The sequence below is a fragment of the Rana temporaria genome, chromosome 13 (genome assembly GCF_905171775.1).
Source record: "Rana temporaria chromosome 13, aRanTem1.1, whole genome shotgun sequence".
Taxonomy (NCBI): domain Eukaryota; kingdom Metazoa; phylum Chordata; class Amphibia; order Anura; family Ranidae; genus Rana; species Rana temporaria.
The window spans coordinates 73,932,670-74,171,995 of NC_053501.1; the positions used below are offsets into that span (position 1 = coordinate 73,932,670).

Here is a 239,326-nt window from a genome sequence, read left to right on the forward strand (position 1 = left end):
TTTTAAATCGCAACGCGGGAACGACAGGTATACTTAGCATTGGCTGCCCCTGCTAATAGCAGGAGCAGCCTTACGCGGAACCCGACGAACGCAAACGACATAAAATGCGTACGCAGGGCGCGCGTAGGGTTGTGAATCGGCGTTAGTATGCAATTTGCATACTCTACGCTGACCACTACGGGAACGCCCCCTAGCGGCCATCGTAAGAATGCAGCCTACGATACGACGGCATAAGAGCCTTATGCTAGTCATATCTTAGGCTGCAGTCGGCGTATCGAGCTTCCTGAATCAGGAGCAGTCGATACGCCGGCGCAACTAAGCAATTGCGCTGCGTAACTATGGTTACGCAGACGCAATTGCTTACTGAATCTACCCCAGTGATTATAAGAAAAAGGGGGAAACTCATTGCGCATCTTCCAGATAAAAAAACGTTTTTTATTAAGCCCAGGTTCACACTGGGTACGATTTGGTACGATTTGAGATGCGATTTCACATGTCAAATCGCATCTCAAATTGGCGGCATTTGCCGGCAATTGTCGGCAATGGCACTGTCCTAATCAGTGCAACGCCACATCTGCGGCGCTGCACCGATTTCAAAAAGTAGTTCCTGTACTACTTTTTGCGATTTCAGGCCGCGATTTACATTGAACACTGCACAGATGTCTCTTAAATCGCGGCAAAATCGCAGCTGCGAAATCGCGGTCAAATCGCGATTTCACCGCGATTTTGAATTCGCAGCAGTGTGAACCTAGCCTAAGGCAATTTATTAAAAAACTACTTACAACAAAGCTGTAATCACATGCATCATCCAATGCCTGTGATTACAGTCTTGCTGTAAGTCGTTTTTTAACCACTTACAGACCGGAACATTTTCCCCCTTAATGACCAGGCCATTTTTTGCGTTGATTTAACTGACAATTGCACGTCGTGCGATGCTGTACCCAAACAGAATTGACATCCTTTTTTTTCCCCACAAATAGAGCTTTTTTTTGGTGGTATTTGATATCCTCTAGTTTTTATTTTTTGCGCTATAAACAAAAAAAGAGCAACAATTTTGACAAAAAAATATTACAGTGGGGATCGAAAAAATTTGTATTAATGTGCATAAAGAAGCCAAAAAAAGAAAAATCTCCAAAAGGCATCAAATTACAGATTAGACATTCTTATAATATGTAAAAAAAAGTTAGATGTTATTTCCATCATTTACACTTTCAAAATTACAGAAAACAAAAAAATGGCGTCTGCAAAAGTTTGGGCACCCTGCAGAATTTATAGCATGCACTGCGCCCTTTGCAAAGCTGAGACCTGCCAGTGTCATGGATTGTTCTCAATCATCGTCTGGGAAGACCAGGTGATGTCAATCTCAAAGGTTTTAAATACTCAGACTCATCTGACCTTGCCCCAACAATCAGCACCATGGGTTCTTCTAAGCAGTTGTCTAGAAAACTGAAAATAGTTGACTCGCACAAAGCTGGAGAAAGCTATAAGAAGATAGCAAAGCATTTTCAGATGTCAATATCCTCTGTTCGGAATGTAATTAAGAAATGGCAGTCATCAGGAACAGTGGAAGTTAAAGCAAGATCTGGAAGACCAAGAAAAATATCAGACAGAACAGCTCGCAGGATTGTGAGAAAAGCAATTCAAAACCCACGTTTGACTGCACGACCCCTCCAGAAAGATCTGGCAGACACTGGAGTTGTGGTACACTATTCCACTATAAAGAGATACTTGTACAAATATGGTCTTCATGGAAGAGTCATCAGAAGAAAACCTCTTCTACGTTCTCACCACAAAAATCAGCAGTTGAACTTTGCAAATGAACATATAGACAAGCCTGATGCATTTTGGAAACAAGTTCTGTGGACCGATGAGGTTAAAATAGAACTTTTTGGCCGGAATGAGCAAAGGTACGTTTGGAGAAGAATGGGCACAGAATTTAATGAAAGAACCTCTGTCCAACTGTGAAGCATGGGGGTGGATCAATCATGCTTTGGGGTTGTATTGCAGCCAGTGACACAGGGAACATTTCACGAGTAGAAGGAAAAATGGATTCAATAATATTTCAGCAAATTTTGGATGGTAACTTGATGCCATCTGTGAAAAAGCTGAAGTTAAAGAGAGGATGGCTTCTACAAATGGATAATAATCCTAAACACACCTCAAAATCCACGGGGGATTACATCAAGAGGCGTAAACTGAAGGTTTTGCCATGGCCTTCACAATCTCCTGACCTCAACATAATTGAAAATCTATGGATAGACCTTAAAAGAGCAGTGCGTGACAGACAGCCCAGAAATCTCAAAGAACTGGAAGACTTTTGTAAGGAAGAATGGGCAAAGATACCTCAAACAAAGACTCTTGGCTGGCTACAAAAAGCGTTTACAAGCTGTGATACTTGCCAAAGGGGGCAGTACAAGATATTAACTCTGCAGGGTGCCCAAACTTTTGCAGACGCCATTTTTTTGTTTTCTGTAATTTTGAAAGTGTAAATGATGGAAATAAAATCTAACTTTTTTTGACATATTATAAGAATGTCTAATCTGTAATTTGATGCCTTTTGGAGATTTTTCCATCTTTCCTTGCCTGCGTTATGCACATTAATGCAAATTTTTACCTGGGGTGCCCAAACTTTCGATCCCCACTGTACCTTTCTTCCAGCGCAGTAACAGCCATTAGGGAAGAGGCGGGGTCGGGGGCGGAGCTTAAGCGCGAGGCCGTGGTTGTTAGACGCCAGTCGGGCCATGCCTAGCAACCAGTTGTTTTAGCAGTGAGCCAGGCAGCGTGGGGGGAAGTGAAGCGGTCTTGGACAGAACTAGCACAGCGGGCAGTGAGAGACAGCGGCAATGCGGCGGCAATTTTTATTGGGCAAGGGGCGATTCCAGGACACTGTATTGTCCCGGAACGAAGGTGCCCGGGACCGGGGACAAAGATGTAAATTACGGGATAATCCCGGGCAATCCGGGACACGTGGGCACCCGCGCTGTGCATGGTAAATGGTCAAGCAGTCTTCTGAGACCTGTCACATGTCCCAGACAACTGGAAGGGGGGGGGGGAGAAGTGGGTACCTGTCCAAGTCGGGTACGCGCCCCCCCCCCTCCTCAAAAGTACCAATTCTTCAAAAGGAGCGGGGGGAGGAGTCATTAAAGCGGAATTTCCCCTTCTGGGTGGAGCTCTGCTTCAAACTCTCTGTAAACACCAGAGGCATGTTTAGAATGTGTTTACGTAAGTGCTTGGGGTGTAATCACATAGAAGTGAATGGCGGCAGTTGCAAAGCATCAGTGCCTGCTGAAGTCTGCAGGCGGCATTCGTTTTGCTGCGATGTGATCATGCAATGCCAACGTTTCTGTGGGTACACCTCTAGCTGCTCCCTATTTTTGAGTGGCCTTGATATGCGGTCAGGAAGTGGTGACAAGTCTTTCTTTGATGTCTGTGTGAAAGAGCCCTGATATTACTGTACTAGAAAAGCATTGGGTGGTGTGTGCACAGTACTAGTTTACACACTGGTCCACTAATGCAGGGGTAAGCAACCTGAGGCCCTCCAGCTGTTGTCGAACTACATTTCCCATGAGGCATTGCAAGGCTGGCAGTTACAATTACCCCCAGCTGGAGGACCCCAGGTTGCTTACCCCTGCACTAATGGACAGTGTAAGCTCTAGGTGTTAGTGTGCTGAGCAATGCATACAAACTGAAGATTCTACCCCTGTGTACATCTCTATAACATATAAGTCACTCCCCATCCACGACATTTTACTCATAGAGAGCTCGAATCATTATGCAGCATTTTTCCACGCCCACCTTACGTCATTACTAGGCTCTGCTGATCCTTGTTTGGTTCCGCCCTCCCTGTCTCTCAGCTCAGACCGGAAGTGACGTGAAAGCGGCGGTTCCTCTGAGGTGGGTTGAGTGCAGCGTGTCCGCCTAGACAAGGTTGGTGAAGGAGGAATACATAATGGCGGAGTCTACCGAGCTGAAAGTTTGCTCTGTACATGACTTTCTGCTGTAAGATGGTTGATTGCTATAGTGAAATCTGGAGGGAGATGACATGCGCAGGTTCCTCTACCTACACACAGAGCAGTGTTCAAGGCCCGGCCGGGGATGAGGCCTCACGCGCACACAAGATGAACGCTCTCCTAGAAGCCTTTCCTCATGGCAGAGCAAGCACCTGACGCGTGTAACTATGACTGACCCTTCTAAAGACTCAGAATGTTAATTCATTCCAATGGCCAGAATGACAATTTATTCTGGGCATTGAAATAGATAAAGCTCAAGTGCTAACATGTAATTAGACATGTCTACATGCGTTCACAAGCTGCACGTTTTTTTCTGCCTAAACCCTGCTGCTCCTGGACAGTGTCCCCCCCCCCCCCCCCCCACATTAAACTCCCAACAACCTGTGTGAACGTGAACTTCTAGGCCAACATGCAGGGGCAGGGAAAAATCCCATACACATATGAGAAGCTGGAAAATGTGCATTTCAGGGACATGAAAGGTACTCCTATAGTGTAATGTACACATTTCAATGGACATGAGTTCTGAATTCAGATACATTGAGTGCTGCATCCCAGGAGAGGAGAAAAAGTCCTGACATCAGTGTGTGTGTATGGGGGGGGTGCCCTATCATTTTGTTTTAGTGGAAGTAATTGGGCTCCATTGTTGGTCTCATTGGGAGCAATTGTGCCCCATTGTTGGGCTCCATTGTCGGCCTTATTGGGAGGAATTGTGCCCCATTATTGGGTGTCATTGGGGAGGAATTATGGCCCCAAGGACTGGGTAAAAGCAAGCAAAGGGCCACATCTGGCATAGAAAGTGCAGCTGTCTGGTTTATATGGTGTAAATCCGTGCTCATCAACCCTGTATTCAGGGCCCACTAACAATACAGGTTTTATGTATTACCTTGGGGAGATGCAGACTAGAATACTGCAATCACTGAGCAGCAAATGATATCAGCTGTGATGTATTTCAGTTATCTTGCAAACCTGGCCTGTTAGTGAGCTCTGAGGACAGGGTTGATGACCACTGATGTAAAGTACAGCAAAGCATGGAGAGTAGAGGTCGACCAATACGGGTTTTTCTCTGGCCGATGCCGATATTTAGAAATCGCGGCGGCCGATAGCCGATTTATGATGCCGCTTTTTTTTTTTTTTTGGGGCCTATATGTTAGGCATCTTTGGAGCGGTGTATACCGCTCCTCCTCCACTCCTGCCCATTGAGATGAACGGGCACCGCTGCCGAAGCGCCTGCAAAGCGATTCTGCAGTGGCACTACATGGGAGCTTTTAACCCCTTCATCGGCCACTAGCTGGGATATAAGCGCTCTGCTAGCAGCCAAATGGCGCCTCTAGAATGATGGTCCAGTGTGAAAGCAGCGGAGTTCTGCGGAAAAAAATTAAGTCAGCAGCTACAAATACTGCAGCTGTTTTTTTTCCCCACCTCCGAGAACTCTATCAGGAGATTTAATCAATTTTGCGTTCATTCGCTGTCTCCATCCTAGTTCACATCATATTAGGAAATTGCTTCATAGCATATGTTTATTACGTGCATATATAAATATAAGGGGCCAATTCCAAATACTGCAGCTGTTGACTTTTTCCTGGTTCCCTACTGTGCATGTGCGAGTCGCGCGATCCCACTGGTCCCTGCTGTCTTCTGGGACATGTGCATCTCCCAGAAGAAAGCTGGGGGCGGAGTAGGCGCCAGATGTGGTGTAGGTCACCACAGTCACTGCAGTGGTCTATGCCCGGAAGAGGGAGCAAATACCTGGGATTACGCAGGTATCGGCTCCCCCCTCCCCCTGAAAGGTACCAAATGTGACACCGGAGTGGGGGGGGGGGGGGGATTCGGAAAAGCAGAAAGTTTCATTATTACTCTGCTAAGTAATGCAGAAAATTTCTTAAATTTAAACATTTTATTTTAAACACAACAAGCCTCCAATCAGTGCACTTGTCTGTATAATTTAGATAAAAAAAAAAAAATATATATATATATATATATATATATATATATATATATATATATATATATATATATATATTTTCTAATACACAAAAACAGGTAATCAAAACTTTTGAACGAAAAAAAAAAATATGGGCTAACTTTACTGTTTAGTTTTTTTTTTTTTATTCGTTAAAGCATATTTTTTCCCCAAAAAAATGCGTTTGAAAGACCGCTGCGCAAATACCGTGTGACAAAATATTGCAGCAATCGCTATTTTATTTCCTAGGATCCCCGCTAAAAAAAAATATATAATGTTTGGGGGTTCCAAGTGATTTTTCTAGCAGAAAATACAGGATTCTTACTTGTAAGCAACAAGTGTCAAAAAAGATTTAGCCTTTAAATGGTTAAACTGAGAACTGCCATACACGGAGTTCAGTTCATTGATAAGTAGTAACATTGGCCCAGATTCAAGAAACAATTGCGCCTGTGTAACCATAGGTTACACAGCGCAATTGCTTCCTTGCCCCGGCGTTACGAATGCTCCTGATTCAGGAACATTGTAACGCCGACTGCAGCCTAAAATCTGCGTGGCATAAGGCTCTTATGCCACGCATATCTTAGGCTGCATTCTTGCGATGGCCGCTAGGGGGCGCTCCCATTGTGCTCAGTGTATAGTATGCAAATTGCATACTAACACCGATTCACAATGTTGCGCAAGCCCTGCGTACACAATTTACGTTGTTTCCGTACGGCGTGTTTAGCGTAAGGCTGCCCCTTCTAATAGCAGGGGCAGCCAATGCTAAAGTATACCCGTCGTTCCCGCGTCGCGACGTTCGAATTTTACGTAATTTGCGTAAGTGATTCGTGAATGGCGCTGGGCGCCATTCACGTTCACTTTGAAGCAAATGACGTCCTTGCGGGGGGAAAAGGGCAAAAACGCTGCCCTGCGCCTCCGTAACTAAGGGGCAAAACTACCTGAATCCGGGCCCTTGTATTCTTTTCTCCGACTTGGCAGGCTGCCCAGGAGGGAGAAGTCTCTTCCATGGGAAATTTCTCAGGCACCTTGCATTGACTTCTATTACAGAAGCTTTTTGTAAGTCGCGCTGCTAAAGTTTAAATCAGCTTTTTATTTTTTTACAGTACAAATCGGCCGATGTCGATTAATTAAACGCCAAATATCGGCCGATATATCGGTCGACCTCTAATGGAGAGCGCAGTTGATTATAGTATGTGATGTGCAGCAGTTTGGAGTCTGGGATAGAAAGCATGGTGTAGCGCAGGGGTAGGCAACCTTAAAGAGGTGGAGCTCTATCTAAATTACATGGGAGAAGTCAAAGATCACTGAACAGTGTTGCCTCCTCGCACCTAATTTGGACCTCTAATTGCCGTACTACCATGTCACAATTGCATGCATTGCACGGCAATCATGGGTTTAAATCTGGTGGCGAGGAGGCAACATATAGTCACCTCAGCAACTGTCAAACACACTTGGATCGCTTTTTAGAGGAGCAGCAGTGCCTGCTACACTTGTAAATGAACCCCTAGTTGCATTGCAGTACTCTTGGGGCTTGTCCATGCAAAGTTGGGAGGGTGGTAAAACCCTGAGGTTGATTTGTGAATTTGCTGCCCCCAATCCCTACCCCCTTTAGCTACTGAGGCAGCATCCAATGTTGTACACATGCCGCAGCAGGAATTGAACCCCCTGTTGCTTTTGTTGGGTGCTACCGCCTGCCAAACACAACCCATTCAAGTAAATAGGGGCGCTCTGGCAAGTGTCCCACAACCGCATGTTTCTGCGGGGTCCAGGGTGTTAAAGCAGGTGGTGGAAAACGCTGCCTACTTTTCTCCTTGTTTTCTGTACTGCATGAGGTTTTAGGGCACCTGCAAAGTGGCCTCATTCACTTGAATCAGTCATGCTTGACACCCACCAGTCAGGAGGGTGTATAACTCCTGTTGCAGCTGCGATATGTGTACAACCCTGGCCACTGCAGCTAAAGGGGTTGTGGTAAAATACGTTTTAACTATGGGGGGTTGGTAAAACCCCAAACTACAAATGTAAATGAACCCATACTGTTCTGAGCTTTCACACTGATGTGCTGCAGTTTATCTGCACTGCGGATGCTGTACATTTGCGACTTTACTGGGTTGACTGCTATGATATTCTGCAGGTGTGGTGCACTTTCTAAAAGCGCACCAAAACTCCTGCATTCAGAAAATGAACTAAACCCGCAGAATAAAAAAGAAGTCTATGGCTAAGAGCAGCAAAGCTGCAGGTACACTGCAGCCCAATACTATTATGGCCAGTGTATGGCTTCACACTGACCTGGTGATCTCTTCTTTTCTTGCTGCCAGCAACTCTCTGGAGACTGCTAGCTGGGATAAGAGATGGAGTGCAGTTGGTATCGCTTTGCATGGGACAGGAGCCAGCTCTACAGTATAGGCATTGGCTTATGCAGTTCTTGCTCCCTACTACAGCTCCAAATGTACAAGTAGTCCCTCTGCATTGCACTCTGATGCTTTGGGATGGCGGGTCAGCAATCCCAGATCGTGATATACTGGTTTCTGACCCCCTGTTGTAGAGTGTAGTGGTCCAGAGCATGTCATGTACAATACAGCATAGAGTACTAACCCCCAAACCAATGGATGGGACTTTTAGAACCCTTTCACACTGAAGCGTTTTTAAAGCGTTTTAGCATTAAAAATAGTGCTATTAAAACGCTCATAAAACGCTCTCCATGCATCTCAATGGACCCTTTCACACTGAGTCCTGCAAGCAGCATCCTTGGAGCAGCTTTTGGGCGCTGAAAAAAATGCTCCAAAAACGCCCCTCTCCATTGAAATGAATTGAAAGCACTGTAAAAACGCCTTACCCTTTCACATTGAGGCACTGCAAAATTACCCTAAAACATTAGGGTCTTAGAGGTGCTTTACCAGCACATTGGGATTGCAGATGAGGCTTCGCTCGAATAACGCCCCAGTGTGAAAGGGGCCTTAAAGGGGTTGTAAAGACAAAAATATTTTCCTCTTAAATTAAAGTCTGACAGTATATAGAACAATAAGACCAAAGTAATTTCGATAACATCGGCTGCTTGAGACCAATGAGTATCAATTGTTAGGTCAAAGGGACAAGGAAAGTTGTATTTGTATTTGTTTTATGTTGAATAAATATTGTTATTTTTTATCATACTGTTTCCTATCAGTGCCGTGAAAAGTCCCTACCAAAATCCCCTTTCCTTGTCCCTTTGACCTAACAATTGATACTCATTGGTCTCAAGCAGCCGATGTTATCGAAATTACTTTGGTCTTATTGTTCTATATACCAAATGGGATGTTGGCACATTTTACCTCTTCTATCTCTATTCTAAAAGAGGCTATACTCTCCCCTTTCTTCAAAGTCTGACAGTAGCTGATAAAATAAAATGTTATGTTTTGCATTATAACTAGTTTGATACCTGTTGAAATCTCACTGACTTCCTGGTTTGCGGTGCGCATTCATTCTTGCTACATCACGGCCTAATGGGAACTATAGTTCCCATTAGGCTTAGCCTCCATGCCTGTTTTTACCAAAAATAGGTAGAATACGTATCGGCCTAAACTGAGGGGGGGGGGGGCAAAGTTTTTTTATATATGTTTTTGGGGGGATATTATAGCAAAAAGTAAAACATATTGCATTTTTCTTTTTCAAAATTGTCGCTCTATTTTTGTTTATAGCACAAAAATAAAAACCGCAGAGGTGATCAAATTCCACCAAAAGAAAGCTCCATCTGTGGGAAAAAAAGGACGGCAATTTTGTTTGGGAGCCACGTCGCACGACCGCGCAATTGTCAGTTAAAGCGACGCAGTGCCGAATCGCAAAAAGGGGCAAGGTCCTTAACCTGCATAATGGTCCGGGTCTTAAGTGGTTAAGGAGATATTTGTTGCACCTACAGGTAAGCTTTAATCTAGGTCAAAGTGGTCTGTAAGGGTTTACAACCACTTTCAGTTTGGTTGTAGGAAGTGTAGCATGGAATGTCAGTGCAGCACTATCACACGGAGCCTTGGATGTGGGAGTGTATGGGTGCCCCCTCCATCTGGCAAAAGTGAACCTGGCTTTTAGATGTTGCACGGCTGTAATCATCATTGATCATCATGTATGAAACAAAAAGTATGTGCGTCTCTCTCCCTTTATACACCTGAAGAAAGGATTAATCTCTTCCTGAAACGTGTCGGGGTGGAAAGGAGATGCTGTCACTAAAGTTGTGTATAAGTTTCATGCAATTTCAGCCGTTTTATGTTTTTAACTAATTTTTATGATCTACTATTTTTAAATGGATGTAATATAGAAGAATTATAAAACTATTCTATTTCTCCTATCACCTTCCAGGACAGCACACCTGAGAGATGAGGGATCCTCCCTACAGGAAACACAATCGACAGCTTGTTATAAGTCCACACCCTTCCCCTTGATCCCCAGTATTGATTTGTGTTTCTCACGAACACAGCGACGTGTGTGTGTGTTTTTTTTTTTTTTAGGACCTAAAAGATAGGGGAGGGGTCTAACGGTACCCCCGTTGAGACAGGTTTTGGGAAGGGCTGAACTAACCTGTAGGCTTGTCCTTCTCACAGGTTGCCCCAAGTGTGCATCAGCGCTCTGGCCGCAGGGAGTGCACGCCATCGCTGTATTTCAAAATCGCTGCCATTAGCCGCTCTCTGCACTTCAGTGCTTCCTGTATAGGAAAACCCAGATCTCCAAGCCTCGTTCTGAACGGCCGCATCACAGGAAGTGGGCAGTGCCGACTCAGTGCAACCCGGAAGTGCTAGGAAACGCCAGGAGACAGCGTGGAGAGTGGTGTAGAGAGCAAGGCGGTGAGAAGCGGTCGGCTTGCTGTACCAGCCCCTCTAGCAGTACCAGCAGCCCAGGACCCAGCCAACCTTCTCATGGAACAAGAGGAAGGTAAGGCAAATGCGACTGCAGGCAGATCCAGGTGGGAGACCGGTGAGTACAAACCCCCCTTGGAAAGGGAGGAGAGAAGGGGGTGAGGGGTCCTGGCTTCCAGGGGTCTGAGATCCCGGGGCCAGCCAGAACAGGACTTGACTTCTCGGCTCACCTTGCCCTTTCTCCTCCCCAGTACAAACCTGCAGTTTTAGGGGAAGACAGAATAATGTTATGCATATGTGTTGTATCTCTTGTCTTACAGAATCCCCAAGCGGAACCCAGGAGGCCTCAGTACAATCTCCTGCCGCAACAGGGCATAGTTCCTCAAGGAAATGTGGGAATTGTAAGGATAAACTCCCTAAGTCCCACTCAAAGCCCTTCTGCTATAAATAATTTAGCAGGAAAGGAGGCTGCTGCAATGATGAAAAAATTCCTTTCATCTATGCAGACGGAAATGCTGGCAACTGTCAAAGCTTTTTGTGAAGCCGCTGGACAGTCAGCAACCCAGGGTCCTGACACAGAGGAACTTACCCCCAGAAAAGGCACATCCTCCCAAGAAAGCTTCTTTACAGGGGGGCCCAGTGCCCTCCTCCCACCCTCACAAGTCTAGGCCAGGCAGAGGAAGAAGGGGGGGGGGGGACTTGAAAAGCCAGGCCAGATCAGGACACAGCTCAGATGGAGAGTTAGATATAGACCCCTTGAGCCAAGCCCAGGAGGAGACAAGGCTAAGGGGACACCTCTTTGCTGTAGAAGATCTGGAAGGACTCCTCCAGGCAATATATGCCACAGAGAGGATCCCAGAAACCCCTAAAGTAACCTCAGCACAAGATAAGGTTTATAGGGGGCTGAGCAAGTCTCAATCTACAGTGTTCCCACTCCATCAATCCATGAAGGATCTAGTCCTACAGGAATGGAGAGGGCCTGAAAGGAGGATTGTCAGACAAAAATCTTGGAAAAGGAGGTTTCCCTTTAACCAAACTGATAAGGAGACTTTCTTTAAGCTCCCAAGACTGGATGTGTCTTTGTTGCCAAGTTGTCTGACCTCTCCTTTGAGGACACAGGCAGTATTAAGGATTTGAAGGACCACAGAGCAGAATACCTCCTTATAAAAGCTTGGAAGGCTAATACAGCAGCCATGGGTCCAGCCTTAGCAGCCTGTGTAGCCAGAAATACAGATTCCTGGGTGGAGAAGCTCACCAAGCACCTATCCCAGAAAACCGAATCATGTTATTGATTCTCTAACAGTAATAGGAAAAGCTGTTGCGTACCTTGCGGATGCTGCAATCGAATGCTGTCTGGAATAAGGCCTGGGTAGGAGATGTAACATCTAAGGGTAAGCTATGTGGCCTTCCTTTTCAAGGTTCATTGCTTTTTGGCCAGGGCTTGGACAACGTCCTGTCAAGGTGATCAGAAAAGGGTAAAAAGTTTCCAGTAAAACCCAAAAAAGATAGGTTTAGGAAATTTTTTCGAGGCCCCTCCTGGCAATCAAAGCGTAGAACCAAAAAGGAACCCAACAAACGGTGGGGTTATGGTACGGGAAAGAAAAAGAACAATTTTCTGTTCCCCTCTCCCAAAGCTGGTTCCAAAGAAACTAAGTGACGCCAAGATCAGAGTAGGGGGACGACTGTCCCAATTTGTTCCTCAGTAGGAAAAGATTTCGGACAGCACTTATATCTGCCGAAAACTACGAGAAGGTTTTTGTCTTGAATTCTCGGCAAGACCCCCCCCTCTATGATCACTCTTGCACATCCTCCCAGGGATGCCCTAAAAAAATTTGCCTTCCTGGAGGGTATCCAGGAGTTGGTAGAACAGGTGGTGATACCAGTATCAAAAGAACAACAATACCAGGGATTCTATTCCCACGTATTTGTTGTTCGCAAGCCATCGGGAAAATACTGCCTGATAGTAAATTTAAGAAACCTGAACAAGTACATGGAATACAAAAGATTGGCCATGGAAAGTATCTACTCGGTACGCAAGAACCTCATGAAGGAAGCCTTCATGACAACCCTGGACCTCAAGGATGCCTACCTGCACATGCCAATTCACGTGGACCATCAAACATATTTGAGGTTCGCAGTGGTAGTCGGAGGAGAGATTTTTTCACTGGCAATTCAGAGCCCTACCATTTGAACTAACAGTCAAATCCAAAGATTTTTACAAAAAACAGCCCCCTAGCCCAGATGTCATCCAACTACAGGGAGTTCAGAGCAGTGGGGGAAGCCCTGAAAGCCTTTAAGAAAGACATCACAGGCAAGGTGGTTCAGGTAAGCTTCGACAACGCCATGGTCATAGCCTACCTGAGTAACCAGGGTGGCACCAGGTTCAGACCCCTAACAGACCTATCCAAGGAGATCCTAGAATGGACCGAGGGAAAGGTTCTCTCAATTTCTGCCATCTACATAACTCTGGGACAAGCAATACAGAGGCAGACTTCCTCAGTCGTCAGCTGATAAGACAGGGGGAATGGGAACTAACCCCCAAGGTATTTCAAACCCTGGTGCAGTACTTTGGAAATTCAGAAATAGACCTGTTTGCCAACCGACAAAACAGAAAAGTAAGGAGATTTCTCGATTTCCCAAGAGGAGTCCGAAGGTTTAGATGCACTGACTCAGACCTGGCATTACAGACTGGCATATGCCTTCCCGCCCTTGATTCCGCGGGTCCTTCAGGAGCTCAGCAGATCTCCAGGCAAGATCCTTCTGATGTTCGATCGCTCGGTTCTGAGTGCAGAGGCGCCAGGGGAGAGATGCAGCATCGGACCGATGCTGCATCCACCTAATAAGTAAGTTTGAAACTGGAAAAAAAAAAACACTTGTCTTTTAAGCAACAGACATCATGGATTCTTGAAAGACAGAAGTTGTCAAACAAACCTGATTTCTTTTTATGAAGAGGTAAGTAAAACCCTGGACAGAGGCATGGCGGTGGACTTTGTAAACTTGGAGTTTGCAAAAGTGTTCGATACAGTTCCCCACATATGGCTCATGTGTAAGGTAAAGTCTGCAGGCTTTTAAAGATCAGTTTGTAAATGGATAGAAAAATGGCTAAAAAAAATAATTCAGAGGCCACTTAACCACTTAAGGACTGGCTCACGTACATATACGTCATCACTTTAAAGGTGAATATCTCGGTAACGTCAGCAGCTGCTGCCACAACCGACATATTCATCTTTTCTGTGGCCGGTCCTGTAAACGATAACGGTGGTCTCCGCGGCGGATTCACTGTGAGATCACCGTTATCGGCGGCGGGAGAGGGCCCCTCCCGCCACTCTCCCACTCCCTCCGCCGCTTACAGGAGCCATCGGCAGTGGCGGAGGCGATCGGGTCCTTCACGCTGCTGTGTGTGGATACGAGTGAGGGCAAGATGGCCCCCACCCGTCTCCATAGCATGGCGGAAGCGACGTCAAAACGTCACTATTTTTGTGTTTTTTTTTTTTTTTTTTATTACAATTTATCTTTTTTTTTTTATTGTATTTTAGTCTAAATATGAGATCTGAGGTCTTTTTGACCCAAGATCTCATATTTAAGAGGACCTGTCATTCTTTTTTCTATTACAAGGGATGTTTACATTCCTTGTAATAGGAATAAAAGTGACCCATTTATATTTTTAAAAACAGTGTAAAAAGAAATAAATAAGAAAACCAAAAACATTTTTTTAAAGCGCCCCGCCGAGCTCGCGTGCAGAAGTGAACGCATACGTGAGTAGCGCCCGCATATGAAAACTGTGTTCAAACCGCACAAATGAGGTATCGCCGTGATCATTAGCGCAAGAGCACTAATTCTAGCCCTAGACCTACTCTGTAACTCAAAAGATGCAACCTATAGCGGGCGCAAGTTTTCACAATATAAAAAAAATTGGGCTAACTTTACTGTTTTATTTTTTTTAAAAAGTGAACTTGTAAGACCGCTGTGCAAATATGGTGTGACAAAGTATTGCAATGACCACCATTTTATTCTCTAGGGTGTTAGAAAAGAATATATTAGGGATGCACCGATATATCGGTGGCCGATACATATCGGCCGAAAATAGCAATTTTAGAGACAAGCCGAAACACATTTAAAATCGCCGATAATGACCGCCCTCCGTGGGTGGTACCATTTCGTCTAGGAGGGGGCGCCGTTCTTGTACAGATGTATTTGCGGCCGCCAGACCATTACAGAGTGCGGGCAGTGGCACTGTACAAATTATGTGCCGACTGCCGATTGCGCTCCACTGGAGTCGTCCTAGCTCCATTTCCTGATTTTTTTTTTTTTAACTCCCCCCTACGGGGGAGTCTCTTGGTACAGTCCAGCGTGCCGCATGATGTCACGGCCGGAGGCGAGGGAGGACTCGGAGCTGCCTGTGACACAGAATAGTCACACTGCCTGCTTAGGAGGAATCGAGCAGTGTGCTCCAAAAAAAAAGTAAGCACTAGCAGAACTACAGAACCTGTTAGAAAATAAGTTATAAATTGGATCATGGAAAAACAAAATCGCTGGATTGGGGGGGGGGGGGGGGGGGGGGGGTGGGTGGTTAGTACTGACAGAGGTGACTGACCAGCACTTTCTTAATGGAAAAAATGTTATCTGCCATTTTTTCACAGTGGCACAGTGAGGCTGAAATTGATGTTTTTTTTGGTAGCCAGAGAAGGCAAGCATTGCTCAATAACACACAAAGTTTTTTTTTTTTTTTTTTTTTTACTTTTGTGTGTTATTGAGCCATGCTTGCCTTCTCTGACTACCAAAAAAAACATCACATGCAGCCTCACTGTGCCATCACATGCAGCCTCACTGTGCCATCACATGCAGCCTCACTGTGCCATCACATGCAGCCTCACTGTGCCAACACACATCGCCACTGTGCCCATCAAAACGCAGCCACTGTGCCCATTCAAAAAAATTGAAATGGGGAAAAAAAAAAAAAAAGAAAAGTCATTTTCGGATTGATTTTTTTTTGGGGGTGTGTATATATATATATATATATATATATATATATATATATATATATATATATATATATATAATTTGGGGTTTTTTTAGTAATTTTCTAGCAAAAAAACAGTTTTAAACTTGTAAAACTTGGTCCTTAAGTGGTTAATGATTCATACTCTGAATAGTCTAAGGTTATCAGTGGTGTACCCCAAGGTTCAGTGTTGAGATCCCTACTTTTTAATATCTTTATAAATGATATTGGGTCTGGAATTTAAAAGTACCATTTCAGTCTTTGCAGATGACACCAAGGTATGCAGTGGAATAACGTCCTTACAGGATGTCTCCAATTTACAAGTCGACCTCAATGAACTGTTTAATTGGGAAACTTTGTGGCAGATGAGGCTTAATGTAGATACATGTAAAGTTATGCACTTGGGCAGCTACGAATTTGCATGCATCATACATGCAGTAAAACCTTGTATTGCGAGCATAATTCGTTCCGGAAGAATGCTTGTAATCCAAAGCACTTGTATATCAAAGCAAATTTTCCCAAAAGAAAGAATGGAAACTCAAATGATTCGTTCCACAACCATTTATTCATAGGTCTTTGAGTTTATAGTCCATATAAAAAGATTATAGCAATGTGATAAGTTTGTGTAACCATAAAATGTCCATTCATAAATGGCAGTCTCCCCAAGGGAATTAGAAGAAAAATCCAGCAGGAGCTACAGAGTATAAAAGAGAAGAGAGGCGCCTCTAAGTGTAGCAATGTGGTTACATTTAATGAAGGTACAAAATTTTGCAACTCGCATGGTTGATGATTAAAAGACGCACATCCATGTATAGGCAGGCATCCAGGGTAAAGCGATCCACATAGACTGCCCTCCTTGCCGCCATCAGTCTGCAATCATGACCGGGAGGACTACCCTGTAGAACGATCTGAAAGCGAGGCTTGAACCGCTTGTGGAAAGGACGACATCAATGGATATCTTTACCCCAGATGGCTTAATACTTAGGTGTGCCCGTTTTAATCATTTACCATGTGAGTTCTGTACCTTAATTAAATGCAGCGATATTGCTACACTTGGAGGCACCTCTCTTCTCTTTTTATACTCTGTTGTGACATGACACTACTCTTAATCAGACGTTGCTTGTATATCAAGTCAAAATGTATTTAAAAATGTTGCTTGTCTTGCAAGACGCTCTCAAACCAAGGTTTTACTGTACTAGGAGGAGTAAAACTGGGGAAATCCATAGTGAAGGATTTTGGTAGTTCATAAGTTTAACCACTTGACGGACCGCCCACTGTATATATACGTTGGTACTTTAAGATGGATATCTCGGTAACGGCAGCAGCTGCTGCACAACCGAGGTATCCATCTTTTCAGTGGGCGGTCCAGTTTAGAATAATGGTGGTCTCTATGGTGGATTCACGGCGAGATCACCATTATCGGTGGCGGGAGAGGGGGCCCCCCTCCCGCCGTTCTCCCGCACCCTCAGCCGCTTACCGGAGCTATCGGTAGCGGCAGAGGCGATCGGGTCCTCCTCCTTCCTGTGTATGGATACGAGTGAGGGCAAGATGGGCCCCCACCTGTCTCCATACCATAGCAGGGCGGAAGCAATGTCAAACCGTCACTTTTGCAATACCCCCTTAAAGGGCCATTTTTTTTCTTACACAGATTTCATATTAATATGTTGTGCTTTTTTTTTTTTTTTTTCTATTACAAGGGATGTTTACATTCCTTGTAATGGTAATAAAAGTGGCCCAAATTAAAAGGGTTAAAATTAAGAAAAAAAAAATATTTCAAAGCACCCATTCCGACGGGCTCACGCGCAAAAGAGCAGCACCCGCATATGAAAACTGTTCAAACCACACATGTAAGGCAGGGGTTGACAAATTTGCTTGGAATCTAGGAGCCAGCTAAAAAAGTTAGGAGCCAGAAAACGCGCCCCGACGAGCTTGCGCGCAGAAGCAAACACATACGTGAGCAGCGCCCGCATATGTAAACGGTGTTCAAACCACACATGTGAGGTATCGCCGCTATTGGTAGAGCGAGAGCAATAATTCTAGCCCTAGACCTCTTCTGTAACTCAAAACATGCAACCTGTAGAATTTTTTAAACGTCGCCTATGGAGATTTCAAAGGGTAAAAGTTTGTCGCCATTCCACGAGCGGACGTAATTTTGAAGCGTGACATGTTGGGTATCAATTTACTCGGCGTAACATTATCTTTCATAATATTAAAAAAAATGGGGATAACTTTACGGTTGTCTTATTTTTTTAATTAAAAAAAGTGTAATTTTTTCCCAAAAAAGTGCACTTGTAAGGCCGCTGCGCAAATACGGCGTGACAAAGTATTGCAACGACCGCCATTTTATTCTCTAGGGTGTTAGGATAAAAAATATATATAATGTTTGGGGGTTCTAATTAGAGGGAAGAAGATGGCAGTGAAAATAGTGAAAAATTACATTAGAATTGCTGTTTAAAGGGGAGTTCCAGCCATTTGTGTGTTTATTAAAAGTCAGCAGCAACAAAAAGTGTAGCTGCTGGCTTTTAATAAACAGGCACTTACCTGCTCCAGCGCTCCAGCGACGCGCCGGCCGGGGCTCCGCTCCTCTCCCCCCCTCCCCGGCCGGCGTCTTCATCTTCAGTGTGGGCACCCCGGCCGTGACAGCTTTCGGCTTCACGGCCGGGCACCCACTGCGCATGCGCGAGCGGCGCGGCACTGCGGCATGCGCGAGCGGCGCGGCCCGGCGCCGCGCCGTGTAATTGGCCAGGAGATCGCCTAGGACCTGGTGACGTGTCCTAGGCGATCGCCAACAGCAGCCACTTCCTGAAGGCGACTAAGCTTAGTCCGCCTACAGGAAGGAGGAAGTGGGGACAGGAAGTCCCACTCGTGCTGAAGCCCCCACTCCCCCCCCAAAAAAATTACATGCCAAATGTGGCATGTAAGGGGGAGAGGAGTGGGTTAAGAGGAAGTTCCAAATTTGGGTGGAACTCCTCTTTAAAGCGGTGGTTCCCCCTTAAAAACAACTTTTTTTTTTTATTCCACTGCTCCCCCACATTCCATCACGATTAAGGCTCTTAATATTTTTTTTCCTGCTGTACATACCTTAGTACAGCATATTCACCCGTGCATCCGGGTTGCGAGTCCCGCGGGAGTGGGCGTTCCTCACATGCTGCTGTTTGACGTTTTGCCCAAAAACGAGCTCTCCCCCCCGTCGCGTAAGCCGCGTCACGATTGGCGAAAGGAGCCGAACGGCGATGCGCATGCGCAGTATAGCGCCGACTCGCCGTTCGGCTCCTTTCGCCAACCGTGACGCGGCTTACGCGACGGGGGGGAGCTCGTTTTTGGGCAAAACGTCAATCAACAGCATGTGAGGAACGCCCACTCCCGCGGGATTCGCAACCCGGATGCACGGGTGAATATGCTGTACTAAGGTATGTACAGCAGGAAAAAAATATTAAGAGCCTTAATCGTGATGGAATGTGGGGGGGCAGTGGAATAAAAAAAAGTTGTTTTTAAGGGGGGAACCACGCTTTAACTTGTAATGCTTAACTTGTAATACCAACTGCCACCACCAGATGGCGCCAGCTTACACATCTGGTGGTAATAACTTGTAATACCAACGGCTCACCACCAGATGGCGCCAGCTCAGATGGCGACCGGGATTTGTCGAGCCCTGATTAGGTATTGCCACGATCGTTGACGCGAGAGCAGTATTCTAGCCCTAGACCACCTGTAACTCAAAAACCAAGCATCTGTAGAACTTTTTAAATGCTGCCATGGAGATTTGTAAGGGTAAATGTTAGATACCATTCCACGAGCAGGCACAATTTGAAGCGTGACATGTTTGGTATCAATTTACTCGATGTAACATTATCTTTCACAATATAAAAAAAATGGGCTTGTAAGACTGCTGCGCAAATACGGTGTGACAAAGTATTGCAATGACCGCAATTTTATTCTCTGAGGGTGTTAGAAAAAAAATGTATAATGTTTGAGGGTTCGAAGTAATTTCTCTTGTGTTCATGGACACACAGCAGATTATCTTGACAATAGGGTATTTCCCTTCTATCAGGAGAGGACTAGGCAGAAACATTGTTGGTGTTAATACAAACTTAAACTGTACAGTACCGCCCAGGAGGAGGTCCCTCTAGGTACAACCCCTCTCCCCGCACACAGCAGCTTCAGTTTTGTTGTGCCTAGCATAGAAGTTGGACCTGGCTCCCTATGGGCCCTTGGAGGTTTTTTTTTTCCCCCTGCTATCAACTGCCGACTGGGCGACAGCCTGGATGTCCTAGATGCTTGTAAGTCACCCACTTTCGGGCAGTGAGCTACGTGGCTGGGTCGGCTACGACATGCCCCATTGCTCCAGGGGTGGCTGGTGAGCTACACGCTCCGTGGCACATATGTGACCTGGGCTAATTACTGTCTGTCAGTGTGCCGGGCCGACAGCTACCTCCTACTGCTCGGGTGGTGGGTCTGTTTTGGAATGCTTCCAGCAAGCTTTGCAGGATCAGTAAGTACCCCCCCCCCCCTGCCTCGGTGGCGGGTGAGATGGCCTGGACATTCCCTGGGAGGTCGATCAGGGGTTCTCTGCCACCCTTCCCTTCTCCCTCCCAACCCTCCTCTTCACTCTTTTGGCGGGGCCTGCTGCTATCCTGTTTTTTTTTTCATCTGAGGGGGGGCTCCGTGCTCGTGGGGGGGGTTGCGCGCTGTCCTAGGGTGCTGTACCTGTGGGGGGGGATTCCCCCCCGGCCTCATGGGGGGTCCTGGAGAGTTCCTGCCTGCCCTCTCTGATCCCATGCCATCTTGCTCCCTGCTTGTCAGTTGCCATTATTTTTTTGCTGTATCGGCGGCCATTTTTCCCTTGGCCTGTTGAGCTGTACTACGGTGGGCATTTTCTTCTTGTAGCTGTGCGCCCTTTTTTCTCTATGGGAGGGACCCGCTCGGTGGCCATTTTCTTGTGATCCGCGCGCCTTGTGCTATTAACACAGCGGGGGGCCATTTTCCAGGAGTACACACGCTTTCTGCAGGGCGGCCGCTCGGTTTGCCATTTTCCTGTGGCTATTGTCCTTTGTGGCGGTGTTGGCTTTCTCTGAACAATGCAACACAGCAGCCGGCTTTATCCTCTGCTTCTCCACACGGACACGTTGCGGCGGCATGCTTCCTTCTGTCAGGACAGGGCGGACAGTGCTGTGCAGTCTTTTTTCCTACTGGGGTGGGAAGTCCCTCTGGGTTCCCCTTTTTCCTTCGGGTGTGGAGCAGCTAGGAGTTTGGGCCTTGTGCCTGGTGTTACACCTCGAAGGGGTCAGACGTGTGGGTCAATATGGCATCTGAATTGGATGCTTCTTCCCTGACATACCTGTGATGACAACTGGTGCTCCTGCGGTTTCTGTGGAGGCTATTTTGGCAGTCCGGGGCCTTTGTTGCCAGGGTGCTGCGGTGTGTGGGGGGAAAAAAGGGGGGTAAAAAGCGCCCCTTTCCCGCCATCTGGATATATCTGACTCGGATTCGGGCCCTTCTACGGCTTCCTGGCCCAGGTTCTGAGGTTTCAGAGGATATGGATCACAAACCTTTGGACCAGTGAGGATGACTCCGTGTCCGGGTCAGCACACGATAGGGCACTGGTTGGAGCACTTATCACTGTGGCACTCCATCCGTGGGATTTTCTGCTATCCTGGACATCAAGGACGCGTACTTGCATGTCCCCATATTTGTCAGGCATCAGAGGTCTGCGTCTTTTCGCGGTCGGGACGACCACTACCAATTTGTGGCTCTTTTGGCCTGGCCTCAGCGCCAAGGGTTTTCACAAGGTCCTGGCATTGCTGAGACAACAAGGTATCGCTATAGTGGGTTACCTGGACGACCTTCTTCTGAGAGCTGCTTCAAGCGCAGAATTAGAGGTGGATGTGGCAATTGTCATCCAGACCCATCGAGATTTCAGTTGGGTCCTGAACCCCTAAAAGTCGGTGCTGGTGCCGATCTTGGCGCCCTGGAGTACCTGGGCCTGGTCCTGGATTCCCTCGAGGCGAGAATCTTTTTCCCCTCGGACAAATTACAAAACTCTTCGGGCGGCGGTGTGACTGCTGATCTCCCGCAGTCTGGGCCTCATGGTGGCCTCCTTCGAGGCAGTGCCCCTACGCTCAATTCCACACTTGTGCCTTACAGAAGGAAATTCTGACGTAATGGCACTTTCTCCAGTTCCCCGATATCCTTTTTGAGAACTGGTGCCCAAAATTGGACTGCATATTCCAGATGACGGTCTTACTAATTTGTACAGGGGGTAAAATTCTTTCTCTTTCTCTTTTTTTTTTCCATACCTCTCTTAATACAAGAAAGGACTTTGCTCGCTTTGGAAACCGCAGCTTGGCATTGCATGCCATTATTGAGCTTATGATCAACTAAAACCCCCAGATCCCTCCAGTTGTACTCCCCTAGTATGTATGATGCATGCATATTCTTATTCCCCAAGTGCATAACTTTACATTTATCAACATTAAACCTCATCTGCCACAGTCGCCCAATTAGACAAAGCATTGAGGTTGGCTTGTAAATTGGCGACATCCTGTAAGGATGTTATTCCACTGCATAAGTAGTAGAACTGCAGGATTAATCGCGGAGAGAATCTCCCCGCGGGATAACCCGCGATTCTTATGTGTCACCGCCATTCCACGTAACCAGCGTGGAACGCAAATGCCGCCGACATCGGAACAGACGTGAGCAGCTTGGGCTTCTCTCACAGTTCAATACAACTCTAGTGTGTATCCGTGCGCCACCCAGTGGTTGCCGGCAGTACTGCTGCTGATGTATAAAAAACAGACCAGTGATATGTCTATAATGTTAAAGACCATATAACACCTATGAAAAAAGCAAAATCAAAGTTTGATTCTGCTTTTTTTCAAAGGAGTTATATGGTCTTTAACATTATAGACATATCACTGGTCTGTTTTTTATATATTCATATTTTCAAATCACAGGTTTATTTATTTGGGGGGGGGGGGGGGTTTCTGGCAATCAATTTTTGAGAATCGTGATCTTTAGTCTAAGCAAAAGAATCGCGATTCTCATTTTGACCAGAATCGTGCAGCCCTAATAAGTAGTGAGGAGTGAAATCAAAAATTTGCGCCCTTAGAAATGCTGAAGGTGGTGCTTGGTTTTTGTGGCCCCATACGCGGCTAGGCTCCCAAAAAGTCCCAAACATGTGGTATCCCCGTACTCAGAAGAAGCAGCAAAATGTATTTTGGGGTGTAATTCCACATATAACCATGGCATATGTGAGCAATATATCATTTAGTGACAACTTTTTTTTCATTAGTCAATCACTTGGGACAAATTTCTTTTTTCCAATGGGCTCAACATGCCTCTCAGCAATTTTCTTGGGGTGTCTACTTTCCGAAATGTGGTCATTTGGGGGGGGTTTAGTACTGCCCTGCCATTTTAGCACCTCAAGAAATGAGATGGGCAGTCATAAATTAACCACTTAAGCCCCGGACCAATATGCAGCCTAAAGACCCAAGGTGTTTTTACAGTTCGGGACTGCGTCGCTTTAACAGACAATTGTGCGGTCGTGCGACGTGGCTCCCAAACAAAATTGGCGTCCTTTTTTCCCCACAAATAGAGCTTTCTTTTGGTGGTATTTGATCACATCTGCGGTTTTTAGTTTTTGCGCTATAAACAAAAATAGAGCGACAATTTTGAAAAAAAAGCAATATTTTTTACTTTTTGCTGTAATAAATATCCCCCAAAAACATATATAAAGACATTTTTTTTCCTCAGTTTAGGCTGATACGTATTCTTCTACCTATTTTTAGTAAAAAAAAATCGCAATAAGCGTTTATCGATTGGTTTGCGCAAAATGTATAGTGTTTACAAAATAGGGGATAGTTTTATTGCATTTTTATTTATTTTATTTTTTTTACTACTAATGGCGGCGATCAGCAATTTTTTTCGTGACTGCGACATTATGGCGGACACTTCGGACAATTTTGACACATTTTTGGGACCATTGTCATTTTCACAGCAAAAAATGCATTTAAATTGCATTCTTTATTGTGAAAATGACAGTTGCAGTTTGGGAGTTAACCACAGGTGGCGCTGTAGGAGTTAGGGTGCACCTAGTATGTGTTTACAACTGTTTGGGGGTGTGGCTGTAGGAATGACGTCATCGATCGTGTCTTCCCTATAAAGGGAATGACGCGATCGATGCGCCGCCATAGTGAAGGACGGGGAAGCCGTGTTTACACACGGCTCTCCCCGTTCTTCAGCTCCGGGGAGCGATCGCGACGGAGCGGCTATAAACAAATAGCCGCGCCGTGGTCCCGGATCGCTCCCCGAGCGGACCCGACCCCCGCATGTAGCGGGGGGGGTCCCGATCGGACCCCCCACCCGCTAATAGGCGAGGACGTACGTGTACGCCCATGTGCCTGTACGTGCCATATTGTGGACGTATATGTACATGCGGGGGTCGGGAACTGGTTAAAAGCTGTGTAAATTCCAGAAAATGTACCCTAGTTTGTAGACGCTATATCTTTTGTGAAAACCAATAAATATACGCTTATTGGGATTTTTTTTTTATTTTATTTTTTTTACTAAAGACAGGTGGCTGAATACATTTTGGCCTAAATGTATGACTAAAATTGAGTTTATTAGATTTTTCTTATAACAAAAATATATCTTTTTTTTTTTTTTTTGGTCTTTTTCCATTTAACGCAAAAAATAAAAATCTTGTTTGGGTACAAAATTGCATGACCGTGCAATTGCCAGTTAAAGCAGCGCAGTGCCAAATTTAAGAACACCTCTGGTCTTTAACCTGCATAATGGTCCGGGTCTTACGTGGTTAACAACCAGCTATAAACGGGTTAAAAAATGCAAATCACGGTAAAAACGCAGTATTTGAGTTTTGGATGCGGGTCCATTGAATTCTATTGCATGCAAAACGCTGCTTTTTGCGGGAAAAGTCCCAACCCGTTCCAAAACCGCAGCGGCACAAAAAGCATTGATGTGAACATGTTCCATGGGAAACCATGTTAAAAATTTCCCTGCATTTCTGCAAAATGCATCAAACGCATTATTGTGAATGGAGCCCTACGTGGGGATATAATCAACATGTACAAATACATAAGTGGTCCACATAGTGAACTTGGTGTTGGGTTATTCACTTTAAGGTCATAAGAGGACACTCTTTACGAAATCATCAATTGGATCATGCTTTTCTGTTTTTTTTTTTTTGCCTTCCTCTGGATCAACTGTGGGTTTAGCATTGTGTGTGTATGGGATTGTATGATCTTATGAAAACAAATTTTGGTTGAACTAGATGGACTTTTTTTCAACCTAACTATGTAAAGCATAGTACACACCTAGTACAGAGCCTGTCGAGCGTCATTGGATGGTTCGATAAAAATCGGCCGACGTTTGGCACGTGTGTATGGCAGCCGGTCCAACAGAAGCCAGCAGCCGACCAACTCCTGATCAGTGCTCTCAGCCAATTGCTGAGAGCACTGACCAGAGTGTTTTCACCCCCCTGTCAGAACACAAAAGAACAGCAGGGGGGATCGCTGCCCTAACGTGAGATCGTTAGATCGGCTGGAGCTGTCAGGTTTTTTTTTTCTGCCTGGGTTGAACAGGCTTTACCTAGAACATGTGCGTTCCAACACTTTCCTTGCTGCATGCTTATTTCAGGTCTGCAATTTACTGAGTAGCAAAGCTGGGATCAGTTTGACATCCTTAGGCTATGCACACTGGAGAAAAAGGGGAAAAAAGGCAACTATCTTGACCATGCATGTATCCTGACAGCTTCCTTAAAGTGGTTGTAAAGGCAGAAGGTTTATTCCTAATGCATTCTATGCATTGATAAAAAACCTGTGTGCAGCAGTCCCCCAATATTTACCCGAGGTCCATTTAGATCCAGTGTTGTTGCACAAAAGACTCTGCTGTCAGGGACTCACCCCCCCCCCCCCCATCATTGGATGAGACCGCAGCGTGGGGCCATTGGCTTCTGCTGCTGTCAAAGTCAGTGAGCCAATGAGTAGAGAAAGGGGGTGGGGCCATGGCTTTATGTCTGGACACATAGATCTGCGGTTTGGGTGCCCCCATCGCAAGCTGCTTGCTAGGAGGGGCCAGGAGCGCAAGCGGGGGACCCGAGGAGGAGGATCTGGGCTGCAAAACATTTGCACAGAGCAGGAAAGTATAACGTGTTTTGTTTTTTTCTTGTTAACTACTTAACCCCCGGACCATATTGCTGGTCAAGACCAGAGCACTTTTTGCGATTCGGCACTGCGTCGCTTTAACTGACAATTGCACGGTCGTGCGACGTGGCTCCCAAACAAAATTGGCGTTCTTTTTTTTCCCCACAAATAGAGCTTTCTTTTGGTGGTATTTGATCACCTCTGCGGTTTTTATTTTTTGCGCTATAAACAAAAATAGAGCGACAATTTTGAAAAAAAAAACTATTTTTTACTTTTTGCTATACTAAATATTCCCCAAAAAAAAAAAAAAAAAAAAATATATATATATATATATATATATATATATATATATATATATATATATTTATATATATATATATATATATATATATATATATATATATATATATATATATATATATATATATATATTTAAATAAAAAATGTTTTCCTCAGTTAAAGCCGATACGTAATCTTCTACCTATTTTTGGTAAAAAAAATCACAAGCGTTTATTGATTGATTTGCGCAAAAGTTAGGGGGTATTTTTATGGCATTTTTAATATTTTTTTTCCTAGTAATGGCGGCGATCAGCGTTTTTTTTTCCGGTACTGCGACATTATGGCGGACACTTCGGACACTTTTGACACATTTTTGGGACCATTGGCATTTTTATAGCGATCAGTGTTCTAAAAATGCATTGGATTACTATAAAAATGCCACTGGCAGGGAATGGGGTTAACACTAGGGGGCGGGAAAGGGGTTAAGTATGTTCCCTGGGTGTGTTCTAACTGTAGGGGGGGGGGTGGACTGACTTGGGGAAATGACTGATCTTCTGTTCATACATTGTATGAACAGAAGATCAGCATTTCTCTCCCTGACAGGACCGGGTTCTCGCTCTGTAATGAGCCATCGCGTGTGCCCGGCGCCCCTAGTGGCCTGCACGAGAGCCGACGTATAGCTACGGGCTCTCGCGCAGGGGAGCCGACCTGCCGCCGCAGTATATATTTGCGGCGGCTGGTCGGCAAGCAGTTAAACAAAAAGACTTCACAATCACTTTAACCACCTGAGCCCTGGGCCATTGTCAAATGACGGCTTCACGGTGGCTCTGAAAATCCAGGTACCCGCGATCGGCAATGACAGAGCAGGGACGTAGAGCTCTGTGTGTAAACACAGAGCTCCACGTCCTTTCAGGGGAGAGAGGAGACCGATCTGTGTCCCTTGTACATAGGGACACAGATCGGTCACCCCCCCCTCCCCCCACAGTTAGAACACAATACAGGTACACATTTAACCCCTTCCTCACCCCCTAGTGTTAACCCCTTCAATGCCAATCACATTTATACAGTAATTAGTGCATATTTATAGCACTGATCGCTGTATAAATGTGAATGGCGCCAAAAATGTGTCAAAAGTGTCCGATGTGTCCGCCATAATGTCGCAGTCCCAATAAAAAAATCGCAGATCGCTGCCATTACTAGTAAAAAAAAAAAAAAAAAAATTCTGTCCCATATTTTGTAAGCGCTTATTGCGATTTTTAAAATTTATTTTTTACCAAAAATATGTAGAAGAATACGTATCGACCTAAACTGAGGAAAAAAAAATTGGGCTTTTTATTATAGCAACAAGTAAAACATATTGAATTTCTTTTCAAAATTGTTGCCTTTTCTTTATCGTACATCACGGGACACAGAGCGGCATTCATTACTATATGGGTTATATGGAGTACCTTCAGGTGTAGACACTGGCAATCTCAAACAGGAAATGCCCCTCCCTATATAACCCCCTCCCATAGGAGGAGTACCTCAGTTTTTCCGCCAGTGTCTTAGGTGTTAGTCATGGTTTAGCTTGCCTCCACATCCTTGGGATTAGGTGAGCTAACCGGTTCTGTCCAAAAAAGCCTCAGCGCTAAAGTGGTCAGTAACCGGACCCCAAACCCTTGGGGTATAGCCCATAATGCTTTTCTTTTTAGAGAGCTGGACCCTGGGCCCAGAACTTAGAAACCTTTGGGTGCCTAATGTTTCTGTTGCCAGAGTGCTATATGGGCCCAGGACAGTGGATCCTTCATAGGAACCCAGGGCCTGAAGGTCTAGACATCCCCACCGAGATGGGGGAAGATTGGGCCTCTTGCTTGGCAAAGTCCTGCGGCATGGAGCAGGTAAGTGAGGGGAAAACTTGCGGAACTTGGTTCTTAGCAGGTTTTTTCTGGGGGGTCACAGGGGACATGCCTAAAGTTATGCACTGCATCTGGCAAACTAGTCACATATCATAAAGATAGGATGGCTCTATATGTATTATTCCCCATAAGATGTGACCTCCCTTGTAGTGTTGGAAAAGCATTGAGTGGGGCCTGTGTTATAGAAAAATATATGTGTGTGTCAGAGAGCTGTGCTTACCTGCAAGCCTCCAGGCGATGCTCCATTCAGTCTTCCTCCTCACGGCCTGCAAAGCAGGCAAAACGCTGACCTCCTCATGGCTGCAGTTTGCTGGAGCAGAGAGGTCCCTTCCTCCCAACCCCACCCCCCCCCCTGTCGGGAGGGGCATTTCCTGTTTGAGATTGCTGGGGGGGAAGGGCGGGTCAGTGGCTTAAGGAAGGGGCGGCCCTTCCTTGTTTGTTCCATATAGCTCATTCAATACTTTGGAACTGAGGAGGAAAGACCAGAAAGAATATTGCAGTCTTCAGAAAGACTGTTTTCAAGCCTAGGAATAGGCTGTTTCTTTTCCATCTCATAGTTTTTCTTGCAATACTACTCAGGGGGACAGAATGTTTTTTCTTTCCTAGATTTGAAAAAAAAAAAAAAAGAGAAGTGTCATCTAGGGGAGAGGAAGCATTTTTTATCCCCCAAACAGGTGTTTGGGCATTTAACTATTTATAAGTCCCAGGTACCAATAAGTAGCAGGTGTACCTCGGTGTTGTACCATGGCATCAAAAAACAAGGGTACAAGAGGTGGGGATTCCCCCAGAGAGTCTGAGGTCTCGGACAATGCTATGCCGCTGCTTTCCCCACAGGGAGCCTTGGGGCCATCGGGATCTGGGGCTGGAGCTGACGCGGGTCAGTCCAACCCTAAGATGGTCACGGAGGAGGTATTACTCACCTCTTTAAAAGAGATGCAGAAAAGCATGGGTAAAATGATAGCCGCAGCTATGCGGGGCAGTAAGCGGAATAGATCTCCGTCGCCCGAGCGCGGACCCTCAGAAGAGGAGGTCCTTTCCTCAGGGGAATTGGACGACCTCTTGGACAAGGACCAAGTAGGTTCAGGGATCGAAGATCCGGATACAGAGGAGTCTGGGGCAGTCTCCCTGAGGGAGAGCTGGTGGATTCAAGGATTGTCGGACTTGGTCCATAGGGCATTCAACTTGCCAGTACCAGATCTCCAGGTATCGACGGTTTCAGCTTTGGGTTCACTGAGGGCGCCTCAAAGCAATGCTGTGTTTCCGATCCATCCTCTATTAGAGGGAGTTTTGTTCCAAGATTGGAACAAGCCAGATAAGATCTTCTTACCACCTAAGAAGTTCTCTGTCCTATATCCTATGGAAGAAAAATTTTCCAAAAGATGGGCTACTCCTGCAGTGGACGCAGCCATCTCATGTGTTAACAAATCGTTAACATGCCCTGTAGAAAACATACAGGTGTTCAAGGATCCAGTTGATAAGCGCTTGGAAGCACTACTTAAGAACTCCTTCACTACTGCAGGGGCAGTAGTACAGCCAGCTGTGGCTGCGATTGGGGTCGCTCAAGCATTATCGGATCAATTTAAGCAGATGCTTAAACTTATTCCTGCCCAGCAGGCAGAAGAATTTTCGGATGTCCCTAAGGCCATATGTTTTACGGTAGACGCAATCAAGGATTCTATCCAGCAAGCGTCACGTTTATCGTTCTCCCTTATCCATATGAGAAGACTCTTATGGTTAAAAAGCTGGGAGGCTGAGCCCCCATGCAAGAAGCTCCTGGTAGGGTTCCCCTTCCATGGAGGACGACTCTTCGGAGAAGACCTAGATAAATACATTCAGACCATTTCAAACGGCAAGAGTACTCTCTTGCCAACTAAGAAGAAGGTTCAGGGGCCTGCGTTTAAACGACAGTATTCCCCTGGGCAGGGGCCCTCTAATGCCAAGCAGTATCGACGGCCTCCTGCAAAAGCAAACTTCGGCTTCAACAGCAAATCACAAGGACAGGCTGTTAGAGGCAAAAGGCAGTGGTTTCGCAAACCAGCAAAACCAGCCCCCAAGCCAACCTTATGAAGGGGCGCCCCCACCCACGAAGGTGGGGGGAAGGCTGCGACTCTTTTCAGAGATTTGGGAAGCCAGCATTCCCGACGAGTGGGTACGGTCTTCCGTGGCCACAGGCTACAAATTAGATTTCCTAAGGTTTCCTCCTCCTCATTTCCAGGAGTCGAGGATTCCAAACGATCCGCCTCGGATTCCGGCCAGCCTGGAACAGGGGCTGGGTTTCTACTCCAACCTATTCATCATCCCCAATGGAGATGTCAGGCCAATTTTGGACCTAAAGATGGTAAATGCATATCTAAAGATCCGCTCATTTCGGATGGAATCCGTGCGGTCAGCAGCTGCCACACTCCAGAAGGACGACTTCATGGCGTCCATAGACATAAAGGATGCCTACCTTCATGTTCCAATTTATCAGCCACATCAAAGATATCTACGCTTCATGGTGGCTTCGCGTCACTTCCAATTCGTGGCGCTTCCCTTCGGGTTGGCTACGGCCCCCCGGGTGTTCACGAAGGTCCTAGCTCCGATCCTAGCCAAGCTAAGGATCCAAGGGGTCACGATCCTAGCATACCTGGACGACCTCCTAGTCATAGACCACTCGTCTCCCGGCTTGGAGCGAGCAGTGGCCCTCACGGTCCAATACCTCGAGAGGTTCGGCTGGGTCCTAAATCGAGAAAAGTCAGCTTTCCAGCCCACAAGGCAGTTGGAATATCTCGGCATGAGATTAGACACAGAACAACAAGGAGTGTTCCTACCTCTGAGGAAGGTAAAAGCCATCAAGGAATTAATCCTACTGGTTCTAAGCAAGAAAGAACCGACTATTCGCCTATGTATGAGGTTACTAGGCAAGATGGTGGCCACATTCGAGGCGGTACCATACGCCCAGAGCCACACTCGCATCCTACAGGCAGCCATCCTGTCAGCATGGAGCAGAAGGCCACAGGCCTTGGATATCCCGTTGCCGCTCTCATCAAGAGTCCGACAAAGTCTGTGTTGGTGGTTAGACCCTCAGAATCTACTGAAAGGGAAGTCTTTCAGCCCAGTGGCTTGGAAGATAGTGACCACAGACGCCAGCCTGACGGGCTGGGGAGCAATTTTGGATGGTTGCACTCGCCAAGGTACTTGGGCAAAGCCAGAGAAGCAGTTGCCCATCAACATCTTGGAGCTCAGAGCTGCTCGACTAGCCCTCAGGGCTTGGACGTCAAAATTGCAGGGGTTCCCGGTGAGAATTCAATCAGACAATGCCACGGCCGTGGCATACATAAATCACCAAGGGGGAACCAGGAGTCAAGCCGCTCAGAGAGAGGTGAGCTTGATTCTCCTATGGGCAGAGGCGCATGTGCCCTGCATATCGGCAATATTCATTCCAGGAGTGGACAACTTTCAGGCGGACTTCTTAAGCCGCCAGACTCTATGGCCGGGGGAATGGTCTCTGCATCCACAAGTCTTTCAAGCACTCTGCCAAAGATGGGGAGTGCCGGACGTGGATATCATGGCATCGAGACTCAACAAGAAACTAGACAGGTTCATATCCCGCTCAAGGGATCCGATGGCCTGCGGAACCGATGCGTTGGTTTGCCCTTGGCATCAGTTCAAACTTCTTTATGCGTTTCCCCCGCTCCAGTTACTACCCCGCCTGCTGCGCAGGATCCGGGTGGAGCACATACCAGTCATCCTGGTAGCTCCAGCATGGCCCAGAAGGGCATGGTACTCACTAATCTTAAGGATGGTAGTGGGAGACCCTTGGACTCTTCCTCTACGGCCAGACCTGCTATCGCAAGGTCCGATCCTCCACCCTGCCTTACGGCATCTAAATTTGACGGCCTGGAAGCTGAATCCCTGATTCTCAGGGGTAGAGGTCTGTCTCAGAAAGTAATCTCTACCCTAATCAGAGCCAGGAAACCGGTCTCTAGGGTGATTTATTACAGGGTCTGGAAGGCCTATGTAGGCTGGTGTGAGTCCAAGCGATGGCTTTCTCGCAAATTTACCATCGATAGAGTATTAAGTTTTCTCCAGCTAGGAGTGGATAAAGGATTGGCATTAAGCACAATCAAAGGACAGATTTCTGCTCTGTCAGTGTGGTTTCAGCGGCCGCTGGCCACCCACTCGCTGGTTAAGACCTTCCTTCAAGGGGTCTTACGTATTAGACCTCCAGTTAAATCCCCGCTTTGTCCGTGGGATTTAAATCTTGTTCTGTCAAGTTTACAGAAACAACCGTTTGAGCCGTTGGCTGATATTCCTTTGGTTCTACTGACAAGGAAGTTAGTATTTTTGGTTGCCATAGTTTCCGCAAGAAGAGTTTCGGAGCTGGCGGCCTTATCCTGTAAGGAACCATATCTTGTTTTTCATAAGGACAGGGTCGTTCTCCGCCCTCATCCTTCCTTCCTACCGAAGGTCATATCCAGTTTTCATTTGAACCAGGATTTGGTATTACCATCCTTCTTCCCTAAACCTACTTCCAGAAAGGAAGGGTTGCTGCATACCTTGGATATTGTCAGGGCCATGAAGGCCTATCTTAAAGCTACAAAGAAGATCCGGAAAACAGATGTGCTGTTCATTCTACCGGATGGGCCCAAGAAGGGGCAGGCAGCTGCAAAGTCCACCATTTCTAGGTGGATTAAGCAATTAATCACTCAGGCCTACGGCTTGAAAGGGTTGCCTCCTCCAGTATCATTAAAGGCTCATTCTACTAGAGCCATGGGCGCCTCCTGGGCAGCACACCACCAGATCTCTATGGCTCAAGTTTGCAAGGCGGCAACCTGGTCTTCTGTCCACACGTTTACAAAATTCTACAAGTTGGACGTAAGAAGGAATACTGATACTGCCTTCGGGCAGGCAGTGCTGCAGGCTGCAGTTTGAGACCCTCGGATTCCGGGGGCTCCTCTTTTTTGAGTTAAATTTAAAATTTAAAAATTATTTTTCTCAACTAAGTTGGATTTATTATGATTTGAGTATATCTCTAAATTAAATCCTTTTGTCTTGGAGATGTTCTCCCTCCCCTCATTGTAAGCATTGCTTTGGGACATCCCATATAGTAATGAATGCCGCTCTGTGTCCCGTGATGTACGATAAAGAAAAAGAGATTTTTAATACAGCTTACCTGTAAAATCTTTTTCTTGGAGTACATCACGGGACACAGAGCTCCCACCCCTCTTTTTTGAGGACCATTTTGGGAGGCATACTGCTTGCTACAAAACTGAGGTACTCCTCCTATGGGAGGGGGTTATATAGGGAGGGGCATTTCCTGTTTGAGATTGCCAGTGTCTACACCTGAAGGTACTCCATATAACCCATATAGTAATGAATGCCGCTCTGTGTCCCGTGATGTACTCCAAGAAAAAGATTTTACAGGTAAGCTGTATTAAAAATCTCTTTTTTTGTTTATAGCGCAAAAAATAAAAACCGCAGAGGTGATCAAATACCACCAAAAGAAATCTCTATTTGTGGGAAAAAAAGGGCATCAATTTTGTTTGGGAGCCACGTCGCATGACCGCGCAATTGTCAGTTAAAGCGACGCAGTGCCTGAAGCTGAAATTTCACCTGGGCAGGAGGGGGGTATATGTGCCCAGTAAGCAAGTGGTTAAAGAAGCACGTCTTGGTACAAATGTGACAAATCTTGATAAAATCTGTAGCATTTTCATACTGAGGGTAAACTTATTGGAAGGGAACACATAGTCTTATGATGTTGCCAGAATATTAAAACTGATCAAAATTTCTTGGTGGAATTTTATTTGCAGGTAATTGCGCAAAAATTAATTTGAATATGGACCTGGCTTCTGGAAAATGCATCCTGAACGATTTGATTGGGAAGACTATCAAAATTACAACCACCAATAGGTGCTTTCAAGGAATTTTATTTAGTGTTCATGCAGATCGCACTGTCACTCTAATAAAAGGTAAACCATTTATATTTGCTACTTTTATCTTGTGTGTGGGTTTTTTTTTTGTGTGTGTGTGCTCAGGCCCTTGAAGTGTCAACATTGTATACTAATAATGGCTTTAATTTGTGCATGATGCCAAATTGGATTGTAATTGCGATAGTAACTTGTGTAGGGCTGCAACGAACAATGATTTTCATAATTATTTGGCTGATTTTATTGTTTTTCGATTAATCGGATAAAAACCTAAAAAGTTTGGAGTATAATTTAGTTATTCTGTAAAGTTTAAAAGACAATTTTAACTATATGCAGTGGAAAATATAAATCAGCTACAGTGCATCCGGAAAGTATTAACAGTGCTTCACTTTTTTCACATTTTGTCCACATTCCAAAATGGCTTAAATCTTTTTCCTCAAAATTCTACAAACAATACTCAGGGAAAGTGGCAATGTAGAGACCTACTTGATGAAAACTTGCTCCATAGCGCTTTGGACCTCAGACTGGGGCGAAGGTTCATTTTCCAACAGGACAACAACCCCAAGCACACAGCCAAGATAACAAAGGAGTGGCTACAGGACAACTCTGTGATTGTCCTTGAGTGGCCCAGATTGAACATCTCTGGAGAGATCTGAAAATGGTTGTGCACCGATGCTCCCCATCCAACTTGATGGAGCTTGAGAGGTCCTGCAAAGAAGAATGGGAGAAACACCTGAAAAATGAGCGTGTCAAGCTTGTAGCATCGTATTCAAAGATTGGTTTTATTTATTGTTCCATTTTTTTTTTTTTTTTTGTCGCATTGTCTTTATGGTGTATTGTTAGTAGAATTTTGAGGAAAATAATTTTAATCCATTTTGGGAAAGGCTGTAACATAAATGTGGAAAGTGAAGCGCTTGTTTATACTTTCCGGACGCACTGTATAGGTTTGATATCTACAATTTAACCTTTTTCCCCACTGGGTACTTAAACGTCTTTCCTAACCAAGCCAACTTCAGCTTTCAGTGCTGTAACACTTTGACAATTACTCAATCATGCAACACTTTAGAGCACTCTGCTCCCACAATCCAGAAAGGGTTAGGAGCCACGCGGTAGGCCAGGGCACCCCCTTTTCTGCTCACAAGTGGATTTTTCACTTGCCCGGAGCTGCGGGTAAGCGCTTCCAGGACGTTTAGGTGCCTGAGGGACACGGCGTTCCTGGTTTTGCAAGCCTGCAAACGAATCTGCAACAGCATGAAGGTTTGCCCTCGTCCGACACTTGGGTGGGGGTTCGCCTTCGCAAGTTTGCAGCTTGGTGGACTTCCCTGCTTTCCGACCCGTGGGTTTGCGAAGTGGTTTACTCAGGGTACAAGATGGTTGGTTTCTTGCCCATCGAACAGTTTTCATCCCTCCTACCTTCAGCTTCCCCCAACTGTTGGGGCAGTGCAGGAACTGCTGGGGCACGGGGTGATAATGCCCGTACCGTTGACGGAAGGGTTTCAGGCTTTCTACTCGCGCTGTTTGTAGTTGCTAAGAAGGACAGGGTCCGCCCAGTCCTGGATCTCAGGGACCTCAACTGCTTGTAAAGGTTCAGGATGGAATCGGTGCACGCTGTAGTCGGCGCACTCCACCCGAAGGTTCCAAAGAAGGAGGGGGTCCGACCAATCCTGGATCTTAAGGCCCTCAACTGCTTTGTAAGGTTCAAAAGTTCAGGATGGAATCGGTGCGCTCTGTAGTCACGGCACTCCATCCGGGGGATTTTCTAGCGTCCTTGGACATCAAGGACGCATACAAGCATGTTCCCATATTTGTCGGGCATCAGAGGTTTCTCCGCTTTGCGGCCAGGGACGACCACTACAAATTGTGGCTCTCCCCTTCGGCCTGGCATTGGCATCAAGGGTTTTCACCAAGGTGCTCGTCCCGATTTTGGCCTTATTGAGACAGCGGGGAATTGCTGTCGTGGGCTATCTGGACAACCTTCTTCTGAGAGCTGCTTCAGACTCAATTATAGGGGGATGTAGCGATTGCCAGTCAGACCCTTCAAGAATTTGGTTGGGTGCTGAACTTCCAGAAGTCGGTGTTGGTGCCGACTTGGCGCCTGGAATACCTAGACTTCCTTGGAAGTGAGTTTTTCTTCCGGTAGACAAATTGCAGACTCTTCAGGCGGCGGTGAAGCTGTTGGCATCCCGCATATGGTCGTCACTACGTTTTTGCATGCGAGTCCTGGGTCTCATAGTAGCCTCCTTTTGAGGCGGTGCCGTATGTTCAATTCCACACTCGAGTCTTGCAGAGGGAGATCCTGTCCAAATGGGACAAATCTCTGTTGTCCCTGGATCGTCAGATCTGGGTGAGACAACTGGTCAGGGCTTCCCTGGTCTGGTGGCTGAGATCTCCGGTCCTTCAGTCCAGGAAGTCCTTCATTCCCTTTCTCTGGATGGTGGTAAATGACGGACGCCAGCCTGAGCGGTTGAGGGGAATCTGTTGTGTTCGGTCGACACAAGGTCGCTGGACGCAGGAAGAATCCCACCTGCCGATCAATGTGCTTGGCGCTTTGAGCGATCAGGTATTGCCTCTCCACATGGTCACAGAGTCTACAGGGGCGTCCGGTCAGGATCCAGTTGGACAACGCCACGGCTGTGGCTTATGTCAACCATCAATGGGGAAGCTTGGCTGCAGCTTCGGAGGTCGCTCGCATCCTGCGGTGGGCAAGGTGGAGCATGCCGTCTATCGGCTGTATACATTCTGCAAGGTCCCATACTTCATCCTGCTTTACAGTAGCTGGCTTTAATGGCATGGCTGTTGAAAGCCAGGTGTTGAGGGACAGATGTCTGTTGGATTCGGTAATTTCTACCATGTTGAGGGCTCGGAAGATTTATCATCGAACATGGAAAGCTTCCATCTCCATATGTGAGGAGGTGCGGTGGCGTTCACGTGCTTATTCGGTTTCTAGGGTCCTGCTGTTTTTGCAGCGTAGAGTGGACCAAAGGCTGTCTTCTTTCAACGACCATTGGCAGCTCACTCACTGGTGAGTATGTTTTGTGCAAGGGGTTCAACATGTGGCCCCTCCGGTCTGTCCACCGCTGCTTCCATGGGACTTAAATTTGGTCCTCGCAGTACTTCAGGAACCGCCTTTTGAAAACGTTATAGAGATTACCCTGTTGACGCTCTCTCAAAATGGCCTTTTTAGTGGCTATTGCGTCGGTCAGACGGGTTTCTGAGCTGGTGGCCTTGTCTTGCAAGACTCCTTATCTGATCCTCCATAAGGATAAGGCAGTGCTGTGCCCGCAGCTTTAGTTTCATCCGAAGGTGGTTTTGGCCTTTCATCTGAATGAGGACATTGTACTTGTGTCCTCGGCCGTTGCATCCCAAAGAGGTTGCGTTACACCTGCAGAGCACGTACCACGTCTAAGGAATGTATCTGTCTGCTACGGCTCAGTTTCGGTGGTCAGATTCACTGTTTGTGTCTGTGACTGGTCCTAAGAAAGGCCTGGCGATCTCGTTGGCCACTATTTCTCTGTGGATCAGACAGATTGTGATTCGGGCTTACGCTCTTAAAGGGCAGGCGCCTCCCTTTCCTGTCAAGGTGCATTCGACCAGGGCAATAGGTGCCTCTTGGGCTTTCCAACATAAAGTGTCTATTTCCCAGGTGTATAAGGCGACGATCTGGTCATGCGTTCACACTTTCACAAAATTTTACAGGGTTGAGGTGAGTGCATCTTCGGATTCTTGCTTCAGGCGCAAGGTTTTGCAGGCGGCTGTTTAAGGTTGAGTTCTGGTTGTGTTTGGGGGTGAAGTTTGTTTTGATTGCTGTTTTTTTTTTTTTTTTTTTTTTTTATACTACTTGGGAACATCCCTACTGTCAAGAATGAGCTACTGTGTCCGTCCATGAACACAAGAGAAAATAGGCATTTTTTGTACTCGCCGTAAAATCTTTTCTCTGTAGTTCTGTAGACAGACACAGCACCCACCCCTCCTTGGGTTTTTTGTTTGTACTGCTTTTTGACGAACTGAGCTGCCAGATGCACGGAGAGGGGTTGTTCCCAGAGGGACCGCCCCTGGGCGGTACTGTACGGTTTAATGTTGATTTAACATTTTTCTGCCTAGTCCTCTCCTAATAGAAGGCTAATACTCTACTGTCAAGAATAAGCTGCTGTGTTCGTCAATGAACTACAGAGAAAAGGATTTTACGGTGAGTACAAAAATCCTATTTTTCCTTCCACTTCACAATTATGTGCCACTTTGTGTTGGTCTAGTCTAGTGCATAAAATCCCAATAAAATATGTTTACGTTTTTTTGAATGAAACATAACAAAATGTGGAAAATTTCAAGGGATATGAGTACTTTTTCATTTCACCTTCCAGGACAGCACGTGAGAGGGGCTTTACCCACCTAAAACAGGAAACGCATCATCCACAATCAAAAAGGGCACCCAGTGTCCTCAGTATTTGTTTCCTCTGGCCTAGCCGGAACCTCTAAATGGTTTGTTTTCCCCCAGGCCTTTGTGCTAGTTACAGGGGCCTCCTTGTATATGCTTCCCTATGATTAAAGGACAGTGGCTTGGAGGGGTCACATATATCTATGGTTCTAGGCTACTTTTGTAAGTATCTTAGCTTTGGGACCCATAAACGTCTAGGTTTTCCCCAAGGTTCCTTCTCCGCCGGAAGAGAAGCGGCTATCCCCGTGGGCGCCAAGGCTCTATTGGAGCCCTCCCTTATTTATATTTGGTCAAGCTCCATTGGTTGCTGGCTGAGCTCCTGATGTTTGCTGATTAATATCAATAGATCATGGTCACTGGCTTCCCCAATTTTTTTTTTGGAAGGAGAACTGCATGGCTGGAGCAGGCCACCCCCCAGGGATCAGTGAGGCTGAAGTTTAGGCTTCCGAAGTCCCTGATTACTTCCAGATGGTGAAGGTGCATGTCTGCTGAGGCAGGTAAGCTATTGTGTGTAGGCCAGGACCTAATGCAGCCTGCTAAGCTGCAAGGTCCCTACAATATTGGGGGTTTGTGAGTATACCCTGGTGCCATTATCCAGACTCCTCCCCCTTTCCCCCCCCCAGCAAGTGGGATCTGCTGTGATTTAATCGGGACTTTCTGTACTAGCATTTGGGTATGAATTCGCCCCTAGGCTGAACTAGAAACATTAGTTCACACTGATTGATGCGTTCCAGTGTGTTTTTGGTGTAGTCCAATGCATTCTCTCCCCCCCCCTTAACCTTAAAGGGTTACTAAACCATTGTGGGTTATTTTTTTTTAAAACAAAAAAAGTCATACTTGCCTCCACTGTGCAGTTTTTGCCTTGATCCTCCCCCTCTGGGGTCCCTCAGCAGCGCTGGTTGCTCCCCTTCTTCTCGAGTGCCCCGTCGGAGAAGCACTCTACTTTGGGACATTCGTGTGGGCGCGTTATTGGATTTGATCAACAGCAGCGGAAGCCAATGGCTGCACTGCAATCAGACCAAACAGGACACGAGACACATAGCTGGTGTACTTGTCCCGGGGCAAGAGACTGGGTTCAAGTAAGTAAAACGGGCGGTCTGAGGGGCTGCAGCTTTGTCTGAAGAGCTCAAAGTACAGGACCTTCTTTTTTGGAAGACTACATGCGTTTTCTGCTTTTTAAATTGGTGACCTTTTGACCTGTACACAATCGTGTAACTTTCTGCCTGAAAACAAAACGCCTAGGTGTGAAGAGAGCCTAAGACCCCTTTCACACTGAGGCATTTTTCAGGTGCTTTTGGGCTAACAGTGCCTGTAAAGTACCTGAAAAACAGCTCCCCTGCAGTCTGTGTGAAAGCCTGAGTACTTTCACACTGAGGCAATGCGCTGACAGGATGTAAAAAAAAAAAAAACACTCCTGCAAGCACCATCTTTGGAGCGGTCAAGTTGTATACACCACTCCTCCACCGCTCCTAAAGCACCCCTGCCCATTGAAATGAATGGGCAGTGTTGCTGAACCGCCGGCAAAGCGCTGCTGCAGCGGCACTTTTGGAGTGAATGTAGCATCTTTTCGACGCTAGCGGGGGTTAAAAGCGCTCCACTAGCACCCAAAAACCTCCACAAAAATTACGGTAAAGCGTCTCTTTACCGCCGGCGCCTCGTTGTGAAAGTACCCAAAGAGAAGCTTTTTGCAATGTCTTAGTAATTACTTGTGTGCGTTCATATATACCAGGGATATGCAATTAGCGGACCTCCAGCTGTTGCAGACTACAAGTCCCATGAGGCCATAGCAAGACTCTGATAGCAACAAGCATGACACCCAGAGGCAAAGGCATGATGTGACTTGTAGTTTTGCAACAGCTGGAGGTCCACTAATTGCATATCCCTGATATATACACTGGGTCCGGAAAGTATTCAGACCCCCTTAAATTTTTCACTTTGGTATATTGCAGCCATTTGCTAAAATCATTTAAGTTCATTTTTTTCCCTCAATGTAAACACAGCACCCCATATTGACAGAAAGACACAGAATTGTTGACGTTTTTGCAGATTTATTAAAAAAGAAAAACTGAAATATCACATGCTCCTAAGTATTCAGACCTTTGCTGTGACACCCATTATTTATCTCGGTGCTGTCCATTTCTTCTGATCATCCTTGAGTTGGTTCTACACCTTCATTGAGTCCAATTATACTGATTGGACTTGATTAGGAAAGCCACACACCTGTCTATATAAGACCTCACAGTGCATGTTAGAGCAAATAAGATCATGAGGTCAAAGGAACTGGCTGAAGAGCTCAGAGACCAGAATTGTGGCAAGGCACAGATCTGGCCAAGGTAACAAACTATTCTGCACTTAAGGTTCCTAAGAGCACAGTGGCCTCCATAATCCTTAAATGGAAGACGTTTGGGACAACCAGAACCCTTCCTAGATCTGGCCATCCGGCCAAACTGAGCTAAGTGCCCTAAGTTAGATGCAGCCCTTGCTTAGGAGCTCCTGGATGCGTCTGTTTCTCTTCCGTTCATGGACGGACACAGCAGCATCTTGACATATGGGTATTATCCTCCTGTTAGGAGATTGACTAAGCAGAAAAAATAGCATGTTAAATGTTAAAAACACATCATACAGTACTGCCCAAGAGGACGTCCCCCTGGGTACATCCCCTCTCCCTGCATCTTGCAGCTCAGTTTGCAGCCCCATGTGGCCTGGGGATTTTTTATTTTACATTTTTTTTTTTTTTTTTTTTTTTTTTGTTTCCTGCACTTTTTGAACCTGAGCTCTACTATCAACTGCCGACTGGGTGACGGGCTGGATCCTTGACCCTTTTAGTCGAGGGCTGGATCCTCGACCCTTGTAGTCCCCCCAGTTCGCCCATCGAGCATGTGCCGGCCTTTTTAGCTACGCGCTGGGCCGTCCACGACATGCCCCATTGATCCAGGGGTGGCCGGTGAGCTATATGCTCCAGGGCACACATATGACCGGGCTCTATGTCCGTGTCAGTGTGCCGGGCCGAGAGCCATGCCGTGACCGCGCGGACGTTGGTTCTGTCTGGGATGCCTTCAGCTGGTCATCACAGGATGGGTAAGCAGCAGTCCCCCCTGCTCTGGCAGAGAGGTACAGCTGGGCATTCACGGGATGGTCGCTAGAGGGTCGTTGCTTCGCTTTTGCATGCGAATCCTGGGTCTCATGGTGGCCTCCTTCGAGGCGGTGCCGTATGCTCCATTTCACACTTGAGTGTTACAGAGAGAAATTCTGTCGCGGTGGGACAAGTGCCCTTTGTCTCTGGATTGTCAAATCCGGATGAGCCGCCTGGTCAGGACCTCCCTGATGTGGTGGCTGACGTCTCCGGCTCTTCGGGCCGGGAAGTCATAACTTCCTTGTCACTGGACGGTGGTCACGATGGATGCCAGCCTCACTGGCTGGGGGTGGGGGGTGGGGGAGTATAGGGAGTTCAGTCGGTCCAGGGGCGCTGGACTCAGGAAGAATCCCCGCCTGCCGATCGATGTCCTGGAACTCTGGTGTGAATTGTGGGAAATTGGGTTGAGACTATCAATACGACAGTTTGGGGCGCGGCAACTACAAGAAATTCGTGAGGATGTGGGGACCTTGGTTGAATGAGATGGGGTGTGAGGGTTTTGTGGGGAGTGGTGGAGAGGTCTCCCTCACCTATGTCTCCAGACTTCATTTTTTACCTTCTGACTTCTCTAAAAAATAATTTTTACAAGAAATGTTGAACTTTGCAAACATTGGCACATGCTTCCGCCTGTATTTTAACTAATGCTCTGTAAAGTAATTGTGGCACCACATTTTTCCCAACTGTTTATTAATGGTTTATTCAGTTTAACAAATGTCTTTATATTTCAGTGAAGGATTTGAAGACTGGGGAAGCTGTGAGGGGACCAAGGCTGTTTTTTGGCCCAAATATTCTGAATGGTAATGTACCGTATTTTCCGGCGTATAAGACGACTGGGGGCGTATAAGATGACCCCCTAATTTTCCAGGAAAAATGTTGGTTTTGGGATATACTCACCGTATAAGACTACCCCCTTCCTACTAGTCTTTCTGGAAGCTGAGGGGTAGCCAGAACCGCTGACAGAAACAGGCTTTTTCAAATCTCACTGTGCCATTACATTACATTCCTCACTGTGTCATTGCATTACATGCCCCGACTGTGCCATCACTTGCCCCTCACTGTGCCATCACTTGCCCCCTCTCTGTGCCATCACTTGAATGAATGAATGACTTGTATAGCGCAACGCATGCGAACTGAATCGCCTCTGGGCGCTTTTTCCAGCCAGTATCTGCTTGGCTGGTGCGGTCATTTTCACCCCGTAGGATCATGACACGCTAGGGACACACAGTCATACACACATATATACATATATACTGGGCCAATTTGGACGAGATCCAATTTACCTACGAGCATGTCTTTGGAGTGTGGGAGGAAACCGGAGTACCCGGAGGAAACCCACGTAGACACAGGGAGAACATGCAAACTCCAGGCAGATGTTGTCGTGGTTGGGATTCGAACCAGCGAACCTTTTGCTGCTAGGCGAAAGTGCTACTCACTGCACCACTGTGCTGCCCTCTTGCCCCCTCTCTGTGCCATCACTTGCCCCCTCTCTGTGCCATCACTTGCCCCCTCTCTGTGCCATCACTCACTTTTTTTTCGTGCGGTGCAGTGACAGTCTCCGTGCTGCGCACGTCAATGATTTAAAAGACGCACCTTCTCCTCAGACTGTCCTGTGTTAGGCGGAACACAAATCTTCCCAGCAGCGCCTCTGTTCTGTGTTCCGCCTATCAGGGACGTCTTCTCATCTCGTCCAAGGATGAGAAGGCATCTGTGATAGGAGGAACACAGAACAGAGGCGCTGCTGGGAAGATTTGTGTTCCACCTATCACAGAACACGCTGAGAAGGAGCGTCTTTTAAATCATTGACGCTGGCAGCACCCGGAGACTGTCCCCGCACCGCACCGCCTATTCAGGAAAAAAGTGAGTGATGGCAGAGACCGTACCCGGCGTATAAGACGACCCCCGACTTTGGATGCATTTTTTGCATCCAGAAAGTCGTCTTATACGCCGGAAAATACGGTAACTATATTTTTAATTATATGTATTATTGACCCAGAGGAAATCAGATGATTAACTTATGACCATTATTTTTATTATTTCATTATGTGTGTGTATAAAAGAGCTAAAAAAAGGGAAGCGCAAAAACCCTATTAACCACCTCCGGATCGGCTCACGACGATATACTTCGGCACTTTGAAGAGGTATATTGTTATGGCAGCAGCTAGCTGCCATAACCCCAGTGTCCTCTTCTTCAGTGAGCGGTCTGGTTTCAGATAAAAGTGGTCTCTGCAGTGGATTTGCTGCAAGATTACTTTTACCAGTGGCGGAAAGCGCTCCCGCCACCATCTGGAGCCCTCCGCCGCTTACCGGAGATTGGATGGTTCTCCCTGTATGGTACCCAGCTCCATACCATTTCAGTCAAAACATCACTTCCGCCCATGGCTCTTAAAGAGACCTTTTTATTTTTTATATATATTTTTTTTTTTTCAAACTACTTTTTGATCTCATATTTAAGAGTTCCTGTCATGCTTTTGTTCTATTACAAGGGATGTTTACATTCCTTGTTATAGGAATAAAAGTGTCACCATTTTATTTTTTTAAAGAACAGTGTATATAAAAAAAAAAATTTAACATGCCCCGTCCACGTGAGTAGCACACGCATATGAAAACAGTGTTCAAACCACACGTGTGAGGTATTGTCGCGATCGTTGGAGCGAAAGCAATAATTCTAGCCCTAGACCACCTCTAACTCAAAACATGCAACCTGTAGATTTTTTTTTTTTTTAATTGCCTATGGAGATTTTTAAGGGTAAAAGTTTGTCGCCATTCCACGAGTGGGCGCGATTTTGAATCGTCACATGTTGGGTATCAATTTACTAGGCATAACCACTTTCTCTTTCGTTCATGAACGGACACAGCTCCCATTATTTGTTGACTTTAGGGGTTATGTTCCGTCAATCAGGAGAGGACTAGGCAGACATGTTAAACAGTTTAAAAACATGTACCGCAGCAAAGCTGAACAGTACCGCCCAGGGGGCAATCCCTCTGGCTATAACCCCTCACCCTGCAGTCAGCAGCTCAGTTTTTTTTAGAAGGACCTGGCTCCCTTGTTTTTTCTTTCTACGTTTTGATCCTGAGATTTACTATCAACTGCCGGCTGGGTGACAGGCTGGATAATATAGATCCTTGTAGTCTCCCCAGTCCGGCCTTCGAGCGTGAGCAGGCCTTGGCTACGCACTGGGTCGGCCACGACATACCCCGTTTTCTCCAGGGGTGGCCAGTGAGCTATATGCTCCAGGGCCCACATATGACTGGGCTGCCGCTGTCCAGTCACAGTGGGCCGTGGCCGACAGCCACTCCGTACTGCTAGGTGATGGTTCTGTCAGGAACGCGTCCAGCAGTCCTTGCAGAGATGGGTAAGTAAGGTTCCTCCTGTCTTTGCAGGATTGAACAGCTGGGCATTCCTGGGGTGGTCGATAGGGGGTCTCTTGCCCTCCATACCTCCTCCCCATGCTTTTCTTGGGTCTGCTGTGTACCTGACCGGGGGGGTGGGGGGTCCCTGAGGGGGGGGGTGTCGGGGTCCGCTCTAGTGTGGAGGGCCTCCACTCTGAGGCCCAGTGCTTCGCGGCCTTTTTGCTTTGCTCTGAACTATCTGCGCCATTTTTGGAATGCGCCAGCGCCATTTTCCTGTGGTCGCGCTGTTCCTAATGCTAGTTACAGCTGGCAGCCATTTTCCCGTAGCCGCACTGTTTCTAGCGGGCGGCCATTTTCTTGTAGCTCGCATGCTTTTGCTGAGGCGGCCATCTTTGTGTGGTTCTAGCATTAGTTTTGTCCTCTAGCGCTGGTCTGTCATTCTGAACAGCGCGAACGGCAGATTACCTCCGACACACACTGTGCTGGATTAGAGCGGACCACAGTGCTGAGCAGTGCCCAGGTCAGGGCGGTGAGTCCTCTGGGGGGAAAAACCCTTGGCCTGTAGCAGCAAGGAGGGTGGGCCTTTTTTGTGTAACTTGACCTGAGTCCCTGGGTGGCTGTCAGGTGAGCGGGTCAGCATGTCGTCAGAGGGCGCTTCTTCCCCAGACATTCCTGTAATGGCAACTAGTGCACCTGCGGTGCCTGTGGACGCTTTGTCGGCGGTCCTGGAGTCCATTTTTGCCAGGGTGGAAGCCGTGTGTGCTCCTAAGGGGGGTAAAAACTCGGACTCGGCCTGGCTGTGACACAGGGTCCCTGTTCTGAAGTGTCAGAGGATGCGGACCAGGACCTTTCGGACAGTGGAGAAGACTCGATGTTCGGGTCAGCGCAGGAGAAGGGCGCTTGTTGGAGCACTTATCACCACAGTGCGGGAAACCCTCAAGCTAGAGGATACGGCCAGGGCATCTACTGGGGTGTCAGTCCCTTTTGGGTCCCACAAGCTGACCCGCACTGCTAAGGTGTTTCCTTATGTTGCTTATTTTGATAAGTTTATTGACAACGAGTGGGAACGACTGCAGCGGGCTTGTTCGGTCCCAAAACGCATGGTGGTACGTTACCCTTTTGAGGAGAGCCTTCTGCAAAAATGGTCATCTCCCCCGGTGGTGGACCCCCCGGTATCCAGGTTGAACAAGTTCACCACAATTCCAGTGGAGGGGACCCCGGCATTTAAGGATCCTGCAGATAGGAGGTCCGATATAAAGCGGATGTTGTTTTCCTGCAGGAGACCCACCTGACCCTAGAATCCAATGTTAAGTTGTACTCCCCAGATTTTCCGGTATGGTATTACGGGGATACCATTTCAAAACGAGCTAGGGGAGTGGCCATTGGGTTTGGGAAGGGGGTACGATTTATATTGGAAGATAGGATGATTGATGCCGAGGGAAGATTCCTTTTCCTAAAAGGGAAAATAGGTGACATGCCATGCACCATGGCGAATATATACGCACCCAGCCTTTCCCCAATTAATTATTTCAGTGAGATATTAGGGAAGTTACAGGATTTCAAGGCAGGTAAAACAATCCTACTGGGAGATCTGAACGTTTGCATAGAGCCGGAAGTGGACAGTACGTCACGTGCACAGGGTACAAACAACACTCGGCTAAAAAAAAAAATGCATAGCTGCCAGATAGTCGATATTTGGAGAATACTACAGGCAAAACAGCTGGACTATACGTTTTACTCCCCTAAGCACGGGACGTACTCCAGGAGTGACTATATTATGGTTGATCACTGCCTGTTGGAATACATAGTAGACTCAAGAATAGAAATCGCATCAATATCAGATCATGCCCCTGTGAGCATGACAATGATTATTCCTGGCCACCAAAGAACATTTAGCCCATGGAGGCTGAATGAAGAACTGATATTAGATTAAGTAAGCTTAGAAAGGGTAAAAAGAGTTAAACCAGTACTTCAGGATAAACGACACCGAAGGTGTATCTAAATCAATCTTATGGGAAGCACATAAAGCTTTTATTAGAGTGATTTTGATATCAGAGGGGGCCAAGAAGAAAAAAAGATAGGAACATGAAAATTAACAACCTGACCGCTGAAATATTTAAAATTGAACAAGAACATAAAAAATAGGGGAAGCACAAGGAGATATATCACGACCTTGTTAGGAAAAGGGACAAACTCAAAGAACTCCTGGAACAAGAGACTAGAAGAAAATTTAACATAATTGCAAAAGAGAGGTACATGTGGGGCAATATACCTAGCAAATATGGTGCAGAGACAGAAAACAAAAAACTATATAGAACAAATCCAAAATAAACAGGGGGAGGTGGTACACTCTACAAAGGACATAGCAGAAACCTTTAAAATTTATTATGAGGAGCTATACTCGGTGAAGCAGAAGACATGAAGGAAAGGGGGAAAAAAATGAAAAAAATAAAAGCGCTTCTAGATGGTGCAAGACTCCCAAATATAGGCCCGAACGAGAGCACAATCTTGGACAGGCCCGTAACTGAGGATGAGATTAGTAAAGCGTTGGTGGACTCTGCTCTGGTCAAAAGTCTGGGCCCTGATGGGTTCACAACGCTCTATTTTAAAAAATGCAAAGACATACTGTTACCAAGACTGTGCCAATATTATAATGGGCTAGGGAAGGAATATCAAATGAGTAGGGATGTCCTGGAAGCTACAATTATAGTAATCCCGAAGGAAGGGAAAGACGCCAGGCTTTGCTCCATTATAGGTCGATATTGCTACTTAACGCCGATACCAAGCTGTTCGCAAAGGTGCTGGCAGAGCGACTGAAGCGGCATATGTCCACATTGGTCCACCCAGACCAGGTGTGTTTTCTTCCCGAAAGAGAGGGAAGGGACAATGGGGTGAGAGCTTTGTTGCTCATTAGAAAGATTAAAGAGGAGGGGTCCCCAGGTCTACTCCTGTCGATTGACGCAGAAAAGGCGTTCGACAGGGTAGGCTGGGGACTCATGACTCAAACGTTGGAAAAAATGGGCATCGGTCCCAGGATGTTAAAGTGGATCACGACGTATCACTACCCGACGGCGAGGATAAGAATTAATGGAAGTCTGTCTTCGGCTTTCGGGATGAAAAACGGGACGAGACAGGGATGCCCCCTCTCGCCGCTTTTGTTTGTGCTGTCCTTGGAGCCCCTCTTGGCCTGAATCCGTAACAGTCCTGAAGTTGAAGGGATAAAAACTCCCGAACCTCTTTTAAAAATTTGTAGAAAGTACGGGGATATATCTAATTTCAAAATGTTAATAAGATGGAGATTTTAAATGTGAGTATTAGCAATTTAGAATAACAGCAATTGAAGGCAGAGTTTTGTTTTCCTTGGCGGAAGGAACTGAAATATTTAGGAATCAAATTGGCTAACTCAAATAAGAAACTATATGAAATAAATGATATCCCGCTACTTGATGAAATTAAAAACGAAATAAAAAGGGTTATAAATAGACCAATCTCCTGGATCGGCCGAATTAGTATCTTAAAAATGGCCCTGTTCCCAAAAATTCTTTACAAATTTCAGATGTTGCCAATCGCACTACCGCAATACTACTTGAGAGCACTCAAAAAGCTGATAATGAACTATATATGGAAAAACAGGAAACATAGGATATCGCATTTTGTCCTTATACAGGAAAAAAAACACGGGGGCTTAGCAATCCCGGACATAAGGAAATACTACAAAGCGGTGGTATTGTCGAGGGTCATTGAGTGGGCCAGAGACAACAAGGAAGAAAGATGGGTGATGTTAAGAAAATGCAGTGGCCAAAGTAAAATTAGGGAACATAATATGGAACCCACCACAGTACAGAGCACTTAAAGAGAATATTTACGAGGTAACACGTAACGCACTCAAAATTTGGGACACATTACACAAAAAAATTGACAAGGACTATAACTCACCTCTTTATAAGGTTAAAAGAAAATGAGTACTTCGCACCTGGAAAAAAAACAGTAGGTGGGAATTGGATTAAAAAAGATAAAGCACATCTAAGGGAAATAATAAAGAATGGGAAATTAAAAACACTACAGGAACTAAGACACAATGAGGACTTAATGACAATCAATGAATGGAGATCTCAACAGCTGCCCCACTTTGTTCAAAAACTACCCCAGCCAATAAGGTCTGGAGAACAGCTCACAGCCGTGGAAAGACTATGCACCACAGAAAAAACTAAAGGCATTATTTCAAGACTTTATAAAATAGTGTTGGGAGTGGACGGGCTGGAGATCCCTCTGTTCGTTGAAAAATGGGAACGGGAGTTAGGAACACAGATAATTTCACAATAAGTAAAATGTTGAAGCTGACCCACTCTTCGGCCGTGGATAGTAGAACAGCAGAAATGAACTACAAGTGTATAGCGAGATGGTATGCAACACCAGATAAAACAAGTAAATGTAAAGAGGGGCAGTCGGCAGACTGTTGGCGAGGCTGTAGGGCCCCAGGGACAATGGCTCACCTCTGGTGGACTTGGCCAAAAGTAAAAAAATACTGGGAAAAAATCATGGGGTACATTAAAGACATAACCGGGAGGGAGATTAAATATGACCCATGGATTGTACTGTTCCACGGGGGCGAGGAAGCGACAAAACCTTATAGCAGGGATATGCAATTAGCGGACCTCCAGATGTTGCAAAACTACAATTCCCATCATGCCTCTGCCTTTGGTTGTCATGCTTGTGGCTGTCAGAGTCTTGCTATACCTCATGGGACTTGTAGTTCTGCAACAGCTGGAGGTCCGCTAATTGCATATCCCTGCCTTATAGAGTCTCTGGTTCCACACTTGTTAAACGCAGCCAAAAGGCTAATACCCAAGAAATGGCAGGAGGTCGAGTGCCCTATCAATATGGGAGTGGATAGACTCTGTAGAAGAGACATACTGTATGGAAGGGTTAAAGAATAGTATCGAGGAGGGAAACAATGTCCTAAAGGAGAAGTGGTCACATTGGACGGTATTTAAGAAAACATGGAGCTATGCGGAAAACCTTAGGGTCAAGGACTGACAGGGACCAGCGGTGGTGGACTGAGGAAACTAGCGCGGCAAGAAAAGTAACTGTGAGGTAGCCGGAGGGAGGGGGGAGGGATAAAAAAAATAAAAAAATTTGGGATTGGGATATATTGATTTTCATGACTACTACATGACCTCTATCCTCACTCAATCAAAGGAGTGGTTCAGGACCTCCACCCTCCCCCACCACGATGTGGGGGCAATCAGAAGCCACCATGGTACCAGGCAGGGCTGTGGAGTCGGGGGAAATTTTGGGTACCTGGAGTCGGAGTCGGCAAACAATGCACCGACTCCGACTCCTACTAAATTTAGATTGGAATTAAAAAAAAAAAAAAGCAAGTTTAAATGTCCCAATTCACAAAAAGTTATAATTAATGACTTCTCTACTGTAAGAATAAAGACCAATGCATGCAGTGCCTCACGTAACCGCAAAACGAACACGTTAAGTGACCGTGAAGAAGCATGCTTTTCATGTGCTTCACTATATGGCACGCAACGCACAATTAGGAGCTGCAATACTTATACTTTCCATAGTGTTGTGTTCTGCTTTTACAGGGAACGCATGTTAGAGAACCAGTAAGTGTCCAAATAAAAAAATTCCAACAGGAGTTTTATAAAGCACTAAAAGAAGTTGAAAAGTATGATCGCTCATCAAAACTTACTGTTGAAGAAGCCATCCTTGTTTATCCAGAGATCGTTAGTGATGTGGCCAGAATAGTTACTGCAATGCCACCCACCCAAGTCAGTGTCGAAAGATTATTTTCAGCCCTAAAAATAATAAAGTCTGACTTAAGAGCCTCTATGAAAGAGGATCTGGCAGAGGCAATTCTCTTCCTTAGAACTCTACATTGAATTGATTTGCATTTGCTAAGCCTAGAACTACATTTCAAGATTAATATAAACCATTTCTAGGTTTTGCAGATTTTGTTTTTGGTTCATTATAGATGAGCTTTGTTTTTGTTCTAAAACAACCAAATAATGTGGTTTGTATTTTTGAACTGGTAAAGATCCTGTTCCTGATGTTTATGCCTGCTGCTACTATCCAGTCACTTGATTGTTTTCATTGTGTTTGTCTTTTGCTTAAACTGTGCAATACAGTAGACTGTTGGCTTCCCAGCCAGTAGTCCTGTGGTAGGTTGCGTTTCTTTCCCTCAAGGAATGTATAAAATACATTCGCATATTAATACAGAGGAGTCTGAGTCGGGGAGTCGGAGTCGGAAGTACATAAAACTGAGGAGTCGGAACATTTATCTACCGACTCCACAGCCCTGGTACCAGGAGGTAATTTATCCTTATGGCTATTTGCTTCTCTATTAAGAAAAAAAAACTATTCCCCAACTATCACCAACCATAGCAGTGACCATCAAAGTATGGGCCAAATTTTCCAAACTATCATGTTCCTACCCTAATCAATCAACATTACCTATTCCCATTGACACCTTGCATCATGTCATAGAATCATCATTTTATGCAGGATGGAAAAGCAAGGGAATTAAATCTTTGTCAGACCTAGCAGATAAAGGAAAACTCAAACCGTTTTCCACACTCTTAACGGAACATAATCTTCCAAATTCTGACAGGTTCTTATATATTCGCACCCAACACTGCCTTGCCTCACTCAAAACTTTGGTCATGGAAGATCCCTCAGATGGCCTGGATCTTCATTAAATCCCCTACAGATTTGCGGAAGGGCATATCTTTGTTCTATAACATTCTACACCAGAAAACAACCTTTCCTAGCTCCACAGCCCTACTGCGATGGGAGACAGACCTAGGTCAAAGTTTCTCACATCTCAAATGGGAAAAGGCTTGCCAGTCCACCTACAATGCAACATGTTGTTCATCCCTTTGGGAACTTGCATTTAAATTAACTTATCGTTGGTATTTGACCCCTGATAGATTGTCCAAGTTTAGCACAGTACTGTCGAATTCTTGCTGGAGGGACTGCGGGCATAGTGGTGACCTACTTCATACATTCTGGAACTGCCCCAAACTTAAACTTTACTGGCATTTAGTTTTCAAGTTAATATCTGACGTAACCGAACTCCCAATAGAGGGAGGACCCTCACTCGCCCCTTGACATAGAACGGTTCCATAACCCGATACGGCACATCATAATCCATATACTTCTAGCGGCACGCCTTATGTCCAGGAAATGGAAAAACCCTGATCCCCCCCACGATCACTGATGTATTTCGAACCAATCATGAGCACTTCACTTATGAGACAACCCTGGCACTGAGACAGGGAAGCAAATTAAAACAATGGATTGACTGGAACAAATCTCCTACACTTGCCAAAATGTTCAACCTATAACTTTGATATGATTACTATTTTTTCTACAAATGTATTAAACTGTTCACCTGGAGGCCTTTAGGCGAGGACAGGTGGAGTCTTTTACCCAGGCACAGTCTTGGTCCCTTCTAGGGGTGCTTGGGTGAAATCGCTCTCCCTCCACCCTTGCGTAACAAACATGACTCTATATGACCTCATCTTCCATCAGCTGCTCTGGTCGTCTACAATGTTCATTAACCTATTTGATTATATCGAATCTACCGCACTACTGCTACAGTGGCACATTTCATGTTGTATACTTTCTTTACTTTGTGACATATTGCATATGTTCCTAAAAATGGAAATGTACTTTTTCTTGTATTCACTACTTTGTTACTTTTGAAATATGACAATAAAAACCTATTAAAAAACAAACAAAAAAAAAAACATTTTAAAGCGGAGGTTCACCCAAAAATCAACTTTCTGCCATTAGATCCAGCATACTGCTGACATCTGCAGTATGCTTTTTTTTTGTACTTGTCGTTTATCAGCCGTTGTTATCCGGCTCCGAGCAGGGATTTTTGTGGGGAATAGGCGTTCCTAAGCCAAGCGGATTTGATTGACGGGCTGCTAAAGCGCGTCACGCCCTCCGAAAATACCCGAAGTCACACTCGGGTGTTTATGGCGCCTGCGCCTGCCGTGTAGAGCTGACTGCGCAGGCGCCGTAAACACTCGAGTGTCACTTTGAGTATTTTCGGAAGGCGTGACGCGCTTTAGCACCCGTCAATCAACTCTGCTTGGCTTAGGAACGCCTATACCCGGAAGGAATGCCCGCTCGGAGCCAGGTAAAAAAAAGGCTGATAAAACGATAAGTACAAAGAAAAAAAACAGCAAAAAAACAGCAAAAAAAAAAAACAGCATACTGCAGATGTCAGCAGTTTGCTGGATCTAATTGCAGAAAGTTGATTTCTGCATGAACCCCCGCTTTAAGGAGCTGTGTCCGTCCATGGACAATAAGAGAAAATGGGATTTTTTGTACTCACCGTACGGACACTGCACCCACCTCTCCTTTTTAGTTTTGTACTGTTTGTTACGAACTGAGGCTGCATGCTGCAGTGAGGAGGGTTATGTCTGTAGGGACCGCCCCCTGAGCGGGGCTGTTTAACTCTGTTAAAGCGGGGGTTCACCCTTAGAGGGCACTTTTCCCCCTTAGATTCCTGCTCGTTATTACTAGGGGAATCGGATATTTATTTTAAAATATGTGCAGTACTTACCCGTTTACGAGACGCATCCTCTCCGTCGCTTCCGGGTATGGGCTTCGGGAATGGGCGTTCCTTCTTGATTGACAGGTTTCCGAGAGGCTTCCGACGGTCGCATCCATCGCGTCACGATTTTCCGAAAGAAGCCGAACGTCGGTGCGCAGGCGCAGTATAGAGCCGCACCGACGTTCGGCTTCTTTCGGCTACGAGTGACGCGATGGATGCGACCGTCGGAAGCCTCTCGGAAGAATGTCAATCAAGAAGGAACGCCCGCTCCCGAAGACCCATACCCGGAAGCGACGGAAGAAGATGCAGCTCGAAAACGGGTAAGTACTGCACATATTTTAATATAAATAGCCGATTCCCCTAGACCGAACGAGCAGGAAGCTAAGGGGAGATTTATTTTTTTTTTTTAAATGGGTGAACTCCCGCTTTAATGTAACGTATTTAATTATCTAACATGTTTCTGCCTAGTCCTCTCCTGTAAACAGGAAACATAACCCACTTGTCAAGATTTAAGGAGCTGTGTCAGTCCATGGATTTAGAGAAAAGGATTTTACGTTGAGTACAAAAAATCTTATTTTTGTCCACTTTTCCCACACTGTGTTCAGAATGCACTGCACTTGCGATTTTCAGCAGGTTCAAGTATTTAAATTGACACCCCAAACGCAGGTTGAAAATGTACTGCATTTGCCTGCACCCAATTGCATGATACAGTGAAACAGTGCAATCTAGTTGCTGTGCGGAGGCACGTGACTGGGGTCGGCAATCGGTTGATCACAATCTGTGCTTGCCAACCCGCTATCTTAGAGCATCAGAGTGCAATGACCCAGCACCAGTAGCAGAGGGAGCAAATGGCTGTGGAAGCAGCAGGAGCCACATAAGCCAATGCTTCCTCTGTATCACTGGCTCATGTCCTGGGCAGAGTGATACCAGGTGCACTTTGCCTCCTAATCCTTTCTAGCAGGCGGGACAGCGATGCCAGCAGGAGCTGCAAGAGGAAAAGGTCAGTGTATTAAGGAACACATACACTGGGGGTAATAGCTGCCATATTGGCTGAAAAATGTGCGCACCACTTTTGGTGGATTTCATGCCACATTCTGAAACAGAGCAGAGGGGCTGTATTCTGGACATGCAAAACCCAGTTCCTCGTCATACATTCTTTGAGTATCCCATAGGGATCCCCTTCATTTGGCAATGGTGGATTACAAGAAAGCTGGGACAGGTAAGCCAATAGGAAACGCAAAACATCATTCAAGGTAACAGCCATGTCCTATGACCCTGCTTTATTTCTCTGATTCTAGCTCCCTTTCAGGCGCATATACTGTGGCCTGATATAATAAGGAAATGCCACTCTTTTTGACGGACCCTGTTCAAGAATCATAGATGGAGGATAAAATCGAGAAAAGCAAATGGGGATGCATATATTGTTTCCACTACTAAATTAAAAAAAAAAAAAAAAAAAAGGGTTGTCAAAAAAAAAAAAAAAAAATAAAAAAAAAAAAAAAAAAAAAAAAAGGGTTGTCAAAAAAAGAAAAAAAAATTTCCTATCCATGTACAAATTGAAGGTCCTTTATACAATATAAGGATTGGCCTAATCCTGCAAAAAAATGTTCATTCCTCCTGAAGATTATTTTTTTATCCCATGGAATACGATTTTAGGAAAAAGTTCTGTTTCAGTATTCAATTAACACCTTACAGTTCCTATTGGGGGATGTTCTTTAAAGAATTCTGCTGATGGAGGTTTTGAAGCCCTCTCAAGACCACCTGTACTTGCAGGTCTAGCCATGAAGCCAGCTATTACGTCTGTGAGTGCCATTATTGAAACTAGATGGATGAATAGAGAACACAAACCTGTCTTTGATGACCCTATTTTCTTGTAACAAGTGCAGCTGGTGCCTTCATTCTTATTGTTTTGTATGTTTTCTCTGCGTTATGTAACTTGCTAAGTCTTTATACTGTCATATATATACACACACACACACACACACTGGGGCAAAAAAGTATTTAGTCAGCCACCAATTGTGCAAGTTCTCCCACTTAAAGAGATGAGAGGCCTGTAATTGTCATCATAGGTATACCTCAACTATGAAAGACAAAATGTGGAAACAAATCCAGACAATCACATCGTCTGATTTGGAAAGAATTTATTTGCAAATTATGGTGAAAAATAAGTATTTGGTCACCTACAAACAAGATTTCTGGCTCTCACAGACCTGTATCATCTTCAAGAGGCCCCTCTGTCCTCCACTCATTACCTGTATTAATGGCACCAGTTTGAACTTGTTATCAGTATAAAAGACACCTGTCCACAACCTCAAACACACTCCAAACTCCACTATGGTAAAGACCAAAGAGCTGTCGGACACCAGAAACAAATTTGTAGACCTGCACCAGGCTGGGAAGACTGAATCTGCAATAGGCAAGCATCTTGGTGTGAAGAAATCAACTGTGGGAGCAATAATTAGAAAATGGAAGACCTACAAGACCACTGATAATCTCCCTCGATCTGGGGCTCCACGCAAGATCTCAACCCGTGGGGGTCAAAATGATCACAAAAACAGTGAGCAAAAATCCCAGAACCACACGGGGGACCTAGTGAATGAACTGCAGAGAGCTGGGACCAACGTAACACACTACGCCACCAGGGACTCAGATCCTGCAGTGCCAGACGTGTCCCCCTGCTTAAGCCAGTATATGTCCAGACTCGTCTGAGGTTTGCTAGAGAGCATTTGGATGATCCAGAAAAGGATTGTGAGAATGTCATATGGTCAGATGAAACCAACGTAGAACTGTTTGGTAGAAACACAACTCGTCGTGTTTTGAGGAGAGAGAATGCCGAGTTGCAACCAAAGAACACCATACCTACTGTGAAGTATGGGGGTGGCAACATCATGCTTTGGGGCTGTTTCTCTACAAAGGGAACATGACGACTGATCCGTGTACATGAAAGAATGAATGGGGCCATGTATTGTGAGATTTTGAGTGCAAACCTCCTATCAGCAAGGGCATTGAAGATGAAACGTGGCTGGGTCTTTCAGCATGACAATGATCCCAAACACACCGCCCGGGCAACGAAGTAAGAAGCATTTCAAGGTCCTGGAGTGGCCTAGCCAGTCTCCAGATCTCAACCCCATAGAAAACCTTTGGAGGGAGTTAAAAGTCTGTGTTGCCCAGCGACAGCCCTAAAACATCACTGCTCTAGAGGAGATCTGCATGTAGGAATGGGCCAACATACCAGCAACGGTGTGTGACAACCTTGTGAAGACTTACAGAAAACATTTGACCTCTCATTTCCAACAAAGGATATATAACAAAGTATTGAGATGAACCTTTGATATTGACCAAATACTTATTTCCCACTATAATTTGCAAATAAATTCTTTCCAAATCAGACAATGTGATTGTCTGGATTTGTTTCCACATTTTGTCTCTCATAGTTGAGGTATACTGATGACAATTGCAGGCCTCTTATCTTTTCAAGTGGGAGAACTTGCACAATTGGCTGACTAAATACTTTTTTGCCCCTCTGTATATATAGTGTGTAGGAAATTGTGGCTAATAGCTGCTTGTAAAAGGCACCTTTTTACGAGTGCCTTTTGGTGGTGGACTCCTGTTTTGAGAATCCCTTGATAAATTCATCACAGAAGTTACTGGGAAAAAGATGCTCCTACCCCATAAGAAAAGAAAAGGCCCCAGTCTCATACTCCTATATCTACTACTTCTGCTCAACAAAACAAGTCTTTCGCTCTCCCCAGGAGTCTATTTTAAAACCAAAGCTTAGCGCTTGCTTTTATTGCAAAGCGTTAGCCCTCATGCTCACTGGACATGTTTGTGTTTGTGTTTGTGTTTGTGTTTTTTTTTTTTTTTATTCTTCAATAAGGGAAGTACATGCCATACAGTACATAGCACAACAAAAGGCATGAGTCACACCAACATATTTACATCCATATATCCTCATACAATACATTGCACACTTGTCACTGAAATTACTTGATGTTCAAGTGCTAAGAATAACTCATTCTGGCCAATGAAATGAATTGACTCCTCTAAATGTGTTATAAGCACCAGGTGCTATTTATGCCAAAATTCCACTACTAGGAGGAAAAGTGTCTAGGAGAGCTGGGCAAATGCTGTGTGTGTGTGTGAGAGAGACCCAAGTCCACCATGCCTACCCAGAAACACTCCTCGCAGTGAACCCCCCCCCCCACCCCACTTATCGGCGTTGGGAGTAGTCTTTTGCCATTTGTGCCTGTCTGGAACCAAGAAATTCCAATATGTCCATTCAAAGGGATATAAAATGGAAATTCTAGTTCTGCGTATCAGCTAAAAACTGATTTTACTGGCTGCCTTTCAACAACTTCAGTCACAAGGGTTAGTTCTGCTTCCTTTTAGAAGAAAAGGTCTAACGTTTTTATTCAAACCTATTCACGGTCCCAAAGCCAAATGAGGGCTACTAATAATCATCAAATACATTTGAAGTGCAATACTCCTCCATATGGAAAACAAATTTAAAGTCCATGCATAAATACTAAAAATAAAGTCAAATAAGATCTAAAATTTAAAAAGTAAGTCCAGCACCCGGTGCTCTGTGTATACAAAAAATCCCTCCAATTCTTGTGACAAGTGCTTATCCACCACCCAGTGAAGTGCCTGCCCACCAACACAATAATCATACACAAATATATATATATATTAATTATACACACCGTCAGCACTGCCACCTTTTGTAATATCCTTCTCTGTGTGTGATTTATAAAAAGAAATGCAAATGCCTAATTTCACTGCAGAGGGGGAGGAGGAGACAGGAGAGCAGATAGGCTGATGATAGAGGCTTGAACATTGACCATGGTATCTGATTTCAGAAGTCATGATACACCTTGGGGAGAAACTGCAAGGGTCAGACAGGTTTTTCAGGTGTTACTGGGGGTCAAAGGACACAGGACAAGCACTGTCATATAACCTGCTTTAACCACTTAAGACCCGGACCAAAATGCAGCTAAAGGACCCGGCCAGGTTTTGCGATTCGGCACTGCGTCGCTTTAACAGACAATTGCGCGGTCGTGCGACGTGGCTCCCAAACAAAATTGGCGTATTTTTCCCCACAAATAGAGCTTTCTTTTGGTGGTATTTGATCACCTCTGCGGTTTTTATTTTTTGCGCTATAAACAAAAATAGAGCGACAATTTTGAGACTTTTTGCTATAATAAATATCCCCCAAAAATATATAAAAAAAAATGTTTTCCCTCAGTTTAGGCCGATACGTATTCTTCTACCTATTTTTGGCTAAAAAAATCGCAAGAATCGTTTATCGGTTGGTTTGCGCAAAATTTATAGCGTTTACAAAATAGGGGATAGTTTTATTGCATTTTTATACTTTTTTTTTTTTATACTACTAATGGCGTCCATTAGCGGTTTTTTTTTTTTTGTTTGTTTTTTGTGACTGCGACATTATGGCGGACACTTCGGACAATTTTGACACATTTTTGGGACCATTGTCATTTTCACAGCAAAAAATGCATTTAAAATGCATAGTTTTCTGTGAAAATGACAATTGCAGTTTGGGAGTTAACCACAAGGGGGCGGTGAAGTTAAGTGTGACCTCATCTGTGTTTCTAACTGTAGGGGGTGTGGCTGTAGGTGTGACGTCATCGATTATGTATCCCTATAAAAGGGATCACGCGATCGATGACGCCGCCACAGTGAAGAACAGGGAAGCAGGGTTTACATTTTAAACTATCCCCATAAAGCTAGAGGTAACCATGTCTTCCCACACTGGTAATGTGATTCAGTGTACATTTTGCTTTATGTATGCATTCCCTGAACAACTTAGAGGGCAAATATTGCTGTGCATAATGTGAGCAAGTTGGTTGTTTGGAAGCCCAGCTCTTGAATCTAAATAATCAGCAGGCAACATAGCAGAGAATTAACTTGGAGAGAAGTTTGGACCTTGCCCATCGTGGACCTTGCCCATCGTGTTCTGACTTATGCTGGCCATACAATATAGAAAAATTGTTCGAACACATTTTCGAAAAACGAACATTCGGATGTGAGAGCAAACGATGGTGCCATCGTGTAATGACCGATAAATCATTCAATGGACCTAAATGAATAAATTTTTTGTTTATTTTTTTCTCAAATACCTAGTGAAAACAGTTTGGACAGGAAACGCATTAACCTTTCAATTTACCGTTCATGCAGCATGAACATTTCCAAACCCGCCCTTTTTGTTTTTTCGGCTCAAATGTACAAACCGATTTACTGGTTTGTGCCCATTAACTGGCCGATTTTTCGTACAGTGTATGGCCAGCATAAGGCCAGTATAGGGGAGGGTGCCAGTATATTGGAGGATATGGTGTCGGTAGTCGGATACTGGGTTACAGTTATGAGGCAGGGTAGAGGCACAACTGCTAGAGAAGCTAGTCCTGAGTTAATACATTCCAGTAAATATGCCCAATTGCATATGTGTTTTGTTGTAAAGTAGTAAAATTGTATCGGCAATATTTATCTATTCTGTCTCCATACCACTTATATACAATTAGTAACATTTTATTTGTTTTTCTTATTCATGTATGTCTGATTTCTGCTGTCTCAGTTGAACCAGTGGAAGAATCTAAAAGTGTTGGCCAAGAGGTTGAAGGAGAAACATCAGAAGAAAGGTAAGGTGCTTCTGCATGTATACCAATGCATCTGACTATGTTACTAAATGCTAGGATTTTAACAGGTTGTTAAAGTGGTTTGTACACCCTGTACAACCACTTTTACCTACAGGTAAGCCTAGATTAAGGCTTACCTGTAGGTGCTGGAAATATCTCCTAAACCTCCATGGTTTAGGAGATATTTGCAATATAGACGTGTGCGCATGCACCATAGACAACGGCGCAGGCACACTTTAGAAATGGAGCACACTTTAGAAATGGAGATCGTGCCATTTCTAAAGGAGGTCATGACGTGACTGGCGGCTCCCACGCATGCACGGGAGTAACGTCCTCGTGGCTCGGCCAATCACAGCGCCAGATCGGCGATATCTGGAAGTAACTCCGGGATGTCATGTCGCCGGCAAGTGAAGTGTCGGGCACCGCAGTGGGGGGGCTTCGATCCCAGGTGAGTAATACATAATGAGCTAGTATGCTATGCATACTAGCTCATTATGCATTTTGTCTTGGAGGTGTTTTTTTTTTGTTTTTGTTTTTTAAGTGAGTTTACAACCACTTAAATTTTTTGTTACTTTTATTCAATGCTGTCACCTAGTGGTTGAATACCTATTGCATGTTCTGCCCACCACTGCATATAAACTTTATCCTGCCCAATGCCTCTTCTCAGATTTTCCACTAGATATCATAAGTGGTTTACGATCATGTGAAAGTCCATAACAACAAATCACGGAGATAACACGCAGGTGTGAGGCTTGCTTTGTGTAAAAACATTCCAGATTGCTAGTGCCACTGCAACGTGAAGATGGCAGTATGTCTCTAGTTAACTGTCGTTTAACAGGTACACTTGCATAATATTTAATTGGACAAGTAAGAGCACTATACAGTATTGCCCGGATTCACGTAGAGCCGCGTAAAATTCTGCGGGCGTAACTTATCTGATTTACGTTACGCCTCTGCAACTTACACGGGCAAGTGCTGTATTCTCAAAGCACTTGCTCCGTAAGTTGCGGCGTAGCGTAAACCGGCCGGCGTAAGCCCGCCTAATTCAAATTTGGATCAGGGGGGCGTGTTTTATGCAAAACTACCGTGACCCGACGTGATTGACGTTTTTGGGGAACGGCGCATGCGCCGTCCGTGGAATTCCCCAGTGTGCATTGCTCCAAAGTACGCCGCAAGGACGTTAAAACGACAAAAAGCCATCAGCTGCAAACGCTGATGATACTTGGAGTTCAAGTCATCCACAGGAAGCTGAATGATGCGGCTCTGTGGCCGACCCTTGCATATTTTCAAATAGTAACAGTGGGTGCCAGGAGAAGATCCCTGCTCGCTGTCACTGGGAGAGGAAGAGAGGCTGCAGGTGCTGGAATTTGTTACAGGCGTCATCCTAAATACAGGTGTAACCTGTTCCGAAAGGTGAACTTATCCTTTAACCTTTAACCTTCACATACAGAAAGAGCTGTAAGAATGTGATATTCACTTCTCGAACTAGTTCTGGCCAGCTCAGTAGCTTGTTTAAAAAAAAAAAAAAAAAGCTGGATGCATTCCTAAATGCATAAAATCTAACGGTATACAAATTTTTGGAGGTAATAACACCAGGGGCAGTTGATCCAGGGAATATCAGATTGCCTCCTGGGCAACGAAAGCTAGGGGTGCAACGGATCAAAAAACTTGCGGTTCGGATCGTTTCTCGGATCAGAGTCACGGATCGGATAATTTTTTGGATCAGCAAAAAAAAGACAAACATACTGGGCTAGATTCACGTAGAATGGCGTTCCTTTGTGCGGGCGTAACGTATCCTATTTACGTTACGCCTCCGCATCTTTTACAGGCAAGTGCCGTATTCTTAAAAAGAAAGTTGCGGCGGCGTAGTGTAAATGGGCCGGCTTAAGCCCGCCTAATTCAAATTGTGAAGAGGTGGACGTGTGTTATGTAAAGTAACCCTGACCCGACGTGATTGACGTTTTACACGAACGGCGCATGCGCCGTCCGTGGAATTTCCCAGTGTGCATTGCTCCAAAGTACGCCGCAAGGATGTCATTGGTTTCGACGTGAACGTAATTGATGTCCAGCCCCATTCACGGACGACTTACGCAAACTACGTAACTTTTTTAAATTTCGATGTGGGAACGACGGCCATACTTGACATTGGCTGCGCCTCATATAGCAAGGGCAACTTTACGCCGGGAAAAGCCTAAAGTAAACGTCGTAACTTTACTGCGTCGGCTGCGCGTACGTTCGGGAATTCGCGTATCTAGCTAATTTGCATACTCGACGCAGAATTCGACGGAAGCGCCACCTAGCGGTAAAAAAAAAAATGCAGTTAAGATCCGACGCCGTAAGAGACTTGCGCCTGTCGGATCTAATGGATATCTATGCGTAACTGATTCTAAAAATCGGACGCATAGATACGACGGCGCAACTCAGAGATACGACGGTGTATCTGGAGATACGCCGTCGTATCTCGGTTGTGAATCTGGGCCTATGTCCTTAAAGGGGTTTTCCACCTTTTTTTTAAGTTTATTAAAAGTCAGCAGCTACAAAAAGTGTAGCTGCTGGCTTTTAATAAACTGACACTTACCAGCGACGCGCCGGCCGGCGTCTTCATTCTTAGTGTGGGCACCCGGCAGTGACAGCTTTCGACTTCACGGCCAGCCACCCACTGCGCATGCGCGAGCGCCGTCCGATTGGACAGGCGCTCGCCTACAGGGAGGGGCTGTGAAAAGGCGATTAAGCTAATCGCCTTTTCAGCCCCTAGGAGGAAGTGGGACAGGAAGTCCCTTTCTCCTGAAGCCCCCAATTCCTGTGGAAAAAAAAGATTTTTGTACTTGGTTTGGTGTCTTGCGCGGCGTCCATCGGCGGCCTCGTCGGGTCCGGCGTCCGTCTGCGGCTTCGGGTGTCCTCTTCGTCCGGTCAGGCGTCCTTCTGCGGCGTCCTCCCTGCTCGTTTCCCGCGCCGAGTTTGAATACTGCGCCGGCATGTACCGAGCGCAGTACACTCGCGTATAGTCGGCAATGCTCGGCTACTCTCGCGCTGACGTCCTGGACGTACAGGACGTGAGCGCGAGTGTAGCCGAGACTGCCAGACTATACCCGAGTGTACTGCGCTCGGTATATGCCGGCGCAGTATTCAAACTCGGCGCGGGTATCGGCGTATATCGCGCACCCAGGATTTTGCCCTGATTTTCAGGGCAAAATAGTGCGCGGTATACGCCGATAAATACGGTATACTACAAAGAACCCTGTATAACATCTCTTCTGGTTCCTGGTGTCACTTTCCCTGGCAACAAAGTGCAGGTAAGACACCAGGGGTCCCATAATGTCTCATTAAAGGAAGCCAGTCTCAAAGAGTTTTTCAAAAACTGATCTTTATTTTACGCTAAATCCGAGGGATCCAGCATTAGCAGTTAACAATACAATACAGCTGATCAATCGGGTCCTGTACAAGTTCCTGCAGGAACAAACCAGTCTAATCTTAATTGCCCTGTATTAGCCAAAAAAGCAACGTTTCTGCTCACTGGCCTGCGATCTCTGAGCTGACCTTACTGTCAGCGTTACTGACTTGATTTTTAGCGAGCCCTACAGCTTTGACACTTCCTGAGCCCCTTACTGCCTCCTGGCAGTTTCTGGTGATCGCTGACCACCTTTGAGCAACTCTGCGTCGAGACTGGTCCCCTTGCTCATACCCTTTCTCAGATGTATTTTTAACTGATCGCTTCACCTGCTTACGGTTTCTCCCTTGCCATGTGGTAAACGACCTTGTACAGTACTTTTTTGCCCTGCCCAACAGAAGCACTAATTTTGCACCAAAATTGTCTGGTCTGCACACGGATTCAAGAAAATAACTTTAAAATCCTTACAAGGTGATATTGCATGCCAACCGTGCTCCCTAAAGTGACAGACTGCTGCTGGTGATGCCAGAAAGAAGGACTATACAGTGCATCTCAAAAAATGTATTTCAGTAATTCTTTTCAAAAAGTGAAACTCCTATTTCTCCTTCGTTCATGGACGGACACAGCATCTTATTCTTGACACTAGGGTATTGGCAGGAAATCATGTTAAAGGGTCACTAAAGGAAAAAAAATGTTTTGCTGAAATGACTGTTTACAGGGTATAGAGACATAAAAGTTAACTGATTCCTTTTAAAAATTATTAAAAATAGATTAAATTCTATCATATAATGTGCCTGTAGTTTCACTTTCGGTTTTAAACTGGTTTCATGTTTATGTGAAGTAAAGACACACAGAACAAAAACAAACAAATCCAGGGCAGTGTTTTGTTTTTAAAATTAATCTGATTGGTTCTGAGGAGTTTTAGACACACAGCTTAGACCACAGTGAGAAGCTCCCATGAGTTTTTTCATAAGGAGCCAGACAAGCAGGAAGTGTGGAGATCAGAGCAGAATTACAGCTACTTCAAAGCAAAAACGAACAATGAGGACATGAAACCAGTACTGCAGTAAGGTAAAGGAAGCTATTTAGCTAAAAAAAAAAATTCTTTTAGTGATCCTTTAAGTGTTGAACATACATCAAAACTGTACAGTACCGCACTGGGGGCGGTCCCACTAGGTATAATCCCTCTCCCTGCATCATGCAGCTCAGTTTTTTTTTCTGCCTAGCATAGGAGAATGACATGGCTCCCTGTGGGCCCATGTGGCCTGGGGATTTTTTTTTCTATCCCTTTTGATCCCGAGATCTTTCATCTGCCGACTGGGTGACGGGCTGGATCCTCGATCCTTGTAGTCGTCGTCCTAACCCCCCCCCCCCCCCCCAGTTCGGCTATCGAGCGTGTGCCGGCCTTTTAGCTACGCGCTGGGCCGTCCACGACATGCCCCGTTGCTCCAGGGGTGGACGGTGACCTATGTTCTCCAGAGCACACATGACCGGGCTCTATGTCCGTGTCAGTGTGTCGGGCCGACAGCCATGCCGTAACCGCGCGGACGTTGGTTCTGTCTGGGATGCCTTCAGCTGGTCACCGCAGGACGGGTAAGTAGCGGACCCCCTGCTCCGGCAGGGTGGTACGGCTGGGCATTCCTGGGAGGTTGATTTAGGGGGTTCCCACCCTTCCTTTCCTCTCTCCCTGTCCTTTCCCCCCTTCCCATGCTCTGTGGGGCTGGGCCTGCTGTACTGACCGGGGGTCCTCCAGGTTGGGCTCCGTGTCCTGGCTGGGGGCTGTGCCCAGGGTCCGCTCTTTGTGGGGCTGTTTGGTGTCGTGAGGGGCCTTCGCGGAGAGGCCTAGCGTGTCTTTTTCCTCAGAAGCGCTCGGCGGCTATTTTGGTGGTGTCCGACGCCATTTTCTTGTAGTACCGCGTGCTTTATATAGGGGCGGCTGGTGGCCATTTCTTGTAGTCCTGGCTCAGTTTTTGCCTCTATCAGTAAAAACATCCCTTCTGTATGGCGCACAACACCTCAGGTACAAGAATACATCGCAGCCATGCCTGTTAGGAGGCATATGGGGAGAGCGGACAGCGGCGCTGGCAGCACCTGTATCAGAGCGGCGAGTACCATGGAGTCCCTCACTCTGAGCAGCTAGGGGGGTGGATTTTGTTTTTGCTGCCTTGCCCGGTCCCTATGGGTGTCAGGCAAGTTCGGGTGTCATGGCTTCAGAAGCTGGCGTTTTCTTTCCCTGACATCCCTGTGGTGGCAACCGGTGCCCTGTACCTGGTCCTGGAGTCCCTTTTATTACCAGGGTAGAAGCAGTGTGCGGACACAAGGGGGGTAAAAACGCACTCTTCCCCCACCATCTTCGGGGTAATGTTCTGATCAGACTTGGGCCTGGCTGTGGTCCCTTCTGGGTGCTACAAGCTGGGATGAGTTGCTCTGCCAGGGTTAGTGGTTTTTGGAGCCTCGCTGGATGACATTATAAAAAATGTGTTTGTTGTGAGAACACTGTGCTCTCACAGACTCAGAAAAGGTAAGGAGCCACGCCGTAGGCCAGGGCCCTCCTTTTTTCCGGTCACAATCTTTTTTTTTTCTTTCTGCCGGGCCCGCAGTTAAGCGTTCCCAGGCCGACAGGGAGGCCGCTAAGGGACTAAAAAAAAGGTAACCCTGTTTCTCGCAAGCAAAACATGCCTGCGAGCATATCTGCGGCGACATGGAGGTTCCAGTTTGTGGCTCTGCCCTTTGGTTTGGCAACTGCGCCCAAGTATTTACAAAGGTTCTGGCCCCTCTGTTGGCAAAGCTGAGGGCATGGGGCATAGCGATGATGGCCTACCTAGACTATCTACTTGTGATAGATCAGTCGGTGGCAGGATTAGATCACGCAGTGCTCAATACAATAAAATACCTGGAGCATTTGGGACGGATTTTAAACTTGCAGAAATCCTCCCTGCAAGCCCTAAGAAGAGTAGAGTATTTGGGCATGATCATAGACACAGCCCAAAGCAGGGTTATTTCTGCCAGAGCCAAAGATCAAATCTTTAACAGAATTGATCCACAAAGTCAGGGCGAAGAAGGGACCATCGATTTGCCTCTGTATGAGGCTATTGGGGAAGATTGTGTCCTTCTTCGTGTCGGTTTCTTACCCCCAGTTTCATTTGAGACTACTGCAAGGCAATATTCTAGCTGCCTGGAACAGGAAAAGCCAAGCTCTGGATTTACCCATGCGCCACAGGTGCGCCAAAGCTTCAGTTGGTGGTTAAAGACCGAGAACTTGCGGTAAGGAAGGTCCTTTCTCTGTCACCTGGAAGGTGGTGTCTACGTATGCCAGCCTGTTAGGCTGGGGAGCAGTGTTAGAAAAAGCTTCAGCCCAGGGTGCCTGGACCAAGACTGAAGAGAGCCTGCCCAGCAACATACTGGAGATTCGGGCAGTATACTTGGCCCTCAGAACCTGGACACACAGATTACAGGGCCACCCTGTTCGGATTCAATCCGACAATGCTATTGCAGTAGCTTATATCAATCACCAAGGAGGCACCAGTAGTCGGGACCCTCAGAAGGAGGTGAATCGGATTTGGACATGGGCAGAAGAATGTTCCTCGTCTTTCTGCAATCTTCATTCCAGGGGTAGAAAAACTGGCAAGCGGACTATCTAAGTGGCCAGCAACTGTCACCTGGAGAGTGGTCTCTCCACCCCGATTTCAAACAATATGCCAGAGATGGGGGACCCCAGATGCAAGCACCCAAAAAGGTGGGAGTACCCTGGATCAAATTTATTTGAATAAATATTATTTTTCACAAGAACACTGTCCAGCCTTATTTTTCATATATGTACCGAGGACAACACAGTTGAAAAACCTAGGATCCTGCAGGGTCCATATATTTAGAGCCCAGAGGTTGTTCAATAGCAATTACAGACCAAACTTAATTGTGAGATCACACGGGGGAATTATTTTGGAGCACTCACAAAAAATTAACTACCGTATTTATCGGCGTATACTGCGCACTTTTAAAATGAGGGGAAAATCGTGGGTGCGCGATATACGCCAATGCTCGCTTCCCACGCTGTGTTTGAACGCCGCCTCCGACATATACCGAGCGCAGTACACTCGGGTACACTCGGCCAGGCTCGGCTCCCCTCGCGGTCACGCCTTGTGCGGCACAGCGCGGGAAGCGGCAATCGACTCAGAAACAGCGCGGGAGAAGCGGGGAGGACACCACCAGGGCCGTAGACGGACGCCGGACCGGACAAGGCCGCCGATGGACGCCGGGCAAGACACCGACGAGGGGCATTCAAACTGTGAGTATTTTCTTTTTTTTCCTGAAATTTCCCTTCCAGGTTGGGGGTGTGCGCTATACGCCAGGGGCGCGTTATATGAAGATAAATACGGTATATTGAACATCATAAGAGGACTTTTTTGATCAATTATATATTTTTTGAACACTGTTTCACTTATTTAAAGATCTATTATTATTTGGCATGTTTAGCACTTTATGTAAAGTAATAATCATTCACCAAATTAATTACCGTATTTATCGGCGTATAACACACACCCTAACTTTAACCACTTCCAGACCTGCGCACGACGATGTACGTCCTTTTTTTAAAGATGGATATCTCGGTAACGGCAGCAGCTGCTGCCACAACCGAGGTATCCATCTTTAGTGTGAGCGGTCCTGTACACGATAACGGCGGTCTTCGCGGCGGATTCGCCGCGAGATCGCCGTTATCGGTGGCGGGAGAGGGCCCCCCCCCTCCCGCCGCTCTCCCGCGCCCTCCGCCGCTTACCGGAGCCGTCGCTAGCGGCGGAGGAGATCGGGACCGTTCGGCTGTTCACTGGGGTTGCGAGTGAAGGAAAAATCTCCTTCACCCGTCCCCATAGCTCTGCTGGGCGGAAGTGATGTCAAAACGTCAGTCCCGCCCAGCCTTTTAAAGAAACATTTTTTTTTTTGTCATTTGAAAAAAATGACAGTTTAAAAATTTTTTTTTTTTTTTTTTTTCTTGCATTTTAGTCTGAATATGAGATCTGAGGTCTTTTTGACCCCAGATCTCATATTTAAGAGAACCTGTCATGCTTTTTTCTATTACAAGGGATGTTTACATTCCTTGTAATAGGAATAAAAGTGATAAAAAATTTTATTTTATTTTTTTCAGTGTAAAAAGTAATAAAATAAATAAAAATAAATAAGAAAACAAAAAAAATATGTTTTTAAAGCGCCCCGTCCCGACGAGCTCGCGCGCAGAAGCGAACGCATACACGAGTAGCGCCCGCATATGAAAACGGTGTTCAAATCACACAAGTGAGGTATCGCCGCGATCGTTAGAGCGGGAGAAATAATTCTAGCCCTAAACCTACTCTGTAGCTCAAAAAATGCAACCTATAGAATTTTTTAAACGTCGCCTATCGAGATTTTTAAGGGTAAAAGTTTGACGCCATGCCACGAGCGGGCGCAATTTTTAAGCGTGACATGTTGGGTATCATTTTACTCGGCGTAACATTATCTTTTTTTTTTTTTATAAATTTCTGTTTATTAAAGGTTTTATGCACATACAACAAAAAAGAAAAGCAAAAAATAACATACCTTGGCACATCTCCAAGGTTAATTGTCGGCCAACATGACCGGGAACATAAAAACTATGCCATCGCAGATGGCGTATTTACATCAAAAACTCCCGCGGAACTGCCCCACCCCCACCCCCCTCTACTCAGTTCCCTTCCCCAACCAGCCTTAACCCGAGACAACTTCAGCAGAAATAGTCCCCTCTGTGGTATGTCACAAACAGCAGCCCCGAAACACCTGGAATAAGTCCTCTGGCCATCTTATATGCATACTTATTTATACATTAGCCATCTGTTCTTTACCCAACCGTGTGGTCTGATTCATACCAGGCCCTCCACACCTTCTCGAATTTCCCAACACATCCCCGTGATAGGTACGTTGCTTTAAAGTAGGGTAGCATAGCGTTCACCAAAACTTTCCAAAAAGTAATTTCAGGGGCCCCTGAATTCCTCCATTTGAGCAAAATGGCTTTCTTCCCATAAAACAGTATGATACTCAGTAATGTTCTGTGAGCCCTAGACGGTACCACCTCTTCCACCAGACCTAGCAAACAGACACTGATTTCCCGTGGGACCGGAACCCCCAGCACCTCTGCAATACAGGCCGTGACCCCAGTCCAGAACTGTTGGATCTGGGGGCACGTCCAGAACACGTTGCGCGTCAGCAGGGGAAAAAGTACACCTCCAGCACTCGGCCGGCACCGATGGGTATATCCGTGCCAATCTGGCTGGGGTATAATATATTCTATGTAAAAATTTAAACTGGATTAGCCTGTCCCTTGCTGCCACTAAGTATTTTAACGGACGGTCCCACATTTCCTCCCATTCCTCCCCCTGTACTCCCGGAACCTCCTCCCCCACCTCACTCTGCACTTGAGTAACGCTTTGGGACTCGCTTTAAACAGTTCTTTGTAGGTTACTGACAAAGTCTTAGGCAGGTCCTCGGTCATTAGTAAGTCTTCCAACCTAAAAGGGAAAGATTCAACCTTCTGAGATCCGAATTGTGACTGATATGCATGTCTCAGGCTTAGATATCGAAAGAACTGCGAGTTCGGAAGGTCGTGTTTGGCTTTCAGTTGATCAAATGTTAGCAGTTCCCCGTCCCGAGTAACATCCTTGAGTAGTTTAACCCCCTTAGACGCCCACCCGGGTGCATCATCCAATCTGTAAAAGTGATGTAGTTTACGGTGTTGAGGGGGAAACCCCTTTATAGCTTGGAGAGGCCAATTTCTCTACCTCCTCCCAGGCCTTGATCGTAGCTTTCATGGAATGTGTAAGAGGAAGGTCCCTGCCCGTACCCCTATGGATGGCCAACCGGAGAGACTCGTATGATCCAAGATGAGCAGCCTCGAGCACCGTGGCTGAATCACCCGCATCTGAGCTCAACCATCTGTGAACAAACACCAGCTGACCTGCCAAGTAATACTTGCGCCAGTCCGGAAGCGCCAATCCGCCCTGACCCCATGGTTCTTGTAAGACTTTCAACCCCACCCTAGGCATTTTTGGAGCCCAGAGAAACGAGCTAGTAAGACTATCAAGTTTCCGAAAGAATGACTTCGGTATCCAAACCGGAGCATTCCTCAAAGTACAGAATAACTGGGAGGATTTTCATTTTTAAGAGGTTAATCCTACCAATCAGTGATAAGGGAAGTTTTTGCCAAACCAGTGCTTTTTGCTTAAAGAACGTCAAAAGTGGTAGCAAGTTGCGGGTCATGTAGTCCATCACACTCGCTGTGACCTTCACCCCCAGATAGGTTATTTGCGTGACCCATTGAAGAGGCAGGTCGGGATTCGCTTTTGCCCTAGCCCCCTCATCTACAGGCAGTATGGATGACTTCCCCCAATTGACTTTCAGGCCGGAGAATTTAGTGAACCTGTCCATTATATCTAAAGCAGCGTTCAAGGAATCCACAGGATCCCTTAAAAACAGAAGAAGGTCATCAGCATACAATGCCAGTCCCTCATCTATGCTCCCCACCCTGATGGCTTTCACCTCCTCCGACGCTCTCAGAGCCACTGCTAGGGGCTCCATCATAAGGGCAAATAAAAAGGGCGATAGGGGGCAGCCCTGTCTCGTACCCCTCCCTATTGTGAAAAATTCAGAAGTAGCCCCTCCCATGCGAATGGCCGTCCTAGGCGCACTGTAAAGCAAGTTGATCCACTGTCTAAACGCCTGACCAAAACTCATTGACTCCAGGACTGTATGCATAAAATGCCAGTCCACCGAGTCAAAGGCCTGTTCTATATCGATAGAAACTATTATCCTACAGGACGAGTCCAAATTGGGGAGCTGCAAATGCGTAAAGAGTGGCGTAACATTATCTTTCACAATATATTAAAAAATTGGGCCAAATTTATTATTGTCTTATTTTTTAATTCGAAAAAGTGATTTTTTTTCAAAAAAAGTGCGCTTGTAAGACCGCTGCGCAAATACGGTGTGACAAAAAGTATTGCAATGACCACTATTTTATTCTCTAGGGTGTTAGAAAAAAATAAATATATATATAATGTTTGGGGGTTTTAAGTAATTTTCTAGCAGAAAAAAATGTTTTTGTCTTGCAAACACCAAATCTGAAAAACACCTAAGGTCTGGAAGTGGTTAAGAGGGAAGTTTCAGGAGAAAAACTTTCCACAGCCCCCTGCATATAACATGCAGGCACAGTTTACCCTCTATTTTCAGGGTAAAAAAGTGAGTGTTATACGCCAATATAAGTACAGTAATTTTTGTACAGGGATATATGTCATTTTGCACATTTTAAGGATGTTGATCTCTATGTATAGCGCAGCACATTGATTTTTGGTTTGTTTTTTGAGCACAAAGATATGGGAGTACTAGCAGCTGTCATTTCTGCACACACACATATATTAATATAATATAATCTCTTGTTCGTTCTGTCTTAACTTTGTGCAATGCATATTCATCGTCTGTATCGTTTTTTTGTAATGTAGTAATTTTTTATTTATTTTTTCCTCTTAGAAGTCGCCTACTGTCTCTGAAGTTTGCCCATAGTAATCACCCGGAGGAGCCTTCTAACATTTTATGGGCAATTAAATGTGCAGGTTTGTTATAGTATCAGTGACATATTGCTTACCTCAGAAAATTGGAAAGAACTGAAAAGAAAATAGACTTCAAACCTTTATGGATATTGATCCTTTCAACTGATCAGATTTTTCTTTCTTCCAGTTAAAAAATTAAAGTAAATGAAATCTGCAATTTTTTTTTTTGAAAATATATATTTTATTGAGAAAGCACGCATGGAGAAATTCCAACATTACAACAAAGACATACATGTCCTTAAAAGAGAAGTACAAAAGGGTTATGTATACATTTCAGCCAACATTGTAAGATGACACTGTATTTAGATATACTTAGAGATCAGTCATAGCGACATGTATGTTGCAATCTATACCAACATGGATAGCATCAAAGAGCCAGAACCTCCCCGTGCTTAATTTTATCTTAAATAGAAGTAAAAGTGAGATCAGGTGTAGCAGAGAGAAGAAGAGGGAAAAGGGGAAGGAAAAAAGAAAAAAAGGGGGGGGATGGAATGGGGGATACAGACAGGGTTGGAAGTAGACGGCACCGCTTCCGACCAACACGACATCAGGACCCTCGTAGGGAGGCTCCCTCGTCCGAGAAAATAAAAACGTTCCAGATACCCCATACTTCAGTAAAGGCCTCGTGTTTATGTTGCGCAGTGAGAATCAAATCCTCCATCTGTTTTGTTTCCTCCACCTTTCGCAGCCAGCACCCAACCGACGGCGGGCACCGCTGCTTCCAGCAGAGGGGGATGCATGCCTTGGCGGCATTCACAAGGTGGCATACTAACGATTTTTTGTAGGACTTGACCGACATCGTTGACAAGTGCAGCAGAAAAAACGACGCGTCGTCCGGGATCACATACTCCGTGAATGTCTGTGTAATACGGCGAACCTCTGCCCAGAAGTTCGCCAGTCTTGGGCAGGACCAGAAAATGTGTAGTAGTGAGCCCGCCTCCACCCCGCACCGCCAACAGCGGTCCGACATAGAGGGGAAACACTTGTGTAACCTGGTGGGCGTAAGGTACCATCTGGAAAAGAGTTTGAGGTTGGTTTCCTGAAGTCTGGTGCAGGAGGAGGACTTTATAGCTAAGGTGATGATGCGTTGCCTCTGCACCATTGAGAAAGTCCGGTTAAGGTCTGTTTCCCATCTCTCCAGGCAGCGTAAGCTAGGTTGTGTGGGGGGTGAGTTTAGGAGCGAATACATTTGTGAGAGGGTCTGCGATACCGGTCCGGTCCCCGAGCAATATTCCTCGAAAGTCGTCAGTGGACGTGAGAACTTCTGCGGGTCGGGGATAGAGTGAAGGAAGTGGTGCAGCCGCACCGCGTTCCAGAAGGGGAGATTGTATTCGCCCGTAGAGTCCGTCAATTCAGCCAACGAAGCCCAGCGTCCCGATGTCACAAATCTAGACGCCCGTTCCCAACCCTTCTCCCTCAGATCCGAGTATTCCGCCGGGTGGAGACCCGGCAGAAAGTCCGGGTGACCAAGAATCGGGAAAAGTGGTGAGGACGCGGACGTCAGGAGCGCCCTCATGACCACGCGGGAGCTAAGCCTCAACGTGGTACCTATTAGTGGGTGGGATTTCAGTCCTGGGGGTAGACCGTCAATGCACCATAGAGCGCTTTTTAAAGGGATCATGGTCTGGGACTGTTCAAGTTGAGTCCACAGTTTATGTGACACGTTACGCCCCCAGTCTACTATTGTGCATAAATGGGCAGCTTGTTGGTACCTTCTAATGTCAGGGACGTCTAGGCCTCCGCTCTGCTTAGGCAGAGACATTTGGGTTTTATTTACTCTGGGCTTTTTCTGAGCCCAGATAAAGCGTGTAAAAAGGCCTTGTACTTGTTTAAGAAAGGAAGCAGGAATCTGGATGGGGAGGGCTTGGAACAGGTACAGAAATTTGGGGAGGATGCACATTTTTATGAGGTTGCATCTGCCGAACCAGGAATGTAGTCCTTTATGCCATTTATCAAGCAGGGAGCGGGCCTTAACCAACAGTGGAGGGAAGTTTAGAGCAAATGCCTTTTGACAAGTCAGCTGGAATTAACGTACCTAAATACTTGAGGGCCATGTCGGTCCACTGAAAGGAAAAACTCGCCTGTATAGCTGAGATGCGCTGCGGGGAGATAGCCACCCCCATCGCCTCTGACTTGGAATAGTTAATTTTAAGGTTCGATATGGCTCCATACGTGTGGAATTCCTTCAATAGATTCGGCAGAGAGATTGTTGGGTTCGTCAGGGAAAAAAGGAGATCATCTGCATAAGCAGAGACCTTGCATTGCAAGGTCCCTGCAGTAAGGCCCTGGATGTCGGGGTTCAGCCTTATTCTACACAAGAAAGGTTCTAGAGAGAGGGCAAACAGGAGAGGGGACAGCGGGCAACCCTGTCTCGTGCCGTTCATGATAGGGAATGGGTCCGATAGAATTCCGTTCACCTTTACTTGGGCCGTCGGGTTGGAGTATATCCCACCTATCCAGGACAGCATCCTTCCCCCCAACCCAATGTGTCGGAGGACAGAGAACATGAATTTCCAGTTGACCCTGTCAAATGCCTTTTCGGCATCGGTGCTGACAAAGACGGAAGGGATGTGGTTTGTGTTTGCTAGGTGGACCAGGTTAAGGACCTTAATGGTGTTGTCCCTGGCCTCCCTTGTGGGGATGAAACCCACCTGATCAAGATGAGACAAGGACTGGAGATTGTGCGCCAAGCGGGTGGACAGGATTTTGGTAAATACTTTCAAATCGGTATTTAAAAGGGAGATGGGTCTATAGCTCCCACAGGAACCCGAGTCCTTACCCTCCTTGTGGATTAGTGTGATATGAGCCTTTAGGGTGTCCCTGGGAAACTGCGAACCCCCACCTATAGCGTAAAAGAAGGAGACCATACGTGGGCCTAGGATCGGGAGAAGGGTTTTGTAGTACTGGACGGTGAAGCCGTCCGGGCCCGGGGCCTTATTCGGTTTCATGGATCCCAAGGCAATCTGGAGTTCCTCCAGCGTGATCGGGGCCTCAAGGTCCTCTAGGGCTTCTGGGGAGAGAGATGGCATTTGTGAAGTCGATATGTATTCGTCAATGTCCGCTTGCGGCGGGTCTCTGTTTGGCAGGTTATAGAGTGAATGGTAAAAGTCCCTGAATTCCCGGGAAATATGTTGCGGAAGTGTAACTCTACCTCCCCCTGACCGACAATGTGAGGGATATACGCCGCCGATTTTTGTTCTTTGACCGCCCTGGCCAATACCTTGCCGCATTTGTTGCCCGCCTCGTAGCCTATTTTTCGGCATATCTGTACCGCCGCTTTAGCCCTATAGAGTAGAAGGTCCGTGATTTGTTTGCGTAGGGTCCCCAATTCAGTCTCCAGGTCAGGCGTGGGCCTATGTTTGTGTAAAGATTCCGCTGCATGAAGTTTAGAGAGCAATGTAGCCAATTGAGCATTGCGTTCTCGAAATCTGCAATTTATTGTTTACCACATTGCTGTTGCAAAAATAAATGTATATGTACTCATCCCAAACCACTGAAAAACGTTAAGAGCCAGTGTTGACAGGCTTTAGTTAACTTCAGAACTGCTTCTTTTCTCATGGTTAAACTGCAGCATACCTCACAACAGTCCTGAATTCTGTGGAACTGTCTCACATTTTAACTGGAGTCCCGAATGCAGAGGCTTTATCCTCTGCAGCAACTCATTCATATGTAAAGCTGAGTGAGGCTCCTTCTCAGCTCTGGTCACATTGCAAGGGAGGTCATCTGCTGCCACTACATTTTGAGGCCTGCATTGCATGTGATAGTGAGTTTGAGAGGAGGGGGTTTATATTAAGGGGTTAGGCTGGGAAGAAGGGGTTTGGAATTTTTTTTGTTTTTGCTGATGATGGGGATGAACCCATATCATATTACCCAGCCATTGTAGAGGGCTTCTATAACGCTATGGGTCTACCTTTTTATGAGACTGTTCATAAACGTCTTCCCTTTTTGGGATTGTACCTAGTGTGTGCTCTGCTGCCATTTTTTCCTTGTGTGGGTGTAATGCTTTTGGGTTCCTTACAGTGAGGTAAATAAGGTATTTGATCCCCTGCTGATTTCGTATGTTTGTCCGCTGACAAATGATCAATCTATAATTTTAATGGTAGGTTTATTTTAACAGTGAGACAGAATAACAACAAATATATCCAGAAAGCCGCATTTCAAAAAAAGTTATTGATTTGCATTTTAATGAGTGAAATAAGTATTTAATGGGGGTGGAGAGATGTGGACCAGACAGATCCGATTCCCAAGTTATTTTACGAATCCTCAACCCACCCTGCTATATCTCAACTTGAAGTTGGCTTACCCTGTTACCTTGCCTCGATGCCCACTATACTTCTACTGTGCGTCCGTCAAACATAGTCTGGGTATGATGGGCTTTCTATCAATTACACTAGTGTGGCACAATTCTTGCTATACTGAACTATATAAATTGGAGGGGTTTCAACCCATGGAGACCTTGTTACATCATGCAATTGTACAGCCAGACTACTTTATCCACTTCCCGCCTGCAGTACGTCCTATGACGTCCTTGACTTTCAGTGGGGCTATCTGAATGAGATGTCATTATTTTCTGCTAGCGATTCTGTGCACCGTAAGAACAATCATAGCGGCAGTTCTGCTGCTTGATCGTTCCTACAGGTGACAAGAGAGGAAACCTTGCTCAGGGCTTTCCTGTGCAATCAGGGACCTGGAGAAAGAATACGCCGCTGCGGGATGAAGAGCATAGAGAGCACAGAGAGCATCTCTGACCGTTGGAGGCCCGGGCGTGATGTTATGATGTCACGTCCGGGCCGCGAATGTCATCAAAGCGGCGATCTCGGCTGGAAAGCATCAGATCTGTCTGTCTGTTTGTTTTTTTTGTTTTTTTTATCTGATGCTTTCCATCCTGGAGAGATGTGGGGTCTTATAGACCCCATATCTCTCCATAAAGCGGACCCATCACACACACTATTCCTATTACATGTGCGTGCAATTTTAAAGCGTGACATGTTGGGTATCTATTTACTCGGCGTAACATCTTTCACGTTTTTTTTTTTAATTAATTTTTTCAAAGAAAAATTGTTTCGTAAATACCATGCGACATAAAAAGATGCAATGACCTCCATTTTATTCCCTAGGGTGTCTGCAAAAAAAAGCATATATGTTTGGGGGTTCTGTGTAGTTTTCTAGCAAAAAAAAAATTATTTCTTTATCGTACATCACGGGACACAGAGTCTTAATCATTACTATGTGGGTTATATTCCACCTTCAGGTGCTGGACACTGGTGTAATCAATTAGAATAGGAAATTCCCTCCCTATATAACCCCTCCCATACTGGGAGCACCTCAGTTTTTTCACCAGTGTCTTAGGTGTTGGTCACGAGTGAACATGTGCTTTGAGGAGCTCCACTGGAGGGATCCATGCTGGATTTAAAAAGCCTCAACAGAATCCGGATCCGTCCAAGGTGCTTCATAGCCAAAGTGGACGGTACCCGGGCCTCGGTACGAAGAACAAGGTTTTGCCTATAATGCTTCTCTCTGAGAGCTGGACCCTGGGTTCCAGAGCATTGGTCGATACCAAAGACCAAATGTTTTTTTCTGTTGCCAGGGTGCTGTATAGGTCCAGGGGAGAGGTGACCTGCTATGGACCCCAGTCCCTGAAGGTCTGAGACGAAGCCCATGGTGAGGGGTGAAGGCTGGGCCTCTTGCTTTGCAATACCCTGCAGCGTGGAAAGGTAAGCGGAGGTACCTATGGGACTTGGTCCGACAGTAGGTTCTCCATTGGGGATTATGGGTCTCGCCTATTTTTATGCTTCTATGCATGGGCAACTTAACCGCTATGTCTTCTGAGACAGGATGGCTCTGGCACCCATATACCTCCCCTAAGTGGGTCCTAGTCCTCTGCTGAAGGGGCTATTGGGTCTTGCCTATAATGCATGTGTGCCTGGGCAAAGAAACCACTATGTTTGAGACAGGATGGCTGTATTACCCATAGATCTCCCCTTCAGGAGGCTGGTACCCCTAAGTCCTATGCAAAGGATTGTCATGAGTGTGTCTGTCTTATCTATTTTCCACCACTAAAGGCAGTAAAAGGACATGCCTGGTGTTTCACTTACCATGCTTTCCAGGAACGGAAGCTCAAGGTTAGCTGATCTATGGTGCGGCTTACTTCCTCCTTTTCGGGCTCTGCCACGATGGGGGGGTCCCTCGTAGTCCGGGTCCACGGCACTCCTTGGGGGATCTCCCTCTCCCCCCGCCATTCCCCTACGTGCGCGAGGGGGGGCACGCTTTGTAGGCCGGGGTACGATGTGGTTGCCGCTGACGCACACGCACCGGCTCATGGTACAGACGCAGGGCGGCCCCTTCGAAAGGCCCAGACGTCAGAGCTCTGTAAAGCCAGGGGGACACAGTAGCTTGGGCACGTTAGCACCTCGTGGAAGTTGGATACAGATTCATCTAAGACACCTACTCGGCATTTAGCTGTGCAGATTAGCAGGCATTATTTGCTAGACTAAGTTCAGCTGTTGATGCGCCAGGGTTAAGTTCCTCTGCTTTTGGCTTAGGACTTTTTTGTCTCCCCGTAAAAGAGGGTTCAGGGGTAGGAAGGGGTATCACCACCTGAATCTGGTGGCCCTTTATCATGCTTGCATGATACTATCCTCCCTGTAGAGACTTGAGACAGCTCACATAATGAGCTATCAGCCCTGTCAGGCGTTGAGCCTCCCCCAACATTGCAGTCACTCTGCATATATTTTGTTGCATTGCATTTATGGGTCTATAAGAGGTTAACTGCTATATTCACAGCACCCTCACAAGCAGAAAACAGGGTGTGTCCCTTTCCCTGCTCTAAATCCTCAAACCAGGGATTGAAAAACCTGAGGATGAAGGTTCACTGTCAAAGAACAGATAACAGGTGTCAGCCTAATGAGGAGAAAACCATCAGAAGCCCCACAAGCTCTGGTGCAGCTGCAGTCTTTTTTTTTCTGAGATTCAAGCTGCATATAGCTTCCCTCAGCCTAGACGGCCAGAGCCTCTGTCTCTATAAAGTCCTCATCCTGGTGTTGGCTGCAGTCTAACCGAATGCACAACGAGGAGGGTGCACAGTTGCTGCTGTGCACATGGCTAACGTTGCAGGTTTGCGGAGACGCACATCTGCAGAGCATAACTGCCTCTTTACCAGTCCGCATGTTTGTATGAAATACATGAGTTCGGAATATTCAAAGTGCATGTGAGGTAAAAACAGGTAACAAAGCATGTTTTATTGTTGATCACATAAATATACATGTTTTTTTGTTTGTATGATTTTACATGGTCACATAAGGGCGTTTAATCACAGCAAAGTGCCTAAAATTCCATAAAAATGCTTAAAGTGCATAAAGACGCGGGATCATACATGGTTACCTGATAACATGAGTCCTCGATTATAAAAGGATATTTGGTCACACGGAGAGGCTTGTTTCCACAGGAATGCCTAAAGTCGCATAAAAATGCTGCAGTGCATAAGGATGCGGGATCACACATGGTTATTTGATAACCCGGGTCCTTGATTACCCAAGGATATTTGGTCACACAGAGAGGCTTGTTTCCACAGGAATGCCTGAAATCGCATAAAAATGCTGGAGTGCATAAAGATATGAGGCATGATAATTAGGTTTCCTTAATTATACAGGATTCCTTGGCCTTGCATAGGAATATGTGTCTGTAGGGGTACGGGTTGCACAATGCTGCATAACATGTTCATAGCGCATACTTGCTTGCAAGATGCTTGTTCATAGCTCCTATGCTATATGTATGTTTGTATGCAGCACGCCCCCTTTTGTTATGTTTTTTGCTGAAAACATATTTGTATGAATTCACGCTTCCATGAACACACACTTCCATAGAGGCATATGGCTTTAAAGCTTGCCACATGCACATATAGGGAGCTATTTGCATGTGTGTTTATTTACAAGGCTGCTAGTGCCCGCCTTTAGCAGGGCTAAAGGCCCAGGGTATACCAGTAATACAGAGGCAAACCCCTGCTGACAGATCAGTCAATAGCATGGCTGGGCCAAGGGGAGTCCAGCATGGTTAAATATCTGGAACTCCTGGGTTAGGATCCCAGTCTAGACGGAATATGCCGGCTTCATTCAAACACAGTTCCCTATGCTCAGTTTTATTCAAGGCTGATATAAACATTATTCTGTCGGCCTGGAACGAGTGGATCCTAACCTAGCATTATCCTCAGAGTCTGGTCCCAGGGATATGCTGGAATTTCAGTTTATGGTTCTTAACTGAATGATTGGCAGAAGGGAATATCTTTCATACCCGTTACCTGGGAGCAGGTTGCGAGGGCTGTCCTCTAGGGATGGAATCCAGGCCTGGAAGAGACCACGGCACAGGGAACGTGGTCAAGCTCCAAGGGAGCCTTATCTGCTAGCTTTCTAGAGCTACGGATGTAGCATCTGGCTTAAGGGCCTGAACATTTAGGTTACAGGGTTGCTCTGTCTGAATACAATCTGACTTTGCCTCTCTAGTGGTTTACTTTGTTTACCAGGGAGGAGCTTGTGCCTCGCCTATTGTCATTTCATGGAATGCTAGATTGGCAGGCGAATCGCTGGAGCCATCAACTATCGGGTCCGGGAGATTGGCCTCTACGCCCCGACTTTTTTCTGGCCAAATGTCAAACGGTACCCTGTACATAAAGGGTGTTGACGTCCAGGTTCAACAAGACATTGAACAGCTTTTGTGTCAAGGACAAAGGATCCACCCGCATGCGGGACAGATGTTAGTGATCCTGGGGGACCAGTTGTCGCTGGTTTATGTGTTTTCTCCCCCCCAGGGCCGCAACTTTCGTGGCTTCCATGCTACATCAGAAGAGAACGGAAGCTGGCCTAATTGCTTCGGCATAGCCCATACGACCTGACTGCAGGGACAGCAGAGGTGATCGTAGAGGAACCAGGGCCCCTTACAGCTTGTCCTGGCCTGCTTCGCAGGGTTACATCCTGTCTTGCATACAGGGGTGTTAATGGTCTGGCTGTTATAGCCCGTATTCTTGAGGATCGGGGCTTTCAGAATCAGCGGCAATTACCTTCATTCATACAGGAGAGTTGGCCTCCAGGACCAGATATCCTAGGATCTGGAAGGCCCATGTTCCTGGTGTGAAACCAAGGGGTGGCATCCTTGATAGTATGTCATAGGTAAAATTCTTGCCTTCCTACATTGGAAAGGAGATGGAGCTAGCCTTAAAGCGGAGGTTCACCCCTAAATTACACTTTTTCCCCTTAGATTAATGCTCGTTTTGTCTAGGGGAATCCGCTAGTTGTGTTAAAATATGAGCCGTACTTACCGTTTACGCCAGGGGTGGGCAATTATTTTTTCGATGGGGCCACATGAGAAACTAAAAATATTTTGGAGGGCCGGGCCAAAAGGCTAAACTCAATACTGCATAAAATCAATTGTATTTCTTTATAAAAAGCAGTAAATATCATTGTTGGACAACTGGTACGAGTACTTGTTATAGACATGGCACAGGAGGGGGACAGACGCTGGGGACATGACACAGGAGGGGGACAGACGCTGGGGACAGGCAGCCACTGTTTAATCAATAACAATTGATTAAACAGTGACTGCATGTGATGGCACAGTGGCTGCGTGTGATGGCACAGTGGTTGCGTTTGATGGGCACAGTGGCGACAATTGATGGCACAGTGGCTGCGTTTGATGGCATGGCACAGTGGCGACAATTGATGGCACAGTGGCTGCGTTTGATGGCATGGCACAGTGGCTGTGTTTGATTGCACAGTGGCTGCGTTTGATGGCATGTCACAGTGGTGACAATTGATGGCACAGTGGCTGCGTTTGATGGCATGGCACAGTGGCGACAATTGATGGCACAGTGGCTGCGTTTGATGGCATGGCACAGTGGCGACAATTGATGGCACAGTGGCTGCGTTTGATGGCATGTCATAGTGGTGACAATTGATGGGCCCAGTGGCTGCCTGCATATGATGGGCACAGTGAGGCTTCAATTTTTTTTTTGTTTTTTCGTCTGCGCCGCCCCCCCCCCCCCCCAAAAAAAAATTTGAGCACCAGCCGCAGGCCACTGGACAAACTAATGCAGACAGACAGTGCACAGTACCATGAGGAAGTAAAAGCTGCCCAGGCCCCAGGCCCCCAGCACACATGCCACAGCTATACTTACTTTTCTTTCAGTGTCTGAGAGGCTGGCTTACACACACTGTCAGTCAGGTCCGTGGTCGGCCACAGTCAGCACTGCAGCTCTCACCTCCTTGTCCACTCCTCACCCCCCAACCCCACACTTCCCTGAGTTCCCTCACGCTGTGGACTCGAATGCTGGGGCGGCCGCGGCGTCCTCGGCTCCTCCTCCTGATGTCCTGATCACTCTGCTTGCTAGGTGCCGTTCGTTTGAACAGCTGTTTTCCCCGCTGCGCATAGACACACCCCCTTGGACGGATCTGTCCAATCGCGAGCAAGGGGGAGTGTCTGTGACTCCCCCTTGCTCGCGATTGGACAGATCCGTCCAAGGGGGAGTGTTTATGCGCGGCGGGCAAAACAGCTGTTCAAAACGAACGCTGTCTGTAATGTTCCACGCCGCGGTGATTAACGTGGCAGCTGCGGCGGCGGCGGGGGGGCCGCATTAAAAGGTCCTCCTGGCCTTATGCGGGCCGTAGTTTGCCCAGGTCTGGTTTACGCGATGCATCTTCTGCGCCACTTCCGGGTATGGGCTGCGGGAGTGGGCGTTCCTTCTTGATTGACAGTCTTCCGAGAGGCTTCCGACGGTCGCATCCAACGCGTCACGATTTTCCTAAAGAAGCCGAACGTCGGTGCGCAGTATAGAGCCGCACCGACGTTCGGCTTCTTTCGGCTACTAGTGACGCGATGGATGAGACCGTCAGAAGCCTCTCGGAAGACTGTCAATCAAGAAGGAACGCCCGCTCCCGAAGACCCATATCCCGGAAGCGACGGAGAAGATGCATCTCGAAAACAGGTAAGTGCAGCTCATATTTTAACACAACTAGCCGATTCCCCTAGACAAAACGAGCAGGAATCTAAGGGGATTTTTTGATTTTTTTTTCTTATGGATGAACTCCCGCTTTAAGTTCCATCAAGGATCCGATCTCAGCCTTGTCAATATTTTCAAGGGTCGCTTGTGTCACTCTTGATCCGGGCCGTTATACAAGGGGTGACGGGTATAAGTCAGCCAGTTAAGGCGCCCTTGTGCTTGGAGGATTGGATGTAGTGTTGCTGGCTTACAAAGTCAGCACCTTGGGCTGATGCACCATAATTTCCCTTCATCCTTCTAAAGAGGAAATTGGTGTTCTTGGTTGCGGCTGCCTCCGCAAGATAGTATTGGCAACTTTCTTTGTATAGAGCCATACTTAATAATTTTTACAAGAAGGGTGATGTTAAATCCTCACCCGACCTTATTGTCTAGAAGGATCTAGTGTTCATTTGAATCAAGATATTCTTGCCTTCCTTTTCTTTTTTTCAGGACCTTGGTCCGCGGAAGGAGAGGTTATTGCTTTCTCTCAATAAAGATGAGCAGTTAAAAAATCTAACATTTTGTTTTGCTGCCAGAAGACCCTAGATGTGGGCGGGCAGTGTTCGGATCAGCTATTAAAATGGCTACACGCTCTCTCGTTTTAGTAAGAGAGGTCAAGACCTATCTGAAGCGGCTGCTCGGATACAGAAGACTGATGTTGTTGCGCTACCAGGAGGCCCCAGCAAAGGGCAGGCAGCGTCTAAATCAGGGGTCTCCAAACCCCGGCCCGCAGGCCACATCCGGCCCGCTAGTCCGTTCTCTCCGCCCGCAGCTCAGACTCTGCCAACATAGCATTGCCGATCTGCTGCTTTTTAAAAGCAGCTGCTGTTATCGGCAGTATGTCTGGCAGGTCCAGCAAACAAATCTGCTCCTCCCATGCTTCCACGCTGTGCTGAGGCGATGCTGAAGATTGGCTGCTGGGAGCACTGATGTCCTAGCAACCAGTGAGGTCATCAGCACGGCACCTCCTGGCTTCCTGCCTGCTGTTTGTATTAGAAATCAATCCACGTGTGTAGCAGCGGGCGGGAGTAGGGAGGTGCAGGAGAGCTGAAGTCTGCAAAAGGCAAGAGGCAAATGGGAACTTGATGCTGGGGGAACACTGATGGGAAACTTAATGCTGTGGGGACACTCTGATGAGGAACTTGATGCTGGGGACACTCTGATGGGGAACTTGATGCTGGGGACACTCTGATGGGGCACTTGATGCTGGGGACACTCTGATGGGGAACTTGATGCTGGGGACACTCTGATGGGGCACTTGATGCTGGGGACACTCTGATGGGGCACTTGATGCTGGGGAACTTGATGCTGGGGACACTCTGATGGGGACTCTGCTGGGGAACTTGATGCTGGGGGGACACTCTGCTGGAGACACTGATATGAGGGAGACTCTGATGGGGGGCACAGAGGTGTGGAATAGCTCTGATGGGGACACAGATGTGTGAAAAAGCTCTGATAGGGACACAATGTGCAAGGAGATTCTGATGGGGACACAGACATGCGGAAAGGCTATAATGAGATTATTTAAATTGTATTCATTTATTTATAATGAATACATTTTTTAGGCCCGCGAATATTTGTAAAATCTACAATGTGGCCCTTGGGCTAAAAAGTTTGGAGACTCATGGTCTAAATCAACTATTGTCAAAGGTTGATTCTTCAGGTTATTATTCAGGCTTATGGTTAAAGACAGGTCTTCCCCCTTTTTCTTTTGGGGTGCACCCTACCAGGATAGTAAGCTCTTCATGCGTGGGGCATTACCAAGCCTTTATGACTCAGATTTGCCAGGCCGCAACTTTGGTCGTTTGTGCTTACGTTCACTAAATCCTATCAAGTGAACATAAGACGGCAGGAGGATGCAGCCTTTTTTGGCACAATATGCTGCAGGCAGCATTAGAGGTCCTCGTGTCTGATGGCAGTCTGCGTTGTTTGTGTCTCCCTCCCCTCAGTAAGCATTGCTTTAGGACGTCCCACATAGTAATGATTAAGACTCTGTGTCCCGTGATGTACGATAAAGCAAATAGGATTTTTTATAACAGCTTACCTGTAAAATCCTTTTCTTTGAGTACATCACGGGACACAGAGTTCCCACCCCTCTTGTTTGGGGATATTGGGACACTTATTGCTTTGCGACAAAAACTGAGGTGCTCCCAGTATGGGAGGGGTTATATAGGGAGGGAACTTCCTGTTCTAATTGATTACACCAGTGTCCAGCACCTGAAGGTGGACTATAACCCACATAGTAATGATTAAGACTCTGTGTCCCGTGATGTACTCAAAGAAAAGGATTTTACAGGTAAGCTGTTATAAAAAATCCTATTTCTCTTATCGTCCATGGACGGACACAGCTCCTTAAATCTTGACAAGTGGGTTATGTTCCCTGTTAACAGGAGAGGACTAGGCAGAAACATGTTAAATACATGTTACATTAACAGAGTTGAACAGCGTTCCCTCCAGACATAACCCTCCAGTTTCGTTCTGCCCAGCGCCCTGAGGAAAAGATTTTATTTTATTTTTATTTTGTCTTTTGACTTCTGTCAACTGTCGGCTGAGAGACAGGCTGGATATTATAGATCCTTGTCGTCTTCTCAGTTCGGCCAGCGAGCGTGAGCACACCCTTGCAAAGAGGCTGGGTCTGCTACGACATGCCCCATGACTCCTGGGGAGGCCAGTGAGCTTTGCTCCAAGGTCCGCACATGACTGGCCTGTGGTGTTGTCCCATTCACAGCGGACCGGGCCGACGGCTACCTCTATTGCGGTTGTATGCGAAATGAGAAAAGCCGCTGAGGGCTTTTGTAGTCCCTCACCGCTGGGCAGTTTAGTGCTCCTTTTGAGGGGAGCCCTTTCCAGAGGTGGGCCTCCCCTCCGGTGGTGGACCCTCCGGGCATGTATAGGTGATACTTTCCCTATTGCACGGGACCCCCACTTATATGGATCTGACTGATAGCAGATCCGAAGTATTGACCCTTTCCATGTTTTCATGCTGGGGTCTGACCAGCGGCCTATTGGGCCACTACTCTGGGGTCTCATTTACTCAGACCTGTTCCCCCTTTTGGAGAAACAGAAATGATGAATGGAGGAGGATGAGTGCTGGTTATCTCTCCCACTGCCTTGAATGACAACTCAGGGTGGTGTAATTCTGATGCTAATCACTGATAATCACGATGTGGCATTTTGCACTGGACAGGGGAGGAGCGCGACTCTCTCCCAAAGTGATTAGGCTAGCGGACCAACTGGTCCAGGGCCTTCATATAGGTTGCGTGGATCTGTGGTCACACCTCTCTGTAGGTGAAAAAAACAGTGTAGTGCTGGACAACATATATACCCTATAGATGAATATATAAAGTAACAAATGTTTGAACTGTAAGTGATGTGAATCATTTAGAAAATTAATTCAATAGATAAATGTGCAAAAACATTGAAAACAGAAAAATTACTGTAACTCTGTGCAAAACAGTGTAGCGCTGCACAACAGGTGTCCAGTAAATAAATATATGAATCAACAAATATAGTGAATAATATAAGTAATATGACTAGTTTAGCACATAACGTGCAAATCAAAACAAATAAAGTCCACAGAAGAGGTTTTAGGAGTATTTAACCCCTTCCAAATCAGGTGATGAAAAGATGAAAGCCATGAGAATCCAATTCAGAAATCCACATGGGAGGAGAAGGAAAAATCAGACATCGGTGACCCAACACCAGTGAGAATAAAGGCTTACCGGAAAGCCTATGACTATTCCCTTTCAGGATTAGTCTAAACAAGCATGGTAGGAGATTATAATCCCTTGAGATGTCACAAGCAAGTCGGCGTCTCTCCAAAGATCAGATGGTAGAATCCTCAGCTCCTCATAGGGTTAACCAGTGCTTCCAGATGGAACTCGCATAGGGGTAAATCAGTGCTTCCAGATGGAACTCGCATAGGGGTAAATTAGCATGTGTTATCAAACACCATGTGGGGAGAAAAAAAACTATCCCATAGTTTAGGCGTATAAAACGAGGGGATTTATTTAAAAGATAAAGTTGAACGACATAAAATTACTCTCATTCATAGAGAGTGATACAAAGTCCTTGAAAGGATAAGAAAGCTCCGTATATTACCAGACCGCCTGAGGCCGTTGGCGCATGCGCAGTGCGTGTGTATCTGCCCGACGATCGTTTCGTCGTAATGACGTCATCAGGGGCACACGTGCATCACTGCGCACACGCTATTTATACAGCCCAAAGCGTGAGCAAAGCAAGCTCATTGGATAAAGGCGGAAATAAAACGGAGCATACAATAGGCCAGTATTACCATTTGGTTATAGATGGAAATCACCATGCCATCTTGTGGTTAAAAAGGCGTATTACCGCTCAGGAGATATAAATTAAATTACATCACAAATCGTAATAATAAATGTAAAAATATTCCTAGTTATGGAATTATGCCAATTGGCTCAAAAATCTATTTGAGCAGAAGCATGGGTATTCCGTACTCATTTTGAAAAAATTATATGAGCATAGAAAATTAAAATTAAAAAAAAAATTATAAATATACACAAGGTGCCATGGAGATTAGATATCCCAAATGCCATATAATGGTGACAGCACAATAGAAAGACTATACAATAGTAAAAAATAGCAATTCTGGAATACAAAGACCTGCGTCCTTTTGCATGTCAATAATGAAAGGTAAACAGTAGAGTGAACCCTGGGGTTAAGAATGAACTAAGTATGAGTGGGACCCTCGGCTATTATTAATAAAACAGTTGATGTCCCACTCAACGTTAAGTCCCCCAGGGACATGGCACCCCAACTTATAAATCCAGTTAGTTTCGGCCCTAGAAATTGTTCTCTTACCATTACTACCTCTCCAATGGGGAACATATTTCTCCAGGGCTATAAAAACAGTCCCCTTTGGGTCCTTATTGTGTTTTAAGTCATAATGCTTAGACACATTATGTTTACTTGCCTAGAATAGGCAAGTATATTTTACTTGCAACCACTGGTGATGGGCACCCCCTCATTTCTAAAAGACACCAAACATGTCATTAATCTTCTTGATAATATTGATTGGAAACCCTCCTACATGTTGGTTACAGCAGATGTGGCATCACTGTACACGTCCATCTCCCACCATCTAGGGCATGAAGCGGTACAATATTTTTTGTCACAGAACTCCTCTTTGACAAACACACATTGTAGGTTAGCAATGGAATTGCTTGATTTTGCTATGAAGCATAACCACTTCTGGCACAATGGGACCCACTATAGACAAATAAGGGGTGTGGCCATGGGGGCTAAATTTGCCCCCAGCATGGCCAACCTGTTTATGTCCAAGTGGGAGGAAGACACCATACTCCTGGACAGATCACCAAGTCTTATCTTCTGGAGAAGATTTATTGATGATGTCTTGTGTATTTGGGATGGCGATGATGACTCGGTTGACTCATTCATCTCCACCCTAAATTCCAACGATAGGGGTATTGTCCTAACTCACGAAAAAAGCTCTAGCAAGATCCATTTCTTGGATCTAGATATTTCTATAGTGGAGGGCAGGATTGTCACATCGATCTTCTTTAAACCCACAGAAAGAAATGGTTATATACCACTCGATTCATGTCACCATCCTTCATGGCTGAAAGCTGTCCCTAAGGGCCAATTTTTGCGTCTTAGACGTAACTGCACAGATCTGAATGAGTTCTACAGAGAGGCAGAAATTCTAAAATCCAGATTATTGGTTAAAGGCTATGATGGGGCAAACCTTGACCTCACCATCAGAGAAGTGGGCCAGAGAGACCATCGTAATCTCCTGGCTGATAAACCACTGGAGGCCAATACTAGGGAAGATTTTGGTTTGGCTTTCATAACAACTTTCTCAAGCCAGCATTGGGCCATCAAAAGAATCATCAAAAAACATTGGCCAGTTATTAAAAATGACAGGATTCTGGGCCCACTTCTAGCAACTAACCCCAGAGTTCTCTTCAGGGGTGCTCCAAACCTCAGACACTCATTGGCACCCAATGTACTAGACACCCCGTCTCAACTAATGTTCTTTGGTGACTTCAAGGGTTTCTACCCCTGCAAAAAAATACAGGGCCTGTAAAATTAATGCTCTTCAGGGAAGACGGCACACAGACTTTACCTTTAAAGGCACTGGTAAAACCTACCCAATTGAAACCTTTATAACCTGTAGCACAAAATGTGTAGTGTACCTTCTGAGGTGCCCTTGCGGGTTTGAATACGTTGGATGTACCACCCGTAAATTTCAGGTTAGATGGGGGAACACATCACCAATATCCTGGCTGGATTCGATAAACATAATGTGTCTAAGCATTATGACTTAAAACACAATAAGGACCCAAAGGGGACTGTTTTTATATCCCTGGAGAAATATGTTCCCCATTGGAGAGGTAGTAATGGTAAGAGAACAATTTCTAGGGCCGAAACTAACTGGATTTATAAGTTAGGGTGCCATGTCCCTGGGGGACTTAACGTTGAGTGGGACATCAACTGTTTTATTAATAGCTGAGGGTCCCACTCATACTTGGTTCATTCTAAACGCCAGGGTTCACTCTACTGTTTACCTTTCATTATTGACATGCAAAAGGACGCAAGTCTTTGTATTCCATAATTGCTATTTTTTACTATTGTATAGTCTTTCTATTGTGCTGTCGCCATTATATGGCATTTGGGATATCTAATCTCCATGGCACCTTGTGTATATTTATAATTATTTTTTTTTAATTTTAATTTTCTATGCTCATATAATTTTTTCAAAATGAGTACGAAATACCCATGCTTCTGCTCAAATAGATTTTTGAGCTAATTGGCATAATTCCATAACTAGGAATATTTTTACATTTATTATTACGATTTGTGATGTAATTTAATTTATATCTCCTGAGCGGTAATACGCCTTTTTAACCACAAGATGGCATGGTGATTTCCATCTATAACCAAATGGTAATACTGGCCTATTGTATGCTCCGTTTTATTTCCGCCTTTATCCAATGAGCTTGCTTTGCTCACGCTTTGGGCTGTATAAATAGCGTGTGCGCAGTGATGCACGTGTGCCCCTGATGACGTCATTACGACGAAACGATCGTCGGGCAGATACACACGAACTGCGCATTCTTATCCTTGCAAGGACTTTGTATCACTCTCTATGAATGAGTCATTTTATGTCCAACTTTATCTTTTAAATAAATCCCCTCGTTTTATACGCCTACACTATGGGATTGTTTCTTTTTTTCTCCCCACATGGTGTTTGATAACACATGCTAATTTACCCCTATGCGAGTTCCATCTGGAAGCACTGATTTACCCCTATGCGAGTTCCATCTGGAAGCACTGGTTAACCCTATGAGGAGCTGAGGATTCTATCATCTGATCTTTGGAGAGACGCCGACTTGCTTGTGACATCTCAAGGGATTATAATCTCCTACCATGCTTGTTTAGACTAATCCTGAAAGGGAATATTCACAGGCTTTCCGGTAAGCCTTTATTCTCACTGGTGTTGGGTCACTGATGTCTGATTTTTCCTTCTCCTCACATGTGGATTTCTGAATTGGATTCTCACGGCTTTCATCTTTTCATCACCTGATTTTCACATATTTCTAAACATTTCGTATCTAAGTTGTAGTGTTTAGCAGCAGGACGTCCTTCCCAGGACCTATCCTTAATTGTTTTACTGGCATTATTGCTTTCCTTACCCCATTTTCCCTTCTTTACACCTCTGTAGGTGCCCGCTCTCGTCCGGTCTCAATTGTTACCCAGGGTCAACCCTGGCTAGTGCCTGGGGGGGTGTCTGCCTGGATCCACCAGGTGTTGTGGACCCTGTCTACCAGTCTTTGTCCTATTTTTGGCAATCAGACTATGTCGCTCCTCGTGGTCGAGGAGTTTGCAAGGTCGTCCGATCTGGTTTCGGCTGGACAATGCCAGGCAGTGACTTTGGTCTACCTTCAGGTATACCAGTAGGCGGGCTAATGGACTCGCCAGATGCTGGACCAGGATTTCTGGTCTTGCGTGTGGAGCTCTCTTGCAGATGAGCCTCACAGGGCTCCTGGCCGCTCACCCCCAGCACAGGGGTGTCAAGCTAGTGGCCAGGTCTAGTGGTCTGGTACAGACGCGTCACTCACGCTGGTGGCCCTGCGGGGCCTGTATCGGCAATTTTTTGCCACCCCGCCATTGTAGTGTTTCCTCGGCTGCTCCACTGAGTGGTGGTTTAGGAGATCCCAATGTCTCTAATCGCTCCAGTTTGGCCTTGGCGTCCTTGGCTCGTCTACCCTGGCAGTTGCCAGGGCGGGAGGCACCTCTTTTCCAAGGTCCCATGGTTCATCCTGTCTTACAGTCACTGACTTGCTCAATATGACTATTGGATGCCGGACTTTTAAGAGACCGGGGTCTGTCAGATTCGGTCATCCCCACAATGCTGAGGGCATGGTAGTCTTCTTCCGGGGGATCTACCGGCGCGCCTGGCAGGCTTTTTAATCTCTTGGCGCGAGGAGATGAAGTGGCGTCTACGGACGTACTCGCTGTCCAGGGTCCTGCTGTTTTTACAGCTTGGAGTGGATCTAAGAGTTGCTTAAAGCACCTTTTGGGGGCAGATTTCAGCCTTGGCTGTGTTCTGTCAGTGGCCTTTGTTTGCCGCCCATTCCCTGGTGGGCCCCTTGTTTGTGCAGGGGGGTTGTCATAGACTTTTCCCCTCTTGGCTCGTCTCTCCTCCCATGAGTTTTGACTGGTGCCCTCGGTTCTTCTGGAACCTTCCTTTTGGTAACATCAGGGAGATTCTCTCTTGACACTATCTCAGAAGGTGGTCCCTTTAGTGGTCTTTACCTCTGTTTGAGGGGTTCTGAGGCGGCTGTCTTGTCTTGCAGGCCACCATGCTTGATCCTCCATACGGATTAGGTGGTGGTTCACCCGCGACCTTCCCTTCTTCCGAAGGTGGTTTTGGCTTTTCGCAGGAATAAGGACATTGTTCTTCCATCCTTCTGTCCTCGGCCGGCACATCCTATGGAGGTTGTCTTTCATACTTTAGGCGTGGTACATGCTTCGCGGGTGTACCAGCCTGCTACGACTCTGTTTCGGAGTTCTGACTCTTTTGTGTCGGTGTCTGGTCCACAAAAGGGCCTGACGGTCTCGTTGACCACCATATCTCGGTGGATCGGGTAGACTGTTACACAGGCCTATGCTCTTTAGGGGCGGGCTCCCTTTCCGGTCACGGCATTTTCGACCAGGAAAATTGGTGTTTCCTGGGGGGGTTTTCCGACATCATGCGTCTGTGTTCATGGATACGCGAGGAGGCGACTTGGTCATCCGTTCACGTTTCTTTCCAGAATTTACGTGGTTACTGTGAGTGCATCTTCTGATGCTTCTTTTGCCCGCCAGTTTTTTGCAGACGGCTGTTTGAAGTTGCACCTCCTCCGTTGAGGAGCTCTGCTTGTTTTTGGGGTGAAATTAAATATGGTTTTACTGACGTATTTCCCACCCCTCGTTTTTTTGACACTGCTTGGGGACGTCCCACTTGTCAAGATTTAAGGAGCTGTGTCCGTCCATGGACGATAAGAGAAAATAGGATTTTTTGTACTCATCGTAAAATCCTTTTCTCTGGAGTCCATGGACGGACACAGCTCCCACCCCTCCTTTTTAGGTTTGTACTGCTTGTTACTAACTGAGGCTGTTGGCTGCAGTGAATAGGGTTATGTTTGGAGGGACTGCCCCCTGGGCGGGGCTGTTCAACTCTGTTAATGTAACATGTATTTAACATGTTTCTGCCTAGTCCTCTCCTGTAAACAGGGAACATAACCCACTTGTGAAGACATAATTCTGATAAAAAAGGATGTCGAGGACAAGATTGTAGACCTACACAAGGCTGGAACGGGCTACAAGACCATCGCTATGCAGCTTGTTGAAATGGTGACACAGATGGTGGGATTATCAGCAAATGGAAGAAACACAAAATAACTGTCAATCTCTCCCAGTCTGGGGTTCCATGCAAGATCTCACCTCGTGGAGTTTCAACGATCATGAGAACGGTAAGGAATCGGCCCAGAACTACACAGGAGAATTTTGACTATCTCAAGGCAGCTGCGACCATAGTCACCAAGAAAACACATGGTAACACACTATGCTGTAAAGGACTGAAAACCTGCATCACCCCTGCTCAAGAAAGCTCTAGTACAGGGCCATCTGAAGCTAGTTAATGAACATCTGAATGATTCAAAGGAGAACTGGGTGAAAGTGTTGTTGTCAGACGAGACCAAAATCAAGCTCTTTTGCCTCAACTCTCCGTGTTTGGAAAAGGAGAAATGCTGCCTATGACCCCAAAAATACCATCCCCACGGTCAAACATGGTTACTGAACGTCAGCCTCAAAACCTTTAATGATCTGTAGAGGAGTGGGACAAAATCCCTCCTGAGATGTGTGCAAACCTGGTGGCCATCTACAAGAAACCTCTGACCTCTGATTCCAACAATGGTTTTGCCACCAAGTACTAAGACCTGTTTTGCAAAGGTGTTGAATACTTATTTCACTCGTTAAAATGCAAATTAAATTTAACGTTTATTTTTTGTTCTGTCTCGCTGTTGAAATAAACCTACCATTTCTTTGTCAATGGGCAAACATACAAAATTAGCAAGGGATCAAATACTTTTTCCTCACTGTATGGTCCTTACAGATTGACCATCTTGGTGTGTTCTTGTTGAACACACTTCTTCAGAAGAAACAGCAAAACGTGTTGAGAGATAAGCACTCTTCCACAGCCTACATTTCTAACTACTTTTTAATATATAAAGCGCTGCGTAAATTGATGGCGCTATATAAGTACCTAAAATAAAATAAATCGCATATACAGTGCCTTGCGAAAGTATTCGCCCCCCTTGAACTTTGCGACCTTTTGCCACATTTCAGGCTTCAAACATAAAGATATAAATCTAATTTTTTTTGAAGAATCAACAAGTGGGACACAATCATGAAGTGGAACGAAATTTATTGGATATTTCAAACTTTTTTTAACAAATAAACTGAAAAATTGGGCGTGCAAAATGATTAAGCCCCCTTAAGTTAATACTTTGTAGTGCCACCTTTTGCTGCGATTACAGCTGTAAGTCGCTTGGGGTATGTCTCTATCAGTTTTGCACATCGAGAGACTGAAATTTTTGCCCATTCCTCCTTGCAAAACAGCTCGAGCTCAGTGAGGTTGGATGGAGAGCGTTTGGGAACAGCAGTTTTCAGTTCTTTCCACAGATTCTCTGGATTCATGTCTGGACTTTGACTTGGCCATTCTAACACCTGGATATGTTTATTTGTGAACCATTCCATTGTAGATTTTGCTTTATGTTTTGGATCATTGTCTTGTTGGAAGACAAATCTCCGTCCCAGTCTCAGGTCTTTTGCAGACTTCATCAGGTTTTCTTCCAGAATGGTCCTGTATTTGGCTCCATCCATCTTCCCATCAATTTTAACCATCGTCCCTGCTGAAGAAAAGCAAGCCCAAACCATGATGCTGCCACCACCATGTTTGACAGTAGGGATGGTGTGTTCAGGGTGATGAGCTGTGTTGCTTTTACGCCAAACATAACGTTTTGCATTGTTGCCAAAAAGTTTGATTTTTGGTTTCATGTTTGGTGTGTCTCCCAGGTGGCTTGTGGCAAACTTTAAACAACACTTTTTATGGATATCTTTAAGAAATGGCTTTCTTCTTGCCACTCTTCCATAAAGGCCAGATTTGTGCAGATTTGTTGTCCTATGGACAGAGTCTCCCACCTTAGCTGTAGATCTCTGCAGTTCATCCAGAGTGATCATGGGCCTCTTGGCTGCATCTCTGATCAGTCTTCTCCTTGTATGAGCTGATAATTTAGAGGGACGGCCAGGTCTTCGTAGATTTGCAGTGGTCTGATACTCCCATTTCAATATTATCGCTTGCACAGTGCTCCTTGGGGTGTTTAAAGCTTGGGAAATCTTTTTGTATCCAAATACGGCTTTAAACTTCTCCACAACAGTATCTCGGACCTGCCTGGTGTGTTCCTTGTTCTTCATGATGCTCTCTGCGCTTTAAATGGACCTCTGAGACTATCACAATGCAGGTGCATTTATACGGAGACTTGATTACACACAGGTGGATTCTATTTATCATCAGTCATTTAGGTCAACATTGGATCATTCAGAGATCCTCACTGAACTTCTGGAGAGAGTTTGCTGCACTGAAAGTAAAGGGGCTGAATAATTTTGCACGCCCAATTTTTCAGTTTTTTGTTTGTTATATCCAATAAATTTCGTTCCACTTCATGATTGTGTCCCACTTGTTGATTCTTTAAAAAAAAATTGTTTTATATCTTTGTTTGAAGCCTGAAATGTGGCAAAAGGTCGCAAAGTTCAAGGGGGCCGAATACTTTCGCAAGGCACTGTATATAGTATATAAAAATAAATACTGCGCAGGTCTAAACAATCATAAATAGTGTGAAACCACTTACATTGGATGAAAAAAACGTGACAAATAAAAAATGCAAAATGAAAATAAAATAAAATAAAAAATAAAACAAAAGGCTGCTGCAGCTCAAAATGTCAGATAAACATATTCAAATAGTAAAAGTAGAAGCTGCGCTGCAATGTGAAAAAGTTAATATAACAATCAAATTATATTGTGTGTGTGATGCACACAAATCACTAGTGCAATATAAAATGAACAAGTGAAAGTGCAAAGTCCATATGAATGGATGAATCTCAGGGAAAATCAAGATGACAGAAAGTTCTCCGAGTGTGTGAAAGGTATCCAAATAATATCCAGTGAATCTGTATAGCAGATGAAAGTATCCTCCACCGTTAAATCCTAACTGCTTACCAAAATGATAAGTTAATCAAGCGTGTAACCGTAACTGCCAGATCCAGGATTCCAGGATATATTTTCACCTTATCTGAGTTTCACATATCAGACTATTCATTCTCCATATTGTGACCCAAAAGAGAAAAGGCTGACATAGCGTGATACCGTAATAAAATTTGTTTAATGGTAAAGGTAATGCACTTACAGTTATGCAGTTAAAATAGTGCGTGTATAGTAATAGCCGGCCGGCTTAACTGTCCGCTCGTCCTTCCGGGTAGACAGCGCGGTACGATTCGTGGTGACGTCAGCACGCCGCTCCTCCCTACGCCGTTTCGTCACAACAATGACTTCTTCCAGGGGCACAAGCGGCGTGCTGACTCGCCACTCTTTAAAAGCAATAACAACATCCGGGACCGCCCAGCTCTGAACCTTGGAGATCGCGGGCGCAAGCCGCCATATTTGAGTTGGGATCGCTGCCACTAGTGAACAGTAATGCAGGCAAAAACTCAAAGGCGGAAAAATATATAGAATAAAACGTATAATTTAGTTAAATAATTCATACGCTTTAGACAAATATAAGTTAAAATAAAGATTAAAATTAAAATCATAAAATGAAAACGAAAAAAGGGTTTGGTTAAATGTAAAAGAGATAATGAAAAATATTTCACATAGCAACCGTACCCCAAAAAAGAAAAAAATATATATATATAAGCACTAAAAACTGAGACAAGTGCCAATAGGTTTTATGGCCATAAGAATGTAAAAATTATAATACTTACAGCAAAGAAAATGTATATAAAAGCTAATTGTTGACAAGAATGTGCTATTTGTGCTGCCCTCTTGTGGCCACAACAAAAAGACATACATTTACAATTGAAGCATAGGTGATGTAGTACAAACCATGACACTTCTGACAAATGTCAAAATTCGACTCGATAGCAGCACTTATGAGCTAAAAAATGGCTCTGGCTTTATCAGTATCACTATAATGGGATAATATTGATTAAAAATAATTAAATAAAAGGGAGAAAAAGGAGAAAAATTTCACCATAAGAAAGCCCTGATGGACCAAAGATCAGAGCTGGTTTACAAGAAAAAGGTTACAAAAACATAAAAGTTAACCATCATCTATGAAGGCATTTACGTTGGGGTCTGTTATATCCATATAACTATGGATATCTATGTTTATGTCCCTTTTGGACTGAACATAGACCCCGACGTAAATGCCTTCATAGATAATGGTTAACTTTTATGTTTTTGTAACCTTTTTCTTGTAAACCAGCTCTGATCTTTGGTCCATCAGGGCTTTCTTATGGTGAAATTATTCTCCTTTTTCTCCCTTTTATTTAATTATTTTTAATCAATATTATCCCATTATAGTGATACTGATAAAGCCAGAGCCATTTTTTAGCTCATAAGTGCTGCTATCAAGTCGAATTTTGACATTTGTCAGAAGTGTCATGGTTTGTACTACATCACCTATGCTTCAATTGTAAATGTATGTCTTTTTGTTGTGGCCACAAGAGGGCAGCACAAATAGCACATTCTTGTCAACAATTAGCTTTTATATAAATTTTCTTTGCTATAAGTATTATAATTTTTACATTCTTATGGCCATAAAACCTATTGGCACTTGTCAGTTTTTAGTGCTTATATATATTTTTTTTTCTTTTTTGGGGTACGGTTGCTATGTGAAATATTTTTCATTATCTCTTTTACATTTAACCAAACCCTTTTTTCGTTTTCATTTTATGATTTTAATTTTAATCTTTATTTTAACTTATATTTGTCTAAAGCGTATGAATTATTTAACTAAATTATACGTTTTATTCTATATATTTTTCAGCCTTTGAGTTTTTGCCTGCATTACTGTTCACTAGTGGCAGCGATCCCAACTCAAATATGGCGGCTTGCGCCCGCGATCTCCAAGGTTCAGAGCTGGGCGGTCCCGGATGTTGTTATTGCTTTTAAAGAGTGGCGAGTCAGCACGCCGCTTGTGCCCCTGGAAGAAGTCATTGTTGTGACGAAACGGCGTAGGGAGGAGCGGCGTGCTGACGTCACCACGAATCGTACCGCGCTGTCTACCCGGAAGGACGAGCGGACAGTTAAGCCGGCCGGCTATTACTATACATGCACTGTTTTAACTGCATAACTGTAAGTGCATTACCTTTACCATTAAACAAATTTTATTACGGTATCACGCTATGTCAGCCTTTTCTCTTTTGGGTCACAATATGGAGAATGAATAGTCTGATATGTGAAACTCAGATAAGGTGAAAATATATCCTGGAATCCTGGATCTGGCAGTTGCGGTTACACGCTTGATTAACTTATCATTTTGGTAAGCAGTTAGGATTTAACGGTGGAGGATACTTTCATCTGCTATACAGATTCACTGGATATTATTTGGATACCTTTCACACACTCGGAGAACTTTCTGTCATCTTGATTTTCCCTGAGATCCATCCATTCATATGGACTTTGCACTTTCACTTGTTCATTTTATATTGCACTAGTGATTTGTGTGCATCACACACAATATAATTTGATTGTTATATTAACTTTTTCACATTGCAGCGCAGCTTCTACTTTTACTGTATATATGGTGCATCTGGCCAAGTTTATGGCCGTTTCTTTGGAGTAATGTGAAAGATAGGGAAACCCACGACTCATCGGATTCAGTAACATTTTGACTGCTGAAGCCAAATTGAAAAATAGTTGTACCGTATTTGTCTTCATATAGCGCGCCCCGGCGTATAGCGCGCACCCCCAACCTAGAGGGGAAATTTCAGGAAAAAAAAGAAAATACTTTAGTTTGAATGCCCCTCGTCGGTGTCTTGCCCGGCGGCCTTGTCTGGTCCGGCGTCCATCTGCGGCCTTGGTGGTGTCCTCCCCGCTTCTCCCGTGCTGTTTTTGAGCCGATTCCCGCGCTGTGTTCGAACGCCGCCAACATATACCGAGCGCAGTGCACTCGGGCACGTTCGGCTCCTCTCGCATTAAGGCTAGGAGGCGGCACAGGGCGTGACCGCGAGCGGAGCCGAGCCTGGCCAAGTGTACTGCGCTCGGTATATGTCGGCGGCGGCGTTCAAACACAGCGTGGGTATCAGCGTATATCGCGCACCCACAATTTTACCCTTATTTTAAGGGGAAAAAAGTGAGTGGTATACGCCGATAAATACGGTATTTATTGTTCTCCCTGCTTGTAGGTCGCTACAGGCTTGTATATAATAAAGTACATGGTGATGCATTCAAAGGTATTGTTCTGAATGACTAGTACAGCTAATACAATTTATATGTTTTTAAAGGGGGTGGCAACTAACTAGCTAAAGGATCTTTTGAAGTTAAATCTTGATTGAAATGCAAAATACTTAGTGACCTAGACATGTCATTTTAAAGAATCGTTGCCCGACCAGGTCTTCAAAAGGCCAAGATTGCAATCTTGCAAATGAAGGTGTAAATGGCATTTGAACACAACAAGCTGTTACACAATATGACTAACAATTTGCATCAAATATATTTGCTTAATCAGAAATAAATTTTTTGATAATTGTAAATAAATGTTTGATGGGGTAAATGGAAGGGCCATTTCATTTATCAGTGACCTATGTTGCACTCTGTGGCTGGATCATATGGGTTCTGTTCACAAAGATTAAATGCCATTAATTTTGATTTTATTTTGTTTTTTAACACGGCCAGTCTGAATCCGGTTAAGTTGTGCTAATAAACTTGGATTTTATTAAACTTTTATGTATGTTGATTCTTTGAGAGATGATGCACATTAAAAATCCCATAAACCTTTTTTCTGTCTTGTGGACAGCATATGTGGATTTTTAATACTGTTGGGATGTGGTGATTGGTAGCTCTATCCGAACCCTTGGCGTTGAGACGCATCTTAATATGCTAAAAAAAACAATTACAACTAATTACAACAAATGTCCCTTTGTAACACAATATGTAGCCAAATGTCATATCTTGGTGTGTAGCCAAATGCCATATTTTAGGTTTATACATCTAAATGCCATGTGTTAAGCATGCTAGTCACAACCCAGCTTTTGATTATGCCAACAAAGAGGAGCCCTAACGTTCAGCTGATACGGAGGAGCTGCACATTGACTGATATCATCCAGCTATGTAATGATTAGTACAGCCTACAGGCCCTACACCATATGTTTCTGACTGTGTTGAAACGATACACTTCCCATCTAACCCAAAGCTGCCCACCAACCCAACATTACAATTAGTGGCTCATGATGCCAGTATGAAGACACCTCCTCCCCTCTATGGCCAGGTTCTTCACAACACTCAACACAAAAGTGACGTCCTATTATAGCAGGTAGAGCTGGTCGCTCATTCACAATAAACGTGTACTACTGTATTGTGACATGTAACATGCATTGAATGTGATGATATTTTGTAAAGGATTTCTGATTTTAAGGCTGCTTTTCACACCGGGGACTTTCAAGTGCTTTTGCTTCAAAAAAGTGGGCTGAACAGCCCAAGAAAAATTATTCCCTTTAAAATCAATGAATGTGTTCACAACGGGGTGTGGTGCACATTTTTGTTACAGTGAAAAAAAACCTGTTTGCAGCATTTTTGAGGCATGTTTAGGGAGTTAAAAAAAAAAAAAAAAAAATTTCCATTTGAAAGCAATGGAAAACGCAGTAAAAACATGGCAAAAATGCACCTACTATGCATTTTGTGCGGTTTGTTACATTTCCTTTTTAAATACTGCACACGGGAAAAACGCACAGGTGGTTTTGCAGCAGATCAGTGTGAATCTAGCCTAGGGCCCCGTACACACGAGAGGATCGATCCGCTGAAATTGATCCGCGGATCGGTTTCAGCGGATAGATCCCCTAGTGTGTACGATCCAGCGGATATTTATCCGCGGATATATTTCAGGCCGACCGATTTCCAGCGGATAAAAATTTCTTAGCATGCTAAGAAATCTATCCGCTGGAATCGGCTCCAGCGGATCGATCCGGTGGTCTGTACAGACTCACCGGATCGATCCGTCCGAACCCATCCCTCGCATGCGTCGTAATGATTCGACACATGCGTGGAATTCCTTATATAATAGCGTCGCGCACATCGCCGCGTCATCATCGCGGCGACGGCGCGACACGTCATCGCGATGGGAATTCGGCGCGAATTTCCATCCGATGGTATGTACACCCCATCGGATCAAAATCCTCAGAGGATTTATCCGCGGAAACGGTCCGGAGGACCGTATCCGCGGATAAATCCTCTCGTGTGTACCCGGCATTACAGATTTCTTTTGGCTTGGTAGAAAGGCAAGGTGGTGGCACTTGTCTATTAATTTTACATTCTGATCAGTTATAAAGCATTATCCCAATATGGTAGCTGAGGCTTAACCGCTTTACTAGGTTGTTGTCTGATACTTTTGCTTTATGCAAGGGAGAGTAAGTAAAATTTTATGAAAGGCACTGCCTGAAAGATTTATTGTATTCTAAAGCTTTATTGTATCCTAAAACTTTAAATAACAAGAAGCTGATTGCTTGGGGTGTAGACACTTTTTTCAGTTGTGTGATCTTCTATTGAAATTTTCATTTTTAGTGCCCCAACTTTACTAGGTGAGACTGAAAAACAAAATAAATATCTTGGACCAAACAAATTGTATTGTGTTGTTACAGTTGATAATGAAGAGGTGGTTTATACTGTGATAGACCAGTTCCAGGCTGCGTTTCAACCAACAGTAAGTTCTTATCAGTGTTGATATTACATTACACATGTATGCTTTTCATAGCTGAAATTATAAATGCAATACAAAATTTGCAGATTATGTCGTTTAAATTGAAGGCGTTTGTCGGTTTGGCAGTTACCGGCCAACATTTGGCCCATTTGTACAGCTCCTTGTTTGACAGAAGCCAGTCTGTCTTGTAGCCAATGGCTGTGAGTGCTGATCAGTGTGTTCTGGCAGGGGGGCAGTCCCCCTGCACAGTAGCACAGCAGGGGAGATCGCTTTACTAACATTGCATTGTTAAAGAGGAAGTAAACCCTTGTTTTATTTTTTGAATAAATAACCTGCAAGATAGTCATAATGAGCTAGTATGCATAGCATACTAGCTCATTATGATACTTACCTGAGAACGAAGCCCCCAACGTTCTCCGTGCCCTCTGCCGCCATGTCTCCCATCTTCTTCCTGTTATCGCTGCTCCGGCGCTGTGATTGGTCATGGGCATGCGCACGGGACCGGCCGATCCCCGCGAATGTGCAAAAATTCGGCATTAACCCCGACTTTTCCAGGCTGAAAAACTGCACTTTCTGTGCGCCTGCTTGCGCGCCGTAGACATCGGTGCTGTATTTTCAGACAATATCTCCTTAACTGTGTAGATTAAGGAGATATTTCTTGCACCTACAGGTAAGCCTTAATCTAGGCTTACCTGTAAGTGAAATGGGGGTTTTACAACCACTTTAAAACAAACATAGTTAAGCAAGGTAATAATAAATGGAGGGTCCGTTCACCTGAAAAGTGATGTTGGCGTTGAAGCAAACCTGTGTTATAAAAGACATTTATATAGCGCTGCCAACTTGCACATGCTTTACAATACTGTACACTCACATCGACATCGACCCTGCAGTCATTCAGAACAAAAAGCCATCAGCTGCAAACGCTGATGATACTTGGAGTTCAAGTCATCCACAGGAAACTGAATGATGCGGCTGTGTGGCCGACCCTTGCATATTTTCAAATAGTAACAGTGGGTGCCAGGAGAAGATCCCTGCTCGCTGTCACTGGGAGAGGAAGAGAGGCTGCAGGTGCTGGAATTTGTTACAGGCGTCATCCTAAATACAGGTGTATTCTGTTCCGAAAGGTGAACTTATCCTTTAACCTTCACATGCAGAAAGAGCTGTAAAAATGTGGAATTCACTTCTCGAACTAGTTCTGGCCAGCTCAGTAGCTTGTTTAAAAAAAAAAAAAAAGCTGGATGCATTCCTAAATGCATAAAATCTAACGGTATACAAATTTTTGGAGGTAATAACACCAGGGGCAGATGATCCAGGGAATATCAGATTGCCTCCTGGGGGATCGGGAAGGATTTTTTTTATCCCTAACGGAAGCTAGGGGTGCAACGGATCAAAAAACTTGCGGTGTGAGTCACGGATCGGATCATTTTTTGGATCAGCAAAAAAAAAGACAAACTTACTAGATTTACGTAGAATGGCGTTTCTTTGTGCGGGCGTAACGTATCCTATTTAAGTTGCGCCTCCGCATCTTTTACAGGCAAGTGCCATATTCTTAAAAGAAAGTTGCGGCGTAGCGTAAATAGGCCGGCTTAAGCCCGCCTAATTCAAATTGTGAAGAGGTGGGCGTGTGTTATGTAAAGTAACCCTGACCCGACGTGATTGACGTTTTACACGAACGGCGCATGCGCTGTCCATGGAATTTCCCAGTGTGCATTGCTCCAAAGTACGCCGCAAGGACGTCATTGGTTTCGACGTGAGCGTAAATGACGTCCAGCCACATTCACGGACGACTTGCGCAAACAACGTAAATTTTTCAAATTTCGGCGCGGGAACGACGGCCATACTTAACATTGGTGCGCCGCATATACGCCTCATATAGCAGGGGTAACTTTACGCCGGGAAAAGCCTAACGTAAACGGCGTAAATGTACTGAGCCGGCCGGGCGTACGTTCATGAATTCGCGTATCTAGCTGATTTACATATTCTAGGCGTAAATCAGCTTACACGCCCCTAGCGGCCAGCGTAAATATGCAGTTAAGATCCGACGGCGTAAGACTTACGCCGGTCGGATCTAATAGAATGCGTAACTGATTCTATGAATCAGGCGCATGGATACGACCGGCCAGACTCAGAGATACGACGGTGTAGCTGGAGATACGCTGTCGTATCTCCTCTGTGAATCTACCCCAATGTGTTTTAAAGCCCTCGTTTTGCACAACCGAATATGGCCTCATGTCTGCACCGATCAGCACACCACTTTCTACAGTATCTTACAAGTGTACAGCTTGTATGGCTCCTCATGGCAAAGAATGCTGAGGATCTGATAAAAAGAATTGTTGCTTTACAAAAAGATTGCCTAGGCCATGGGTGCTCAACCTGTGGCCCTCCAGCTGTTGCGGAACTACAAGCCCCATGAGGCAATGCAAGCTGCTCAGTTACAAGCATGACTCCCAAAAGCAGAGGCATGATGGGAATTGTAGTGCCATAACATCTGGAGGGCCACAGGTTGAGCACCCCTGCCCTAGGCCAGGCATATGCAATTAGCGGACCTCCAGCTGTTGCCAAACTACAAGTCTCATGAGGCATAGCGACTCTGACAGAATCTAGCATGACACCCAGAGGCAGAGGCATGATGGGACTTGTAGTTTGGCAACAGCTGGAGGTCCGCTAATTGCTTATCCCTGCCCTAGGCTATAAGATGATTGCCAAGACCCTGAAACTGAGCTGCAGCACGGTGGCCAAGACCATACAGCGGTTTAACAGGACAGGTTCCACTCAGAACAGGCCTCGCCATGGTCAACCAAAGAAGTTGAGTGCACGTGCTCAGCTTCATATCCAGAGGGTGTCTTTAGGAAATGGATGTATGAGTGCTGCCAGCATTGCTGCAGAGATTTGAAAGGGTGGGGATTCAGCCTGTCAGTGCTCAGATCATACGCAGCACACTGCATAAAATTGATCTGCATGGCTATCATCCCAGAAGGAAGCATCTTCTAAAGATGATGCACAAAGCCGCAGTTGTCATGGTCTGGGGCTGCATTGTACATTGTAGCAAAGTGTTATTTCGTCAGTGTTGTCACATGAAAAGATATAATAAAATATTTACAAAGTTGTGAGGGGTGTACTCACTTTTGTGAGATACTGTATTAAGACCCTTTTCACACAAGCGGACTTCGTTTCATCAGTTCAGTCACAGAAAAACGGATGAAGTTTTCACCCTCTTTTACACCAGTTTTTTTTTTTATATCTGCTATCTAGAATCCTTAAACATTCTTTCATGCAAAAACTCTTTTTCTAGGAGTCTTGCAGGACAGCCTCTGAGATGTATGGCTCCTCCTTACAGGACAGGAAAAAAGTGTACCAAATTGTTAAAAGGCGGTTCTCAAGGCCTCCTCTTCAGTTTAACCAAGAACTACCGGAAGGCCCTGAAAAGACATAACATACTAACGCCATGTCCGTACACACATCCAATACCAGTTAATATAAACACCGGGTGGGAAACCAGGCTGTGCTAGAAGACTCCTCGAAAGAGAGTTGCCAGTAAGTCTAACTCCGGTTTTCTCCTTTCGTCTTCCAGCACAGCCTCTGAGATGATAAGCAAGGAACTTACTTTGTCAGGACGGGACCACTGCCTGGAGGACCTTTTGTCCAAATGTCTGTTCCTTATCAGACAATAGATCCAGACGATAATGTTTGGCAAACATAGAGTAACTATATATGGAAGGACTCCCCAGTGGGGTTTTTTGGCAGCAAAAAAATGGAAAATTATGCAAAAGATTGACAATTGTGTATAAAAGTAGAAAGATATTTAATGAATAGGAAATGTAAAACAATGAACACTGGTAAGGTTTACAATAGGAAACATATACACAAGGAGTATTGCATCAAATTACAAGACAATAATTAGCATGAATGGCTAATATTGGGGTCAAGTGATTTCTGACGCGTTTCAACCCTTGTAAGGGTCTTCTTCGGAGGAAAAATATGATGCAACAACTGTAATAGAAAATAAGCAAAACAGTAAAGCACATAGTAAAGAGTGCTATTTAAGACAGAATGAACTTTAAGTATATAATTACCAACTCACGGTGTATAGGTTTCAGATGTGTCGGAGCCAGAGTCTAGTTCAAATCCACAGAAGGACCCCTGGTGTCTTGTCTCCACACGGATGGCTAGGACCCCCAAAAGCTCTCACAGTGTGCCAAATAGAAAGGCCTACAAAGACCCACAGCAATTAAGTGGGAAAGGTCCAATGTACCACCCAGAGGGCCTGGGCCGGGCGAGGGGGGGGAGGGAGAACCCAGAAAGAGCGACTGCCACAGGGTTTGCCTAGTAGGAAGTATGAGTATAAAACAGTAATAATATTCAAATAGACAATTTAATATTGCTCTATTTAGTAAATAACTATGAGTTTATCTTATGAAGTAATAAACATGGCACCGGGTATGCACATAAACCCACTCTACTAGTTATACATGTGGAAGGATTTATTAATTAGGATAAAAATAGAATATTTTAAGATTAGGATAGGGGAAAGTCTATATTAGATAGTGTATATGAATGCGGAATATTAATAATCATATCGTGTATATAGAACCTTGTAATGCTAGTGCATAGGTAAGTGAAGTGAAAAAAGGGGGAGTAAATGATGTACATATGTGAAGAGGAACGGTAATATAATAGCGTAAGGCTAAATAAAACCGAAACGTGAAAAAATAAATAAATGGAGGATAATTTTTGTGTGCCAAGAATATATACAAAAAGTGGAGGTTCTGGTCTATTTAAAATGCAAAAGGCCTCGTTTATGCAAGGGTATGGTCAGATAAGATGTGGGTGTTTGGGTAAAATGAATAAATGAAAACTGAGAGTGATAGGGATAAAAATAGTGTAAGAATACCTTATTTGATATACTGGTGTTAATATGAGCATAAGATCCAGAAGGGACACAGTTGTTCGTATCTAGAGCAAAAGGGAATTATAAGAGAAAGGTCATGGTTGAGAGTGCAGAGATAATGATATGATCAAAGGCTATGTGCAATGAAAGATAATTGCCTTACCCGATGGGTGGTATATCCAGTCCTATCATGTGGAGATGGGATCACAGACTGACATGCTAGGTGCATGTCATCTGTATTAAAGGTGTGCAAGCCAGGTGCCATGAATTAGGGCAAATGCTAATGGCAGTAAACGCCCCACTGAGCCGCCCCCCACACACACCTATAGCCCGCCCCCGGTAATCCAGGTCAGTACAGGGAGCCAAGGCTGTAGGGAACAGCCCTCCCAGCTGTGAGTTCCTCGGCGTCAGCAAGGGGAATCCCCAGCCATCTGCTGCTGCCGTTCATTTGCCGATGACGTCACATGCACACGCAATGCGCTGTCCACGGCGCTGTAGGATGTTGCTGACGCCGTCAGTGGGGAGGAAAGATCTCCATACACGCATTGCGTGTGACATCATCGGCGAGTGAACGGCAGCAGCAGATGGCTGGGGATTCCCCTTGCTGACGCCGAGGGACTCCGGCATCCGGCTCCTCCAGGATGGCGGCCTCCATCGGCTTCAGCACGACAGTCGAGCGCTCACCGGAGGCACAGGCACACGCAGCAGCTGAGAGAGAGGCGCCCTTGTCCTCCCTCATTGTGGAGGGGGAGGACCGACCGTTTTTAGGCCCAGCTGCGGAGGAGGCCACTGGGGGTGAGTCTACCTTTCTGTGCAGGGGGTATGGCGGGCTGGTACCCAGGTTTTTTTTGTCCCCTGCTATTTGTGTGCATTCCTGTGTATTCCTTCTTTTCTAGGGGATGTCATTGCCCAGGGGGATGCTAGTCTTGCATCTAAAAGTACTAGCCGATCTAAGAGATGTGGCTATTGCAATGATAAACTACCTTCAGAGCACTCTAGACCCTTTTGTGCCAGGTGCATTCAGAAGTTAACAGGGAAAGAGACCTCTCAGATTATGAAGGGTTTTCTTGAGGTGGAGACACAGATGCTTTCTACACTTAAAGAGTTTCAGACGTCCTTTAAAAGTAGGGAGCCTGAACCCCCCACCGCAGGGCCCTTCCTCTCAGCAAAGTTCCTCTTCTTCTCATGTTTTTAGGGTCCGTCAGGAGTCCCTAGGATCCCTAGTATCAGACTCTGAGGGCTCAGAGATCCCCCGTCAGGGGGAGGTTTTGGCAGATAGCCAGGCAGAGGAAGAAGAGGATACTAGGTCAGGCAGATATGTATTTTCTGCCGACGAGATGGAGAGTCTCCTTGAGGCAATTTATGCCTCTGAGGAGATTCCACAGCCAGCGGAACAGGTTTCTACACGGGTTAAACTGTACCAAGGGTTAATTAAGTCTCAGTTTAAGACCATTCCGGTACACCAGTCCCTTAAGGACATCATCCTTAGGGAGTGGGCCGATCCAGAGAAGAAGTTGTTAAGGTATAAAACTTGGAAACGGCGTTGTCCCTTTTAAGGAAGAGGAGTCTAAATTCTTTAAGGTGCCAAAATTAGACGCCCCCCTTGCACAGGTCTCTAAGCAGTCTGACCTCTCCTTTGAGGACGCAGGCAACTTGAAGGATTCTATGGATCGGCGGGCTGAAACTTCTTTGCGCAGGGCCTGGGAAGCTAATGCAGCTGCCTTGAGCCCCGCCTTGGCTTCGGCCTGCATTGCGAGGAACGCAAATTCTTGGATCTCCAAGTTGATGGAACGTGTCCAGGATTCCAGAATCCAAGGGGATTTTGGAATCCCTGCAACTCATAGGGAGTGCAGTAGCTTATTTAGCTGATGCGGCAGTAGAGACAGTGCGTTCTATCGCAAAGACAGGAGCCCTGGTCAACTCTGCTAGGAGAGCAGTATGGGTCAAGATGTGGAATGGGGATCTTGCGTCTAAGAACCGCCTGTGTAGTCTTCCCTTTGAGGGCTCCCTTCTTTTTGGTACAGGCCTGGGCCAAGCCTTGACTAGGTCCTCAGATAAGGGGGTACGTTTTCCCTCCAAGCCTAGGCAGATCAGGAAAATATATTTTTGAGGCCCCCAGGGTGGACTCGGAGGTAGGAGCCGTTCTTCAGAGAAAAAGGCCCCGAATAATAGACGCTTGGGTGTTGGGAAGGACAAAAAAAAAGGGGTATCCTTTTTTCCAACACAAAGCCCAACAACAAGGATTCCAAATGACGTGAAGGTCCTTCTGCGGAACGTCGCAGAGCTCGCATAACAGGGGGTTATAGTTCCAGTCCCTGTGAACCAGTGGGGTTTGGGAGTCTACTCCCATATTTTTGTGGTCCCGAAGCCGTCAGGAAATTTTTTGTTGATAATCAATCTAAGACCCCTGAATACCTCTCTCCTCCACAAGAGGTTTCGAATGGAGAGCGTTTTCAGCCTCAGGAGGCTTCTACTGAGGGAGGTATTCATGGTTACCATAGATTTAAGAGACGCATATCACCATGTCCCAATTTTGTCGGGTCATCGGAGGTTCCTCAGGTTCGCGATCGCCTCCGCCCAGGGAGTGCACCATTGGCAATTTGCTGCCCTCGCTTTCGGACTGGCCTCCTGTCCAAGGGTCTTTACAAAGGTCCTGGCGGAGGCGATCACTTTCCTACACTTGCAAGGGATAGCGATAGTCCCCTATATCGATGACCTGTTATTGTACAATCATAGTCGAGATCTCCTTCTTTCGGACCTGGCCGATGGACTCCCTGGAGAGGAAGCTCTTTTTGCTCGAAGACAAGATCCAGGGTCTCATGACAGTAGTCAGGTCGACGATGGAGAAAGCAGAGTCCTCTTTCAGGGACATCATGAGGGTACTGGGTCTAATGACTTCTTGTATCCCGGCGGTCCCGTGGGCTCAGCTCCACTCCGGGCCCCTTCAATTCTTCCTCCTTTCCTCCTGGGACGGAAAAAGAGAATCCCTAGATGTCAGGGTCAGCATTCCAGATCCAGTGAAGCTCACACTGGGCTGGTGGCTCCTCCCACAGAACCTGCAGTTAGGTCTTTTGTGGAGTCAGACCAATCCAGTCAGGATCACCACAGACACCAGCGCCTGGGGGTGGGGAGCCCATTTGGACGAGCTCTGTGCCCAGGGTTCCTGGAGCCAACAACAGAGGGGGGGCCTCTTTAAATTACTGCGAGCTGTTAGCGGTCGGAGAAGCTCTAAAGGCATTCGAGAAAAGAATTCTGGGCCGGGAGGTCCAGATTCTCTCCGACAATGCAACGACGGTAGCCTTCCTCAATCGTCAGGGAGGCACCAGTTGTCGCTAGAGATCCTGGGCTGGGCAGAGCAGAGGATTCCCTCTCTTTTGGCAGTACACCTGAAAGGGACCCTCAATTTAGAGGCAGACTATTTGAGTCGCCATCCCATTCTCCTGGGGGAATGGGAGCTGAATGCAGAAGTTTTCAATCTCATCTGTCAAGACTTTGGCAGCCCAGAGGTGGATCTCTTCGCCCGCAGGGCGAACAGGAAGGTGAAGAGGTTCTTCTACCTTTCCCGGGAACACAGGTCGGAGGGGGTGGACGCTTTGGCTCAGGAATGGAAGTTTCACCTGGCCTATGCTTTTCCTCCTCTGAGCCCGATTCTGAGAAGCCCACAGAGGTTAAGTCTAGCAGTAGGCAGACTTATTCTGGTCGCTCCCTGGTGGCCCAAGAGGACCTGGTTTCCCGCTCTAGAGCGCGGGTCGGTAGCTCCTCCCCTTTTCCCTGTCAGGGCGGACCTTCTTCGCCAGGGTTCGGTCTACCACCCAGACCCCGGCTTCTTAAAGCTGACGGCCTGGTGCTTGAGAGGCGGAACCTGAGGGAGAAGGGCTGTTCTGAGAAGGTCATTGACACCCTTCTGACCAGTAGGAAGGAGGTCAATAGGCGTACTTACGCCAAGATCTGGGGTGTCTTTTCTCGCTGGTGCTTAGCGAGACGAGTATCCCAGCAGGAGACTTCGGTCATCCTAGATTTTCTCCAAGATGGAGTGCACCAGGGGCTAGCCACTAGGACCCTGAGAGTTCAGGTGGCAGCCTTGTCTTATTTCTTAGATAGACGCCTATCCCTGGATCCCCTAATTAAAAGGTTCCTAACAGCCAGAGATAGGTTGTCCCCAGTTCAGATTTCTAGGGTTCCGCCCTGGGATCTTTCGATTGTTTTGGATCAGTTGACCAAGGCTCCGTTTGATCCAATGGATAGTATCCCAATTAGGTTACTTACCTTTAAGTTTGCCTTCCTCTTGGCAGTCACAACGGCCAAGAGGATAGGTGATATGCAGGCGCTCTCTATTAAAGAGCCATTTTTTCGTTTGAGGATAGGGTTGTTCTAAGTCAGTACCCCATGTACCTTCCTAAAGTGGTGACCAAGTTTCACAGGAGATGGTTCTCCCTTCTTTTTGTTCAAATCCCCGAAATGTAAAGGAAGCTTCCTTTCATTGTCTGGATGTTAGACGTTGTCTATTAGTTTATTTAGAGAGGGTTGGTGAATTTAGACACTCTACCCATCTATTAGTTAATTTTTCTGGCCAGAAGAAGGGCCATCAGTCTTCCAAGTCCTCCATTTCTAGGTGCATAAGGCAGACAATCTCCCTAGCCTCTATATCCAAGCAGGTAAAGCAGTCCCAAAGATTAGGGCACACTCTACACGGTCACTGGCAACCTCCTGGGCAGAAAGGGCCGGAGCTTCCGCGGAGCAGATCTGCAGAGCGGCGCTGTGGTCAAGCCAGAACACGTTCCTAAGACACTATAGAGTTGAACTACTGTCACCTCAGGACTTGGTATTTAGTAGAAAGGTCCTGCAAGCAGTGGTCCCGCCCTAAGGTAGGCCTGAAGCTACTTGCTTCTCTCTCAGCGTGCCGTCCTGGAAGACATCTTGAGAAATGACCAGTTACACTTACCGGTAGCTGGATTTCTAGTAGTCTTACAGGACGGCAGGCCTACTTCCCACCCTTGTGATACATAATTTGGTTTGTATTTTTTGTGTTTTTTTTTCCCCGTGCACTGGTGGGTTCATACTTTTTCCAAAACTGAGGAGCACGGGGAGGGGCAGGGTTTTTAAACCTCTTTTTGATTGTGTTTCCTGTCAGGTGGAGCCAGTCATCTCTCAGCGTCCTGTAAGACTACTAGAAATCCAGCTACCGGTAAGTGTAATTTTGTGAACGTCAGGTAGTTTCGCATGGAATCCATTTGTTCGGTGGTAGCTGCGCTCCATCCGGGGGATGTCCTGACGTCCTCGGACATCAGGGACACATACATGCATGTCCCGTTTTGCGCATGTCAGTGTTTTTTTTCTGTGCTTCGTGATAACAGAGGGTCTCTGTCAGCCTGTGGCCCTCCCTTTTGATCTAGCGTCAGCAACATGGGTTTTCAGCTAGGAGCTCGCACTTATCCTAACTTTGTTGGGACAGCGAGGCTTTGCCTCATTAGCTACTTGGACGACTTTCTTCTGAGAGCAGCTTCTGTCTCCGACCTAGTGGATGGGTTATTCCCATTCAGACCTTACGAAGATTCGGGTGGATGTTAAACGTTTAGGCCAGAAGGTGTAGCTCAGTGGCAGCAAGCCTGCCCTCCATGTGTGCGACCCAGGGTTCAAATCCTGGGCATGCTAGGTTCCGACTTAGCGTTGGAGTATCTAGTGTTGATCCAGACTCCTCGGAGGCAAAGGTCCTTCTTACCCTGGAGAAATTTGCAGACTCTTCAGTCTGCGGTGAAGGTACTGGCATCACGCAAACGGTCTTCTCTCCGGGCGCCTGCTGGTTCGGAGTCTGTGGGTATCCTCCTTCAAGGCGGTACTGTATGCCCAGTTCCAAACCCTGGTTTTCCAGGGAAAATACTGTCCAGGTGGTAAAAATCTATTGTCTCTGAAATCATCAGATTCCGGTGCGCCATCTAGTCAGTTTCTCTGAGTTGGTGACAGAGATCCCCGACTCTTCGGTCCGGGAAGTTGTTTCTTCCTTCCAGTGGTCGGTGTTAACGACGGATGCCAGCTCACGGATTGTGAATCTGGGGGGTTCACAAAACTGGGGGGTCCAGTCGGCCCTGAGTCGCTGGACTTGCGTGGACCTACAGCCACACCTCCCTGAATGTGTCTGGTCTCGGTAGCTACCCAGGGTCGGGCCTGGCTAGTGCCTGGTGGGAGACCGCCTGGGAATACCAGGTGCTGTCTACTGTTCATTGTCCTACTGTTTTAGGCGATCAGGCTATGCTTCTCCTCGTGGTCGACCGATCTGGTTTCAGCCACGGCCGTGGCTTCCGTCTACCATCGGGTATGCCGGCAGGCGGACTACTGGAGTCGCCAGATGCTGGACCAGGGTGACTGGTCTTTGTGCTTGGGGTGTTTCGGCTCCCTGGCAGGAGGTGAGCCTCACAGGGCATGGATCTCCTGGCCGCTCGTCTCAGCCGCAAGGGTGTCAAAGTTAGTGTCCAGGTCTAGTGATCTGGTACAGACGCGTCAGTCGCGCTGGTGGGGTCTGTATTGGTGACTTTTTGCCGTTCCTCCATGGTAGTTGCTTCCTCTGCCGCTCCACAGAGTGGAGGCTGAGGAGATCCCGATGATTCTAATCGTTCCAGATTGACCTTGGCGTCCTTGGTACGCCGATATCGGGCGCCTGGTAGCAAAGGTACCCTGGCGTTTGCCAGGGCAGGAGGTTCCTCTGGGTCGAGGTCCCATACTTCCTCCTGTTGTACAGTCACTGACTTGCTCAACATGGTTATTGGAAGCCAGACTTTAGGTGACCGGGGTCTGTCTGACTCGGTCATCTCAACAATGCTGAGGGCACCATAGTCGTCTTCGGGAGGATCTACCGTCGCACCTCTTGGTGCGAAGGGATGGAGTGACGTCCACGGACGTACTCTGTGTTCAGGGTCCTGCTGTTTTTAAAGCTTGGAGTGGATCTAAAAATTGCTTAAAGCACCGTTTGGGGGCAGATTTCAGCCTTGGCTGTGTTCTTTCAGTGGCCTTTTTGCGGCCCGTTCCCTGGTGGGTCCCCTTTTTTTGTGTGCAGGGGGTTTGTCATATACTTTCCCCTCTTGGCCCATCTCTTCCCCCATGAGTTTTGACTCTGGTGCTCTCAGTTCTTCAGGAACCTTCCTTTTGGAAACAGAGATTTTCTCTTGACACTCTCTCAGAAGGTGGCCCCTTTAGTGGCCTTTACCTCTGTTAGAGGGGTTTCTGAGTTTGCGGTCCTGTCTTGCAAGCCGCCATGCTTGATCCTCCATAATGATTAGGTGATGGTGCGCCCGCGACCTTTCCTTCTTCCGAAGGAGGTTTCGGCCTTTCATACTTTAGGCGTGGTACACGCTTTGTGGGTATACCTGCCTACTACGGCTCCCTTTCGGAGCTTCTGACTTTTTTTTGTGTCAGTGTCTGGTCCACAAAAGGGCCTGGCGTTCTCATCGACCACCATTTCTAGGTGGATCAGGCAGGCTGTCATACAGGCCTATACTCTTAAGCGGCGGCCCCCCCTTTAAGGTCACGGCACTTTCGACCAGGGCAATTGGTGCTTCCTGTTTTTTTTTCCCGACATCATGCGTCGGTCACACAGGTGTGTGAGGCGGCGACTTGCTCGTCCGTTCGCGCTTTTTCCAGAATTCACAAGGTTGCTGTGAGTGCATCATGTTTTTTTCAGCCGCTAGTTTTTGCCGGCGGCTGTTTAAAGTTGCACCTCCTCCGTTGAGGAGCTCTGCTTGTTTTGGGGTGAAGTTAAAATTTGTTTTACTGATATATTTCCCACCCCTCGTTTTTTGACACTGCTTGGACGTCCCACTTGTCAAGACTTAAGGAGCTGTGTACATCCATGGACGATGAGAGAAAATAGGATTTATTGTACTCACCTTAAAATCCTTTTCTCTGAAGTCCATGGACGGACACAGCTCCCACCCCTCCTTTTTAGGTTTGTACTGCTTGTTACGAACTGAGGCTGCATGCTACAATGAGGAGGGTTATGTCTGGAGGGACCGCCCCTGAGGCGGGGCTGTTCAACTCTGTTAATGTAACATGTATTTAACATGTTTCTGCCTAGTCCTCTCCTGTAAACAGGGAACATAACCCACTTGTCAAGATTTAAGGAGCTGTGTCCGTCCATGGACTTCAGAGAAAAGGATTTTACGGTGAGTACAAAAAATCCTATTTTTTACTTTTTTGCTATAATTTTCCCAAAAAATATATAAAGTTATTTTTCCACAGTTTTTAGGCTGATACTTATTATTCTACATATTTTTGGTAAAAAAATGGCAATAAGTGTGTATTGTTTGGTTTGCGCAAAAGTTATAGCATCTACAAAATAGGGGACTGTTTTATGGCATTTTTATTAATAATTTTAATTTTTTTAGTAGTTATGGCGGCGATCAGCGGTTTTATTTAAAACAAAAATTGTGACTGCGACATTGCGGACACATTAGACGCTTTTGACACCATTTTGGGACCATTGTAATTTTTACAACGATCCGTGCTATAAAAATTCACTGATTACTGTAAAAATGACACTGGCAGTGAAGGGGTTAACCACTAGGTGGCCCTGCAGGGGTTAAGTGTTCCTTAGGAAGTGATTCTTACTGTTACCTACACTTGATACGTCACTGATGACCGTTCCCCGTTTTCCTCGGGAGCGGTCATCAGTGACAGTGTCACTAGGCAGAATAGGGGAATGCCTTGTTTACAAAGGCATTCCCCTGTTCTGCTTTTGCCGACCGCAATCGCTGAACTCCCGGGAACATCGAGTTCCCGGGACCCGCGGCCGCACCTGCAAGGCACGCAGCGCGCGCCCACTGGGCGACAGATTTAGAGGGACGTACCTGTATGCCAATCTGCCTGCCCGTGCCATTCTGTCGACGTAAATAGGAGTGTGGCGGTCGGCAAGTGGTTAAACGGGCCAAGATCCCCAAGTTCATGAATCGTCACTTCCTGACCTCAAGACACCAAATCTAGGGGAACCAGCATACTGATGGCTAAACACGGGATGGAGTCTAGCGGCCACAATTTCGCACCCCAATGGTTGAAACCTAATTGTTAAAGATTTTCCTGGTACTCACAATTCTCAATGGCGAACATATACTTCACATTCTATGATCACTTTCTACCCTCTCTACATAAAATCTCAGAGGGATTTTTGGCCTCAGGAGGAAGCTTTAACCTCTTGTCGACTGCAATACGTACAGTGCTCTGCATAAATGAGGCACCCCAACAGATTTGTCAGAAATTCTACTTTCAGAATCAACATTTTCTATGGGACACTATGCTACAAAATATTCCCACAAATGTGGGCCATTGATTGCAACCAAGATTTAGTAATTTGCACAAAGTATTTTTCCTAACAAATTCATTCAAGACCATGTTGAAAAAATGAATACACCCCAATGAAATTCTTTTTTTTAAACCCGACTATTCCTTTTTTTGAAACTTGGGCATATGCAGTTGGAAAGGAGCTTTGTTCACACATTCAAATCTTACAGGACTAAAGTAGAGCATATTCCATAAGCGGAGCCCTTGAACATAAGCGGGAGGGAAAGTCCAGAGAGAGTGCTACAGCTGCAGGTATAACCAGGTAAAGGCCTCAAGGAGTAATTCCCCCACCTATGCAGTCCACGGCTGCCACCCTCTATCATACTTCATATGGCAATTCCCGATAAGATATGTCATCTTATACATAGGAAGTGCAGAATGTAAAAACCTTTCCTACGAGGCTACAGTGGGAGGGGGGAACAGGAATTTCACTTAAGGATAATCTCTTGCTTGGCATAAAACGGCAGGTAGAAAATTAGCAGTTTAGACCAATGAAAGTCTTAAAAGCAAAGCTAAATTTCAGACAGCAAAATCCTAATTGACAAGTGTTCAACTACAGATGAGTCTAATTATACATTACCACTTCAGCCCCAGAAGGTTTTACCCACTTCCTGGCCAGGCTGTTTTTTTGTGCATTGCTTTAACTAACAATTGTGCGGTAATGCGACGCTGTACACAAATAAATCTTATGTCCTTTTTTTCCCCTCCCTCAAATACCAATTTCTTTAGGTGGTATTTGATCACCTCTGCGGTTTTTATTTAACCACTTAACCACCAGCCGCCGTCATATAACGGCGGCAAGGTGGTTGCTTAACTGGGGGTCGCCGTTATTTAACGGCGCCCACCAGAAGCAGTAATGCGCGCCGCCTCGGGCGCGCACACTGAAAATTCTGTGCGCGCCGGGTCTATGAGACCCGGCGCTACACAGATCTCGGTAATTGACCGACAACCGCGGTCTTTTACCATGTGATCGCGCCGTCCAATGACGGCGCGATCACAGGTAAACAAACCGGCGTCATTTGATGACGCCGGTTCCTCTCTCCTCTCGCTGTACCGATCGATACAGTGTGAGAGGGGGGAGCGCGGGGTGTCAGCAGCGCTGTGGATGGATCTGTGACTATTGCAGTCACAGATCCATCCATCCCTGCATTAACCCCTGCAATACTCTGGCTTCCCTGTGCAATACTCTGCATTAACCCCTGCAATACTCTGGCTTCCCTGTGCAATACTCTGCATTAACCCCTGCAATACTCTGGCTTCCCTGTGCAATACTCTGCATTAACCCCTGCAATACTCTTCCTTCCCTGTGCAATACTCTGCATTAACCCCTGCAATACTCTGCCTTCCCTGTGCAATACTCTGCATTAACCTCTGCAATACCCCCCGCGCGATAATCTGCAATACCCCCCGCGCGATACTCTGCAAAAACCCCGCGCCATACTCTGCAAAAACCCCGCGCCATACTCTGCAAAAACCCCGCGCCATACTCTGCAATGCCCCCGCGCCATACTCTGCAATGCCCCCGCGCCATACTCTGCAATGCCCCCGCGCCATACTCTGCAATGCCCCCGCGCCATACTCTGCAATGCCCCCGCGCAATACTCTGCAATGCCCCCGCGCAATACTCTGCAATGCCCCCGCGCAATACTCTGCAGTACCCCCTGCCAGTACTCTGCAGTACCCCTTGCGCAATACTCTGCAGTACCCCCCGCGCAATACTCTGCAATACCCCCCGCGCAATACTCTGCAATACCCCCCGCGCAATACTCTGCAATACCCCCCGCGCAATACTCTGCAATACCCCCCGCGCAATACTCTGCAATACCCCCCGCGCAATACTCTGCAATACCCCCCGCGCAATACTCTGCAATACCCCCCGCGCAATACTCTGCAATACCCCCGCGCAATACTCTGCAATACCCCCCGCGCAATACTCTGCAATACCCCCCGCGCAATACCCCCCGCGCAATACTCTGCAATACCCCCCACACAATACTTTGCAATACCCCCGCACCAATACTCTGCAATACCTCCCGCACAATACTCTGCAATACCCCCGCACCATACTCTGCAATACCCTCCGCACCATACTCTGCAATACCCTCCACACAATACTCTGCAATACCCCCCACACAATACTCTGCAATACCCCCCACACAATACTCTGCAATACCCCCCACACAATACTCTGCAATACCCCCCACACAATACTCTGCAATACCCCCCACACAATACTCTGCAATACCCCCCACACAATACTCTGCAATACCCCCCACACAATACTCTGCAATACCCCCCACACAATACTCTGCAATACCCCCGCACCAATACTTTGCAATACCCCCGCACCAATACTTTGCAATACCCCGGCCAATACTTTGCAATACCCCGGCCAATACTTTGCAATACCCCGGCCAATACTTTGCAATACCCAGAAAATACTCTGGGGAAAAAAATGTGTTTTAACCACTTCCCGCCCACGTCATATGAGGTCCTTGACTTTGTGCAGGGATATCTAAATGATGCCTGCAGCTACAGGCATCATTCAGATATCATTTTTTTCAGTCGGCGATTCTCTACACCATAAGAACGATCATGGCGGCTGTTCCGCCTCTTGATCGTTCTTACGGGAGGCAAAAGTGGACGTCCCCACTCCCTTCGCCCTCCGGTGCTTCTTCTGACTCACCGCTGCGATCGAAGCCAGGATCATTTTTTTTTTTTTGTTTTTTTTCAGGCTTCCCAGCCTAGAGGTGAGATGTGGGGTCTTATTGACCCCACATCTCACTGTAAAGAGGACCTGTCATGCTATATTCCTATTACAAGGGATGTTTCCATTCCTTGTAATTGGAATAAAAATGATCAAAACATTTATTTTTGGGGAAAAACGTGTCAAACTAAAATAAATAAAGTAAAATGAACAATAAAAATAAAAAATAAATATTTAAAGCGCCCCTGTTCCCGCGTGCTCGTATACAGAAGCGAATGTGTACGTAAGTCCCGCCCACATATGAAAACGGTGTTCAAACCACACATGTGGGGTATCGCTGCGAACGTTGGAGCGAGAGCAATCATTTTGGCCCCAGACCTCCTCTGTAACTAAAAACATGTAACCAGTAAAAACATTTAAAACGTCGCCTATGGGGATTTTTAAGTAGCGAAGTTTGGCGCCATTCCACAAGCGTGTGCAATATTGAAGGGTGACATGTTGGGTATCTATTTACTCGGCGTAACTTCATCTTTCATATTATGCAAAAACATTGGGCTAACTTTAATGTTTTTTTTTTTAAAAAGCACAAAACTGTTTTATTTCCCAAAAAAATGCGTTCGAAAAATTGCTGTGCAAATACCATGCGCGATAAAAAGTTGCAACGACCGCCATTGTATTCTCTAGGGTCTTTGCTAAAAAAGCATATATAATGTTTTGGGGTTCTATGTAATTTTCTAGCAAATAAATGATGATTTTTACATGTAGGAGAGAAATGTCAGAACTGGTCTGGGTGCTCCAGAACGCCTGAAGGTGCTCCCTGCATGTTGGGCCTCTGTATGTGGCCACGCTGTGTAAAAGTCTCACACATGTGGTATCGCCATACTCGGGAGGAATAGCAGAATGTGTTTTGGGGTGTATTTTGTGGTATGAATATGCTGTGTGCGATAAATAACCTGCTAATATGAAACTTTTGTGGAAAAAAAAAAAAAAAAAAAAAAAAAAAAACCTTGATTTTGCAAAGAATTGTGGGAAAAAATTACAACTTCAAAAAACTCACCATGCCTCTTTCTAAATACCTTGGAATGTCTTCTTTCCAAAAAGGGGTCATTTAGGGGGTATTTGTACTTTTCTGGCATGTTAGGGTCTCAAGAAATGAGAAAGGCCGTCAGTACTTCAGATGTGATCAAATTGATAAATTTTCAGTAATTGGTACCATAGCTTGTAGACCCTATAACTTTCACCCAGACTAAATAATAACCCAATTTTTTTTTTTTTTAACCAAAGATATGTAGCAGTATACATTTTAGGCCAAATTTATGAAGAAAAATTCATTTTTTGCAAAATTTTATAATAGAAATGAAAAAAAATTCATTTTTTTACAAAATTTTCGTTCTTTTTTCATTATTAGCGGAAAAAATAAAAACCGCAGAGGTGATCAAATACCACCAAAAGAAAGCTCTATTTGTGGGAAAAAAAGGACAAAAATTTCATTTGGTTACAGTGTTGTATGACTGAGTTATTGTCATTCAAAATGTGAGAGCACCGAAAGCTGAAAATTGGTCTGGTTATTAAGGGTGTTTAAGTGCCCAGTTGTCAAGTGGTTAATTTAACACATATCCTAAAAAAATGAATTTCTTCATGCGTATATTGGTTTGCATTAAAGAAATTGCGTGTACAAACTACGTATAGATTTAGGGACCTTTATTTAGTTTTTTTTTATTTATTTACTAGTAATGGCGGCGATCTGCAATATTTTTTTTTTTTTTTTTGCGGGGAACTGTGACATTGCGGCGGACAAATTTGACCCAAAGTGACACTATTTGGTGACCAGTGACACCAATACAGTGATAAGTGCTATAAAAATGTACTGATTACTGTATAAATGGCACTGGCAGGGAAGGGCACTAGGAGATCAAGGGGTTAAATGTGTTCCATGTGAGGTGTTTCTAACTGTAGGGGAGTGTTGGGCTTCATGTACATGGAACGTCTTTACAACTGCTCCTAAATGATTAAACTTGACAGATAGTAACCCATGTTTAAAATGTCCATTTTGCGGCGTTTAGTGGGGTTTTGCTGTGTTTACGTTTAGAAAAGTTTTTTTTTTTAACAAAAAAAGCCTATAGACGAAACACTGCTAAACACGGGTTACCGCGTTTAGTCGTGTTTGGCATCTGAAACGTGAAAATCTTCAGGGTCTGAACCCATTTTTTTGCTTTCAAAGAAACGCTGTTAAATGCAACTGCCTAATCGGCAATAAACAAGACTGTGTACATGGTCACATAGGATAACATTGAATGAGTTCATTGAAAAAAGCGTCCAACTGCCTCTAAACGTACGTTTAGCAGCGTCCTGGGTACATGGGGCCTTAAATTTGTTTGGGTGCAGTGTTGCATGACTGCGCAATTGTCATTCAAAATGCGACAGAACCGAAAGCTGAAAATTGGCCAGGGCAGGAAAGGGGTGAAAGTGTCTAGTAGGCAAGTGGTTAAAGAGGACCTGTCATCCTTTGTTTTCTATCACAAGGGATGTTTACATGTTCCCTTACAAAGTGATAAAAATAAATTTAAAGAGACTGTGTAAAAATAAAACATTTACAAAACAATTGGGATGTGTGTGTGTGTATATGTGTGTGTATATGTATGTGTGTGTATATGTATGTGTGTGTATATGTATGTGTGTGTGTGTGTGTGTGTGTATATATATATATATATATATATATATATATATATATATATATATATATATATATATATATATATATATATATATATATATAATTTGTATAAAATACTGTTGTTTTATTTTTTTTAATGCAATAAAAAAAATAAAAAAAAACGCTGCGCAAATACCGTGGGACATAAAATATTGCAAAGATTGCCATTTTATTCCATAGGATCTCTGCTAAAAAAAAGTATGTTTGGGGGCTCCAAGTAATTTTCTAGCAAAAAAATACTGATTTAAACTTGTAAACAAAAGGTTGCAGAAAAAGCCTGGTCGGCAAGTTGCTAACTTTGTATACGAAAATATTTTTTTGTCAGCTGCATGTTTTCGTGGATCAAAGCTAAATGAAAATCCCAGATCGCGGGTGGCACCCCAATCGTGGCGCGATTTTGCCACATTTGTTGCCCGACGAATCGCGGTAAAATCGTGCAAACAGAATCGCAGTATGCATGTCGCCCAAAAGAAGTTTTCCCTTCTCGTCTTTCAGGACAGCCACAATAGAGAGATAGGCTCCTCCTCTTCCTCTGGGAAACACTGCACAGCCTTTAAAACCTCTCCTCCCCCTGCCAGACCTCAGTTCTTAGTGTTTCCTCCGGTGGGGAGACATTGTATAGGAATCAGGACTGGGCAGTCAGGGGACTGTGCCTTTCCAAATTTTCCGTCAAGGGGAGCAGGGGCCTCCTATAGGTTTTGGTAGGTACTTCCCGCCACTTCTAGCCACCCCAATCCGCGTCGAGCGCGGCAGCCGGCTTGTGGGGGGTCCTCTATCGTGTCCACTGGACCGCGGCGGGGAGGCAGCTCCAGGTGCCCTGTTTCCACAGGCCGCATGTTTTTTTCCAATTTCGCGGGCCGAATGGCGGGTGATGTCATTTCCGGCGGCACGGCGGAAGGCCTCCCCTTTGACCCGCGACTTCCGGTTTCGGGTCGCGGCGCTGATAGAGGCCCAGTCGTTTCTGCTGGAGGAGTCAGGAACTCGCTGGGGCGAGTAGGACACCGCGCAACCACCGAAATGTCGGCGGCGTCTCCGGAGCATGGCCCGACCATGGACGCTTCAGCCAGCCCAAGGTAAGGGTTCCCTGGGGAGGGGTCCCCATACCTTAGGCCTGATGGTTTCCCCCACTATATCCCCCGTGGTGGTTAAGGGGGGGGGGTCCTAGCATGGATGTTTTGTCTAGTACTCCCCCAGGGTTGTAACCCTTAGTTTTTTTTTAATGTTGTGGGTGTTTTCTTTTCTACTGTCTTTTCAGAAGAGTATGAAAAAGTCAAGTGGGAAGACACATGGCTCTAAAAAGAAATGTGCCTCCTGTAGGGACTCTCTTCCCGAGTCCTGACCTAAAGTTTTATGTAGGGACTGCATACAATCTTTGGTCAGGGAAAGGGATGCAGAGCAAGAAGATAGTTTAGCAGCCTCTGTAAAGGAGCTTTCTTCCACTTTTTTGCTTCCTTCAAATCCCTATTTGAAAGGCTGCAACCTCCCGCTATCCCCACACAGGTTACAACCTAGCTAGAAGACCAGGGTCTTGCTCCTGCCCCACCTGATCCTTCAGTTACAGCAGTTGAGCCAGCAGGCCCTTCCCAGGGAGAACGCTCTTTTCCGGAGAGTGTCGCCCCTGAGTCCCAGGAGGAATCAGACGAGGAGGACCAGGACGGGGAGTCCAGGAAACCCTTGAGATATAAGCTCTCTCTTGATGAGGTCGAGGACTTATTAGGGGCAATTTACACGACCCTCGGCATTCAGGCCGACGTTAAGCCCTTAAGCCTCCATGACCAGATGTACAGGGGGCTAGGGGAACAAAAGAGAAGGGTCTTCCCTGTGCATGAACTTCTGCTTGACTCGATTAAAAAGGAGTGGCAGGATCCTGAAAGGACCCCTTTTTTTCTCGGTCCCTTAAAAGGAGATTCCTCTTCTCAGAGGATCCCACGACCATTTGGAACAAGGCGCCAAAGTTGGATGCGGCCTTTTCCCAGGTTTCCAGAAATACCGACTTGGCGTTTGAGGATATGGGAACCCTGGCCGATGCCATGGACAAGAGAATGGATTCTCTTTTGAAAAAAACTTGGGACTCTGTAATTGAGAACCTTAAACCAGAACTGGCAGTTACGGTGGTGGCCTGTAATTTAGAACATTGGCTCTCCAAAATACAGGAGCACATTGAGGCTGGGACGGATAAGGAAACCATATTATCCTCCTTCCCTACAATGTTGCGGGGCATCGCCTACATTGCTGATGCTTCAGCAGAATCTGTCTGCATGTCGGCCAGATCCGCTGCTCTGGCCAACTCAGCCAGAAGAGCCCTTTGGCTTAATACTTGGCCGGGGGACATTGCTTCCAAGTCAAAGCTGTGCGGGATACCCCTTATGGGGGATCTCCTGTTTGGCCCGGGTCTGGAGTCAGTATTAGATCGTACGACCGACAGAAATCCTTCCCCCTTAAACGTAAAACCCCGGTAAAGTCAGGGAAAGGGTTTCCCCCCCAGAGACAGACAGGGGTTCCGAAACCAGCAGGTCAGAAGAGGGTCTGGACACCCAGAGGAAGGGGCAGAGGAGCGATTTTTCGCCCTCCTGACCAGCCCCCAAAAAAACAATGACGCCCGTGTCAGGGTGGGGGGGAAGACCGGGGGCCTTTCTCCCACAGTGGGAGACCTATTTCCCCCAACAGGTATGTCCTGGAGATTGTAAGGAGGGGGTACCACCTGGAATTTTCATCCCCTCCCCCCCAGAGATACCTAATCACAAAGCTACCCAGAGACAGGGAAAAATCAGAAGCCTTACTGGAAGCCTTAAACGAACTGGAGGATCAAAACGTGGTCCTCAGAGTTCCAGTGTCGGAGGAAGGGAGGGGGTTTTACTCACACATTTTTGTGGTGAAGAAACCCTCAGGGAAGTTCAGGTTAATCCTGAACTTAAAACACTTAAACAGATCCATTACGTACAAAAAATTCCGCATGGAATCGATCTTTACGGTCAGGGCCCTCCTCCCGCAGAATTGCTTTATGGTTTCCTTGGACCTCAGAGACGCGTACCTGCACGTACCCATAGCAGAGGGGTCTCAGGAGTTTCTAAGATTAGCGATAGACCTAGAAGGAGAGGTGGTGCACCTTCAGTTTCAGGCTTTGCCATTCGGTCTATCCTCGCCCCGCGTGTTTACCAAGGTCCTGGCAGAACCTATAGCTTTTCTGCGTCTTCAGGGAGTAGGCATCATAGCCTACCTGGACGACCTGCTCCTTTTTGCAGAGTCTCCAGAACAACTATCCAGGGACCTGGATTTGACAAAAAAGATCCTAACGGATCTAGGGTGGCTTCTAAATCTGGAGAAGTCCAACCTGACACCGTCACAAAGCATTCCCTATTTAGGGTACCTTTTGGACTCTACCCTCTTAAGGGTTTTTCTCCCATTAGAGAAGGCTCTGAAGCTGGACAGAGCGGTAGCCATCAGGTGTCGATCAGATCCCTGATGTCTGTTCTAGGGCTGCTGACATCCACCCTCCCGGCTGTCCAGTGGGCAGGCCTTCACTTTCGGCCCCTTCAGGCCTTCTTTCTAAATATTTTGGATCACAGTCTAGAGCGTTTAGACACCTTGGTACAGGTCCCAAACCAGGTAAAGATATCCCTTTGGTGGTGGAGGAAGGTCTCCAATTTGTCGCAGGGTCGTCTATGGCATATTTTGGGTCCCCAGGTGGTAACCACGAATGCCAGCGGCAGGGGTTGGGGAGCTCATCTAGGGTCTCTTCCGGCGCAAGGCATCTGGAAGGGCGTGGAGTTGAAAAGATCCTCCAACTGGAAGGAACTGAGGGTGGTAGGTCTAGCGCTCAGATTCTTTCAGGAGAAGCTCCAGGGGCATCACGTCCAAGTTAGGTCGGACAATGCCTCAGCTGTGGCGTATTTAAACAAGCAGGGCGGCACGAGGAGCGTAGTTCTGTCAGCCCTAACAGATATTCTTCGTTGGGCTGAGTCCAATACCCTGTCAGCAGTCTTCCTAAGGGCAATAGAGAATGGGATGGCAGATTTCCTCAGCCGAAGTCAACAGAGAGAGCGAATGGGCCCTCAATCAAGAAGTCTTCCATCCCTTGACCAAGAGGTGGGGATTTCCGGAAATGGATCTTTTCGCGTCCAGAGAAAACGCAAAAACCCCTTGTTTTTTCTCTCGGAACAAGGGAGAGGGAGCAAGGGGGTAGATGCTCTGTCTCAAGGCTGGCGGTTCGGAATTTGTTACGCTTTCCCACCACCAGTACTTCTGCCAGCGGTTCTAAGGAAGTTTCAGCTGGAGAACACTTCTCTGATTCTAGTTGCACCACATTGGCCCAAAAGGGCGTGGTTCTCGGTCCTCAAACAACTGGCCGTGGAACCTCCCTTTTTCTTTCCGTCTCGAGAGGATCTCCTCTCACAGGGCCCAGTCTTCTGCCCACAGGTACACAGGTGGAAGCTACTAACGCTTTAACGCATAATGCCTAGAATTTTCCTGTTTAGTACAGAACCCCACATCTGTTTTAGAATTCCTACAGTGTGGAGCAGATAAGGGACTTTCAATTAGTACCAGGTCTCAGCCCTTAGTGTGTTTCTGGAGAGACCTCTGGCCAACAACCCCTGGGTAGTCAGATTCTTTAGGGCGTTAGCCAGACAGAAGCCACCTCAGGGGCCCCCCTTTCCCAGGTGGGACCTATCTTTAGTATTGCAGGCTTTAACGGGTTCTCCCTTTGAACCCTTAGACAAGCGTTTATTAAGAGAGTTGACCTTAAAGACAGTTTTTTTTGGTTGCAGTGACCACTGCTAGGAGGGTCAGCGAGTTAGAAGCCTTATCCGTCAGACCCCCTTTTTGTGTTGTTTTTCCGGATCGGGTCATTTTTAAGACCGATCCAGCCTTTCTACCCAAGGTGACTTCCAAATTTCATAGAAGTCAGGAGGTGGTTCTACCCTCTTTTTGCCCCAATCCCTCAGATGAAAGGGAGCTACGGTTTAGTACGTTGGATGTCAGGAGATGCATCCTGCACTACTTAGAGCTGACAAAAGATTTTAGGAAGTCACTCATTTGTTTTGTTTTCTGGGGCTAGGAAAGGACTGAAAGCGTCCTGGCGCACAATTGCTAGATGGCTTAGATTAACCATTGGGCAGGCGTATGCCTTGACTGGTGAGGAGGTCCCTACAGGAATTAAGGCACACTCTATGCGAGCGGTGGCTGCTTCTCAGGCTGAAAGTGCTGGAGCTTCGCCAGAACAAATATGCAAGGCAGCAACTTGGTCCAGCTACACCACCTTCGTCAAGCACTATAGAGTAGACTTGGTGTCAGCAGGCCTTTGGGCGAAAGGTTCTGCAAGCCGTAGTCCCGCCCTAATTGGTAAGTGCTCGATGATCCTCTCTATTGTGGCTGTCCTGAAAGACGAGAAGGGAAAAATGGAGTTACACTTACCGGTAACGTCCTTTCCAGTAGTCTTTCAGGACAGCCCTGGTTACCCACCCGAAGTTTTGGAAGGATTGTTTAAGTCCAGGAACATAGTATGAGATTGATGTTTATCTATGGATTACTAACATCTTCTTGTGTCTCCCCAGCTGACCGGAGGTGCTCATATAAAAACTGAGGTCTGGCAGGGGGAGGAAAGGTTTTAAAGGCTGTGCAGTGTTTCCCAGAGGAAGAGGAGAAGCCTGTCTCTCTATTGTGGCTTTCCTGAAAGACTACTGGAAAGGACGTTACCGGTAAGTGTAATACCATTTTTTGTACAAATACACAATCGCTAATGACACCTGTCAAGGATGTCCTCTCACCTCTTTTGGTGGCAGCATCATGGTTTGGGCCTGCTTTTCTTCGTCAGGGACAGGGAAGATGGTTAAAATTGATGGTAAGATGGATGGAGCCAAATACAGGACCATTCTGGAAGAAAACCTGATGGAGTCTGCAAAAGACCTGAGACTGGGACGGAGATTTGTCTTCCAACAAGACAATGATCCAAAACATAAAGCAAAATCTACAATGGAATGGTTCACAAATAAACATATCCAGGTGTTAGAATGGCCAAGTCAAAGTCCAGACCTGAATCCAATCGAGAATCTGTGGAAAGAACTGAAAACTGCTGTTCACAAACGCTCTCCATCCAACCTCACTGAGCTCGAGCGGTTTTGCAATTGGGAATGGGCAAAAATTTCAGTCTCTCGATGTGCAAAAGAGAGGCTTGGTTTGCAGACGCGCGTGACGTATGTACGGTACGTACGCGGTTTGTTTATTTCATTTTTGGATGACGTTTACGTGCCGCGCATGCGCGGTGACGTTGTGCGAATCGCCGTGGTAGCGATTAGTAGACGCCTCCGAGTCTCATAGCGAGACGTGGGAGGGACGCATGCGCGTCATAGTAGTGTGAGGCGGCAATTCCCCGCTATTGCAGTATACATCCGGGTCTCATAGTGAGGCTTGGAGTGCACGCATGCGCGTCACAGCTAGATATCGCGGCGCGCCGTCTCCACGCCAACTGTAGTGAATATCAGCACCTACAGTTTATTCATAGTCTAGCTATGATCTCTTCAGGGGACACAAAGATTCAATATTTTAAACAGGGGCCTGATCCAGGACTCGTGTTGTCCAATTCATAATTTCAGTGCCTCTTTATCATAACTCCCCTGGTAATAAATACAAAAACATATAAGCCACACGTTTTATATAGTTTAATCTTTTTAAAACTTTTGAGAAATCTAATTAATCACTAGATTTGACCTCACTTCCGGTTCCTGTTACGAGGGTGGTTTTACTCACAAGGAGGCTTGGAGTGCAAACTGCAGTGCCATCTTTGATGTATAGGATATGGCCTGCAGCTGCTGATTGCTGGAGGTGAGTCAGACCGTTACATGTGATTGGTTATTGATATGTGGTGTGTGTATATATTGGAGTGGGCTGCAGTGGAGAGACACCCCAGACGATGTGCTATTGACCACGAAACGCGTCGGGAGGACTCCACTGTTGCCCCATTTTGCATGCAAGATCTTGTCCAGCCAAATGTAAGTTTGTTCGCTGTGAATAAACATAGTATCTTTTTACCTTACGGAGTTACGCTATGTGGCCACTTTTTTTCTTCTCTCCTTTATGCATTTTATTGAGCCAACTTGTCTCAAGACATTAACAACTATACAGTCCCAAGTGTGTTTGGATCTCTGCATCATTTGGTGCCACGCTTCCTGTCCAGGATTGTCATTGAAATACCAACTTCTTAAAAGCTCAGATTGATCTCTCTTGGCATATGCCACTAGTGATCAACTAGTTCCGGTAAGCCTGCACTGTCACCGGTGGTGGGACTATCACGTTATTGAAGTCACATTCATTTATCTTTTTTGCCTTAGTGAAGGATGTACGGATGACACAGTGGTGGTTCATTGTTTCACATGAGTGGAGGATGTGCGGATGACAATTGACTTTGTTATGGATACTCAATCATCCTAAAATTGAGTTTATTGGACTTTTTGCTTTCCTCGTGTTTATATATTCTGTGCACTAATATTTGTTCGTTGGAAGTTTCTTTCATCAACACACCTGTTTTATATTTGATGTAGTGTTATTTAATTGTAATATTACACACATTATGGTTTTCTGATACCTCTGGTATCAGACTTAGCGCTACACTTATACCCCTATTTTGTTTTATGCTTTTTTTGAACAAGCAGTGTTAGCAGCTACCAGTATTATTTTATTAGGCAGCGCAGTGTATCCACCCTTTTCTTGTTTTTTGTCTTTTCAAAATCTACACTGCAGCAGCCTTCTCAAGTACCCATACCAATATGGATATATTTGAGTACAGAGCTTCCCGCACCGTGAACTTTGAAGGTGTATTCACGGTTTCGGGTAATGATACCGAACTTGGGGGACTATTTATGCGTCTAAAAAACATCATGACTTCAGAGATACATCTTCAATGGGATTTAATATTCCTTGAACAATATATATCTGAACAAATGGTCCCACGCAGTCTTCGATGGGAAGTTCATCCTCAACAAGGAGACCCAGACATAGAATCCTGGTACAAGTATTTTAACGAGGCTGGCACCAATTTCCTGGGTTTCCTTATTTCCAGGAAAAGAAATAGATTACTTGTATTGGACAAGGAGATCAAAGTACTTAGAGAGAAACTTGTACCACACAAAAATTCTCTAGAATATAATTCCCTGTCTTCCAACTTACAGAATCATCTGGAGAAGGAAGATAGGGACCAGAAAATTAAAAAACATAAGAAATATGCGAGAGACGTAGGTGACTATAAATCTAATAGCGTCTTTGGGTGGCAGAAAACACTGTTAACCACCACTTCGATGGACACTGCTCCAGCTGCCAACACAGTTTCAGCGGTTCCATCGACATCTACTGGTGGGACTATGGGCCTGACATCTCAATCTGGTGCCGGTTCTTTGGCCTCACTCAGTGTTCCGCCAACCCAGGCATTACCTCCCAGGCCCCAAAGGCTACAATACCAAAGTCCTCATACACCCAATCACCCGGCCAGAGGAAGGGCGAATAATAGGGGTAAGCGTGGCGGAAAAGGGCATATTAGAGGTAACTCGCACCATTCAGGACCACGTCGATCTCGCGATCGAGATGGTCCTTCCAGATGGACATCCCCAGCCCCATATAGAGAACATCATGACGTTCGCTACCCCCATCAGTCATATCACAACTCACCTGCTGTCCCTGTCTACAATAGATTCTCTCCTCTCCAAGATCAGAGAGAATATGGGCCATATCCAACACGTGGCAATTATGAGCAATCATCTTACCAAAGAGATACTAATGCCCAGGGTGGACAGGGTTTTCACGAGGACCGTCCTTGGTATTCCAAGGGCCAAAATCAAAGAGAGGATGCCGAGCAGGACGGCGCATACAGAAGAGAAAAGAGAAGGAGAACATGAGCGGACAGGGAGTATTTAACTTGAGTTCCAAAACACTGACTGTGGCTGAACAGTCGGTATTGGATAAAGGCCTCAAGTTTGCTCCCTCTAAACCATTAAATAAGTTCAACACGTTTATCGACGTGCAGAAATTTATACGCAAAATTAACATTCAGCGCTATATGGTTTCTAATACATTTTCCACAGACAGTAGGGCAGCAACTTCAGGAACAGTCCATTCGGGACTATCAAATCCGTCCCTTTTTAACCCTCCCGTGACCGTTGCTCCCGCTGTAAAAATCTTTAAGGAGTTGGTCCTCAAAGACCTATCCGAAATAAAGGAAAGACGACATTCCTCACAGCCCTTGTCTAGCCAGGGTGTTCGATCCTTGTGCGAAAACAAGGATTTGATCATTCGCCCGGCTGATAAGGGCGGTGGGATAGTCGTGTTAGATAGGACACAATATGAACAAGAGATGAACCGCATCCTGGAAGAACCAGGCACATATCAGGAAATTTCTAATAACCCTACCGCCACATATAAAAAACAATTACAAATTCTTGTAAATAAAGGATATGATCTAAAGATCCTCAATAAAAAGGAGAAACACTATTTAGTTCCCAAAGTACCCAGAATTCCAACAATATATTATTTGCCGAAAATACATAAGCATCCTACTCAACCTCCAGGCCGGCCTATTGTGAGCGGTATTGACTCAGTCACCTCTCGCATAGGCCGGTACATAGATTTCTACCTTCAACCCTTAGTTAAAAGAACTCCATCATACATCAAAGATACGGGAGATACTATTCGTTTGTTGGAGGTTTTAGAAATACAGGAAGGATGTATTATGGTCACTGCCGACGTGGCATCCTTATACACTTGTATTCCACATCATTTAGGCATACAGGCAGTGAAACATTTTTTGGACAATGAGGAAACCCTTGCCTCATTCCAAAGTGACTATATAATTGAACTTCTAGATTTTGCCACTAAACATAATTATTTTTGGTTTGATCAACGTTATTATTTACAACTCAGAGGAGTTGCTATGGGTGCTAAATTTGCGCCTTCTGTGGCGAATCTCTTTATGGCCAAGTGGGAGGAGGATGTCGTCTATGCTCAAACAGTTCCGTCCTTGGGTCTGTGGGCCCGATACATTGACGACATCCTCCTCCTATGGAATGGCACTCCCGAGTCTCTCAAATCTTTTTTTGACCTTCTAAATAGTAACGATAGAGGCATTTCTCTAACATATGAGTTTAGTCCTATTAAGATTCATTTTCTAGACTTAGAGATAACAATAGTCGATAAGAAATTCCATTTTCAAACTTATTTTAAACCGACAGACCGGAATGGGTATATTCCCATAGAAAGCTGCCACCATCCATCATGGCTTCGGTCGGTGCCTCGGAGTCAGTTTCTCAGACTCCGTCGGAACTGTTCAGACGATAATACCTATCTTGCTCAAGCAGAGATCCTTAAGACTAGGTTTCTGGAGAAGGGTTATCGTTCCATCGATGTAGACTCTGAGCTACAGAGAGTTTTCTCTCTGAACAGAAAATCATTAGTATCAACTAAAACTAAACGTCATGAAGACTCAGGCTTTAAATTCTCAATGTTAACTAATTACTCTACTCAATATAAACAAATTAAGAGTATTTTTAATAAACATTGGAATATACTTAGAGGAGATAGAGTGTTAGGTCCATTATTGCCTGAACAGGCCAAAGTGGTCTTTAGAGGAGTACCTTCTCTACAGATGAAAATAGCTCCAAATATTATCAACCCTCCAGTTAAGAGTTCCTTTTTTCACAATTTAGTGGGTTTCTTCCCTTGCAGGAAATGCAAGGTTTGCCAATATAACACCTTAACCACTAGAAAGATTTCAGATTTCTCTTCAACGGTTACAGGCAAACAGTACACCATAAAAACATTTTGTACATGTGCGACTAAGTACATTGTTTACTTATTAACGTGTCCCTGCGGTAAACAATATGTAGGTCGGACCATCCGCACTTTCTCTATTAGAGTCAGTGAACATATTGCACTTATACTAGGAGGTGACACTAAACATCCAGTCCCCCGGCATTACCGAGAATTTCATCAAAGAAATCCAAAAGGAACCAAATTTACAGTCATAGATAAATACACCCCTCCATGGAGGGGCGGAGCTATGACTCGTGGCGTTTCACGCTTAGAGACGTTCTGGATATATGAGCTCCAGACATATGTCCCGTTCGGAATGAATGTTGAATGGGACATTAATTCTTTTATCAATATGTCATAAATGGTTTACAGTCATGGACTCTAGTGATATATATATATATATGTTTTTTTTTATTCTGGGTCTTTGGGAATTTGTTCAATATGTATAGTGACCATGCTTATGCTTGTTTGTAATTTTCATATCCTGTTATCTTTATAACTGCAGTTCTAGCAGTCATTATATGTGGCGATCTGACTCACATCAATCATGAGGCAGTAGATAGATTATTAGCATAAAAGTGGTTACACTATATACATATATATACATACATTTTAATTTGATACTCATTTCATTTAAATTTTTTATTATATGGCCTGGCATGTGATTTACATGCATTTTAAACAGAAAAGATGTTTTTTAATAAATATGGTTTTTTATATGTTTAACATTCATGCTCTAGGGCCATTAACAACGTCCTCGAATGAATTTGGCCTTACATTCTGGCTAAGATAGATATGCAATTTTAATAAATGGCGTTTTTCATCGTGGTTCCTTATGAGGTCCCATGATTGCAATGTATATATACCTTAGCCTTGTGTTGGCTTACTGATCAATTTTTAATGGATGTCTAATATCCACTCTGATTGACAGATCCTCTTATATGTGTGTGAGCTCCGTGTATTTTTACAGGAGTTGTTATCGCCACAATGAGGTTTGGCTTGCACAGAATTTTTAATCCAATACTTTCCTCTCTCCAAAGAGAGGCTTGGTTTGCAGACGCGCGTGATGTATGTACAGTACGTACGCGGTTTGTTTATTTCATTTTTGGATGACGTTTACGTGCCGCGCATGCGCGGTGACGTTGTGCGAAGCGCCGTGGTAGCGATTAGTAGACGCCTCCGAGTCTCATAGCGAGACGTGGGAGGGACGCATGCGCGTCATAGTAGTGTGAGGCGGCAATTCCCCGCTATTGCAGTATACATCCGGGTCTCATAGTGAGGCTTGGAGTGCACGCATGCGCGTCACAGCTAGATATCGCGGCGCGCCGTCTCCACGCCAACTGTAGTGAATATCAGCACCTACAGTTTATTCATAGTCTAGCTATGATCTCTTCAGGGGACACAAAGATTCAATATTTTAAACAGGGGCCTGATCCAGGACTCGTGTTGTCCAATTCATAATTTCAGTGCCTCTTTATCATAACTCCCCTGGTAATAAATACAAAAACATATAAGCCACACGTTTTATATAGTTTAATCTTTTTAAAACTTTTGAGAAATCTAATCACTAGATTTGACCTCACTTCCGGTTCCTGTTACGAGGGTGGTTTTACTCACAAGGAGGCTTGGAGTGCAAACTGCAGTGCCATCTTTGATGTATAGGATATGGCCTGCAGCTGCTGATTGCTGGAGGTGAGTCAGACCGTTACATGTGATTGGTTATTGATATGTGGTGTGTGTATATATTGGAGTGGGCTGCAGTGGAGAGACACCCCAGACGATGTGCTATTGACCACGAAACGCGTCGGGAGGACTCCACTGTTGCCCCATTTTGCATGCAAGATCTTGTCCAGCCAAATGTAAGTTTGTTCGCTGTGAATAAACATAGTATCTTTTTACCTTACGGAGTTACGCTATGTGGCCACTTTTTTTCTTCTCTCCTTTATGCATTTTATTGAGCCAACTTGTCTCAAGACATTAACAACTATACAGTCCCAAGTGTGTTTGGATCTCTGCATCATTTGGTGCCACGCTTCCTGTCCAGGATTGTCATTGAAATACCAACTTCTTAAAAGCTCAGATTGATCTCTCTTGGCATATGCCACTAGTGATCAACTAGTTCCGGTAAGCCTGCACTGTCACCGGTGGTGGGACTATCACGTTATTGAAGTCACATTCATTTATCTTTTTTGCCTCAGTGAAGGATGTACGGATGACACAGTGGTGGTTCATTGTTTCACATGAGTGGAGGATGTGCGGATGACAATTGACTTTGTTATGGATACTCAATCATCCTAAAATTGAGTTTATTGGACTTTTTGCTTTCCTCGTGTTTATATATTCTGTGCACTAATATTTGTTCGTTGGAAGTTTCTTTCATCAACACACCTGTTTTATATTTGATGTAGTGTTATTTAATTGTAATATTACACACATTATGGTTTTCTGATACCTCTGGTATCAGACTTAGCGCTACACTTATACCCCTATTTTGTTTTATGCTTTTTTTGAACAAGCAGTGTTAGCAGCTACCAGTATTATTTTATTAGGCAGCGCAGTGTATCCACCCTTTTCTCGATGTGCAAAACTGATGGAGACATACCCCAAGCAACTTACAGCTGTAATCGCAGCAAAAGGTGGCGCTACAAAGTAGGGTTGTCCCGATACCACTTTTTTAGGACCGAGTACAAGTACCGATACTTTTTTTCATGTACTTGCTGATACCGATTACCGATACTTTTTTTTTTTTTAAATGCAGCCATGTGTCCCCAAATGCAGCCTTGTTCCCAAATGAAGCCTAAATGCAGCCATGTTCCTAAATGCAGCCTAGTGGGGCTCAGTGTGGATGGAATGGACTACACTAGTGGGGGCTCAGTGTGATCAGCCATAGTACACATTGCTTTCTCTCTCTCTCTCTCTTTCTATGTGTCCGAGAAGAGGACCTGTTGATTTCTGAGTGTTGATCCTCTCCTCTGGGTAATGACTTCCCCCTGCCATCTCTACACAACACACACCTCCCCTCCTCCTTATATTATACATGGGGGGGGGGGGGGGGTCTGTAGTGATAACACATTTCCTGCTCCTCAATATAGATGGTGAGTGTTGTCATCCTATCAGAGGACGAGCTCTGACCGGAACAGCGCCCCCCATCCAGGGACCGGTGCTGTGCAGTGGACTGTTGGGGGATTACACACACTGTAACTTTCTGGCTGGACCCAGTGGGGGAGGGGAGATCCCTGTACTACAAGTCTCGGAGCCACCCGTGAGAAGAGAAGTGATGATCGGGGCCGGGAGGTGAGGGGTTAAGCCGCGGGACGGCGCGGTGAGTATGGGGATGGGGGGGGAGGGAGCTAACCCCGGTGACATCACTCCTCTCCCTCTGGCTGTCAGTGTCCCTCTGTATATCGCGGGGTTAAATGGGCAAAGTCAAACTAAAGTGAAAGCCAAGCCCCCCCCGCCGCTGCCGACATCTAGTTGATCAGCGCGGGGAACATACAGCTTTCATTTGAATAGCTGTGTGTTCCCCGCGCGCCTCGTCATGTATAAGCACTCCCCCTTGTTTGGGCACTTTGATAGACATATCACCTGGACGGGTGATATGTCTATCAAAGTGCCCGAGCATGGGGGAGGGGCTATACATGACGAGGCGCGCGGGGAACACACAGCTATTCAAATGAAAGCTGTATGTTCCCCGCGCTGATCAACTAGATGTCGGCAGCGGCGGGGGGGCTTGGCTTTCACTTTGGGGACTAGGCGGCAGCAGGTCTCCTCTCCTCCATACCCGAGGACTGCTCTGCTCCGCCCCCTCTCCACCCGCTCTCGGCGGGGGGGTGGGGGAGAAGTATCGGGGGAAGCATCGGGAGCATTGTACTCACGCAAATGCTCAGTATCGGTCCCGATACCGATACTAGTATCGGTATCGGGACAACCCTACTACAAAGTATTAACTTAAGGGGGCTGAATAATTTTGCACGCCCAATTTTTCAGTTTTTTATTTGTTAAAGTTTGAAATATCCAATAAATTATTGTGTCCCACTTGTTGTTTATTAAAAAAAAAAATAGTTTTATATCTTTATGTTTGAAGCCTGAAATGTGGCAAAAGGTCGCAAAGTTCAAGGGGGCCGAATACTTTCGCAAGGCACTGTAGCACTAATAGTCTGCTCAGTGCTTCACAATATAAGGCAAGACCGTACAGCTACAAGATGAGGGCCCTGCTCATGAGAGCTTACAATCTAAAGGAAAGGGCAAAAGATAAAGAAGGTAGTAACTGTGTGGGGATGAGTTGTTTTGATAAAGTAGAATTCAGTTGTTTGCTAAAGATTGTATAAGCTTTCCTGATTAACCAGTTACAGACCGGAAGATTTGCCTGCCTGGCCATTTTCTCTTATTGTCCATGGCCGGACATAGCTCCTTAAATCTTGACAAGTGGGTTATGTTCCCTGTTTACAGGAGAGGAGCAGAAACATGTTAGATAATTAAATACATGTTACATTAATAGAGTTTAACAGCCCCTCCAGACATAACCCTCCTCACTGCAGCATGCAGCCTCAGTTTCGTTCTGCCTAGCAAGGAGAAGGATTTTTTTTTTTTCCCCAATAGTTTATTGTATAACAAATCATTACAGCAGAATACTCAGTACATTCAGTAAACAATTGCAGTATGACAAAGCATAAACAGTACTGTAAACATGTCATATCATTAGATAAATAAATATATATAAATATCCCCAATCCTATTACCACCAGTGCAAACATGAGACGTAAGGGGGAAGTCAGTAACCTACGAACTTCGGAGTGTCGGTGGCACCCCTGACGGGGGAACCATACTTATACTCAAACCATCTAAAACAAGAGCAGAACTCCCAAGATTATTATAATACGGGGGGACGGGACCATGTCATAAGAGAAAATTTAACCAAGACTACCAGTAGGGGCAACCCCCACCCACCCCCAATGGGGACTAAACTGTGGGCAGGGGGGGGGAGATAAAAAGTACGTATCCAGGGAAGGGTAAGAAACCTGGCCTGCGCATGCAACGTTTCCCGTCCACCTATGTCAAAATTCAAAATAACGTTTTCTTAAACCATTCTTATATCGAGTAATGTCTCCCACCGGTGGGAGGGAGGGGGGAAATCCTCCTCAAATAGAGTAATCCAACAACCTAAGTACTTAATAGGCAACTGTAGTTGAAAACGAGAGTAATCAGGAAAGGAGGGAGAGAAAAGGTCAAATAAAGGTAGGAAGGGGTCCAGATACAGAAGCCACAGGAAGTAAAGAGAACAGCTACATAGTATCAGTCATGGTGGTCAGAGGGAGCCGTCGGGGAGTCAGGTGGAAGTGATTCTCTGTAATGCGTCCAGCAACCCCAGGTGAGTCTATATTTATCAGTAGCATCTCTAGCCTGGTGAATCAGTCTCTCTATCATCTCAATCCTGTCCACCCTAGTCTGCCAGTCCTTCAAGGTGGGTGGAAGGGGGTCTTTCCATCGCAATGGGATACATTGAGAAGCAGCATTAATCAAGTGGAGCATCAGAGATTTACGATAAATCGATTGGGGCAAGGAGGTATGGTGCATAAGGTATTGCCCAGGAGTGAAATCCGGCATGTATGAAGTTATACGGGCAATTAGAGAATGGACAGTCTTCCAGAAGGGTTGGAGTTTCGGACAGCTCCACCAAATAGGATGTAGGATTGTACCCTCCTCTTCGTTGCATCTCCAGCAGGCGGAGGGGACCGTTGGAAAAAATTTATGTAATTTACTGGGAGTTCTGTACGACCAGGAATAGATCTTATACCTGTTTTCTTGGGCCGATACATTTATGGAACCCTTGTGAATGTGTGTCCAGATCGAGTTCCAATCATCATCAGATAATGAGGTCTGTAGGTCAGTTTCCCACTTATCATGGATAGAGGCCATTGAGGTAGTATGTGGCGTAAGTAAGGAGTATAATATCGAGATTAAATGGCGTTGCGGGGCAGTGGAAGCACAAAGATTCTCGAAAGGTGTGAGATCCCTGCTCCACAAAGCTAGTAGTGGTGTACTCTGCAGAAAATGTCTAATTTGGAAGAATTTAAAGCGTGGTATTTGAAAATTAGGGAATTTCAGGGCCATATCCGACTGGGATAACAGCACCCCGGCATCAAAAAACTGATTCGCCCGCAATGATGGCTCTGTCCGAGATGCCCGTGGTTCAGCAGTACTGATACCGTCCGGGAAACCGGGGTTATGAGTAAGCGGAGTCATGGGACCCGGAAATGGTGCCGAGTTCGGTCCTCCAAATACCGTTCTGAGACACGAAAGAGTAGGGCCAATCAAAGGGTGTGATACACACGTCTTGGGGGTGAATGGTCGATCTATCCAGGGAAGGTGAGAAATTCGAAAGCCAACAAAAGCTTCCTCTAACTCAACCCAGCTCTTGTCTTTCCCATGAACGTGCCAATCCACGATTCGTGAGAGGAGACAGGCCTGGTGATATCTGGACAGATCTGGTATACCTATGCCTCCCTTCAATTTGGGCATAGAAAGTCTGTCCCAACTTAACCTCGCTGGACGTCTACCCCAGAGAAAGGATCTACATACAGATCTAAAGGAGGTCAGGAAGGTGGCAGGGAGTTTAATGGGTATTGCTTGCATCAAGTACAGAAGCCTTGGAAGGATATTCATCTTTAGGACAGCTGCCTGTCCAAACCAAGAGAACGTTCCCTTGTTCCAAGCTTCCAGGTCTGCCTTGACTGATTGCAATGCTGGCGGGAAATTCCGAGCATATAATTCAGAAATTTTTGTGGGTAGCTTGATCCCAAGATAGGTAATATCACTAGTGTGACGAGATCCTTTGCTCGCCCGGTTCTGCTCTCCCGACACTCCTCTGCTACCAGTGAGGCAGATTGCAACGTCTGATGGTCCAGTCATCCAAGGTTCTGGGGTCCGAACTACAGCTATGTGCCGTTCAGACCCATTAAGAACAAACACCAGGCAGGCTGTATGTAAGTTCAAACAGGACTCTTTATTTTCAAGTACACAGCACACTTTTATACAGAATTTTGGAACATCCCACTCCCAACAACCGCTTTCCTATTGGTCAATTGTAAAGTATGCAGTCTTCACTCAGGTCCTCCTTGACCATGCAAATGAGGACTTGAAATGGTCAACAGGGATTGGTCCAATAGCTTGGATAGAAAGACTTGTGCATTGAGACAGAAGCCCCAGGGGGCAATCAATGCACACAATAACCCGGTCCACTCAATCACTACCTCTGAGAGGCTACACTCCCTTTAGACAACAGAATGCCAACTCAATACAGCTGACAGGCTTCTGACCTTTAGAACAATACAAAGTCCCCTAGCGTAAACACATACATCTTCAAACATACATAATAGATTCAATTAACCTTCAATCCCCAATTCTAGCCAGACGGACTGTCTCCGACACCCGCTCTTAACCTGCAGAACACAATAAAAGGTATTTCACAAGCTGGTTCCACTTAGCATTTCAAAAGCCGGTGTCCTTGCATTGAATGTCCCTCTCCTGTGTAACAGATGTCAAGTAAAAACACTTTAATATCTCAAGATCCATGACATTACTTCCCCTGGGAAACAGTCCAACAGCCGCAGTGGGACCCAAACGGGTCAACTCGAGGATGTTGGAAAAGTAGTCTTAAAGTTCCAGGACTGTCTGCTGGGATGACCCATCTGCCTTCCTGTTTTGAGGTCCTAGCCCATAATCGGACGGAAAGAGGCTCGCATTCAGTCCTCTCCAAAAGCCCCTGTCCCGGCTAGGTCTGTCACACATCTCCCCCTTTGGCAGGAGACTAACACTGGGAGAGACCCCAATTCCAGGACCCACCCAGTACCCCAGATAACTTGTCCCAAACAGAGCATTACTCACCCAGCCAATCTCTGCCTCTCTCAGAGAACACGCCTGCCGCTGGGGAGAGGCCTGGACTGGCCCTTCTCCCTGGAGTCCTTTCAGCCAGCTGGAGAGAAGACAGGGTGGCTGGGCTCAGTTCATCATGCTGTTGGGGATCTGGGCCAACTGGCCACCATTCCTGGGGTATACCAGTGGAGACTGAAGTCCCATCCACTGATGCTAGGTGAAAATCCCCCGGTGCTTGCAAAGCCGACATCCTCCTGTCTCAGTGCCGCACCATTTTCTGGGGTTGTGTCAGTGGAGATCGGAGTCCCATCCACTACCACAGGAACCCTCTCTTCTGTTAGTTGAGAGCAGAGGCCCGGGGCACTCTGCTCTGTTGCCAGCTCTTCCGCTGGGCTGCTGTGAGTGGAGACCACAGTCCCATCCACCGATATCCGCTCAAGCTGTAGTGGTGTGCAGCAGCCAGTAGCATCCTGCCCTGCTGCCAGTGATTCAGCTGGGAGTAACAGCTTTACTACCTCAGCTTGTTGCTGGGGAGGGAGGCCAACCGCCCCGGCTCCCTGGAACTCCACAGTTGGTCCCAGTGCTGGGCAGAGATGGCTAGCATTCTGCCCTGTTGCCAGCACTTCTGCTGGGGGTGCATAATCCATAACATCCTCTGAACAGTCCATACATTCTGTAATCTGTGGCTGGGGAGTGATCGCCATCTTCTCACCCTGAGCCTCCGGAACTGCCACGGGGGTGGAGCAGAGGTCTTGATCCCTCTGTCCGGTGACCAGCGCTTCAGCTGGGGAAGTTCCTTGTAACTCCACAAATACTGCCCTTGGTGCTGGGCAGAGCACAGTGAAGTTTGGCCCTGATACCAGCTCTTCTGCTGGAGGCTCCCCAGGTTGTTCTTCCTCAGCAGAAAAGTCTATCAAATCCCCTGTCTCTACAACTGGTGTCTGGGGATAGAGGTTCATCATCTCCTGTCCATGGAACCCAGAAGATGCTATGGGTACTGAGCAGAGGTTAGCAGAGCTCGGCCCTGCGGTCAGTACTTCAGCTTTGGGAATGGCAAGCTCCCGATTTTCCACTGCTGATTCATCAGCCAGGATTTCAGCGTTGTCAGCTGATATTTCCTCATAGTCCCAGGTAAAGGGAACCTCACCCTGCTGCTGAGCGGAATCTAGCAGCTGTTTGTAGGCGATTTCCAGTTCCCATTCCTGAGCGGCCAGGAATTCCAATTCTTCCTGTAACCAGTGCACTTCCGGGACATTCAGTCTTCGCTCTCTGCTCCATTATGTCCTCCAGACGCCACTCCCGATCGCTCCCAAAGTCGGGATCACTGGACATCCTCCAATACAATAATCCCAGGCCATCATAGCCAAAGCCTTCCGTGGGGCTGTCATCCGTTGACCACGGGCACTCTTGGACTACATACCACCGGAGGGCTCTGTAGCTCTCGTCCAACCGCATCTCTTCCCGGATCAGCCTGCTTAACTCTGCTGTCCACTCCTGCTTTGGTTGTTCCCCCAATAATAGCATCCGTACTTCATACTGTGACCAGTACCTTACATGGATGGAGGGGAGAGCTTTTCCCTGGTGTCGCTGCTCGCGGGCTAGCGCTTCTTTCCAGAGTTCGCAGCGGATCGAATCAGACCATCCAAGCAGGACCTCCTCTGATACTGGTCCTCTGTGCTGTATCTGCTTCTCTCGCAACCTCCTTCTGCATTCCTCTTCCATGGTTACTGGTATCTGTACCTCTCCTCTTCTTTCATTTGGTGCTGCTTCTTTAGGCGTTGTCACCGATCGCCGTATTTCTGCAATTCTCAGCTCATGTTGCCGCTCTCGTTCTCTCTGTTGCCGCTCTCGTTCTCTCTGTTCCTGCAGCCGGACGTCTCTAATGGTATTCTGTATGACGGTCTCTTATGGGTTAGCACCATATAATGCCAACCGCTGTTGAACTCGCTGCTGGAACAAGTCTTCAACTGACCAAGGTCCTGCATCACCATCCCTCTGATCCATCTTGGCTAGCGTAATGATCAGGGTGGCCTTGTTCTTCCCACCGGTCCCTCCATGGCTCTCAAGCAAGTCTTTTAGCATGGTTTTCCTCCAGGCTGCATAGCTGGTCATTCATGGTGGTGGTTTGGAGTTGTCCCAGTAACTGGAGAGTAAATCCCACCGCTGCCAACCAATGTGACGAGATCCTTTGCTCGCCCGGTTCTGCTCTCCCGACACTCCTCTGCTACCAGTGAGTCAGCTTGCAGATTGCAACGTCTGATGGTCCAGTCATCCAAGGTTCTGGGGTCCGAACTACAGCTATGTGCCGTTCAGACCCATTAAGAACAAACACCAGGCAGGCTGTATGTAAGTTCAAACAGGACTCTTTATTTTCAAGTACACAGCACACTTTTATACAGAATTTTGGAACATCCCACTCCCAACAACCGCTTTCCTATTGGTCAATTGTAAAGTATGCAGTCTTCACTCAGGTCCTCCTTGACCATGCAAATGAGGACTTGAAATGGTCAACAGGGATTGGTCCAATAGCTTGGATAGAAAGACTTGTGCATTGAGACAGAAGCCCCAGGGGGCAATCAATGCACACAATAACCCCGGTCCACTCAATCACTACCTCCTGAGAGGCTACACTCCCTTTAGACAACAGAATGCCAACTCAATACAGCTGACAGGCTTCTGACCTTTAGAACAATACAAAGTCCCCTAGCGTAAACACATACATCTTCAAACATACATAATAGATTCAATTAACCTTCAATCCCCAATTCTAGCCAGACGGACTGTCTCCGACACCCGCTCTTAACCTGCAGAACACAATAAAAGGTATTTCACAAGCTGGTTCCACTTAGCATTTCAAAAGCCGGTGTCCTTGCATTGAATGTCCCTCTCCTGTGTAACAGATGTCAAGTAGAAACACTTTAATATCTCAAGATCCATGACAACTAGGATCCCATTTAAAGGGGAAATTTTGTTTACAAAGGGCTACAATTTCCTGCGGGAGGGACACATTTAGTGCCATGGATTTACCGAAATTGATTTGTAAATTAGATAGTGTATTAAATAGTCTGAAATCTTTAAGCAGATTGGGCAGTGTGATCAGAGGGTTCGTTAGAAACAATAGGACATCATCCGCGTACGCAGCCACCTTATATTGACGATGTTTGATGTCAACACCCTGTATATCCGGATTGTCTCTCAAACATCTCAAAAAGGGTTCCAACGTCGGAATGAAGATTAAGGGTGAAAGGGGACAACCCTGCCTGGTTCCATTGTGTACCGAGAAGGCGTCCGATACTCGGCCATTGACCCTAACACGGACGGAAGGGACCAAATAGAGCGCCATAATCATTTGCATGAAGCGAGTAGGTAAACCAAGCTTGCGGAGAGCTGCCTCCATGTAGTCCCAAGCCACCCTATCAAACGCCTTCTCGGCATCAAGGGACAACAGGAACCCCCTAGTCTTGGACGTTGACAACCAGTGGTGGACGTTTATCGCCTTTTGTGGTGTTGTCCCTGGCCTCTCTGCCAGGGACAAAGCCAACTTGGTCCGTAGAGACAAGAATCTGGAGATGGACAAGCAATCTATTAGCAGTTTTAGGTCAACATTAAGCAACTAAATTGGGCGGTAATTTGGAACCAGTGTGTTGTCCTTCCCGGGTTTTGGTACTAATGCAATGTGTGCCTCTAGAAGGTCAGATCCAGTCGGGGACGAGAAAGGTAGGTCATTAAATGCCCTGACGAAATGAGGGATCAGTAGTGAAGCATACGACTTGTAATATCCTGAGCTTAGGCCATCTGGGCCGGGGCTCTTTCCAGGCTTTAATTGTTTCAGTGCACTCAGTGCCTCTTCTACTGACACTGGTGTGTCCAGGCATGCAAAGTCGGGAACCTGAGAAGTGGGCAGTCCATATTTAGATAGGAAGTCGTCAATGAGCTTTTCTCTAGACGCAGGGGTCCCAGACTCTGGCGGTGCAGGTAAATTATATAGGGAGGAAAGGAAGGACGTAAATTGCTTGGCAATCAAATCAGATCTATGTAAAACTTCTCCTGTTGGGGTAGTTAGAGTGAATCGTATTTGCCTCCCTCTTCTTCTGCAGTGCATGTGCTAACAATCTACTTGACTTGTTTCCAAACTCATAGTACAGCTTGTGGGTCAGGGCAAATTTATGTTTCAATCGTGTGTGAAGTTCAGTTTGCAGATCCTTTCTGGCTTCCAGTAAAGCCTCGAGAGAGTCTGCTGCCAGGGAACGCTTGTGAGCGCATTCTAAAGCCCTAATCCTAGCAGGAGAGCTCATCAAGTCGGGCAGTTCGCAGTTTACGACGCCTAGACATGAGAGAGATAATCTTCCCTCTAAGGACACATTTGTGCGCCGCCCATACCGATGCCGGTGTAACCTCTGGAGATGAGTTGTCAGAGAAGTATTGCGTTATAGCATCCGACAGTTCAGCTACACAACCCTGATCTAGAAGAATAGAATCATCCATCCGCCACACCGGCCGACCAGGACTCTGCCCTCTCCATGAGAGCGTCATAGTGATCGGGTGGTGATCCGATAACACCATGGGCTCAATAGTCGAGTTAGTGAGTCGAATTAGGTCCTCCTGAGTGATGAAGAAAAAATCAATACGAGAATATTTGGCGTGCAAAGGTGAGTAATAAGTGTAATCTTTAGTTGTAGGGTGCAGTGTACGCCATGCGTCATGTAGAGTTAGTAAATCCAATTGGGTTTTGATGGCACGAAGCGTGCGATATGTCAGACAGGAGGAACCATTTGAGGAGTCTAGGAGAGGGTTCAGGGGTACATTAAAGTCCCCACCCATGAGCAGCATCCCAGATTGGAAGACTGTGAGGCGTTGGACGATGTCTCGAAAGAAACTAACATGTTGTGAATTGGGGGCGTATATGTTTGCTATGGTCACAGGAGAGTTGTGTAACCTGCCCTTAAGAAAAATAAACCTCCCTAATGGGTCTCGCTCAACATCTTCAACCTTTAGTGGACAATGTTTGGATAACAGGATGGACACCCCTTTAGACTTTGAAATGTCATTCGTGGCATGAAACACAGTCGGGAAGTGGCAACTTCGTAAGATGGGGATATTGTCCGTCCTAAAGTGGGTTTCCTGTAATAATACAATTTGGGGTTTTTCTTTCTGCAAAGAGGAAAGCAGTAAAGAGCGTTTCTCGGGTGTGTTTAAGCCTCGGATATTCAAGGAATATAACTTAAGATTCAAATAGGGCACGTCTCGGTCAGCAGACCGTGAGGATGGGTTAAGCATGTCGGTCATCGTCTCTGGAGGAGGGGAGGAGGAAAAAGAAAAGAGGATAAAAGATGGGGAAGATAGGGGAAGCAGAAAGGGGGAGAGCGTCCAAAATAAACTGGACAAACGGAAGAACCCGTAGAGAGGGGGGGGGGGTTCGAGTAACAATATGGGGCAGGTAGACTACCCAGATGGATAATCGCCTAAAGGCAGGGGGTGCGGTGCACCCTAAACAGAAATACCACAACCAGCGGGTATTTGAGCCACCAGGCTCAACCGTGTGGAGGTTGGTCAGTCCAAGCCTGGAAACTGACAAAGATAAGTGTAACAATTAACTCACACTTCAAACAATAAAAGAGTAACAGTGGAAGTGCCATTTGCCACCCCAGAACAACAACCTGAAAGAAAAGGGCACGTTACCAGCCATGTTAGAGGAGAGGGTACATCACGATTTCCTGGGAGGAGCGTAGCTTACAAACCAGAAGGGAGTCATTAATATTCAGGTATTCACCACTCATACAATCAAGACCCTATTCCCACCAGTATAGAGGTCTAACCCCCCCACCCCCAGCGCAAGGGGAAACCCTCCCAACCCCACAGGTCAGGTACAGGGAGACCCCCCTCTCACCGCCAGCCGGGGAGCCGCCCCCACACCACACCCCAGGGTCAGCTAGCATCCAATAGAAACCCAAAATTAAAATCTCCAAATACATTTATAGCAGTAAGAACATCCTGAAACACATTCTTAAATATACTCCATATTCAATGTAGACCTATATCTTAAACTAAGATGAAGTAATTTTACCATCCCTAGGGGCAAGCAAGAAAGAAACGACCCCATAGATTAAAATGAGAAGAAAAGGAACCGAGATCCCTCGGTTGGCAGTCCCATATCAGTTCCGACTCAAAAGAAAAGTGATGAGATATAGTCCAGCAGTTTAAAGAGGTTAGGCGATCATCAGGTAACAGGCAAGGCACCTGTCTCGTGTTAGGAGAGTTCCCTGAGCTTCTCTACAGCATAGCGTCCAAGCAAAACTAAGAAGCTGTCCAAACCATAGAAGGTCCAAGAGATCCATAGTGAGCCGCAAAAGTACATAAGTGTGAGTACTGACCATCTGTAGGTGGCTCTCTCGTTTAGAGCACATGTCATCCAGTAAGCCATCTACAAAAACGATCAGAGAATGGCAGCAGACAGAGCCGGCTCTAAATCCCAAAGCTAGGAAACGACATCATAAACGTCACGTACCAGTTCACTTCGATGTGGTACGGAGGCCGCCTGAGTGGAGAGAGTGCATCAGCAGACACCATAGGCTACTCGACTAGCTGTTCCCGAGGCAAACATCAGAATGGTAAGAGTCTCGAGGGAAGAGGCAGCACCCCTCCGTGCTCCGCCACGCCTTCTCTCGCAAAGCAGACTGGGTATTGTAGTTCCAAGCAGTGAACTCGATCTGTAGGACAGGCCTGTCCATATGCAGCCACAGTGAGAAACACAGTTTTGTAGACGGGTAGACATGCAGCAAAGCGCCCGGAGTAAAATCCATCCGGGCACCCTAAGGAGACGTCAAACAGGAGTCAAAGCAAAACCTCCAACGGAGCGGAACAAATATGTAAAACACTCAGATTCTTATCGGTCTCTCCGTGCTCTCCGGGCCGCTGGTAGGGGAGAGACCTGACTGCCAAATCCAGGGGTCTGAGGATCTTGGAGATTTCTGGATTCCGATGGAGAGCGGCGGCGACGGAATCTGGTGGCTTGTGTCTCCATCGGTTCCGATCGTTGCGACGGCCATCGGTTCACTGACTGGCGATATATAGCATACCACTCCGGTACCGCAACTAGGGGGATCCCCAGGGTGTCGCAAAAACGGGGCAAGTCTTCCGGGACCTTCAGCAGAGCGGTGCGACCTTGACGTGAGGCGGATAAACAAAAGGGAAACTTCCATTTGTATCCGATGTCGTTATCACGCAGCACATCCAAAAGAGGCCTGAGGTCCCGGCGGTGCTTCAATGTGATGCCTGATAGGTCTTGAAAAAGCTGTATCGGGGCTCCATTATGTGACAACTGCTGACCCCTAGCCCTTTTTAAAATATCCTCCTTCATCCTGAAGTCTGCCAGACAGCATACAATATCCCGAGGGGGATCAGTCTCCCTACCTTTAGGGCGCAGTGCACGGTGGATTCTGACAATATCAATGCGTGTCTTGTCTGCGGGGGTCTGTCAAGAATAGAATTGAATAGAGTAACAACCGAGTCCATAATGAGGTCCCCCTCCACCGATTCCGGCATACCCCGGACCCTCAGGTTCTGGCGGCGGCCTCGGTTATCAAGGTCCTCCAGGTGGCGATTTATATCCCTTAATTGAAGGGTGTGATCGTCTACCTTCCTGGTGGATCGTCGGAGGACAGTTTCGTGATCCTCTAAGGCGATTTCAGTTTGTGCGACCCTATCCGTGAGGGAGCGGAACTCCAGACGTAACTCAGAAATGGCGGCTGCCAGAGTTTCTTTAATGTCCATCGCCACACTCTTGAGATCGTCTATGGTCAGATTTCGCTGAGGAGCGGGATCTCGCGTCCCCGGTACATCTGGTCCCAGTGGAGCGGAAGATGGGGGTTGTGTTGGGCTCAAAACAATCTCTGTAGTCTCCGATTGTGTCGTCTGTGATAATTCTGAGGAGAGTCTCTGGCGGGAAGACGCCATATTCCCTCTCTGGGCGCGGAACATGTCTGGGATAATTTGAGACACTGTGCCACTATTTCCCCTGGGCGAACAGGATCGTGAGGCAGAGTATGCCCTAGAGGCAGTACCCATGCCAAAGGTGATGGCAAAATCAGGCTGGGTGATCCGTATCAAGCTCAAGTTGTCCCGGGGTGGCAGGAGCTGTAAAACTAAGCGTCCATTTCCCTCAAGGTCCGGCCACGCCCCCAGGAGAAGGATGTATGGCTCCCTTTGGGCCCAGCGCCCTGAGGAGAAATGTTATTTTATTTTATTTTTTTTTGCTTTTTCTTGAAGAATCTTCTTTCAACTGTCGGCTGAGAGACAGGCTGGATAATATAGATCCTTTGTAGTCTACTCAGTCCGACCAGCAAGCGTGGACACCTTTGCAAAGAGGCTGGATCTGCCACGCTATACCACATGACTCCTGGGGTGGCCAGTGAGCTTTGCTCCGAGGTCCACATATGACTGGGTTGTGGTGTTGTCTCACTCACAGTGGACCGGGCCGACAGCTACCTCCATTGCGGTTGTAGTTCTGTCAGGAATGCATGCTAAGAAACATGTCTGCTGGAAGCCTGTCCGTCGGACATGTTCGGTCGTCTGTACAGACTCACCATACATGTCCGATCGGCCGCCATCCCTCGCATGCATCAAAGTAATTCGACGCATGCGTGGAAGCTTTGAACTTCCAGGGCCGCGCACGTCGCCGCGTCATCACGGCGACGGCGCGGCCACGTCACCGTTGCGGCGACGGCGCGGCCACGTCACCGCGTATCGTGTACGCGCGGATTTCTGTTTGTGTGTACAACCATCAGACAGAAATCTCCTGGCGGACATGTCCGTTGAAAACGCTCCGGCGGACCGTTTTCAGCGGACAGTCCGTCCGTCTGTACGAGGCCTCACACGCTGTGTGCTGAGAGCGGACGACAGCGCTGGGCAGTCTCCTCCTGAGGTGAGTCCCCTGGTTACCCCTGGTCAGCGCAGCAAGTGGGTGAGAGGCCCTGAATAGGGCTCTAGGAGCTTTTTTTTATTTGTAAGGACAGGTGTGCATATTATAATACACACTATGTAAATATTATTAATATTTGGAGTCAGTATCTGGGTCCTTCCCCACATGCTGGTGGTGGCAGCAGGTGTTGGCACCTGGGATTTGTGCCAGGGTGGGGGTGGACTGTGAACGGGTGGTAAAAGAGTGCCCCCTTCCCCCGTTATCCCCTGGGGAATGCTCTGTTATGGAGCCATGGACCAGGTACCTGGGTAGTAAAAAAAAAAAAAAGCAGGATAAGGCATTTATGGGTGTGCTTTTTACTGCTGCAAGGGACTCTCTTAAGCTGGATAGTGCAGCTGGGTTTCCGCCGAGGGCTCTGTCTTTTTTGGATCACACAAATCAGACCGCTCTGTGTAGGTTTTTTCCTTCTGTGCCCTTCTTTGATAATTTCTGAGATGCGGAATGAGAAAATCCGCTGAGGGCTTTTGTTGTCCCTCACTGCCGGGCGGTTCAGTGCCCCTTTGAGGAGAGCCTTTTCAAAAGGAGGGCTTCTTCTCCGGTGATGGACCCTCCGGGTGTCATGTATAGGTGACCACTCTCCCTATTGCGGGAACCCCCGCTTGTATGGATCTGACTGATAGAAGATCCGAAGTACTGACCCGTTCCATGTTTACCATGCTGGGGTCTGACTTGTGGCCTATTGTGGCCACTACTCTGGGGTCACAGTCGGGGCTGGCGCCATTTTTTGGGAGGTTTTTCAATTTACATTGAAAACTCCCATTGGCGGCCATTTTGTCGTAGCCGCGCTATGGCGCAGCTTACATTGCGGTCGGCCATTTTCCTGTGGCCGCGTTCTGAACGCTCGGTGGCCATCTTGGAGTACTTCTGACCCCTAGTGCTGTATACAACTTACGGAGTGAGCATTTTGCACCAGACAGTGGTGGAGGAGCACCAACTCTTTCCCGAAGTGATTAGGCTAGCGGACCAGCGTGTCCAGGGCCTCATATAGGTCTGTGATGCTTCATTGAATGCTGCACCCGTGTTATCCAGGGCTTCTGTTTCAGAATGGTTTTATGCACACGGTGGTGTAGTGGTTAACTCCATTATTTGGCAGCAAGAGAGTCATTGGTTCGAATCCGGACACCAACGCCAATCTGCCTGAAGCTTGCATTGTCGCTCCCTGTGTCTGCGTGGGTTTCCTCCGGGTACTCCGGTTTCCTCCAAAGGCATGTGTGCATACACCTACATAATATACATACAACATTATGTGTGTGTATTATTTAGGGGAAACCCTCCCAGGCCGTCAAAGGCCCAGCTGGGGGACTAAATCCGTCCCTGGGTGCGTAAGCCGATCACACCGGCACCCAAATCCTGCCAATGTATGTAGCCTTCCCTCCCTGTCTCTAGATGGGAGGGGCGACTTGCAGGTTCACAATTTCGGTGAAACCTCCCTGCTTTCCGATCAGTGGGTCTGCGAGGTAGTCTCTTTGGAGTACTAGATAGGGTTTCCTCCTATCCACAGAACAAAGTTCTTTCCTCGTGTCTTCCTCTCCCGGCCCGTCGGTCTGCCTTGGGCAGTGTGGGACTTGCTAAGCTGTGGGGTAATTTTACCTTTCCTGCAGGACGAGAGGTTTGGGGTTTTCCATGGGCCTCAGGCCCTAAATACCTTTGTGAACGTCGGGTAGTTTCGCATGGAATCCATTTGTTCGGTGGTAGCTGCGCTTCATCCGGGGGCCGTCCTGGCGTCTTTGGACATTAGGGACGCATACATGCATGTCCTGTTTTGCGCATGTCAGTGTTTTTTTCTGTGCTTCGTGATGAGAGAGGGTCTCTGTCAGCCTGTGGACCTCCCTTTTGATCTGGCGTCAGCACCATGGGTTTTCAAATAGGAGCTCACACTTATCCTAACTTGTTTGGGACAGCGAGGCTTTGCCTCATTGGCTACTTGGACGACTTTCTTCTGAGAGCAGCTTCTGTCTCCGACCTAGTGGATATGTTATTCCCATTCAGACCTTCCGAAGATTTGGGTGGGTGTTAAACGTTTAGGCCAGAAGGTGTAGCTCAGTGGCAGCAAGCCTGCCCTCCATGTGTGCGACACAGGGTTCAAATCCTGGGCATGCTAGGTTCCGACTCAGCGTTGGAGTATCTAGTGTTGATCCGGACTCCTCGTGGCAAAGGTTCTTCATTCCCTGGAGAAATTGCAGACTCTTCAGTCTGCGGTGAAGGTATTGGCATCACGCAAACGGTTTTCTCTCCGGGCGCCTGCTGGTTCGGGGCCTGTGGGTAGCCTCCTTCAAGGCGGTACTGTATGCCCAGTTCCACACTCTGGTTTTCATGGGGAAATAATCTCTCGTCTCTGAAATCATTAGATTCCGGTGCACAACCTAGTCAGTCTCTGAGTTGATGACGGAGATCCCCGACTCTTCGGTCCGGGAAGTTGTTTCTTCCTTCCAGTGGTCGGTGTTTACAACGGACACCAGCTCACGGGTTGTGAACCTGGGGGGTTCACAAACCTGGGGGGTCCAGTCGCTGGACTTGCGTGGACCTACGGCCACACCTCCCTGAATGTGTCTGGTCTCGGTAGCTACCCAGGGTCGGGCCTGGCTAGTGCCTGGGTGGGAGACCGCCTGGGAATACCAAGTGCTGTCTACTGTTCATTGTCCTACTGTTTTAGGCGATCAGGCTATGCTTCTCCTCGTGGTCGACCAATCTGGTTTCAGCCAGACAATGCCACGGCTTCGGTCTACCATCAGGTATACCGGCAGGCGGACTACTGGAGTCGCCAGATGCTGGACCAGGGCAACTGGTCTTTGTGCTTGGGGTGTTTCGGCTCCCTTGCAGGAGGTGAGCCTCACAGGGCATGGTCTCCGCCGCAAGGGTGTCAAAGTTAGTGGCCAGGTCTAGTGATCTGGTACAGACATGTCAGTCGCGCTGTGGGGTCTGTATCGGTGATATTTTGCCATTCCTCCATGGTAGTTGCTTCTTCGGCTGCTCCACAGAGTGGAGGCTGAGGAGATCCCGATGATTCTAATCGCTCCAGATTGACCTCGGCGTCCTTGGTACGCCGATATCGGGCGCCTGGTAGCGGATGGAACCTCTGTTTCGAGGTTCCATACGTCCTCCTGTTGTACAGTCACTGACTTGCTCAACATGGCTATTGGAAGCCAGACTTTAGGTGACCGGGGTCTGTCTGACTCGGTCTTCTCAACAATGCTGAGGGCACCGTAGTTTTCTTCTGGAGGATCTACCGTCGCACCTGGCAGGCCTACATCTCTTGGTGCGAAGGGATGGAGTGACGTCCACGGACGTACTCGGTGTCCAGGGTCCTGCTGTTTTTTCAGCTTGGAGTGGATGTAAAAATTGCTTAAAGCACCGTTTTTGGGGGCAGATTTCAGCCTTGGCTGTGTTCTTTCAGTGGCCTTTTTGCGGCCCCTTCCCTGGTGGGTCCCCTTTTGTGTGCAGGGGGTTTGTTATATACTTTCCCCTCTTGGCCCATCTCTTTCCCCCATGAGTTTTGACTCTGGTGCTCTCGGTTTTTCAGGAACCTTCCTTTTGGAAACATCAGAGAGATTTTCTCTTGACACTATCTCAGAAGGTGGCCCCTTTAGTGGCCTTTACCTCTGTTAGAGGGGTTTCTGAGTTGGCGGTCTTGTCTTGCAAGCCGCCATGCTTGATCCTCCATAAGGATTGGGTGATGGTGTGCCCGCGACCTTCCCTTCTTCCGAAGGTGGTTTCGGCCTTTCGCCGGAATAAGGACATTGTTCTTCCATCCTTCTGTCCTCAGCCGGCGCATCCTACGGAGGTTGCCTTTCATACTTTAGGTGTGGTACGCACTTTGCGGGTGTACCAGCCTACTACGGCTCAGTTTCGGAGTTCTGACTCTCTTTTGTGTCGGTGTCTGGTCCACAAAAGGGCCTGGCGGTCTCGTCGACCACCATTTCTCGGTAGATCAGGCAGGCCGTCATACAGGCCTATGCTCTTAAGGGGCGGGCCCCCTTTCCGGTCACGGCACTTTCGGCCAGGGCAATTGGCGATTCCTGTTTTTTTCTTTTCGACATCATGCGTCGGTCTCACAGGTGTGCGAGGCGGCGACTTGCTCGTCTGTTCACGCTTTTTCCAGAATTTACATGGTTGCTGTGAGTGCATCTTATGATGCTTTTTTCGGACGCTAGTATTTGCCGGCGGCTGTTTAAAGTTGCACCTCCTCCGTTGTGGAGCTCTGCCTTTTTAGGTTTGTACTGCTTGTTACGAACTGAGGCTGCATGCTGCAGTGAGGAGGGTTATGTATGGAGGAACCGCCCCCTGGGCGGGGCTGTTTAACTCTGTTAATGTAACATGTATTTAATTATCTAACATATTTCTGCTCCTCTCCTGTAAACAGGGAACATAACCCACTTGTCAAGATTTAAGGAGCTGTGTCCGTCCATGGACTCGGAGAAAAGGATTTTACGGTGAGTACAAAAAATCCAATTTTTTGCGATACGGCACTGCGTCACTTTAACTGACAAGTGCGCGGTTGTGCGACGATGTACCCAAACAAAATCGACGTCCTTTTTTCCCCACAAAAAAGAGCTTTCTTTTGGTGGTCTTTGATCACCTATGCAGTTTTTTTTTTTGTTTATAGAGCAAAAAAAAAAGTGACAACTTTTGAAGTTGTAATAAATATCCCCAAAAATGTTTTAAAAAATCACATGTCTTCTTCCAGTTTTGTCCAATATATATTGATACTTTTGGTTAAAAAATAAAACGCAATAAGCGTATATTGATTGGTTTGCGCAAAAGTTATAGTGTCTGATTTATGGCATTTTTAATAAAAAAAAAAAATGTGTACTCTGCCTCCCTTTTTTTTATAAAGAATTTTGAAATGTATATAATTTTACTAGTAATGACGGTGATCAGCGATTTTTAGCGGTAATGCGACATTGGGGTGGACAGATCGGACACTTTGGACTAATTTTTGGGACCACTCACATTTATACAGCGATCAGTGCTATAAAAATGCACTGATTACTGTATAAATGTCATTGGCATGGAAGGGGTTAACACTAGGTGGTGATCAAGGGGTTTAATGTGTTCCCTCGTTTATTTCTAGCTGTGGGGGGATGAAAGGGACTAGAGGAGGAAAGGGACTAGAGGAGGAGACACATCGCTCTTCCTAGCTAGTAGGAACAGACGATCTGTCTCGCCTCTCCTCACAGAATAGGTATTAGTGTGTTTATACTCACTCACGTCCCTGTTCTGGCTCTCGTGGCTGGCGGCCATCGCGACCAGCGGCCACGTGCATCGGTTCCTCCACCGGGCAGCGGGCGCGTGCCTGCTATAGGCAGTTAAAGGGCCAACGTACAGCAACGCTGGTTCGCAGGATCGTGACGACCTGCCGCAGTATAATGACCGCTGGTCGGCAAGCAGTTAAATATGTTTTCAGGGGTCATGCAAATGCAGATAGAGTATCAGATCTAATCTGAATATTCTGGGGTTTACCATTGGCAACACTACATACTAAAGTTGCAATTTACCTGTATGACCTATTTTACTTGCCAGATAAAAAATGTTTGAGCTAGTATAATTTCAAAAGGCTGTTAGCAAAAAGGAATATGTGTGAATCCCAGACAAAATGCTATGGATACTTGCAGCACTAACTAAATGTTATGTGTAATATTCATATATACCTACCTAAAATAATATAAAATAAATATGGTGGCAATCATATAAAAAAAACGATCTAGTGTTCATTATAAAATGTTGGATAAAACTGTAGCTGGCTGTATGCACTTACATAAGAGCTGCTGCTCACAATGATACTGCAGCAAGTGATGTCAGTATACTCTGCTCCGCCCTACAAGTTTCATCCAGTTTTTTCAATCGGAGCTCATCAGGGACTGGATACACTGACCGCTTGCTTCCAAAGGGATCTGCTCCTCTTGGAAGGCATGTTGTTGTCTCATACAATATATAAGCTCCTTAAGTCCAATACATAGGGCAATCGGACTGTTCAGGCCAGCTCTTCTGGGACTTCGGGACAATATTATCTTGCAAATAACGCTATATAAAATGTATTAACTAATATAATAAAACAAGATACCACCTATCATTAGACAGCAATACAAAATGTCACGTATTCTGTTCGTTCATTAAAGGGGTTGTAAAGACAAAAATATTTTCCTCTTAAATTAAAGTCTGACAGTAGCTGATAAAGTAAAAAGTAATGTTTTGCATTATAACTAGTTTGATACCTGTTGAAATCGAGCTGTTTTATTCACCTCCAGCACTCCTGAATCATTATTCTCACTGACTTCCTGGTTTGCGGTGCACATTCATTCTTGCTACATCACGGCCTAATGGGAACTACAGTTCCCATTAGGCTTAGCCTCCATGCCTGTGAGGGATAAGAGAGCATCTTCACGCAGGGCTGTAGTCATAGGGAGGGGGTGAGCACATTCTGCTTTCCACCATGCAAAACGGCTCAGATGCTGGTGGAAAGCAAGAAGAGGAGTGACAGGAAATGGCATTTTCAAACCTGGATTACTGTATTTTGGAGGTCAAAAGGAAAAAACGAGGTAAGTGATATTTAAATGCTCTAGCTTACAGCAATCAATTGATCTAATAAAAAACGAACCTTTAGTGTTCCTTTAATCAGTATTCCATAGATGCAAAAAAAAAACGGTCTAAATCCGGAGCCAATAAAATCTTTATAAAACTGGTGCTCTCCAGTTCCAGCACATCTTGCCTGAGGACCAGTGACCGGAACTGGACAGCATACTCAAGATGTGGGCAGACCAGAGTTTGGTAGAATTATAGATTCATCTCTTGAGTAAATCTCCATTTTAATGCATGCTAATAATCTGCTGACCTTGCTTGCTGCAGCTTGGCATTGCATGCTATTGCTGGGTCTTGCATCAACTAGGACCCACAGATCCTTTTCTATCCTTCATTTCCCCCTAGTGTGGTTTGCGTTCATATTTTTAACCGCCAAGTGCATTACTTTACATTAGGGTTGTCACGATACCAGTATCAGTATCTGGACTGATACTGAGCATTTGCGGGAGTACTTGTACTCCCGCAAATGCCCCCGATGCCAGATCCGATACTACAACCCAAACCCCCACCCCCCCCCGCTGCCGCATACCGCAACGCCCCCGCCGCCTATTTAATCAGCGTGTGGGGAACATTACAGATTTCATTTGAATAGCTGTCTGTTCCCTGCCGCACCACGTATAGACACTCCCCCTTGCTCGGGATTGGATGGGTGATCTGTCTATCAAAGTGCAGATCACCCGTCCAATCCCGAGCAAGGGGGAGTGTCTATACGTGGTGCGGTGGGGAACAGACAGCTATTCAAATGAAAGCTGTAATGTTCCCCGCGCGCTGATTAGGCGGCGGCGGCGGCATCTAGGTATGGGGAGACATGGCTGCATATGTGGGGGACATGGCTGCATATGTGGGGGACATGGCTGCATTCGTGGGGGACATGGCTGCATTTGGGGACACATTTAAAAAAAAGTATCGGTATTCCGTATCGGCGAGTACTTGAAAAAAAGTATCGGTACTTGTACTTTGTCCTAAAAAATGGTATTGGGACAACCCTACTTTACATTTATCAATATTGACCTCCTTACAACCGTGCTATGGTCGAATGATGGCTACGGTGTGGTCACACATTGCCGGGAGGGCATCATGTCCTCCCGTGATCGCCCTCGTGTTGCAAGACGGTCATTCACAGCTGACTATTGGTCTGGGCAGGAAGGGGGTGAAAGTGCCCAATAGGAAGGTGGTTAAACGGTAATGGAACTACCAAGGATGCACTTGCGACCAGGCCCTGGTGTTCTGCCACCATGGGGGGGGGGGCTGGGCTCTGAACCAGCATAACCCGGCATAGTTACTCTGTGCTTATTCCCGGAGCCCCATGCTGAAACAAGTTTGCCTAACAGGATGTGCCAGCGTGGGCACCTGTCCTGCATCTTTTACTGGATGCCCCGGGGTCTCACACGTGGCAATTGCTCATCTGTGGCAGCCAGCATGTCTACTGCTTGCACAGTACACACCTCGTTGAAGCCGACTCCCCCTCAGCTCCGATTTTCTCCTTTGCACAGACAGGAGGAGCTGGAGAGGAGTAACCTTGAACTGGGAGAGCCGCGCAGCCGATCTGAGGTATGTTTTTAATGTTGTATACAGAGGAGTACACCGTAACTAGGAGGGGGGGGGGGGGTGGTGAGAAGAGGCTATGTGCTTGGGGGGGGGGGGGGGTGGTTGGATTTAAATTCCCCCACAACACCTTCTAGCACAAAGCCCACCCAGCACATATACTCCAAATCCCTCCCCCCCATCAAAGGGATGCCACCTGCCACAGATGGGGGGGGCAGTCAGTGTCTGGCACCCTGTAAGATGTGGGCAAGTGCCTTGGGTGTCCACTCTGGATGATTGGGGGGAAGGTGGGATCTGTGCCGGGATGGAAGGATGTTTTGCTGGGAAAGGGGGTTTGAGGGGGGGGGGGGGTAGAATTTATGCCAGAGAGGATTGGGAGAGTGGAGAGAATTTTTTTTCCAGGATGAGAGGGAACAGAGGCGCATGTACAGGGGTTGTGATTTTGGCGTATAGAGGCGGGAGTTCTGGGGGTGGCATATAAAGGAACCGTTCCCCTCCATTTGGAATTGGTTTCTCTACATCTGGGGTCCCCAACCAGTGGCCTGGGGTCCCTCTGATGTGGCCCGCGACCTCCTGCTTTGGGATAGCAGGTTTGCAAGCCCAGATCTCAGGTTGTCGACCCGCTGTCCCAGAGCATCAGTGTTCTTAATGAAGCCAGCAGTAGAAGAAGCAAGCTTCTGCAGAAGGAGCAGAGCCACATAAGTGGATGCTTCCTGTATAGCGCTGGCTCCTGTCACAAGGGGAGTGATACAAAATGCTATCTGCCTGGGACAGCAACAGCAGGGGATACCTGAATGTTAGACTGTTATTTAAAGGTAAGTTTATTACTAAAAACTCTATATATTTGGGCATATATCTGTTCTGCAGTGGTTACTGGGCTGCTTTTAAGCTGATCCGCAGGTGCAGCACAGTGCACCTTTGGGTTTTCCTGCACTGAGTCATAGACTTCTGTTATTACCCGCAAGTTTGGTGTGCTTTCAGAAAGTGCGCCACACCTTCAGGATATAACAGATCTCGATGGCAAAGGGCAGCTAACCCAGGAAAAGCCACAGGTCCACTGCGCTGCACCCGCAGTGCAGGTAAACTGCAGCGCAGCAGTGTGAAAGCAGCCTTAGGCCCATTTCATGATTTGGTTCAACCCACACAGAACCTCCATTCATCTCTATGGAGCAGAAGATGTAAATGGACTTGTGTCCATTTGCACCCACCTACCTCCAATCCAATCCACTAAAAAAACAGAAGGGGATTTGTCCCTTCCATCTGGTTGGATTGGATGGGAGGGCCCACAGATTACAGTGTGCCGTGTCTGCTCTGCATATACAGAGCAGACACGGATCTGTCTTCTGTCCGCTCCACTTATTGTAGCCTGCGAGCAGTTACCAAGTCGCTTATGTGGCCCTTGCTCTTCAAAATGTTGGGCACCCTTGCTCTACACACTGCCCCTCCTATCCACCTTCTGCCACCCCAGGCCCCTGTGTACTCCCTCAGCCCCCCTCATCCCCCACAGTGCTGCCTGCTTCCCCATTCCCCTCTTCCGCCTGCTGCTGTGGAAGATGTGTCAGGATGGAGAGTGGGAAATTCCCGTTAAATGTGTAATTTACAGGCCCCTTACTTCTCTTATTGAATAGTCAGTGAGCCAAACCAATCAATGACTCTTTTAATAACTGAGGCATAGTAAACTGTTTACTATACTTTGGTTTATGAATGGGAAACTCTGTACAGATGTATTCCTATCAATTAATTTTGTGCAGCTGAGACTGCAGAGATGGAAATTGAAGGCTGTGTCCTCAGTCTCCTTTCTCTGTTTAGACCCCTGATATCTCACCAAAACCCCCAACAAATTTTTTTTCAAATTAAAATAAACTGCTGACACCAGTGGTGAAATGACCAGGGTTGCAAAGGTCGCACCTGTGACCAGGCCCTCGCATTCCGCCTCCATGAGGGGCTGTAGTTCCTTGCATCTTACACCTCTGTGGTTAACCCTCATTTGCCATGTAGTTGCCCACCCCTCTATTTTGTTGAGCCCCCTTTGTAAAGTTTCAATATGTTGTGCAGTTATTACCTTTTTATTAGCTTTGTATCATCAGCTATTACAGAGATTTAAACTATTTACACAAACGTATATATCGTTTAACTCTTTGCTTCCAGAGCTGTTTTGCACAAGTTTAGTAAATAGTTTTAGGCCTGAAGATTGCCCAAACCCCCCCCAAACTATTTTTTCTAAAAGCAGACACCCTAGAGAATAAAATGGTGGTAGTTCCAATTTTTTTATGTCATACAATATTACCACAAAGGTTAAACCTTAAATTTGCGTGTGTGCATGAAATGGCAACAAACTTCAATACCCCATATTTCATGCGTAGGTGCCCCTGAACGCATGTATTTGTTCGTACGTGTGTGTGTATATGTAGGGGTGGGGGCTCCAAAAAAAATTTTAGTCGGTATTATATATGCTTTGGTGTAACTTTGATTTATTTTATTTTTTTTATAAAAAAAAATATTTTTTTTTTTTTACTTAGGCGAAAGTCTGCCTAAAAATGTTTTATTAAAAGCCAGCAGCTACAAATACTGCAGCTGCTGACATTTAATAAATGGACACTTGTCCAGGGTGCCCGCGACGTCGGCAGCCGAAGCCGAGCAATTGCTCGGCTCTTGGCTGCCCCCGCCACCATCCTCGGTGAGGGAATCGGGAAGTGAAGCATTGTGGCTTCACTTTTCGGTTCCTTACTGCGCATGCTCTAGTTACGCTGTGCGTCCTAACTGGTCCCCGCTATCTTCTGGGACCTGTGTGTTTCCCAGAAGACAGCGGGGAAATGGGAAGGGGCATGACCCCCGCTGGAGTCTATGCCCGGAAGTGGGTCCAAATACCTCCCCCTGAAAGGTGCCAAATGTGACACCGAGGGGGGGGGTTCGATTTTTGGGTGGACCTCAGCTTTAACTTCATATGTGATTTTTTTTTTTTTTTTTTTGTGACCTGTTCTCTTTAATGAGACATCTAATTAAAAAGCCCTGGATGTCTCCATTGTGCTCCACTGAATGTAATGCAATGCAGATTGATCTAAATCTGATTATGGAAGCTGACAGATGGACACGGAAATTATGTTTTTGCACGTTGCTATTGGGTCAGCAACAAGATGTTGAGGAGAGCGAGCCCCGGGTTGCTTTCATTTTACATCTAGAAGTTGGCATGTCACATTTACACACACTCGCAGTGGCTGTGTAAAAACCCCTGCTGTCCGGTTCGTACGGACCCGGAAACAAAACGGTTAAGAAAAAGTTAAACTGAATTTGTTCCAGGACAGAGCCCTGGGGTACCCAACTCCAGACCATTCAGAAGCTACGTTATTTATCACCGCCCTTTGGACGCGCCCCTGTAACCAGTTTTCTATCAGGTACTGTACATACACTATCATTGATGCCAACAGACCTCAATTTATATATTAAGTGTTTATGGGGTACCGTGTCAAATGCACCCATGCTGGTTACTACTAATGATACTATTTTCATTAGCAAGTTTTTGGATATGGACACTTATCCCCTGCAATTTATCCAAAATAGTTTACAAACTACTGATGTAAGGCTGACTGGTTTGTTTCCTGTTCTGTATCCATGTATCTCAAGCCCTTTTTGAAAATTGGTACCATGTTAGCGTTCCACCAGTCTACTTGTACCATTCAATTAGTAAGCTGTCCTTAAAGATTGGGAATAATGATCCCTGCTGGAGATTTTTGGACCATGCTCTATAGTTGTTTGTTTTGCCTTCCTGTGGATTAGCTGCGAGTGTAGGATTCTGTATATGGAGGTTTTCTATTTTACTATTTATTCTCTTTACTTTCTTTTTCTATTGGTTCGAATTTATATACAGTAGACATCTTTTTTTTATTTTTATTTTTTCAACTATGTAACTGATATCACTACCCCTGCTCTCCACCTCATCCAATCACACCTTGTATTAGTTGAAAAAAAAAATACAATGCATCCCATCAATGGCAGCAGTGTCGAGGGAGTGAACTCCAGTGGGCAATATACAAAAGGAAAAGGCACTCGCAAAGACCATGGCTATTGCTGATGGCAGCTAATGTTCATCTTTCCCAGTTGCCCATCCAAGTATGAGATGCTTACTTTGTGCCAAGCTGAACCAGTATAAGTATGCAATACAGATAATTTCTGAAGTTTAGCTGGTGACTTGCTATGATTTAAAAAAAAAAAAGCACTAATCTTGCCTAAATCCAAAGGGAAAATCAGTTTTCCCCCAGTCTTCAAAGTCAGCCCTTGAGAGATGGAGCTCCTCTTCACAATCAGAAAACACATTGCCATAATTTTCCTCCCTTTAAGAGGCGATCCCTCAGGTCCCTGGTCAGTCTTAGTGTTTCCTCCGTCTGGAGGAGACATGTTGCCAGAGGACCTGAGGGAGGGCTCCATCTCCCATGGACTGACAGGGACAGGTGTCGGACTGGGGCAGCAGGTTCTGGTGCACAGGCTGCAGGCGACAGGGCTGTGGAGTCGGTGGATAAATGTTCCGACTCCTCAGTTTTATGTACTTCCGACTCTCCGACTCCTCTGTATTAATATGCGAATGTATTTTATTCATTCCTTGAGGGAAAGAAACGCAACCTACCACAGGACTACTGGCTGGGAAGCCAACAGTCTACTGTATTGCACAGTTTAAGCAAAAGACAAACACAATGAAAACAAATCTGCTGCTGAAGATAGGGCAGTGGGAGGATCCAGGAAGGGGCATTTATTCTAAAACATGATTTTCCTAGGAGAATCCCATAGTCATGTTTAAAGTTTTAAGCTAGCAATCAGAGTTTACAAGTTTTTATAGCCTTAGCTAAATGACAGCAGTTTTTCCAATGGTTTACAGCTTCAGTCTAGAACTATTGGCCCTCCATTCCCTTCACTTATACAAGTGTCTCACTCTCTAGTCCTGCAAAAAACATATTTATTTAATCCCTTATCAGTGAGAGGCTAGGTTACACATGGACGCTGCGTTCCCTGTAAAAGCAGAACACAACACTATGGAAAGTATAAGTATTGCAGCTCCTAATTGTGCGTTGCGTGCCATATAGTGAAGCACATGAAAAGCATGCTTCTTCACGCTCACTTAACGTGTTCGTTTTGCGGTTACGTGAGGCACTGCATGCATTGGTCTTTATTCTTACAGTAGAGAAGTCATTAATTATAACTTTTTGTGAATTGGGACATTTAAACTTGCTTTTTTTTTTTTTAATTCCAATCTAAATTTAGTAGGAGTCGGAGTCGGTGCATTGTTTGCCGACTCCGACTCCAGGTACCCAAAATTTCCCCCGACTCCGACTCCTCGACTCCGACTCCACAGCCCTGGACAGCATTGCACAGAAGTAGCGGTGGAGCTTCAAGAGCGGCAGGGGGTCAGTGGACTCCAAGGCGCCGTTGTTTATGCGGTGGAGGAGGTCGGCTTTTTCATGGCCACAGAGACCCTCTGTTGCAGCAGGCAGGAGGCGTCCCAGGTTCAGCTTTTTCCCTGTGCCTAGGCGTGGAGAGAGGCGCTGATGCATCGTTCCCTTGGCGGTTTCAGCAAGGGGGCGGATACCCATAGCTGAACGCCGATTGACCCGGCGCATCACTTCCAGGGCTGGATGATGTCATCGGCATGCGCCGGGGAGCTGGTCCTTTCCCTTAAAGCCGCGTGAAATTCGAACAGCCGGCTGGTGCTGTTACAAGTGGATGCGACTGCAGGGGACAGCATAGGGCGCCACAGTGTACCAGGATGCTGGAGGAGGATGATATCCTGTCGGGCCAGGCGGCGAAAGCACCAGCAGGATACAGGTAGGCATCAGTGGGTGACCTTTGTATTCAATTTGTGGGACAGCAGCTAGATGAGTCTCACCGCCATGGGGCCCCTGTTTTGTTTTTTGGCAGGTGAAACCGCCTAAAGAGCCAAAGCCTACTCCCAGAAAGCTGTGTGAAAAATGTGCTAACAAGTTAGCGTTGGAGCACACCGAAGCGCTATGCCAAATTTGCATCGACATTCTTGTTAAAAAAAACAATCGGATGAAGTTTTATTCAAAAAATGTTGTATTTGTTAGAGATCTGGCTAACACCTTTAAGGGTCTCAGAAAATTCATTACAGAGGTTAAAGCTCTTACAGTTCCTTATGGGAGTCCCTCTACCATAACCTCACCTAGATCGGAAGTCGCATTAGGGTCGCATGAGTCAGTGAGGGAGCGAGCGGCAGCAGTGCAGCTAACGTTATGGCCAGCGATAGCTCGGACCCAGAGCAGGAGGAGGGGAGAGAACAAAGAAAGGGACCCAATTACAAATTATCGCTAGAGGATGTGAATGATTTGCTTGGGGCCATTTGAGAAACTTTGGAGATTGAACATGAAAAAGAACAACATTCCAAACATGACCTGATGTACCAAGGTCTGAGGAAGAAAAATTCCAAGTTATTCCCATTTTATCCGGTGATGTCGGACACCGTGAAAAACGAATGGACAGATCCAGAAAATAAACCATTCTTTGCGTCTAGTCACAAGAAATTATTTCCTTTGCGACGATCCAAAGGAAGTATGGAACAAAAATCCAAAATTTGATGAGCCACTTTCCAAAGTCTCTAAAAAATCTTCATTAGCTTTTGAAGATATGGGACACCTAAAAGATGCCACGGATAAGAGGGGAGATATCCTAAAAAGAGCTTGAGAGACAAGTGTAAAAGCCTAAAACCAGCACTAGCCACCACCTGTGTGGCAAGAAATCTGGAATTTTGGTTATCCCAATTACAAGACCATATTAAAAATGGGACACCTAGGGAGGAGATTCTGAAGACTCTTCCAGTGCGCTCCAAAGCAGTTGGCTACATTGTGGATGTATCCGCATAGTCCGTTAAACTGGCAGCAAGATCAGGAGGTCTAGCTGTCGCAGCAAGACGTGCAATTTGGATGAAAACCCAGACAGGTGATGCTGCATCCAAAACAAGATTGTTCAATCTTCAATTTACTGGTTATTTCCTTTTTGGTTCAGGCCTAGATGAGGCCTTGGATAGGAAAAAGACCTTGCCTGCAGAAAAACGCAAACCTCCACAAAAAAGTTTTTTTGTGGACGAAGAGATCGTCCCCAAGAAGAAAAGAGAGTACCCTAAAAAAAGCTGGACGGGTCCCAAATGGAAACCAAAGAGTGACAACCAAGTGCCAGTAGGGGGAAGACTGGCTACCTTCCTACCTCAATGGCTGAAGACGACAATCAATTTTATTTTGGAAATTATCGCAAACGGCTACTCCCTGGAATTCAATTGTCGTCCTCCAGAGAGATTCCTATTAACGAAACTTCCCAGAGATTCAGAAAAAAAACAAAGCTCTTCCACTCTTGCTAGGGGAGATGGTGGACCAAAATGTCCTTACCCCAGTTCCAGAGAAGGAAAAAAAGTTTTTACTCATGTTTTCGTCATCAAAAAGCCTTTCGGGAAGTTTCGATTGATACTGAATCTCAAGCCCTTGAACCAAGATATTCAATACAAAAAATTTTGCATGGAGTCCATATTCTCGGTTTAGGAACATTCATGGCGACCATGGATCTTGGACGCATATCTCCACATTGCCATACGAGAAGAGTCCCAGAGATATCTAAGGTTAGCGGTGGAGATAGAGGGAAAGGAATACCACTTCCAGAGAAGAGCTCTTCCTTTCGGGTTATCCTCGTCACCAAGGTGTTAGCGGAAGATCTGGCCCCCCTAAGGTTAAGGAAGATGACCGTAATACCGTACTTGGACGTCCTACTGTTCACAGCACCATCAGAAGCACAGCTGGTAAGAGATCTCACCGAAGCGCAACTATGGTTAGAATCGCTGGGCTGGATTCTAAACTTTGAAAAATCAAACCTGTGTCCCACTCAAAACATCCAGTTAATGGGGTATCTACTCCACCCCATAGAGCAGAAGACGTCCCTCCCAGAGGAGAAGATCCAAAATCTCATCAAGAGGGTGAGTTCTATACAGAACAACCTCTCGATAACCATCAGAGAGCTGATGTCGGTTTTGGGTCTGATGACATCGATACGAGCAGTCCAGTGGGCAAAGTATCATCTAAGGCCACGTCAAGTATTTCTCTTAAGAAACCAAAGAGAAGATCTGGACAAGTCGGTATTACTCCCAAAATCCGTGAAGAAGTCACTATGGGGGTGGAGGGTCCACACAAACCTAAATCGGGGTCTGGCTTGGTCATTTCCGATCTCCCAGAAATTGACCAGACGCAAGTAATTGGGAAGCTCACCTAGCAAGGTAACCTGCTCAGGGGAGGTGGTACCCGGAGGAAGCCAAAGCATTCTCGAACTGGAGAGAACTCATGGCGATAGCCAAAGCCATAGAGTTCTTTCAGAACCAACTAAGAAGTCGTCACATCCTGATACTTTCAGACAACGCCACAGCAGTGGCTTATGTGAACAAACGAGGGGGCACAAGAAGCCCATCTCTAAGCCACATCTCCAATCAGATATGCCGATGGGCAGAAGGGAACCTGCTGTCACTAGGAGCAATCCATCTAAATGGAGAAGACAACCAAGTAGGGGACTTCTTCAGCCGCCAGGAGATCTCCCAAGAGGAATGGGTATTACACCTGAAGGTGTTCAAGGAAATTACAGCCCGCTGGGGAGTCCCAAGCATAAATCTGTTTGCCTCTCGAAAGAATGCTCAGGTGAAGCGTTTATTCTGGCTAAACCAGCAAGATCAACCTCTTGGGATAGACGCTCTCCAAAATCCTTGGAACTTCAAAATCTGCTATGCCTTCCCTCCGGTTCATCCGATTCCACGGGTGGTAAAGAAGTTTCTACAGGAACAGACAAAACTTATACTAATCGCACCATACTGGCCCAAGAGCCTGGTTCTCTCAACTTCTCAGTCTCTCGGCAGAAGAGCTGTGGCTTCTACCTCACAGGGCAGACCTGATGTGTCAGGGTCCCCTGACAGGCCTAAAACAAGAACGTTTCAAATGGGTGGCCTTGTTTCTGAGGAGGACCTCTTGAGATCAAAAGGATGCTCAGAGAAAGTAGTGGCAACGCTTCTGGGCACCAGGAAGCCAAACACCAGAGCCATTTACAAAAAGATCTGGAAGAAGTTCAACAGTTGGTGCACTGAAAACCAAAGACAGAAAATGGATACACGACCATCCTTGAATTTTTACAACAAGGCGCTGATAAAGGGCTAGCGCTCAGTACACTGAAAGTTCAGATTACAGCGCTGTCGGTGTATCTGGGAAGGACACTACAAGAGGACCCGTTGTTCTCTCATTTTTGCAGGGCATTGGCGAAATACAAAAAGCCCAAGACACAAAAATGTCTCACATGGGATTTATCGGTGGTGATCAGGGGGATCATTAAACCTCCCTTCGAGCCACTTCAAGAGACATCTTTAAGATTATTGACTCTTAAAACCGTTTTCTCGTAGCCATCACAACGGCACGTAGGATAGGAGAAATGCAGGCTTTATCTGAGAAACTTTTTTGAAGATCCATGACGATCGAATCGTCCTTCAAACAGATTCGGGATTTACTCCAAAAGTGACGTCAACTTTTCATAAATCCCAGCATATAGTTTTACCTTCATTTTGCAGTTCACCAAAAAACAGCAAAGAGCAAGAATTAAGTTTCCTGGATGTCAGAAGGTGTCTACTTCAATATTTAGTCACTAATGAATTTAGAACATCAGATGCTCTATTCATCTTGTACGCAGGCCAACTGAAGGGCAAACAAGCGTCCAAAAAGACAATTGCCAGATGGATCAAGGCAGCCTTTAATAGAATGTTAGTGTTATGGAGAAAACACTGCCAAAAGAACTTTTAAAGCTCATTCTACAAGGGCTTCAGCAGCCTCATGGGCAGAAAGGGCAGGAGCCACTCCAGAACAAATCTACAGGGCTGCAACCTGTTCAAGATTCTAGACCTTTGTTCAGCATTACAGACTGGATCTGATTTTCAGCCAGGACCAGGCTTTTGGTAGGAAAGTCCTCCAAGCTGTTGTCCCACCCTGGATCTGGTGAGTTCTTGGTTATCCTCTCAAGGGCTGACTTGGAAGACGACTGGGGGAAAAGCAGCGTTGGTTTCTTACCCGTAACTCTGTTTCCAGTAGTCTTCCAAGGCAGCACGATCTCGCCCTAAAATGTCTAACCTTGTGGGGTTGTGTTGTGTGTTATTATATAGTTTCAGAATCTGGCCTTCGGTTCTCGGGGATGACTGACCAGGGACCTGAGGGGGACCGCCTCTTAAAGGGAGGAAATTATGGCAATGTGTTTCCTGATTGTGAGGAGGAGCTCCATCTCTCAAGGGCTGCCTTGGAAGACTACTGGAAACGGAGTTACCGGTAAGAAACAAACTCTGCTTTTCCAGGTCAAATTCGGCAACATTTCTAACCTGCATAATCGCCTGATGTCGCTGAGATTCTTAACTTGGCATCTCTGTTGATTGTCTGCCTATCCCTCTGTCAGGTGCACTCTGGGCAGGAAAACTTGAAAGTCCCTAATCAAACACCCATCGATTTGGCTCTACCCTAAAAGTCTTAAGAAAAATGGAAATTACTAACTCACCAGTGTTGCCTATTATTGGTCACCCAAAATTTTTGCCCAGTCACAATGGCTGCTTTTTTAAAACCTGGGAACAATTAAATAGATCCTGTACAAAGCTTCATCACCACTGCCGATTTGGAAGACCCCAGCGCCCCTGCAGTCAGATTTTGAGATGCAAGATTTGGGTTTCTGAAGGCGTAACCGGCTTGCACACATTCCCTGCCAGATGGCAAAGAATTTGTGCCCACTTGTCCTTTACGAGACGATCTACTCCCAACAAGGTACTTTGAGGAGAATACCATATCTTGCATCCAGGTTTCTTTATTTAAAAAATGGGTGGGATTTGAGCACCTAATTCTACTAATAACAAACCAGACCTAATATATTCTTTGCACATAGAGCCTCAATCTGCAACAGATGTCAGAGACCAATTACAAGCTTATGGCAAGATGGAAAAACTCCTCCTGTACCGCTAGTATATTTCTAAGTACAGATGATAAATGTTGATGTGTTGACGCTAAAGGCATATTTTCTAGGACTGCGCCAGGATTAAGCAGTTCTGGTTGTAGGCCATCTAAGTGAATATCCTTTTTAAAAAAGTAAACCCTGCGCAACCTCTCTAATCCATGTTATTCAAATCCATCAATCCAGGTAAGTAAAATTGTTCTGTCTGTCCTCTTGGCCTAAACAAGCATTTAACCTTTGCAATTCAGTGGCATCCATGCTTCAAAGGAGGGTTTTTACTTGGAGTTGGGCTTTAAATGCACTATAACAGCATAAGATAAGGCAGTTTATCAGAGTTTGGGAATTGCCAACTGCAACCTCAACCTTTTAACATCCTCAGACATTATTCTCTTTGTTCCATGTTTTAGATTCTGCATCTCAAAAGCCAGAAGGTCATAAGTTTAGGAGCTGCTGGTCTGAACTTGGGTCGCTATGGAAAACTTTGTTGGCTACAGGTAATGTGTATTCAATTGTTTTACCTGAAGTGCTGTAGCATTTTGTTACGTTTAGGCAAGTCCCATTTCCTATTTAAAGACTGATTAAAAAAAAATAAAAAAATAGCTGAAAGCATTTATGCAGCTTTGTCATTATATAATACCATCTAGTTGTATTTTAAACCCCTTTTTTTTTTTTTTTTTTAGACATAATGGCTATGGGCAAAATAAATAATATAGTCCCAAGGTCTTTTTTCCCGTTGAGATATATGTAATGCAGAACTTTGTGGGGGGGGGGGGGGGAGTAGCTTTTAGAGAGGGGGGGGGGAAACTAACCTAAAAAATGTAAATAATTTCTCCAATACCAGAAATGGCGCTAAACTATCAGCTCCCAACCACTCATTGGAAAAATAAATGATGCCATTGAAAAATGACCCATTGAAAAAGCAGACAATGATATAGATCGGCTTAATGTACCCATCCCCCCCATGGCATGCAGTCTGGTATGGTTGGGGGGGGGGGGCTGGCTCACCCTTTCCTAACCTGCCGGGCTGCATGCTCGGATAAGGGTCTGGTATGGATTTTGGGGGGACCCACACGCCATTTTTATTTTGGCATGGGGTGCCCTCCAAATCCATTACTAGACCCAAGGGCCTGGTATGGACCTGGGGGGGGGACCCCCACACTATTTTTTTTATTTTTTATTGCCGGCAATTCTAAAGAGAGCAAACCTGATGGGTTCCATTTCGTAAAATAAAATGGTCAGATTTTTGATTCTTGCATCCAATACCTGAAAGCAAATCTGTGATTATAGTCTAGTATGGGTGGACCCTGTTCTGGTCCTGGGCTAAAGGATCGTGTCACATTCAAGACCCTCTGCCTCACTCACAAATGCACACAAGGAAATGCTCCTTAATACTTAAGCGAGAAAATAAAACCCCACGTCACCAATCGCGTCCTCCGGTCAACTAACCAAAACCTCCTCCAAATCCCGCTACACATCTAAGGGAGAACGAAGATTTGCAGTCCAAGGACCTCGGCTCTGGAACACTCTACCCATAACCATCCCCATGGAAGAAAACATCAGGCTTTTAGGAGAAAAACGAAAGACCCACCTCTTCTGAAGGATCAGGACGACGCTGGATGCAAAAAGCGTCTTGAGCCGATTTAGTTTGCATTTGTAGCGCTATACAGGTTACTCACTCTTACTACCTCTATCATAGTGACAAAAAAGTTATAACATCATGAAATGATGCAGCGCCACTGAAAAATAGTTCTGATATGGCTGACACATGACATGCATTAACACAGTTACCATGTATTTGTACTTTTTTTGTCATGCGTGTTTTATCTTATTGTGTTTTTTCTTTCTGTATGCTTTTATATTCTGTTTTCTAATAGGTTTTGATTTGATTGATTTTGTACTGAATGTTTGATTTTTGATCATTATGTATACAGTGTATTCAACTTACCTGAAGGCTGGTCATCCATGTAGGAATATTGGGGACATTAGATAATTTTATTTGTATATTTACATTGACCTGTGATAAGTATGAGCGGTTTTCCTTAACTGTGGTTATCAATGCTGGACTGTGAGTAGTTTATATGGTGCTTTAATTATCTAGAAAGGTTTCAGACCTACTGGCATTTTGTGATCTAAATTTAATAGGTTTTAGATTGTTTTTGGCAATTCAGCCCTATGGCAACATGGCTGAGCAGCCTGTCTCCTCCTTTAAAGCGGGAGTTCACCCATAAAACAATTTTTATGGGTGACGTCAGGCCGCTGTACGATTCCTGGTCGTCAGCGATTCTTTGTGAGTTTTACAGTTCTTTTCGCTTTAACATGGTTTAACTGGCTTTATGTTGGCTCCTTGGTGAGCTCTATCTGTTCCAGCAAGAGTTGCCTTTTGCTGTTATCTAAGAGGAGTGATTCCAGCTGGGGAGGGTGCCCAAGAAACATGTACCTGTTACAGCTCATGGTCTTGTGCGTGTGTGTTTTTGGAATAAGTGTTTAGGTTTGGTTATATACATTTTTGCTTGCCAGTGGCCACACATGTTATCACAGTGAAAATGTATTAGAATACGTTTATTGACGCAAAGTGCTCACAAGATGGTAGGTTCTTGAATGTGTACACAGGAGTGCCCGATACAACATAAATCTACTGTGAAGACCTTATAAAACTAGTGGCTGCAATAATAATGGCCACCAGTCTTACTAAAAAAAAAAGAATTAAAGGATTGCAGGTGCCTGAAAAAGATCAAAAAATTCAACAAGGTTAGAAATTACATTTTGTTCTAATGTACTTTATAATCTGCTTTACTGTTGCAAAAATTCACCTTTTTGTCTGTCCTTGCCACAAAAGGAAGTGTGATAATCGCAGGACAGTCTTAAATATGGATTCTAAGCATAAAGTACACATATTTGAGACTGTCCTGTGATCACTATACAAACTGAGCACAAGGTCCTGGTAAGCAGTGGTTAACCACAGACTTGCCACAGTTTTTCTAACTTTGCTGTGATCATTTTTTTTTTCTGCTGCTTCAACTGTAGGCTGGGCATTTTTTTTTCTCAATTCGGATTGCGTTTTGTTTGCAATTGTGTTTTACTGTTTCAGGTTGCCACTAGGAAGCATGTTTACCTCTTTGATATCCTCACCATGGGACCAGGAGTCTTCAAAAACGGTCTTCAAGTGGTGCTTGAAGACAAAGGCATCCTAAAGGTTTGTACAATTTTCATAAATATATGTTAAAGTGGAGTTTCCATCCCAACAATTTTTTTTTCATTATTGTGCTCATTAGACATAAAAAAGAAAAAAATAATTTTTTTATTTTTTTTTTTTTACTCATCTGGAAATGCCTGTTGCTATGCGGTCCCATGAAATCTGCCTTTGAAAGCACCTAGGATTCTGACATCTCCCTCTAATGCTCCTGGGAAATGTGTGTCATCATTTCCCAGGATGCAGTGCGCTGTCCAATTATCACTCCCCATCCAAGACTTCCAGGAAGTAAGTTCTTGTAGGCTTCACAATGCCCACAAGTAAAATGACAATGGTGTAGACAGTTTTACAAACTATCTCTTTTGAGTATCTATGCGGATTGTAAAATAGTAAGTGACCGGATTTATATTATAAAAACGCAGGATGAAAGGACATGCATTTAAAAAATGCTAATTGTAGTTGGAACTCCGCTTTAAGACCTGCAGTGGTTATGGTACTGCGGCCTTCTTTCCATCCCTCAATCGCCGAGCTTAAGTGATTATCGCTACCATAGGAGGTAGAGGGATAGTGGAGATGAATGCAGTTTCCAGGATGATTCTTCCCAATGGTTAGAATATTCCCCCAAACATGAGCCAAGACTTCATAAATGGTGTACCATGCATAGAACATCTTTATTGAGAAGGCAGGCTCTTATATACACCAAAAAAAATACTTGCAGTAATCGGATGGCCAATGACACACTCCACCCACATCATACAATGGGTACTAACGAGCCTCCAATACACATATTTTAGGAGACAGACATTCTGTCTCTGAGATAATATACATGAGTTAATTACTAATCATTTAGGTGACAAAAGATAAGCTCTTCTCACCTGCTACACAATACACATTTATCAATCGAAATTCACACAATACAGTGTCAATTAGCATCACACCATGAAAGGTTCCTGAGAGCCAGACTAAGGTTCATTTACATGACAGTAGCAGACGACATTACCACAGCCAGCTTTTATAGTACACCTGCCCTCTCTCTGCCTGGGAGATATTGAGATCAGTTAAGGAATAAATCGATTATCTCCAGGCAGAGAGCACACAATTTCCCCAAAACGTATTCTAGTAGAGGGATTATGGTAGAGTGCGTGCAAGGCATGTAAAAATTCCCCATTAAAGCCGAAATTGTGAAGTACTGTGTCTAGGTATGTCCAGGAGACGCTGTCGAAGGCTTTATTAATATCAAGGCTGAGCATCAGGAGTGATTTGGAGTTTACATTAGCGTCCTGAATGATGTTCGTGACCAGTCTGATGTTGTCAGTAATTTGCCTGCCTGGAATGAAGCCAGATTGGTAAGGGGAGATCAGAGTGGGAATAATTGTGGAGAGTCTGTTTGCAAGGAGTCTACTAAAGATTTTGAGGTCGTTATTTATAACTGAAATTGGTCTGTAATTTTGGGGTAGTGTGTGGTCTTTATTAGGTTTTGGTATGAGGGACATATTGGCGAGTAACATCTCATCCGGGAAGTGTTCACCCTTCAGGATGCAGTTAAATAATTTCGCTAGGCGTGGAACTAAAAGCTGGGAGTATTGTTTGTAATATAAAGATGAAAAGCCACCTGGACCAGGGGCCAAATTTTTCTTCAGTGTTTTTATTATTTGAACAAATTCCTCTTCTGAGCATTGTAAATTAACCACTTCCCGACCGCCGCATGTAGATATACGTCGGCAGAATGGCACGGACAGGCACATCAACGTACCTGTACGTGCCTGCCTAGACGTGGGTCGCGGTCGGATCCCCTCGGGGAGTGATCCGGGACGACGGCGCGGCTATTCGTTTATAGTCGCGATCGCTCCCCGGAGCTGAAGAACGGGGAGAGCCGTATGTAAACACAGCTTCCCCGTGCTTCACTGTGGCGGCGCATCGATCGTGTCATCCCCTTTATAGGGGAGACACAATCGATGACGTCAGTCCTACAGCCACACCCCCCTACTGTTGTAAACACACACTAGGTGAAGCCTAGCACGTTCAGCGCCCCCTTGTGGTTAACTCCCAAACTGCAACTGTCATTTTCACAATAAAGAATGCAATTTAAATGCATTTTTTGCTGTGAAAATGACAGTGGTCCCAAAAATGTGTCAAAATTGTCCGAAGTGTCCGCCATAATGTCGCAGTCACGAAAAAAAATCGCTGATCGCCGCCATTAGTAGTAAAAAAAAAAATGAATAAAAATGCAATAAAACTATCCCCTATTTTGTAAACGCTATACATTTTGCGCAAACCAATCGATACACGCTTATTGTGATTTTTTTTTACCAAAAATAGTTAGATGAATACGTATCGGCCTAAACTGAGGAAAAAAATAAATTTTTTAGATATGTTTTTGGGCGATATTTATTATAGCAAAAAGTAAAAAATATAGAATTTTTTTCAAAATTGTCGCTCTATTTTTGTTTATAGCGCAAAAAATAAAAACCGCAGAGGTGATCAAATACCACCAAAACAAAGCTCTATTTGTGGGGAAAAAACGCCAATTTTGTTTGGGAGCCACGTCGCACGACCGCGCAATTGTCTGTTAAAGCGACGCAGTGCCGAATTGTAAAAACCCCTTGGGTCATTTAGCTGCATATTGGTCCGGTCCTTAAGTGGTTAAGACTATCTGTGTTTGTTTAAGTTTTGGGAGGGGAAGACTATTCAGCCAAGGGGATGAGGAGGAAGGGGGGAGAGGAGTTTGGTGTGGAGAGAAGATCAGAATAAAATTTAGTGAAGATTGAAAGCACTTCTTGGGGGTGTGTGACCAATTGGTTTGCATTATTCTTTAGTTTGTAAATATGGGTAGGTTTTATTGATTGGTTGAGTTTTTGTGCAAACATTGTGGAGTAAGAGTTGCTAGATAAAAAAAAATCTAGCCTTAGACCAGCAAAGAGCTTTTTCTGCTTTAGAGGACAATAATGCATCTAATTCGTTGCGTTTAAGCGATATCAGTTTGAAAACGTCTGGGTCATGTGTATTCGTGTGGTCTCTGTATAGGTTATGGAGTTCCTTTGTGAGGGAGTTAATTTTTTCCAGATTGATCTTGTTAAATTGTGCTGCCCTTCTGATGAGGTGACCTCTAATAACGGCTTTATGAGCCGACCAGAGCGTGGGGGGAGACATTTCTGGGGTTGCATTAAAAGTGAAATATTCTGAGATTTCAGTAGCTATCTCTTGTTGGTGCCTTGGGTCAGTTAATAGGGATTTGTTTAATCTCCACGAATAGGGGGTGGAGGTGAGGCCAATAAATTGAGTGTTCAGAGCCACTATGTGGTGGTTGGACCAGGTGCAAGGGTGTATATTGGAGTCTAGGGAATTTGCCAAAATAATTGGAGTCATGTGGATGCGAATAAAATGTATAATCTCTTGCACCAATATTCAAGGCTCTCCATGTGTCTATCAGTTGCAGATCATGTAGGAGAGAAGTAGTTGTCTTTGAAAATGTTTTGGGTTTGTTTGCTTCTGTCTAGGTTAGGTTGTGGGACTGAGTTAGTCCTGCGTTGGACTTCACCTCTATGCTGGTACCATCAATCACAAGCGCATATGACCCACTAGGTATATGCCTATTTTGGGTCCACTGCTTCTGGTAAGCCTCCACTCACTTCGGTGCTGGATTTTTTCCATCTTTTATCTATGAAGATTAGCCACTTCAATTTTTTGCACAATTGCCAATTATGAACTGGTTTTGAGGATCTATTCAGTAGAGACTTTTTTTCAGTTTATGTTTGTGGATATTTTCATCATGTTTCACATGTACAGTTTTATATGATTGGTTATTTATCAACATATCCAATCTCATATTCACCTATATTTAGCGCTACACTTTATGTTCTATAGGTTGTGGGACTGAGTTAGTCACCACCTAAAATAATATGTGGGGAGTGGAATTGTTGCAATTTAATGAAGAATTGTGTGAAAAATGTGGATTGAGTTTTATTTGGAGCATAAACGTTAGCAATTGTGATATCTCTACCAGAGAGCGTACCTTTGATAATAAATCTGCTCTCTTGATCCTTATAGACTTTCTGCACATCTATGGGGAATGAGTGATGAAATCCACTTATACTTCTTCAGCCTCATCACACTCTCCATCAACTAGGTCCTCTTTCAGACTCGCTTTGAGGTCACTTCTTAAATAGAGACAGACCCCACCATCTTTCCTTTTTACCCCGTTTCCCTGAAAGAGAGCATGGAACCAGGAACATTAATAGCCCAGTCATGCGAAGAATAAAGCCAAGATTCAGCAATACCAAATAACACCTTCCCATCTGGCCTATAGCAGAGTGACAGCCGAGCAGTGGCTTTACCATTCTGAGCAGATATTATGTGACATCCTCTCAGAAAGCGCCACTCGCGAGGCCGCGCAGTGGTGCAATCTGTCACTGGCTGTGTCCAACAGACGGTGACTGATCGGTGTACTAGCTCGCTGCTGGTACCATGTGACCGCTGTGACAAATCACAGCAGGTCACAAGACAATTTTAAACAATGGATGGCTTCCTTTCATGCCGTGTTGCTGGCTGTGATTGGTCAATGTGATCACATGGTATAGACAGGGCCAATCACAGCCCATCTGTACCATGTCATTAGCGTTGACTAATCGCAGCTAAACAATCATTTCATTCAGTAAAATGCTTGCTTATATCAATGCACTGCACTGCTATAAGCAGTCATAATGTGTAAAAAAAATTAAATCACTTCCCCAAAGTAGTACAATGTTACTGTAATACATACTGTAATACTATAATGGTAACATTATATTGCTTTGGTCAGTGTGTAAAAAAATCATAAAGAAAAACAATGTAATACATAAAAAAAAATAAACAATTGAAAAAAATGTTTTTTTTTTTTTTTTTCATACTGTCATCAGTGTCCCTGATCACCGCCACTACATGGTTGAGCAGTGACCAGATTGTTTGGGACTTGGTGTCACCCTTATTCCAAAAGCGATACCACTTATGCGTGGACAATTTTTATATAAGCGTGACAATTTTCAGACACCTTTTTGAATGTGGCTCCTGTGGCACCGTGTGACCTAATGACACCCGTCTTCTATTCACGCAGTTGCAACAGTCCAAATCACATCGACATCTGGTGTTGTTGAGAAGCCCCTCTGTGAGAAAAAAAAAACCCAGTGGTGACCAAATACCACTAAAAGAAAGCTCTATTTCTGTAAAAAAAAATACATACATTTTGGTGCAGTGCCGAATAGCAAAAAATGCCCTGGTTGAGTGAGTGAGTGAAGAACTTATATAGCGCAGCACATGCAAACTAAATCGCCTCTGGGCGCTCGGTGTTCCTGTCTCTTTTGATATCAAAAGAGATGAGCTTTGATCTTTCTTCTAAAGGTCAAGTGATTCTCCTCCAACCGAATGCTGGTTGGTAAAGCATTCCATAGTCTGGGACCCTGGAGCGCAAATATTCGCTCTCCTTTGGACTTGTATTTGGCTTTGGGTATCTGGAGCAGGTTTTGATTTGTGGATCGCAGAACGCGATTGGGGTTGTGAGCTTTTATTTTTTCGCATAGATATTGGGGGGCCTTCCCATGGATTCACTTATGTGTCAGACAGAGTGCTTTAAATGCAATTCTGTCTTTTACTGGCAACCAGTGAAGGGTTCTCAGTGAAGGTGAGATTGATTCCCAGGTTTTTTTTCCCAGTCACCAATCTTGCGGCCGAGTTTTGAACGACTTGCAGACCAGTGATTTGGTACTTTGGGAGTCCGAGGTAAAGGGAATTTGCATAGTCCAGTCTGGAGTTTACAATTGCTCCCACTACGACCGCTATGTCTTCTTTGGGAATGAATGGGATAAGTCTACGTAGTAGGCGCAGCAGATGGTGAGATCCGCTGACTACTGACCCTATTTGTGCATCCATTGTCATGTAGGTGTCGAAGATGACCCCGAGACTTTTGACTCTGGTGCTAGGGGTGATGATTTGGCCCAGAATGGGCGGAGGAGTCCAGAGTGTTGCTGGTTGAGTCTCTTACGATTGGCGTGAAACAGAAGGAGTTCTGTTTTCGCCCCGTTGAGTTTAAGATAACTCTTTATCATCCAGTTTTCTATCAAAGAGAGACCTTTCTCTTGACCGAGATGATGTTAGGAAGGGGGTAAAACCTTCCGGAGGCCAAGTGGTTAAATTGATTCTTAAGGAGCCTCCACCTTCCATGTATTCTGAATTTGGTTCCAACATGGACCAAGACAGCTGGGTCATGCCCAGACCCTCAGTAATTTATCAACCTCACCCACCACATGCCAAACCCTTGCACCAAAGGAGGCCGCAAACCATTGAATTGAGGCTATCCTGGTGACAAATTATTCAGTCCTTATTATAAAATCCTCTTTCTCTTATCGTCCATGGACGGACACAGCTCCTTAAATCTTGACACGTGGGTTATGTTTCCTGTTTACAGGAGAGGACTAGGCAGAAACATATTAAATACATGTTACATTAACAGAGTTAAACAGCCCCACCCAGGGGGGCGGTCCCTCCAGACATAACCCTCCTCACTGCAGCTTGCAGCCTCAGTTTCGTTCTGCCTAGCAAGGAGAAGGACGTATGGCTCCCTTTGGGCCCAGCACCCTGAGGAGAAATTTTATTTTACTTTTTCTTGAAGAATCTTCTTTCAACTGTCGGCTGAGAGACAGGCTGGATAATCTAGATCCTTGTAGTCTGTCCGACCAGCAAGCGTGGGCACACCTTTGCAAAGAGGCTTGGTCTGCCACGCCATACCCCATGACTCCTGGGGTGGCCGGTGAGCTTTGCTCCGAGGTCCACATATTACTGGGCTGTGGTGTTGTCTCACTCAGATTGGACCGGGCCAACAGCTACCTCCATTTCGGTTGTAGTTCTGTCAGGAATGCGTCAGCAAGTCCTCGCTTGGACGGGTAAGTACAGTCCCTCCTGCTTCGGTGGGTTGGTACGGCTGGGCATTCCTGGGGTTCGGGGGGTCCCTTCTCCTCCCTTCCCTGCTCCTTTCCCTTGCTGCATTGCTAACATTGCCGCTGTCATGGGGGAGGGGGCCTTCCTGAGGGGACTGTGTTATCTGGCCTGTGTTTTTTCTTTTTTGTATTGGGCTTTCCTGTGAGGGATTTTTCACTGTTAAAAAGCCCTGTGATGAGCACAGATGTTTGATTACACTTCAGCGAGTAGTTGACTGGTGACACCTGTAACGGTTTTGCTTTTTATGCTGTATCTGTGTCTTATCCTTGCATAAAAAAGCCCTATGAGGCTTTTCTTGTTTAAACAAAGGCCCATGCAGAAGTTACCTCACGGTTCTTTTCCTCTCACAGGCAGCGCTGGGCAGTCTCCTCCAAAGGGAGTCCCCTGGTTAGCGCAGCAAGTGGGTGAGAGGCCCTGAATAGGGCTCTAGGAGCTTTTGTCTATTTGTATGGACAGGTGTGCATATTATAATACACACTATGTAAATATTGGAGTCAGTATCTGGGTCCTTCCCCCACATGCTGGTGGTGGCAGCAGGTGTTAGCACCTGGGATTCCCACAGAGTTTTTATTGTTAGTCCTGGACACAGTTTGTGCCAGGGTGGGGGTGGACTGCGGGCGGGCGGTAAAAGAGTGCCCCCTTCCCCCGTTATCCCCTGGGGAATGTTCTGTTATGAAGCCATGGACCAGGTACCTAGTTAAAAAAAAAAAGCAGAATAAGGCATTTATGGGTGCGCTTTTTACTGCTGCAAGGGACTCTCCTAAGCTGCATAGTGCAGCTGGGTTTCCACCGAGGGCTTGGTCTTTTTTGGATCACACAAATCAGACCGCTGTGTAGGTTTTTTCCTTCTGTGTCCTTCTTTGATAATTTCTGAGATGCGGAATGAGAAAAGCCACTGAGGGCTTTTGTAGTCCCTCCACGCCGGCCGGGAACCCCCGCTTGTATGGATCTGACTGATAGAAGATCCAAAGTACTGACCCGTTTACCATGCTGGGGTCTGGCTTGCGGCCTATTGTGGCCACTACACTGGTGTCTCAGTCGGCGCTGGCGCCATTTTTTGGGAGGTTTTTCAATTACATTGAAAACTCCCATTGGCGCCCATTTTGTCGTAGCCTCGCTATGGCGCAGCTTACATTGTCGGCCATTTTCCTGTGGCCACGTTTTGAATGCTCGGCGGCCATCTTGGAGTAGTCCTGACCCCTAGTGCTGTATACAACTCACGGAGTGAGCATTTTGCACCAGACAGTGGAGGAGCACTGACTCTCTCCTGAGGTTATTAGGCTAGTAGACCAGCTGGTCCAGGGCCTCATATAGGTCTGTGATGCTTCATTGAATGCTGCGCCCTTGTTATCCAGGGCATCTGTTTAAGAATGGTTTTATGCACACGGTGGTGTAGTGCTTAACTCCATTACTTAGCAGCAAGAGAGTCATTGGTTCGAATCCGGAACACAGACGTCAATCCGCCTGGAGCTTGCATTGTCGCTCCCTGTGTCTGCGTGGGTTTCCTCCGGGTACTCCGGTTTCCTCCAAAGACATGTGTGTATACACCTACATAATATACATACACACTATGTGTGTGTATTATTTAGGGGCAACCCTCCCAGGCCGTCAAAGGCCCACCTGGGGGACTAATCCGTCCCTGGGTGCGTAAGCTGATCACGCCAGCACCCAAATCCTGCCAATGTATGTAGCCTTCCATCCCTGTCTCTAGGTGGGAGGGGCGGCTTGCAGGTTCACAATTCGGTGAAACCTCCCTGCTCTCCGACCAGTGGGTCTGCAAGGTGGTCTCTTCGAAATACTAGATAGGGTTTCCTCCTATCCACAGAACAAAGTTCTTTCCTCGTGTCTTCCTCTCCCGGCCTGTCGGTCTGCCTTGGGCAGTGTGGGATTTGCTAATCTGCGGGGTAATTTTACCTTTCCTGCAGGGCGAGAGTTTTGGGGTTTTCTATGAGCCTCAGGCCCTAAATACCTTTTGTGAACGTCGGGTAGTTCCGCATGGAATCCATTTGTTCGGTGGTAGCTGCGCTCCATCCGGGGGATGTCCTGACGTCCTCGGACATCAGGGACGCATACATGCATGTCCCGTTTTTCGCATGTCACAGTAGTTTTTTTCTGTGCTTCGTGATGAGAGAAGGGTCTCTGTCAGCCTGTGGCCCTCCCTTTTGATCTGGCGTCAGCACCATGGGTTTTCAGCTAGGAGCTTGCACTTACCCTAACTTTGTTGGGACAGCGAGGCCTCATTGCCTCATTGGCTACTTGGACGACTTTCTTCTGAGAGCAGATTCTGTCTCCGACCTAGTGGATGGGTTATTCCCATTCAGACCCTCCGAAGATTCGGGTGGATGTTAAACGTTTAGGCTAGAAGGTGTAGCTCAGTGGCAGCAAGCCTGCCCTCCATGTGTGCGACCCAGGGTTCAAATCCTGGGCATGCTAGGTTCCGACTCAGCATTGGAGTATCTAGTGTTGATCCAGACTGCTCGGTGGCAAAGGTCCTTCTTTCCCTGGAGAAATTGCAGACTCTTCAGTCTGCGGTGAAGGTATTGGCATCACGCAATCGGTCTTCTCTCCGGGCGCCTGCTGGTTCGGGGCCTGTGGGTAGCCTCCTTCAAGGCGGTACTGTATGCCCAGTTCCACACCCTGGTTTTCCAGGGGAAATACTGTCCAGGTGGTCCAAATCTCTTGTCTCTGAAATCATTAGCTTCCTGTGCGCCACCTAGTCAGTCTCTCTGAGTTGGTGACAGAGATCCCTGACTCTTCGGTCCGGGAAGTTGTTTCTTCCTTCCAGTGGTCGGTGTTTACGATGGATGCCAGCTCACAGGTTGTGAACCTGGGGGGTTCACAAAACTGGGGGGTCCAGTCGGCCCTGAGTCGCTGGACTTGCGTGGACTTACGGCCACACCTCCCTGAATGTGTCTGGTCTCGGTAGCTACCCAGGGTCGGGCCTGGCTAGTGCCTGGTGGGAGACCACCTGGGAATACCAGGTGCTGTCTACTGTTCATTGTCCTACTATTTTAGGCGATCAGGCTATGCTATTCCTTGTGGTCGACCGATCTGGTTTCAGCCGGACAACGCTACGGCCGTGGCTTCGGTCTACCATCAGGCGGACTACTGGAGTTGCCAGATGCTGGACCAGAGCGACTGGTCTTTGTGCTTGGGGTGTTTCGGCTCCCTTGCAGGTGTGCCTCACAGGGCATGGATCTCCTGGCCGCTCGTCTCCGCCGCAAGGGTGTCAAAGTTAGTGGCCAGGTCTAGTGATCTGGTTCAGACGCGTCAGTCCTGCTGGTGGCCCTGTGGGGTCTGTATTGGTGACTTTTTGCCATTCCTCCATGGTAGTTGCTTCCTCTGCCTCTCCACAGAGTGGAGGCTGAGGAGATCCTGATGATTCTAATCGCTCCAGACTGACCTCGGCGTCCTTGGTACGCTGATATCGGGCGCCTGGTAGCGAAGGTACCCTAGCGATTGCCAGGGCAGGAGGTTCCTATCTCAAGGTCCCATACTTCCTCCTGTTGTACAGTCACTGACTTGCTCAACATGGTTATTGGAAGCCAGACTTTAGGTGACCGGGGTCTGTCTGACTCGGTCATCTCAACAGGGCACCGTAGTCTTCTTCCAGAGGATCTACCGTCGCACCTCTCTTGATGCGAAGGGATGGAGTGACGTCCACGGACGTACTCGGTGTCCAGGGTCCTGCTGTTTTTAAAGCTTGGAGTGGATCTAAAAATTGCTTAAAGCACCGTTTGGGGGCAGATTTCAGCCTTGGCTGTTTTCTTTTAGTGGCCTTTTTGCGGCCCGTTCCCTGGTGGGTCCCCTTTTTTTGTGTGCAGGGGGTTTGTCATATACTTTCCCCTCTTGGCCCATCTCTTCCCCCATGAGTTTTGACTCTGGTGCTCTCAGTTCTTCAGGAACCTTCCTTTTGGAAACAGAGATTTTCTCTTGACACTCTCTCAGAAGGTGGCCCCTTTAGTGGCCTTTACCTCTGTTAGAGGGGTTTCTGAGTTTGCGGTCCTGTCTTGCAAGCCGCCATGCTTGATCCTCCATAATGATTAGGTGATGGTGCGCCCGCGACCTTCCCTTCTTCCGAAGAAGGTTTCGGCCTTTCATACTTTAGGCGTGGTACGCGCTTTGCGGGTATACCAGCCTACTACGGCTCCGTTTCAGGGCTTCTGACTCTCTTTTGTGTCGGTGTCTGGTCCACGAAAGGGCCTGGTGGTCTCGTCGACCACCATTTCTCGGTGGATCAGGCAGGCCGTCAAACAGGCCTATACTCCTAAGGGGCGGGCCCCCCTTTCCTGTCACGGCACTTTCGACCAGGGCAATTGGTGCTTCCTGGGTTTTTTTCCGACATCATGCGTTGGTCTCACAGGTGTGCGAGGCAGCGATTTGCTCGTCCGTTTACGCTTTTTCCAGAATTTACATGGTTGCTGTGAGTGCATCTTATGATGTTTTTTTCAGCCGCTGGTTTTTGCCGGCGGCTGTTTAAAGTTGCACCTCCTCCGTTGAGGAGCTCTGCTTGTTTTGGGGTGAAGTTAAAATTGGTTTTACTGATATATTTCCCACCCCTCGTTTTTTGACACTGCTTGGGGACGTCCCACTTGTCAAGATTTAAGGAGCTGTGTCCGTCCATGGACGATAAGAGAAAATAGGATTTTTTGTACTCACCGTAAAATCCATTTCTCTGAAGTCCATGGACGGACACAGCTCCCACCCCTCCTTTTTAGGTTTGTACGGCTTGTTACGAACTGAGGCTGCAAGCTGCAGTGAGGAGGGTTATGTCTGGAGGGACCGCCCCCTGGGTGGGGCTGTTCAACTCTGTTAATGTAACATGTATTTAACCATTTAACATGTTTCTGCCTAGTCCTCTCCTGTAAACAGGGAACATAACCCACTTGTCAAGATTTAAGGAGCTGTGTCTGTCCATGGACTTCAGAGAAAAGGATTTTACGGTGAGTACAAAAAATCCTTTCTTTATCGTACATCACGGGACACAGAGCGGCATTCATTACTATATGGGTTATATGGAGTACCTTCAGGTGTAGACACTGGCAATCTCAAACAGGAAATGCCCCTCCCTATATAACCCCCTCCCATAGGAGGAGTACCTCAGTTTTTTCCGCCAGTGTCTTAGGTGTTAGTCATGGTTTAGCTTGCCTCCACATCCTTGGGATTAGGTGAGCTAACCGGTTCTGTCCAAAAAAGCCTCAGCGCTAAAGTGGTCAGTAACCGGACCCCAAACCCTTGGGGTATAGCCCATAATGCTTTTCTTTTTAGAGAGCTGGACCCTGGGCCCAGAACTTAGAAACCTTTGGTTGCCTAATGTTTCTGTTGCCAGAGTGCTATATGGGCCCAGGACAGTGGATCCTTCATAGGAACCCAGGGCCTGAAGGTCTAGACATCCCCACCGAGATGGGGGAAGATTGGGCCTCTTGCTTGGCAAAGTCCTGCGGCATGGAGCAGGTAAGTGAGGGGAAAACTTGCGGAACTTGGTTCTTAGCAGGTTTTTTCTGGGGGGTCACAGGGGACATGCCTAAAGTTATGCACTGCATCTGGCAAACTAGTCACATATCATAAAGATAGGATGGCTCTATATGTATTATTCCCCATAAGATGTGACCTCCCTTGTAGTGTTGGAAAAGCATTGAGTGGGGCCTGTGTGATATAAAAGTATATGTGTGTGTCAGAGAGCTGTGCTTACCTGCAAGCCTCCAGGCGATGCTCCATTCAGTCTTCCTCCTCACGGCCTGCAAAGCAGGCAAAACGCTGACCTCCTCATGGTTCCAGGCTGCAGGCTGCAGTTTGCTGGAGCAGAGAGGTCCCTTCCTCCCAACCCCACCCCACCCCTGTCGGGAGGGGCATTTCCTGTTTGAGATTGCTGGGGGGGAAGGGCGGGTCAGTGGCTTAAGGAAGGGGCGGCCCTTCCTTGTTTGTTCCATATAGCTCATTCAATACTTTGGAACTGAGGAGGAAAGACCAGAACGGCAAGCACGGGGCGCCGAGGACACACAGTGGCCAGAAAGAATATTGCAGTCTTCAGAAAGACTGTTTTCAAGCCTAGGAATAGGCTGTTTCTTTTCCATCTCATAGTTTTTCTTGCAATACTACTCAGGGGGACAGAATGTTTTTTCTTTCCTAGATTTGAAAAAAAAAAAAAGTGTCATCTAGGGGAGAGGAAGCATTTTTTTTATCCCCCAAACAGGTGTTTGGGCATTTAACTATTTATAAGTCCCAGGTACCAATAAGTAGCAGGTGTACCTCGGTATTGTACCATGGCATCAAAAAACAAGGGTACAAGAGGTGGGGATTCCCCCAGAGAGTCTGAGGTCTCGGACAAAGCTATGCCGCTGCTTTCCCCACAGGGAGCCTTGGGGCCATCGGGATCTGGGGCTGGAGCTGACGCGGGTCAGTCCAACCCTAAGATGGTCACGGAGGAGGTATTACTCACCTCTTTAAAAGAGATGCAGAAAAGCATGGGTAAAATGATAGCCGCAGCTATGCGGGGCAGTAAGCGGAATAGATCTCCGTCGCCCGAGCGCGGACCCTCAGAAGAGGAGGTCCTTTCCTCAGGGGAATTGGACGACCTCTTGGACAAGGACCAAGTAGGTTCAGGGATCGAGGATCCGGATACAGAGGAGTCTGGGGCAGTCTCCCTGAGGGAGAGCTGGTGGATTCAAGGATTGTCGGACTTGGTCCATAGGGCATTCAACTTGCCAGTACCAGATCTCCAGGTATCGACGGTTTCAGCTTTGGGCTCACTGAGGGCGCCTCAAAGCAATGCTGTGTTTCCGATCCATCCTCTATTAGAGGGAGTTTTGTTCCAAGATTGGAACAAGCCAGATAAGATCTTCTTACCACCTAAGAAGTTCTCTGTCCTATATCCTATGGAAGAAAATTTTTCCAAAAGATGGGCTACTCCTGCAGTGGACGCAGCCATCTCATGTGTTAACAAATCGTTAACATGCCCTGTAGAAAACATACAGGTGTTCAAGGATCCAGTTGATAAGCGCTTGGAAGCACTACTTAAGAACTCCTTCACTACTGCAGGGGCAGTAGTACAGCCAGCTGTGGCTGCGATTGGGGTCGCTCAAGCATTATCGGATCAATTTAAGCAGATGCTTAAACTTATTCCTGCCCAGCAGGCAGAAGAATTTTCGGATGTCCCTAAGGCCATATGTTTTACGGTAGACGCAATCAAGGATTCTATCCAGCAAGCGTCACGTTTATCGTTATCCCTTATCCATATGAGAAGACTCTTATGGTTAAAAAGCTGGGAGGCTGAGCCCCCATGCAAGAAGCTCCTGGTAGGGTTCCCCTTCCATGGAGGACGACTCTTCGGAGAAGACCTAGATAAATACATTCAGACCATTTCAAACGGCAAGAGTACTCTCTTGCCAACTAAGAAGAAGGTTCAGGGGCCTGCGTTTAAACGACAGTATTCCCCTGGGCAGGGGCCCTCTAATGCCAAGCAGTATCGACGGCCTCCTGCAAAAGCAAACTTCGGCTTCAACAGCAAATCACAAGGACAGGCTGTTAGAGGCAAAAGGCAGTGGTTTCGCAAACCAGCAAAACCAGCCCCCAAGCCAACCTTATGAAGGGGCGCCCCCACCCACGAAGGTGGGGGGAAGGCTGCGACTCTTTTCAGAGATTTGGGAAGCCAGCATTCCCGACGAGTGGGTACGGTCTTCCGTGGCCACAGGCTACAAATTAGATTTCCTAAGGTTTCCTCCTCCTCATTTCCAGAAGTCGAGGATTCCAAACGATCCGGAAAAGGGAGCCGCATTAAGATCGGCATTAGATCATCTACTTTCCCAGGAAGTAATAGTAGAGGTACCAGTCCTGGAACAGGGGCTGGGTTTCTACTCCAACCTATTCATCATCCCAAAATCCAATGGAGATGTCAGGCCAATTTTGGACCTAAAGATGGTAAATGCATATCTAAAGATCCGCTCATTTCGGATGGAATCCGTGCGGTCAGCAGCTGCCACACTCCAGAAGGACGACTTCATGGCGTCCATAGACATAAAGGATGCCTACCTTCATGTTCCAATTTATCAGCCACATCAAAGATATCTACGCTTCATGGTGGCTTCGTGTCACTTCCAATTCGTGGCGCTTCCCTTCGGGTTGGCTACGGCCCCCCGGGTGTTCACGAAGGTCCTAGCTCCGATCCTAGCCAAGCTAAGGATCCAAGGGGTCACGATCCTAGCATACCTGGACGACCTCCTAGTCATAGACCACTCGTCTCCCGGCTTGGAGCGAGCAGTGGCCCTCACGGTCCAATACCTCGAGAGGTTCGGCTGGGTCCTAAATCGAGAAAAGTCAGCTTTCCAGCCCACAAGGCAGTTGGAATATCTCGGCATGAGATTAGACACAGAACAACAAGGAGTGTTCCTACCTCTGAGGAAGGTAAAAGCCATCAAGGAATTAATCCTACTGGTTCTAAACACTCGCATCCTACAGGCAGCCATCCTGTCAGCATGGAGCAGAAGGCCACAGGCCTTGGATATCCCGTTGCCGCTCTTATCAAGAGTCCGACAAAGTCTGTGTTGGTGGTTAGACCCTCAGAATCTACTGAAGGGGAAGTCTTTCAGCCCAGTGGCTTGGAAGATAGTGACCACAGATGCCAGCCTGACGGGCTGGGGAGCAATTTTGGATGGTTGCACTCGCCAAGGTACTTGGGCAAAGCCAGAGAAGCAGTTGCCCATCAACATCTTGGAGCTCAGAGCTGCTCGACTAGCCCTCAGGGCTTGGACGTCAAAATTGCAGGGGTTCCCGGTGAGAATTCAATCAGACAATGCCACGGCCGTGGCATACATAAATCACCAAGGGGGAACCAGGAGTCAAGCCGCTCAGAGAGAGGTGAGCTTGATTCTCCTATGGGCAGAGGCGCATGTGCCCTGCATATCGGCAATATTCATTCCAGGAGTGGACAACTTTCAGGCGGACTTCTTAAGCCGCCAGACTCTATGGCCGGGGGAATGGTCTCTGCATCCACAAGTCTTTCAAGCACTCTGCCAAAGATGGGGAGTGCCGGACGTGGATATCATGACATCGAGACTCAACAAGAAACTAGACAGGTTCATATCCCGCTCAAGGGATCCGATGGCCTGCGGAACCGATGCGTTGGTTTGCCCTTGGCATCAGTTCAAACTTCTTTATGCGTTTCCCCCGCTCCAGTTACTACCCCGCCTGCTGCGCAGGATCCGGGTGGAACACATACCAGTCATCCTGGTAGCTCCAGCATGGCCCAGAAGGGCATGGTACTCACTCATCCTAAAGATGGTAGTGGGAGACCCTTGGACTCTTCCTCTACGGCCAGACCTGCTATCGCAAGGTCCGATCCTCCACCCTGCCTTACGGCATCTAAATTTGACGGCCTGGAAGCTGAATCCCTGATTCTCAGGGGTAGAGGTCTGTCTCAGAAAGTAGTCTCTACCCTAATCAGAGCCAGGAAACCGGTCTCTAGGGTGATTTATTACAGGGTCTGGAAGGCCTATGTAGGCTGGTGTGAGTCCAAGCGATGGCTTTCTCGCAAATTTACCATCGATAGAGTATTACGTTTTCTCCAGCTAGGAGTGGATAAAGGATTGGCATTAAGCACAATCAAAGGACAGATTTCTGCTCTGTCAGTGTGGTTTCAGCGGCCGCTGGCCACCCACTCGCTGGTTAAGACCTTCCTTCAAGGGGTCTTACGTATTAGACCTCCAGTTAAATCCCCGCTTTGTCCGTGGGATTTAAATCTTGTTCTGTCAAGTTTACAGAAACAACCGTTTGAGCCGTTGGCTGAAATTCCTTTGGTTCTACTGACAAGGAAGTTAGTATTTTTGGTTGCCATAGTTTCCGCAAGAAGAGTTTCGGAGCTAGCGGCCTTATCCTGTAAGGAACCATATCTTGTTTTTCATAAGGACAGGGTCGTTCTCCGCCCTCATCCTTCCTTCCTACCGAAGGTCATATCCAGTTTTCATTTGAACCAGGATTTGGTATTACCATCCTTCTTCCCTAAACCTACTTCCAGAAAGGAAGGGTTGCTGCATACCTTGGATATTGTCAGGGCCATGAAGGCCTATCTTAAAGCTACAAAGAAGATCCGGAAAACAGATGTGCTGTTCATTCTACCGGATGGGCCCAAGAAGGGGCAGGCAGCTGCAAAGTCCACCATTTCTAGGTGGATTAAGCAATTAATCACTCAGGCCTACGGCTTGAAAGGGTTGCCTCCTCCAGTATCATTAAAGGCTCATTCTACTAGAGCCATGGGCGCCTCCTGGGCAGCACACCACCAGATCTCTATGGCTCAAGTTTGCAAGGCGGCAACCTGGTCTTCTGTCCACACGTTTACAAAATTCTACAAGTTGGACGTAAGAAGGAATACTGATACTGCCTTCGGGCAGGCAGTGCTGCAGGCTGCAGTTTGAGACCCTCGGATTCCGGGGGCTCCTCTTTTTTGAGTTAAATTTAAAATTTAAAATTATTTTTCTCAACTAAGTTGGATTTATTATGATTTGAGTATATCTCTAAATTAAATCCTTTTGTCTTGGAGATGTTCTCCCTCCCCTCATTGTAAGCATTGCTTTGGGACATCCCATATAGTAATGAATGCCGCTCTGTGTCCCGTGATGTACGATAAAGAAAAAGAGATTTTTAATACAGCTTACCTGTAAAATCTTTTTCTTGGAGTACATCACGGGACACAGAGCTCCCACCCCTCTTTTTTGAGGACCATTTTGGGAGGCATACTGCTTGCTACAAAACTGAGGTACTCCTCCTATGGGAGGGGGTTATATAGGGAGGGGCATTTCCTGTTTGAGATTGCCAGTGTCTACACCTGAAGGTACTCCATATAACCCATATAGTAATGAATGCCGCTCTGTGTCCCGTGATGTACTCCAAGAAAAAGATTTTACAGGTAAGCTGTATTAAAAATCTCTTTATTATTACCACCAACTGTTTAGGTATTCCTGCACTACCCTCACCACCCAGATGGGCTGCTCTCCCGGCTGGCTGGGGCAGAAGTGGCATCTAGGGCTGCCACCTCTGAGCTTGCCACGTGTCTTTGTCCCCACAAAAACATGTTTGTTGGGCAAATGAACCTGTGGGACAACATCTATGTGGAACATCCAAAAGGCTTAATTGGATAAGGCAGAGTTTAATGTCTCTCCAACAAGTATAAGTAAATTAAAATAGACAAAATTGTAATGAGGTGCAAATTTTTTGATTACTGTATAATATATACTATTCTAAATATTAAAATTTAATATTTTTCAACTAAATGTCTGAAAAGTGTGAGGTGCTTTTTGTAATTAGCCCCTTTTTACTCTGATGCCGCTACGGTAACTAAAATCTAGTGGAACCAATTTCCTTCAGAAGTCACCTAATTAGTAATTTCGGTGACTGTTTTTAATTTAATCCCATTATAATTACAGCTGTTCTGTGAAGCTTTCAGAAATTTGTTAGAGAACCTTGGTGAACAATCAGCATTATGAGGCCACGCAACACACCAGACAGGTCAGGGATAAAGATGTGGAGAAGTTTAAAGCAGAGTTGGGTTATTAAAAAATATATCCCAAGCTTTGAACATCTCATGGAGCACTATTCAATCCATCATCCGAAAATGGCCACCCACCTAAACTGATAGGCTGGGCAAGGAGGGCATTAACCACTTTCCGCTCAGCTTATTGCAGAAAAACGGCCGGGCAGAGGTTCAGTTATCCTGACTTTGCCTCATATGGCCTGTGGGTGTCTAAAACACCAATCTCTGTAAAGAGCCTCTGACGAAGGCTCTTTACCAGGTGATCAGCCATGTCCAATCACGGCTGATCACAATGTAAACAGGAAGAGCTGCTGTTCGGCTTTTCCTCACTCGCGTCTGACAGTTGCGATTAGAGAAGAGCCAATCGGCTGCTCTCCTGACGAAGGGTCTGTGCTGATTATCAGCGCAGCCCCCCTCGGATTTCCGCCCAGGACCACCCGGATGCCGCCAGCACCACCAGGGATGGCCACCACACTGGACCACCAGGTTTGCCACCCTAGACCACCAGGAATATGCTAGTCAGTGCCCAGGCAGCTGACAATCAGTACACATCCGCAATGCCTGCCAATGCCATCAGTGATGCCTATCAGCGCCACCCATCAGTGCAGCCTTTCAGTGCCACCCATGAGTGCCTATCAGTGCTGCATATCAGTGTCGCCTACCAGTGCCCATCGCCAGTGCCACCTCATCAGTGCTGCCTTATCAGTGCCCATCAGTAAAGGAGAAAACTTACTTATTTACAACATTTTAAAACTGAAACAAAAACTTTTTTTCCCCAAAAATGTCAACCGCAAAAGAAAGCTCTCTTAGTGGGAAAAAAAAATATTAAAATTCTGTTGGGGTACAGTGTAGCATGACTGCACAGTTGTCATTTAAACAGCGTCAGCGCTGAAAGCTGAAAATTGGCTTGACAGGAAAGGGGTGTAAGTGCTTGGTATTGAAGTGGTTAATCAAAGAAGCTGCCAAGAGGCCCATGGTAACTCTGGAGGAGCTGCAGAGATCCACAGCTCAGGTGGGAGAATCTTTTCACATGGCAACTATTAGTGGTGCACGCCACAAATCTGGCCTTTATGGAAGAATGGCAAAAAGAAAGCCATTATTGAAAGAAGGTCATAAGAAGTCCCATTTGCAGTTTGCAAGAAGCCACGTGGGGGACACAGCAAAGGTAGAAGAAGGTGCTCTGGTCAGATGAGACGAAAATTTTACTTTTTGAATACCATGTGTAGCGGAAAACTAACACTGCTCACCACCATGAAACATGGTGGTGGTAGCATCATGTGGGGATACTTTTCTTCAGAAGGGACAGGGAGGCTGGTCAGAGTTGATGTGAAGATGGTTGGAGCCAAATACAGGGCAATCTTAGAAGAAAACCTGTTAAGACTGCAAAAGACCTGAGACTGGGGCGGAGGTTCACCTTCCAGCAGGACAACACCCCTAAACATACAGCCAGAGCGGAAAGGTGAAAGGCAGCTGCAAACTCCTGATTCTCTGTTTCAAATATTTTATTGAATTTTAGAATTATCAACAAAATTCCATTAACAGAGCATATACAATAATATAATAAAAATGGATATTCCATTAACAGGACATGTACAATAGTACAGTAGAAAAAGGCATAATCATTTAGGAAAGTAACTCTTATAAATGAAAATGGATAATCGGAGTGTAGGATAAGATTATGTAACATGAAGTGTCCTAAGCATAGCTTCATGGCATCTATTTGATGAAATTGAGAAATTAAGTTGATTGAATATAATATAATTATGTCAAGCAAACTCCTGATTCTCATTTACAGACATTGCAGCAACATCACAGGTATAAATTGTTATAGCAAGCTATTATACATCTGGAATGAGATATTGTGAATGAGAGTAAGAACTTACAAAAATAATGGAATATGTATCCCCAAATCATCAAAAGTTCTCAAAATGTTTGGTGTATGCATTTGCCTTGATGCTTAAAGAGATAAGCTCAGGCTTGTACGGCCTGGAGTCCAATTTTACCTGAGCTATCCTGCCAGTGTGCCAGGAAGCTGTCAAGGGTGACAGCAATCATAGGCGGCTGAGGCATTCCCTTCCCCGCAGCCACATCTATACATATGTATGACAGTGGGGCAGGTAATACCGCTGTCACCTGTGATTGGCTGTCAGCTTAGATAGTGACTCCTGTCTGAACACACCTGAGCTTATCCCTAATCTTTATGAAATAAATGTTTGACCCTACTTGCTGTGTAGAGGGAAATACGCAGTCTTGGCTTAAAGGGGTTGTAAAACTTTGTTTTTTCACCTTAATGCATTCTATGCATTTAGGTGAAAAAACACCTTGCACTTCACCCCCCCCCCCCCCCCGTTTTACTTACCTGAGCCACGAGACTCCGTGGGTGCGAGTCCGCAATGCTTTCCCCCAGCTTGAGGCGGCTCTTCATTGGATGATTGGCAGTACAACCATTGGCTCCCGCTGCTGCCAATCAAATCAATGACGGGGGCGGGGCCGCCGAGTGTATCACACGGAAGCGCGCCCTCAAGCTAACCCCCTTGGGAGAGCACTTCCCAGAGGGGGGGTTAGCTCTTGCGGGGAGTAGCCACAAGAGCCGCCATGGGACCCCATAAGACGAGGATCGCGGCCACTCTGCAAAAACGAACTGCACAGTGGAGGCAAGTATGGTATGTTTATTTAAAAAAAAAAAAACCTTTACAACCCCTTTAATGTCGTAAACGGGCATGCTATCCGCATAAATAGTGTTTATATGTTGTTTTTTTTTACACTTGTAATGTTCCATTTTCCAGGTGTGATGAACTTTATTTTTCAATTGTTAGGTCATCCATGATGGTCGTTGGCTAGTAGATATTTTGTCCCACCAATATAGTGTGATCTTGAATAATGTTTTCGATACACAGGTATGTAAAAAGAGGCATTTATAACTCTATAGGCATACAAAAAAATTATTAAAATAAAAAAGTGTAACAAGTTCAGTATTATTTATTGGTTAAGTTATGCAATCTTGTACTAATACTGTAGCTGTCTGTTAGTGAGTGCTTTCATTATTAAAAGATAAATGTACTTCTGGTTAAAATCGTGGGCAGCATGTATTGCGGGTTTGATGTTTTTTTTTTCTATTGATGTTATGTCTGACTAACTCTGTGCTTCTAATCTACTACTGATAAGTTTATATGCAAACATAGCTGAACCCTGGTCTTTGTCCTCATTTTTCCAATTACAGTGAGGGGGGAAAAGCTATTTGATCCCCTGCTGATTTTGTACGTTTGATCAGTCTGTAATTTTATAGGTAAATTTATTTTAACAGTGAGCGACAGAATAGCAAAAAAAAATCCAGAAAAATGCATTATAAAGTTAGAAATTGGCATTTTAATGAGTGAAATAAGTATTTGACCCCTTCCCAAAATATGACTTGGTACTTGTTAGCAATCACGGAGGTCAGTCGTTGCGTGTAGTTGGCCACCAGGTTTGCATACATCTCAGGAGGGATTTTGTCCCACACCTCTTTGCAGATCCCCTACAAGTCATTTAAGTGGTTGTAAACCCCCCCCCCCCCAAAAAAAAAACACTGCAAGACAAAGGCATAATGAGCTAGTATGCTATGCAGGTTTAGGAGATATCCAGGGTAGCTACAGGTAAGCCTTATTATAGGCTTACCTGTAGTAAAAAGTGGTTGTAAAGAGTTTACAACCACTTTTCGAGGCTGATGTTTTGGCAACTCGAACCTTCATCTCCCTCCACAAATTTTCTATGGGATTAAGGTCTGGAGACTGGCTAGGCCACTCCAGGACCTTACTTATTGTGCTGCTTTTTGAGCCTATAAACGAAACACTGCTAAACGTGGGTTACCGCGTTTAGTCGCGTTTGGCGTCTGAAACGTGGAAATCTTCTTCGCCTGAACCAATTTATTTTTTTGCTTTCAAAGAAACTGTTAAACGCAACTGCCTAAAAACTGCAATAAACGAGACTGTGTACATGGTCACATAGGATAACATTGAGTTGAAAAAAGAGTCCAACTGCCTCTGAACGTACGTTTAGCAGTGTCCCGTGTACATGGGGCCTAAGGGAAGGATGTTCTCACCCAAGATTTGGCGGTACATAGTCCCGTCCATCGTTCCTTTTGATGCATTGAAGTTGTATTGTCCCCTTAGCAGAAAAGCACCCCAAAGCATAATGTTTCCTCCGCCATTTGATGAATGATTAAGAGGAGAACTGGGTATCGTGGTCAGATGAGACCAAAATCAAGCTCTTTGGCATCAATTCAATGCTGCCTATGACCCCAAGAACACAGCAATCTGGACAAGAAGACTTCCAGCTGATGTCTGGCTCTCAGTCAGAGGCTTCTCATCCAGACCTTGACCAAAATGGTTCATTCTACCTTTAAGTTGCCTCTTTAAAAAACAGAGGTGACTAAGCCCCCCTGGTCCTCTTGAGAACCCTGAGGCCTTTTGAGGGCGCACAGTCTTTCCCCCCTAAACCCACTGCTGGAACAGGCAGTGTATGCCGATTGGGAATATCCTGATAGGATTTTGTTCCTCTTAAGAGGGTTTCCCTTTATCCCATGGATCAAAAGTTCATTAATAAACAGAGCAGGCCAGCCGTAGATGCTGCTGTCTCTTCCTTAAATAAGAACTTAACTTGTCCGGTAGATAATGCACAGGGCTTAAAAGACCCTGTTGACAAGAAATTGGAGTTATTATTAAAGGCTTCCTTTTCTTTGGCCAGTTTAGCCAGCTGTTGCATTAATTGGTATTTGCCAGTCAAAGGATCCGGTTAAACGGCTTGATGGGCCTAAACCAAGATGATGGTCTGCCTGAAAGCAAGACAGATATTCCTTTTGCTACAGACTCTTTTGGCTTAAACTGGTCAGCCGAGCTTCCTTATGAAAAGTTATTGGCAGGTTCCCTTTTTTATAGGGAACGTTTATTTAGAGATCATTTGGATAAATATATCCAAAAGATTTCCGGAGGGAAGAGTTCTCTACTTCCTTTGAAGGAAAGCACCAGATGTCCCTTGTATTTAAACCTCAGGGACTACTTCCTCAAATGTTTCAGCGTCAAAACGGTTCCACCTCCAACAAGACGTTAGGGCCAGGGGAAAGCCCCAAGGCCAGGGCCACTAAAAAAAGGCCCTGGGTTCAAAATTCTTCTAAACCCATCACCAAGCTCTCCCTTTGAGGACACACCCACTCCATCGAGTAGGGGGAAGGTTGCTGCACTTTGCGGACATTTGAAAAAACAACAATTCAGGATGAGTGGGTCACCTCAATTATATCTGTTAGTGCTGGAGTTGTGGGGATGCCCCCCAGAGGTTTTTATGATCCAGCGTTCCCTCGGATCCTCTAAAAATAAACGTATTACTTCAAGAACTACAATATCTAGTGCATCAAAGAGTAATTGTAGAGGTTTCGATACTTAAAAGGGGCACAGGGTTTTGCTCAAACCTGTTTTAAGGTTCAGAAACACCAGACACCAGGTCCATTTTGGACCTAAAGATCCCTGAACAAGTATCTAGCAATACAGTCCTTTTGGGTGGAGTCTGCCCGCTCAGTAGTAGCCTCACTCCAGAGGGGAGACTTTCTAGCCTCCATCGATATTAAAAATGCGTATTTACATATACCTATTGTTTTAGCCTCATCAGAGATAAAGAATAAATTATATATATATATATATATATATATATATATATATATATATATATATATATATATATATATATATATATATATATATAAAAAATTTAAAGCGGCCCTGCATACAGAAGCAAACGCCTGCATATGTACACTGTGTTCAAATCACACATGGGAGTTATCGCTGTGTGCGTTAGAGCAAAAGCAGCAATTCTAGCCCAAGACCTCCTCTGTAACGCTAAACATGTAACCTGTAAAAAAAAAATTGTAAAGCGTCGCTTATGGAGATTTTTTAAAGGGATTGTAAAGGAAACATTTTTTTCCCCTAAATAGCTTCCTTTACCTTAGTGCAGTCCTTCACTTACCTCATCCTTCGTTTTTGCTTTTAAATGTCCTTATTTCTTCTGAGAAATGCTCACTTCCTGATCATCCGTCTGTAACTCCACACCGTAATGCAAGGCTTTCTTCTTCTGTGGAGAAAGCCTCTTGAGGGGGGAGGGGGCGAGCAGGAGTGTCAGGACACCCACTAACACACAGCTCCTTTCTCTATCTGTAAAGAAGAGAGTGTCCTGACTTGCCTGCTCGCCCCCTCCCCCCTCAAGAGGCTTTCTCCACACCAGGGAGAAAGCCTTGCATTACTGTGTGTAGTTACAGACAGAAGAACAGAAAGTGAAGATTTCTCAGAAAAAATGATGACATTTAAAAGCAAAATCGAAGGATGAGGTAAGTGAAGGAGGACTGCACTAAGGTAAAGGAAGCTATTTAGGGAAAAAAAAAATATTCCTTTACAACCCCTTTAAGTACCGAAGTTTGGCGCAATTTTAAAACGTGACAGGTTAGGTATCCATCTACTTGGTGTAACATCATCTTTCACATTGTACAAATCAATTGGGTTAACTTTTTCTATTTTTTATTCATGAAATCCCCCCCCCCCCCCCAAAAAAATGCTTTAGAAAAATCGCTGCGCAAATAGTGTGCGACATAAAAAGTTGCAACACCTGCCATTTTATTCCCTGGGGTCTCTGCTAAAAAATGATGATCACAGGTGAGGCTGCTTTGATGGGCACTGGCGAGGCTGCTTTGATGGGCACTGGCGAGGCTGCTTTGATGGGCACTGGCGAGGCTGCTTTGATGGGCACTGGCGAGGCTGCTTTGATGGGCACTGGCGAGGCTGCATTGATGGGCACTGGCGAGGCTGCATTGATGGGCACTGGCGAGGCTGCATTGATGGGCACTGGTGAGGCTGCATTGATGGGCACTGGTGAGGCTGCATTGATGGGCACTGGCGAAGCTGCGCTGATGGGCACTGGCAAGGCTGCGCTGATGGGCACTGGCAAGGCTGCGCTGATGGGCACTGACAAAGTTGTTAACGGGATTTTGTTCTCATGGTAAAATCTTTCTCCGAGTTCATTGATGGACACAGCACTTCCTTTTTTTTTTTTTTTTTAAATCAGAAAAGTTTTTATTGCTCACATAACATACAAAAAAAGAAAGCCAATATGACATAACAGCCACAGCATATGTAGTACACTTCACATAAGTCTCTCCATCCAGCATCGAGCAGCACTTCCATTCTTGACCTTAGGGTTATATCACCACCTTCAGGAGTAGGACTAGGCTAAAATGAAAGGCCGATACCACCTTAGGGAGAAACGAGGGATGCGGATGCAGCACCACCTTATCCTTGTGGAGAACCAAATAGGGAGACTTGCACAACAAGCCTGCCAGCTCAGAAACTCGCAGAACTGACTAAATAGCCACTAGAAAGACAACCTTCTGAGAGAGCGTGAGTAAGGGGATCTCCCTAATGTTCTCGAACTGTGGTTTCTGAAGTACGAGGGCACCAGGTTTAGATCCCACAGACGGTGGCGAGCATATTGGGGGAGCCACGTGCCAAACCCCTTGAACAAAGGTACGCACTAACGAGTGAGCAGCCAACGGCCGCTGAATAAAGATAGCCAGAGCTAATATTTGGCCCTTGATGGTGCTCAAAGCCAGCCTCAACCCCACACTCCAGGAACACAGGGATCTTAGAAACCAAATAGGAGCACAAATGCCACCCCACAGCCTCACAGAAAGAGATGTAAGCCTTCTAGGTGCGATGATAAATCCTCCATGAAGTGGACTTGCGCCCCTTTAAGGGGCCTTTCACACGGACGGATAGAATGGTGCTTTTTGCTGCGGATTTTACCGCAGCTAGAAACACACAACGCTTTCCTATGACATCATTCACACACTACAGTGTGTGTTTTGTTACCCGCGGTTTTGTGCGGATAGAAAAAATAGATCTCAATGTGTCCAGCTGCGAAATCCCGCAGCTATCGGCACGTAACCACAGTGCACTATGTAAGCTGCGTTTGGTATGAATCTTGAGGGGGAACTCCACGCCAAATTTCAAATAAAAAACCGGCATTGGGTTCCCCCCTACAGGAGCATACCAGGCCTTTGGGTCTGCTATGGATTTTAAGGAGACACCCCGTGCGCCGAAAAAACAGCGTGGGGTTCCCCCCAAAATCCATACCAGACCCGTATCCGAGCAGCAGGCCGGTCAGGAAAGGGGTGGGGATGAGCGAGCGCCCCCCCTCCTTAACCGTGCCAGGCCGCATTCCCTCAACATGGGGGGGTAGGTGCTTTGAGGCAGGGGGGTGCCCTGTGGCCCCCCCACCCCAAAGCACCTGTCCCCATATTGATGAGGACAGGGCCTCTTCCCGACAACCCTGGCCGTTGGTTGTCTGGGTCTGCGGGAGGGGAGCTTATCGGAATCTGGGAGCTTCCTTTAATAGGGGGGCCCCCAGATGCCGGCCCCCCACCCTGGGTGAATGAGTATGGGGTACATCGTACCCCTACCCATTCACCTGGCGGAAAAAAATATGTAAAAAAACACCACTACACAGGGTTATTAAAGTAATTTATTAGTCAGCTCCGGTGCCCCCCCTCTCTTCTTTAGCTCTGTTACGAGGGGGGGCTGCTTCTTCGACGTCTTCTGGGGGGGGGGGGATGTGCAGGTCTTCACCGCCATCTGGTTCTCTTCCGCCTGGGGGGGCACTTTCTTCTCTAGCTCTTTTACAGCGGCCCCCCTCCCGGGCTTCTCCTTAGTCGTCTTCGGCGGGGGGTGCCCGGGCTTCTGTCAAATTCTGCCTTCTTCTCTTCTTCGATGTTGACACGTCGCTTCCTCCCGCTGTAATGCCGTGTGCGTGGCTCGCACCGATTTATATAGGCCTCTTATGACGTCACAGTCCCATCATGCAACCAAATGTAGCTCGGAGTGGAATTTCAGTACCATTAGTGGTAACCCCAACCACACTCGGGATTGCATCGCTGGATCCTGGAAGAGGTTACTTACCTTGTCCTCGGGATCCCGCGATGTATTCCCACAGATGTATTCCCACACTCAGGATTGCATCGCTGGATCCTGGAAGAGGTTACTTACCTTGTCCCCGGGATCCTGCGATGTATTCCCACAGTGTATGGCGGCCGGATCTTCTGTCTGATGCTCTGTGTGCCTGGCTTCCTTTCCCTGCAAGCGTCGCAACGCAGGGGGGCAGAACCGGCAGTAAATTCAAAATGTATAAAGCACAAACACACTGATACATTGTAATCCTATTGGATTACATTACTAAATAAAATTTACCTTAGTTCTCCCCCCCCCCCCCCCCCCAGTGCTTTCTGCAGAATGACCATGGCATCAAAAAAGCACACCTCCACCTCAAAAGCGATATATGGCCTGCTGGAAAACTGTGACAGCGATACAGAATAGCTTGCAGAATTGGGTGATAGCGATTCGTGGGGAAGTTCGTCATCGGACACGGAAAGCGATTTCAGCAATGATCCTTTGACTGTGCCCAGTGATGTGCAGACTTGGTGCTCGATTGACTGCGGTACGGAGCACGTAACGCCCCCCAGATTCCCGTTTACTGGAGCACCTGGTATCAAAGTGGATGTTGAGGATGACAACCCTTGGCATACCTCCAACTCTTTTTGACCGATGAGGTTATTGAGAAAATTGTTACGGAGACAAATCGGTACCAGAAGCAACAAGCTACTACGCATCAGAAGTTTTCAAGGAGCAGAAAGTGGGAACCAGTGACCAGAGAGGACATCTGGAAGTTTCTGGGCCTAATAATTCTTCAGGGAGTGGTGGGGAAACCCCTGCAGAAGTGGTATTGGACAACCAACAAATTACTAGCCACTCCTTTTTTGGCACGGTCATGACGGAGTACACTTTCTCTGATAATGAAATATTTGCACTTTGCAAAAAATGAGGAATTTAAGACTTCTCATCCAGCACCAAAACTCAAAGATTTGGCAGGTATATTAAATTATTCAGAAAAATTTCCAGCAGACCTAGGTACCAAATAGAGACATCAGTATCAAAAGTCTAATGGCCTACAAAGGAAGACTCAGCTGGATACAGTATATGGCGTCAAAGAGCACGATTTGGCATAAAATAATTCATGCTATGTGAATCGAGCACTGGTTGCATATAGAATTCGGTCCTGTACACTGGGAAAGGAAGCAAATTCAACAAACGATTCAGTAATTATGGAATGGCAACCGCTTCAGTTCTTACTTTGATCGAGCCATTGCTGAATCAGGGCTACTGTGCAACCACAGACAGTTTTTACACTTCTCCAGAACTCTGAGTTTCTTCTACAGAACAAAAATTATGCATATGGGACCATTGGGGCTAACCGGCGTGACATGCCGCCAAATTTTTGGCAATAAAAAGCTCAAGGCAGGAGAGATAGTTACCTGGCAGAAAGGCAAAATGATGGCACGGAGATGGTGTGCCTAAATGAGTACTATTCACAGCACCTCTACTGTCATGGTACACACAGGTGGAAAATAATGAAACCACAAGTCGTGATGGATTAAAACACCACCATGGGAGGTGTTGACAGAGCTGGCCAGGCCATTACATTTTATCCAGCGATGAGGAAACAACAAGGCATCTTCTTGAACAGTGGCCCAGATTCAAGAAGCTATTGCGCCCGCGCAACCATAGGTTGCGCGGCGCAATAGCTGTTTTGCTCCCGCGTAGCGAATGCCCCTGATTCAGGAACATCGCTACGCGGACTGCAGCCTAGGATATGACAGGCATAAGCCTCCTTATGCCTTCATATCTCAGGCTGCATTCTTGCGTTGGCCGCTAGGGGGCGCGGCCATTGTGATCGGCGTATAGTATGCAAATTGCATACTACCACCGATTCACAAAAGTTGCGCGGGCCCTGCGCACGCAAGGTACGGAGTTTCCGTACGGCGACTTTAGCGTAAGGCTGCCCCTTCTCATAGTAGGGGCAGCCAATGCTAAAGTATAGCCGCCCTTCCCGCTCGTGAAATTTAAATTTCACGTCGTTTACGTAAGTGATTCGTGAATGGCGCTGGACGCCATTCACGTTCACTTAGAAGCAAATGACGTCCTTGCGACGTCATTTGCCGCAATGCACGTCGGGAAAGTTTCCCGACGGAGCATGCGCTGTTCGCTCGGCGCGGGAGCGCGCCTGATTTAAATGATTCCCGCCCCCGGCGGGATCATTTACATTAGGCGCCCTTACGCAGGGCTAATTAGCATAGCGCCCGGCGCAATTTACGGAGCTACTGCTCAGTGAATCGCGGGCAAATCCAAATATTTGCGTGGGCGCAGAGCAAAATCTTTGCCCTTTGCGCGGCTCTACCTGATTCTGGGCCCGTGTTTGTGGAATGCCTTCATTCTGCTAAAAAAAAGTGACAAGCCTGTGGTTCATGCTGACTTTGTTTGGAAAGTTAACTAACTTATATTTCTCAAACACCAACAACTGTAAATGGATCTGGACATCGTGCTGCTGGCATTGTGAAACTGGTCGTCACTTTATGGACCACATCCCACAAACGAAAAAGAAGTCTGCACCCACAAGGATGTGTGTGGTTTGCTGCTCTAAGCGTGATGACACTGGAAGGAAAATCAGAAAATAAACCTGGTTCTATTGTCCTGATTGTGATGTCAGACTTTGTGCTGGCCAAGGTTTCAAAATTTACTATACCTGCAATGTTTACTGAAGCAATGTGACTAGTAATATTGCACCCTTGTTTGGCCAAAAAATAACTTGATTTGATTGACTAAAATGTATTGAATAAAAAGTATTATTATTATTTTTATACTATTTGTCATTATAGTTATTTATTATATTATTTAAGATTTTGCCTCAAATTTTATCATACCCGAGATGTCTACTAGACTCTGGTTTGGACAGATTCAAGTGAGTTATTCCTAAGAATTACAGGCCTACAATATAAAATGCCAAATTTCCATGCAAAATAATTGTATCGCTTTCTGCATCTAAAATCTAACATAATCATACCGCAAGGGGGGTTAAGGCCTAGCTAGTAGCTCAGGACTTGAAATTTTGGGTCCTTCAATAGTACATTGATTATCATGGAAAAGACATCCCAATTATAGGTAATATACCATAGTGCAGCCCTCAAAAATTCACTCTTTTACTCGCATTTTGCGAGTATAATTTTTTCCAGGGCGAGTGAGGAGGGGGGTGAACCAGGCTGACAGTTTTCTGGCTAAAGCGATCAGCCAGGAAACTGTCAGGCGGCAGGGCTGGACTGCCCTGGCGCCGCTTTGAGCGAGGCTGCAGTAGGACACCTTCATTGCAGGACAATACAGTGTCCCGCAATGAAAGTGACAGTCTGGGAACAGGGGTGGACCGAGCCGCCATAGCTCTGGCTCTGCTTCCACCTACTACTGATCACTGGTTGCTATAGCCGCTTGGCTTCTTGCAACCAGTGACGTCACTGCCCACGTTGAAAGCAGAGGAGGATTTCACTTCCTCCTCCTCCGCGCTAGTGCTGCTGGGGAGTCATGCTGCTGGTTCTCTTTCCTCCGCTCCAGTGACTGGCTTGCTGCTTGGCTGTGGGGTGTTTCTGTTCCCACAGCTGCGAGGCATCTCTCCCTCTCACTTTCTCCCCCCTCCTGCCCACCTCACACTAACACACAGACTGAAGTCCCCCCCCCCCCCCTTTCTCCTTGGCTCGGATGTCAGGAGGGGAGGAGAATGGACACACAGCACTCGGGAGGACGGGACATGCTGATCTGAGGTTAGTACACAAAATATTAATGCTTGGCACTTGCAGGAGAAGGACCCAGAGACAGGGGGCAAGTTGTCAAAGAATACTTGCAGTGATTTGGGGGGATAAGAGCATGCTGTATGTGCTAGGGGGGCACTTTAGGAGGGGAGAGAAATTGTTTTTTTATTCAACTCCCCCTTCCAGCACAATTTCTCTCCCCTCCCAAAGTGTGCCCCCCCAACACATACAGCATGCTCTTATCCCCAAAATCACTGCCAGTATTCTTCTTTGACAACTTGCCCCCTTCCCATCTTCAAAGACAAGCTGTCTGCTATTGAGGGGAAAATTGTACCATCTGGAAACTTTGCTAGAGATTCAGGGCAATTGCTCCGGGTGTCAGTGCCCCCCCCCTCCTGTCGGGCAAGTTAGTGAAGCCAAGTGCCTGACCTTTTTTCAGCAATGGGCTCCAAGACTCGGGACTGGTTCACAGCACAAATCACATAGGAACATGCTCTGCGTTCCTTTGCTATTCACATGCCTTCCAGGTTCTGTCCTTTCATTTGAATGGGCTGAAACCATGTCGGTCTGCATCAAGAGCTGTGCATGTGCTACCTGCCCCAAAAGTCGACAAAATATATGTCAAAAATCATCTTTTTGGGGGGGGGGGGGGGCACAGTAATGCTACATTGATGGGGTACAGTAATGCTACATTGATGGGGTACAGTAATGCTACATTGATGGGGTACAGTAATGCTACATTGATGGGGTACAGTAATGCTACATTGATGGGATACAGTAATGCTACATTGATGGGGTACAGTAATGCTACATTGATGGGGCACAGTAATGCTACATTGATGGGGCACTGTAAGGCTGCGAGCGATGGGGCACTGTAAGGCTGCGAGCGATGGGGCACTGTAAGGCTGCGAGCGACGGGGCACTGTAAGGCTGCGAGCATTGGGGCACTGTAAGGCTGCGAGCGATGGGGCACTGTAAGGCTGCGAGCGATGGGGCACTGTAAGGCTGCGAGCGATGGGGCACTGTAAGGCTGCGAGCGATGGGGCACAGTGAGCCTGCACAGATGGTTACTGATATGCTTTATGTTACTTTTGTTAATATTTATTTTTGGAACGTAATTCTGTTTAAAATATTTAACAGTGTAATTTCATGAGATAATTTACAAGGTCGTGTTTAGGGACGGACTTAGGGGTGGGGCAGGGGGAAGTGTTGGTTGGGGCAACTGGTGGCGAGTAACTCTTAAGGCCTGGCTAGTGGCTCAGGACTTGAAATTTTGAGCCCTGCCATAGTGCATACATAGCAAACCTAAAGGCATAAAATAGTTGGAGATAGAGAGAACTAGAGAGGCTAAGGAAAGGAGAGTGGAGGAAGAAAGGTAAGCCTAGAGAGGCCTAGATGGGAAGAAGAAAATAAATCCTGACAAACACCTTGTGACCAAGTGATGAACAGCCTGTTTGCTGGTGGGCCGCAAAGCCTGCGCTATCTGAGGTGCGGCGGTGGCGGGTGAGCAGAGAGATCGCCGCCATCACCGCACTTCCGCCCACACAGCCCCTCCGCACTTCTGCCCACACAGTTAGGGGTGAAGCAGGCTCGCCTGCATCACCGCTGTTCAACCCGGCGCCCCCCCCCCCCCCCCAATCCGTGGGTGAAGCCAGGCAGCAGCGCTCGGCTGTGACATCCAGGGCAGGGAGAGCGAGAGGTAAGCTGTGGGGGGGGGGGGAGGAATCTGCATCTGGTGGCATGTGGCAGGCAATCTGCATCTGGTGGCATGTGGCTGGCAATCTGCATCTGGTGGCATGTGGCTGGCAATATGCATCTGCTGGCAGATTCTGCATTATGGTGAGTTTAACTATTTAATTTTATATTACAATATAATAATAAAAATAATGTGCTTCAATCATCCTGATTAACCATGGTGTTGTGATGATTGAAGTGCTAACACCAGCCATTTCCTGTCATATTGGCCGCGAAAAACCGCATCGTCGATCCGCATCATCGGGCATTGGCAGAATTTTCATCCACAATGCCGGTCCCCGGTGCCAAAAAGGTTGGGGACCACTGAGTTATAACATATCTTTAAGGGCATAAGAAGCCGAACATACCATAGCGTGATGAATGTGCTTACTCCATTATGAATGGTAGTTTTACCAGAACGAGCGCTCCCGTCTCATAACTCGCTTCTGGGCATGCGCAGGTTTAAAACGTCGTTTTAGCCCACACACGATCATTTTTTACAACCCGAAAAACGACATTTTAAAAAGTTGCGTTAAAAAATGCAGCATGTTCGAATTTTTTTTTTGTCGTTTTTCAGAAGCCGAAAAACGATGTGAAGCCCACACACGATCATTTTAAAACGACATTTTAAAAAGTTGCGTTAAATGCAGCATGTTCGAATTTTTTTTTTGTCGTTTTTCAGAAGCCGTTTCAGAAGACGTTTCTAAAAACGTAGTTTTTTTTTTTAATGCCGAAAAATGACCGTGTGTACGCGGCATTAGACATGTCTCAGTGGTCATCTTTTTCCCCTTCTAATCCTTCTCAGGTACAAAGTATTCATCCAAAACCCTTCTTTTCCCTAAGGTGGTATCGGCCTTTCCCCTTATGTAGTCTTTATCCTGCCATTGTTGTACACTGATCCCAAGAATCCTCTCTGTTTTTTGGAAATAGTAAGGCCTGTCAGTCTATCTGAAAGCCACAGTCTCTATACGGTAAACAGACTTTGTACTGCCAAGAGTGTCTCAAAGGACAACCCTGACTTTGGGTTCAGTATTGCCAGGTGAATAAGACCGCTCATTGCAGGCGCCTATATATTAAAAGATATTATGCCCCTGTACCCTTACGTCTGTACTCCACCAGATTGGTAATGGTTTCCTGGGAATCCCACTGTTGGGCATATGTTGCTCAACTTTGTAAGGCTGCTACCTGGTGTTCAGTTAACACATTTGTCCAAGCTGGATGACCAGGTCTCTTTTTCGCCTGCAAGATTCTTTCAGTGACCCTTTTCTGTTTTATTGGGCTCGTTGGCATAGTTCTGTTCGCCTTGTTGTTGCCCACCCTTCTAATTTTTGTTGGAGACATTCCAGTACAGTATAGGACACAGGCCTCCCTCCCCTCTTTTTCTTGTGTTACTCTGCATTGAGAGATTGTCCAAATACAGCACCAGGTTCCTGTTAGCATTGCAAAGTGCATGTGGGGTATTTTTTATTTTGTGCCGATATTTAGGCAAAGCAGGAGGTACTGAAAGCTGCTGCAGGTGTGTATGAGTTGGTGATCAAAACACATTTATTTCTGTGGGGGACGCAACATTTAAAACCCAACAGGTTCTAAACATTTTTAAAGAAAAAATATGTGGTGTCAAGCTTAATAAAATTTTCAAAACGCTACTGTGTTAAAAAAAATGTTGGCTCATGTTGACAGGTGCTGTTTTATCGAGTTTGATGTACATTTGGAACACACCAAATGCAGACCAGCAAAATTCCATTGAGTACTTAAAGTGATATTAGTCTTGGTTTATTTTTTTTCTGTCTGTTTAAAAATAACAAACATGTCATACTTACCTGTACAGTGGTTTTGCACTGGCTCCTCCCTCCTGCAGAGTGCCCCCATAGCAAGCAGTTTGCAATGGGAGCACACAAGCCGAGACGCTACCCTGTTTGTCCATTTAGACACGGAGTCTCAGCCACGCCCCTCTTTCCTCATTGGCTCACTGACTTTGACAGCAATGGGCCCCATTGACTCCCAGTGCTGTGTCTCAGCCAAACTGGAGGGAGAGTCCCGGGCAGCCGAGGTTCTCATGCAAGATCACTGGATTGAGATGGGGCTCAGGTAAGTATTCGGGGTGCTGAGGGGGAGCTGCACACTGAATGTTTATCTTAATGCATAGAATGCATTAGGATAAACCTTCTGCCTTTTAGAACCCTTTAAAGGTAGTTCAGAGTCTGCATTTGATCCGTTTTGCATTGCGTTTCTTTGGATACAGCATTTCAATTGCTGCTTTTTCTTGTTAAACACACTGGCCCGGATTCACATACAGCGGCGCATAGTTATGCCGGCGTAGCGTATCGAATATACGCTACGCCGACGTAGCGCAGAGCGGCGAGCACAGTATTCACAAAGCACTTGCTCCCAAATCTACGCTGGGTTCCCTCGGCGTAACTCGTCGTAAGTGGCAGTGGGCGTGAGCCATGCTAATGAGGCGTGACCCCTTGTAAATGATGGACTGAGCGTCATAAAGATACGATTAACGTACGGCGCATGCGCCGTCCCGTGGATGCATCCCAGTGCGCATGCTCAGAATCACGTCGAAACAACTGCCTAAGTTACATCGAATCACTGCCTACGACTTGAACGTAACCTACGCCCAGCCCTATTCACGTACTACGTAAACGACGGCTGTTCCCTGGTCCATACCTTTGCATGAGTTGCGCCTCATAGATGGGGAATAACTTTACGTCGGGCGTACGACCTACGTAAACCGCCTATATTATGCGCCGGGCGCAACTACGTTAGTGAATCGATGTATCTCCCTCATTTGCATATTTGCAATGAGGCGGCCAGCATAAATATGCGCCCACGATACGCCGGCGTAGGAAAGTTACTTCGGTCGGAAGAAGCCTATTTTCAGGCGTATCTAGTTCTGTGGGCACAGCACACAGATACGATGACGCATAGTTGCACTTACGCGGCGTATATCTAGATACGTCGGCGTAAGTGCTTTGTGATTCCGGGCCACTGTGTTTACCTTTTCAAGCGTGTGCATTTTTTATTTTTAAACTAGGAATTATTTACTATATCTTCTGGAATTTTGTGTGTGACGTTCCATACAGTATAATATAGCTCATGTTTATATCAGATTGTGCCAATCCTGTACCTCTTGTGTATCCTAATGTTTTTGGACTTAAAAAGGTGGGTGACGTGTACCTGTTTTCCATGGAGACTGGTGGCTTCCTTCCTCATCGAACATCTTCTGTAAAGGAATGTTTGACTCGGTATTTGAACATGCCAGCTACACAAGTTAATTTCCTGAACATCAAACAAACCTTGATGAAGGTTGGTGTTTCTATATTTTAATCGCCACAAACCATTAAAGATGCATTGTTTCTAGTTGTTAGACTATTTTCTGTATACTGTTGAATATTTGTCCACAATCCTACCCTTTTTTTTTTTTTCAGGCTGCTTTGTCCCGGGCTCTGTCCCAAGATCCCAGTCATTGGGACAACTCCACATTCCCTATCCTTGCAGCTATGTAAATGGTGGTAAATGTAAATATGTATGCTGCCTAGCAGGGGGCCCGACTGGGACTGCCTTTAACTCTCCCTGTCACCTAATTGGGTTAAGTTACCTTTTTGGGCTCTTGAATATCTCCACACGTAGACAGAGTTGGTGGGTGGGGCCAAGGGTGTGGCTGCCTCCTCCACTCCTACCACAGTTAGCTGATTCACTTTGGCTGATTCCACAGCTGCAGTTGGGAAATGAGGAGTGTAGAGAACAACCTGGGAAAGTCTTCCATCTCCAGCTATGCAGTAAGCGATCTTTCACCCTACCACTATGTTCTGCCCACGGACTGCCCTGCCACTACATCCTGACCACTCAGCAGATTGCAGTTTATGCTGGAGTGAGTTCTTGCCCATGGGACTGGCAGAATAAGGACCGCTAAATGAGTCTGGGAGATTGAGAAAGCTGAAGTGACATACAAGTCCAGGGAAGCTGAAGAAGCCTGAGTCTGAGTGCGGGAGTCTGGAGTGTCTATTAAGACCCCAGATCTCTCCTCTGCCCTTAATGCATCTTATCACCCCAAGATCGTTTTGATCAGATGCTTTCTCAATTTAAAAATGGTGTGGTTTACATCCGGCGAAACAGAAGTGATGAAATGCTTGTTACTTCTGGTTTCTTAGACTATAGAGATGATTGGAGCCATTCCAGTCTGATCAGCTCTATGGTCGGCCGGTGGTACCACCAGCTGCATTCTTGGGTTCCATCCGGCTGCTTGTAAAAGTAATCCAGCTGCTTAACTAGCGGCTAGGATTGCATTTACAAGAAAGCCAAAAAAAAAAACAATACCAGGATGATGCCTGAGCACATAGTCGTATCTGTACATCACTGGTCTTTGTTGGGCATATATGCAATGTTTTGTTTTTCTTTCATGCAGAAACAAAAAAGATTCCTCCATTCATCTCAATCGATGTGGATGAAGAAATCTCTGCCAGAAAAAGTGTGTGGTGTGCTCATCAATAGAATCTGCTGCCCTGCATGCACCCACTTCTAATGTTGGGCATACATGTAATGTTTTTGTTTTGTTTTTTTCATGCAGCCTGTGGGTTGAACTAAAAAAACAGAACCCAACAACAGATTCCTCAATTAATTGATGTGGATAAAAAAATCATAAACCTAAGCATAGGAGCGATCAGACCACCCCAGGCCCCTCATGCTTGGGCATACGTTTTTTTTTTTTCTTTATAACTGCGGAAGAGAAATCTCTTGCAGCGATGCAGGCACTGACGTATGTATTCTCAGAGCAGCACCCTGTTGCTGTCAGAATAAACAGATCAGTGCTGCAGCTGATTGACGTTCCTACAAAGTGACAACAGTTAAAGCGGAGTTCCACCCAAAAATGGAACTTCCGCTTTAAGTGACCCCTTGACATGCCACATTTGACATGTAATTTTTTTTGGAGGGGGGGGGGAGAGCAGAAACCCTCTCTTTGGAGGCATCCAGCTCCCACCTCCTTCCGGGGCTCAGCGGAGCTGGAAGGAAGTCCACCTCTTCCCCCTCCCTCCCTGCAATCTTCTGGGACACGTCTCGGGTCCCAGAAGATTGCCCTGCCATTCAAATCGTGGCTTGCGCATGCGTGCCATTCTGTGAAGCCACAGCCAGGCACCCACAGTTACAATGAAGGCGCGCAGAGAGGTAGAGGAGAGGAGCTTTGTTCGCCCTCATCACTGGATCGTGGGACAGGTGAGTGTGCGATTTATTAAAAGTCAGCAGCTACACTTTTGATAGCTGCTAACTTTTAAATGGGTGGAACTCCACTTTAAAGGGGTTGTAAAGACAAAAATATTTTCCTCTTAAATTAAAGTCTGACAGTAGCTGATAAAGTAAAAAGTAATGTTTTGCATTATAACTAGTTTGATACCTGTTGAAATCGAGCCGTTTTATTCACCTCCGTCACTCCTGAATCATTATTCTCACTGACTTCCTGGTTTGCGGTGCACATTCATTTTTGCTACATCGCGGCCTAATGGGAACTACAGTTCCCATTAGGCTTAGCCTCCATGCCTGTGAGGGATAAGAGAGCATCTTCACGCAGGGCTGTAGTCATAGGGAGGGGGTGAGCAAATTCTGCTTTCCACCATGCAAAACGGCTCAGATGCTGGTGGAAAGCAAGAAGAGGAGTGACAGGAAATGGCATTTTCAAACCTGGATTACTGTATTTTGGAGGTCAAAAGGAAAAACGAGGTAAGGGATATTTAAATACTCTAGCTTGCAGCAATCAATTGATCTAATAAAAAACGAACCTTTAGTGTTCCTTTAACAATAACACACTGTGTAACAATATAACATTAACTCATAAAACAACTTTTTTTTTTACTTTAGTCTGTGCAAAGAAAAAATATATGCCAAAGCATAGGAGCGATCCACCTGCAGCCCACCCCAGACCCCTTATGCTTGGGCATGAAAGTTTTTCTTTTAACTGTGGATAAAAAAAATCACATCATACAGCACTGCAGGCACTGATGTGTATATATTCTGAGAACACCACCCTGCTGCTGTCAGAATAAACAGATCAGTACTGCAGCTGATTGCTTTTTGCTTTAAAGGAATGCCAAACAACAATGGTTTACAATATAACATTAACTCAATAAAAGAACAGCTTTTTTTTTTTTTTTTGGTTTTTATTTTTTTACTTATCAGAACCGTAAACTTTTCAACCTTTGATTTTTGGGTCTCTCAAAATGTGATAGACCATTTCCTGAATAGCTAACATCTTTTGAGACCCTTGTGTGTGAATTATGTGCCATAGACTGTGCCATGCTGTACCCTATACTAATACTCCACAAGTTTGTGGTAGCAATGGAAGCAGTCCTTGAGGCAGGAACCAGGTTGGCCAGGACAGAAAAAAATAGGTATATAGACATATCTTCTTTAGGGTGTCCTTCAAGTTGGGGTACCAGAGAGGACTTCAGGAAAATGCAGCTGCATCTGGATTTAGGCTTTGGGTCATGGCACCTTTTTGGTACAGAAGGGCCGTGATGATTGATTCCTGAAATTTTAGGAAGGATATACTTCTTCCAGTTGCTTTGTAAATTACAAAAGCGTTGTATACAGTTAATGCCAAATTCTAATGTTTATTTCTTTTGTTTGTATTGGTATGACACAAAAAAGAGGAGAAACAAAAAGACAAATCTGATGCATCCTAAGCAAAACTACAAAAATGGACTAGACAAAATTGTCACCTTCACTTTAATATTTGGTAGCACGCCCATTAGAGTAGGAAAAATAACTGAAATTATTTTCTTTCTGTAACCATCAGTGAGTTTCCTACACCTCTCTACTGGAATCTTGGACCACTCTTCTTTTGCCAACTGCTCCAGGTCTCTGATTGGAAGGGTTCCTTTTTCCAACTGCTGTTTTGAGATCTCTCTACAGGTGCTCTATAAAATTTAGATCCTGGCCTGTTCAGTACTCTCAAGCTCTTTACCATAAACCATTTCTGGTTTACATGTGTTTTGGGTCATTGCCCTGCTGTAAGACCCATGACCTCTGGCAGAGACCCAAGTTTCTGACACTGGGCCCTACAGTGCACCCCAGAATTCTTTGGTAGTCTTCAGATTTCATAATGCCATGCACACGGTCAAGACATCCAGTGCCTGAGGGCATGCTCTGGACATGGTGGTTTGATTACTCTCCTTGCAAGAGCGCTGCACAGACCGGGCTCTGTAACACCTAGACTAGCCATTACCACCTTGCACAATTCATGCCAGAGCGCTAGCTAACGTGGGAGCCTTGGACTGCAGAGATTCCCCGTTACTTTCTCCGCCAGCACTCAATCTCTTCTCCGGCCCCCACCTGTGCATTCAAAAATGATGGTGATATCAATGATCTGCTGTCAGAACTGCCCATGCGGCAGGACATCAAGGCGATGTCTGCATTCATAGTGTCTTCTCTGTCCAGGGAGATCCATGACATCAAGCAGCAGATTGACACAGTGGAGGGGAGGGTGGCTACTTTGTAATCCTCCACGTCTACAGTTAACACCCGGTTGGAGGCTCTGGAGGCGAATCGGGCCACGTACCGCCGCCATCTCATCGTCATCCAGCTTAAAATTGTGGGGAATGTAGGGAACAGAAACAAGACCAAAGGCAAATATGGGGGCTGATCTGCACTCTACGGCGATGGCCATCCTTAACCAGCTTCTGGACAAAGCACCAACGGCAGAACTTGAATTGGACCGTGTTCAAGGCCATCAGCCTCAGCAGCTCTGCTTAGCCAATATGGCCCCCTGATGCGCCTGTTGACTTTACCTATACTATTTGTTGATTGAACATGTTTAATGTTGGTGCCTTCTCTATGCATTACTATTTGTCTTTTGGTGGGTTCCCTGCTTCTGAAGCTGGCCTTTTTTTCATCCTTTTTCTTTGACAAGAGTGATCGGACACTAGTTTTGCCATACCTTTTTTCTTTCTCATGTACGCAGCTCGGATTTAGGATTAGCTAATCAGTTCTGGTGTCTAATTGGCTGCCCTGTGGTGGCCTGGGCAGGTTCCCGGGACCCTCTTACTGTTTGGTTACAGTGGATCAGCCTGACTGGGGAGACGTCTCACCGTATATTTCTTGCCTTCCTGCATCAGGTTTTTGTCCCCCACTTTGGGTTCTATTGGGGTCCTGTGAACCAACCAGCCTGGCTTTACTTCTTGGAGGCTAGTCTGTTAGTTGATCTTTAGCTACCCTCTTAGTGGAAGTGGTGTATATTTCCTATACTGTATATGTGTATTTATTTTTGAAAAAGTATTTGGAGGTGTCAGAGGACTAGTCTCTTTACATCTCTCTCCTGAGAACAGTTGCCTCTATGGCCTTCTTCGCTCTCTCACTAGGTTGACTGTAATAATATCGGTTACTTTACTCCATATTAATGTTGCTTTTAGTGGTGTTTATGGTTCATACCCGTGTTTCGGTTCCCTGGTCTGTGCACCTCTGCTAATTTACCTCCTGACCTTATCACCACCCCATATTGGATTTTCCTCTGTCATCTCTCTCCTGGATCTCATTTCCCCCTACCCTGGTAGACTTATCTGGGCACCAGAATGGCTTTGGCCACCATTAAGTTCACATATTTTAATGTTAGGGCCTCTTGTCCCTGAAAATTGTTCCAGACTTCTAACAGACTTGGGGAGGGGGGGTTGCAGGTGTTTTTTCTTCAAGAAATGCATTTCAAGCTCAACCACGTCCCTCGTCTTACTAACAGAGCTTTTCCTACAGCCTACCACAGTCCTTGTCCAATTCCAAATTCAAAGGGGGTGAGCATCATCATGCTGGCGAACACGGTACCCTGGTCATTATCCATAGTACAACAGGATCCACTTGGCCGTTTCCTTTTTGTATAGGGTAAATTGGTGACTTAATGGGTACTTTTGCCAGTGTCTATTTTCCCATTGTGGACCATCTCTGCTTCCTGTGGGGAATGATACTCTCGGTGTTCCAGTATGGGGCCCTGGTCGTGGGTTCCATCTTTGGATGTGTCTAGGGTACGTCTCATCTGCACCGCATACTAGCTCATTATGAAATACCTTAGAACGAGGCGTCGGTATCTCACTTGGTCCACACATAGGCAGCTGACATTTTAACTCGGCGTGTCTTTCGGGTATCGCGGCTCCAGCGCTGTGAGTGGCTGGAGCCGCGATGTCACTCCCTCGCATGCGCGCAGGAGACTTCTTTCAGGCAAGGTCCGGCATCTGCTGGGCTTTCAGCCGAGAATCCCAGATGCGCATGCGCCGCTGCAAGGGGAATACCTCCTAAACCGTACAGGTTTAGGAGATATTTTTTTACCTACAGGTAAGCCTTATTATAGGCTTACCTGTAGGTAAAAGTAAAAAAAAGACTATACAACCACTTTAATGAGCTTTCCGACTCCCAGTGAACGCCCTCCTACCCTTCTCTCCCCCCGGTAGAGATGACCAAGTGACCCTTACACTCCTTCTTTTTTTATTTTTTTTTACCTCCTTGTGTTTCTCCCTATGTTTCGCCCTTCCTTCCTCCGCTAAACGTCCTTTATCCTGCCTCCCTGTCCCTCTTGACTACTGACCCCTGGAGGTCTTACGCCTCATCTCTCTGCCCCCCCCCCCTATTTTCTATTTCTTTTTCACCAAATTCTGGCAACATTGCTCAGTTTGTACTCGCTGTGTGAAATAGTTATTTTGTTTTATGTGATCCTGCAATGTGTGCCTTCTCCCTTTTTTAGATCAATTGATGTTTGTTTCCCTGCAAACGAAGTATGCAGGACTATCTATGTTTAAGTCATGGTATTGGATTGTTTTGTTAGACATCCCTGGGATTATTATGGTCTTGGTGATCTCTCTGTCAGCCCTTATTATGCTAGACATTCTATTGACAGTGTACTCAGATGTACAGTATCTCTCTTAATATTTGTATTTTTCCATGACTTTATATACTAAATAAAGGAGTTACAAAAAAGACATCCAGTGCCTGAAGCGGCAAAGCAACCCCAAAACATCTGTGAACCTCCACGATGTTTGACCTTAGGGACTGTATTCTTTTTTTTTTTTTTTTTATTTCAAAGGCCTTATTTCTTTTTTCTGAAAACAGAATGATGGACTTTAACAAAAAGCTGTAATTTTGTTTAGTCTGTCCACAGCGCATTCTTCCAAAAGGATTTCGTCTTCCTCGGGTTAGTTTTGGCAAACTCCAATCTGTTTTTGTTTTTTCATTTTTATGTTTGTGTCGGCAGCGTGGTCCTCCTGGGTCTCCTACCATAGCACCCCATTTTCATTCAGATGGCGACATATAGTGTGAGCTGACACTGTTGTACCCTGTGCTTGAAGGTCAGCTTGAATGTGTCTGGAAGTTGATTGAGGTTCTCTATGTCCACCATTCGAACAATCCTAGGTTGCAATCTTTGATACATTTTTCTCTTTCGTCTATGTCCAGGGAGATTATCTACAGGGCCATACATGGGTTGTAAACTTCTTGACAATGTTGAACACAGTTTTCTGGGCAAAGTGGTGCATTATCTGACAGAAATGCAGGGGTGCCAGATGGCTCGGGAGAGCCGGGTAAACGCAGTGGCAGGATGGTGGTGGCACCCCCTTTTGGTCGTCTGTACAGTATCAAGATCATGACTGTGTCTGGACTGGCAGAGTGATGATAGATGTCACAGAAGTGCAGAACATGTGATCCCCAGGAGAAGAAGGGCCAAGGGAGCTTCTCCTTTAAACTGACCCATAAAGCTAACAATACTTTTTGAAATACATTAAATATTTTAATATATTCTTGCTATCCCTCTCCTAGACAACCAATGACTTCGTAAATATAATGCCAAGCAAAGAGGTTAAACAAGCTCTAGTCTGAAAAATGCATTGGGGACTTTAAATGAATTTTGCAAGCCCTGCAGTGTCTTTAGACAGTAAGGGTGCCTATAAACCTGCATGATCACTTCCATAATGTACAATCGGGGCCTCTCACCAGTCACCACCAATGCTCATACTGTAACATACCCACGCCCACTGCTGTTACCAGTCTTAGCATGGTCTGTATAACTCAGAATTCCTAGAGAAAGTGGGGAAGATAATTGGTATGTTTACAGTGTCCTAACTGGGGTTTCTTATTCCTATGTAGGAAATCCCCAATATCTGGTCTGACCGTCCAATGTCTTCTACCTTGCTGAAGGTATTGGCTCTGGAAGTATTGCACCTCCTAGATCTGCGCCAAGCTATGCTGGATGACATGTTTGCTGACGTTACACTGTTAGTTAATAGCTATCTCGGTGCTCATTGCCCCAGAAGAGCAGATGTTTTAGAGAGGGTTGAGGTAAGAAACTTTTTTTAGTCTAGTTTATTCATATATATTTCTTAAAAAAAAGAATTGTGAATGCTACAGCTAGCATGTTTCGAAGTATGAAAATGTTCATTCAATTATGGATTTAAATATTTAGGAATTTAAAGTGGTATTGCACCCAAAAGCAAACATTTATTATATTACAGCTTACCAATTCATAGATGTGGTGGTTATATTCATTTCTTTTTTTTAGTCTTCTATTTTCATCTGGTGATCCAGCCAGTAAGTTTGTAGTTTAACAGTAAAGCACTCTTGCAGTTACAGGGATGAGACAGACCATTTAACCTTGGCGGGGTGCTTAAAAATCATCAGATTCCCAAAAGGAAAGAAAACTGTACGCTGTAAATGGTTATAAAGGATTAGCTAGAGTCCAGCTTAAATTTTGTTACTGAATTTAAATCTGCTAGTACTTCTAACACTCCCCCTCTCCCCAGACTGACAATTCTGTTGTCCAAATCTGCCCTTGTGCTTTTTCATGCAGAGTGGTGACTATATAATACAGGAGATGAGTTACTGGCCAGATCAGCAGTGGAAAAAACGTATACAGCCACTACATCTATTGGTTTTTAACCACTTCAGCCCCGGAAAAATTTACCCCCTTCCTTACCAGAGCACTTTTTGCAATTCAGCACTGCGTCACTTTAACTGACAATTGCACGGTCGTGCAACGTGGCTCCCCCCCCCCCCCCCTCCACAAATAGAGCTTTCTTTTGGTGGTATTTGATCACCTCTGTGGTTTTTATTTTTTGTGCTATAAACAAAAATAGTGCAACAATCTTTTAGTTTTTGATATTCTAAATATACAGAATAAGCACATCTATTGGTTTGCGCAAAAGTTATAGCGTCTACATAATAGGGGATTTTTTTTTTCTAGTAATGGCGGCGATTTTTATTTTATTTTTTATTGTGACCGTGACATTGCGACCGACACTTTTGACACATTTTTGGGACCATTCACATTTATACAGCGATTGGTGCTATAAAACTCCACTGATACTGTATAAATGTGACTGTTAGGGAAGGGGTTAACACTAGGGGGCGATCAAGGTGTTAAATGTTTTCCCTAGTGAGTGATTCTAACTGTAGGGGGAAGGGACTCACAAGGGGAGGAGACCGATCTGTGTTCCTCTGTACTCGGAATACACATTGGTCTCCTCACCTCTGACAGGACATGGATCCTTGTGTTTACACACACAGATCCACAGTCCTGCTGCTGTAATTGCAGGCGCCCAGCAGACATCGCGGTCGCCGGGCACGCGCACCGGGTCCCGAGTGATGCCGCTCGCCCCTCCTAGACGGCCGGGAAGCCCAGGACATCATATGACGTCCACCCATGATGGGAGATGCCATCTGTGGACGTCATTTGACAATGGGCGGGTAGGGAAGTGGTTAAGCTGCATTATATTAAATTTTTGGTTTTAATACCACTTTAACTATATAAGCTTGATGTAAATAATCTCATACAGTGTTAATGTTCATTTTTCTTTTTAAGAAGAAATACAAACCTGCTTCTTATTCGCTTCCTATTGAGTCGGAGATCATGTTATTAGCCTGCCTTTCAGACTCAGCCAATCGGAGGAAGCTTGTATTAATTGATAGAATGGCTTGGCACTGCTAGGGTTTTGCCTCACAGCCATAACACAGAGCTGTATACTGTATGTAGCTGAGGCTACATACAGTTTATACAGCACTCCTAGCAGGTGCACCTGTTGGTGTAAGAAATAGTTTGTTTGGGCTAGCCAAAGGACCTAGTTAATGTGATGGTAAAGCTGGCTTTAACCTTGTCGCTACCAGGTCTGTACATAGTACAGGTCTGACAGCGGGGGGGTTCACACTCAATCCGGTGGTTACAGCAAAAAAATAAAGTTGCACATAGGATTGCACATAAGATCCCACAAGATACACATGTTGCAAATCGCCACACGCGCCGGAGAGATGGCAATAATTCTAGCACAAGACGACCTCTGTAGCAGTAAACTGATGACCTATAGGGGGCTTTTAAAGCATTGCCGATAGAAAATATAGGGTACTGAAGTTTGTTGACATTTCACGGGTGGACACAAATTTTGGGTCGTTTTATTGCGTCTGTTTGCCCTAAAATTCACTTTAGTGTTTTTCTTTACTGAAATTTTTGCATTTCCTAGCCCATTGTGGTAATATCAAGTGACATAAAAAATTGGAACTACAACTATTTTATTCTCTATGGTGTCTCCTTTCAGAAAGTTTATAATGTTTGGGGGTTGTGTGTAATCTTCAGACCTAAAATTATTTTTTAAACGTGTACAAAAAACGCAAAAGCGGCTCTGGCAACAAAAGGATTAAAACCTAAAGCTGGGCATATACACCACTAGTATTTTGTTTTGAAAATGTATGTTTCTCTTTTGTCCATGGACAGACACAGCTCCTTATATTCTTGACTTGTGGGTTATGCTCCGTCTATTAGGAGAGGACTAGGCAGACATGTTAGACATTTAAAACATGTAACTTTAGCAAAGCTGAACAGCCCCGCCCAGGGGGCGGTCCCTCTTGTCATAACCCCTCACACTGCAGTCAGCAGCTCAGTTTTTTTTTCTGCCTAGTAGATAAGGACCTGGCTCCCTTTTTGGGCCCATGGCCCTGAAGAACTTTTATTTTACAATTTTTATTTTCACTTTTTGATCCTGAGATCTTCTATCAACTGCCGCCTGGGTGACAGGCTGGATAATATAGATCCTTGTAGTCCCCCCCCCCCCCAGCCCGGCCATCGAGCATGAGCAGGGCTTGGCTACACCTTGGGTCGGCCACGACATGCCCCGTTTGCTCCAGGGGTGGCCGGTGAGCTATATGCTCCGGGGTTAACATATGACTGGGCTACTGCTGACTAAGTCATAGTGAACCGTGGCCGACAGCCACTCCGTACTGCTCGGCTGTGGGTCTGTTAGGAACGCACCAGCAAGTCCTCACATGAATGGGTAAGTAGGGTTCCTCCTGTTTTGGCAGGATGGAACAGCTGGGCATTTCTGGGGGGGGGGGTCGATTAGGGGGTCTCCTGTCCTCCCTTTCCTCTCCCTCGTCCCTTTTTCCTCATCCACATGCATTGCGGGGCCTGCTGTGTGCAATCGGGGTGTGCCTGGGGGGGGGCTTTGGGTCCTGGCTGGGGGCTGCGGGTGTATCCGCTCTCACTATGGGTGGTCTGACTTTTGGGGGAACTCCGCTCGGGGGCCACTGCGTTATAGCGGCCTTCCCGTCTGCCTCAGGATGCTCGGCGCCATTTTCTTGTACCCGCGCTGCTGCTGTATGTAATACAGCTGGTGGCGTTTTTGTTGTGGCCGCGCTGTGGCGCAGAAAGTTACTGCAGGCGGCCATTTTCTGGAAGCTCTCGCTCCTTTTATCTGAGGCGTACGGCGGCCATCTTGTGTGGTTTTTACACAGGTTTTGGCCGCTAGTGCTGGAATGGCCTTCTGAACAGCGCGGACGGCACGGTTCACCTCTGAGACACCCAGACACACACTGTCAGTGTGGGAGAGCGGACCATGGTGCTGTGTGGTGCCTTGTCGGGGCGGTGAGTCCCCTGGGATACCCCTGGTCAGTAGCAGCTAAGAGGGTGGGCTTCTTTTTCAGTGTACTTGACTGTAGCCCCTGAGGCGGTTCAAGCTGTGGGTCAGCATGGAGCCAGAAAGCTGGCGTTTCTTCTCCAGTCATTCCGGTGTTAGACAACTGGTGCCCCTGCACCTGCGGTACCTAGGGACGCTTTGTTGGCAGTCCTGGAACCATTGTTGCCAGGGTGGAAGTGGTGTGTGGCGCAGGGGGGGGTTAAACGCCCCCACCATCTTCTGGGAATGGGTCTGTCTCTGACTCGGGCATGGCTGTGGCACAGGGCCCCTGCTCTGATGGGGAAGAGTCTGCTGACCAGGACCATTTGGACAGTATGGAGGACTCCATGTCCGGGTCCACGCAGGACAAGACAGATGTGAGCAGGTTGCCCTTCTGGAAGCTCGTATTAGAGATCTGGAGGAGCAAGTTGCAACACTGGGTAGAAATGACAACCTTGAAAGGGGTCCTCTGCTCGCTGAGCAAGTGGTCAGTAAGGTTGATGTGGAGGGTGGAGGGGAAAGTCAGGATTATCAGATAGGGAGATGGGTTAATGCAGTTAGAGGGAGTGGAAGGGGCGTGAAGAAAGGGAAGGCCAGTCCTGTATTTGTGCATCAAAACAAATTTGCCAAGTTGGGTGATGATGTGGAGGTGGCAAACACAGAGGTGGCAGCCCTAGATGTTACTGCTACCCCTAACAGCCGGGAGAGCATCCCATCTAGTAGAGGTGGGGAGGGGAGTGCAGGTAGGCCTAGACAGTTGGTGGTAATAGGGGATTCTATAATCAGAAGGACTGATAGAATAATTTGTCGCCAGGATCGCTTCAACCGAATGGTTTGCTGTCTCCCTGGTGCCAGGGTTCGGCATGTGGTGGACCGGGTGGATAAATTACTGGGAGGGGCTGGGCATGACCCAGCTGTCTTGGTCCACGTTGGAACCAATGACAGTATACATGGAAGGTGGAGGCTCCTTAAGAATCAATTTAAAGAACTAGGCTGCAAGATGAAGGGAAGGACCTCCAAGGTGATATTCTCTGAAATATTGCCTGTGCCATGCGCAACACAGGAAAGGCAGGGGGAGATTAGAGAGCTGAATGCATGGCTAAAGACCTGGTGTAGGAAGGAGGGATTTGGGTTTCTAGAGCACTGGGCTGACTTTTCATTGGGGTGCAGCCTATATGCTAAAGACGGTTTGCACTTGAATGGAAGGGGGTCTGCTGTGCTGGGGGAGAGGTTTATGGGAATGCTGGAGGAGTATTTAAACTAGGATTGAGGAGGGAGGGTGAATTAGAATTACATCGAGCAGACAGGTCAGTTAGTGGTCAGACATTAATGGAGAGTGGAATGGGGATAGATGGGGGGAGGGTTATGGCAGGTGACAAGAAAGTTCCCATGTTGCAAACAGCCATTGGAAATAATAGTGCCATTTGTACTACTATAAATTATATGAAAAACACCAGAGAAAAATGTAACAATACATTTAAGTGTTTGTTCACCAATGCCAGAAGTCTGCCAAGCAAAACAGGTGAGCTGGAAGCTCTGATGCATGAGGAGAGCTATGATGTAATCGGTATTGCTGAAACTTGGCTTCAATCCTCACATGACTGGGCTATTAATATTCCTGGCTATGCTCTCTTTCGGAAAGACAGGGTAAAAAGGAAAGGTGGAGGGGTCTGTCCCTATGTGAGAAGTGACCTCAAAGCAAGCGTGAAAGAGAACCTGGTTGATGGAGAGTGTGATGAGGCTGAAGCATTATGGGTGGAACTGCATACAGATGTGCGTAGTTCAAAATTAATCATTGGAGTTTGTTATAAACCACCCAATGTTAATGAGGAGGTGGAGACTCAGCTCCTTGCACAGATGGAAAGGGCTGCAAGGTCTGGGACGGTGATAATAATGGGGGATTTTAACTACCCAGAAATTGACTGGATTAATGGCACTTCTGGGACAGTTAAAGGACAAAAATGTAAAAACCTATTGCAGGACAATTTTATGGTGCAGTTTATTGAGGCCCCAACTAGGAATGATGCCCTGTTGGACCTGATAATTTCAAACCATGCAGAGCTTATTACTAATGTTCAGATAAAGGAACACCTGGGTAGCAGTGATCATAACATGATTTCATTTAATGTTAACTATAAGCAAGAAATACATACAGGAAATATTAAAACACTAAATTTTAAGAGAGCAAATTTTCCAAGGATGAGGGCTGCTCTCCAGGACTTGGACTGGGAGGGACTATTGGCACAGATGAACACAGAACAGAAATGGGAATTCTTCAAAAAGACTGTGTGGAACCTCACTGCAAAGTATGTTCCCATGGGCAATAAGTTTAAAAGGCTAAAAATAAAACCTATGTGGCTCACGGTCAAAGTTAAAAAAGCTATAAACAATAAGAAAGTAGCTTTTAAAAAATATAAAAATGAAGGAACACTAGTGTTGTTTAAATGTTACAAAGAATATAACAGGATATGCAAAAAGGAAATCAAGGATGCAAAAATTCAAAACGAACGACAGATTGCAAAAGATAGTAGGACAAACCCCCAAAAAATTCTTTAAATATATTAATAGTAAAAAGGTGAAGTCTGAGCATGTAGGCCCCTTACAAAATAATCTAGAGTGGGTGACTGGGGACAAAGAGAAGGCAAATTTACTAAATGTTTTCTTCAGCTCTGTGTATACAATGGAGCATGGGGGAGCTCATGTCCAAAATGGGGGTGGGAGTGACACAGCCCCAAATCCACAATGGCTCAAAAGTGATATGGTCCAGAAATATTTAGACAGAATAAAGGTGGATAAAGCACCTGGACCTGATGGCATCCATCCACGGATCCTAGGTGAGTTGAGCTCTGTCATTTCAAAGCCACTGTATCTAATATTTAGGGACTCATTAAAGACAGGAATAGTACCACTGGATTGGCGCAGGGCCAATGTGGTGCCCATATTTAAAAAGGGAACAAAGTCTTTACCAAGTAACTATAGACCTGTTAGTTTAACTTCTATAGTTGGGAAGATACTGGAACGTTTAATAAAAGACCACATGGATGAGTTCTTGCTGGAAAAAAAACTATTTAAGCAGCAGACAACATGGATTCATGAAAGACAGAAGTTGTCAGACAAACCTGATTTCCTTTTATGAAGAGGTAAGTAAAACCCTGGACAGAGGCGTGGCTGTGGACGTGATATATTTGGATTTTGCAAAAGCGTTCGATACAGTTCCGCACACACGGCTCATGTGTAAGGTAAGGTCTACAGGATTGGATATATCAGTTTGTAAATGGATAGAAAATTGGCTGAAAGACAGAATTCAGAGAGTCGTGGTTAATGATTCTTACTCTGAATGGTCCAATGTTATGAGTGGTGTACCCCAAGGTTCAGTGCTGGGACCCTTACTTTTCAATATATTTATAAATGATATTGGGTCTGAGATCAAAAGTAACATTTCTGTCTTTGCAGATGACACCAAGCTATGCAGTGGAATAACGTCCTTACAGGATGTCTCCAATTTACAAGCCGACCTCAATGCTCTGTCTGATTGGGCGACTAAGTGGCAGATGAGGTTTAATGTAGATAAATGTAAAGTTATGCACTTGGGGGCTAAGAATATGCATGCATCATACATACTAGGGGGAGTACAACTGGGGGGGTCTGTAGTGGAGAAGGATCTGGGGGTTTTAGTTGATCATAAGCTCAATAATGGCATGCAATGCCAAGCTGCGGTTTCCAAAGCGAGCAAAGTCCTTTCTTGTATTAAGAGAGGTATGAACTCCAGAGACAGAGATATAATTTTGCCCCTGTACAAATCATTAGTAAGACCTCATCTGGAATATGCAGTTCAGTTTTGGGCACCAGTTCTCAAAAAGGATATAGGAGAACTGGAGAAAGTGCAGAGAAGAGCAACCAAACTGATAAGAGGCATGGAGGAGCTCAGCTATGAGGAAAGATTAGAGGAACTAAATTTATTCACTCTTGAGAAGAGGAGAATAAGGGGGGATATGATCAACATGTACAAATATATAAGAGGTCCATACAGTGAACTTGGTGTTGAGTTATTCCCTTTACGGTCATCACTGAGGACAAGGGGGCACTCTTTACGTCTAGAGGAAAAGAGATTTCACCTCCAAATACGGAAAGGTTTTTTCACAGTAAGAGCTGTGAAAATGTGGAACAGACTCCCTCCAGAGGTGGTTCTGGCCAGCTCAGTAGATTGCTTTAAGAAAGGTCTGGATTCTTTCCTAAATGTGCAGAATATAACTGAGTACTAAGATTTGTAGGTATAGTTGATCCAGGGTAAATCCGATTGCCTCTCGGGGGATCAGGAAGGAATTTTTTCCCCTGCTGTAGCAAATTGGATCATGCTCCGCTGGGGTTTTTTGCCTTCCTCTGGATCAACTGTGGGTATGGAGTTGGGTGTATAGGATTTTACTGTGTTTTTTTATTTTGTTTTTTGTGGTTGAACTGGATGGACTTGTGTCTTTTTTCAACCTGACTAACTATGTAACTACTATGTAACTATTGTTGGAGCACTTATCACAGCAATGCGTAAGGAGCCACGCCGTAGACCAGGGCCCTCCCTTTTCCACTTAGAAGCGGTATTTTCATCAGTCAGGACCTGCAGGTAGGCGTTTCCAGGCTAACAATGGTCCTGCTGAGGGACAGAAGTGTTCCTGGGTTCACAAGCCTGCGAAACAAGTCTTCTACCGCATGAGGGTTTGCCCCGCCCGTCTCCCAGGTGGGGGGATGTCTTTGTGAGTTTGCAGTTTGGTGGGCCTCCCTGCTTTCCGACTAGTGGGTTGCAAGGTGGTTTCTTCAGGGTACAAGATAACGTTTCTTTCTTGTCCACCAAACGGTTTCTTTCCCTTAAACCTTCCTTTCCTTCCAACTCATCGGGACGCCCTAAAGAGGGCTGTACAGGACTGCTGATATGCGGGTTGATCATACCTGTTCCGCTGCAGGAAAGGTTTCGGGGATTTTACTTGAATCTGTGGTGCCAAAGACAGACGGGGGGAGATTCAGAAAGAGATACGACGGCGTATCTCCTGATACGCCGTCGTATCTCTGAGATACGACGGTCGGATCTATGCGACTGATTCATAAGAATCAGTTGCGCATAGATCTCCCTTAGATCCGACAGGTGTAAGTGACTTACACCGTCGGATCTTAGGCTGCAATCTCCTGCCGGCCGCTAGGTGACGCTTCGGTTTTTTACGCGACAAATATGCAATTTCCGCCGATTCAGAAACGAATGCCCGCCCGTCGTTTTTTTTACGTCGTTTGCGTTCGGCTTTTTCCGGCGTATACTTACTCCTGCTATATGCGGCGTATCCAATGTTAAGTATGGCCGTCGTTCCCGCGCCAAGTTTTGAATTTTTACGCCGAAACCAATGACGTCCTAGCGACGTCATTTGGAGCATGCACACTGGGAAAAATCGCGGCAGGCACAGTACGATCGGCGCGGGGATGCGCCTGATTTAAATAATACACTCCCTCTAGCCGCCGAATTTGAATTCTGCCGGGGGATTTACGATCCACCGGCGCAAGTTTCGAGGTAAGTGCTTTCTGAATACAGCACTTGCCTCAAAAAATTGCGCTGGCGGATCGTAAATAAGATAGATTACGCGGATCTAAAGATCCTCTGATCTATCTGATTCTAGCCCACGGAGTCGATCCAATCCTGGACCTCAAGGCCCTCACCGCCTTTGTACAGATTATAAAATTCAGATTGGAATCCGTTCACTCTGTGGTCGCTGCACTCCAACCGGGGGATTTTCTGGCGCCCCTGGACAACAAGGATGCATATTTGTGCATCAAAGGTTCCTGCGCTTCGCGGTCGGGGAATACCACTATCAAGTTGTGGCTCTCCCCTTGGGCTTGGCGTCAGCGCCAAGGGTTTTACCCAAGGTGCTCGCCCCAATCTGGTCTTGCTGAGACAGCAAGGAATCGCTATCGTGGGCTACTTGGACGACCTCCTCCTGAGGGCTGTTTCCACCTCAGTATTAGAGGAGGCTGTGGCATTTGCCAATCAGCCCACCGAGAATTTGGCTGGGTGCCGAACTTCCAGAAGTCGGTGTTGCCACCAATTCAGCGCCTAGAATTTATGGGATTGATTCTGGACTCCTCAGAGGCGAGAGTCTTCTCCCTTTGGAAAAATTGCAGGCTCTACAGGCTGCAGTGAAGCTGTTGGCATCCCGTATATGGTCGTCGTTCCGCTTTTGCATGCGAGTAGTGGGTCTCGTAGTAAGCATCCTTTGAGTCGGTACTGTATGCTCAATTCCACACTTGAGTTCTGCTGAAGGAGATTCTGTCCAAATGGGACAATTCTCTGCTGTCCCTGGATTGTCAAAACTGGATGAGCCAACTAGTCGGGGCTTCCCTGGTCAGGTGGCTGAGTTCACCGGCCCTTCAGTCCAAAGTCGTTCCTTCCCTTTCACTGGACAGTGACCACTACGGACACCAGCCTGACCGGTTGGGGGGGGGTGTTTCAGGGGTTCAGTCGACACAAAGTCGCTGGACACAAGAAGAATCCTGCCTGCCGATCAATGTCCTGGAACTTCAGGGAACAGGCAGTGCATCTCCACAGGATCACAGAGGCTACAGGGGCATCCGGTCAGGATCCAGTCTGACAATGCCATGGCTGTCATTGGTAGCCCCGTGGGAACAATATCTGCTGATTTATGCCTCCCCCCCCACTAAAATTGCTTCCTCGTCAGAGTGGAGACCGAGGGGATTCCGGTGATCCTAATTTCCCCGGCTTGGCCTCGGCATCTTTGGTACTCAGACCTGGTAAAACTAGTGGCGGATGCTCCCTGGCGACTGCCGTTGTGAGAGAACCTTCTGTCACAAGGTCCTATTCTTTATCCTGCTTTCAAGTCTCTGGCTTTTAACGGCATGGCTGTTGAAAGCCAGGGACTACAAAACTGAGGCCTGTCGGATTCGGTAATTTCCACTATGCAGAAGGCACGGAAGTCATCTTCCCGGAAGATTACCATTGTACGTGGAAGGCCTACATCTCTTTGTGTGAAGAGATGGGGTGACATCCATGTGCATATGTGTTTTTTCTAGGATCCTGCTGTTTTTACAGCGTGAAGTGGATCAGAAACTTGCCTTAGGCACTATCGATGGGCAGATTTCAGCCATGGCTGTTTTCTTTCGGCGAACCTTGGCGGTTCGTTCACTGATGCGTATGTTTGTGCAAGGGGTCCGACATGTGGCCCCCCGGTTTGACCACCACTTCCTCCGTGGGATTTGCATCTGGTGCTATCGGTACTTCAGAAACCTCCCTTCGAGAACATCAGACAGATTCCTCTTTTGGCACTCTCTCAGAAAGTTGCTTTTCTGGTGGCCTTTATATCTGTCAGAGGGTTTTCTGAGTTGGCGGCCTTGTCTTTCAAAACCCCATACTTAAAGGATCACTAAAGGAAATTTTTTTTTTTTTGCTGAAATGACTGTTTACAGGGTATAGAGACAAAAGTTAACTGATTCCTTTTAAAAATGATTAAATTCAATCATTTAATGTGCCTGTACTTTCACTTTCGTTTTTAAACTGGTTTTATGTTTATGTGAAGTAAAGAGACCCACAGAACAAAAACAAACAAATCCAGGGCAGTGTTTTGTTTTTAAAATGAATCTGATTGGTTCTGTTAAGTTTTAGACACACAGTAATGACAGCTTAGACCACCGTGAAAAGCTCCCAGTATGATGGTTATAAGGAGCCAGACAACTAGGAAGTGTGGAGATCAGAGCAGTTTTAAAGCAACATCAAAGCAAAAACGAGCAATGAGGACATGAAACCAGGACTGCAGTAAGGTAAAGGAAGCTATTTAGCTAAAAAAAAAAATTCCTTTAGTGATCCTTTAATCCTCCATAAGGATAATGAATGAATGACTTGTATAGCGCAACTCATGCGAACTGAATCGCCTCTGGGCGCTTTTTCCAGCCAGAGTCTGCTTGGCTGGTGCGGTCATTTTACCACGTAGGATCGTGACACGCTTGGGACACAGTCATACACACAAACCCAGATATACATATATATATTGGGCCAATTTGGACAAGATCCAATTTACCTACCAGCATGTCTTTGGAGTAGGTAAGGCAGTGCTACGCCCGCAGCCTTCGTTTCATCCAAAGGTAGTTTCGGGTTCTTATCTGAATGAGAAAATTGTGCTTCCATGTCCTTGGCCGTCATATTCCCGAGGTTGCATTACATTCCCTAGACGTGGTACGTGCTCTGCGGGTGTGTCTGTCTGCTACGGCTCCGTTTAGGAGGTCAGACTCTGTGTCGATGAATGGTCCAAACAAAGTCCTGGCAGTCGTCGGCCACCATTTCTCGGTGGATCAGACAGATCTTGTCTCAGGCTTATGCCCTGAAAGGAGGGGCGCCTCCCTTTCCAGTCATGGTGCATTCGACCAGGGCATTTGGTGCTTCATGGGCTTTCCGACATCAAGCGTCTGTCTCACAAGTGTGTTAGGCGGCGACCTGGTCATCCGTTCACACCTTTACCAAGTTTTACAAGGTTGATGTGAGTGCATCTTCGGATTCTTGCTTCGGCCGCAAGGTTTTGCAGGCGGCTGTTTAAGGTTGCAACTCCTCCGTTAAGGAGCTATGGTTGTTTTATGGTGAAATTGGTTTGATTGCTGTTCCCACCCCTCAGTTTTTGACACTGCTTGGGGATGTCCCACAAGTCAAGAATATAAGGAGATATGTCCGTCCATGGACGAAGGAGAAAATAGGATTTTTTGTACTCACCGTAAAATCCCTTTCTCTGAAGTCCGTGGACGAACACAGCACCCACCGCTCCTTTTTAAGTTTGTACTGCTTTTTGACGAACTGAGCTGCTGACTGCAGTGTGAGGGGTTATGACCTGTTCAGCTTTGCTAAAGTTACATGTTTTAAATGTCTAACATGTCTGCCTAGTCCTCTCCTAATAGATGGAACATAACCCACAAGTCAAGAATATATGGAGCTGTGTCCGTCCATGGACTTCAGAGAAAAGGATTTTACGGTGAGTACAAAAAAATTTTTTTTAATCGTTAGTGGGGCCAAATCAGAGTTTGTTTTTGACCATAGGGTTGAGAAAATAAGGAGCCAGATGGAAAAATTTGCCCAAACAGGTTGTGTAGACAGGGGCAGACACACAACACTAGTGTCTATCAAACAGAGCTGATGTCAGTAGGACACTGGAAGCACAGCAATATAATGCCTGGAGTTGTGCTTTAGGCACACTGCTTCCTTGTTACAAACTACTGTGTCTTGTATCCTTATACAAGTGCAGTAATAGAGGCTGAGAGCTAGAACCAGCAGCACCCCTGTCCCCTCTCCACTGCTCTCTGTTTTGAGTTACTAGCCGTTGTGATTTCTCAGCTCTCAGGCTCAGAGCCAATATGCGACAGCCGCAGTGTCATAGAGGTTTGTGTGTTTCTTAGAAACCTCAAATTTCTCCTTTATAGAAACACTGTACTAACATACGTATGTAGGCTGCTATTGCTGACCACCTAAAAATTCTGTGAGCCTGGCTGCTTCTGGGTTTAGTACTTTGAATCGCAAACACGGAACAAATATACAGAATGTAAAAACTGTACTGCTTATCTCCATACTTGTTTCAGGTCAGTTAGGCTTCACACACACAGAGCCTAGAGGTTGCAAAGTCCTGTAGTGTAAAATCCAAGGTACTTTCATGCCTAAAGAGCTGCATACAGCCACCTGTACAAGTGAAAACTTGTATGAGATCAAACAAAGATGGCTTATGTATTGGCTTTTACTTGCATGTGTGCATATGACCGATACCCAAAATGTGCCACTTTCGCAGTTTCAGAAGGAGGGGGTTATCAGTTATAGGCTGCTTACAGTCTATTCTCTGCAGAACAACAACGTAAAGTGACAGGGCATAACCTAAGTGCAGTAGTAAAAATATAGATGGGTAATAATGACATATCAATTGCATTTACAAGAGTGATGAAAGAGAATCTGCTTGTCCAAATCCTTGATAGAAGATAGGATCAAACAGCTTGTCTTGGCCAGTGTGCAAAAAAGGCCACCCTTGAGCCTGGATGAATGATGGAGAAACAGTAGTTTGTGCTGCTAGTGGCTGGATTACAGCGGTGTCCTTGTGGCTCAGAGCAGACTGATTATTCCAGGTTAGAAAATGACAATAGGTGTTGGTACGCAGTGTGTTTTGGAGGGCCTTTTCCTTCGAGGCCCTCTGAAATATGCTGGCTTAGCAACACGTGGTGTCACTCTAATGCAAAACTCTATCTTTTCAGAGCCATGAAGATGCTGCAGGTCACTGATGTAATCCAGCAATCAGTGGTGCAAGCCGTGTTGTTTATTTACCATTTGGCCAGACTTCAGGGGTAACTCAGGATGGGTCCTTGTGCACACAGTCCTACAGTTGGCCAAGTGGAGCTGTTTGAGTATATTTTCTCTGTATGGGTGTCCTTTTGTTTTATTTTTCTTGTGTGGTAATTTTATTCTTGTGATTTGAAGAAATAAGTTCATCTTTTGCAGACCCCCTGCTCGCAGCTTCCCAAAGAACTTCAGCAGCTTCCTGTCTTACAGCAAATGAGAAGAGAATCGGCACTGAAAGAATACAATTTTAACAGCCAGGGATTCCTTATAAGAGCAGAGAAAAAGAAGCCATGATCTCTAGATGAGCCTTACCTTAATCAGAATTGGTGCTAGGAGATTTCCTTCATTGGGGTGCACACTTTCTCCTCACGTAGTTCTCTCACGTTACAGCTCACTGGTAGAGTTTCTAGGAATTTTGGTCCCTTTTTTTTGTTTTTCTTGTAGGTTATTATTTTACATGCATTTATAAAATATAATTTTTTACTAAAAATGTAAGGATTTTTCATGATCCCAGTGTGCTTTCTTTTTTTTGTAATTGGATCACCTGTCCATGTTTTATTCCTTTAACACAGTTCTCAAAATAAAATGTGAAGGGTGATCCATAATTTTTCAGTAGTCACTGTGCCTTTAGTTGAATTTTTGCATAGTCTGTTGAAAGTGTCTATGATTTATCAAATTGTTGAGGTTTCATTTGGTTTGTTTGCTTTGCAGTTGTTACCTTTTTTTTTTTATATATGCATATTTCTTTCAAATACTGTACATATGTAACAGTAATAAACAAATTGTTACTACAGTTCTTATTTTTTACAGTTCTTTTTACCTTTAACCAGAACAGTGATAAAAACTGAAAAGCATAATGCTTTTAAAGTATACTAAGGCCTGAACATGAAAGGAAACAAAGATGGGGGGGGGGGGGGGTTGGTTTAGTTTAGTCAGTTTACAAAAGCACAAGTAAAGTAAAGCTAAAGGGTAACCATGCATTTTACAGCACCAAATTTGAAAAAAGTTACAACACAAGAAAACGCCCACAGTCCCACCACTATTGATCAGAGTTACAAAATAGGTTAAAAAGAGCCGTGTGAGAGTCTATTGTAACAACCGTTATAATAATTAGGGTTCTGTTGTACCAGCCTAATTTATCTCCTTTCGCATATCATTATTTTAGCACAGCAACTGGAAAAAATGTGACTATATTGGTAGTGAAATAGGACCAATAGCCTACACAAGGTTGTCAGCCTGGAAACTAGCCATAATGTGCACTGGAGTATCCCCAACTGCCAATGATGCATCAGTGATAATGGTTAGATAGCCATTTGAATTGCTGACATGAGCAATACTAGCCAGATTATCTCTCCATGGCAACCAGATGTTTTGAAACATTTTCAGAGTATCCTGCCCCATGTAATAAGTTTTTTAAAGCCTATATAATTGAAGGGGTGTGTCCTGGCTATGGAGCTGAATGAACACAAGTGAGCTGAGCTCTGTGCTGAGTGAGCAGCCTCGTCTGCATTCAGGAGTGTTAACCACTTGACCACTGGGCACGAAAACCCCCTTAATCACCAGACCAATTTTCAGCTTTCGGTGCTCTCACAATTTGAATGACAATTACTCAGTCATACAACATTGTACCCATCTGAAATTTTTGTCCTTTTTTTCCCACAAATAGAGCTTTCTTTTGGTGGTATTTGATCACCTCTGCGGTTTTTATTTTTTGCGCTATAAAAGAAAAAAGACTGAAAATTCTGTAAAAAAAAAAAAAAAAATCTAGTTTCTGTCATATTAGCAGGTTATTTCTCACACACAGCATATGCATACTACAAATTACACCCCAAAACACATTCTGCTATTCCTCCCGAGTATAGCGATACCACATGTGTGCGACTTTTACACAGCGTGGCCACATAGAGAGGCCCAACATGCAGGGAGCACCATCAGGCGTTCTGGAGCACCCAGGCCAATTCTGACATTTCTCTCCTACATGTAAAAATCATCATTTATTTGCTAAAAAAATTACATAGAAACCCAAAACATTATATATGCTTTTTTTTCAAAGACCCTAGAGAATACAATGGCGGTTGTTGCAACTTTTTATCTTGAACGGTATTTTCGCAGCAATTTTTTGAACGCGTGTTTTTAAAAAAAAAAACTGTTTTGTGCTTAAAAAAAAAAAAAAACAGTAAAGTTAGCCCAATGTTTTTGCATAATATGAAAGATGAAGTTACGCCGAGTAAATAGATACCCAACATGTCACCCTTCAAAATTGCACACGCTCGTGAAATTGCGCCAAACGTTGCTACTTAAAAATCCCCATAGGCGACGTATTGCAAGGTATTGGAGTATTGAGGGTATTGCGGAGTATTGGGGGGGTATTGCAGAGTATGGGGGGGTATTGCAGAGTATGGGGGGGTATTGCAGAGTATGGGGGGGGTATTGCAGAGTATGGGGGGGGTATTGCAGAGTATGGGGGGGGGTATTGCAGAGTATGGGGGGGGTATTGCAGAGTATGGGGGGGTATTGCAGAGTATGGGGGGGGGGTATTGCAGAGTATGGGGGGGGGTATTGCAGAGTATGGGGGGGGTATTGCAGAGTATGGGGGGGGGGGTATTGCAGAGTATGGGGGGGGTATTGCAGAGTATGGGGGGGTATTGCAGAGTATGGGTGGGTATTGCAGAGTATGGGGGGGTATTGCAGAGTATGGGGGGGGGTATTGCAGAGTATGGGGGGGGGGTATTGCAGAGTATGGGGGGGTGGGTATTGCAGAGTATGGGGGGGTGGGTATTGCAGAGTATGGGGTGGGGTATTGCAGAGTATGGGGTGGGGTATTGCAGAGTATTGCACTCATCATTATTTTTATTTTGCAGAGTATTGCGCAGGGATGGCTGGATCTGTGACTGCAATTGTCACAGATCCAGCCCACAGTGCGGCGGCTGCTGCTGCCGCCCGATCCCCCCCCCCCCCTCCCTCTCCTCTCACACTGTACCGAACGGTACAGAGAGGAGAGGGAGGAACCGGCGTCATTACATGACGCCGGTTTGTTTACAAGTGATCGCGCCGTCATTGGACGGCGCGATCACGTGGTAAGGAGCCGCTTCCATTGGCTCCTTACCGCGATCCGTGTTGCTGCGGGTCCCGTGGACCCGCCGAGCGCCGGTGATCGCGTGTGCGCGCCCGCTCGGGCGCGCAATTGTGACTCTCTGGGAGGACGTATATTGACGCCCTCCTAGAGTTAGGTAACCGCCTTGTAGCCGTATTTCGGCTATAGGGCGGTTACCAAGTAGTTAATCCATAGCTGTGTGGCAAAGATCCATCTCAACAGGATTTGCTGGGATACCTTGTCCCATCAACCACGCTATTCCCTGCCGCTCCCACTGTACCAGGTATCGGCTCTTAGCATGGTGCAGACTAAGACGTCTGCTAAGAAGGAGCAGGCAGTGTCCATGCCAAAAAGCCCTGCAGTCTTGGAGAGTTCCCCCACAACTGCCTCTGTATCCTTACAAGGGCCACTACATACAGACTCATAGTTAAAAAGATTGAAAAAGACACCAATCCATCCATTTCAACCTGTGGTGTATGAGTGCTCTTGTGTTTATGTCAATAGTATATTGTACATCCCTGTATGTTGTGACCGGGCCCCCGCTAGTAAAAGAGCTGCAAGAAGATGGCGGAGAAGCCCGGCAGAAGGACACTGGAGAAGAGGGAAGAAGACGACGCGGAAGACCGTTCACACCGTTGTAATAAATTATATTCCTTTATTGAAAATGTATATTGTGTTTTTAGCGTGTTGTGTTAAAACTGAATGCAGCGATTTAATGTGTTTTCATCCCTGGTCACCTAGAAAAAAATTAACCTGCGACTCAAACACTAAAACATGTGGTGTGTTTTCATTGACTATAATAAATGGTCTGTTTTTTGTGCATTTTCCAAGCCGGGCACTAAAGATGCAGCCAACAGGACTTTTAAAAAATGCAGCACATTGAACATGTGAACAGTTAGATATAGGAGAATTTGTGTTCAGCATAGGACTCATTTTCATGTGCTTTTGCTATGCTGGGAAGGTGCATTTTAGGGCAGTTCACACCATAAAAATGCAGTCCAGATGCTTTTCTGTGTGCATGTTTTCAATGTGTTCTAGTGCGTTTTTAAACCACTAAAGCACTGGGAGGATTTACCTCAAACAAAATTGATGTCCTTTTTTCCAGAGCTTTCTTTTGGTGGTATTTGATCACCTCTGCGGTTTTAATTTTTTGGGCTATAACCAAAAAAAGAGCCATAATACATATCCAAAAACAAAAAATGTAAAACAAATGTATTCATCAGTTTACTCCAATATGTATTCTACATATTTTTGGTAAAAAATGTTTTCCAATAAGTTTCATATTGATTCGTTTGTACAAAAGTTATAGAATCTACAAAATAGGGGATAGATTTAAAGGACTTAAAACATTTTTTGTTTTTACTGGTAATGGTGGCAATCTGTGATTTTTAGCGGGACTGCGACATTGCGGTGGACAAATCTGACCCTAAGTGACACTTTTTGGACACCAGTGACACCAATACAGTAATCAGTGCTAAACAAACATGCACTGATCAATGTACAGCGGTACCTTGGATTACGAGCATAATTTGTTCCAGAAGAATAGTTGTATTTTAAAGTTTCCCCATAGAAGTCGATGGAAACTCAGATAATTTGTTCCAGTCACTTCTATTGTATGCAGTACCGCATGTGGTCAGAGGTGGGGGGTGCCAGAGACACTCGGAAACCTTTTGGATGCACACGGAGTGTTTCTGAGTGCATCCGAGTGTCACCGCCACCCCCCTGGTCAAATTGCACACTGCAGAGGCTTGAATGTTACTAGTTTTGCAAGACAACGCTTGCAAACCAAGTTAAGGACTTTTTAAAAATGGCTTGTGTTGCAAAAAATTACGAGTTACACTTACCCTAATCTTCCAGGATTGCACACCTGAGAGACGACGGGTCCCACCTGACACGAAACACAATCAACAGAGTTTAAAAGGCCCCACCCTTCCCTCTGTCCCTCAGTTATGACAAAGTATAAGCCCACACCGGTTTTAGAGGGTACATTCTGTGAGAATTAAAAACACCACCGACAATCAGTAGATTGCTTTAAGAAAGGCCTGGATTCTTTCCTAAATGTACAGAATATAACTGGGTACTAAGATTTGTAGGTAAAGTTGATCCAGGGTAAATCCGATTGCCTCTCGGGGGATCAGGAAGGAATTTTTCCCCCTGCTGTAGCAAATTGGATCATGCTCTGCTGGGGTTTTTTGCCTTCCTCTGGATCAACTGTGGGTATGGAGTTGGGTGTATAGGATTTTACTGTGTTTTTTTTTTTTTTTTTTTGTGGTTGAACTGGATGGACTTGTGTCTTTTTTCAACCTGACTAACTATGTAAGGGTAGGGAAGTAGGCCTGTCGTCCTGGAAGATTTTTTAGAAAACCTGTTACGGGTAAGTGTAACTGGTAATTTTCTCCAGTCATCTTCCAGGACAGCACACATGAGACAATGACCAAGAAGTTCAGGCCTACCTTAGGGTGGGACCATTGCCTTTAGGACCTTCCTGACGAATTCCAAGTCTTGAGGGGACAACAGCTCCACTCTGTAGTGTCTCAGGAAGGTGTTTTGGCTCGTCCAAGTTGCTGCCCTGCAGATTTGATCGATCGAAGCGCCTGCCCTCTCTGCCCAGGAGATTGCCAGAGATCTAGTAGAGTGAGCTTTGATATGAGCTGGAACAGGTTTCCCTGAATGTTCATAGGCTACTGCAATAGCCAGGTGGATTAAGCAGACTATCGTAGGCTTGGAGCCCTTTCTTTTGGCTGGAGAAACTAATCGGTAAATGATTTGATCTCCTGAACTCACGCACTCTCTCTAGATAGACCAGTAGGCACCTTCTAATGTCTAATAAATGAAACTTTTCCTCCCCTCATTTTGTCAGAACCCCAACAATGAGAAGTATAATTTCCTGTGACTTGTGGAGATCTGAGGTCACTTTTGGCAAATATAAAGGATCTTGTCTGAAGATTACCCTATCCTCTAGGAGGCCCTTTTATTGTCAGAGCCTGTAGCTCATCAACCCTTCTGGCTGTCGTAATCGCTAGGAGGAAGGCCAATTTAAGTGAAAGAAACTTGAGCTACCGGCTCAAAGGGCTCTCTAGTTAGAGCATCTAATACCTGCTTATCCTCATCGGGGTTACCCTTTCCCTAGCTGACAAAAATCTCTTTACCAGTGGGTTCAGGGCCAGTCTACAGTCTAAAAACACAGACAAGGCTACAGCCTGGACCCTGAGGGTGTTGACTGCTAGGTATTGTTTGGAGAGAACCTTCTCTAGACTGAGCCCAGTGAGAGAAGGCTCTCCAAACTTTTGCATAGATTTGTCTAGTGACTGGTTTCCTACTCAGCAAAAGCTTATTAATCACTTTCTCCAAACATCCCCCACGCCTGAGAATCTCCCTCTCAAACACCATGCCGTCAGGGACAGGAACCCCGGATTGGGATGTAAAACTGGTCCCTGGAAGAGGAGATCGTGGCTGGATGGGAGATGCAGCGGAGGAGCAATCGACCACCTCTTCAGGGTGGGGAACCATTAGAATAAGGCACCCGTTTGATCGGGACAACTTCTGCAATACCCGGGGAATGAGCACCAGAGGAGGGAACGCGTATGCCAGGGCAAATTCCCAGCTCTGGGTTAAGGCATCTATTCCCCGGGAGCCTTGCTCCTTGGCGAGAGAGAAGTACTTGTGAACCTTTCTGTTTTTCCTGCAAGCAAACAAATCTATCTCTGGTTTGCCAAAGTGTTGGCTCACCAGAGAAAAAACGTTGTTCAGTTCCCACTCTACCTGATGAATGGGCTGCCTGCTGAGAAAGTCTGCCTGCACGTTGAGGGACCCTCTTAAATGGACTGCCGAGACTGAGAGGATATTTTTCTCTGCTTCCCCCAGAATTTCCTGGGTCAGCTTCCAGGACCTTGTTCCCCCTTGATGATTTAGGTAGGACACGGCCACCGCGTTGTCCAAGAAGATCTGTACTTCCCTTCCCTAGATCTGGTTTCTGAAAAGGCTTAACGCTTTTCTGACCGATATTGAAGGAAGCCCTGCTCTGATCCTGGTCCCAAGGACCCAGGGCAAAGAGATCTCCCATGTGGGCTCCCCAGTCCCAGGCACTTGGGTCCGTAGTTACGTTCAGCGGGTCCTGTTGGGTCCAGGTCCGACCTCCCGACAGGTTGTCTGAATTGAGCCACCAGTCTAGGGAGCTTCTTGCTTTCCCTGAGAGGAATTCTCCTATGTCCAAGGATTTTCTTTTCCTGCCCCATGGAGGAGAGAAGGAATCCCTGGAGCCCCTGAGAATGGAACTGGGCCCAGTGGACCGCTGAGATGAAAGATTTCATAATGGTCCTTTAGAGAGGCCTCTCCGGTACTGTGGCTCTCTGTACCTTTGTGATCTTCTTTTGGGGAAGGAAGATCCTTTGGGTCACTGAGTCTACCTGGTAACCTAAAAAGACTTTGGATTGCGAGGGATCCAAGGAGGATTTATCCCGGCTGACCATCCACCCCAGGGATTCTAGGATGGACAGAACCTTGTCTCGATCTAAGCGGAGCTGTTCTAGGGCCGGACTGAAAATTGACATGTCGTCCAAGTATGAGATCAAGGCTACCCCTTGGATGTGTAGAAAGGACACCACCTTGGCCAGAACCTTTGTAAAGATTCTCAGACTAGCTGCTAGGCCAAAGGGGAGCGACTTGAACTGCCAGTGTTGTACCCCCTGGTTTGTCTGAACCACAAACCGTACAAATTTGATGCTTCGGGGCAATGGGGATATGCAAGTAAGCATCCTTCAAGTTTAATGTTACCATGAAGACTCCCTCTTGAAGGTGTCTTCTGACTGTGTAAATACTCTCCATCCGGAACTTTCTGTACAGTAAGAACTGGTTTAGCTTCTGTAAGTTTATGATCAGTCAGAACTTGCCCGATGGCTTTGGCACCACAAATATGTGGGTATAAAACCCCTAACCGATCTGACCCACAGGAACAGAAATGATGACCTCCTGTTCTGCCAGTTCCTGGAGACTCCCCAAAAGTCCCCTTGCTTTCAGTGGATCCCTGGGGAGATGGGCAAGGATAAAGTTTGGAGGGGGAAAGGATAGGAATTCTAATCTGTAACCCTCCCTTATCTGACTTAGAATGTAAGGGCTCAGTGTGATCCTCTCCCATTGGTGGAGGAACCATGAGAGCCTTCCACCAACTTTTATGTTGTAGTCATTTGGTCTCCCTGTTGGAAGTTCCGGGCCTGGAGAAAAGGATTCCATCCTTTTCCTTGCACTTGCTAAATCCCCACTTTTCAGGTCCTTTTTACCCTTAAAATGGTCTTAAGAAGGGGGGCCTCGAAAAAATGTCTTCTCCTTGGCTCTCTTGGACTTTGTTGAGAATATTTTGCCTTTTATCTGTCGAATGGGACAGGACCTGCTCTAGGCCCGAACCGAAGAGTAAGGAGCCCTCGAAGGGTATACCACAAAGACATTACTTAGAGGTAAAATCTCCATCCCACGTTTTTACCCAAAGGGCTCTTCTAGCGGAGTTTAGAAGTGCTGCCGACTTGGCAATTGTTCTAACCATTTCTACAGCAGCATCTGCTAAATAGGCTACCGCATTACCGATGACTTCCAGAGAATCTAATTCTGCTTTAGATTTGCTCTTGTGTGCTACATGGTCCAATAACCTGCTGACCCATGTGTCTGCATTTCTGGCGCCACAAGCTGAGGCCAAAGCTGGCCCCATAGCAGCAGTGTTGGCGTCCCAGGCTCTGCGTTTCAAGGTTTCTGATTTCTTGTCCATCTGATCCCGAATGTTTCCGGAATCTTCGAAGGACAGATCCGAATGTTGGGATACTTGTGCCAAAGAAGCATACAGACGTGGAACTTTAACCACTTGCTTACTGGGCACATATACCCCCCTCCTGCCCAGGTGAAATTTCAGCTTTCGGCACTGCATCGCTTTAACTAACAATTGCGCGGTCGTGCGACGTGGCTCCCAAACAAAATTGACGTCCTTTTTTCCCCACAAGTAGAGCTTTCTTTTGGTGGTATTTGATCGCCTGTGCGGGTTTTATTTTTTGCGCTATAAACAAAAAAGTGAGACAATTTTGAAAAAAATACAATATTTTTTACTTCTTGCTATAATAAATATCCCAATTTAAAAAAAAAACAAAACATTTTTTTTTCTCAGTTTAGGCCGATACGTATTCTTCTACATATTTTTGGTAAAAAAAACAAAAAAATCGCAATAAGCGACTGGTTTGCGCAAAAGTTATAGCGCTTACAAAATAGGGGACAGAATTATTATTTTTTAATTATTTTTTTTTTTACTAGAAATGGCGGCGATCTGCGATTTTTTTAATGGGACTGCGACGTTATGGCGGACACATCGGACACATTTTTGGCGCCATTCACATTTATACTGCGATCAGTGCTATAAATATGCACTAATTACAGTATAAATGTGACTGGCATTGAAGGGGTTAACACTAGGGGGTAAGGAAGGGGTTAAATGTGTGTCCTATATAGTGTTCTAACTGTAGGTGGAGGGGGGGGTGACTGGGGGGGTGACCGATCTGTGTCTCTATGTACAAGAGACACAGATCGGTCTCCTCTCCAGAGACAGCACCGCTGTCTCTGTGTAAAACGGCAATGAGAGATGATCTCATATGTTTACATATGAGATCATCTCTCATTGGCCGCACAGATCGCATCGCGAACGGCCACTCTGATTGGCCGTTCGCGGCGATCTGTAATTGGCTGTGTCCGAGGGACACGGCCAACACAGATTTTACCCGCAGCGCGCTCTGGAGCGCCCTAAGGGGCGGA

The 239,326-nt window shown here is 45.9% G+C and overlaps 1 protein-coding gene and 1 pseudogene across 1 annotated transcript; both read left to right on the forward strand.

Annotated features, from left to right (window-relative positions):
- The first annotated feature begins 9,841 nt into the window (after positions 1-9,841).
- On the forward strand, positions 9,842-230,049 carry EXD1 (exonuclease 3'-5' domain containing 1). The gene is made up of 12 exons (XM_040332834.1): positions 9,842-9,862; positions 33,916-34,074; positions 42,326-42,394; positions 60,119-60,182; positions 72,091-72,173; positions 101,650-101,711; positions 168,504-168,590; positions 171,185-171,289; positions 192,590-192,670; positions 207,373-207,516; positions 215,317-215,508; positions 229,609-230,049. The coding sequence occupies exons 2-12, from the start codon at positions 33,942-33,944 to the stop codon at positions 229,741-229,743; spliced, it is 1,155 nt and encodes a 384-aa protein (XP_040188768.1). The 5' UTR covers positions 9,842-9,862; positions 33,916-33,941; the 3' UTR covers positions 229,744-230,049.
- LOC120921467 lies at positions 86,225-86,337 on the forward strand (annotated as a pseudogene).
- Positions 230,050-239,326: the final 9,277 nt, after the last annotated feature.

Bases quoted from the DNA above. Each gene is read 5' to 3' on its own strand.
- EXD1 (XM_040332834.1), top strand. From the start codon at position 33,942: ATGGACCTGGCTTCTGGAAAATGCATCCTGAACGATTTGATTGGGAAG. The intron at 60,183-72,090 runs GTAAGGTGCTTC...TTTTCCTCTTAG, and splicing joins GGAGAAACATCAGAAGAAAG to AAGTCGCCTACTGTCTCTGA. The intron at 207,517-215,316 runs GTTGGTGTTTCT...ATTCCTATGTAG, and splicing joins TCAAACAAACCTTGATGAAG to GAAATCCCCAATATCTGGTC.